Source organism: Phoenix dactylifera, chromosome 9 (genome assembly GCF_051530095.1).
Source record: "Phoenix dactylifera cultivar Ajwa chromosome 9, Ajwa_hap1_PhDact_Kaust_v1.1, whole genome shotgun sequence".
Lineage (NCBI taxonomy): Eukaryota > Viridiplantae > Streptophyta > Magnoliopsida > Arecales > Arecaceae > Phoenix > Phoenix dactylifera.
In genome coordinates, this window is record NC_143198.1 from 368,408 (window position 1) to 613,068 (window position 244,661).

The 244,661-nt window shown below is 39.8% G+C and overlaps 22 protein-coding genes and 2 long non-coding RNA genes across 39 annotated transcripts in view; 13 read left to right on the plus strand and 11 right to left on the minus strand.

The window, feature by feature from the left end:
- MGT10 (magnesium (Mg) transporter 10) overlaps window positions 1-5,262 on the plus strand; it is a 10,359-nt gene extending 5,097 nt beyond the window's left edge. The window contains exons 6-14 of one of the 2 annotated variants that reach the window (XM_026806570.4): window positions 226-294; window positions 770-850; window positions 941-1,106; window positions 2,180-2,225; window positions 3,028-3,108; window positions 4,016-4,098; window positions 4,575-4,694; window positions 4,780-4,823; window positions 4,981-5,262. In XM_026806570.4, coding sequence (XP_026662371.3) covers window positions 226-294; window positions 770-850; window positions 941-1,106; window positions 2,180-2,225; window positions 3,028-3,108; window positions 4,016-4,098; window positions 4,575-4,694; window positions 4,780-4,823; window positions 4,981-5,076 — 786 coding nt within the window. In that variant the 3' untranslated portion in view covers window positions 5,077-5,262. The remainder of the gene's footprint in view (window positions 1-225; window positions 295-769; window positions 851-940; window positions 1,107-2,179; window positions 2,226-3,027; window positions 3,109-4,015; window positions 4,099-4,574; window positions 4,695-4,779; window positions 4,824-4,980) is intronic. The other variant, XM_008798413.6, reaches the window with a different exon arrangement.
- A 1,526-nt stretch (window positions 5,263-6,788) lies between these two features.
- LOC103712039 (uncharacterized) lies at window positions 6,789-11,749 on the plus strand. The gene is made up of 4 exons (XM_008798414.5): window positions 6,789-7,321; window positions 7,445-7,742; window positions 10,574-10,624; window positions 11,181-11,749. Exons 1-4 carry the CDS (start codon window positions 6,975-6,977, stop codon window positions 11,583-11,585), a joined length of 1,101 nt encoding a protein of 366 aa, XP_008796636.2. The 5' UTR covers window positions 6,789-6,974; the 3' UTR covers window positions 11,586-11,749.
- Window positions 11,750-13,221: 1,472 nt separating this feature from the next.
- LOC103712040 (CHCH domain protein) lies at window positions 13,222-17,236 on the minus strand. Its single transcript, XM_008798416.5, has 5 exons — window positions 17,107-17,236; window positions 15,188-15,241; window positions 14,295-14,375; window positions 14,040-14,218; window positions 13,222-13,555 (listed from the first exon to the last, which is right to left on the minus strand). Exons 1-5 carry the CDS (start codon window positions 17,126-17,128, stop codon window positions 13,457-13,459), a joined length of 435 nt encoding a protein of 144 aa, XP_008796638.2. The 5' UTR covers window positions 17,129-17,236; the 3' UTR covers window positions 13,222-13,456.
- A 3,123-nt stretch (window positions 17,237-20,359) lies between these two features.
- Window positions 20,360-36,215, plus strand: LOC103712041 (Tetratricopeptide repeat (TPR)-like superfamily protein). Of its 2 annotated transcripts, XM_008798417.6 has the most exons (21): window positions 20,360-20,546; window positions 20,657-20,731; window positions 23,018-23,137; window positions 23,213-23,253; window positions 23,357-23,568; window positions 23,879-25,962; window positions 28,009-28,224; window positions 28,328-28,475; window positions 28,580-28,714; window positions 28,797-28,996; window positions 29,110-29,345; window positions 29,446-29,656; window positions 29,806-29,961; window positions 30,063-30,220; window positions 30,305-30,497; window positions 33,483-33,877; window positions 34,024-34,204; window positions 34,352-34,584; window positions 34,670-35,318; window positions 35,400-35,475; window positions 35,567-36,215. In XM_008798417.6, the coding sequence occupies exons 1-21, from the start codon at window positions 20,544-20,546 to the stop codon at window positions 35,809-35,811; spliced, it is 5,967 nt and encodes a 1,988-aa protein (XP_008796639.4). In that variant the 5' UTR covers window positions 20,360-20,543; the 3' UTR covers window positions 35,812-36,215. The 2 variants fall into 2 exon arrangements, with proteins under 2 accessions (XP_008796639.4, XP_088559982.2); XM_088703856.2 differs by lacking the exon at window positions 28,009-28,224.
- Window positions 36,216-36,690: 475 nt separating this feature from the next.
- LOC103712042 (NADH-ubiquinone oxidoreductase) lies at window positions 36,691-40,010 on the plus strand. Its single transcript, XM_008798418.4, has 2 exons — window positions 36,691-37,098; window positions 39,773-40,010. The coding sequence occupies exon 1, from the start codon at window positions 36,762-36,764 to the stop codon at window positions 37,050-37,052; it is 291 nt and encodes a 96-aa protein (XP_008796640.1). The 5' UTR covers window positions 36,691-36,761; the 3' UTR covers window positions 37,053-37,098; window positions 39,773-40,010.
- Window positions 40,011-40,814: 804 nt separating this feature from the next.
- On the plus strand, window positions 40,815-45,814 carry LOC103712043 (homeobox leucine zipper protein). The gene is made up of 2 exons (XM_008798419.6): window positions 40,815-41,487; window positions 45,141-45,814. Exons 1-2 carry the CDS (start codon window positions 41,146-41,148, stop codon window positions 45,354-45,356), a joined length of 558 nt encoding a protein of 185 aa, XP_008796641.3. The 5' UTR covers window positions 40,815-41,145; the 3' UTR covers window positions 45,357-45,814.
- Window positions 45,815-47,980: 2,166 nt separating this feature from the next.
- On the minus strand, window positions 47,981-51,894 carry LOC103712044 (LRR receptor-like serine/threonine-protein kinase FEI 1). Of its 2 annotated transcripts, none has more exons than XM_089925171.1 (13): window positions 51,638-51,894; window positions 51,413-51,548; window positions 51,251-51,322; window positions 51,093-51,164; window positions 50,914-50,985; window positions 50,758-50,829; window positions 50,556-50,627; window positions 50,288-50,394; window positions 49,945-50,142; window positions 49,528-49,860; window positions 48,982-49,236; window positions 48,527-48,660; window positions 47,981-48,446 (listed from the first exon to the last, which is right to left on the minus strand). In XM_089925171.1, the coding sequence occupies exons 1-13, from the start codon at window positions 51,717-51,719 to the stop codon at window positions 48,225-48,227; spliced, it is 1,827 nt and encodes a 608-aa protein (XP_089781297.1). In that variant the 5' UTR covers window positions 51,720-51,894; the 3' UTR covers window positions 47,981-48,224. The 2 variants fall into 2 exon arrangements, with proteins under 2 accessions (XP_089781297.1, XP_008796642.4); XM_008798420.5 differs by having other exon boundaries at window positions 49,945-50,130; window positions 51,638-51,872.
- Window positions 51,895-53,038: 1,144 nt separating this feature from the next.
- Window positions 53,039-56,215, minus strand: LOC103712085 (protein NRT1/ PTR FAMILY 2.13-like). Its single transcript, XM_008798481.5, has 4 exons — window positions 55,926-56,215; window positions 55,573-55,790; window positions 54,198-54,778; window positions 53,039-54,073 (listed from the first exon to the last, which is right to left on the minus strand). The coding sequence occupies exons 1-4, from the start codon at window positions 56,077-56,079 to the stop codon at window positions 53,188-53,190; spliced, it is 1,839 nt and encodes a 612-aa protein (XP_008796703.4). The 5' UTR covers window positions 56,080-56,215; the 3' UTR covers window positions 53,039-53,187.
- A 2,116-nt stretch (window positions 56,216-58,331) lies between these two features.
- On the minus strand, window positions 58,332-61,541 carry LOC103712045 (protein NRT1/ PTR FAMILY 2.11-like). The gene is made up of 4 exons (XM_008798421.6): window positions 61,262-61,541; window positions 60,942-61,159; window positions 59,647-60,203; window positions 58,332-59,345 (listed from the first exon to the last, which is right to left on the minus strand). The coding sequence occupies exons 1-4, from the start codon at window positions 61,371-61,373 to the stop codon at window positions 58,445-58,447; spliced, it is 1,788 nt and encodes a 595-aa protein (XP_008796643.4). The 5' UTR covers window positions 61,374-61,541; the 3' UTR covers window positions 58,332-58,444.
- A 1,869-nt stretch (window positions 61,542-63,410) lies between these two features.
- LOC149752766 (uncharacterized) lies at window positions 63,411-72,305 on the minus strand. Its single transcript, XM_089925353.1, has 2 exons — window positions 68,773-72,305; window positions 63,411-63,582 (listed from the first exon to the last, which is right to left on the minus strand). Exons 1-2 carry the CDS (start codon window positions 72,303-72,305, stop codon window positions 63,411-63,413), a joined length of 3,705 nt encoding a protein of 1,234 aa, XP_089781479.1.
- A 3,333-nt stretch (window positions 72,306-75,638) lies between these two features.
- Window positions 75,639-76,472, minus strand: LOC103712047 (thioredoxin H2-2). The gene is made up of 3 exons (XM_008798423.4): window positions 76,296-76,472; window positions 76,042-76,164; window positions 75,639-75,895 (listed from the first exon to the last, which is right to left on the minus strand). Exons 1-3 carry the CDS (start codon window positions 76,410-76,412, stop codon window positions 75,764-75,766), a joined length of 372 nt encoding a protein of 123 aa, XP_008796645.1. The 5' UTR covers window positions 76,413-76,472; the 3' UTR covers window positions 75,639-75,763.
- A 1,291-nt stretch (window positions 76,473-77,763) lies between these two features.
- EMB1967 (Forkhead-associated (FHA) domain-containing protein) lies at window positions 77,764-89,956 on the minus strand. Its single transcript, XM_008798424.5, has 7 exons — window positions 89,695-89,956; window positions 84,511-86,751; window positions 84,316-84,373; window positions 81,086-81,234; window positions 79,506-79,592; window positions 79,171-79,299; window positions 77,764-78,351 (listed from the first exon to the last, which is right to left on the minus strand). Exons 1-7 carry the CDS (start codon window positions 89,761-89,763, stop codon window positions 78,241-78,243), a joined length of 2,844 nt encoding a protein of 947 aa, XP_008796646.4. The 5' UTR covers window positions 89,764-89,956; the 3' UTR covers window positions 77,764-78,240.
- A 2,304-nt stretch (window positions 89,957-92,260) lies between these two features.
- LOC103712049 (uncharacterized) lies at window positions 92,261-98,320 on the plus strand. The gene is made up of 4 exons (XM_008798425.6): window positions 92,261-93,234; window positions 93,330-93,529; window positions 97,522-97,602; window positions 97,686-98,320. The coding sequence occupies exons 1-4, from the start codon at window positions 92,592-92,594 to the stop codon at window positions 98,085-98,087; spliced, it is 1,326 nt and encodes a 441-aa protein (XP_008796647.4). The 5' UTR covers window positions 92,261-92,591; the 3' UTR covers window positions 98,088-98,320.
- Window positions 98,321-100,127: 1,807 nt separating this feature from the next.
- LOC103712050 (calcium-dependent protein kinase 10-like) lies at window positions 100,128-110,287 on the plus strand. Its single transcript, XM_008798427.6, has 7 exons — window positions 100,128-101,260; window positions 101,337-101,480; window positions 101,569-101,721; window positions 106,861-106,976; window positions 107,058-107,225; window positions 109,324-109,554; window positions 109,649-110,287. The coding sequence occupies exons 1-7, from the start codon at window positions 100,588-100,590 to the stop codon at window positions 109,793-109,795; spliced, it is 1,632 nt and encodes a 543-aa protein (XP_008796649.1). The 5' UTR covers window positions 100,128-100,587; the 3' UTR covers window positions 109,796-110,287.
- Window positions 110,288-111,562: 1,275 nt separating this feature from the next.
- LOC148702372 (uncharacterized) lies at window positions 111,563-112,662 on the plus strand. Its single transcript, XR_015968536.2, has 2 exons — window positions 111,563-112,101; window positions 112,178-112,662. It is a non-coding gene; the product is annotated as an uncharacterized LOC148702372 (long non-coding RNA).
- Window positions 112,663-116,261: 3,599 nt separating this feature from the next.
- LOC120105142 (uncharacterized) lies at window positions 116,262-119,483 on the minus strand. Its single transcript, XR_015968535.2, has 2 exons — window positions 118,896-119,483; window positions 116,262-118,792 (listed from the first exon to the last, which is right to left on the minus strand). It is a non-coding gene; the product is annotated as an uncharacterized LOC120105142 (long non-coding RNA).
- A 4-nt stretch (window positions 119,484-119,487) lies between these two features.
- On the plus strand, window positions 119,488-129,126 carry LOC103712052 (plasma membrane ATPase 3). Its single transcript, XM_039117314.3, has 21 exons — window positions 119,488-119,793; window positions 119,940-120,059; window positions 120,198-120,296; window positions 120,410-120,547; window positions 120,777-120,911; window positions 121,016-121,195; window positions 121,293-121,499; window positions 121,822-121,941; window positions 122,059-122,178; window positions 122,276-122,398; window positions 122,478-122,582; window positions 123,072-123,216; window positions 125,858-126,022; window positions 126,125-126,363; window positions 126,487-126,519; window positions 127,207-127,288; window positions 127,456-127,616; window positions 127,892-128,077; window positions 128,170-128,352; window positions 128,440-128,618; window positions 128,800-129,126. The coding sequence occupies exons 1-21, from the start codon at window positions 119,740-119,742 to the stop codon at window positions 128,894-128,896; spliced, it is 2,871 nt and encodes a 956-aa protein (XP_038973242.1). The 5' UTR covers window positions 119,488-119,739; the 3' UTR covers window positions 128,897-129,126.
- Window positions 129,127-129,787: 661 nt separating this feature from the next.
- Window positions 129,788-132,147, minus strand: CRR28 (Tetratricopeptide repeat (TPR)-like superfamily protein). The gene has a single exon (XM_008798429.6). The coding sequence runs from the start codon at window positions 131,681-131,683 to the stop codon at window positions 129,959-129,961; it is 1,725 nt and encodes a 574-aa protein (XP_008796651.3). The 5' UTR covers window positions 131,684-132,147; the 3' UTR covers window positions 129,788-129,958.
- Window positions 132,148-134,905: 2,758 nt separating this feature from the next.
- On the plus strand, window positions 134,906-140,827 carry LOC103712053 (actin cross-linking protein (DUF569)). Of its 2 annotated transcripts, none has more exons than XM_008798432.5 (4): window positions 134,906-135,501; window positions 135,611-136,225; window positions 136,494-136,782; window positions 137,690-138,086. In XM_008798432.5, exons 2-4 carry the CDS (start codon window positions 135,674-135,676, stop codon window positions 137,722-137,724), a joined length of 876 nt encoding a protein of 291 aa, XP_008796654.1. In that variant the 5' UTR covers window positions 134,906-135,501; window positions 135,611-135,673; the 3' UTR covers window positions 137,725-138,086. The 2 variants fall into 2 exon arrangements, with proteins under 2 accessions (XP_008796654.1, XP_088559984.2); XM_088703858.2 differs by lacking the exon at window positions 137,690-138,086 and adding an exon at window positions 140,489-140,827 and having other exon boundaries at window positions 135,295-135,501.
- Window positions 140,828-151,768: 10,941 nt separating this feature from the next.
- LOC103712055 (costars family protein) lies at window positions 151,769-157,107 on the plus strand. Its single transcript, XM_008798435.4, has 2 exons — window positions 151,769-151,941; window positions 156,722-157,107. The coding sequence occupies exons 1-2, from the start codon at window positions 151,861-151,863 to the stop codon at window positions 156,899-156,901; spliced, it is 261 nt and encodes an 86-aa protein (XP_008796657.1). The 5' UTR covers window positions 151,769-151,860; the 3' UTR covers window positions 156,902-157,107.
- A 6-nt stretch (window positions 157,108-157,113) lies between these two features.
- Window positions 157,114-196,674, plus strand: RNL (RNAligase). 2 transcript variants are annotated; one of them, XR_015968537.2, is made up of 28 exons: window positions 157,114-158,791; window positions 158,890-159,378; window positions 163,399-163,449; window positions 163,670-163,752; window positions 163,847-163,946; window positions 165,189-165,267; window positions 167,549-167,672; window positions 168,394-168,500; window positions 168,738-168,866; window positions 170,195-170,259; window positions 170,380-170,544; window positions 175,678-175,838; window positions 176,005-176,036; window positions 176,269-176,450; window positions 177,597-177,676; window positions 180,620-180,685; window positions 180,814-181,103; window positions 182,643-182,750; window positions 185,775-185,872; window positions 185,990-186,050; window positions 187,422-187,498; window positions 187,603-187,674; window positions 187,773-187,849; window positions 189,591-189,671; window positions 194,294-194,396; window positions 194,756-195,139; window positions 195,427-195,585; window positions 196,008-196,674. XR_015968537.2 is itself a non-coding variant. In XM_008798436.5 (27 exons), exons 1-27 carry the CDS (start codon window positions 158,600-158,602, stop codon window positions 196,398-196,400), a joined length of 3,624 nt encoding a protein of 1,207 aa, XP_008796658.4. In that variant the 5' UTR covers window positions 157,114-158,599; the 3' UTR covers window positions 196,401-196,674. The 2 variants fall into 2 exon arrangements, 1 of the variants encoding a protein (XP_008796658.4); XM_008798436.5 differs by lacking the exon at window positions 194,756-195,139.
- Window positions 196,675-197,371: 697 nt separating this feature from the next.
- LOC103712060 (transcription initiation factor TFIID subunit) lies at window positions 197,372-212,055 on the minus strand. Of its 2 annotated transcripts, none has more exons than XM_008798444.5 (6): window positions 211,608-212,055; window positions 210,056-210,126; window positions 203,876-204,672; window positions 202,691-202,811; window positions 197,902-198,224; window positions 197,372-197,811 (listed from the first exon to the last, which is right to left on the minus strand). In XM_008798444.5, exons 1-6 carry the CDS (start codon window positions 211,897-211,899, stop codon window positions 197,691-197,693), a joined length of 1,725 nt encoding a protein of 574 aa, XP_008796666.3. In that variant the 5' UTR covers window positions 211,900-212,055; the 3' UTR covers window positions 197,372-197,690. The 2 variants fall into 2 exon arrangements, with proteins under 2 accessions (XP_008796666.3, XP_008796667.3); XM_008798445.5 differs by having other exon boundaries at window positions 197,902-198,221; window positions 211,608-212,027.
- A 2,457-nt stretch (window positions 212,056-214,512) lies between these two features.
- Window positions 214,513-226,809, plus strand: LOC103712058 (protein EARLY FLOWERING 5-like). 10 transcript variants are annotated; one of them, XM_089925174.1, is made up of 10 exons: window positions 214,705-215,019; window positions 216,983-217,076; window positions 218,558-218,643; window positions 222,894-223,000; window positions 223,382-223,431; window positions 223,521-223,590; window positions 223,666-223,747; window positions 223,840-224,255; window positions 224,805-225,335; window positions 226,143-226,809. In XM_089925174.1, the coding sequence occupies exons 5-10, from the start codon at window positions 223,397-223,399 to the stop codon at window positions 226,362-226,364; spliced, it is 1,356 nt and encodes a 451-aa protein (XP_089781300.1). In that variant the 5' UTR covers window positions 214,705-215,019; window positions 216,983-217,076; window positions 218,558-218,643; window positions 222,894-223,000; window positions 223,382-223,396; the 3' UTR covers window positions 226,365-226,809. The 10 variants fall into 10 exon arrangements, with proteins under 10 accessions (XP_008796661.4, XP_089781300.1, XP_088559986.2 ...); XM_088703860.2 differs by having other exon boundaries at window positions 214,707-215,019; window positions 222,902-223,000; XM_008798439.6 differs by lacking the exon at window positions 222,894-223,000 and having other exon boundaries at window positions 214,513-215,019; window positions 226,143-226,732.
- A 1,053-nt stretch (window positions 226,810-227,862) lies between these two features.
- LOC103712057 (DDT domain-containing protein DDR4-like) lies at window positions 227,863-242,011 on the minus strand. The gene is made up of 12 exons (XM_039117316.3): window positions 241,561-242,011; window positions 241,363-241,473; window positions 239,053-239,139; window positions 238,923-238,960; window positions 238,761-238,842; window positions 234,619-234,725; window positions 234,342-234,498; window positions 232,406-232,498; window positions 232,178-232,301; window positions 230,089-230,131; window positions 229,819-230,004; window positions 227,863-229,736 (listed from the first exon to the last, which is right to left on the minus strand). The coding sequence occupies exons 1-12, from the start codon at window positions 241,867-241,869 to the stop codon at window positions 229,004-229,006; spliced, it is 2,070 nt and encodes a 689-aa protein (XP_038973244.3). The 5' UTR covers window positions 241,870-242,011; the 3' UTR covers window positions 227,863-229,003.
- Between the last annotated feature and the right edge of the window lie 2,650 nt (window positions 242,012-244,661).

Genomic DNA, 244,661 nt, shown 5'->3' on the forward strand with positions numbered 1-244,661 from the left:
AGGTTAAACCTTGCTTTTGGATTGATTGATTGCCGAATTTTCTTCAACCAAAAGATTATTTTTCATACTTCTCAGGATATTTCTTTTATATAGAGTATGATATCAGATGTTTCTAAAATTTGGTGTCATATCAATTTTTTATGAATCTCAAATATTATCTAATGCTTAAGGACTTAAGAAGAAATGTCTTCGTCTACTGAAATACTTTCATGCGCTTTTGTATAGGTTGTTGAAGCTGCATTGCTTTCTCGAATACAATGTTTGGAGCAAAAGTTAATGGACATAGAACCTCGTGTGAGTATGGGAGCATAGTGAGTATATTTTGTTCTTTATATGACGAAATATTGTTTTCAGGCAGAATATAGAAGTATAAGATTTATGCAAATGCGGTTTACATCTGGTTTTCTACTATATGGATTATGGAATTTGTAATTCTGTGATTAATTGCATTTTATTCTTGAGTGAGGATTCTAGCTTCTGCACACATACAACTATCCTTGTATTGCATAAGGACTATACATAATATATGCTTCGCAACCTTGGAAACTGGTATACTTATCCCTATGACTACCAGACCAAATTGTGTTGTTTGCATTATGTTGGCTATTGTTCAGGGTAGTGATCAGCATGCATCTTTTGTTAAGCCTTAGCAACAGCTTAGGAGAATTACAGGCAGCGATGTGCATTGAATGTTGGTCCCCTGTTTCTGTAACTAGGTGTGTTACAGTGTGTAAATATTATAAATTAACTTCCACCTTCCATGTTTTAGGTGGTTGCATTACTTGAAGTTCTGCCCAATCGGTTGACAGCCGATGTGTTGGAGGAGCTTCGTCTTGCTAAACAGACCTTGGTACGGCACTGTACTCATGTATATTTTCTTACATTTCTGAGTTATTTTTTCATCTATTAGTGTAACATGTTCTGCCTTTTTGGACGGAAGGTTGAATTGGGATCACGAGCAGGGGCTCTCAAACAGATGCTGCTTGATCTTCTGGAAGATCCACATGAAATTCGCCGCATATGTATAATGGGACGAAACTGTGTAGTGCGGAGAGGGAGCAATGATTTGGAATGCTCCCTTCCCTTGGAAAAGAAAATTGCTGAAGGTAACATCCTAGTCTATTTTATCTTTCTCTTTCACCTTAAATCCTTTTAGATACTCCATGTGTGTCACTCTTCAGTAGGAAATACATATCCATTGCTGAATGATTCTAAATCATCAACTGAAATTATTTAAATTTCAACATTATACATTCTCAATTGACAGATTGTGGCAAGCATTGATATGTTTTTATCGCCATACTTTCTGCAAACAAAGATGAAGCTGGTTACATTTTATGGCACATCTTTATTTCAAACAGAAACCTCTTCTATAAGTATCAATGAGCTTAACAAGAATTATACGAAAATATTTAACATGGTTTTACTTGCTAGCATACTTTCCCAGATATGCTAGAGTTGTAAAACTTCGTTTCTTAAGTTACGACAATCTTCTGAGCATGTAAGTTGCGCATAAGTATACATGTCTAAAGAACTAGTGTGAGGACCCATGCAGAAGTGTATTAGTCCTATATCAGCTATATATTAGGTAGATCTTGTGTACTTATAAAGGGCCAAAAAATCCAAATAATATTTTTCAACTTATCTTTTTGGTTGAGGTCTTGGGTCATTACAAATGATATTAGAGCAGATCCGGCTAATTGTCCATATGGACTAGGATACACTGTATCACGCGCCCATTAAAGCTGATCACGGCTGATCGTAGTGTTTGTGATTGGATTGATGGTACTTGTGAAAGAATTTGGACATTTATCCTGGCGAGGATGTTGGGACTTAAATGTGGGGAGTATGTGAGGACCATCTAGGTGTGTGTTTAGTCCTACATCGACTATGCACTGGGTAAATCTTGCGTATTTATATAGGGCCAAGAAATCCAAATAATATCTTCTAGCAAGCTTTTTTGGATGAGGTCTTGAATTGTTACAACTGATCAAGTAACTAGCCATATTTTTGCAGTACTTCTTTTATTTGCTACTTGAGAATATCTTTATACATTTCAGTATATGATTGAGACTCTTTCTTGATACAAATTTTACTTAAACAGATGATGCTCAATATACCCTAGCAGTTTAGCTGATTGATGTCTACATGGTTTTGCAATTGAAATGTTTCTTTACAGAAGAAGAGGAAGAGATTGAAATGCTCTTGGAGAATTACCTTGAAAGGTATCATACTGATATCAAGTAAACCGACAATTTTGGACTTTATTTATATGTGAACATGCAATCTCTCTCTTTCTCTCTCTCTTCCTGACGTGCATATTCTTCCCCATGTTCATTTTCTTGACACATAGTTTCAACAATATATCAAGTCAAGATATTGGTTGCTTATATAACCATTTATTTGTCTTGTGTTTGATGTTAATATAAGAGTTCATACTATTTCAAATCATCTTTTTAACTATTGTGCTTTGCACTTTGCAGTTGTTGTCGATAGGCATCAAAACTAACACTGAAGGAGAAAGCCCTTACCCTGGTCATCACTATAACAAGTGTAAATATAAAGAATCCATGCATCCAAGTCTAAACTCCTATTCATCAATTTGCTCTGCAGCCACAAATAAAGCTATAAAAACCAGATTAAGCTCTTGTCCTGTTCATGCCACCTTTGAGGGGCCCAAATGCTCAAGAATTAAGTTTTGTCATTTTGCATCTGATATACACTTATTATAAAATGTTATTATTTTATTTTTAACCCCTACTCTTTTTTTCCCCTCACGACATGTTACTGATACCAATCCTAAGCTTAGACAAAAACTTTATGAAAGAGTCGACACTTTATAGTGAATCTGGCTTGTATTGATCATGAGAATTGCCATCAATTAGAATGTCTTAATTCATAAAACCAACCAAAAATAACCGGAAGAGGGACATTTTTTACATGATCTGAATCCAGGTGTGGTTACAGATTCAATCATTTAGCAATATCAGTTCATTGTACCTTATTAATTTGTTTAACTTTTCTCAGATGCGAATCTTGCCATGGGCATGCAGAAAGGTTACTTGACTCTGCAAAGGAAATGGAAGACTCGATTGCTGTAAATTTAAGGTCTTTATTATTCTTCTCATTAAGTTGTTCACTAGTGAAGTTGAAATATTTATGTTTTGAGTGCTTCGGGTTTTTTTTTTTTTTTTGCTTAGTATTATTTTTACATTCCTTGCTGTATTTCAGTTAATCGTCTTGTTATTTTGCTATCCCAAATAGAAGTATTTCTCCATGAGTTGACCTGATTCGAAGATCAGAAAGACAACTTTACCTGATTCAAGTATAGAATGCTTGATGCTATTATAAAATAGCACCTTTGATGTCACTTCACCTGAAGTTCCACGTAAAGGTCAATTTAATGAAGCAAACAGAATTGCAATGTAAATGGGTATATGATATACCAACAAGACTCTGATTATTCAAGATAGACCAACTACTTATATGTGAACACTTAGCACAAATATGGTGTTTGAAATTAAAGTCATGACCTGAACAATCCCAACTATCCAGGCATTACGTAGCTTGCGAACTCTTCATAGACTGAAGTGAAGACTGAAGCCAAAAGTTCAGTTTGATCATTCTCAGTTATCAATCAGTGTCCATTTTGTCAATCACCCTCGACTTTTTTTTTAAAAAAAAAACTTTATAAGCCTTTAAAGCCCCTTCAATAATCCAGAATAACTACCAGAGGATCATGATACAAAGTTTTAGAAGTATGCTGCTGTATAGCATGATTTTTTTTATTGCTTATAGTGAGCCTAGCTCTCTTTTGTTTTTTGACTATTATAGCTGCAAAAGATTAATGGTCAATGAGCATTAGATTTTCAAGACTGCGTGTCTATATTGAGTTGTATTTTTTATTTTCTTGTAAAGCATGCATGATTGCTATGTCATCTCTTTTTATGAACCCTTCTTATGGAGGTCATGCATTCAGTTTGCTTATAAAAACTTTATACTTGCTCCTATTCAGCTCCCGGCGGCTTGAGGTTAGTCGAGTGGAGCTACTTCTCCAGGTTGGGACATTTTGTGTTGCTGTTGGTGCTTTAGTAGCAGGTATAGTTATTCTAACAGATTTCTGAGCTTGATTTCCATTGGTATGTCCATATGTTCTCGAGGGTCCTTTTAGAAAGTATTCTCTCACCAACATAGACTCTGGACATCTCTATTGCATTTGCAATTGTATCTTTGACAATTAGGACATGATTCAATAATCAAACTTTCCAGTGTTGGATCGTATTCTTTTGAAGTACGATACATTGCTCAATCTATTTGACTTTTGTTATATCTGCAACCAGAATCTTCATGATATGTCAAAAGAATGTCAGGTTATATTAACTATTAATGGAATCTTATCGCTCATGGTATGCTTTCTCATGATCCTCTCCTTGCATGCCTTGTGCTTTATATGCCATTGCTTGAAACCTTATGTAAGTGATCCACAGTATATGTTTGCACTTCCATAAAATAACTAGAATGGATTTCATGCTCACTGAAATAGAGTTTTTTTATTATTATTATTTTCTTTTCAGAGAATAACAGTGACATGCCATGTTTCTTTGTTTTGAACATGGGACCTCCCCCAGTGCTTGCACTGAGCAGAGCAGTGCCATGCAAACAGAGTCCAGTCCCATTGGCCAGTTCATTTGGAAGTTATATACATATTTTCTTTGTTAATAGAAAGAAGACTGATGAATAATTCTAAGCCTTATCGACCCTATGCCGTGTCTTTTGCAGGAATATTTGGGATGAACCTGAAATCATTCCTTGAGGAGCATGTGGTATAGTTCCAATTCTGTTTCCTTTTTGTTTCAAAATTTCAATATATTCTAACTTGCTTGGCTTGCTAAATTAATGCCTTTCAAAAATGGCGCAAATATCAAATGTTATACTGTTGCTGTCTTTCCTCTTGCTGATATTATTTTTTACTTGGAGCAGTATGCGTTTTGGCTGACAACAGCAGGAATAATAGTTGGCGCAGTTGCTGCATTTTTCATCATGTATTCTTATCTGAGGTCAAGAAGAATATTGTAGCCCTTCTGGCTGTTGCGTGTCAAAACCTATTTACGTGACAGCACAGCATCTTCTTTGGTTAGCTCGCCAGCTTTCTGCAAATAAGAAATACGGTTTTAATGCCAGTAGGTGACTAGCCTATGAATTACATTAGAACATATATGCATGTCCATCAAAATGAAACTTCTGTGGGAGGCATTTCCAACATTCTTTGCTCTCATTTTCAGTGCTTATGACTCGTTTTAGCAGTACTTAGTGGAACTTCATTTGAACTTTTTTTAACCTTTTATTATTATTCGATCTCTATTTAAAATTGCTCAAAGATAGGTTGTGTCGGATGCCGTCTACCTGCAACTGATGCAGGAAAAAGGTCGAGGCAGATCAATTCTGTCAACCTGAAAGCTGCTCATGTTTGATAACTACTCAAAATGTAGAGGGCAAGAAGTTTCTGTTTATGTGCTAGAGATGGTAATAAGTTATCACTAGAATCAGCAGTTCCACGAAATTGATAATTAGAAAGTTTTGCTTCTAGTCCCCAGGGCTTCGGGAATTTTCATATTAACCCTTTGGTTCCCTACGTGCACCTCGTGGCCCCTGTTAGGATTAATGCGACGCGATCCAGCAGGATGGGTCAGAAAAGCGCCGGAAGTTGACGACGGCGCGGAGAGGGAGAGAGTTCCTGGTGGTTGCGAGGCTCAATTCTTGCAGGAAGAAGAAAAAAAAGTTGGACAATTTAAATAACATGAAACCAATACATGATCTTTCGAATTGGCACCACACACTTAAATGGATCTTGCATCTAGCCTCTTCACTCTACCTAGTTGGTACTACTTACAAGTATGACTCTATCTATTGTCTCTCTCTAATTGTGCATCATACCAAAGAGAGATGTGAATATAAAGGTTATATAGCTGATGAAAAATGTCGAAATTGCATGGGGACAATTTTCTATGGAACCCTTATTTCAAAGAAATAAAAAGATCTATACATGTCCCAAATGATATTGATAGCGCATAAAACTCAACATTATATTATGGAAATACAAAATGTGGGTTTATGTACTACTATTTAAAGTAAAAAAGAAATGAAAAAAAATGAAAAATTTACTATTATGATTAAAATTCTCTACTATTTTTAGTTGTAACAATTCATATATGCAATTTGGCAACCTTCTCCATCCTATCTGACTCTTTTTTTTGCATCAGTTTTAACCTTTAAGAAGATGGAATTCTTTTTCATATCTTCTTCTTATGAGAAAACTAATACACTTCTCTTTTGAGCACTTTTAGAAAATTAGTTCATGCCAAATACAACATACAGTGCGGCTCAGCATTTTTCACCATCGCGACCTCAGCTAAATCCATGAAAAAATTACTTAATACATGGCTTCATGTTTAGATGCCACAAATTAGTCATTCTAATACTTCCTTTTTTTGATTTTAAAGACACTGCAATACCTGATTGTAGGAAAAAAAGGTATTTAATACAATTGCAAAAATCTGGGTAACAACACTCGATCACAAAATTAATCAAAATTCAATATACCCGTTAGCATAATTTTGCTCGAGTTGGGCAGTCAACAAGCCCATAATAACACTCATCGTGATAGTTGTTCCATGATGCAATGCCAAAACTTTGGTGACATGAGCCTAGATTTTATTAGTTTCGTTCCTTATGATGATCGGTGAGCTATCTTCTTTTTTTCTTTGATTTTCTTGTGTGCTATCTTTCAGAGAAATCCAATATCCTCAAAGAGAGCAAGGAGAGAGATGGCCCATGCATAGTTTATTTGTTGCCCTGGATAAATTATGATGGATCAGCCATCCACGTATACTCGGCAACCATATTGCCGACTTTATTCGCGCTCACTCACACTGCCGACTTCAAATTGGTGATATTCGAACCACTGCCGACTTCATATGGGGATTGGTGATATTCGGTGCGCTCGCTCCCCCAGCGTGTCCCAGGTCCCGGTCCAAACCCTCCTGTTCGGGAGGGAGATGATGGCGATAACGAGCTCCCGCCCTATTCTCTTCTCCGGCCACTCCGCCGACCAACGCACCGCCGTAATCGGCGGCGCTGGCGGTGGAGCATCACGAGGAGGAAGAGACGGTGGTGCCGGGGTGCTGCCCTTGCCCCTGCGGTGGCCGAAGAAGATAACGAGTGGTTCCAATCCCTTGGTGAAGCACTGCGTGAAGCTCCGCCTTAGCTCCTCCTATCGCCACTCCTACGGCTTGGTCCTCGTCGTCGGCCTCACCCCCATCCTGTACGTATGCCATCATGCCCTATTTATCCTCTCCTCATAATTTCCCTTTCGGATTTCCCAATCTTTCCTCTGGCTTCTAATTGTGGAATTGCAAAGAGAATTAATTTTTATATAATCATGCAGGGAGATATGCAGCTTTCAAAAATTGAAGGATGATGAATCCTCTGTCCTGGATTGTTTGCTTTTACTGGATGGTGCTGAGATTCCGCAAGAAATCTTTGACCCCTCTACTTCGGTCGTGCATGTCAGCCCAATCGTGATGAAAAAATTGTCTGGTATGCAGTCAATCGATTCTGTTGAAGCAATTGCCCTGATGAAGATCCCTGCAAGATTTCATGAACTGAATGGAGATCAAGAAGAAATGATTTACCAAAATTGGTTTCCTTCGCCTAACCGGATATTAGTCCTTGATGGGATCCAGGTACTAATCCAATGTGATGTTTGCCTCGATGGTTTCTGTTTATGCCATTTCGCGTTTCTCATGTAGAAGTGGCTTAGTTTGCATCATGATGCAGTTGCCTGTGTTAGATGAGAATCTACTATTGAAACATTAGGCCGGGAGTTTAGGGTAAAAAGATAACAGCAGAGTAATGGTCAGAAATTCTCTGAGCATTCATGCAATGAAAGCACTGAAGTAATGAATAAAAGAGCTTTTCAAGTATCATTCACAATGCTCATTAGTGTAATTATATCAAGGCTTTCATGGGTCCTCATATGCCCAAATAAATCAAGTGTACCGTGCATGAAACATTAGAATTAATTTATGAATGCATTAGATATGAGATATTAGATAAGAAATACTAGACCAATCCACAGCTTCATGGATCCAATCAGTTAACAGCTGGCAAATTAATGGGAAAGTAATCATAAAAGTCTCAGTGCTAGCTAACTAGCCACCTATTTTCTTCTTTCCTTGCGTCATTATGCAAGGCTTTAATGTTATCTAATTTAACTTCATCAACTTGTTTCTCCATTCTCTATGTGCAGCTTGTCTATAGCACATTAGCACCTTCTTCTGCTTGGCATTGCCTTAACATTGTTCATGTTTTGATATGAGTCCGGCATTGTGAATAAGCAAACTCCTCATATAATAAAAAAATGTTCATAATGAAAAACATTTAAGAGGAAAAGGAAGTGTAATGTGTGAAATGTTGTAGTCTTAAAGGTTGATATCTTGGTCATTCTTGGTCACTCACCAGTGTCAAAATGGAAGGCTGGAGAAATCTAAAAGATACCACCACTGATTCTTGTTTTGTTTGTTTGTTTATTTTTTAAAGGTAAGGGCCCTGGGTTAAAGGAGAAGAAAAACAGAGCACCCCCTTTTTTTTTTTTTTTTTGCTTTGTATCATTTCATAGAGAGCATGAAATGAGTGAAAGTGAAGGCCTAGACAAGAGGGTCTTGGCAGAGTCACAAAGACCACCAGAAGAAGGCAAAGGAGTCTAAAAAGGACAGCTTCTGGTCCGTACATCCAACTGCCACCCCTCTCCCCCTCTCCCAAACCCCCAAGGAAAAAAAGAATGGAAGAAAAAAAAGGGAGAATAGAAACATGGTAAAAACTTGGTAACTCAGGAATGTAGCAACTGACTTTTTTTTAATTGAGAGGTAGAATTGTTTTCATAAATCCTGAATCTGGGGACTTTTCTCACCTTCAACATAAGAGATAAAACCAAGCAAGAGTGATATAATCATGCCTTAAGCCAAGCCTGTCAAGGGGATGAAGAGCTTTTTTCCTTTAAGGAACCTTTCTGTTATGTCAAGGAGGGAGTGTAAAACTGAGGAAGGGAACCAGTGGAATAGGAATAAGATATGGTGGCAAAAGGCATGGGGAGGAAAGGTTCTATGCCCTAGCTTACCAATCAAGAGTAGAGATCAGTTGAATCAAACCTGTCATTTAGTACTTAACCTTTATATATTGCACTTTAAAATTTCCTTCCTTTGAGGCAATTATATCATGATACAAATTAAATAATTGTCTTCTCATTTGTGCTCTATGAGAAATGAAACTCCATACAGTCAAAATCTTAATAGATACCTTTGCAAAACTATTGTTGAAAGAACTTGTGCTTTGAGCAAATCAATGATGTAGTAATATGTTTCACTTAATCTTATTCTTGAAAGAAATATTGTATAGTTATTTACCTTTCTGATGTTATTAATTGTTGTAAAGGCAAGCTAGCATTCAGAGATAATGGCCTCTTGACCCGATTGATGATGCGCTTTTTTTTTTACAAGTAAAAAAAATCTTTAAGCAGATATCTGGTGAACTTATTAACAATTAGTATTGGCTTTTGCTGGTGTTTAAAATTTTGTCTTTTGGGGCTTTGGAAGTCTTGAAAAATCAATATGTTCAGTTAATCTTTTTCTCTTTTAATATCATCAAAAGATCTGATAATGAATTCGACCGGTTGTTATGGAATTATTATCCCCAGCATACATTGGTTATAAGATTTATTTTCTTACTGAAATAGATATCTTGAGGCTCTAAATTTATTACAAGTTCCATCCAGCCTCTTAGGGTGAACGCTTCTCTCTCTCTCTCTCTCACACACACACACACACACACACATGCACGTTTTTTTATCCCTTGCCTCTTTTTTCCTTCTTTCATTTGATTATGTGTTTGCTAAGACATATGAACTTTTTTTGTCATTTTATTTACATTTGTAATGTATATAGCATGGTCTTGAACTTTTCTTTTCAAGGTTCAAGGGAAATTGAACTCCAACATCAATATAATCGCACATACCTTTATGTGGTCAGGTAATATATTGCTGACTATAACTAGCAACGAAAAAGAAAGCTTGTGTTTTATAGGATTTAATTTTATTATGGTTTTTATTTTCCTTTGCATTCAGTCAATTTAATGATGGTCATAGTCAAGATTGGTACCGGGTACTGGTAAGGTACAACATGGTATAGCATGCCTCCGTACTGATACATTATGAAGGTGTTAAGTCGGAACAGTTCCAATACCATGTATTGGTATGGTACCATATACTTGTTCCCTACTGGTACAGAATGGGATGTACAAAGCGACACGGTCTAGTACATAAAACCTTGGTACTTACAGTAGATAAATTTCATTCTATATGCTCCATGCAACATCCTCAAGTTTTAATTTGGTATCTTTCATTCTTCCTTTGGTTGAAGAGAAATCAAGCATTTATTTCAACCTTGTGGTGCCTGTAATTGAGAATATCTATTTATATCAATCATATCTCGTGCTAATTCACTAAAATTTTGTATTGCAGGACCCTGGTAATCTTGGCACACTGATAAGATCAGCTGTGGCTTTCAAATGGGTACGAATTTCAGCTCCAACTGCTTTCTTGTAATGATAAATGTTGTCCACCCCTCCCCCCCCTCAAACAAAAAAAAAGAAGAACCATTTGTTATGATTAACGAAGATCCTTTGGTTTACCAACCTTTCTTGCATGTTTTTTTCTTTTTTGAATTTTTTGGGAAATTCTTTGGGCATAGAGACCTATTGCAGTCTAAACCAAAAATCTTGACAGAAACTTCTTTGAAAATTTAGATGCTTCATAACTCCTTTTGACTTCTCAGTGACTTCATAAACTGGCCATTACAAAAGAATGCTGTCATATATTATTAGGAGTGTCTCTACTTGTCGAAAAAGACAAAGGGACCAAATTAAGAATCTTATCATGAATTGCAGTGTCTTCTCCAAGAAAGTCACTGCAGTTCATTGAAATCATCCAGAGTAGGTTTACTGATTTAGTCTATTATTCTTCAAAAGCATGTCTCATCGAAGTATTTCTATTGTGGATCTTTGACTTATCACGTACTGTGAGACAATTCCATTCCTTGCAACAACTGATTTACCCCAACCATCAACAGGATGGTGTCTTTCTGCTTCCTGGTTGCTGTGATCCTTTCAATGAGAAAGCCCTACGAGCAGCCCGAGGAGCTTCCTTTCAGGTCCCTGTTGTTTCTGGTAATTGGTCTCATCTTAAGGTTTTGAAAACCAAATTTAAAATGAAGATGTTAGCTGGCCATCCTGCGAATGTTAGTGATGGATCATTTCAAACTTCCTCGCTATCTCGAGAACTTGCATATGCATTGGCAGATATGCCTCTTTGCTTGGTGTTAGGCAGTGAGGGGCATGGCCTTTCTGAGCAAACTGCGCAAGCCTGTGAGCTAGTAAGCATTCCTATGGAAGGTACCTTTGAGTCTCTTAATGTTTCAGTTGCAGGAGGGATCTTTTTGTTCATGCTACAGCCTGAACACCTAAAATTGCTATAATATTGGACAAATATCTGGCTTCTCTGTGTTTATTGTTTTATAAAGTTCAAAGCGTTCTAAGATTACGTTATTAAAGAAGTTCTATATAATAAAAACAAACCCTGTCCAACTACAGGTTCGTGAGAATTTTTTATTAAAAAAACGTGCTGAGCTGTGAGAATTCACAGATTTTCTTTATGGTTGAACTTATCCTGAGTTCCAACAGCTTAATAGGGGAAAAAAAACTGCATGATCTCAAATCATGTTATCGGTTCTTGAGAGCTTTGGTTCGATTATCAATTGGAAAACAACCCATGATAAAAAAATAAATTAAAAAAAAAGAAGCAATCAACTTCAAAATCAATTCGTGATGGCAAACTGTTTCAAAAAAATCATAATTTACTAACATGTTCATGAACCGACTGTTTTGATGAATATGTTAAAACGAGCACAGCTGAAAAAGGTAAATAGCACATCTGAGGTCTATCCCACTCAGTTAAAACGAGCGTCCGCCTCTTTTATTTTTTCTCGCCTCTAATACTAAAGATATAAACATGCTTACTGAAACACCTTAATTCTCAAATTTAGTTCTGAGGTTGATTGAGAACAAAAATCATATGGGGTGGGCATTATAGAACATTTTATGGGGCGGTATTTTTTTTTTTTTGGCCACATTTTCTGTAGCGACTATCTTTAAAAAAAAATCTAAAAATCAAATAAGAATAAGGCTTCTACTACTAATGGAGCTTATTAATCTCATAACTTAAAAAAAAAAATATTAAGATGATCAATCATTTGGTATATATTATCTAATCAAGTAGTGTGTACAGATAAAAATCATGTTCTAAAAACTGTATATCAATTTGTCTAAAAATATATTAGATCCTATATCTAGATTTCTTTTTTAAACATGCACCTAAGAAAATATGGCAAAGTAGAAAATTTATCTCATAATTTTTTTTCTATTTTTGTTGGTTGATTGGCCTTCTGAAATCTAGAAGTTATGTCGGATTCACAGCAACTTAATTCCCATCGATCCTCGTTTTTGTTGAGAGAATGAGAGATTAATAAAGGGACTCCTAGACAAAGAATTAAATAGAATCCAAAATTGCTTGAGATCAAGATTCACCGTAGCAACAAATACTGTACGATACGCCGATATTGTAATATAATAATACCAATATAGAACTTGACATCAAAAAGGCGAAAACCTCGGACTAACACGATCTTGGTTTGCTGCCAATAAATAAATAAATAAAGCTAAGGATTCGAACATCCCGGCAATAGTAGATGCTAGCACCAAATAAAACCGCTGCGAGAGTTGCTATAAGAGTAAGCTCAGTTCATTGTGCACAAACTTAAATAAAACCTGAAGAGAATGGGAAAAAATTGTCTCGCGAGAGCCAAACGGAACTGGGTGAAAAGGAGGCGACATTTTTTCCATTTCCTATGGCATTGCAAAATGTATCTCCCAGAGCTCCAAGAATATCCTAAGCCATTTCCAGAAAGGTGTCCCCACTCCCCAACTCCTGTCACGAAACGGTTTAAGCATCATTTCCCAAATTGGAAGTGAACATAACCCTGGATGGGAGCTTTCTGGCCATCGGACAATTGCTCTTTCTCAACATATTAACACAACCAGAAAGACGCTAAAATATACTAACAGGCAACCAAAGCTGATGAGTTTTGAAGGTTCAGAAAACATTAAAATCAAAGACAATGGGACTTCGGTCCTTTGAAGGATTAATTAAAGTCAATAACAATTTACTGTGACATAGTCCTTCGGTCCTTTGAAGGATTAATTAAAGTTGTTCCACAGTGCCCCAATGCAACCAAATTATTATTCAATATTCCAAAGGAGATCAGAAGACCCAAAGAACTCCGAACTTAAATTAGGCACTGAGTGTAGCACCAGAACTTCTGCGGCACTCGTTCAGCATGTCCAAATAAAACTGGCACTTGCTAATGTCGCTACCATAGTTGTTGATGCACTGCACACACAGAAAGACAAAAGGTTACAAAAAAGCCTTGGCTCAGGTTTACGAACACAATAACAAATCAATCCAGAGAAATCACGATGCAAAATATGCCTCTGAAATGTGAGACGTCATCCTTCCACAATACTAAAAAAGGTGAGAAATGATGCATAATAACACTAGTAGCAGACAGAGCACAAGGTGACAAAGGATTCTATTCAGAACTAGTCCAGGATAAGAATCAATGTCCTACCCTAATTCATTAGCACAGGATCGTTTATTTCCTTCACAAGGTGAGAAATGATATATAATAACAGTAGTAGTAGACAGAGCACAAGCTCTCAATAAGAACTCTTGGATTCGATCCAGCACCAGGTCCAGTTTAAGAAGTGAATTAACATCCTACTCTAATTCATTAGCACAGGGATAGTATATTTCCTTCCAATGGTCTATTTAGCAAGAAGTATGCAAAGGAGGAAAAATCAATCGAAGAACATACATCTTGGAAGGCCTTTGAATGAATGTTGCATGCATCAGTTCCAACAGCATTACTCATTGGGGCAGCGGCGGCGGCGGCGGGGCCTTCGGTGGCCACAGTTTCATGTTGAATAGTACGGGGACCCAAAACAGAATCAACAGCCCTGTGAGCAACACCGCTGCCCACACCGAAAGCCATGCCTGTAAAAGGGGCAGAGGGATTACAGGTGCACCAAAAGAACTGCAAGTTGAAACACAATGATAAGCTAAAGCTTACCTTGAGCAATAGTGGACCCAATTCCCCCAAGGACAGATCCACCTCCTCCCTGAACAGGAGCTGGAGGTGGAGCATGATGTGCTGTAGCAACAAAATTAATAAATTAGCGACTATCACCAGGAGTTAAGGCATGTCCCAAAATAAAAGAAAAGAATAAAGATCAGTTTGGATTAATAACATAGTCCAAAAATGTCGAGCAATTACCAGAGATCACAGGATAAATGACCAGAAATGAAAAAATAGTTCATTATCTGGCAACTACAATTTTCTCAGAAAATCAATAAAATGTCCAAAAGTTTAAAATAATGCAGAAATGGTCCATCCTCTGATTCCCTCAATACAAAATGTTCCATTTTACACTTAAATTTCTGTGAGCCTTTTGCCAGGCCCTTTATGAGTGCAGAAATAATGAATGGCCTCAGGTTGATATGAAAACTTAAAAGGCAAAATTGCAAAGACTTTGATCACCATAAAAACCGAGATTAAAACAATTAGATAGATAAGTTGCTTTACAAAAATGACAAAACAAAGTTGTATGACTGAAATTTCCCCATCCAAAACAACCCTGTTATAACCTGGTTATGCTAGAAGTTGACTGGTTATGCAAGCAAATGCAGGATGATATTGCAGTTCATAAAGTAACATCTTCATGGAAATAATTCATTGAGACAATGAACACGCCATACATGAAATATTCAAGAACAGTGTATATTAGGTGATTTACCTAGTCCTACTTAACAATTAAAAAAAATCAAATGATGAAATGTAAAATCTGCAGTTTAAGATGATACGAAGCTTTACATCAAGATATATAATAAAGATAACAGAAACTAATCATTAATCATTTGTGGAACATTTATGCCAATCATAAGAGGGGGAAAGCAAAGTCCTACCTGGTTGAGGTGGGTTCCTCATTGGAGCAGGACGAGGACGAGAGGCTGATCGTCCTGCAAGATCAATTTAACTCAATAGTAAGAATAGCAATGACTAATGGAACACTGAACAAACTGTTCAAACTCAGACAACACGGCATGTACATATATTCTCAAATGATAGGCCATATAACTTTAACATTTATAATATGAACTCCAAGTAGTTGGGGTAAGGCTTGCATGCAATGGCAATAGTAGTAAGAATAATAACATGTTGAGATTTTTTGTGCGGGAAAAAATGAAAGTCACAAATCAGAAACAGAGAGGATTAATTGAAGCTCAGGAATGTCAGCTTGTGATATCCATGCCTGCCAGAAACTCATAGACCAAACTTATGTGAAACAAAAAATAATTATCTAACAAAATCTCAAGAAGATTGATTATATTTTCTTGGTCAAACAATTGGTGTAAATTTTAGAAATAACAGAAGAATTGCATGAATGTATGTGCTCTGTTGTGCATGTGCAAGGAGGGATGCATGTGCCATGTTAGTGCTGTAGTTAGAAATTTGAAAAGTACTGAATATAGGCAAGCTAATGGATCTGGTATACATGATTAATTTGTCAAAAAAAGGTAAACAGTCTGGATGGTGTCCATGCTCCACAGAAAACCTCGACAAATAAACCACTATGTGTAGAAGCAACTAAACAAGATAAAAAAATAAAAAAATATTAAGAAAAACATTATCATGGCCAGCCAAACAACCATTCTCATGGGAAAAAGAAAACGTTGTCTTGATAGTTCCCTTAAAAACTCCGATAATGATCATTATTCTTTGTGTTGATGTTTTAGATCTTCAAATATATCCTCCATTATGAGAATAATTTGTTATCATCCTGGGGCCACACTTTATTCAACGCATGCCTTGTGCACCATTACACGAGCATCATGTGATTAATGGCTAAGCCAACTATTGTAGCCAATCCACAAACGAGAATCAGCTAATCCCGGACTTCAGGTTTTGAAATTTAAACCAAAGTCACATCTATATCATGCATTTCTATACGTAAGTGGAACATAAAGCTTATGCACTACATAAATCTAGACGCTTCCTACCTTTAGAAGCACCACAATAGGAAATCTAAACCAGCCATTTCTCCGTGCCAAACTGAGTGGAAATAAGAGCAACTATATTAATCACTCAACCGAGACAAAACCACATCAGTTTAGCTCATGACAAAGTGATCGATAATGGCATCTCCCCGCCTGAAAGCTCTCTTACTCCTTGTTCTTGTAAAACTTAATCATTCTTTTTATCAGCTCAGATAAATTATAAGTGATGAAAAGGTGGGAAGCCATGATCTCGTGCCATCACTTCCTAGTTCAACCACTGAACAATTGACCACCGCTTCTTTAGAGGCCTTCTAATATATAACAGACGCCCATAGACAATGTTCACTAATTGACCCAAAGAACAGAAAGAATCAATGAAAAACCAAAACTTATCTTTCAGAACTGAAAGAAATAGAAATGAATAACGGGATTAAAAAAAATCTTGGTCATTGATCTCAAACTAGTCAATATTATGCCGATTTATTAGAAAAGCAAACGATCTCCCGACACCTTTTATCTCAAGATCGAGATTTCGATTAAAAAATTATTTTTTGATACCGGGCATAAATCTATTAGATCCACACAGATGACCATCAAATCAGTATCAAAAGAGGAAGAAATTACAGCCGATCAACGGATTGAACTCAAAACTCGCAGTTCATTGCAAAATGAAATGAGCGCATAAAAGAACGATCAAAAAAGAGAGGCAGCGGCAATTAAAAAGATCGCAACTGAAAGAAAAGCAAACATAGAACAAGGATGGCAGATTAATCTATGCGAGGAAAGAAAAGTAGAAGGGTAGGAGGAATAGCTGATGGGCGTTGTACCTCCAGAACTTCGGCGAGGCATGATGGCAGATTGAAGCAGAGAGAGAGGCGAAGACGAAACCCTAGACGGCTGCAGCGACGAATTGGAAGTCGGTTAAAGGGATATCCGGTATTTATAGGCGACTGGGGCAGCAGGAGAGAGCTGCGAAATTCCTTTTTTGTTCGTGCATGGTCGCCTTATTTACAAGGAATATCCGCAGGCATGGGAGTGGTGAGGTACGGATGAGAGATATCACCCGTTTGATTCTGATCGGATGATAACTAGGGAGGGTAAGCGAGAAGGCGAACGTGGCCTTGCTGTGGCCCCATGGCTGTCGGCCTAATCTAGAAATTTCGAAGCCCATCGGCTCGATACCAAAGTATTTTGACTTTTCCACAAGTATACACAATTTTCCAATCTCATATTCAATTTTCAGTCATAATAATCTTGGGAAAGGTCGAATATACCTCTATACAGACAAAAGGACTTATTTAATTTATAAATTTTATCATCTAAACTCTTTTCTTTGAAGTCCTTTGGTTGCCCCATAATATAGATATCTTTGTTTAATTTTCTATTTAAGAAATCCTACTGGAATAATTAAAGATTTAACTTGGTAACTAAGGCCATTATAATTTGGATAGGCACAAATTTTGCAACAAAAAAGGCATATCTTCATGATCTATTTGCGATGTTTTAGTATGCCCTTTGCAATGTTTTAAAATGGATCGAATCTAATTTTAGAACCCAATCCAACCCATAGATTCTCCAAAATGGGCTGGGTCTACATATATGGGCCGTCAACCCAATCCATTTCAGCCGCGAAATGTCATAATTTCTTGCCCTTTTTCTTTATATTGCAGTACCCCTGGCTCGCACTCCTACATTAATTTCTTTCCTTTTATTTCGTCTCAACACCCCGCTCCCTACGCTTTAAAAAACCTTCCTTATCCTCCTCTCCTGCATTTCTCCCATTTTGCCTCCTCTCTCTCTCCCTCTCCCCCTCCGCCTCCCTCCCTCTCTCTCCCTGTCCCAGTGCTGGCTTCCTTCTTCCTCTTTTTTGTTATGTAACAATTTGGATTTATTTTGCGTTGTGGGTGGGAGAATGGGGTTTTGAAGTTGAATTGATTGAACTGCAGGCCTATCCACGTAGATTTTGACCGGAAGGAGGGGAAGGATGCATATTATCAGGCAGACCTCCGGGCTTTCAGGCTTCCCCAAAAGGGATGAGTGCATTTTTGATGCCTTCGGTACAGGGCATAGCTCTACAAGCATCTCTGCCGGCTTGGTGAGCTCTTTAAAGCCCTTAGTCATCTCCGCGTTCCTTCTTGTTTTTTTTTTTTCTTCCCAAAACTGATGTCTTGCAGTCTTTTGGTGATTCAATTCCTTTATCTCATTTGAATCTTCCTCATGCAAAGTTGACATGTTTTCATCTTTCGAATGTTTTGCAGGAATGGCAGTGGCTAGAGATCTGTTAAGGAAGAAGAATCACGTCATCTCTGTGATCGGAGATGGAGCCATGACTGCCGGCCAGGCTTATGAGGCCATGAAAAAAAATCTCTCCCTTTTTTTTTCTTGATCCGCAACTCGAACGCTGACACCAATTAAAGAGAGATCATAGGAAATAATTAGAACTTGAATCTTGGTTGAGTAATGAAGACAATATTTGTCTTGGCCCTTCTCTCTCTCTCTCTCTAACATCAGAGCCTCAAAAACCTTGATTGATTTCAGCTATATGCAGTCAGCTGCATTAACCCGAACTTTAAGTGCTTATGCTAGCAACCTTCCACTGTAAGGCCAGTATAGTTGAAGTCATGATCCATCAAGGCATTAAACCTTTATGTCCACATGAAAGGCTCCTCGGGCACATAGGATATTAACTTTTAGTAACTCAGAATCCAACCATCTCTTGCATATTGCGCCGATTCTCGCAGGCCGCACAATATTAGCTTAGTAACTCGGTATTCAAGTCACCAAAATATGCTTCTGCCATGTGGTAGGAGGAATCTTTCGCATGCATGACTTCATGCCCCCCACTAGCCTTACTATTCCACTCCCAAACCATCATTTAGAGAAGCAAAACCGGCAGCAAGTTGAATCACCATTGTTTTTGCAATGATTTTCTCATAAATGAATCACCATTGTGTTCTTCAATGCCTAAACTGGCAGCAAATTGTATCTCTGCACAAATCTCACCAATGTTCTGTTTCAAGGCATCACTTACATTCAAGGTAGCCCGGCAGTCGGCTGACTGGTGGTGAATCACACCAGCATGCTCTTACGGACCGACCAACCTTTTTTCCAAAGCTCCTAAATCGTTCATTATGTCTTTTGAATGCATGCCAGGGTAAAATCAGTACTCTGGTTTCCACACTCGAGGTGGCAAACCAAGTTGCTGACTTGTTCGCAGGCCATGGGGCTGACCATAACTAGGTCACTTGGAATGGAGTACTCTTGCTTGATGTTCTTGAACATGTGCAATCTGAAACTATTGGTTGCTTAATAAAGGCAAGTACAGAGGGGCTCTACTCTATTAGCATAATTTTAGAAATCACATAACAATCTGTATTAGCCTATAATATTTTTTTTTGTTAGTATAATTCTGTATCTATCGGTATTATTTTTTTGTTAGCATAAACTTGTTAGAGTGATTTTAGAGATTACATAATATTTTCTTTTGATAGCATAATTTTATATCAACCTCCATTATTTTTCTTGTATGGAGTCTATATACGAATATATATAATCCTAGAACAAAAAAATAAAATTATTTTTTTTCTCATTTTTTTATTTTTTTATTCTTCCGCAAATATTTTAACACACTCCTTTTGATTATTAATTAAAAAGCTCATGCAAGATCCCAAGGCTCGCTAAAAGATGGTTGTATATAGAAAATCACATGTTATAAACATTTTTTTTCCCCTTGCAATAATAGCCTCCATGGCAATGAAATGATATTTTGCAATAATCTAAATATCAAACTTCACTGGATTACAATCTAGACATACTTTAAAATGTGCATATCGTGATTGATCTAAGCAAGTATTCAGCATACAAGTATAATTAGTATAATTCAATTTTGTTTACATATTTGATGCACGAGTAATGATATCAACATAATCCGCAATTCTAATTCTTAGATATTTTAATGCATCAATGATTATCAACAATAATCTGTAATCTGGGTATTCAATCTTATTCGGCATACCAATTAGTGAATCTTTAAAATTACTGCTATAATTCTATATATATTTTTAGCGTACAGTCGAGGCTATGCAATTAAACAAAACCAAAATAGGGTCTACAAAACAGTCCCACCGGGTGAGACGCCTTCTTTCTGAAGGGCAAAATCCTCTACTCTTTTATCTGGATCCGGAGCTGGAGTTGGATTTGTATACTTTGCCGAGGGGGCTGCAACGAGTCTTCAGGTTCGAACAGCCCAAAACCGCCTCTAGCGATGGTGAGCGCCATCTCCCTTCTCCTCCTTTCTTTCCCTTGCTTCTATCCCCTCTCTCCCCAAGCTTTCCCTCCTCGTCTTTATCTGAATGCCTTCCGTGGCGTCTTCTCCAGTTCTCCATTGCGGCGATCAACGAGACCGATTCCAGCGGCCTGTGGGAGCCGTTAGCCCCCACCAAAGAAGCCCAGGCACGGCCTTCCCTTTGCCCTCCTCTCTTCCTTTCTTTTTCTTCTTCTTATTCGTGTGACGTTTGATTCTAGTGTTGTTTGGTGTATGCCATTCGCTCTGCTGACTAATTTTTTCGGTTTTTAATTCGCACTCGGCTAGGGATTATGCGCTACAGTTTCTTGATTTCAGCTAGTTCTTTTATTTGCTGCATATTTTCAGCGTCGGAAGATTGAATCTTGAACAGAACAATTGCTTGATTCAGTGGTGCCCGTCCGGCTCACTGCCGGGACCCACTTTTGTTAAAATGAAGTTTTCTGCGGGTGTTCTTTGTGATGTTGCTTAGCTCAGTTTTTTCCCCCCTCTATCTCTCTCTCTGTAATGTCTATGGTGGGGGGATTCCATCGGAGAGTTTTATTAAGAGAAAGTAAAGTAGTACAGCAAAGGGAACACCTGTGTGTAGCCGTGTACAAAATTGTGAAAAGGTGTTGTTTGTTAGCGTATGAGCTGCAGGCAAGGCAATTGATAATGAGATGAACATTCAGAGGTTTCTAGATATGTCATGTACTGGAGTGGACTAAGTTGCCATGGCATTACTATCATTAATACTGAAAATTTTCTAGATATCTTATGTATCATTAAGGGTTTCCTTGGTATGTTAGGTGACTGTAAATTGGGTTATAAATGAGGGCACATATATATTTCAAATACATGTAAGTATTCTTTTCGGTTATGTGTTTATGCAATTTTCTTTAACTACTTAAAATAGAACTTTGATAGAATGAAAGAACATTTATGAGCATGGAGTAATGTCTAATTGTTATTGCTACCATCATCATGCATGTGTAGTTTCAACTTGAGATGTAGATCTGGCTTAGAAATTCTTGTTTGAATGGTTTCATTGTAACTATTTGCCACTTATATACTGATCAGAAACAGTATAAACTTAGAAGAAACAAAAAAAAAAATGCTTTCCAGTGTCAAATTCCTGCTTGCTAGGATTTTGACATAATGTCATACCATGATGGCTAGGCCAACACAAGTATGACAGATGACACATTAAATGCTTGTCTACAGCTTGATCTATGTTTGTTGTATAAGCTATGATGCATCCGTTCATAGCGTAAAATCCTTCTTTTACTTAGGAGGCTGGATGTTGCTCAATACCAATAAGAGCCAAAATTACATGAATTCCTCTACTTCGGTGCTATTATAGCATTACATATGGACCTACTTTCAGTCCATAAGGACTGTTTAAACATGAAAGAGTCTCTAACTTTCCCTCCCAAGTAGAACAACCGTTTCTCCCATGTCCAGCCAGGATTTGATATACCGATGCTGAGATTGCTTATTTAACTCAGTCAAGATGAATGGACCATGCCTATATCATCCTGCACTGCAAGTTTGGTATCTGAGTTGAAGAAATGCAACAAATGGTTCTCTCACACTACAACCATGCAATGGAACTGATATAGAGCAGCAAAGAAATAAAGCGAGCAAACTGTATCCAGGAACTTGTTAGAATCAGGCTAATGTCATTCTGCATTAGCTTTGGAATCAGGATCCCACATATAAGCCTTTGTTTGATTTGGATTAAATCTCCAGTAGGCATGCAGTCAAATAGGCATCAACAAGCTTCACAAACATGAAAGCATATTTGTTTTTGTTTGCTTATGGATATGCTTGAAAATTAATATGCATGCAGTTTTTTCTTTAAAAAATAGAGTGGGGGAAGCGATGGACTCCTATAGAAAAAAAAGTAAAGATAGAATAATCTAATACTATGTAAAATTCATGGCAACCACCACACAGTAAGAAAGTAGAAAAGAAGGAAGAAAAAAGAGTGAGGATGGTGAAAGAGCAGTTTGCATGTTCTGTTGTATTGATGTGCTGCCTGAGTTCTTTCTTTTGTTACTGCTGCAACTCGTCTAGAATAGGAGCTAGAGTGCACAAAAAATCCCTAAACATTGATGTCACCCCATATTTCCATAATTTTCACTCAAATGTAATAGCTGGTCCCCTATACTATGCCAATGTAATAACTGGTTCCCGGTATACTCATGAACCACGTGCAGTTGTGTTGAAGCATTCCTATGTATGTTTTTCACAAAACATCATGTTCACTGCTTGTGCTGGGACATGCTTGTTGTGTTTTAATTTCTGTTAAAGATTAGCTTGCTGATTTTTCATTATTTCATCAGCCCACTTTTATTTCAGAATGTGATATACTATTATGGCACACTTTTCTCATCTGAAATTACTGCTTTAGATGGAACTCTTTCTTGACAAATTCTGAGTATCTTTCTCAGGAGTTTCATGTTTCTCAAACTTACCATGAGGGACTTCTGAAATTGCAAGCTAAAGATTATGCAAAAGCACGTGAACTTTTAGAGACTGTTTTAAAGGACCCTCTGGTATCAAGTGCTCAGGTAAACTCAACAGCCAAAGAATTTTTAGGTTATTCTTCACATTCATGCCAATGATCATATTGTTGTTTTCTTTAGATCGATGATAATGCTAGTGATCGTCATCTTTTGCAGTTAAGGTTTGCAGCCTGCAACCTTCCATTTTCTTTCTTTCTTTCTTTCTTTTTCTTTTTGTAAATAAACTTGGGAGAAACACTGTTCTCCTTTCCATTGTTCGAACAGATTTTTGTCCCTGAAGAATCTTGCTGCTGTCTTCCTCCAACAAGGCTCCATGCATTATGAGAGTGCTCTACACTGCTATCTTCAAGCTGTAGAGATTGATGCAAATGATTCAGTTGTTTGGAATCAGTTGGGAACACTTTCGTGCGCAATGGGCTTAATGAGCACCTCGAGATGGGCATTTGAGCAAGGGCTTTTATGCAGCCCTAACAACTGTACATATCTTACTTGTCCTTGTAGTCTCTCTTTTTTTTTTTTTGGGGGGGGGGGGGGGGGGGCGAGAGAGTGAAGCGAGCGAGACCCACCCACACTATACTTACCTGGGCCTAAATACTTGGGGATGCAGCACCAAGTGCTTGAACCTAGAATGGTAGAACCTCTGTTTGTTAAGCAGAAGGGTGTTACCATTGTGGCAAGCCCCAGTTCATGTCCATTTAGTATGTCATAAGATTTTTTTCCTGTTTAATTTGCTATTAATATTCATACTAGCTTTTATAATTAAACAACTATGGTTATTGTATGCAGGGAATTGCATGGAAAAACTCTTGGAGGTACTTATTGCTATAGGGGATGAGGTTGCATGCCTCTCTGTGGCAAATCTAATACTTAGGCACTGGCCATCACATTCTCGTGCTTTGCATGTCAAGAACACCATCGAGGATGCTGAACCAGTACCGTTTGCACCTCGTGGTGTAGATAAACTGGAACCAAAACATGTCAGGCTTAAGTTTCCGGACAAAAGAAAACTAACAGATGATGAGATAGACAATAGTAGAGTGTCAAAAAGATGCAATCAGAACATAGAGCTGCAGTTGACTGGAGCAACATGGTCAACCCTTGTAGAGGGAATCCTTTGCATTTTTCTTCCAAAAGATGGGAAGATTTCTGGGCCAGGGTTTGCGCATGACCATGATGATGCAATAAGTGAAAACTTAACTGAAAGACAAGGAAAAGTTTCTTCCAGTGATACAAGCCCTGATAAGGGGAGGTCAGGAATTCAGTTTTCTGAAAATATGGGAAGTTTTACCTGTACCAAGATAGACATACGCTTAGCTACAGCTCCAGAAATTATTCTGGACCCTGCAGAAGGAAAAACACATGGTGTTTGTCCTGTTGGTGATAACACGTCACTAGGTTCTCATGGATTTGAGAAATCAAGTGAGGTGAAGGAAAAGGATGTCTGCACAGACAGAGATCATCCTCAGGAAAGGCGTAGTACACGTCTTGAAAGGCTTAGAAGTCGCAAGTCAGGGAAAGAAGACTTGGAAGCTGGTGGCAAGGATCTGGCAAAAGTTGCCTTTCGATTTCTAGAACCTTTTATTCTCAAAAGGCAAAGTACTGAAAATCATGATAGTTCCAGTAGTTGTGATGGTTCTCGTCCTAGCATTTCCACATACACACCAATTCTTGAGCATAATGATGTTGTACAATTTATATCGAAAGCTTCAAAGAATTGTGGTGCCTATCATATAGGTCATTTGATACTAGAAGAGGTTGCCCACAAAGGTATTCCCTTTCATGACAGCTTCATCAAGTTTCTGGAATTAGAAAAACTGACTAGACACTGGGGTCAGGATAGGTCACCATTGTGTAGTTTATTTCTTGCTGAGCTATACTATGACCAAGGATCATGGTCTGCTAACAAATCAAAACAGTCAGAGTTTTTCTTGGAGGCATCTTATCATCTTTGCAAAGTCATTGAGTTGGTATCTTTGGATTCTCCCCATGACTTGGTCAGTATGGGTAATCATTTCAGTGGTCCAAATATTACCACAGAGACAAACGATCCTAATGGAACAGCAGAGTGTGTACATTGCACAGCCGAGGAAGAAAATATGCCTTTAACTGTTACTTCTCAAAATGCAACTACAATGTTGGCTGGGGACTCTGGCTGCCAAGAAATTTCTGAGCAAAATTCTATTCTGACCAATAACAGTGCATTTTGGGTTCGCTTCTTCTGGCTAAGTGGTCATCTGTCCCTTTTTTCTGGCTCTAAGGCAAAAGCTTTTAATGAGTTCTCCATTTGCTTATCGCTTCTGAGGAAGAACAAGAAATTTGAAGAGACTAAGGATTTTGTCTTTCTGCCTCATTGCAAGCTTGTGAATTTTCTAACTGTTGATAGAGTTCTTCATGAGATTAACTTACTTAAACTTGATTCATTACTTAGAAAGATCACTGATGAAATGATTGAAAAAGGAATGTACACAGAGTCTATAAAGGTTCTTGCTCCACTTCTGCTTTCTACTAAAGATGTCTACCTTGATGTAGTATCAGGTGACTCGAAAGAAAGTGAAACAGCTGCATCAATTGAACTATCAGCATTAAATGTCCTAATGTCATCATGTGAAAAGGCAGAATCAATGGATATTCAGGTATATCTGAACTGTCACCGGCGAAAAGTGCAAGTGTTAACTGTTGCAGCTGGTATGATAGGTTCTCCTGCATCACAAACGGACAAAAGTTCATTGCCAAAAGCTAGTGCTGCTTCTGATTTGGATATCTCAGAACCCATAAGGAGGCACTGGATACATATGTTGGTCAAAGAAGTTGAGGATATATCTCAAAGTGCAACTCAAGTGAAGAATTCTATTGATCAAAATGATACTTATGTAAGTTATCTTTTATTTTAGTTTTAGCTTTAAAATATGTTGGCCTGTTAGTGTTTATTATTCTGCGTCATATTTAAAATGAAATTTAAGTTTGTGCATTGTATCCATTTTATTAGAGTATGTCATTTACAATTGTCAACATATAATTATAATTACTGATTTGTGTACTCTTAACTTGTGTTTGCTGATACTCTTTCTCCTGTACACATTCGAGCCACTATGCAATAATCTTAACACTTCTACCAACACTAATTTTTGGCTGATCATTGGGCAAATTTTTTGTATACTGAAAGGTACTAGAGGAATTCTTTAGATTGATAAAAAACTGAAGTAAAGCACCTTTAGATTAATCGATGTAGAACCTGGATGAACAGCGGACTAGTTCTGTGAAGTTGTTATCAAAGTGAAATATCAGAGAAGAAGCTAATGGTGGGACAGTCATTTAACCTGTGGTGATAATGTGTCCTTTACTTGATGGGTACCTCCCATGCTATGGTTAACGACATCATGATCACTTCAGTAATGGAATTTGAGGAGACTAGTGACCAAGGTTCGCCGTACCGGTACCGAACCTTGTACCGGTGCCGCACTAGTATAGGCATACCGAGTGTCGGTACGGTACGGTATGCGGTACGCTAGGCGTACCGACATTGGCGTACCAATACCGGTACCCATCGGTATGGGTACGGTACGTTCGGTACCGACCGGTACCGATCGGTACAGCATACCATGCTAGTGACCTATGGCATCTCTTTAGCTTGGTGTAGAGGGTTTATTTGTAATTCCTGCTAACATATTTGCATGACATCTCCCACATAGGTGAAAAGGTCCTTAAGAGATAATGGTGAAGTGTTAAGGATTGGGTGGTTGTTCTTGCAGTTATTGGAAATCATATGCTTAGTTTGATTCCATTATCCTAAAGATCTCAGGATTGAAGGATTGGCAGTCTTTCATGATCTTCTCCACTTATCTCTTCCTCTGCTTTCTCTACTTGAGCAACCCCCACTCATGTGGCAGACATCAGACAAGTAGAGAGGTTGTGCATGCTTAGAGTTTCTTGTTGCTGTGAGCTTAGTTAAATGAATTGGGAGTGGGTACAGGATCGGGGAACCAGAGTTCTCAAAAAGATTTCAAGGAAGCACTGACGAAATTGGTGCAAGAGTGAGATACCAAAGAGTCTAAAGTGGGTGCAGCACCCTAGGTAGAAGATTTCAGAGTACTAAGATTGTTGCAATGAATCTAGAAGTTGGTGGTGAGTTTTATAATGCATTTTCACAGATACATGTCTTTATGACTTCATATTAGCTGGGAAAAAAAGCCTTTCTATTTACTAAGGACATAAGAATTGGAAATTAAATATCTGATCTGGCTGCAGTTTCACAACAAAGCTTTCAACTTATGATGATGTGTACCCTGTCCAGAATCTCATTTGCTGAGATTCTGTTTGCAAGCCCAGCTTTCCTGAAGCAAACATCTTGCCTACGGGGATCATTTTGAAATGCTGGTCTTCGAGGATCTATTTTGAAGGCAATAATTGGTCATTCTGTTTCCTTCTGCCATCTAAGTTGATCAATGGGGAGACCTACTGTCCCACATGAAGGTTAAAGTTCCAATCAAGTCTTCGAGAGTTTTTATCTGTAATGGACCCATGATTTTGCTGCTTGATTTTTATTTCTGTATTTCTTTTGTGAATTGTATCTCTTGAGCGAGGTATCTTTTTTTCATGCTAAGGTTTTAGTCCAATAATCTTTGTGGTCCGGCTTCCTACCACCATTATCCCTGTATTCAAATTTGAATTTGTTTAGTGAGTCTTAGGTGGTTTCTCTTCCACTTAACTCTCTCTCTCTCTCTCTCTCTCTCTCTCTCTGTCCCCCCTCCCTCTTATACACACACAGACAGACATGCATGCACATAAAAAGCAAAAGGCTAGAAGGCCCTCTCAGTAGAACATGTCTTGGACAACCTTTTAAAAATGATTACTTTGCAAAGTTTTTCATCAATGCATAACATATTAAGTTGAAGCGCTGTTTGATGTGTTTCTCACAGGATGAGTTTAGTTCTCTCGTTTGCATCATTGCCAGTATTCAGTCTCTGCTCCTGACAGTTATGTGCAGTGCAGTGAGAATTATTCTCAGCCAAAAATCATCCAGTTCAGGAACTTCAGTTCAAACAAATCAGATGGAATGTTTGTGCCTTGTAGATGCAGCCATTGCTTTCTGCAAACTGCAACACATCGACCCTACAGTTTCTGTCAAAACCCAAGTAATATCTATTCAGTATTGGTAGAAATGAGCTTATTATCTGAGTTTTTTTTCCTCATATTAACAATTTATCTGATCACTTTATGATGTATATAACATCACAGGTTGACCTAATTGTGGCAGTCCATGACTTGCTTGCTGAGTATGGGCTCTGCTGTGCTGGCAAGGATGGTGAAGGGGAGGAAGGGACATTTCTCAAGTTTGCAATAAAGCATTTGTTATCCTTAGATGTGAAACTGAAGTCACTAAATGGTAAGTTGCATTTGGAAATCGGGCAGAGGGATAAGTTGGCTTCTCACAGTAGCATGGAAAACCATTTCTGACTGTGTCAAAGTTGAACTCTAAATTTGGTTTAGGTACAAACGGTAAAGAAGAAATTGCATCTCCATGCAAGAATGCCACAGAAGACATGACTCGCTATCATCTCTATGCTCATGAAGAACAGGATAAGGTTGAGGAGGGACAAGAAACTGGAAAGAATTCTACAGATGGTAAGTCTGATTTGTCTAGATGGCAATGCAAAAACAATACACTTGCTGATGTTGATACTTGATAGTCTTGTGGTTGATGTAGAAATAGAGAAGGTGGAGTTGGGTATTGATAATGCCTTGGACCAGAGCTTTTTCTGCTTATATGGTCTTAAGATAAATCCAGATTCATCCAGTGAAGATGACCTAGCCGTACATAAAAACACTAGTCGTGGAGATTACCAAACCAAGGAGCAATGCGCTGATGTATTTCAGTATATTTTACCATATGCAAGATCTCTATCAGTGAGTAGCTGAATTTCCATGTTAACCCTTTTTTTTTTAGGATGACATTGGAAGCATATTAATTAATATTAAATCTTTTTGACTCTTGATTGTACAATTTTTTCATGTCTCAGAGAGCTGGACTGGTTAAACTCCGAAGAGTGCTGAGGGCTATACGTAAACATTTCCCTCAGCCACCTGACGATATTTTAGCCGACAATGTGATTGACAAGTTCTTAGATGGTCCTGATTTATGTGAGAATAAGCTCTGTGAAATATATGAATCCAACGGGAATCGGGAATCCATCATGAATATATTGTTCAGCAATGGAAGAGACCCTGAAACATTCAAGAAATTATCAGTTGCGAGGTTTGCTTAACACGCGACTTCATTTCTCCAATTATTTAATCAATTTAATACACAATTTTATTTAATGAACTTTATGCTGTGTTTTGATGGATGATTGCAGCTCTGAGCCATATTTAGAAGTTTATTGCAACTTGTATTATTTTATAGCCCAGGCCGAAGAGATAAGTGCCACTGATAAATATCCTGGCTTTGTACTTAAAAAAGAAGGCGAAGAATTTGTTGAGCAAAATGCTAATCTCTTCAAATGTGATCTACTTTACAACCCACTGCGTTTTGAGAGCTGGCAGAAGCTTGCAAATATTTATGATGAGGTAGGACATACTTATACTTGTGCATCATTTTGATTCCTGTAAAAGGTTCTAGCATTAGATTTATGTGCCTTTATTATTTATGATGCTCATCATTTCGAGTATCATGGCTCCATTTGTTTGAGATAAAAAATTCTTTCCCTGCCGAACAGGAGGTGGATTTGTTGCTGAATGATGGGAGCAAACACATAAACATTTTAGATTGGAGAAAGAACACTGTTCTACCTCAAAGAGTTGAGATGGGTCGAAGGCGGAGTAGGCGCTGTTTATTAATGAGCTTAGCCCTAGCTGCTACTACAATCCAACAGGTGCCTTTTATGTGGATGGTCTATTCCTCTTTTGTTGTGTTATGGTTGCTTTATGTAATTTTTGGATCAGTTCACTGAAAATTTTGCTTCTTCTCTTCCAGAGTCAGATACATGAATTATTGGCTCTAGTTTACTATGACAGCCTTCAGAATGTTGTACCCTTTTATGATCAGAGATCTCTTGTACCAACAAAGGACACAGCATGGATGACATTTTGTCAGAATTCGATGAAACACTTTGAGAGGGCTTTTGCACTTACGTAAGTTAGCTTCTGCATGCCTATGTTTCTGTTCTGTTATTGGTTTTTCTATGTGAACTGATCCAGTCACTTATTAAATTATAGGCCTGAGTGGCTCCATGCCTTTTACCTTGGAAAATTGTGTGAAAAGATGGGACATTCACCTGCAAAGGCATTTTCATACTATAGCAAAGCTGCCTCACTGAATCCATCTGCTGTTGATCCTGTATATAGAATGCATGCATCACGCTTGAAGTTACTTTATACTCGAGGAAAACAGAATCTAGATGTTCTTCAGGTTTGTCTAAAAGTATCATTTGTCTCATAACATGGTTTTCTTGCCATTGTAATTTTATTAAAAAATGCTACTTGTTACAAAATACTTTCTGCAAAGCTACACGCTTTCTGCTAATAGGGATCTCATCTTGGAGAATCTTTAATATTACTTATAATTATGTACCTAGCAATACATGCTATCTGCTACTAGGGATCTCATCTTGGAGAATCTATAACATGACCTATAATTATATACCTAGGAAAAAGTAGTCATGCTCTTTAATCTTGAAAAGGTTAAGTTAAAAAATGAAGGATTATACATCATTTATGCTTTCATGGAAGGGAACAAGCAGGCATGTTAGTGTGTGCATACTCATACATGTTAATCGGGAAGACTTGTGTTGGAGGAGAACACGTGTAGCAAGGGATGTCCATAAAAACCTTTGGTATTTTTGCATGTGCAGCTACATTTTTTTTTTTGGTAGATAAACAATATAATTCTATGTAGTTGAAACTTCTAGAGCAATGCTGTCACATTTAATGCATCTGGTTATTACGAAAACCTAGTATGCAATTACCCTATAATTGACTCATGCTACAATTCTCACCCTACTCTAATCTTTAGCTGCTTTTTGATGGCTAGAGATATTGATTTGATGGAAGAAGAAGGAGGAGGAGAAGGAGAAGGAGAAGAAGGAGAAGGGGAAGAAGGAGGAGGAGGAGGAGGAGGAGAAGGAGGAGGAGAAGGAGAATCAGAATAAGGAGAAGGAGGAGGAGAAGGAGAATAAGAAGAAGGAGAAGCAGAAGGGGAAGAAGGAGAAGAAGAAGAAGGAAAGGAGAAGAAGAAGGAGGAGGAGAAGGAGAAGGAGGAGGAGAAGGAGAAGGAGGAGGAGGAGGAGAAGGAGGAAGAAGAAGAAGGAAACATCAAATTATACTTAAAATTATTGAAAAAATATTGATCACTATTAATTCAAACTTAAAAAACATCAGAAAAAAATTGGCATGCTAGTTCCAAACCGACACGCGATTGCGTCCCGTATGTTGGTATGGTACTAAACTAGTACCGAACCAAACCAACTGCCGACCGGTATGGGTCCCGGTGCCAGTTTGCTGGACCTTGTTTAAATATTTACCTTAATTAAGGGGCTCTATCCCATCTTTGTAGGAATGACATATAACTTTTTTGTACATGCATGTATACATGTTTTACATGTTTTACTCTTCTATTAAATTTTACTTATTGAATGACATTAGCCATTTGTTATTATATATAATTATATACTGAGTTTTTGGCCCCTATCGTACAATAAATAACATACTGGCAACCGTTCTAAACCTTGCTCCTTTAACTTTTGAGGTTTTGAAACTATATGATATTTCATCTGTGAAAAATTGACGGCCCAGCCTCTAGGATATCATGTTGGATCGGCTCAAATTTCGATGAGTTCAACTATATCAAAGTTATGTTGGTGCTCAAATCTGTGTTTATCATCTTGTTTGGGATCTTTCTTCCACTGAATATGTAAAAGGTTTTTTTTTTCCCCCAGGCCATTGGTGGCCGTTTTTTGGTTTTGGAATGTTCTTTTGAGCTTCAGTGCTCTTGGTTCATTTGTTTTTAGTGTCTTCAGTTATTTTTTCTGCTTTCTTCGTTACACCAATGTTTCAATTCTTTTGGTCGTCTTTTATTTTTTTCTTGTGTATAAAATTGATTTTTTCAGTTGTTTGGCTTTAGTGATTGTTTACCTTCTTTTGTGTTACACACTTGATCCCTCTTAGCACCCTTGGTCTTATTGCTCTCCTTTTGTCATCAAAGGTTCTTTTGTCTGCATCCTGAGTTTCATACTAGTTGTTTGGCTTGCTAGCCTGGGCAACTAGGTAGTCAATTACCATCTATGCTCTTACGCTATGTTGTTTAGCTTGCTAGCCCAAGTAACTAGTTAGTTCCCTATGTTCAGCTACTTGCCAAGATTAACCGCTAAACTGCACCATCCTAACAGAATGCTTGTTTTTCTTCAACCTGCAACTTATTGTCCATGTCGAAGTGTTTGAGCAACTTGTTTTGGTTAAACTAACACAGCGCTCAAAATTTCATAGTTCACAATTTAATATTTATAGGATGTAATGCACAAACTCCATTGCTACTGTCAGATAATTTAATTATCGACTCATCTGAATAAACCATCAATTTTGCACGTAAAGTGATGAGGAGAAAATCAATGGAGGATTCATTGAGGTCATTGGATACTCAGAAGAAGCTAATACAGTATAGGATGTTACCATATCTTTTCAACTTTTGAATGCAATCTCTTGTATGACTGCATGATTCCACTTCAGTTAGAGACTCCTGCCTAACATCTTTCAGGTTATGCTCTAACTTCTGTTCAGAGTAGCGGAGGTGATTAATAGATGCATGCACTTCGTTTCTTACAACTCTCAGGTGGTGCCTTGTGAGCATCTGATGGATATGTATCTGATTAAGATAAGGACATTTGTTGATCTGCAAGATAAAACATGGGACTCTAAGCATCTGGTCTGAACTGTTTATACGCTAAAATGATATGCATCAGATGTGTTCATAGGTTCCAGTTCTTGTAGGAAGAGAGAAATTAGGGAATGGCAAAAAAAGGATTCTTATAAACAAGGAAACGAACATTGGATTCTGAAGTCCTTCAAGGATTGATCCTTGATCTCTGAAAAGTAATCTGGAACATGGTTCTTGGGGTAAACTAGATGTTTGGTAGTATTGATGAATTTATAATTTTTCTTATCAAATTTACGTGCAAATTCAGTAATATGATTATCTATTTATTTCCAGTTATTGTCATTTTCTGGTTTACCTTTTTTTTTTTGAGAAGGATTATCCATGGACATTTAAACTGCTCACCAGATTATCTGTGATTTAGATGATCCTAGACAATGATTTTGAGACTTGCATATAATTTTTCAATTTTAAGATTAACTGTGACACGTATTACAATTGAATTTGTTGACTTGCATCTCTTTTCAGATTGTTGCTGCATATCCCTTTAATCAATCAACAAAGGACACAATCCTAAATTTGTTCAGTTGGACTAGCGAGGATCTTCTGCAGTTGACTTTGGATGTGAAAGATGTCTGTGGGCCAGATGTTTCAAAGGATAAAAAGAGCATTGAGCCTCACTTATTAGATAAGGCCTGGTACATACTTTATGATGATTGTCTCTCTGCCCTTGCTATCTGTGTGGAAGGGGAGCTGAAGCATTTCCATAAGGCAAGATATATGCTTGCCCAAGGACTGTATAAAAGGGGGGCGGTTGGGGATCTGGAGAGGGCAAAAGATGAGCTTTCATTTTGTTTCAAGTCATCTCGATCTTCTTTCACGGTGAACATGTGGGAGATTGATGGTATGGTGAGAAAGGGAAGGTATAAATTTTATTTGCTCATATGACAGTTAATAATCCATTGTTTATTATGAATTTTCATGATCTCCTATGTCAAAGATGCTTATAAATGTAGACTTGTATGATACTCACTAGATGCAATTGAAAATGGTGCATTCCTGTTGCCAGGCGGAGAAATCCAGGTGTCAGTGGAAACAAAAAGAGTCTGGAGGTCAGTTTATCTGAAAGTTCTCGGAAATTTATTACTTGTATACGGAAGTATATGTTGCTCTACCTGAATCTGTTGGAGAAGACTGGGGATCTGTGGACTCTGGAGAGGGCTTATACGTACCTTCGAACTGATAAGCGGGTATATATTAACAAATATGCCTCATGATTTGATGTGGGGAACTTCCCTCTCGATTTTACAGCATTCTTTTTTTTATGCATCAAGTATTTTATAAGGCAATTATGGGTCATGGTTTCTTGATCAATAGCAACTCTCATTTCTGTGCAGTTCTCTTTGTGTCTGGGAGATATTGTTCCAGTTGCTCTTGGAAAATACATACAAGTTCTGACATCATCAATTCGCAATGCTGAGACTCGTGGTGCTACTGATAACAACACTTCTCTCGAACAATTGTTAGAGAAAATGTTCCACATATTCATGGATCATGTGAATTTGTGGACAGACATAAGCAGTTTACCCGAGGTGAATAACCCAGACTTATCAGAAAGCAACCTTTATGGGTAAGTCGACCAAACTGGTGCTTGTAATATACTAACTTTAGTCATTTGTGCTTTCTTACTCGGCCTGGCTTATTGCTCATGGCAGTTATATCCACCAATATATCCACCTATTGGAGAGTGATATCCGATTAGACGCAATTGAAGGAATAAATGAGAAGATCCGGAAGCGTTTCAAAAACCCAAAATTGTCGAATAATAACTTCTCAAAAATATGCAAGCATGCATCTTTAGCATGGTGTCGTTCTATTCTTATTAAATTGGCTTCGATCACTCCACTACCTGATGCTGGACAACTTAGTGGTCAGCCTAGTGGGTTAGAATCTGGCCTTCTGCTTTTTGTTGACCTACAGCCCGATGAGCTCTTGGTCTCACCACTGGAAGGTCCTGCTCAAACAAAAGGTCTAGATATGAATTGGTTTGAGGCTCTATATAAGATCAAGAATATCCGAATTAGGCAAGCATTAGAAGAAAATATGGAGGCCGCTGTAACTTTAATGAGATGTACCTACAATTTCTATCGAGAGAGTTCTTGTGGGACATTTCCATCGGGTATCAACTTGTACACAGTATTCTCATTGCAGTCAGCAGTGGGAGGACTACCCCAGCAGGGCAATGATGTAGTTGATGTCCTCGACCTAAGTATCCCAAGGAAACTGCTTTTGTGGGCATACACCCTGGTGCACGGCCGTTATTCAAACATCTCGGCTGTTGTGAAGTACTGTGAAGAGGCAAAGGTATAATAATAGTTGAAGATTATGTTTACATAAAAAGAAATATACAGCGTTATATTAATTCTACAAATGTTGTGGATGCAGTCAAGGATGAAAAAGGGGATTGCTGTTTCATCCGCTCCATCACAAGGAAATATTCCAACTAATGTTGCACATGCAGGTTCTTCACATTATTCCAACACCTATTGATTGATCGCATTGCATATTGTTCATGTTTTGCCATCCTCACTTTTATCCATGTTGATTGATAGCCCTAGGTGGGAGTAAAGAAAAGATGGACCGGGATGAGTGCAGTGAAGCCGAGGGTAGTCCATCTGTTGTTGCAACTTCTGGATCTCTACATCAGGAGGGCAGTGCACTTGGCTCAAACATTTCTCCTGTAAATTACGAGGCTCAAAAACCAACTTCAGCATCTTCACAACTCCACCGGTGTAACTCAAACAAAGGTAGCGAAAACGTTCAGCAGGACGGTTGCAGAGAAAACATGACAGATTGAGTAGCTATTACTGCTCAAGGAGGCAGGGAACCTTGCATGTGTCTCAAAACGTTTCTCCTGTTATTAACGAGACCCAAAAATCAACTACAGCATCTTCACAGGTCTACTGGTGCTGCACAGACAAGACAGCCAACAACATACAGGAGGCATATGCAGTAAACATCATAGATTAGGTAGTTATTACTGTTTAACAAAGTTCAGATTCAACTCGGGTAAACACCATTTAGCTCCAGCTGGTGATGCGTAACAGTCTTTGATGCCATTTGTGAACCAGGGATGATGCATGTATGTTGTGCAAATGGTGATATTGCCGACTGATACGCAAGCTAATTTCTGTAACACACACTCTTTGTATCTGTCATATTGGAAAATGAGCTGAAAGAATGTGCAAATTAGAATCTGAAGCATCACTAATAAAATTCTGGAAGATTACAGAACAGACAGAAATTTCTGTCTTTTTTCCTCGTCGATCTGCTTGCAACTTAACAAAATGATCGGCCGCTGTCACGCGGTGTGATGGCAGGCTGATGATAATACATCATCAGATGAGGGTTCCAAATTGGTTGAGTTCAGTTTGGTGATTAAAAATATTCGTTGTTTGATGTTGCCAATTAGTCGAGCTGCGGGCAAAAGTTTCAGATTTCAGTAACATGTGGCCTTCTTTGTGTTACTTATGCTTATGTAAAATATTTATACTCAACCTTTCCATTATCTAATATAATTACCATATGTGGGTTAGCCCTCCCTAACTCTTTTCCTTGTTAAGAATATTTAAAAAAGCCAGAAACATTGGGATGGACGAGCCACGTGCTTGGCGCGTGCTGTTTCTGTTATCCTAGGGCTCGAGGAGCCTCTCTTAGATATAGATATAATTCTCGAGAGTTACCACCAGAGAGGAGAAGAGAAATCGGGAAGAGAGAGAGAGGGAAAGAAAGAAGCAAGGGCTGGCGATGGGGTTCGTGATGGAGTTTGCGGAGAACCTGATACTGCGGCTGATGGAGGATCCGAAGAAGAGGGACGAGAAGCAGCGGGAACACATCTACGCTATGAGGGAGCAGTGCGACAAGACCAAAGCCAACTGGAACCTCCCCATCCGCCCCTACGGCTTCTGGACCTTCGATCGCTTCAACGCCCAGCTCTTCCGGGACGCCCAAATCAGCCAGGTCCCCGGCCGCCGCGACCCCTACGACGACCTCCTCCTCAACCAGCAGTTCCCACCGCCCCCTAAATCCACTAATTGATGATGGATCAGGATCATCCACCCACCCATCCATCCATCCATCCGTCGTAAGCACCCTCTCTTTCTTCATCTTATTATTATTATTATTATTATCATTATGCTTGATGAAATTCTTTTTTTCTGGATGCGTCCTGAATTCATGATCCCATCTTTTACGGCGCTTCCTTGCGTCAAAATTCGATCTTTTTCATTAGGCCATCGACATTTTGATTTTGATTCGGATTTTGATGTAAAAAAGGGTTGCGGTTGTGGCTGTACGGCTAATAAAGGAGATCCCGAAGAGCGATCCCAGATGAAAAGCTGATGTTTTTTCTTTATTGAAATTAAGCGCCCTATGGTATTGCTTTTGTTTTCTTATTTTTTAAATCAAAACCCCAAGAAGAAAAATTTTGAACTAAACTGAACAACATGATTGATGAAAAAGAGTGAAAAATAAAAGTGAGTACAATAACTTTTGTGCAAGTGCTATCTTCGGCATCAATCCCCATGTGGTATTTCACAAATTTGTAGATAAACAAAAACACAAAAAGAAGCCCTAGTATTTTGCCATCATAAATTCTTTCAATTAGGTTTTAATGTGTAAATTCCCTCTATATTTTGAATCATGGTGAATCTCTTTCTATCGGGTAAACCAAGGTATATGTGGTGCACATACATGAAACCTAGTACAGATTAGGGACTATGCTGAACGGCTTCTTAATAATCACATTCCACCACACCCTCTTTAGGAATCAAACTATGGTAGACTAGCATTTCATCCCACCCACCTTTCATCTTACTCCTTTTGTCCCATCACATCTTATTTATAAGGCATCATTTAATTTACATTAGCTTCTTTAACTTTGTGAGAGAGCATTTTAAATGCTATCAGGTCCTGGAGTTCTACTATTGTTTAGGTGAAATGCCATGCTCACATCAATATACCCACTCCAAAAGTTTATCTTTAATAATCACGTGGTCTCATATACTGAGTAAAAGAGATGCATTTATATGCTTGCTGATGTACTAGTCTCATTCATGGTAGAATAAGAGAAGAATAAATTTCTAAATATGTATGAATAAATTTTTGCCTAGTATTCTACTGGAAATGTTTTTCTTTTCTTTTCTCTTTTTTTTTCAACTTGGTCAAGATAGAGATTACCCATTCCGCCTTAGCAGTTGTTGCCCTTTCAGCTATGAGCTTTTACTAATATAGTTATGATTTATTTATGTAGGACTATGTCCACCATGGAAAGAGTAATAGCAATAAAACATGACTTGTTGGTTCAAGAACAGCAAATCAATTTATGTACCCATAGATGTTGACTTTGATAGGTGTGCGGCTACCTGTTGTGCAAGATGTGTGCTTGTACTTTGTAATTTATTACAAGGTATTGGATGAATAATCATTTTCAGTCTTTTTACTGAACCATGCGGAGTCCCAGTTCTCAAGAACTACCAATTTCCTTTCAAGTAGAAGCATGGTTAGTGTATTTAAAATTTTTGAGACCTTGTAACAATGTGGGGGGGAAGAGCATGTTTTTGGACAAAAAAAGATTTATGATTACTGTTGAAGGAGATGAGTAACCCAGCCTACCGTAAACAGTTGAAGTTTACTGGGAAACTAGGATGGTTGTGAGGAGTTACAACTCAAACCAGGAGCTGAGTTTGTTTCTATCTGTTCCTTCTTTTAGGTCTCAACTCTTAGTTGCTTGCAATTCCTTTAACCAAATGGTTCTATAGAGATCAACATCTTTGTAATATGTGTTTTCTATGTGCGTAATGTTGTTGCTACTGCCAGCTGCTTGAACTAGTTTTTCTTGGATATGGGCACTAGGATTGAATTGAAACATGTACTCAAGCATTTGATTCAACAAGAAGGGGGGAAGAGAGATACTAGGATATATGGGAAAGAAATTTTTTAACTAATATGTATAATATTCTATAAAGAAAACATTAAAAGATTTTATTTGTTGAGGTCTTTTAATCGAAGACATGTTTTTGATTGATACTTCCTAATTATCTTAAGGATATAAGAAAAGTGAAAATCTGTAAGAGTATTTTAATATCTACATCTTTGAGTAATTTCTGAAGAAGGCCAAAGCTCTTTTCTAACATCATTATGGCGAGTGAAATTCACTGTTGAAAGAGTTCATCAGCTCTTCACGAATCTTTAGAAGTTACAATCGAAGAATTTGATAAGCATTCATATCTCAAAGACACATATCTTCTTCGGAAACTTATATGACACGTTATTGGAGCTAGACATGAGAGCCCAGGTAAGATAGGATTCTACATTCAAATAGAAAAGGATATTGGAAACTTTTCTCTTAAATTTGTTAATGTTGCCTATCCATCAGCGTTATCTTAAATGGCAAGTATTGCCCATATCTGTTTAGTATTCTGTTCTTTTTATTGTGATACTTCTGTCCCATGGCACCCAGTTTATTGTGCAAGTGAACTTACTCTATGTTAATTCGTTTTGGGCATTACATTTTGTTCAGATAGGACCTGAGTATGCTAGGGATATCTTGAAGGGTTTCTGCAGTTATTTTAAAACATGAATAAAGATGTCATGTTTATAAGTTCCACTTGCCATGATATGTATGCCAGTTTATTAGCAACATCTCTATATGCGTGTGTGTGTGTGTGTGTGTGTGCGTGTCTCGTGTGTATTGGGGCAGGATTCTGTTTCTAGGATTCCATTTGTTCTGACATCTTTCTGAATGGTGTCTTGATCAGGTATTTTCTTGTCTTCTGTTGCGGAGATGTGGAAGAAGCCAGTGTAAGGTGATGCAGCATGGATAACGCATAAGTCATGCTTCATGTATGCATTTAAATGTTGCTATGGTGTCATGAGAACCTGATCATGATAACTCTGATTTGGTTTCTGGGTGTTCTCTGAACTGTTGTTGATCTTGAATTGGTGTTCAAATATTATCTCCAAATAAAAAACTAGTGAATTGGCTGTGTTGCACCATATAGCTGCTCTAGCCTCCCTTAACATCAATAGGTGGCGGGGTTTTTGGATGCTAGATAGCTAATCAAGCTAGAGAGTTTTTAATTCAACGTAACCATTCGGTATATTCTTGAAACTTATTCTTGGATTGGTAATATCCCGTCTAGTTGAAGTTTGAGGTTTAATGAATTAACTTGTAGAGAAAATGAAGTACGACGAGGAGAGAGTTTTGCAGGTTATAGTGATTCCATCCTTAGGAAATTAAGTTTAGCCAAGTTAAGCACCTATTGATTAGCTAAAATTAATTTTCTTTTTCCGATGACATTTTGATATTAACCAGCAATCAAATATTTTAAAAAAAGGAAAAGAAAAAAAAAAGACAACAGTCTATTCAAGAATCCAAAAGCCCGGCGGCTATGCCAAGACCTAATTCTTACTTCCATCCTACAGTTTACGCACATCAAATCTATTTAAATTTGAATCCATGATACCATTCAAATAGTAAGTAGTTACTTGGTGATAAGCCATGGAGTGTTTTTTTTTTTTTTTTCTGTTGGTACATCGGTGGCTTACACTGATTTTGTGTAAGCATTGTCATGAGAGTTCAGAGAAAGGATAAACCTCAGAGGTGGGGAAACAGATATATGGCGATTCAATTCATAGCTTTATTCGTCTTTCGGTATACATGTATGATCTGGTAGGCAGCATACTTCTTCACTAGCCTCCGGATGTCGACTAGAAGTAGGTGATTTGTCCTCAATATTTTTTCTTATAAAATTCGTATAATAATCTTCACTGAATCTCTTTCTAGAATAATACTTTCAGCCTCAAGCATCCGTCTGTATAGACTCCCATGCTGCCCTGAGTTTCGCTCCGAAAACACCTGCCTCAAAAATAAGCCGATCTTCTGCAGCTATTAGCCGGAAGGAGTGGTCTCTAATCGCTATGTTGGCGTACCCTAGTTTAATCGGTTACATCAGAAGCATCAGTCGGCGAACCGGGCGCACCACCGTGTTTTTTTTTCCCTCTTCTCGATCGCTATTCGGTATTCACTTGTCCTTTGCTGACCGCGGCACTGGAAAAAGAGATCCATCTCTTTTCTTTACCTTCTCCTCAATCGTTTGTCATTTGGTGACCGCGGCACCGGAAAAGATCCATGAACCGAAGGAGGAAGCGCGAGAGGCCCAATAATCCGTCCACTTCTCTCTCCAAGCGGCTTCGGTGGCCGCCCGAGGAGGCGGACAGAGAGCCGGAGCCAGCCGCCGCCGGCACCGGTAGGGGGTCCTCCTCCCCCTCCTTGGTTATGGTCACCGGCCTCCCCGTCGACTGCACGGTTCTCGAGCTCAAGTCCCGTCTTGAGATGTACGGGCCCATCTCCCGCATCCGCATCGACGTCGACGGCTCCGGCTACGTCGCCTTCCGTTCCGACCGCTCCGCCGAGGCCGCCATCTCCGCCTCTCTCGATCCGGCCTTCGGCATCGCCATCCGATCCAAAAGGGTATTTCCTCTTCTCCCTTTTATCAGTCTCTTCCTCACCAGATAGATATTGGTCGTATTATTTTGGCGATGGAGTTTGCTCCTAGGGCTTAACTTAATTTCCTCGGAATGGGGAGAATTTTGAGATGCCCTTTCAAAGTAGTGGTAAGGGCTTCGCCTTATTTCCTCCTTTCGTAGTTTGAACCGCTCTTACTGGTTCTTGATAGCCAAATTCTTAGCTTGAGTCCATAATTATGGTCAATAAAAGTAGAATCAAGCGAAGACTGAAATTATGTGCATATAGTGAGACTGAAATTATGAAAAAAAGGAGCAAACCTATAAAAAAGTTGTATGCTACTCCATTTGCTATCGGCATTAAGAAATGTGATTGGTAATATTCCTATAACTTGTGTTAAGTAAACTAACACAAAATGTGAATCTTTATAGGTTTAATTGGATTGTGTGAAATACAAGATTCAAAAGTTCTGTTGCTTTTAAGATCTTTTGATTATATTATCTTGTGAAGCAAAGGGAATCTTCATAGGTAAACTTCCATTATACAGGAGATGCAAATGATATCCCCCCATTTTCATTGATAGTTTGATATTTAGGCCCATTGACATGAAATGAGGGGAACATTAGGTCTTACCTTTTGTCTACAAAAAGAAGTGTAACCTTTAGACCTGAAAAAGTATACGGAATGAACCAAAATAAACACACAGACACAAAGAAAGAGAGGGAAAAAGAAAAATAAAAGAAGTGGATGGATATAAAGGGGAGAGGGGGAGGGAGGGGGGGGGGGGGAGAGAGAGAGAGAGAGAGAGAGAGAGAGAGAGACTTAAACATGGTTGATCAGTTTGCCTACCACCAAATACATATCTTAGAAGAGAGCCAATGTCACAAAAGATATTGTTCAAGCGTTACTTACTTCATGAGAGGTCCGTTATTGTTTTGTTGTTGGGACTGGAGTGGTGGTGGATTTGGGTGAAATTGGGTTTGGAGTCAGAGGTGGAATTGGGGGGTGGGGGTGGGTAAAGGGGAGGGAAAGGAGGACGAGGAGGAGGCAACAAGAGGAAGCCAAGGGAAAGGAGGAAGAATCCCAAGCTTATTGGATGAGATATGAGCCAATGGTGCTTGTGGAGGAGGAGATGAAGGAGAAGTAAGAGCTCTATAAATTGTAGCTACCTAGATGCATTGTTATAGTCAACTTGTGCCCACTTGATGTATAGATAAGAGATTTCTAAATCACTTAAATTTTTGGGTTTCTAGGTATTTTAAATATTTTTCGATCATTATCAATAGTGTGGAGTGTGGACTAAATAAACCCATCATTGATTTTGCGCTAAGAAATATACTGGCTCAATTACATCTGTCAGTTATATTTTGATTCATCTACTTCATCTCCACTATCAAATTATGTAATAACAATCAATTCTTTAACATGCTATACTTTTGTATACTTAGTCATCCAAAATAAAAAACACTAACAAGATATATTATAATATGAAAAATATATAATGAAATTGTAAATAAGTTATGATAGGAGCAATAATATATATCATTGCTCTTATTTTATCTTCCAACTCACAGGAGGATAGAGCATGGGTTTAAGGTTTTGGATGAGAACTTCTGGGATGCACATGCCGAGTAAAACTCGATTGTGTGATATATGAAGACATAGTTAAACACATAATTGAATAGACATCTGCATACATGCAAATGCACACCTATGCATGTACACACAATAGGTGGCCATATACTACCCGAGAACAAGACTTTGTCTCACAAAAATCCAATGCATAACAATTGACTTATTTGTGAAAATATAAGCCTATGAAGAATGAACAGCGAATTATCAACTTTGAGAATTCAGTATTGTGATATCAAGTTTTGAAGTATAAATTTAAGACTTAAAAGATTCCCCATTTCTACTTTTCTCAAACACAAGATGACATTCATAAAGGTGTTATCTTGAGCTTCTTAGGCACTTTGCTACCTGAGTTTGGGCACATAATGAAAGGTAACAAAATTTCTCTCGTATCCAAGTTTGAAATTTAAGACAATGAAATGTTTCAATTTTTTCATGACAAAGTGGAAAGATATTTTTTTCTAATTTCCAAAGACTTGTTTCTAACTTTGAGGATTTGATGAGACACATACAGGATCTTTCTTAGTTAGTATTAATTTAATCAACAATATAGAGACTTGGTTAAACATTGTACCATTCTTCCTTAATTTCTTTAGAAATGAGATCAAAGTGCTTCCATTTTTTCTTAATTTTGCAGAATCCAAGTTATAACTGATGGGAGGTTACATTCAACACTCCATGAGGGAGTTCCGTTTCATAACTAAAATAAATTAAGAAATGGTGCAAATCTAAGTCAAATACCTAAATGTTCATTAAATTTAACACATGTAAGCACTTTTGATTCGGTTTGGCTAAAATCATGAAATTGTTAAAACTTCCTATAACTTGTAGAATTTTTCTTACTGGTTCCAACCAAAATTGATTCTTCCAGTCAAAACATCTTGATTTTCAGCAAATCTTCAAACCTCGAAGTGCATTTTGACAGGCCTTACTAGTCATAGAAAAATAAAGCATGCTGGCTTATTGATTAAGACAATCATAAATTGGCCTTACAGGCTTTTTTACTTACTTCCAATCAATGTGTACAAAACTATGGTGCAAGGCCACTATTTATTCTAGTAAGGTCTACCCTTTAAGAATCCAAGTTGGATTTCTCTCATAGTTGGAGCTGAAGTTTTCAAAATAAAAAATAATATAAATTTTTCAGATTTGGAGAGGAGTTAGATATCAACCCCTACATGAGTATCATTTTTGTCGCATTGATCAGATGTTATGGCCTCTTGAAATTTTGATTCGTGATTAAGTTTTGGATATAGCGGATCTTGCTCCCAGTCCCTGTCCATACCTATCTGAAGTGGCTAAATCAATCCATAACCGGTCTGATGATCCTCTTGGATCATTAAATATTTGAAGCATATGAATAAACCTCCTCAATCAGTCTCCCACCATTCTCAAACTCTGCAACTCCAATTCCTCTAATTTACTTTTTTTCTGCAGCATTTGTCATTCTTCCATGTAAATTGGACAATAAAAGATAATCCTCTGCACATTGAAGTATCAAATTTTGTGACTTGAAATGTATTTAACACTTTTTTATCTTGCTAATAAGCTCAGTAATTTGTAAGTATCATACTCATATCCTGGAACTAGCTTGAGGACCACGATGTGTACAGGATCTAGTCTCTAAAGAAATGAGTTGCATTAGCCACCTTGTTTGATTGCCCTGTATGACTCTCAAATTTTAATATTTCATTGAAGATACCTCAGGAAATGTAGTGGTCAGAGCCTTTTTACATGCTTTTGATTCAGCTTTAGCCTGCTCCTCGTGAATCATGAGCTACCTTGCAATCTTTCACACTAAAAGGAAGCATCCCTCCTACTTATCAGTGTCATCTGTACCCTGACTTTTATTTTGTCCATTCTCATTTCCTTGAAATTTGATATTAGTTCTTCCTTGCTCAGTGTCGAAAATCGAAGCACATGATTAATGTTATGTTTTCGCTGCTTAATTCTATCATATTAGAAGTTATGCCTATGGTGTAGTGTTTCATCTTTTCCTTGGTCTCTGTTTATGGAGCAAAAAGCAGGTCCTAGTGGTTCGTGCAATAGATCCTTTGCCAGAATGGAGAATAGGAGTTGGAGTTTCTCCCCCATCGAAGCTTCTTCGAGCAGAAATACCCCTGAGCCGGCATGGTCGTAGTAATAAGAAGCTTATTGCAGGCACAACTACAGCAAGCACCAGATCTGGTTCGGATCTGCCCTATAAGGGCAGGGAAATAATTGCATATGATGATCTTCTTTGACAATGAACTGAATCAGTTTATAGGCCCTTGACGAAAAGTAATCGGTAGCAGCCAAGATGAATTGATGTCCTCTTGATGATGGAGGTTCAATTGGCCCGACTATGTCTGTCCGTTCCCCATGCTGCTTCTGTTAGGTATTTATGAAGTTAGAAGGGTGCAAGTTTGTTGGTTTCTGTAGGAAAGTCTCTTGGAAGCATTGGTCCTGTCATTATTAGTATATATGCTATTATGCCTGGTTGGATGTTTTAGAGAAGCCCTTTATGTTCGGCATATACACTGCTAGCTGCTTGGAGATAGGCATCAATGGACTTTCTCACTTGTTGCCATCCCAACCATATTGTTGTCACTGTATTTTTCTTGTCCTTTTTTTTTGTCCCAAATGTGTTATTTTCAATATCATGCACAAGGTTGGATGGTATTCTGGGAAGTTAGCAGACTTGCTTTATTCAACTGGGTTAGTTTTGTGGAAGAATTTAACGTGTGGAGCAGTAATTCTTACTGCCAACCCTTTGATGTGTTGGAATTGATATCCTGATTATTATCATGTCATTATTCTTTTTAGAATTCTTTGCCTACTTCTTCATCAGGGGATGGTGCAAAGTCAACCTTCGCATCCAACTCCTTCGCTCTTGAATGTGAGAAGACAATATTGCCTTCAAAATCCTAGACTTGGAGAAGTTCCCTGGCCTAAAATCTATATTGCTTGTGCTATGGATTCTATAATTTGAGGAGGGAGAATGTCCGTTGTTCCTCTTGTTCGTCGCATTTCGTTTGCTCTTAAATTAAGATATTTGCCCTTAGATAATATCTTCTTGCACAGGTAATTAATTGTGTAGTTATACAGGTGAAGTAATGGATGGTGAGTCCGCAGGGCCTTTTTACATGCATTTGATGCAGCTCTTGTCTACGATGCATCCATGCATGATGCATCAAGATTCACAGTGGCGTACTTTAAAGCCTTCAACTCAACCATGAATGTTGCATGAGGATCAACCATCGGAACGCTCAAGCTTCACTCGACCACCCTTCTCTTGCTCCTTGCTGCAATCTAATAATCAGGGTTTGTCAGCCTGAACTTTTCCCCGCATTAGTGTGCCCACATTTTTTAGTTCATTATTTGCCTCGTTAGTTAAAATTTTGGCTACAATCCAACGGGATCCTGTCACAGTGCAATGCATCCTCGGCCAGTCTGCCAGTAATGTGGACGCATCGGAGCATCAGGTACGGCCTCAAGGGAATCCAAGACGTCGCCTTTATCGTCCTGGGGGCTGCCTTTAAACGTCTAAATGTGGCAGTGCCCGTGCAACCAGGACTCACGAGGCTGGTGCAGTCCGCAGTGTCCACAATGGACGGACTCGCACGGTATCGAACGAGGTGGGCGATAAATGACTTAAAAAGGATTTTTTGGGGAAGTGAGTGTACCATCTTGGCTTTGCACAAGGACCGTAAGCATGGAAGCTAGGACCCAATTTTCAGGCCTTCTGAGGCCTAGGATTGGAGGTGGGTTTGGCCATTTGCTCCGAACTTTTGGTGCTCCCCTCTAGTTAACCGTAGCACCAGTACATGCTCGTTCACCCAGAAAAGGCAATGCATGGAGGAGAGTGTTATGTGATTCATAGCATCAACTTGTGATTGGATATCTTGGTCCTCTCCGTTTTGGTTTTGTTTCCAAGATTGAATTCATCCCAGACTTAATAATGCTTCACAAATAAAGTGGCTGGAACAAGGGTTAGCTTCAACAGGCCCCTTGGTATCAATGGAAGACCCAGGGACAACCCAATAGGAGTCACCACTAAATGATGCTTTCAAAAAAGGATTATAATGCTGATGATGGAAAGTGCAAAGGTGAGTCCTCTTAGTACAAACAACAAAGCAAAGATGATGCTTGACAGTACTACACACATGCACCCTAGTAGAGCAATATGTAAAGCAGTTTTAAGTAACTAGGCTTGTGACCTAAAACAGCTTAAGAATCTAGGCCTATGATTTTCCTGGCTGTGTGTGGAAGTTGGAACACAAAGCCATCCTCGCAGACTGGAATTGGTAACGCAAAAGAATCCTGCATCTGAAAGATTTTCGAAGAACAAAGGCAACATTGGAAAGGGTTGGGATCGGCTTGCTATAGCCATTTGTTGGCACATTTGGTTGGGAAGAAATTATAGAATCTTTCTTCAAAAAGGATCTTCCATCAATGCAACCCTGCAGAAAACGCTTCACTGTTTCATTCAATGGGAAAGCCTGTGCTCAGGAAAGATTAAAGACAGTCACCAAGCAATTCTGAATCTTCTTGGTTCCCTGACGAGGAGATAATATCCTTGTTGGTCTCAAGCTTTTTGTTCCTTGGTTGTTTTTGAGGTATTGTAATTTTAAATCACTGCACCTCTGTATCTTCTGTTTATATTAATCTAAGGTGGCAACAATGACGACGATATTCCATGTCAATTTATAGCTTACCCCGAAAAGCCTAAACTGACGTATCGGGCGGGCTCATAATGTATTTTTTCCTTATTTTGCTTCTAGGACTTTTGGTTGCACTCAGCACACACCACTTCCTATTGGTATTTGATTTTGTTGAGAAAGCCACTAGCGTCTGAAAATAAAGGTCACATAACAAGCACCACTGATTTCTTCTTACCAAAAAACCATTCTTTTTCATCAGGCCCAACATTAATAAACTGAACTGGTCTGCAATGAAAGCAGGCATGAAGACTACTACAATCTCTCATCTATACATGCACTCAAACCACAGTTCTGGTAAGAAACACATTACCAAATACCAAACTCCCTAGGTGGGAAGGGTCGAAATAGCCCTAATTCACAAGTGGTGTATATCTACAGAACCCGGCTCCACAACTTTGAAGAGTCAGCTTAAATGTCCAAGTGAGGCTCATAGAAATCACTCAGGCAGGGTGACATGATCTCTTCCTCCAGCATTTTTAATACCTCATTCATAGAAGGGCGATCATCAGGATTCCCATCTGTGCACATTGCAGCTATATCGAGAATTGCTTCGACTGCTTCAACATCCACATAACCACACTTCTTGTCAACAATCTCTTCCAATCGATGCTCTCCTGTTAATGTGTTTAGCTGCAACGCTTGGAACATTAGTTGGTGGAACAAAGAAAGAACAATAATGGGAAAATATGAGAAATGTAGAGCAGACTCACCCAGCCAACAACATTCAGGCCCCTTTTGACAAAGGATGGATCTGTAGGCCTCTTTCCGGTGACCAACTCTAACAAGAGCACACCAAAGCTATAAACATCTGATTTCTCTGTTGCATGCCCCTTAAGCAGGTATTCTGATACACACAAAGTAATGTGAATGTCCTAAATTACACCAGATGAACCTACAAACTAATTGCTGAGATAGGATTTTTTTTTCATCAAATAGGCCAAATCAATCAATGTCCACAGCTGACTTAACTGATTAAAAAGTTGAAATTCTTCCATTCATTCCATTTCATGAATTGTCGACAGTTTATATAGTAAATATTAAGGGATATTTCCATAGGTTCAATAATATTTTGGACGTGCTAGGTAGTTTGTTTTGAGAATTTGACATAAGAGGTTACGTTCAATGTGTGATACAAAGATGCACGTAGATAAAGATATTAACAAACCTGGTGCCAGATAGCCAAAAGTACCAGCTACAACTGTTGTAATGTGTGCATCATCATCTACAAGAAGTTTGGCTACACCAAAATCCGACACATGAGGCTCCAGGCTTCTATCAAGTAGAATGTTGCTGGATTTTATGTCCCTATGCACTATTCCAGGAGAGCAATCATGGTGCAAGTATGCCAGTCCTCTAGCAGAGCCAAGGGCAATTTTCATGCGTGCATTCCAGTTCAAGGGTTGCTCATCTTGCCCATGCTCTGAAAAATATGAATAATGTAAAGCAGAAGTGAGTAATGCATGGAATAAGTTCACCTGGCTCTCTAGATGGTTGGTGGCTGATTTTTATGCAGACATAGATAATAGAGAATAGGTGATGATTTCAATAAACACGATAAAATCAAGTACTTCAGGAAATGGTTGTATATAGTTTGTGACACATATATGGTAATCTCAGGTCATCCATTTGTTTTATTATTTTTACACTAGAAATTAATTAAACACAGGAAATTGTATGGAAAGAAAACTAATGTTTCAGTTGAGAAGCTTACCATGCAGGTAGCGGTCTAAGCTGCCTAAGGTCAAGTAATCATATATCAGGAGTTTGGCTGAGGGAAGCCTACAGTAGCCTCGCAGATTGACAAGGTTGATGTGTTTAACGCTGCCCAGAATCTCGAGTTCCCTCTCAAAAATCTGATCAGATCCATCACAGTTCCGATCAATCCTCTTGACAGCATATACATTATTATCATCCATCACCATCTTGTAGACAGTACCAAATCCACCTGATCCAACAATATCCTCTTCATCAAGTAGCTCCAGCTTTTTGATGATCTCCCCGGATGAATATGGAAGGTTTCCACGAAAAGTGATAAGTTTGGTGCCTAATTAGAGAGCAATATCAACTAAATCAGGGAGCTGGCAGGACATAAGAGGGAAGAGGGGACAAAGGTGATTATATAGCTTACCAACATCTTGGGCAAATTGCTTATCCACTTTTATATACTTGCCTCCTACCTTTCCCTTTCTCGACAATAAACAGATCCAAAGGAAACCAAGGACTGCAACTAATGCCAGGGCCATTGTAGACATTGCACCAATTATAATACCATTGAGAAAATGTGTTGTTCTTTTTGTGGAAACTGGTGGAATTCCTGATGATTCAACTCCAAGAAAGAACGGAAACTGTGATCAGTAATATCAGTAACGAGGTACTTCACCCTTCTCCACTCATATTATATTTAGAAAGAACAACAGAATTGTTCTCCATTGTCATTGTCAAATGATAATGAACTCCAAATCAAAACTTACCTGGTGATGCAAAAGAATCTGGGTGCGGTAGCACCACCGGAAAGCCCATTGAACTATGACACAGTTTCTGGATTGGCAAGCCACATAGCTCTAGGTTTCCAACAAATCTGCATCAACTTTCATCATTATAAGAACCCCAAGGAGGTATTGCAAGGACTAAACTAACCCTACAACCAATTAAAAATGATGACTAATCCGATGTGAATGCATAAAAAAGCACCGATCATCTATGTTGTCAAGCATTTGGGAGAGCAGGGATGCAACTTACGAGGTATTCCTGAAAGTGCCAAGTATTCCAACATTTGGGATTTCGCCAGAAAAGAAGTTGGTGGATAAGTTTCTGTAATGGAATGTAGCGCGAGATTTCACAATCAAATACGAAAAAAAAAATGCAAACCTAGCAAATATGGTATTATTCTGGATCAGCTAATATAGAATAAGGTTAAATTGAGATCGTTTTCTGAACTTACAGAAAACGCAGATGAGCGAGACTTCCGATTGAGGGAGGTATTGTTCCCCTCAGCAAGTTGCTCGACAAATCCCTACATTCCACATAAAATTAACAGAAACCAAGAGAAAAGGTAATGCAACGGAATAAAAAGAGGACTATGGATTAGTAAACATACAAGATAGTGAGATCAGTAAGGTCTCCAATCTCGGGAGGAATACTGCCTTGTAGGTAATTAGCTCTCAGATACCTAATCAAACAGGGGAATGCAGCTTATGCAAACAATCTAAAGAGAAGTACCAAGTGGAAAAAAAAACAAAAACCTAAAAAAGGGGAAAGAAACAGAAAAGGGCATACAGTGCTCTTAGTTCGGTGCAGTTCCTGATCTCAGCCGGAATAGGTCCGTGCAAGCTATTCTGATGGAGAGCCCTGCGAAGCCCCAGATACAAAACCAGCGAAAGGTGAGACCTTTAGCTCATATTCACATAAAGATGATGAAAGAGATGAAGCCTCACAGTCTCTGGAGCCTCTGGAGCTTTCCGATGCTGGGAGAGATGATGCCTCCGAGTTGCATATAAGGTAGATTTCTGCGAGGGAGTAGAGATAAAATAAGAGATGAGGAGAAGAGGGCAAAGGAGAGGAAGAGAAGAAGAGAGGAAAGAGCTCGGAGTACGGACATGGACCGGACTCTGAGGTCGGGGAAATGGCAGGTGATGCCGGTCCAACCGCAGGGGTTTGGATCGGCCCGTCTCCAGCTCCGTAGCATCCGCTTCGTGTCATTGAACGCCGCCTTTAGCTCCAGCAGTGCCTCGCCTAAGATTCCCAGAAAGCAATGGATTAACAACAGTAAAGAGAAGAGGAAAAAGGAAAGATCTTCGCCGAAGACTGAAGTATTTTGGTACCATCAGGACTCAAGGCCGAAGCGGAGGAGAGCACAAGAGCGATGGAAATGGATGCGGAAAGAGCCCAGAGCCGCAGAGCCATCTCTCTCTCTCTCTCTCTCTCTCTCTCTCCCCACGGCCTCTTGCTTGGCGATGAGGCCAGAGATGGGGCACGAGGATTTTACAGAGGCCGGAGGGGGAGAGAGAGAGAGAGAGAGAGAGAGGGAGAGAGGGGGCGCTACAGTGGTGGACAGGTGGGGGATTGTGGGAAAGTGCTCTTTAATTATGAACGCGAACACACTGAAGAGAGAGAGAGAGGGCCGGGGCCTGGGGAGGCATTTTCTCAGGAAGCGTACGATTTTTGGGACAGAAGTAGCCGTTTGCGTCAAAGATTTCAAAAGGGGGCAACTCAGAGCTGCTTGAAAGATTACTCGTGCACAAATTAAATTAGGAGCTGAGCACATTCATCTGAGAGGACATTCAACTATTATGATCAGATAAATTTAGGGCTATATAGGAATAGAGGACGGGTACCTACTGCTATAGAATATTAAAGATCTCTCTGAGAAATTGTACGGCCTTTCAGATTATTCATGCTTATTATGAGATAAACAGTATAGCTGATTATGTCGCTTTATTTGTTGCGCAGTATTCCGATAATTAATTTTATAAGAACTATGAGTTTGCTCCATCTTCTCTTCGTCATTTTTTTTAATATTTGTAGATGTATTCACACTAGAATAATACAATGTGTCTGACTTAAAAAAAAAAAAAAAAAAGCTCCACTCGCACATGAGAAAGAATTGAAGGGTAACACCGAAGATCAGGATTCTGCTGATTGGACCGCCTCTACTTAGAAAAACGCATGTCATAAAACATAAAAAGCTTGTTTAATTTATGTGCCTCTCCTTCCACTCCCTTTTGGCTTCTCTTCCACAACCCTCCGTCCATAGCCATTCCCCCCCGGCTACCCTCTGTCTCCAACCATGACTCGAGAGAGGGAGACAAAGGTCGCCGATGTCGGCAAACATTGATGTAGCACCTGATACTCTCGAGCAGCATCTTATAATTGCTCTCCCCTGTTACGTCTCCCTCTCTCGAGTCATGCATCGTCGGGCGCCACAAGCATTGCATTGTCTAAAAAGGAGAGTTGATAGATTTCGATAAACCATTGGATTCGGACAAATGGATTCTTTGAAAGCTAAACACATTCCATTCAACTTTCCTATCCCTAGCAGGAAGACTTATTTTATTGAGGAATAATTGATGGAAACACCTTATAAAATAAGTGATTTGCTCATCTTTCCATAATGCAAGTCCGTTTGGTTTGCACCAATTCGTAACCCGTTTTTTATCGGCAAAATTAGGTAACTCTGGGTTCTTCCAGGAATAAGATAGCTTTTAGGTTTATGTGGCTTTAGTTTAGTCCTTGCAAGAAGCCCATGGTCTAGCCCACTGCAGTTCATGTAATGACCCAAAAACCCTAAACACAATCATCCATCCGCCTCTTTCCGAGCTAGATATATACCATCCTCGGATCCTCCTCCTCCCACGGCGACTAGGATGGCTTTCTAACATATACTCTCCATCGTATTCACGTTTGCTTGAGCGGGGCCGCCTTCCCGGCTCAATTCCTTCGGTTCCACTTCCACGGCGCCCTTGTAACGGTAGAAACGGGCAGCCACCAAAAAATAGAGGGTATTAACCACACCTATGACGGCTATCAGATAGTAGAAGTAGTCGAGTCTATTGGCATTGACGTTGTTGTCGTCCTTCAACCAGCCGGTATACTTCCTGACGGCAGCGACGAGAATGGCACTAAGGTAGCTCCCTCCGGCCAGGCTGCAGAAGAAGAACGCGCATGCTATCGTCTGCATGTGCTCCGGGAATTGCCTGCTGTAGAACTCCACCTGCCCCACGCCGTTGAACGCCTCGGCGACGCCCATCAGAATGAGCTGCGGCGCCAGCCACGCGGCGGACAGGGGCGACGACCCGTGCAGGCCGCCGTCGGCCAGAGCTGCACCCCGCCGCATGCGTTCCACCAAGCCCGCCACCACCATCGACGAGGCCGCTATCACTATCCCTACTCCCTGCCTCTGGAGAAGGCTGATCCCGCTCTCCATCCCGGACAGTCTTCTGGCTACCGGAACGAAGATCTGGTCGTAGATGGGAATGAACAGGGCCAGGGCGAGCAAGGCGACGATGGGGACGGAGGCGCTGGGGATTTCGAAGCCCAGGCCCAGGTGGCGATCCATGGCTAAGCACTGGAAAACCACGAAAGTCGTCTGCTGAGACATTGCCACAAAACATGCAAGGCCGGCAGGCCAAATAGGCATGATGCGGATTAGGCATTTGACTTCTTCGATCTGTTGGACGCTGCATAGCCTCCACAAGTCCGCAGGGGAGCCGTCTTCTTTCATGTCGCCCTCGCATATGATGGCAGCTTTGTTCAAGAGACTGCACATTTAGCAGAAACTTCTCCTCAGAAATTAAAAAAAAAAAAAAAAAGACAGGAACTCTGTTCGAAAGCTCTGAGGATCCATGCATGTTAGAGCAGACAGCTAGCGAAGTAGAGCCTCGCCTGAACTGCAGCGTGAGCGGAAGTTTCGTCACCCTATTGCTCGCCGTAGGCGGGTCGTACAGCATCCTCTCCTGCTCCACCACACCGTCCGCCGCCGGCAGCCCCAGCTTCCTCTTCCTGTACGCCGCCACGAACACCTGCGCGATACGGGAGAACACGCTGCCCTCCGCCGGCACGTACACGTAGAGCCTCGTCCCGAGGAAGAACAGAACTATCGAAATCACCATCAGCCCGGCCGGGATGCTGAAGCCCAAGGACCAGCTGACGCTGCTCTGGATGTAGACAATTACGGTCATCGCCAGCATGACGGCTGCGGTGGAGGTGCAGTAGTACCAGTTGAAGTAGCTGGCCAGGCCACGCCGGCCGGACTCGGTGGTCTTGTTGAACTGGTCCGCGCCGAAGGGCAGGCTGCACGGCCGGATCCCGCCTGAGCCTATCGACATGAGGGCAAGGGAGAGGACGAGGACGCCGAGTTGGGCCCTGGTTGGGCCAACGCATTGCCCGGCCTGCTCGGCCGCCGGGCTGCAGCTCGGTGGCCGGAGCTGGGGAATCGCCGCCGTGAGGGTCAGCACCACCATTCCCTGTACTTGATTCTCCATCATATTAAAAGATTAATAGCATAATATTATACCACTAGGCACAAGTTCAAATTTGATAGCTAGCGTGTGCTCCAGGATGCGACACGTATTTGAATGTATAGGTGGGGCCGCAACGATATTATCAAGTACTTTATGCTATTACGGAGAGGCTTAATGAGCGTGCGCGGAAGGTAAGTGTCGCTTGCATGATAACCATTTTGCTAATTCAAGACACGTCAGATGTTGGGAGCTTTGCCACACTCCTATGCATGCATGCGTTGGATAACATGATTTAGATTACATGCGGCACTCTTCAATGATACATGTGATGGGTGATTAAAGGGAGATTTTGATTTTTTTTTATAAGAAAATATATAGTACTTGGCCGTAAGATTATGCAAACACATATTCCTACAAGAAAAAATAGCGATCATCATTCTATACAAATTGGTGATTATGATTTGAGAAACTCAAATTGGACTTATGGTAATCTTTATATGTTGGAAAATGTTCGAATGGTTCAGTTCAGCCAAGAGAAGCAAGAAAAATCTAAACTATAAATATATAAATACATACGTACATTACTTTGTACGTTTATAAGAAATAGTATATAAATTCGAAAAACAAAAAACCAATACGCAAATTAAGATGATCTAAGGTAAGCGCGCCGGAGCAAACTAATAAGAGGATATAGATGTGTCATATTATATAAAACTTTGGGGGTCAGCGGTGGGGCGCGATCGGCGCGGGCGGATCGCGGGAGGCAAGGAGAGGGTGCGGAATGTGGCGTGGCGTACCAAGAGGGAGACGAGGGAGGCGTAGGCGAGGGTGCGGAAGCGGCCCCAGTAGGCGTCGGAGATGAAGGCCCCCAGCAGCGGAGCCGAGTTCATCACCCCACCGTAAACGTTCACAAAATTCGAGGCCGCCACCTGCTTCATGTGGTACCTGCTCACCAGATACACCGTGAAGTTCGCCGTCAGCCCGAACGAGGCCACCCTCTCGAACGTCTCATTCCCTGTCATCGTATACATCTCTTTATATATCATGAATCAATTAAAAGCATTACGTCTATTACAAAACAACACAGCACGATGCGATAAAATAAAACACAATACAACAGAAGAGAAGAGAAGAGATTGGAAAAACCGACCGATGATGTAGGGGATGCATTTCCAGCCACCAGGTTTCCTCTTTTCCAGCACCTGAAGAATATTATCTCCTCCATCCGCCGCGACCACGTCGTTGTGGGTGGAGGGCGAGCATTTGAAGCAGTCGATCGAGGACCTCCACGAGGATTGCTTCATCTTTCTTTCTTTTCCTCTCTCACTCGCTCTCCCGTGGATCTTGATCTATTTTTCCGAGTTCACTCTTATCCCGGGCTGAGCTCTATTATTTGTTGTCGAGTATAAAACTGGGAGCCAGCATCGTTTATTAGAGAGAGATGGGGGGGAGGTGTTGGTGGGAGATGAAATGAAACGCCCCAAGGAAAAGGGGAGGGGGTAACGGAATTTTGTTTATTTCTTTCTCCTCCCCCTCCCCCTCCCGATTAGAGTATTGGCAATATATTAAGATAGTATAATATTATAATATTATATTAATGTTGTACTATTTAAATATAATTATTATGGTAACCTAGCATTATAATAATACTAATATAGCATAATATAATATATGTAATGTAATGCATCTATTATTAGTTAATAATTATAATATAATATTTTGATATAAAGTATTCTGATTATTATTACATATTAACTGATTATTAGATAGTAAAATATTATTATAGTATATGAATGTGATATTATTATTTTAATATAATATTATATAGTGTTGCAACTAAGAACCGGCCTGTCCTAGGCATTGCAATGAGAGAGGCACGTCGATGCTGAAGAGCTCGGCTGTTGGTTGCTCCGGTCAGTATCGGAGAGGAAGTGCAGCATACGATCGCTACTGGGGTTCTTGTTGCATGGTTACACTTAGACCTGAAATAGCATAAACAAAGAAGTTCTCTAGCCAAAAAGTATCCGATGAAGAGCCCCCGATGCCTAAGCTAGAATAGTGCTCAAAAAACAGAGGTAGGTTCTCTCACAGTCTGTTAGGGCGTCTTATGCACTCACCTCTTAGGTTTCTCTCTTTTGTTAATTATAAGGATGGAGGAGCTTACTAGGGCAGTGAGCCGATTAGAAATGACTGGCCTGGATACGGCCTAGACATCAGACATGAATGTCTTGCATGTGGATGACGTCATGCCTGTCACATCGGTAGGATTTTGATGATCACTATGGCTCTCGGTTAGGATGGAGCCAACTGTGGAGAGCTCATGAGATGCCAATTCGGCCGCGCAATGATGGGCTCGCCAAGTGGCAGCTCTTGATCCACCATGTGATGGTATCATAGTGAACTCTGATTGGTAGGTCCTTCTGGTGAATTGTGACCGGCCTAGATGCACTTTCTAAAAAACCTTTTATCTTCTGTCAAAAACTCTTGTTAAGGAACAACATTAGGATAACTTGGCGAAGATACAGATTTGAAGAAGCGTTTACTCCGAGAAGAACAGATTTGGACTAAACTTGAAGGGACGAAGGGAACCTTCAGGTGGTCACAGAGCTGAGTGCATACCTGTGTGCTGAATGGACAACCAACAAATAAATGATCAACAGATTCATGGGCGCAAGGCAACAGCATGCAGCCCCGAACATTCCTTCCCGGTTATTTTTTGAAGGATCTTCCTTTTTTTTGTATTACGCTTATTTAGAAGAGCCAAGCACACAAGGCATTCTTCTTTTGATGGGGCTCTAATCCTCCAAATCAGCTTGGCCAGAGGCCATTTCACACCTCTAGAATTAAGGAAATTGTATAAGGAGGCTGAAGAGAATTCACCAGGTTTTTCTAGTTATCTTGATCAGACTTCAGAGCAAAATCATCCAAAAGAGACCGGAGGTTAGATTTCTCCTGCGTCACAACTGGGTAGTGGGAGGTGTTTCAGTGGGTCCATCTTCTAGACTATAGGAATGAAAAAAAGAAGCCATTGACCCTTGTTTATCTAGTTTTTTAACAAAAAAATGAAATAATATAAAATATCGTCCAGAATGGTAAAAGCATTGCTGGCTTCTTACGTTTCTACCCGGCTGTCGATCGATGCATTGAATGTGGAAGTTGTGCATCACATGGCGACATACGGATGTCTAATGGCTTGCCGGGGGAATCATGGAGGTTTTTTTTTTGCTTTTTTGATGATAAAATTGAAATGCTAGAAAAACATGAAAATTAAACATTTCCATCCAAAATTTTCAGTAAAATTCCCACTGATCTGCTGCTGCATCGACAAGCCTATAGAAGGACAAGATCCCATAAGCAAAAACTCTAGAAACAAACTAATTGAAGAAATCATGCAAGGCAAATCTAAAGAAAGAATGGATTTCAGAAGGAGAAAGGAAACGCTAATTTTTTCTCCAAAAAAAAAAAAAACTTGGTTTGTAGCCATAAAAAAACCTATACTTTGGCTGGTTACTTGCAATTCTCAAGAGAAGCAAAGAAAATGGAATGTGCAAAAGAATTTAACGGAAAACATGATCACCGATCAGTTTCATTGATAATTTTTCAACAATATTGTGACGACTAAAATACCATACAGTAACAAACATGGATATCTGGATACTCGGTTTTAGTTTAAACAAGAGAAGATCTTGTTGATTTGCTTTTCTCCAAGGCAATCTCGGAGCCATCTTCTAGGCCTTTGTATCTATACCAGCTGGCGAAAGCAATAAAAAAGATGAAGTTAAATACTCCAATGAAAGCAATCAAGAAGTAGAAATAGTCCAATCTTCCTTGGTTTAGGTCGCTGGCTAACCAATCATCCTTCCCATGGCGACCGGTTGTTCGATGAACTACTGTCACCATGAAGCCGCTCAAGTAATTAGCACATGCTAGCCCGCAGAAGAGCAGACCTCCGGCGAGGCTTCTCATGTTTTCAGGAAACTGCTTGTAGTAGAACTCAACCTGACCGATCATATTAAAAGCCTCAGCAAGACCCAGAAGCACGAGCTGGGGCACCAACCAGAAGCTGGACATGGATGATATCGCACCGCCGCTCGGTGCAATCCCCAGGGCCGGCCGGTGAAGGGCATAACTCCTCCTTCGCTCTTCGACCAGTCCGGCGACAATCATGGCGACTACCGAGAGAACAATTCCGATTCCCATCCTCTGGAGTAATGTGAAGCCACCTTCTCTGCCGGTGACTCTTCGAAGCCATGGGACTAGAATGCGATCATAAACAGGTATCCAAATTGTTAAGGCTAGCATGGCGAATACATTGAAAGAAGCAGCTGGGATTTCAAATTTGCTCTTCCCAAAGCGTCTATCGGCTTGAAGGCCTTGAAAGACCACGAAGGTTGTCTCTTGGACAACCGCAACATAGAAGATGATGCCTGTGGTCCATATGGGAATGATTCTCGCCAAACATTTTACCTGCTCGACCTGTTGGAGGCTGCATAGTCTCCATGGATTTGCAGCATGGCCATTCGGTTTGATTTCGTCCATGGGAGTTCTGATCGCAGCCTTGTCGAGACACCTGACACCATAAACCACACGAGACCCGATTAGGAAGCAACAAATAGGCCCATACATCTCCGGCGTGGCTTGGAACTGATTCAAACTCGACCAAGCTAGCTTCAAGGAGTTTCAAAGTCATATGCTTGTTAGTTTGTTTGTTTGCAAGCATTTTAGACTTGGTAGACCATACTCAATTGCTTGATTTTGTTTTCGGCAGTCCTCATCTTTAAGTTTAGGACTAATTAAATATTCTCTTTTTCACTTGCTGCGTGTCTGTGCATACGAAATTGAAATAAAAAGGAAGGTGTGATTATAATTACCTGAATTGATCGGTGTATGGGAGCTTGGAAACAAGAGAACTAAGATGGGGGGGATCGAAAAGAGACGTCTTCGGGTCATCAGGTCGCTTCAACCCTCGTTTTCTAAATGCCACGACCAAGACTTGGGCAATGCTGGTTAAGGGGCTCCCCTCGGGCTTCACTCTCACATAGAGCCTGGTCCCGAGGAAGAAGAGAGCGCAGGAGAAGAACATGAGGATGGTGGGGATGGCGAGACCCAGTGCCCAGCTCACGTTGCTTTGGACGTAGATGATGAAGGTGGAAGAGATCATCATGGCCGTTGTGAAAGTGAAGTAGTACCAATTGAAGAAGCTGTTGATGCCCCTCCTTCCGGAGACGGTACGGGGGTTGAATTGGTCTGCACCGAAGGCTAGATTGCACGGCCGAATGCCTCCAGCACCGATCACCAACAAACCAAAACTACAGAGGAGGACAGCAAGCTGCACTGACGAGGGGCCGGCGCATCCTTGGCCTCGGTCGTCGCACTTGGGAGGGTGCAGCTTGGAGATTGCAGCAGTGAGAGTGAGAACGAGCATGCCCTTCAATGAAGGAAACGATGATAGTTAGAAGATTTGGTCATACAATTTCATAAATATCTTTCTTAGTTCATACGTATGAGAGTGAGAATGAGCATGCCCTTCAATGAAGGAAACTATGATCGTTGGAGTTGGAAGATTTGGATGTCAAATGCGTCAGATATATACCTGGTTATGTGTGACCATTTAATATTCATATCAAGATAGGGTGGACAGCAAGCAACACTGGCAAAGGGATCGAGATTCAAATATAGTCGAGGGTCCAAGCTAAACAAGGCAAATAATAAATATAGTACTGCTCTTCGTCTGTGAGAAAAAAGAATAAAAGAAATAAAGTTGACAACAGCTAGTTTTATAGTGGGATTGACTCATGCTAGCGGCTCAGGTGCGGCTCAGCCACATCAGCCAGGCGTTCAAGCAACGCTTTAGGTGAAGCCAATCTCGCAAAAATTACGCTTCAAGCTCAAATCAAGCCATTTGAACTGCACTATTCTTTTGGCAATCCAAACGTACACATAAATTTAAGGGCTGGTAACAATCGAAGGCCACTTAGTTTATAATTAATCAGGGCATTAAATAATACAACTTAAGCTCAACTTGCTTTCTTCCAGGCATGCATACTGCGCGCACATACAGACGCAAGCAGACGAGAGCGCCCACGCAATGCTCCGAGCCTCATAGCTATCGTGGTGCGGATCCAATCTGATTCACAGAGAGAGAGAGAGAGAGAGCGAGCAATACCAACAGTGAAGAAACAGAAGCAGATCCCAAAGTGATGTAGCGGCCCAAATAAGTGTCCGAGAGGAAGGCACCGAGAACAGGGGTTAAGTTGGTAGTCCCAGTGAAAATATTGAGGGTGGTGGCCGCGGTGACACTCTTCAGGTGGAAGATGGTGGTGAGGTAGACCAACAGGTTCGCCGCCGTGCCGATGGTTCCCAACTTCTCGAATGTCTCGTTACCTGTCCATATTTCCCATCTCATATAAATCAACTGTTGAAGGAAAGTAAGTAGCTACCATCAGGAAATCAAAGCTAGCTAGTGTTCATGCATATATTTGATACCTATGACATACGGCATGGCTTTCCATCCCCTATACTTGGTTTCTGGCTCAGCTTCTGTGCCATTCTCTAGTTTCTCCATTTCTTGTGGCTTCTCTCCTGTCGTTGCCGTCATTTCTCTCCCCAACACTTTTCCTCACTTCGCTTCTCTTTCTGCCCCAGCTCTATTATTGCCTTGGTAGGAAGAGAGATGGTGAGGATCTGGTATTTAAAAAGAACCGGCCGGGGTAGGCGGTCAACACTCGCATCAGAGAGAAAATCATATAATTGAAAGTTTTGGAATGTATACCAAGAAAGAAATATTTTGATATGTTTAATTGAAGCTCTTATCGTTGCGTGCGAAGAAAATCTTTGTCGCTTTCCGTATCCGCATGTTAAAGGAAAAAAGCTGACTCTGGATCCTTGCTGTGCGGCTGGACAAAGTGCGACTGCTGCGAATGGCCAGAAACTGATGAGGACCAACACTCCACAAACTATTCAGGGACTTGAGTGCCGATTCTACCCACTAAAGTTACAACTTAGTGCTCGGAAGAGATCCGGTACGTAGCACTATCTTTCATTTTCATTCTAAGGACAATGCATGGTGTTACCATCAGAAGTTCCAAAACAAATTAAATATTTTATCCTAATTATTTTTCGAGGCCATGATAATCTGGTGGTGTGAATCATGCAGACCGGACTTCTGGCTTGGCAGAACTTGGCTATCAGTTTGCCGTATAATTTCCTCCACCCGATTAACAAGTATGAGATCTCTCTTGCTTCATCTATCCTACTCGCAACCTCTTCGAGGAAAGAAGTGGCGAAGGCGCCCACAAAGACGTGGATCACTGCTTTCTCTCGGTTCAGATTGAATCATTGAATGTGAGTGCAGAGGAGACGGGTCAAGCTCTCTTGCTCCCTCTCTTTTATTGTTATGAAGACAAAACAATAATAAAATGATGCCGACATCCCCTGCGATTATCAATTATTGGCTCTTCCACCATTGTCGTCCATACTCTCCATCTTTGGAAGCCTTCTGATTTTGATGTGATGTGTTGAGCTATTACATTTTTTTTTTTTTTGACTAGAATGAAGGTAAGGAGCTTAGACTTTATCAGCCACCAAATACTATTAAGAAAGTAGAGAGATGTGCATCAGAGTGGCAGAAGGCAGAAGAGTTGGTAAGAAGAATGCACGGAGTACGAAGAAAATCAGATATGAAGAAGAACGGGGGGAACAAGAAGCCTCTTGAAGGCAAACTGGGGAGGTAAATGCTGATCAAATTTTAGGGATCAGCAGCCGGGATGAGGGACTTCAATCAGCTCCAAAGCTTGTGGTCGGCTTCCTTAACCTTCTGTGGACGGAGTTGCTCCCAAACGTTGAAAAGTATGCAGAATCTTTGTGAGAACAGAAAAAACAGAGCGCTACGGTTGCAATATTCGTGCCAAAATAGCGCCATCAATAATTGATCCGGGAAGTGTGCGAGCCGCGTTGCACCAAAAAAAAAAAAAAAATGATCCCAGACTCTTGGAAGGTCTGATCAGATTTTCTTTCAGCTAGCTGGCTAGCCTTGAATTCCCCAATATGTGTCCAAATGCTTTGGAAAAAGGGAAACGGAGGAAGAAAAAAAAAAAAAAAAAAGAAGAAGAAGGCGCAAAGCTGATTGTACGACCACCACCAAGAGGACGTCCCAAGCTTGCCGACCATCCCTTCTGTCACGCTTCAAACCCAGCACCCAAGTCTGACACGCAATATAGCCACACACTTCTAGGGCATAGCTTAGAGAATATGCAAGTTCTAAAAATATAATACAACATCAACATTCGTAACCAACAATAATCTCAATCCAAACCAAATAATAAAGTTGGTCCAATTATAAAATTTGATCATCCAACTAGTATCATTTGTGCTCTATCTAAATGGGTTTCATTTTCAAAAGTAACAATTTTGAAAGAGCACAAATTGATCATCCAATTTTCTAAATGGGCCAATTATGCCAAGCCTTTCATGATGCACCCTGAAGAGAGGCATCTTGTGCCGGGCAAATGTTATCACCAGTATCTTCAAAGGCATTTGTTTCCGTGCTTCTGCTAAAAATAAAAAATGGTTATGACTCGCTCCTCACAGCCAGGAATACTCTCGCCAATCCTGATCTTGGCCTTAGTGTCGGACCTCAACTGCTTCCTATCTTCTTTCCAGGACACAAGTAACGGTAGACAGTATCTTCTGGCCCAGGTGTATAGGGATCTCTTTCACCAGGATTTCTTCGTTTGCTTCCTTCATTGTCCGCCAAATCCATCTGAGAGTGGGATCGTTTACCATAGTTGTTTCTCTGTCCAGCCATTCTGCTAAATGACTTGGCTTTTCATGACTTCTAAGAACAAATATAGCTATGTCAGAACAAATTATTTAATTACAAAAAAAAAATCTTTTACTCCATAAAAGAGTTCATTTAACATTTAACATTTAATATAGCTATGCAGAAACGATGTAAAACGTTTGGATTGCCAAAACAATTGAATTAGGTAGCAAAAACACAACAAATATGCGATAAACAGGCCATTTGTTCTGAAATATATATATTATGAAAAAGGAAAAACAGTGGGAGGAAGAAATAATTGGCCGGATGAAAGAAATTATGATATGGAATGTTGAGTCTAGAATACGCAATGAAGATACTAGAAAGCTTCTAGAGGCAAGGCATATATGAAAAATAAGCTCATTAGTTACAAAATTGATGAAAAACTGTGAAGAAAACATTTTGCTTAAATTTACGAAAAAGATCGCCAGACTAAAAATTTCAGAATAATGAAACAATTTCAACAATTCATGACAGCCATGAAAAGAATGAAATTTTGACATGATATTTATGTCCTCTTAGAGTATGTCATACGCTTTCATTTTAACAAGGGATGATATTGGCACTCCATCTGTAAATGTGACTGCAGACTTCCAACAACTACTGCAGCCACTAATCTGCAGCAATGCCGCTCTTTCAGATATTAGACTAATAATCTGGATGAAGGTTAGACTTGCGCAAAAGATACCATAGAGGAACTCAATAGCCGTACAGCATCATTTGTCTTAAGACTCTTCAAACGGTCAAAAGATGTCCTCATATACTGCATGCCAACATCTTTTTTTTTTTTTTGGTGAACCGGCTTCTCACTACATACGACGATGAGAGAGCCCAGAAATGCCAACATCTTTTAAGAAGTACTAAATCTTTGTTCGTTAAACACTAAATTGATAATCCACTCCCAATCCAATCATAACGAATAATTAATAATACCTCCAACATACCACTCTCTCCCTATCTAATTAATACAAAAGGGCAAATTCAACAGAAAACATCTGCATAGGCTGAACTAACTCACGCAATCAACAAAATTTTCAAAATAAAAGCCATCTCTAATAATGTTAGAGCAAAGAGATTTAATCACTGAAGCACAGCCCGTCTTTTGCCCTAAGCAGAAATCTACCGGCAGGTGAGAGGTACAATCTACTGGCAGCCACTCATTAAAACTGCAACCGGAGCAAAAGACGAGCGAAACTTTCCAAATAATCCACTTCGATGGGAAGCCTCGTGCCTCCAAAATTGTAAGAAGAAACTACCAGTTGACTTTATCAAAGATCTTTTCAAGTACTCGTTTGTGACCAAATCTATTACAATAAGCCCGCATTTTTCATGGGAAAATAAAAAAGTTCTTAATAATAGGATGGAGCCATCAATCAACAACAGAGGAAGGAATCTAGAGCGTCTATTGGCCGAAATCTTTTAAGATCACCTTGTAGAGGCTACTGGGGAGGCTTGTCGGTCCGAGTTCTCGAGCCGTGAGGAGACCGTCTTTCTTCAGAATAGAATGAGAGACAAGAAGGCATAATTAAATCTAGTGAGGTTCAACTGCACCTCAAATTTTTTTTTAAAAAAGAAAGTGATATACTAGGAATCATATAAGATACAAGAGAAAGAAGAAAAGATTTCCTTTTGTTTGTTTGCTCGAGTCCAAAGCAGTAGGAGCTCTGTTTTAATTGGAACGCAAAAGAAAAAAAAACTGAAAAATGTTAATCGAATCACAGTATTATCCATCAAAATTTGGTCCCATCTGCTGTTACATGTTTGGATGCCGTGAACTGATTTGCCTAGTGGTGGTTTTACTCATGAATGCCACTCAACTCATGTAGATTGCTGAGTGAAATGATGCAGCGGTCAGCGAGGACGCGCCTAGAATAACAAAGAATTTGAGTCGAATTTTAGAGCAACTTCTTGAGTTAGGAGTGATTCCTTTGATTTCTTGAAGGTTCCTTTTTGCTCCTCTTCAATTTGCAAGTTTCCTTCTAGTTCTGACTAAAGTAGGACACTTTTCCATCACTTCTGAACTTAAAAGAATGGTAGCTTCGGTAACACCTCAACTCCAGAAAGTTACACAGCTATTCACAAACTTCCCATTCCTGCGAACTACCAAACTTGCTAAATTGTTGCAGAGAAAGATCAAAGGAGCTCTATTGCTAGTGAAACGTATGACAGAATATGACTGCCACTCATAAAACAGGACCTTCCAGAGGAGTGAATCCAGGATGGCAGTTCACCAAAAAGATCCAGGTCTCCAATGGGATGCCACTAGCACCTAAATTTCAAAACTTGGCTGGTAATAGAGTGCACATAAACTATAGGATGAATGGAATCTAGTGGGGACTTCTAAGCACTGATATCTTGAAAGTTACTCCAGCTCTTAGCATAAACTAAGTAGAGTTTCCAACTTGATCTATGCGGAAATAGCTTTCATTTCCTCCTCATTTCTACATCATACTAAATGACATAGCCATGGACACCCCTGGTGGACTCTGAATGCCAATATTGTTGCTGCCACCAAGTCCATCTACACATGGTTAGAAAACAGACCCAGCTTATGGCAAGAGAAATTTAAACTGAGGTGTTAAGGTGGAAGCTTGCCTTGTTCAATTTTTTTGTTTTTGCAACTTATGGACCAAATATGGCTTCTTGATCCCATCTAAATGGCCAATTAGTGGACTTTACATACTAGTAGATTATGTCACTATCCAATGCTTATTATCTCAACAAGCCTAAACTATCCTAGAAGACGTCCTGGTGTTGATGGAATCCAATTAATTTGTCAAATTATGGAAATACGTGACATCGAAAGTCTTGCTCTCTCCTACAATCGACTATTAAGGTTTTTGGGCATATTGAAACATTTTGATAGAACAAAATATGTCTCTTAGTTGATACCTAATTGCGGTTTCTTGAAAAGATGGACGCAACTAAAATACTTGACTTTAGACCCTTTTGCAATCGGAGGTTTCCCTAGTTGCTAAAAATAAATCAAGGTCGAAACCACCACTCTGCTTTTGAGAAGATCAGAATTCTGCAATTGGGGAGAGGACGGTGGACCTAAATCCAGATCAACTATAAATTTGTTAAGATAGTAATAACGGGTGGTTAAACCTCCCATTTCATCAAAACAGAACCAATAGAGGATATGTTGTATGGAATTGGATTTTGATGGGGTAGCAAAAATAAAAGTCTGCCCCAAATTACAGCCATAGATTATTTCAAAATATTTACATTGAGAGAGTATAACTTGGCTGCACTTAAATAGATCTACACTCAGATCGGGTCAGATCTATATTAGATAAAGGGATTTCTACATGGATAATATGAGCTGTTGGAATAACGGACCAGTGCAACAATCCAGCGGCCCAAACATGTTGGTTATTTGCAGTTTCCCGGGAACGGGGATAGAGTGAGCTGGACTTGTTCGACTACTGGGCTAATTAAGCCCATTAAGCTCTCAACTTTTTTGTGCGCTCAGGTCCGCCTTGTATGCGATTGGCCCGATCGGGCATGTTAGACCAAAACTCTCGTTACACAACATCCGAGTTTTGGAACACCATGATAAGTTATCCGATATAATGGCTTGAGGTTTCCTTAGACGGACCAAAACTAGTAGGTTGGAAACGTATTGTTGTACTCTTCCGTTCCACTAATAACCCCTTTGGTCGGATTGGACGCGCGAGTGATCATTTTTCGAGAGCAAAACATTGAGAGCTCCTCCAAGAAGCATAGGAATAGGTCAGCGTGTTAAGCAAAGCTACTGCTAGCCTGGTGGTAAAGAGTGCTTGGACGCCATCCAAATTGTCCGAGTTCGAAACACACGGACATCGATTAAATTAAGGAACCACATGCCCCTCGTCCGGATGGCTCTATGTGGATATGCTTTCCTTGTATCAATACTGAGATGGCGCTAGGATGACGTACTCACACGTGGATGATCTAGTGGGATTTTCCACGAGCTGGGGAGGGCATGCGGAAACTTGCGACCCACATCGAACATTTTCTAGTGAAAGAGGGGCATAGTGGGGGCTGCTACGCGGGTGGGGTTCTGCCCCTCCCTCCCCTCCCCTCTTCTCTTATTATTTGCTAAAAAAAAAAAAAAAAAAAAGCAAAAAAAAGCTACTGCTAGCTGCATGGGAACAGTGCCATGTTCGGGTGAAAAAATCCCTCCTTTCTTGGCCGATATCTTCGTGGGGGGTTCCATGGGCGCAGCAGTGGTTTCGGATAACACGCACTCATCACCAAGCCAATCGAGCTGCGGGGTGTTGTACAGAGAAATCATTCTCTTTGTGATTATGAACCTGCATGATATAACTCTACCTATCAAAGAAGAAAAAAATATTTTGTGCTTGCAACGCAGCATGCATACCTTAATGAGAGGAAGCCTTTTATGATTGTTCTGAGATAGAAGAGGCAATCTAATCTGAAGCTATTAGCATAACGGTTACATATGGTGCAGGTTCAGGTTGTATCTTTCGCCCGGTCCAATTTAGCGCTAGACATGTTTCTTGCATCATATCAACTCCGACGCCCTACTTTTTTTTTTTTTTTTTGCTGAAAACGGGTATTTCATACAATACGTGTACGAATACATCCAAGAAAATCAAAATAAAGCAACTCGCGGAGCGCATGTGGCAGCTCCTCCTCCCCCGACCAAAGGGTGTAGCCTGAGTGATGGGCCGCATGGGCCGCCACCCAGTCTGCTGCCCCATTGGCTTCTCTAAATACATGGTGAGCCTGGAAGGCTCTCACATCTCTCATCATACTCTCTATGTCGCGGATCAAGGGGTGGTCTGTACCATCACCCGTCGACCCCCTCCGAATCCATCCAATAACCGTGGTGGAATCGCCCTCCAAAATAATCGACCTGGCCCGCAGGATCATCCTCGCATGGCGCACGCCCGCCCAAGCTGCGCGAAGCTCTGCCTCCGGAACCGATGTGTCGAACAGCTGACAGCCACCTGCTGCAACTACCCTGGAGTGCGGGCCTCGTATAATAAAACCAGCACCACCCCGCATACCGCCGTCCAACACCGACCCATCAAAATTAACCTTGAGGAAACTCGGGGGTGGGGGCTCCCAGGTGAAAAACACCATCTGGTGGGCTGCCGAAGCAGAGGGGGGGCCCCAGGTGTCCCGAGCTGTCAAAGGTCTATCTGAAGAGGTGGTGAGTACAAACTCAGAAGCCTGAACACGAGCAAGCTCCGCAACAAACCTCGGTGACACCCTGCGCTCACCGAGAGTACGAGCGTTTCTTGCCAGCCAAATCTGGTGCGCTGTGCAAGTCGCTCTAATGGCCTCCTGACACATCCACGAACTAGATAACCCCTGCCGCATCATATGAAGAAACTGTGGCCTGTCACTCCGGGCCTCCTGCGGGATCCCGGCCCACTGCCATGTCGATCTCGCCCATATACACTGAAAGAGCACATGGTCTACCGACTCCACGGCCCCACACGTCCCACACTCTGCAGGGATCCCCCAACCACGCCTGCTCAGCGCTGCTCTCGTCGGAAGGCAATCCCAGAACACCTTCCATAAGAAGAGGGCTAACCGCGGGTGGAGACCATGCCTCCAGATCCATGTACAATCCGGCCCCCTCTCCTGCTCTGACTGGAGGACACGGGAGAGGTCGCCTAGCCTGACTCTGGCCTGGCTCGATGTGCCCCATACTCTGACATCCCGCCCCCCACATCCTGGTAACGGGAGGGACCGGATCCTCGCTACCAGGTGTACCCCAAATAGCTGTCGAAGTCTAGCATCATCCCACTCTGCTCCACCTCCTGCCAAAAGGTCACTGACCCGTAGTCCCTCTACTGCCTCTACATCAACCATGGTCGGCCAACTCCTCAATGGCAAAGTGTCCACCCATGGCTCACTGGTCACATCAATGCTCCGCCCGTCGCCGATCAGCCACCTGGTGCTCGATAGTGCAATCGGTAGGTGCCTCCCAATCTCACGCCACATGAACGAGACTCGGCGGCCCCTCCCTACCCCCTCAAGGCCCCCTCGACCATATCGGGCTGCCATCACCTGACTCCAAAGGCTCTGTGGCTCAAGTAGGAACCGTACTGCATGCCGAGCGATGAGAGCCTCGCGCCTCTCCATTAGGGACTGCACCCCGAGACCACCCTCACTGATAGGGCGGCAGACGTGCTCCCAAGCCACCAAATGCACTCCATGGCCCCCACCGTGTGAGCCCCACAAGAAACTCCGAAGAAGACGCTCAATCCTCAACAGGGGCGTCTTTGGCATAACAGTGTTGGCCATGAGATACAAAGGTATGGATCCCAACACTGACCTAACCAAAGTCAATCTCCCCATCATAGATAGGGAGGATGCTCTCCATCCCTCAAGCCTGCTCTGTACCCGCTGCACCAGGCCCGAGCACTCTGCCACTCGCGGCCGCCGGCCACTGATGGGAACTCCCAGATAAGTCAGCGTCCCCTCCTGCTCAGATATCTGCAGTATCCCCCGGATCTCCTGACGAACTCTGGCCTCCACACTAGGACTGAAAGTAATAGCTGACTTCCGGAAGTTTACTCTCTGGCCAGACGCCATGCAATAGTCCGTCACCACCCTGCGAAGAACCCGTGCCTCAGCCACTCGTGCCCTGGTCAAAAGAAGGCAATCATCAGCAAAAAATAAGTGGGAAAGGGGTCGGGCACCCGGTGCCGGACTATACGGCACCAGCTCCCGGCTAGCACAAACTCTCTGCAAAGCTCGTGACAAAATGTCAGCACAAATGATAAACAAATATGGGGATAAAGGGCATCCCTGCCGTAGCCCCAATGTGGACTCGAAGAATAGTGAGGGCGTGCCGTTGACCAAGAGAGAGAACTGTGGTCCCCGTACACACCCCATGACCCATCCAATCCACTGTCTGTGAAAACCGTATGCCTCCAGCGCCTGCTCAAGAAAACTCCACCTGACCCTATCATAGGCCCTCTCCATGTCCAGCTTGATGGCCATCAAGCAGCGCCGCTTCGATGCTCTCTGAAGGTCCCACATCATCTCCTGAGCCAACAAAACATTGTGTGAGATATTTCTACCTGCTACAAACGCCCCCTGCTCCTGGCTGATGATGCCTGGCAGAAGGGGCTTCATCCTGTCCACCATTATTCTTGCCACAACCTTATATAAAGTCGTACACAAGCTAATGGGCCTAAAATGACTGGGCTCAACCGCATCCGGACGCTTCGGTATAAGCGTAACGAAAGTGGCCTTCCAGTCCTTAGGCATAGCAGCCCGGAAGAAGAAACACTGAATAGCCTCCACCACACCTCGGCGGATAATGCTCCAGTACTGTCGAAAGAAAAAAGGTGGGAAACCATCGGGCCCTGGGGCTTTGTCTGCTGCCAACGCCCAAACTGCCTCCTGCACCTCCTGTGCCAACACCGGTCGGATCAGGGATGCCCTCTCGACGTCACCAATACCCGTCTCCACCCTCAAGGGGTGGTAACCATCACTGGCCTCCTCATCCTCCGTCCATCTGGCACGGAAAAAGTCAAATAAGGTCTGTCGGACCGCCTGCTCGCCCTCCACCTGGCGACCCGACTCATCTCGTAAAGAATGAATCATGCTCCGTTGCCTCCGAATAATCATTGACCGATGGAAGAAGCTGGTGTTGCGATCGCCTTCACTCACCCACTGCACACGGGATTTCTGACGCCAGAAAATCTCATGCTGCCGTAGTAGGGAGTGGTGAGTCGCTAACAATCCCCGGAGGTTGGACATATCGTCCTCCGGGAGCACACCCCTCAGGTCCTCTTTCCTCTGCAGCTCCGCAATCGAGGACTCTACCCCCTCCACACGCCGAAATATGTCGCCCACGACCACACGATTCCAACGGCGGAGACGCCTCCTAGTCAACTCTAGTCGGCGCGACACCTGCTGCATGGCGTCGCCACGCACCGGAGTACGCCACGCATCACGAACTACGTCCCACGACTGGGGGTACGATAGCCAAACCTTCTCAAAGCGGAAGGGGCTGTGGTGGGTATGCGCCGATGAAGTGGATAGAAGCAAGGGGCAGTGGTCTGAAGCAATCCGGGGCAGATGCCTGACCCGAGAGGTAGGGAAACGGAGGACCCAATCAGGGGATGCCAAGGCCCTATCTAAACGCTCCCAGACTCTAGCGCTACCTGACTGGTTATTGCACCAGATAAACTTTTGTCCAGAAAAACCTAGGTCTACCAGGCCGTTCCGCAGTATAAAATCGCGAAACTCCCTCCTATCCAACCTATCTGTAAAGGCGGCACCCCCCCGCTTCTCATCCTCACCCTGAATACAATTAAAGTCACCAACCATCACCATCGGGACACCCTGGGTGGCAAGGTTGGTGGTCTCCTGCCAGAGGACTCTCCGAGCCCTGTAATCCGTACTCGCGTACACACCACACAGTACCCACGGGGCCGCTCCCGGTTCTGATACTATCATGACTACTTGTTGGGGGCAATTGTGGAAGACATCAACTGTCATCACTCCTCGCCTCCAGAGGACCAAAATGCCTCCCGACAGCCCCCGAGAGTCAACTGCATAGGTCTCCCAATCCCTTTCCAAACGTCGCCTCAAACGTTCAAGTCCCTCGCCGGATAATCGAGTTTCGCATAGGAAACAGATCTCCGGGCAGTGGACCTGTACTAATCGCTTAAAGGATGACATGAAAGACGGCTTGGCCGCCCCCCTACAATTCCAAGCTAGAATCATCATGGGTCACAGTCCACATAGTCGGCCTCTGACCCGTCCTCCCCTAGGGTCGCAGGGACGGCCACAGGCTCGACACCCTGGCAGCCCCCCTCCTCCTCCCCCCCGTGCGCAGAGAGAGCAACACTCATGACTGCTGCCCTAACACGCTGCACAACGGTGGGTATGTCCGTACCCCCTCCCAGCGGTAGCGGCTCGGCCTCCGCGGAAGGGGCGGATCGGCCCCCCGCCTCGTGTCCGCCTGAGGCCACATCCGCTGGCTGACCCAGGTCCGAAGGCAGAGGCCCAAACCGGAAGACTGGTGTCATCATGCCGCCAGCCTGCTGGTCTGGCGCAATCTGGGCCCCCACCCCCATATCAGACTGAGAGCGATCGCCCAACAGAATCTGGGCCTCCGAGCCCGCCCCGAGGAGCACCCGCGGATCACCGGTGCCCTGGGCGTGTGGGCCCTGGACCCATGGGCCGTCCTCAGCCCGCTCAGCCAGGGCTACCTGGCCCATCAGGTCCCGGGCCCGCTCCCCCAACGCTGGGGAAGCCCGCAGGCCCGGGGCTGACCGGGCACGCGTCGCGCCCCGTGCTGCGGGCGCGCCTCTGGCCGCACCCACCGGCCCGCGACCCCGGCGCCCCGTCCCCTGGGCCCGGGCGCGTTGGGCCGGCACCAGATCAGCCCGTTGGCCCATTGCGTGATGCGCATGGGCCGGCGGGCCCATCATTCCCGGGCCCCGTTGCAGACCCTGGGCCGCTATCGGCCTGGGCCTCTTCTGTGACTGGGCCCGGGCCGCAGCTGATCCACCAATCCCCGGATCAGCCCGCGGCAGGGCGAGCTCAAAACCCAGCCCCGAGTCAAGACTCAGAGCCGAGTCTGCTGGCTCGAGCAAGTCGTCGTCCCCGAGCCAGTCGGCCGGGTCGCTCTGAGGGAAAGCGGGAGGAGGAGCCAACAGTAGCCCGTCCCCCTCCGCCGCCGGTGGCGACCGTCGGCGCGCCACCTTGGCTGGCTTTTGCCAGCCCTCCGTGTCCGCCGGGGACACAGGAGCAGTCGGCGCAGTCGGCTGGTTCGCCGGAGATGGTGGCGGTCTCGAGGATGACCCAGCCCCAGGGTCGGGTCCGGTCATCACCCCCGGCCGCGGCAGCAGATCCCCCCGTGGGATTTTCTGCCGCGTGGCCACCATCCAGGGGCCGTAGACTGGCCCCTGGGCCTCCTCACCGCCACCCGAGGTCGGTGGATCTGCCTTCCCCCCATCTTCGTTGCCACCGGGGGCGCCTCCCTGTGTGCGCTGGGCTCCACCGGAAAACGGCACGCCGCTTCCACGTGCCCCATCCGCCCACAGCGAGAACAAATGGTTGGGACATTCTCGAAGACGAAGGGCTGCCACCGCACCTTCGTCTTCCCCTGTATCAGGACGCCGGGCCGCAACGGTTCAGTGGTGTCGATCGCCACTTTTACTCGGGCGAAACCCATCGCCGTCTGCTGCTCGGTAACCCCATCCACCGCCACCGGCTGGCCCGCCCGCGCCGCTATGTGAAGTATGGTCGAAGTCGACCAGTACTCCGGGGGCAACCGCGGCAACCGGAGCCACACCAGAGCCCTTTTCACCGTATCGTCCCCAGGCTCGAAGTCAGGGACCCACGGGCTCATGGCGAGGAGTTGCCCCGCCACCACCCACGGCCCCTCACTGAGAGCCCGATCCCGGTCCTCCGTCGACCGGAATCTCAAAGCTAGGAAGTCGTCCGCCAGCGGGACGGCCACCACTTCCTTGAGCTTAGTGCGGGCGGCCACATCCTTGGCCACCCATTCCGCCGGAATCCGGCGGCCAAAACTGCGAGCGATCAACGCCCGACCCTCCCACACCTGCCGAGCCGCCTCAATCGGCGCCTCCGGAGGCCGCAGACGTCCGGGAAGCGTCGGCTCAGGCGGTCTACTTCCTCGGCCGTGGGCCAATGGGTAACCCACGGCCCTGGCCTTGACCAGGCCGCAGGGCGAACCCCCCGACCCGATTGCTTACCATTGCCTCTCGCCTCCTTCGTCTCCGTCGTCGCCGGCTGCTTCCCCTTCCGATCCATGGTTCGGCCGTCCACCTGAAAACAGAGTTCAACAAACCAGGTGAAGCCAAGTTACCAGTTGTCCGTCCCGGCTGTGGCAGCCGTGAAGGTCTGCTCTCTCAGGATGCCGCAGGCCCGATCCCCTCAGGCGCCGGCGAACTCCCTCAAAGCTTCCTCCGCTCAGCCGCTTGCCCGATCTTGCTGAGGGAGTCGAAACCGCTCGGTAGAACGCCCCGGTCTCGCAACCCCAGCAGTCGTGTGGACCACGGCGACCTGCCAGAACACCCAGTTCCCCGGCCGATTGCCTCACGCACACCGCCGGTCAAAACTAGCCGTTGGGCTCTCTCTCTATATTCCAGAGTTTCTCACTCTAAACTCCTTTTCGATGCGCTTCTTTGACACGAACCAGTTTCTACTTTCGGCATCGAAAAATGTGAAAGATTCCCAAAACCAGAATTTTACTTTCGTGCACCACTAACCGAAAGGACCAATAAAATCAGCGACTTTCGAACCATAAATATTCGGACAAGCTTTATTTTTCATAAGCATCATTTATAAGCCCTTATTTCGGAACAAGAATCATATGGCGTGGGCATCAAAGAAAAAAAATAAAGGGCAAGTTTTCTACTTTGCCACATTTTTTTGGTGCCTATCTTAAAGAAGAATTCTTCCTATATGATGGGCGGTACGCACTAGTCAACTTTCTAATACACACTGCAAGCTTATTTGATAAGCACCTAACAATGCTCTAATATACTTCTCATACATAGTTTTCAAAAAATAATATTCATCAATTCTATACATAGTTTTTTAGCTTTATCTAATATAATAAATTATATGCATACCATTCCTTAAATTCCATGAGCTCTTAGGTGCAAAGATCCTAGAAAAAAAAAATTGAAAAAAAAGAAAAACTAGAGAGGAGAAGAAAAACGATGAGATAAACGTCTTGATAAGAAAGAAAATAGAGAGACTTATGAGGCTGACAGGCCTTGTTAGTAGATGAAGTTTTGTTTCTATTCAATTTTTGGATTTTTTAACAAAAAATGGGTGTTCAAAAAAATATGATAAAATAGGAGTCCCACCTTCTATATCCTATGGTCCCTGTCTCATATGATTTTTGTTCCTTAATTGGTGTGAGGACCATATGTCTGGTTCCTCAAGTATGGCTCTTGAGCTTTCATCTAATAAACACCATTAATCAGCATTCTGCACAAGAAAAGGAGATGGGGCAGCCCCTCACAATTCACAAACAGAGGGGATTTGTGCTGCTCCAAGGTACGCAATAAAACCACAAAATAGATAATCTCAATAAAGTTCTTATTCTCACTTATATAGGAATTATTACATTCACGGAGAAGGGAGTCGGCTGCAAAGTCCACAATATATATCATATGGTTACATAAAAGCCTCGGCATGTCCTTCTAAGCCCTGAGCTGCTCGATTTTCTTCTCGAGCTCGTCCTTCTTCGCGCCCACCACCCTGCCCACCTCGCTTCCTCCCTTCACCAGCACGAACGTCGGCATCGCCTGCACCTGCCACTGCTGAGCCACCTCCTGAAAATTTTTGAAAATATGATAATAAAAAAAATCAAATCAAATCAAAATTTGAAAACCCCAAACCCTATTCCCATCTCATTCTCTGCAGCCGCAAAGTTTTTTTTAATATAAAAAAAAAGAGAGAAGAGAAAAAAATCCGATACCGAGAGCTCGTCGACATCGATCTTGACAAAGACCACGTCGGTGTACTTGGCTGCCATGGCCTTGAAGGCCGGCTCGATGAAGCGGCATGGCCCGCACCACGACGCCGAGAAATCGATCACCATCTTGCCCATCAAGCCATCAACAAATCAATTACTCAAGAAACGAACCGATTAGAGATTTAAGCAACAATCCATGAAGTAAAATGGCAGAAGGGATGGGATGAAATGGGGGAGGGAGGAGAGGAGTAGAATACCAGCTTGGAGGAGTCCTTGTGGGACTTCCAATGATCGTTCCAGGCATTCTCGGAGTGGATGGCGACGACGGGAGAATTGCCCTCGTCGGCGGCGGGGGAGGAGAAGAGCTGCCCCATTTTCCCTCTCTCGTTATTCTTCCCTCACTCGCTCTATGGTCCCAAGATATTTGCCGGGTGGTCCCTTAAATAGCTGCGTGGCTGCTGGACCCCGTTTTCGTCTATTTCTGCTGGCAGCTGGACGTGGGTTTCGGATTCTCTCACCACCCACGGTGGGCTCGAATTCCGTTCCCACCGACGGTTTCGGCTACCTACTTGTTTATCGAGAGAGAAGATGGTTTCTCCCTTCTCCATGCAGCCGGGACCACCGTTGTCATCGCGACGACGTCATCTACGACAGCTAGAAACATCTAGAACCCTCCGTCATCACGACGACATCATTTAGGACAGCCAGAAATATCTGAAAGCCCAAAATTGTTCTTATCTTGTGGAAGCCCCCATCTGCTGGCAATGTGAAGGTGAATTTCGACGGAAGTCTGTCCAATAGTATGGACAGTGCAGGTATGAAATTTATGATCAGGAGTCATGACTCGGAGCTAATTATGGCGGAAGGACGATATGTGGCTGGACTGACATCTATTAAAGCGGAGCTCAAGGCAGTATGGGAAGACATTGCCCATGTAAGATGAGTGTTAGAGACAGAGTGCATCTTGCTAGAAGGGGACTCAGCCACAGTGATTGACTGAATTGATCTGGAGGGTCGAGGAGGAGGAACAACCCTCTGTTGCGTAACATCTGAAAGATGGTGGGCGACTGTAGGGCATTTCAAATAGAATATATGCGCCATGTTATTATTGATATGACTTCTGGACTAGCATTTTAGCCCCAAGCATTCACATTCAAACGTGAAGGTGTTTCCTTTTTTTCTTTTAGTTTCAGTAAATAAGGTTATCTTTCTTTGATGCCACCAATACGTATAAGATTCTGAACTTTGTTGGTAGCATGCATCACATGCGTCGTGTGCTTAAACCATGCTTCAATTAGCTTTTACAATATTATGCTTTTTCCATAATGGGAAACTCAGCATTTCTTAATCGGATTAGTAAGTTGGTCGAGAATGATGGTGATAGCAGGAGGATAAGAATGAATAAATACAGGGAGGCACCAAGCATCTAATCCAACCGTAAAATATGATCATTACCAGGGACTGGCAAATTCCTCAGGCCTTTTCAAGCATGATATGCTCGAGATCTAGCATCATTCCAACTCAAATTCTGTGACAAGCAACGACTCCAATCAGTCCAATGACAGTCAACGCAAATTAACAATAGTAAGTTCTTCGTGAAGGTGTTGCCTTCTTAACAAACCACTAATCGAGTGCCCTTGCAATGGTAATAAAACAAACTTTATCCCCAGGCAATTAACTGCCCTTCATATCAGCTACTGACAAGGAAAATTATTCTCCCAACGATTAGCAACATTTCATCATAGTCATTCAAATGCCCAGAGTAACCCCACTTGGAGCATACACCAATTAGCAGAATTGATGTCTGTTTGAAAGGAAGCCATAATGTTTAACTTACAAACTTGGAACCACAAGATCAGCTTCTTTTCAATGGATGAGCTTTCATGTTACAATTTCAGCTTTCAACGCAGTTCTTCCATAACCGTAGCAAAACAGCTGCCAACTTCTTGACATTTGTATTAAAGATCTACCACTGTACAGTATTTATTAAGAGAAAATTTAAAGTAATCTATGTATACAAAGATGCATAGTCTCGAATGGGCATAATCTGTATGGCTCTGCCCCTTTGATCGAAGATAATAATGCAACCTCATACATAAGAGTGGGCATAATCTGTATGGCTCTGCCCCTTTGATCGAAGATAATAATGCATGATTTAGATCGTGGAATGCAACCACAAAATCACCATCATCCTGCATCCGTTCATGGGTTCTGGCCTGGAGTCCATTCAAATCTTGTATTCTTCTGTTTTTGGCCAATGTGTCGTCTCACTGCTTTCTGATTCACCTCAAAAATGAACCTCATGTCTCTGATCTGCAAGCACCATCAAATGCAATAGATTAGATTGTTACCGACCTAACATTTCATATTAATGAACGAGTGAGTGCCTCTGGATGCCCGTCACCAATTAAAACATCAAAGAGCAAAAAACCGATAAAGAAACATGCATCAAAAATTCAGATGCATGTGTCAAGACTACTCCATATGACAACTACCTATGGGATATGTTTATTGATACATCCAGCAAAAAACAAAAGCATCAGTCTCCTTAAGTATTAAATAAAAATGAATTATTTGACACAGCTTGAGGGGATAGTGTTGTGTATGTAAGATTTGTGCCTTAGAGATGAATGTATTTCCTTGTATCAAACCGCCTTGTCTTTTTATCTCTTCATTTCCAAGTTAAAGGAAAACCAGGGGGCTTTGCATGAGCTTACACTGCATAACAACTGCTCTTTGGATAAATTATTGCCTGTGCCTGGTTACCTCCTTATATAAAGAAGAGCAAAAGTTGCCTGATTTCAAAGATAAATGACAGAAAAATGGAAGTGTGTGAAACAAATTCAGCACTACGGTCATAGAAATTGTCGAGTTTTGATGGATCTTAATCTAGTTGATATTTGTAAAGGCAGCTTCATATAGATGGGACAAGGCTTTTTGGCATTTGGCTTTGTTGTATGTATATATGCATGCGCACAATGGTAAAAATTATTGTAAGGAAGTAATTAAAAGAATAGCATCCATGGTTATATCCAATATCATCATTTTCATGAATCAAAAAAAATGTAATAATAAGCAAGTTTCAAAAGAAATGTAATCATTCAAATGTTGCAAACAGTAACCATCCCATACCTCGATCAAAGAACCTGAACTTAGATTTATACGCTTTTTAGCCGCTACTTCCTTGCTGTTGACAAAGATTGAACACTTTCCAGTATTCTTCAAGAGAAATAATCCATCATCATCCATCTTTATAATTGCCTGTGTAAGGAGAGATCAAAAAACAGTTCTGCAAAAGTGAGGTGCATATAAAATGCCGAGGTAACTAATTATACATTTTAGTAAATTGAAGTTAAAATGAGACCACAAATCAATCTTCCACAATATTCATGCAACTTGAAGCATCTTCTAACTAAACTTTTTCTTAATAAATTGTTATCAGTTAACAGTGGAGAAACAATAGTCACCTGACGCCGAGATATTTTATTAGCACGTCCTTCTCTTCCTAAGTCAATGTCAACTTTTACATCTTCTGTCGCTCTTCCAAGTGATACCTTCATGTTTAGAAAAGATTAAATTATCAAAGGAGGCAAGCAATGACAAAATATGTGAATAAACTAATTACGTGGATTACAAATGAACTTTATACAACTTATATAACAAATTTATACTGGAAAAGATAATGTGGCATAGCATTGACAGCAATCCCATAAATCTGCTGACAAAGAAAACCCATAGCATTTTAGATAATATTATAGTCTTGTAAAACAAAAAGGAGCATTACGAAATGAAATTCTCAACTACCACTCGATATGTAAGTTTTCACTTAGAAATTCTCACCCAAGATAAGCAATCCATGGGCACCACCTAAAACACATTGTCACATAATGTTTGGATTTTGATTTTGGGATTGGATCTGCTACTTGCATAAATATAAAAACAAATAACTATGATGCCATCAAGTTGGGATCACTTCATGAATCCTACTTTATTTTCGGTTCCCATACAAGAGTAAATACTGCAAGATAAAGAGTCTCCAAATCATTTTCAGTATGTCCACTGAAGTTTTTGGGTCTACTCTTGCAAGCTAAAACCAGTATCTAAACATGCTTCTTGGTGGCACTATCTCTGGTATAGTTCCATATGCCCAAAGCATCTCTTAACAGTAAGCCCTCACTTTGCCATCCACTACCAATGCCAGCAAAACCTTTGTTTAAAGAGCCAATTTCTACCTAAGCATCCTAGTTCTGCCAAATTTTTTATATCAACACCCTCATAACTGCTAAGTTATGCTGATAAGCCCACCTCTTTAACCAACAATCTGATCCATTCAATATATTTAGTCCTATTACTGTTTTGTAAATATATTCCTTGAAGACTCAGCAGCATACTATTATTGCATGGAACATATTTCACCTTTAATCTTATTGAAGACAAAACCTCTTAAATATTCTCCAAAAGGACCAACTGACAAAATGGGACCTGAATCAAGGCAAGGATGTGATCCATCCTGCAAGACGGTACAACTGAAAACAAGATGCAGTAAATAGAAGCTCAAATCCTCAAGATCAAAAGTTCAACCACTCATAGAGACAGTCTGAATACCTGACTACCATATTGATATCATTTCTCATATATGGGTCAAAAATTTAACTTGAAGGCTCTTTATTATCCAAGGCGAGGAGGCAGAGGGGCGTGTAGAAATTGCAAAGGACCGATCTTGCAAGCCAAAGTTTTTGGGATATTATAATAACCTTTGAGATCAACTACAGTACCGTAGATATTTTCAAATTGCAGGATCAACGACATCTTGATTCCTATTACTTCTTGTTTTCTATTCCTCCTCTTCTCAAATGAATGGAAAGGTTCATGTCACATATCCTACATATTGGAAATATTATCCCTATAGAGTGGCTGACCATCCAGACAGCCCCTAACTGAAGCCATTTAGGTAATTAGAAGAATTACACACTTAATTATACTTGTAAAATCAGAATGCAGTAAAAGCAGAATCCATAACAATTAAAATGCCTGGTTGAGTAAATACCTCCGGACTTTTTATGAAATACTTCAAACGGCGGCCATAAAAAACTGCAAAAGCTCCATGAGATAAAATAGCTCTATTCATAAAAGAGCGAGCACCTTGCTCCAACCTCATGATGGCCTTCTTGCTACCCGCAGACTGATACCTCGACACTGGTCATGAAAACAGAAGGGGAATAGGGTCAGCAAAGCAATGCCACTATGATATTGTAAGCAGTCCCACCTGAGCACATGCATATAAGAAACACAACACAAAATCATATGGTTACATATACCACAGGAAAATGCAAAGAATAATGCCTAAATCTGTTAAACATGGTCCTTTAGAAAAAAGTAAAAATTCCCAAATTATTCCATTTTTGTGATTTTAATTGTCGAATACAATTAGCTGTCATCGTACTAGCATTCTAAAGCCTTTTATTTCTTTTAAAGTCATTTTAGGTTTTTAACTAATGTAAAAATTTCCATATGCTTAAACCATTTCATTTATTTTTAAGATTGTATGCAAATTAATACTGCGGTCCACCATACATCCACCCCTTTTCTATACTAATGTCAAAAAGAGACGGTTTAAAATTTTAGGAATATTTCTAGCAATATTCCATTATATTTTGTTCCCAAAATACCCTAGATTCCAACTCATCTCTCTAGTGAATCCAATCAGATCAAATTAAGGAAATCCTGCTAGCAAATATATTTCTTTTTCAAAAGCACCAAACTTTAAATGGTTCGTACTCAAAATCTGTCTCAAATATCCCAACCAATTGGGAAGCCAATTTATTTCCTTCCTCTAAAAGAAGAGACTTAAATGGTTTCCATTTAGAATTCATCTATTATGTACATCTTCCACATAGATGCTACAAAATCGTATACTATCAGATTTTTTTCCCCTCTTAACAGACTTTCTTAACAATTTTAACACCTCCATTCTATAATAAATCCGATCTCTAGATTTTTTGTTCTAATCATTTTGATCCAACTCTCCCTTCCTTATATTCTTAATTGTTGTGTCATCATATTACAGTTTGTAAATAGGTATGTCATATTCACGCCTTTCTTCATGAGTACTCCATTTTGATTCTCTCTCACTCTAAAGAAAAAAGAAAAGTAAATGAAAAGTAAGATTGCATTTAAGAATTCAAGTTAGTCAAAAATCAATAAATTGTCACATGATGAGTGTTTACATAGCTTAGGCACCCATGCAGTGCCTTGGGGTGCCACACGCTAAAGCTAGCCCTAAGTCCCTCACCCAAACAATATATACAAACCAACAGCAATCTAGCCATATGACCTAGCGTGCATTTTTGTGCTTCCCGTTCAACACCTCTATCAAACCGAACTCTTTCAACAACCTGGAGTGTATACAAGCAACTCATCTTGTCAAGTTGACCACAATGCTTGTGCGCACCTTCATGCCACTGAAATACTTTTCTTATGTGTGTTCCACAACCAGGCACCGCTGTGTTGTCTCAAGGCTTTGCCCCTCGATAAATACTGCATACCCAAACGCCTCTCTGCCCAATAAAGCACCCCGTGCAACAATTTATCCAATAACTCTAATCCACAAGCCTACTTTGTGACCCTTCAAATAACCATAGACCAAACACGCATGGCACAACCCCACAATGCCAAAGTATTGCATAAGGCTTCTAGACAAGCCAAATACCTGTGCCGTGAAGCTATATTGCCAAACTGACACATCCCGCAGCTTATGAAGCCACAGATGACCATGCACATCTAAGTCCTTGCATGCCTCTGTTCATGGCCATATTGCCCAACATTTCCATAGAATATTTGCACATCACCACGAGACATATCATCCTAGTCATCCCAGTAAATGTTCATTGATCGACAACAATTCTTTACAATCTCTATCCAACTTCTTGGTACGACACATTGACCTCCAACCCCTTGGCCCAGTTCCAAGGCACTATATCCCAACATCAGTACTTTATCAGCCACACTTTGCACCATGGCTGACCAGCTATGGATCCCCGAATGGCACTGTACTACCTCACAATTTATGCAAGTCTTGCCTATCAGGGTGGGCCAAACCCTTGCCTAACTATGTCCTACCGCTTGTACAAGATCCAACATGCATAGGGTAGACTGAACAAACCCTCCAGGTAAAACGTCGAAGAAAATCCCTCCATGCAATATGTTAGGTCATCCAACTAATATCACCCCGGATATCCCTACACGAGAATGCTCAGATAGGGGCCCCACCTCCTATAGGCTTGGGGCAATTGAGCTCCATTTGTTGATGGTTCAAACTGCTCCTCAAAATTCAAGATATCCTCAAGTTTCTAATGTACATTCTGGCAGTTTGTTGCCCAGCCTTAAAACATACTCTGAGAGGCCCCCGCAACCATGCCACAATCATGTTATGACAAAGGCTTACCTCACCTCCCTACTACCTTAGCTAGGCATCCAGCCCTCTGCACCCAGGGGTTCAAAGATAAATGAAGCTTACACCCCAGCTCAATCGCATCTCTCGCCCTGCAACATGCAAGGCTCATGTCGGCACACCTTGCAGAATGCCAGCACGTTAGGGTAAATGGCATCACAATCATCCATTGAATGTTTTCAGCTTTCTACGTTAATATTTTTTTATTTTTACATTCGAATTTATTTTTTGGTGCACCTTTATTCCATTTGATATTTTGCTTTTTTCTTTTTCAGTTTATTCTATATTTTTAAAACTTTTCCTTCTCTCTCATTTTTGCAACTCATTTGTCAACTACTCACAAGCTATGGATCCCTCCAAAAGGTTTTCATTTATCCACTTAAATCTCTCATTACTTGATTCCCCTTCCTTACATAATAACATCATCCAACTTAACCCATGTATCTCTTTTCTTGCATATATGTGTAATCGATCTTCTATAGTTTCCTTGCATACCTTGCTCATTCAAACTGGTCTAAGCACTCCCTTTACACGCTAACATGGCAATGCAACTAAAAGTGATGGATGTGCACTTTTCCAATCAATGGTTGTGAGTGTTTACAGCTACACAAGAAAAATCATGTGTGGACCTCTGAGTATTATTTTTCAATCTCTCTTCCCTCTCTCCCTTGCCATATTTGCATTACATTTATGAAAACATACAGGCATATTTGCTTCCACAACATGTTGCTCGTACATACATGCATCACATGCAATCAAAAAAAAGAAAAACCAGAGGGTTAATGTTTGAAAATGCCAATGTTTTAGTTGCCATGAGCAAGTATTACCTTCCCTGGTGAAAAGGCTGGAATCCTGATCATAAGGACCTAAGTCCATGCCAAGTATCTACAAAAATGTGTGAGTAAATAGAACGATCATATCAGCATTGCAGGTTCGGAATATAAATCATCAGAAATGGAACCTGAAAGAACACATAAAAGCATTATTTTACTTAACCAAAGAAAAGGCCAGATATTTTTTACCATAGCCTCAATGTCAGAAAAGCTGGGTACTTCATTTTCACTGTCAGAAATTTGCTCTTCTTGATCTGAAGTAGACATATTTGCCACTGGATCTAAAAGACCCAACTCTGCAGAAACCAAATCTGCATGGGATGGCACAAAATTCCATTGTGTTGCTTGTATATCTGCTTCCTCTTTGCAACCATCAACTATGCTTAAGGCATAGAGTTTAGAATGATCAGACACCTGAACTGGCTTCTCTATAAAAGAATCAATAGACGTGTTGGATTTGCCAGGTTTCCCTGAATCTTGAGTTGTACTTTCTTCCTTCAAGGCAGCAACTGGGGCTGAGGGTAAGGCAACATTTGCTGATGTGCATAAATTCGGGTCATCAACAGCAATGCCTGCAAATCTGGAGACTCCAGCTATGGAATTACTTTTAAAGGACTCAGCTTCTACCGTGCAACCATCAGTTGAGAGCATCGTGCCCACTTTTAGTGATGTGGATGACTTTGCCTTCATGGAGGATAGAAGAGGATGTGCAATTCCCAATTGTTCCTCCTTTACCATGGTTAAGTCTTTAAAAGTATGTTTCCCATCATTGGATAACATCTTGATAGAGGAGGAAATCGGACCACTTTGTTCCTTAGAAGTGTGTTCCCATGTAGACATAGGAACTTGTGGAAGCACTTGAGTGGGTAAAAAGACATCATCATTGCATGGGATTTCAGGATCCTCTGTGTTCAATGTACAGATTACAAACCCTTCGAGAGGGTCAATAATATGATGTTTTTTCAAAGAAGAAGATGGCAGATTAACTTCTGAAACACAAAAACCATGATCATTATCATGGACAGAACATATCTGATCACAATTATCATTGGTCCCACCAGGACATGTCCCTTCAGGAATCATGATGCATGAGTCCAAAACCTCAGTAGCTTTGGGATCACTTGAGTTGGGGGCATCATCTTGATGTGTGTCGCTAGGAGAATTCAACAACATGGAGCCTAGACCATTTAGGCAGGAGTTATTTTCAATATCTTCCTCATCCACATCAATGAAAAGGAGCCCCTCGTCATCAGCAAAATCTATGTTAGAAAAATCCATGAAGTCACTTTCTGAGATTACTGCTGCGTCATCTAAGCCAGCATCAGACATCCCATGATTCGACTTGGGTTCTGAGGTGATAGCATCACATCCTGGCATATCCATGTTCTTACTATCATTAACAGTGAGAATCTCATGTTCTTTTTCTTCAAAGTGCATACCCACTGCTATAGTTGGTGCAGACATGTTCTGAACCGTTCCCCAAACAGGCAGGCCGGGTGCTGGAGATGAACATCCAAGTTGATGGAGCGAGTCCCCACATTCTGGAACTTGCGAACTTATGTTATCTTTTCCTGCAAAACCATCTTCATTACCATCATACTGGTCAAGATTAGTTTCTGTAACTTCGTTGTCATATGGGTTGCTCGTTGATAATGGTTGCAGTAGCTTAATGTCCTGTACATCTTGACAGGCTTTTAAAGAATTAAGATCCTCTCTAAGGATCTGCAGATGATCTTTTTGTATGTTGTCATGTCCAAGTGACTGATTTGCATTATTTTCTCCTGCTCTGTCAATTGACGCAGAGGAAATATTCTGTGTGTATCCATATAAGCAGTCCCTATCTACTATCTGATCTGGAAGTTCATCTTCAACTGAGTTCACATGCTCTGTACGAAATGCATGGCAAGCAATATTACCACAGGCAGCAGCAGAATCAACCCTCAGCATATCAGAGAAATCATGTTGTCCATTATGATAGTCAGTTTCTTGATGTCCGTAACAATTTAAGAAAGGCTCCCCTAGGGAAGTATCATCAGCTGGATGCTGACCATGAGGTTCTAACTGGTCTCCACAGCCATAACTATTGCCAGTACTGATGTGTGGGCCTTGTGGCATAAGAAAGCCCAGATTAGCAGAACTACAAGGTTCATTACAAACTCTCTTTCGCATGGCATAGTAATGACTTCGTATGCTGTCCCCTTTTCGTTTCCCACATAAAGAATCTTTTCCTTTGGAAGTGCAAGTTCGATTAGCTTTGGGAGGATTGGATATGGAAAGTTCAATCTCAAATTCAATAATACGAGCAGATGCCTCGGCTGAGATATCTGGATCATAGAGAAGTGAATACCAACGGTCCTGTAGTTCTTGAAGAGTAAATTGACGAGAAAAGGGCACTGCACCTTTAGCCAATGACTCCAAGGAAGCACCAGCCTGTGATATACAAGGCATCAAAAAATGCTTTTGTAAATTCAAGACTTAATGAAACATTAACAGTGGCAATTAAACCTTAAGCAAGCATCTAGGATAAATAAGATGAAAACACGGCAAAAATTTTCTGATATGGACCCAAATCACCCAATATTATACTAATTCAAAATAGTGCATTTCAAACACTCCCTGTGGCCAGATTTTCATGATATCTGCTCATATGTTCCTCATAAGTTACAAACTCCTCATCGCATGCGTATCCATCCTAAATCATAAAACAAGGTTACACCATGTAGGTAGGGTTGGTCCTAGATGCCAAAAGAAACATTAGCCAAAGGGCTCAAATTTAGTAGAATATAATCGGTAGTATGTTAGAAGTGATGATGCCGTTAAAACTTTAAGATATCATCCGAATATAAGTAACATCAGATCCTTAAAGCATTCTTGCCAAAAGCACTTTGACATATGTTTCATTAGAACTATATAAAGGAATCCACATATTTTATAAATAAGGGGATATGTAGTGAAAATGTACATATTGGGCAAACACCCAGGAAATGTTCATCGGTAGATGCAGTGGTTGGCCCTGAAGTTACATTGTCTACGAACCCTTAGAAATATCATCAGGAACTCCAAGTTAAACAATTATCATCCACTGCCAATTTTCTTTATAGATTAAGCTGCCTTCCGTATTAGCACTTTCATCGGGTTGTTCATGAAATACAACAACCTGATCATAGGTGACCACCAGAAAAGCTGGTGAATTCACACCACAAATTTGTTTTTCTAATAAACCCACAACATTTGTTAGTGAAATAACAAATAATTATTTATATAAAAAAGTGTTCACCGTCCTTCCCCCCTTCAATCAATGCATTACCAATAAGTATACCATTTCTGTCTGCAAGTTAAATAAATGGATTTTTGGGGATTAGAACCTTGAGTTTCTAGTCTCTATGGAACTCTTCTAAACAAGCCATCAAACTGAGTGCATCCTATGCAACAAACATATAAGAATTGCTTCTAGTGAACGACTATGGCTTGCATCTAGCCTCATGAACCAATCAAGGCCTTTCATTCTCATTGTACACAACTCTCTGGCTCATGGCTGTTGCTGTTCTTATGTTCGTTTATCTGACCAATTGCACTCTTTCCTCAAATCCTCCTAAAAATACTTGATAGACTCATCCATTCTATATTCATCCTATCCTCATGGGGCCTCCTTATTATCCACCAATTTGATCAATACATAATAGCTAGTCTTATATTCTATTTTTACAAAAATGAGAAGCTTGAATAATACTAACATTTGCATCAAAAGGCAGATTGCCACTTCAGTGACCCCAATGTAAAAGCATAGATTACATGCAATTGTTATAAAGGTTTACGGCTGTCTGCAGCATTAATATGCCAAGCATGTACCTATACCTTAGAAAGAAAAGAGAGAGAGAGAGAGAGAGAGAGAGAGAGAGAGTATTTCAACAAAATCATAAGTACCACACTAATATCATGTTATAGCTAAATCTCACTTTAGTCTAGCTGAAGTAGATTGGATTCAAAGAGATAAAGTTGCCGACCAATTAAAACAACTTTATTAGAATAGTGAATGATTTCATGTTTTCCACAAAAGGGAATGGTGCAGGCAATTTGAACTTTAAACTATATGGTATTGACATGCAACCAAACAGGTGCTCTGAAACTAACCTTGGTAGTAGAAATTTTCTATCTAGGGAATGAACTTGCTTTGGAAACTCCTCAAAAACTCAAATTCCACCAGCTTCCTAAGCACTTCCTATTTTAAGGTTTTAAATTGTCTTCCTCCCTAGACCCGCTCCTGCACCCATTCCTGATTCTGGCAACTAAAGAACTAACAATGACATGCTGACCCAAAAATTATGCTGCTTGATAAATATTAATTATCCATTAGATGCAGTCACAAATATCTGGAGAAATGCACCCTACTGGAAGTCAAAAGATGCACTTCTCAAATGAGATGCAGGGAGAGATATTGGTTGGACATGGAAAAAGCTAGGTGTCAAGAAACAGTTATGGTGGGAGTCAAGGTGGGCGTCTATTTTTCATTTTCCCCTTTGTCATTTTGAACTAGCACTCCAACACCAACTGAGGTTCATTGCAAATTTGCAGTACCAAAAGGGGTTGGCTCTTTCAAGGAAACGAACCTTCTGCGATAAGAAAAACTTGGTCGGATGGTTGCAGCAACTATCTGAGCTCGTAAAAAAATTATGGTGACACACAAGGTCCATGTTACCTGGTTAGATTTTATAGCCAAAACATTCATAAAGCCAATTTACAGAAAATAGTCCATTATTTATGTTAATGTGATACCAATATTTTCCCTAATAGGAACTTATCACTGAGAGCTTCCAATCAGTATCACGGCGTTCTGCTGATTGCTACCCTTTCAAGGGTGACAAAGGCACACAATTATACATTTGCACAACTTTAAAGTAGCAAACGAGTAAAATCAAGACAGTACTGGTTACAGTCATCTCATATACAAGGTTAAACTAAATTAAATACGAGGCGTTCCCTGCGATTGCTATCAAGTATTAACTTTTAAATTTAATAGAGGCGTCACGAGGTTGTGCTCCATTGAAAGCTCTAATTCCTCTTAATTTCGAGAAACTTTGGTAGAATTATACTGAGGAGAACAGAAATAAGATGAAATAAAGCTAAACGGCATCTCAATATCCAATTTCCTCCTAAAAAAACCCTCAAATCTCGAAACAGAAATACATTGTAAGAAGTCATCGCAAAAACTTTCGGATGAGCAAACTATCAAAAGTTTTAGACGACCTCAAGATAGATAAAAGTATAGATAAAGAAAACAAGTCGAGTATTAAAATTTGTTGGTTAATTGCAATGGTCGAATACATTGAATCAGGATAAAATGAAAGGAACAAAGAGAACGCGAGATCTGGCTACCTCCATGGCGTTTTTGAGCAGGAGATCGTCCTCTCGGATCCACTTGGTTAGGGTTGTGAGAGCTCCCATCTTCGGGGTTGGGGTTGGGGTTGGGGTTCCCCGGGCGGCAGGGGGGGAGAGGGGCGCAGGGCTGGAGATTGGTCAAGGCGACGGTGGGGCGTGCGGGGCGAGACAATGGTTTAGGGTTTAAGGTTTGGCGAGGAGAGGGAAAGCCGGGTGGGGCTGCGAATTGATCGGGCCGCTTCGTGATCCAACCCGGACCAGGACTTCGGTCTGAACCGCTCCGGCCGCAACCGCCCTTGGAGAGTCCTGGGTCGAGTGGGAGACCCGACTGCCTGGCCCGTCGTACCAAAAGCGAAAAGTGTTGTTCCTGGTACGAACAGGGTCGTACCGTGAACAAAAAAGAATTCTGAAATGACCACCGTCAAGAGGGTCAGAACTACAACTATTATTTCCAAAATGATTAACCTCCAAAACGAAATTTTATATAACCATGAAACGCTGTACGGCATCTACACTTACATAAAGATCGATCACTAATCAAAATAAAATTCCTAACTCTTAAAAATATGTATAATTAATAACTATTGATCTATCTAACTCTAATAGAAAACGCAAGCAAATTAAATCTAGATCGGATAGAAAATAGCTCAAAAAATCACAATAATTTATGGCAGCATCCAAATGACTGCATGATGCAAAATGAATTTTTACATATTTTTCATGCCCATAGGAAGTGCTTATATTGCCCTGAAGCACCCACTGAAGCGATACGGTAGCAGGTCTTAAGATGATAGTGGAGGTAAGGCGAGCTCATCTCCTGTATCCGTCGTGTGTGTGTGTGTTGATGGAGAGGACGGTGCTGTGTGTGCGTGGTGGAATGCTCGGAAGGAGACGAGTGAATGCTTTATTGATGGATCTTATAAGGTGGGGTGTGAAGCTACTCCCATAGAGGTGATTCCACCGGCACCGCGAACACGAGCAATAAGAGAGATGCTACCATGGGTAACCAAAGGCCGTAGAGGTTGTTCCTGGGCGTATATGACTAAGAAGGTGATTAGGAGGTGGAACGACTTGGTAAGCGACACTTTAACAAGGTGATTGAACTCCCTGTGTAAAATTCTGGGAGCTTGCACAAAATGAAGGCTATCCCTGATTGGGAAGACTCTGGACTGCTGACTTGGTCAAGAGTTTCTCGGAAAGAGCCTTGCAAAGAGATGGAAGCTCACCTCTCTGCCGTATATTGTTTTTTTTTATTTTTTTGAATATGTTTATACTAGAATTGTATAAATCATCCGTTTTAGTGAAAAAAAATTATATATATTTTTCTTATTGCAGCCAACCGTTACATTTTTTGATTTCAACTAGAAAAAGACTATTCAGAAGTCATCACACAAGGGGAATTATGAGAGTAGAGTCTCGGCTGCTTGTGCTTGAGCCCTGGAATGCAAACTACAAGGCTCCTAAAAACCCCATCAAGCATGCCGTTGTTTTAATTTTGTGGTGCAAAGCATGCCTTGGTTTGGATGCGCATGGAAGAGCTTCCGATGGATGAAATCAAACAGAGGAGCTTTGCCAAGGTATGCATTTTGGTGGCTCTAGACAACCCGTGACCGCTAGTGTTTTCCACTTTTTGGCCCTTCCATTTGATCCAGTGAATGTTTTTATTATTAGTCAAACTTCTTATTTATCCATTATATCGAACACAAACTATTATGACTTCTTTAACCAGAGCAATTTTTATTATGCTGTTTACCTGATTCTACCATCTTGATTACCGAGTCATGATTCACGAGTCTCGGAATAACTAGCACACAACTAAACAACAACAAAATAGTTCCAATTTTATTATAGGCAGACCTGGCCGGCCAATGAAAACCCCTTCCCAAGTACCAATCCTGCTGTACTATTATTTTAGTTAATCAAAATTACTCGAACCTCCAAAATCCGGTCCACATTGGTTACATTTCTTTAATCTTAAAAAAAAATGGTACATATTTAATGAGCATGTTTGCGGCGCTGAGTTGAAAACAGCCTGAAAAGATACTACTTACATCTGTTTATGATGCCAAGTTGAAAGTAGCCTATAAAAGATATCACTTATGCCACGAACATACTGGAGTGGAGTGCATCCACCTTAAAAGGAAACGCTGCAGTAGTAGTGATCGACTGGCTTCAGCAGAATGTTGAAAGACACAAACAAAGTGCTTGGCATCTGTTGCTGCATGACGTGTGTTTATGAGGAGGCTTGTGTCTTTCCAGACCATTTATGTATTTCGAAAGGTAAATAATATAGTGAATTGTATCGTCTCTCTTACCCATCATTCGGAAGACTTTTTATGAAATAGTTTTTAGTCCAACTTGTTGTTTTTTTTTAATGACTTTATAAACGCAACCACATGTGTATACCATAAGATGTCATAGTAAAAATAATAATAATAATAATAATGATCGAGAAAAAAAAAAAAAAAAAGGAAAAAGAAAGAAAGAAAGAAGAAGACCCTGAGCAAGTAGCCACCAAGTAGCCTGCCATTAATAAGGCCGAAAAGCGGTGCGACCCCGTGAGCACCATCATACGGCTCCCAAAAGTCTCCAGTGCCCACCACATCACCGATCGCTTCATCTACCGTACACCGTACACGAATCTCAAATTCAAGCCCTTTCGTTGCGGTTCCCCACTTCCCCCCACCCCAACTCTGCTGCCCCCAATCCCCTCCCATCGCCTCCCCTCGGAACCCCTACCCCGCCGCTCCAAATCGGCAGATCCCCCACGTCTCCTCGCCCTTTATTTCTCTCCCTTCCCCCCGGCTCTCCCTCTAGACCCTTTCCTCTCCCCCCAGCAGCCATCGCATCCCATCCGATAGAGGAGAAGAGAAGAGAGAGAGTGGGGTGTTCTAATGGCGTCGGGCTCGGGGGCAGCGGAGGCGGCGGAAGGGCCGGTGCTGAGCCTCATAAGCAAGCGGCTTCGGGCTCTGCGGAAGAAGCACAACCGCATCATCCAGATGGAGGAGAGCCAGGCCCAGGGAAAACCCCTCAACAAGGAGCAGGAGGAGCTCCTCCGCTCCAAGCCTGCAGTCACAGCCCTCATCGATGAGCTCGAGAAGCTCCGCTCCCCCCTCGTCGCCGCCCTCCACGACGAGCTCTCCCGCTGCCCCTCTCCGCCGCCCCAAGACCCCCCCACTCCCCCTCCCCTAGCCGTCGCCGCCGAGCCCAACGACAAGGCCGTCGAGGACATCCTCGCCTTGCTCTATTTCGGCTGCCTCTTCGATATCAGGCCGCAAAGCGAGTTCACCTCCATGATGCTCACCCGGACGCACGAGCGGGACTGCTGCTTGACGTATGATTATGTGACCGACGACGCCACCGATTTGCTCGGGGAGCGCGACCTCGACGCGATCTCGGCGCTCGGCTCACTCGTGACCTCGAGGCAGGCCTACTCCGGGGTCTCCCACAAGAACGCGCTTCTGGGATGCGTCCAGCACGCCAAGCTCTGGCTTCAGAAGTCCGATCAGCCCATCCATTCGGGAGAATCCGTGACCTGTATCTATCTGCCATTGGCTTCTCAATGACTTGTTATTTTCTTAATTGATTTTTTTATTGATTTCTTGGTTTTTGACTTTTGGTTTGGTTTGCAGATGCTGGGTTGAGGGAGAAATTGAACAAGATTATGGCGTCGGACTACTTCACCACGACCCCAGAGATGAAAGCTCCGGTAGATGTGGCTGCGGCTGTGGGGAAGTTCAGCGCGACTAGCCAGGTGCAGATTTCTGAGACCACCATGGTGGCATCGCCGTCTGCCCAAACTGAAGGTTCCCCAACACATCATCAGCACAAGGTGAACTCTTTATTGCATAAATTATATTTAAATTCGTTGCTTCTAAGTTTCCAGTTATTTATAGGTTCCCTGTGCTCGTGCCTTTTCCGATCTAGAGTTAGTGATGTCCAATCGTAAGATGTTAGAGTACCATCACTTTTTACGTCAAAGCTCTCTCCCTTTCCCTGCCCCCTCTTTTTGATCTCTTTACTTTCTTCATTGAAAATTCCCTGAAATGGACTTATTTCATTCTTTACAAGTAATCTTCCTGACGACATTGAACGTACTGCAACCAAGTGTGATCCACAAGTGCTGTTTGTTTTAGTGCTCATACATCGCGATCTTAATATAAGGAAAATGAAGATGCCCTTCTTGTGTTTCCATCCTTATTCTAGTTCTAGTTCTAAAGGATTTTGTGTCATTTTAATGTATGTTCAAAGTTGTAACTTTTGATAGGAATATGTAAATCCTCATATGGTCAAGGGCATCTGATCTAGCAGTGTTAGTTGGTGCAACTCAATCGATGATCAGGAAAAACAGAATGTGTTTGTGAATATGTTAAATTCAGGTGAGTTACAATTGAATGGAAGGCAATACCCATTTTGCATAACATAGTTCAATGTTGGTAATGATAAGTATAGATTGGTTAGTTCAGTGACATATGATATTATAGTGGGTTCATGAACTTGAAGGTGTTTTAAAGTTTAAAAAAAGGTGACTATACGTGTTTCTAATTAATTCTGCTGAAGTTGGTTTTGCAATTGTAAAGTTAAATCCTGATGTAATTCCTGCATGTAATATGGTTTCTCAAATCATATTGTCCATGACAGCATTTTTTTCTCCTTCTTCCTGCTTCAAATGTTAACATAAAGCTTTGATCTCGTTCCATTTTGTAATATTGATAACACTATATTCTCAATGGTTATGTAATTTTTATGGTTTGCAATTTTATCATCAATATATTTCTTTTTATTCTTTCATTTTTGGGTCAAAAAACAATTAACCTTTCAGCTGAAATGAAGTGGACTGAATGAATATGTTACTTGTATTATCCTTTTTTTCTCTTATATCATGTTGGGGGCTCAGGGTGGTTTCATATAAAATGCTTGGGAAATTCAACCTGCAGTTATTGTATTTATAACCATCTTTTAGGTTTTCTTCCATAAATTGGCATCTTTGGATTGCTTTAGTTTTCAGTCATTTGGTGATCTATGTTTGTGTTTGTACATATCTGCCTTCATAACATCATGAAGACATTGATTTACAAACTTGTGTTCCATGCAACTTAATGACCCTGTTTACAATAACATGCTCAGACTTATCTCATATAGTCCACATTATTTCTTGAACTTCTTATGCATTGTTGAATAAGGATTTTGTTGACTTTTCAGAGTATTATCTTGTGATTTTGATTCAGTCTAGTTGAAACAATTGAAGTAATCATATGTCATGGCTACCTCATGCTTAGCTTCCACATATATTGTAATGGAGTTGACAAAGTTTGTTCAATGTGAATTTCTTGTTATCTGCAGTTACCTGGTAAATATTTCCTTGGCTTTTGACAATTTTCATATGGAAAAGCAACGAATGATCACATCAAGGATGATGCGTAGAATAGTTATGCCTTTCATGTGGAATGGTGCCAATTATCATCAGTTTAACATGGAATGGGTTAATATTTATGATTCTCACTAATGTCTTGATTGATTGTACAACAAACTAATTGAATCCTACAGAACTTAAAATCGTCAAAAATAAATCTGTTAAGTATGTCTAGAAGTTTGTGCCAAACACTTTAAAATTAAAATATTCAATAATGTAATAAGGTGGTTGTTTCTCAAAATATGGGCTCCAAGAGTGTAACATGAACCCAATGTGTATGAAACAGTATTAGTGTAAGTTGAAAGTATGACAATTACCTTGGGATAAGTCATGTTGTATTTTCCAGTGATGCTGATTGTTGCTGCTTCTATCATCATTATTTAAGCACAAGGAAAATAAATGTGAAGGCACTAATGTAAGAATATCTTGCTGTGGAGATGAATTAGGGTGATTGAGATGTATCCTTAACCTTTTCACTAAAGGTGGACAGCCAGGTTCTTTTTAGAAGTTAGTAGTGAAGTGTTAAGTATTCACCACCAGAAGTAAATGAGAAATGTGAAGGCACAAATGTAAGAATATCTTGCAGTGGAGATGAATTAGGGTGATTGAGATGTATCCTTAACATTTTCTCTAAAGGTGGACAGCCAGGTTCTTTTAAGAATTTAGTAGTGAAGTGTTAAGTACTCACCACCAGAAGTAAATGAGCCAATTATATCTCGGTTCAATGTTGTGCATGAAAATAGGGAGAAACAAAGGTTAGATGCATGGTATTTACTTACCCAGGTTCCATAAATGCTATGTAACCCCTCAAATTGATTTGCCTTTGTTGATGAACCACTAGATCCACTGAAATATGTTTGAAATCTAACATATATCATTTGCATTTACGAAGATGCACAAACATTAGGAAGTTTCATTCAGTATAGTCAACCTCTTCTAATTTGAGCTTTAATATTTTGAGTCAGCCTCTTTCCTCAATTTTGGAGTTTCAAGGCTTTTACGTTTTGATGGATGCATCTGAGGCCACTTTTGGAATAAATGTATCATGAGTGAAGGACGGTGGAGATCCTATGTTATGCATTAATTTATGACTAGAACTTGGGCATGTAGGTACCTGCCTAACAAACAAAGGTGCCCTTATAGGACCTTGTAAGATCAGGCTTAGCACACAGGAGGCTTAACTGCTATATGGTGTACCTCCTTTTAAAATTTTAGAGTGAATATCGTGTTGATTTTGCCTAACACATTGAAAATTTCTCTTTCCATTCACGAGGCATGTGCCTTACAAGATGCTTTGGTTGAGTTTGATGGTGAATCTGTGTCACCACGTTGCTTCAGTCTTATGTTTTGGAAAAATAGCTCTCAAAGTCAAAACTGTTTTTACTGGATTGTGTGTCCAAATCCAAGCTAAGTTCATCACCTTACTGCTAGACTCGCTTTTCAAATAGCATCATCGAAGTTGTTGATTCTTTCACTGGATAAAGTTATATTGCTTTCATACTTTTGATGGCATCTTGTTAATCAACTAAAAGAAATCCAGCATTGGTCCATTTATCTTTTATGATTAATTTGATTATGTACAACTAACTAGTTATACTCTCTATGTTTGAGTCTTTAAGGCAAGGGAGATTTGGGACTTTACCGGTTTTCCATTCCATGCCAAAGCAGGGCATAAGTTACGGCAATTATGCTGATTTTTTAGGGCATCTTTGGCTTGGGTTGTTCATAGGATTAACCTAATATAGCCAACCATGGGAGGAAGAGAAGCAGTGGGGAGAGCAAGAGTTTTAATTGCTGGGCCAGTCAGGAATGCATGATCTGAAGAGATTAGTATTACTGCAAATCAACTTTCGAAAGGGATCCATAATTCCAATTTCTTTGTGTTACTACAATCAGGGATTTACTGGAACGTGTGAGTTTCTTCTTTCCTGGCCACTACCCCTTCTCTCAGGGTTGGTGCACTATGGGTATTTCCACCAATCAATTTTTTCAGTCATCTGGATAGGCTCCAAATGTTGTAGATCACTTGTATATACTGTGTAATTGTTCAAATATATTTGAATTCCTGAACTTTAATGTCTGTAGATGAATCTTGATGTAATTTTTGTCTCTCTTTGAACAGTTTGAGTTTTGCTGCTGTCCGTTGTTTGCTTTTATCATAGAAGATGTGAAAAATCACCTAAAAAAATTAATTTGTTCTACCTATTTCAAGGAATCTAATCTTGTTTTTCTTTGAATATGTCATTGATGTCTTTTCACTGATCAGTTAATTTTACATGCTATGATTTGTAGTGATTAAACAAACTATCCATCAGCAAGCTGTAGCTCTTGTAATATAAACTTTATTTTGTATTGAGATGTTATTTAGTGGTTATCAAAACTTTTGCTGGATCTGAGGTTTGTTGTGACAGGAGGACGAGCAACAGGATTTTCAAGCAACAGAAGTCCATCCTAATCATCAGTCTACTCCTGTTGATGAACCTCCAAAGATGGTGCTTATTAACAACCTTAGAATGCATTTTGCCTTCTGTTAAACTATATCATCACAAATTTAGTCTTGCTTTTTGCTTCTCAGGATGAGGCAGACACGCTAAACCCATCAGGGGACATTGCCTCTGCCCCACAGGAGCAGCAGAAACTGGAAGCAGATGTGGAGGAACAGATCCAAAGAGATCCAGAGCCGAAGGATCGACAACACATTTCACGGAGGGGTTACCCGAGCCAGAGAGGTGGAAGTCGTGGCGGTGGGGGCAGGAGAGGCTATCCAAATGGTCGTGGTGGTCGTGGCCGAGGTGGGGGTGGTGCTTACCAAAATGGGCGGAGCCAGTATTATGAGCCTGGATACTATCCAAGAAACTACTCCAACTCCAGGGGAAGGGGAGGTCGGTCTGGTGGTTCATCCATGTACAACGGTCATGGAGGAGGACCTTATGGTGGTCATGTCCCTGCAAATGTTGAACTGGGCGCAAGCACCTAGTTTCATGTCTGATGTGCCAGGAATAGACTTCATTTTGAGATCTCTATCCAATCTGAAGAAAATCTGAATTGTGACACCCTCAATTGTTTCAAAGATACTAATTTAATATCACCATGTGGGGGTCCTGCTTATATTATGAATTATAGATGGTTGCATATAATTTATATAGGCAAATGGCTGTAGAAGGGAAACAGAGGCTTCCTAGTTGTTGCTAACTGTTTTATTTCTCTGCATGGACATGCTTGCTTTGTGCAGCACTCTGATCGGCTTGAGTAGTCTTCATCTTTCTTTTTATACCGGAAATGAGGGCGCAAAATCCTGCAGCTTAATTGGCATGGAGTTTATGATGAGATAATTTGGCAATTGGCCTTGTAGCCAAACTGTATCCTGCTAATTATATCGTCCATCCAGAATTGTTCATATTTGAAGCCATTCTAAGCGAATGGAACCTGCAATTCCAGAATTTTTTTTCCCCAAAGGGTTGAAAATCTTTGAGATGCATCTCTTGGTTGTCTTCGTGCTGTTCATCAAACAATTGGTTATAGTTTATGAGAAAACTGTGGGAAAGTGGAGGAACGATGCTTCTTGTGCGATCGGTGTGTTAGTAACTATGTATTTGGTGCTGGTTGTCAGCCAAATTTTCTTTTGTGATATTGTTTTTGATTCATTCTATTAGTTTGACCTTCAAGTCCCTGGTGAAGGTAAAGCTTCCAAATCGGATTTGTTAGAATTAAGATTCTATAATACATTTGTTGTTGGGAATGGCATATTTAATCTGCCGTGTAGGTCCGAACTAAGTTACCATGACAATGATATCCCAACGCAAGAATTGTTAAAAATAAATAGAAATGTTATAGTACAGATATCTAGAGCTAAAAGGAAAGATCACGAGCTAAGGATATGTTTTGTTGCAAAAGGATGGGCTATTTGATTAGAATAGCAATGTTTGTTTTTTTCTTTTTGACCCTTATCCTACATACGTACGTACGTTTGTATGTATGTGTGTGTGTGTGTATATATATATATATATATATATAGAGAGAGAGAGAGAGAGAGAGAGAGAGCTATTAGGTGGATCTGATCAGGCTTGGATTAAAAGATGAGGTTTCCAACATTGAAAATTTGAGTTATAATTTATTATCTTTAAATTATTTACTAAACTTCAAATAATTTGAAGATTCTTAGTCCATCTGTCAGCGTATCAAGTAGTCAAAAGATTAAATAGCTCAAATCACATGAAATAATATATGATTTTTTGACCACTGGATGCATGGACTAAAAATTTTCGCACATAATTTTTGGTGCATAAATAATTTAAAAATAGTAGAGCATATCCAACAATTCAAATCGTCGACGTAAGATCATCATCGTCTGATCTAGATACGATCGGATTTAATTGGTGAGCCACTCGACTATTGCTAAGTCTATATGTGTTTGTATACACACATTAGCTTTGATTTGGTAAGTATATTAGCATTACGTAATTAATATTTTGGCCTATATATGAGAATCTGCAGTCTAGAACCTCAGAGATTGCAAGAAGGTTTAAGTCTGCTTTCCCCGCTTCTCCGAATGAATACTCTTATTTTTCTCTTGAGAAAATATCTTCATTGTTTTTCTGAGGAAAATTGGATGCCTTTACTGTTAAATAGGTGTTCCCCTTAGCCTTTGGTGATCAAGAGGAAAGGTTTGCACGGATAAGATTATTTTTCACGCTCTTCATCTATACTCACTTGAAAGCTTGAGGAAGGTTAGAACCCATTCATTGATGCACAACTTATCCATTACGCTCATCATAGCCTCTTCTTTTTGGTAGTAATTGACCACCTCTCTAACTCATCCACTTAATAGCTAATAAATTCTCTCCATTCCACTACACAACAAACTTTTAATTTTTTTCAGAGGATCATTGTCCTGAAATTAGAGGTAGACTTTTATCTCTCCGACCCCACCTCTTTCTTAAAGCTATTTAATTTCTTATTCAAAATATAGGGAGCAACAGCCAATAAAATTTAGGCCCATGTCCCCCCAAATTGATTGCGACTGCCCTAGAAACACCTCCTCAATGCCTCAAGGCCCTAAGCCAGACCCAGAAGAAAGAGGAAGGAAACGCCTCCTGAGGGCAAGCATTTCGACTCAAACTCATCGAGTACTTCAAAACCTGGCGTGCCCCTCTTTTTTTTATTTTTTCTCGTTTTTGTTTTACAAGCCTGTCTCTCTTTTTCAAAAAGGCTCACTTCCCACGCTACCGAATTGATTATATGTATATATATGAAACAAGAAAGCGGAGAAAAATTGTAATGATAAGTCCTCCTAACCTATCACTCCCCCTCCCTTCTTCTTTCAACCAAATCCACAGTCCAACCCCTTAAAAAAATCCACCAAACCCCGCCCTCCGATGCCCCCCCCGCGGCGACGGAGTCTCGGCCGAGGCCACCCGCCAAGAAGCGAAGAGCCAATAAAACGTAGTCGTAGCTGAAGAGATTGAAACGGAGAGGGCATGGGGAATAGTTGCGTGTGCTTCGGAGGGAGCGTGGAGGACGAGGAGGAACGGCGGTGGCGGAGGAAGCGGGAGCGGGAGAAGCGGCGGCAGCGGCCACGGCGGCCGAACCCCTTCTCCGAGGACCCGGTGGGATCGCCGTCGCCGATCCAGGTCCTCAAGGACGTGGTCCCCCTCGGCCACCACCGAAGCCGGATCGGCGACAAGTACGTCCTCGGGCGCGAGCTCGGCCGCGGCGAGTTCGGCGTCACCTACTTGTGTACGGACAAGGAGACGAGGGAGCAGCTGGCGTGCAAGTCGATCTCGAAGCGGAAGCTCCGGACGGCGGTGGACGTGGAGGACGTCCGGCGGGAGGTGGCGATCATGTCGACGCTCCCGGACCACCCAAACGTCGTCCGGCTCCGCGCCGCCTACGAGGACGCCGAGGCGGTGCACCTCGTGATGGAGCTCTGCGAGGGCGGGGAGCTCTTCGACCGGATCGTGGCGAGGGGGCACTACAGCGAGCGCGCCGCGGCTGCGGTCGCCCGGACGGTGGCCGAGGTCGTGAAGATGTGCCATGAGAATGGGGTCATGCACCGGGACCTCAAGCCGGAGAATTTCCTCTATGCTAATAAGAAGGAGAACTCGCCGCTCAAGGCCATCGATTTCGGCCTCTCCATTTTCTTCCGGCCAGGTGCGGTGCTGTTGCTACTTTTGGTTGCCAACTGCTTCTTTTGTCGCGATGCTGAAAATTTGTTGAATGCGAGCAGGGGAGAGGTTTTCCGAGATCGTGGGGAGCCCCTACTACATGGCGCCGGAGGTGTTGAAGAGGAGCTATGGGCCGGAGGTGGATATTTGGAGCGCCGGTGTGATCTTGTACATCTTGCTGTGCGGGGTTCCGCCATTCTGGGCTGGTAGTGTAATAACATAGCTTTTATGATGTTATTATAGTTGTTGCGTAACTTTTGATTGATCCTTTTTGGGGTTATATTTGGATTGTAGAGACTGAGAAGGGGGTCGCCCAGGCGATTCTCCGAGGGGTGATAGATTTCCAAAGGGAGCCATGGCCTCAAATTTCAGAGAGCGCAAAGAGTCTTGTTAGGCAGATGCTAGAGCCGGATCCGAAGCGGCGGTTCACTGCTCAGCAAGTGCTTGGTAAGTAAATCTGTCGGGCATAGTTATAAAATTGCACTATCTTGCTTTTTTGCTGTCCCAGATGTGCTCTAAAAGAATTTCTTATGAACTCCTCAATCATGGCTGTAATCCTGACACATAATCATGTTCATTGCTTTTGACAAAATGTTAATTAGTGCATCATGTCATTTCAATGTTAGCTGATCATACAAAAGGATTGATCAGAACTTGAATTAGTTTAAGCTAACCCTTGTGATTGGGTGGTTTGAGTAAGTTTAAAGTCACAAAATATTTGATGACGGATGATGCCCACCATGACAACACACTGATTGTTAGGCTGGGTGATTAAGAGATCTATTTACATGATGGCGTAGTGACGTTAGAGAGCCAAACTATGATATATATGTCCTTGTAATGAGAATTTACAGGGAACCAATAATTCAGCAATCAAGCATAGCAACATGAGGGAGCTCCTCCCTCATATATGGCTTGTAGATTGTGAAAGAGTAATGAACACGAGTATCTTCAATCCCAAAAAAATAGTAAGTAGGTCTTGCCATCATGACTCATTGGAAACCAAGACCTTGAGGTAGGAAACCATCAAGGTATGTTTGATGTCATAAGGTTGTAACCCTTACTTTGTAGTTTATGATTAACATGGGAAGGATGTCCGCTAGACCTAGGGAATTCCATGGAAAGTGACATGAGGGCAAGAATTTTGTACCCTGGGTTCTTGAATCACCCAACCATGAAATTGAAATAGTGACATCATTGATATCGAGCGTGAAGTTATTGATATGGTATTATCTTATTCGTAAAATAGCAAACAAAAAGCATTTCATTTTGGTGTTTGATAGCAACACTACAAACACAAACATGAGTACAATATTATTTATTTCATATCTAGCATTACTACCATATAATCTCATCCTTCTCATGTTCTTATATTTTTTTACCATTTTCCTACATGCAGTCCAAAAATCAGGTATTTGGGTCTATGTATCTAAGAAAACTGGAAAAGGTCTGATAGATACTTGGGCTAACTTGGCCGGCTTAGGGAAGGACCGCCTTTCTTGGTTGTAAGTGAAGGCTTAGCTATTCCAGGTTTTATGGACCAGTGGAATCATTTCATATCCTCAATAACCTATATTTCTCCTAAATATTGTAGGCATTGACTCCTAAAAGCATGATAAGGTATTTTGAGTATGACCCTCCCCTTCCATTTCTTGGTAGGGATGACTTTTTGCAGATTTAAAAATGGATCTATAGAGTTAGTCACGGATGCATATGTATTTTGTACCATGAGGGTGGATAAATTACACAACACAATCTACTTTTTACATTTTTCATAGTAACCAAAAATCCATGAAAAATAAGCATATTTTGAATCAGCTTAAATGTACTTTTAACTGATAGATGTTCACCTAGGCTAGTTCGATAACTGAGCCTTAAAGAAAGAGAACTTGAAAAAAAAGGGGAAAAAGAGGTGGGGGGTGGGGTGGGGTGGGGGGGGGGGGATCGGCAGCAGAAACTGCAAATTTTGTTTGTTTTGGTAAAAGGGGGAAAAAAAACTGCTGTTTGGTTGTTTGGCATGGTCAGAAGTCACTATATATCAGTCTATATTGCTGTATCAAGGCAGTATGTTATTATACATGGAGATAAATACGAACATGATGCTATATCGACTAATAATGAAGCATGCCTCTGTACTGTATTATCTTGTATCAAAGGGACATGCACATACAGTAATACATTATACATATGAGTGCTGGTTTCTTGAGATCAGTTGCCAAAGCTCCAAGAAAAGAAAGAACTTTCCATGATGCATTGCAAGGTGTATTTGAATCAATAGCCCTTCAAAATATTAAGGAAGGAATCTTGATGCTGAGGCCTCAGAGGATTTTATGTAGTGTGATATTCAATAAAGAAAGGAACTTGAATGCCTCACATCATTTTTATTGATGACCTAAAATGCTAATATGAAGGCCCTGCTTTTGCCATGTATCATTTAGTAACTAAATAAAGAAAGAACAAGAAACCATCCAGATATTTTATCTTTGTTTTTTTTTTATACATGCAAACCTATGGATATAATATTGGAACTTTTAGATTTTCTGCACCGGCATTTGACTACATGGACAACTAATCAACTAATTTATGGTATACCTCTGTACTGTATTATCTTGTATCAAAGGGACATGCACATACAGTAATACATTATACATATGAGTGCTGGTTTCTTAAGATCAGTTGCCAAAGCTCCAAGAAAAGAAAGAACTTTCCATGATGCATTGCAAGGTGTATTTGAATCAATAGCCCTTCAAAATATTAAGGAAGGAATCTTGATGCTGAGGCCTCAGAGGATTTTACGTAGTGTGATATTCAATAAAGAAAGGAACTTGAATGCCTCACATCATTTTTATTGATGACCTAAAATGCTAATATGAAGGCCCTGCTTTTGCCATGTATCATTTAGTAACTAAATAAAGAAAGAACAAGAAACCATCCAGATATTTTATCTTTGTTTTTTTTTAATACATGCAAACCTATGGATATAATATTGGAACTTTTAGATTTTCTGCACCGGCATTTGACTACATGGACAACTAATCAACTAATTTATGGTATACCTCTGTACTGTATTATCTTGTATCAAAGGGACATGCACATACAGTAATACATTATACATATGAGTGCTGGTTTCTTGAGATCAGTTGCCAAAGCTCCAAGAAAAGAAAGAACTTTCCATGATGCATTGCAAGGTGTATTTGAATCAATAGCCCTCAAAATATTAAGGAAGGAATCTTGATGCTGAGGCCTCAGAGGATTTTACGTAGTGCGATATTCAATAAAGAAAGGAACTTGAATGCCTCACATCATTTTTATTGATGACCTAAAATGCTAATATGAAGGCCCTGCTTTTGCCATGTATCATTTAGTAACTAAATAAAGAAAAAACAAGAAACTATCCAGATATTTTATTTTTGTTTTTTTTTATACATGCAAACCTATGGATATAATATTGGAACTTTTAGATTTTCTGCACCAGCATTTGACTACATGGACAACTAATCAACTAATTTATGGCATACATTTATGAGTAAGGCTTAAGTGTGATTTAGAGGCAACCACTCAAAAAATAGTACTAATTTAGTATATTGCTACTTATAAACTAAGTGTCAGCATGTAATAATGATGGCTGGCCCTTTATAACCTAGACAAAGATCAAAAGCATAATTATGGCCACTCGAAGGAAAATGGAATAGAAACTTGCAGCCTAAGATTCAGGCTATTCAATCTAAACTTTTCGGGGGTGCTTGGTTGCGGAATAAGTGGAGGGATACCCCTCTCCTCTTGTCGGGGGACATCCTTACCAAACACCAAAAAGGGTCACAGAATAGAGGGTCATACCATGTGGGGGTATAAATAGGCCCACATGGTATAAGTCTATTCTACCAAAATGGTGGAATAAACTTATACCGCAAAATAGGTTTGCTCCTATTCCCCTCAATTACCATTTTTCCCTTATCCACACAATAAACTCTCAAAAAAAGGAGGGGCTAATTTAGTTTTTGCAACAAAATACAAATTATCATGAACTTCAATGCATATTAAATATATCTTATTTCCTTTACTTATTCCAGCTAAGGTTCGTCAAATCGGTACCAGTTGCTATATTGGTTGGTGATTGGTTTGGTACGTATCGGACTGTCCCAGAGCGTATCGAAACAGGAAGGATATGGAGGGAGAAGGAGAAGGGGGAGAGGAAGGAGAGAGAGGGAGAGAGGTCCAGTCGATGGGGAGCTTGGAGAAGAGGGAGAGGGGGGAGAGGGAGAGGGAGGGGGGAGAGACCGGATCCATCGACGAGGAGCTTTGAGAGCTCCATATGGATCTGAGGAGCTTTGAGAGCTCCATATTTGGTGAAGGGACCCCAAGAGAGAGAGAGGGAGGGAGAGAGAGAGGGAAAGAGATAGATCGGATCCATCGATGGAGAGCTTCAAGAGCTCCGGATCTAGCGATAGAGACCTTGAGAGAGGGAGAAAGGAAAAGAGATGAGGGAGAGAGACTCACCGGCAATAGGGCAAGAGCTTTACGGGAACAAGGGTTTCGAACAAGGGAGAGACGTCTCGAAGGGGTTTTGAAAGAAGGCTCTATTTATACTGATTCGAAAGGGTGAACCATGCTAGGAACTGACTAGTCTAGTACGGTACATTTTGAACTGGCCGATTCGACATGATTGAGCAATCTTTCATTCTTGCACTTATTTCTTCAATCACATGCTAAAATGCACCTATTTTACAGTATAGATCTATCTTTTCAGCATTACAAGGAATATCTCTTCCAAAATCTACTCCACAACCAAACACTCTCTTCGAATTAATTAGAGATATTTTTGGAGGATGAGCATACTAGTGTGATTAAATCGAACAACAGCTAATATCGGCAAGTAGTTAGAACCCACTGCATACATTTGGCACGTGAGATGCCATTTTTAGTAAACTTTTAAATCTTGTTTGAAATCCTTTGCCCTCATAGCATGTCCAAAATTAGAATGTCTTCCTTCCTATTATAATAAATTATCATAACCATAACTGCACAGTTTTATCCCAACTATGTCGGGTTGGTTATGCATTACTTGTGAATATGTAGTGACCCATAGTGAATTGCGATAGACTAGCCATGAACAAAAAATGAAATATTATATCTTGGTAGATAGGGTATCAAGGTAACTTATGTTTGTTGTGTTGTGATTTGGATAATTTTACGTTGTATGGCTCCTTTTAACCTATTGTACCATGAAAGTGGAGCATTCAGATGCATGTGAACCTTTTTTTTCCTTTTGAAGGTATGAACATCTAATCATTTCAAATTGTGCGTGGGTATAAGTTTTATGCTACTGCTGAGATGGCTTCTTTATTGTGTTTCAGATGCCTTTCCATACCAGCCATAATATGTCTAATGAAGTAGTTAATTTGGGGGTATTATATTATAAATGATTAATAGGAAAATATTTTTCATGAATGTAAAGGAAAAGATCCAGTGATGGCAAGTTTTGTTGTCCATCATGTGCTTTTTCACATATTCCTCTGCTTCTTTGTTTCTGCTGTATTTTTGTTTGGTTGACAGAATGATTTTCTCCTTATATTCTACCTCTTTTAGAACATTCATGGCTACATAATGCAAAGAAAGCTCCAAATGTTCCATTGGGAGATATTGTAAGAGCAAGGCTTAAACAGTTTTCGGTAATGAACAGATTCAAGAAGAAAGCTATGCGGGTTAGAATTTAAAATCATCGTGTCCTTTACCTTAATTCTGTAAATATTTTTTATAAATCCTGATCATTGACATACTTGCAGGTGATTGCTGAGCACTTGTCGATTGAAGAAGTAGAGGTCATAAGAGATATGTTTAAGCTAATGGACACAGATAACAATGGAAAGGTAACATTCGAAGAATTAAAGGCTGGCCTTCAAAAGGTTGGTTCTCAACTGGCTGAACCAGAGATGAAGATGTTGATGGAAGCAGTAAGCTCTTTGTTTGTTTAGCTATCAGGCTGCTTGTTTGAGAAAGTTTAGGATGCAAGTCTGTTTCCTTTTACTCAAGAGGTTGATACGTAATGTCTTCTTATCATGCTTCTCTCCAATCAAATTGGAGTATAGCTTTTGACTGCTTACTTTCTTTTTTAAACTTCAAGATGATGTTTATTAATGATGAAAGTTACCCATTGTAAATGTCATTCAAGAGTCTAGCTATTGCTAGGCACTATATAGGTTTCATGGTTTTTATATATTAACTTGCAGCATGAGCACGAGGTTTATGACAACCCTTATATTCTCCTACAGCACTTAAATTTTTTCATCTCCTAGAAATTTCCATTAACTTTGAAGCTGAGAGTGAATTCTGCATCTTACCAACTAGAAACCATAATTCTTTTCATTTTAATTAAAAATTAGAAAAAATTTCACATATACATCAAGTTTGAAAGTGCTTGTACATGTAATGTCATACCATATAACAAAATGTATATGCAGCTGAACCGAACAGCATGATACATGCCCATGAACCTCAGAGGATCTTGTGGCAAATTGATTTTGGTTTGCAGTGCAAAGTCTTGGTTAGTAGTATTGATATGTACTGTTAAGTTGCATAGCTTATGTGTTGATGTCAGCGATATCTAACATCAATATATAATATAATTGAACAAGTACAGTTTTATAACTGGATGAATCTGAAAAGAGCACTTCTTTCTTTTTTTGTAATTAAAGAGCATCTTTATAATCTATAATGGCACCCAATCGCGTATCAAACATTTTCTTCATCCTAAATACTTTATAAGGAACGCAATTTAACTATATTCACGATGGACAAAAATGTTCCTTGATTATGTTTGTAGGAACATATAGGGTTTGCCCTTCTCTATTTAAATGATTTGATTCAACAATCCCATTGATCCAAGGTGTTCAATAAATTGATGTGTTTTCCATATAAAAATTAATGTAAAACTAAGTGCCTCTTAGTGATTAAATTGGCGGAAATTTCCAAATCACCTATGGGCCAACGGATGAAGATTTGTACTCTGACATATGCTGTTCATTCTTCTATAGCTCAGATATAAATCCAAGATTCCCACTTGATCAATTTACTGATCTCCAAATTGGGCCTATCTATGATCAAAGAAAAGTGAGTTAAGGCCTTCTTTTTTTCTTCCATTATGTGCACCTTTTGCCTCATGAGCCTCAATTTGTATTGCATTGGAGGCTCATACTTGAGGTCTAAGTTTCACCTTCATGATTTTTTCTAGCTGATTGTGACTTGTTCCATGCACTTCAATTTTTTTTCCCCTTTCAGAGAAAACATGCACTGCAAAGCTTGGTTTGCTAAGTTAGTAAGAAGTATCTTAAGTGAGATTGGCAATTAGTGGACTATTGACATGGGATTAGAACATCTTCAATTTACTTGATGATGGTGTATTTTTTACGGTTATATGGATAGTAATGAACGACTGATCTCTTAGTTGCAATTGATCTTCATCTTTATCATCATTGTCATCATCATCTAAACCTTTTTTTGATCAAAATTTGATCAGCTAGAGTTTGCAACTTTTAAGTCAAAAGACTTCATGGAAGGATTGAGCATCTTTTTGTGACTGGGTATCAACATAAGGTCAACCATCTAAGGTTTAGAGTCCAATTCCTGGCCAACTTTTGGCATAAAGTGGCCCTCTGTGGAATCTAGGAACTTATAGGGAAACCTGCCTTATTAGTCAAAATTTAAGTTGATGCAACCATAGAAAAACCCTTCAGTATTGCCCTATGATTGGATACGCACAAGGAGTGAAGATGACAAGGTCTAATGGGAGACCTCTGTCCATACTTCATTATAGCTGAAGGGTCGAAATGGAAGAATCTCATTATTGCTGCATTTGTGAACTTAAGATATTTGTAGTGAAAGCTTGAATACAGGGGTTAAAATTTGCCCATTTTGGGAAGTTGACAAATTAATATAATTTTTAGGTGTATTATTGTATTTAGATCATTACATCTTATCACTTTTTAAATTTCTCTCTCTCAGTTGTTTTTCTTAATATAATTATGCAAGCTTGTCTCCAAAACTTTCAATCAGGCTGATGTTGATGGAAATGGTGTGTTGGACTATGGAGAATTTGTGGCTGTTATTATTCACTTACAAAGGTTATCAAATGATGGGCATCTTCGAAGAGCATTCGTTTTCTTTGATAAAGATAGCAGTGGATATATTGAACTTGATGAATTAAGGGAGGCCTTAACAGATGACTCTGGTCAAACAGATACTGAAGCGGTTGATGACATTTTACGGGAAGTCGATACAGACAAGGTTTATGTTATTGCCATTTGGCTATTTCTCAAGCTTCATCGTAATAGAACATTTCGGTGATTTATCTAACTGCATTTCTTACATGATATTTCAGGATGGTCGTATAAGTTACGAGGAATTTGTTGCTATGATGAAAGCTGGCACTGACTGGAGGAAAGCATCTCGTCAATATTCAAGGGAGAGGTTTAAAAGCCTGAGCATCAATCTTATGAAGGATGGCTCTCTGTCTATGGGCAATTAGAACAGTGGTTGATCTGCCCAACCATGTCATAATTTGCCGGAGGAGGAAATTTAACTTTTTGGTTGGTGCACAATTAGCAGTCCCAATGGTCCCGGAGAATGAGAACCGAACTAGGTTTTGTGAAGTATTTTTCATTTTTCAAGGCCAAGGCAGTGCAGTCTCCTTTGGGCCTACGACTTGGGATTGCCACTGTTGAAGAGCTGCTGTTCAGATTTCTCTGTATCAATTGATGTTGTAGAGTTGTATCTTTCTTTCTTCTATTAAACCATGCGAGTTGATTTTTTTCTTCTTCTGGTTTTTGTTAATGTTGTGCACAAATGTTGTCCCCTTTTAGTTTTAGATGACAAATACTGATAGGACATTTGGGGTTTTGTGAGCTAGCTTTGAAAACCTTCAATTGCTTGTAATTATGGTCGGTAGAGAAGCAAAAAAGAAAATCGGGTGATGCTGCTCTAGAAGTTGAGATGGTAAGACATTTGCCTTTCTGTTCCAGTCATTGCCTCATAAACCTTAACCTTTCTTATTCTCATGATCGCGTGCACTTGTGCTGTCTTTCCTTTTAAATTGTGAAAAGTTTTGGGGGTGTCTGGTTTTCAAACCTTGGTACAGCAAACTATCTAAGATATAACTGTATTGCTGCTGTAGCTTGGATCTTGGTCATTTGCCCCCATGCTACATCTAATCTTTTCCACGGTCCGCATCAATCCTTTTTTTTCAAAAAAAAAATGAGGGAAAAGGGAGCAAAGCCACCCAGAAAATTTAGTGACAGAGAGAAGAATGTTACAAAGAAAAAAAAGGAATACAAAAGAAAAGGAAAAGAAGGATAGCTGAAAGATGACAAACAATAAGAGCTTAACGTGCTATGAGTCTAATGAAGTTCGAGAGCCTGGAAGAATCGGTAAATGCTTCTGAGAAGCATGTCCCGGTCAATGGGGAGCCACCGACAATCCCTGATCCTGGATTAGGATTAATCTAACCCAAGATATTGAGTTCATGAAATGATGGGTGTGGTTTAGGCGATCTTCATTGGAATCAGTGTTTTTGCTGCATCCTGATGTCGTTTCACGTCCAACTTCGGGTTTGTGCACTATATGCATGCGCGTGCTTTGGACCCTACGTATCGGACCATTACTCTCAAAGTGGTGCATGCACGACATCTGGGTGCAACGGATCTAAACCGTACTCTGCCAGAAAGCATGGGTTATTATCAATATTCCGGCCCCACACTTTTATTTGGATGGAGCAGGCCCGTGCCAAATCGAAACCTAAGAACCGAGCCAAGATTTACGATCTCGGGATCGATATCATACTAAATTAATATATTTTTAATTTTTTTATCTTTTGCATTATGTGATATTAACAGTGGCATCCCTTCAAGCAGGATTCAAAAGCCCAAGTGACAGCAATTCACTTAATCATCGGAGCGGATGAATATATTTGGGGTGGAGAACAGAGACACTCTGACACACAAGGCTACAGGTAACAGGGGTATGGTATTTGCCTATATGTTTCATATGCATTTAATTACTAACAATTTTTAAAATACCACACCAAGGATCCTTTGCTTACCTGGTTCATATTTCTCAAAAAAAAAAAAATTAGAATACGATGACACGGTAACAAATGTTCTTCTTTTCATGCAGTATTCCGCAAAACTTTTAAAGAAGCCTGATCAGTGCAGAGCAGTTTATGCATGCTCGCATCTCTTCTGGGTTGATGATCAGGATGGAGTCAAGGACAGACAAAGGTGCAAAATGCTGAACTTGATATGAATACATGCATTTTTTTATGCTTCAACTTTGCAAGTTTGTTTGTATTAGGCTGTTGTTCATGGATCCATGTCAAAGACCAGTGCCAAGCATTTGCTTCATCCTTATCGTAATGTCCCTTTACTTATATCCCAGTTCCTGCATCAATTACCGATCTGTCACACGGGTATAGTGACACTTGGTGAACCTAAACACATTAACATGGGTACAGTGCTCACGCGCGCGTAGGACATGACCTAATTGGACATGTAAACCCGGTGCTTCTTAGACAGCATAATTCTAATGTCGTATCAGCTACCCGAATAGTGGTCTGTCATACAAACATAATGTTTATACTGATCGCATTTTTTTTATTTTTGAAAGGTAAGTAAAAAATATATCAATTCTATGATATGAGCTACATTTCTCTCTTCATCTCTAACCATGTGTTGTTCTTGGGTCCACCTTTGCTTGGATTGCAAACGCTTCTCAACAGATGGCTAATGTAACTTTCGGTAGCAGTGGATCTGTCACGTTGTTCATCTAAATACTGAACAAGTAAACTCGCAGAATCAAATCTTACACATCTTGAAAAATTGGACTATAGTTTACAGTTTTTCTGTTTTGTTTTCAGGTATCCCTACTTCTTTGAGAAAGGAAACCCACAGATCACGAGTTCTATAATTCAGGGTCTTATTGAATCGATCAATACAGAGATGCAAAGCGACAAGACAGCGTCCGATCCTTCTGCTGATGCTTTCTCTGCAAGCACATGGAGATGCATTCAGTTTCAGAAGCCAAAAGGTGGCACAATGGGAGAAAAAACCTGAGCCCATAATAGTTAGTGAGTGAGGATCTCATGAAGGGGATTGGAGGCTTTCTCGTGGTGAATTCTGAGAAGAGTCAGGATTGAAATCCACTTTGCTCTGCATTTGCTGCATGTTGAATAAGAACTTTGTACGCGAGACGTCGATTATAATGTTTCAGTCCTGCATTTTTTTTGCTTTTTTCATAGGTTGATAGTGGCACCCATCCAACTTTTGTTAGCCTGATCATGATTAAAGCTTGCTAAATCGTTTTCTTGCAGCAATATACTATACAAAGCAACCGCCTTCTTACTGAAGTTGCTTTTCTTTCTAAGTTGCATCTAAAAATGTCTCTCTTCGGCCGCCTTCCCACAGGAGCTACGAGCAGACAAAAGAATCGGGGAATTGGACGAACAACTCTAAACTCTTTGCCGGGAGTTCCTCGAGTTTTCCTTAGCAAGCCCTCGCAATACAGTGGCAGTAGCTCAAATAGCTGGGTCCCACCCACTGTTATGAATCTCAACTGCTACAATTCGAGTACGTTTCAAGGCACTGGGAGGGATTTCTTGTTGGCTTTGGCTACTCTTTCTTTTCCTCTGGACGCCTTTGCAAAAAGAAAGAGATGCTGCGTGTGGCTTTAAAAATTCCAAAGCACGCAGGATTCCTCTACACGGGTCTCCGTGGCATTCGAAGCTGCAAGACGAGGCCGAAGTGGTGGAGCCCATGGGAAGATAAAAGTCTAGTACTCTGATTTCTTGATCTCGTCTTTTTCGTTGAGTAATTGCACCAGCTAAGACACCGACCGGCCTGCGTTAGTAGATGAACGAGTCTATACATATATAATTATAGCATGAGAAGCAGGAGAGAAAGATGACCTGATAGAAATTGAAGTTGAAATTAGAACTTTCGGAAGAAAAATGGGCAGCTCTGTGGATTCGGTGATATGAGAGATCTTGACAGACAACATGTTCTTAATTTTATCAAGTTGTAAAATTTGGACTTTAATCTAAAGCCAGATATCATAATGATGGAGTATCCATCACTTCAGAAACGTGTGTGGATCATAGTAGCATTTCTCAACGCATAATTGTCTTGTGCTTTAGGTAAAATGTCTTTTTATCATCACATATAAAAGTCTCTGAAAAAATCATTTTTATTGCCAAGGAGAGAAGGTGATGGTCCGGACTTGCACGCAAGCTTACCGTCCAAACTCCAAATATCCTTCCTACTTAGCCAAACCAATCGTGGATTTCCTGCTTCTTTAATCGTAGCCGCCACCATGCTTGTCCATCACTGAATGACACGCACCTAACTTTAAGCCAGCCTCGGGGTTCACGGGCGGAGCTGGGTCCCACAAACCGAGCTCCAGATCCTCCGTCCACAGTCGAACTCACGTCTTCTCCCCGTGCGAGACAAATTCCCCAAAACCACGAATCTCCGTACGCACTCAGCGGGCCCCACCTCTTTCCTTTCCCATTTATAACTCAACCTACGCGCGCGCGTTCCGGAGTGTGCGCCGCCGTTGTATAAAAAAAAATATATATCCGTCCAAACTTAGCGAAGGTGAAGGTGGTTAAGTGAATTCAATCAAAGAGGCGGAGGTATTAGAAGACGTCCAACTGCTACTGCAAAGTATAACGTCTTTCAAATTATATATGTATTCTGAAAAATGAATTGAGCTACTAATTAAGCCATCTTTTTGCTGTTCATTATTCTAAAGATATTTTTTAAATTTATTTTGGATTTGTTCCTTTTTTTTTTATATAAAGTATTTTGTCTCTGACTCAGTAGATAGTGCTCACACGAGATTAATATGAGCTGCTAATTTTAGAAAGATTATTCTTGTCTTTGTTTATGTCTCGGATGGAACAAATCAAAAAGAGTCAACCCATGTGCCTTTTGTGGGGTGAGCAAAAAGCCTTTCCCTGGATCCTGGTATGAACTCACAAAAAAGTATTTACCCGTCGCCTGCTTCATCTGCAGAGCATCCTCTTGTTCGCAGCAAAGAGAGTAGATTCGTTCAAGCAAGCTAATCACATTCCCCTTCCTAGGGTAGGGGTAGGATAATAAATTAAAAAAAACAACCATTACGGTATATCGCCATCCACCCATGATGGGGGTGGTGAGACCCGAACCCGACCTACTCGCACCAAACTTCTCCATGGGACCCGCTCAAAGGTACACTGCCACGCGAACCACGTGGCATCTCATCAAATCAGCTGTTTCCTTTCATAACACAGAACACCTTTGCACACTAAAGGAAATCGAAGTTGCCACGCCCCATATTGCGTGGAACGAGATGGGAAAGGCTACAACAGAAATGGTCACCAAGAAGGAAACCAAGATATAATTGCATGTCAATTAACCTAGTCTGAGTGCATTCACATGTCCGAGCTGTTAATTAGTAATCAGAAAAGTGTTTGCATGATAAAAGGGGGCGTGCGTTTGCCAAGATAGGAACAGGGCAGTCCTTTTCTCGGGGACGCGAGAGAGACTCCCGAAGCGTCAAAATCCAACACGGGAGCCCGATTCAACGGTCGGCCAAACAGAAATAAATGGAAGAAGGGAATGGACTGTTGCGACCGTTGTCCGGAACCGTACCTGCATCTATACGTTAACCCCTCTTTTGCTATTATTGTTTGATTTTTCTTTTCTTAATGCCATGTTTAGTTGGAAAATATTTTTTTACTAAAATATATTTTTAAAAATAATACCAAAATATATAATATTTAAAAATAATTTGTATATATTTAATTGATTATAAGGAAGTTGCATATTTTAGAATAGCTTATTTGGGGTTAAGCATTTACTTTACTAGAAAAGTTGTTTAAAATACTTGTTATATCCTTAAAAAAAAATAATAATAACACATTCTATCTAAAAGCTTAAAGGCACTTTTAGAAAAAAAAATATATTTTCAATTTTTAGCTGGTGAAAATTGAACTTTCCCATGTCCAATATGAGTTTTTCTTTCTCATAAAATTTAAAATTCTCATTTTCATGATAAAGCAACTTTCTTGCTTTTTCTTCTTTGAAAATTCCAACCGAACATAAGGTATTTCTCTATTTTTTTCCATTGACAATACTTTTCTTCTCTTTCCGCGAACCAAAGGAGTCATTATTTCCGGTGCCTACCCAATACTAGCAAAACAAGAAAAACTTGTAAACTTTCACGTTGTTATTTTCCTAACCCTTTAACTTAAAGTAACGGTGATTTTTGTACCAAAAAAAAGTAATGATGATTTCATCTATCAAAATGGTATGTACCTTAGGATTCTGCTGAAAGGTGTTAGACTCGGGACAAACCTCCCATTGAGAAGCATTAGGTGCATCTTAAGTCCTTTTTTGATTTCATAGCTAGAAACTTTTGATCTCTCAAACTTCTAAATAGGGATTAGAAGTATTCTTCTTCTAGTGTCAATCTGTTGCTACTAGAATTCGAATAAAGAAGCTCAAGGCAATCTAAGATCGAGGAGAAGAGATGGAGTTGGTAGACTAAACTTTGAACTTGAAAGTTGAGCCGAAGAACTTGTGGAATGATGGAACTTGAGCTCAAATAAAAGGTCTCGTCTAGTATCACTTAACCGACCTGAAACTAAAAAAAAAGTCTACTTGCTAGAATTTATCCGACGGAAGATCCTTCGATGCTTAAATCAGCTGGATTCTAGAAAATAGTGGAAAGCTTGAGAGTGACTGAGTTTTGAAAGAGAGAATGAGTTCAGAACATACCTAGAGGTCCCCAAGTCATTCCCAGGGGTCAGCACCCGCTACTAAGATTGGCAAGATGCACATTAACTGCTTGGTAATGGTTCCCACATTGCACACATGTACGATAATCATTTTGATCGTGCAGTAATGACCAAAGTAATCGGAAGGACTGTAATCGCTCCTAAATTGGTGAGATCGTACATACACCATTAATAGGCATTAACTACTTTTAAAAGATAGAAATCGGAGATAGATAGCTCTTCTCTATTGTTTGGTTAGATCAAATCGGTACTTTAATTAATACCAAGATTAAGTTGATTTCGGCTTTTACCGAGGTCGGGATGATGTCGGCCAATACTGAGATCAGGTTGACAAATATACGCCATATCATTTAGTTGAAAATGATGGCTTTGTTGTGCTCGTCCTGAACTCCGAGGACAAGAATGATGGCTGGGCGAAGTTGGAGCCTCATTTACATTCGACTCATTCACTCGTTGCTGATAGGTCATTGTCTATTGCAAGCTTTGGATGACTAATGTCGAAGTTTGAACCTGCCGTATGAGCATATTGAATTGCTCGGTGGTGATAGTAGGTGCTAGTTGTGGATTCTAAGATAGAGGTGCCCATGGAGGACTCTATCGGAGGCATTAGACTTGGGGCAAACCTTATGTTGAGAGGCAATGGGTGCGTCTTGAGTCCTTTTTGACTATATATAGCTAAAAACTCTTGATTTCTCAAACTTTTAAATAGGGATTCGAAATATCGTTCCTATAACGCCAATCTGTTGCCACTAGAATTCAAACTAAGAAGCTCAAGTTGGTCCAAGACCGAGGTTAAAAGGTGGAGTCGGTAGGCTAAACTCTCAGATAACTCTCTCATGGCGAAAATAGAGAAAAAGGAGGGAAAAACAAGGAAAAAAATAGATGAAGGAAGGAAGAAGCAAAATACCTAATTTAAGGAGGATTCAAGAGGACTGGAAGAAAGTACTCCAAGCATTTTGAGACGATTCACCAAAGCAAGGTTCACTAGAGATGCCGGAGATAATGACATCGTCGCTCCCCCTAGAGAAGGTAGGGGAGAAGTTCTCGAAGTCCAAGGATCACAAATAGGAGAAAGAGAAAGGGTCGAACGCCTTTTACAGTTGGGCAGATGGTCCATATCAACACGCTTTTACAACTGCTCGAGTTGATCGCGCCGCATGTTAGCTCGGGATACGCTGTCAAATGAGTACCTAGATCGTCATTTCAAATCTCCTTAAGAGTCCAATCGCCATGTAGGAAATCCTGCCAGAATGATGATGCCTCGATGATAGCATGAAATGGTGTCTCCAAAACCTTCTGCAAAGTCCCAAAAACATCAAAAGTGTGCCTTCAGCTAGCCTCGACATGTAAGCTCAGTTAGGTCGAAAATGGGAGCCAAATGATGCGGTACATATTTGTCAACCTGGCCTTGGTATAGGACAAAGTCATCCCGACCTCAATAAAAGCCAAAGTTTATTTAACCTCGGTATTAATCGAAGTGTCGATTTGATCCAATTGAACAATAGAAAAAAACCATGTATCTCCAATTCGTATCCATTTAAAAGCGGTTAATGTCCATTATGGTGTGACGATGATCTTATCAATTTAGAAGCGGTTACAATCCTTCCAACCAGTTCAACCATTACTGTATGATCAGAATGGTTAACATCCATATGCCCAATATAGGAATCATTACCAAACAGTTAATGTGCATGCTGTCAATCTTAGTAATTGATGCCGATCCTACTCTACATAATAAGATAACTGGAGGACCTCCAGATATATTTGGAACCCATTTTCTTTTCCAAAACTCTACCGCTCTCAAGCTTTCCACTATTTTTTATAATCCAGCTAATTTAATCATCGAAAGATCCTCCGTTGGATAAATTTCGTCAAATAAACTTTTTTTTCTATTTTTAGATCGGTTATGTGACACCAGATGAGACTTTTTGTCCGAGCTCAAGTTCTAATGTTCCACAAGTTCTCCGACCCAACTTTCAAGTTCGGAGCTTAACCTACGGACTTCACCTCTTCATCTCGATTCTAGACCGACGTGAGCAATAGTATCATTTTATTTTATATTTCTTTCTCTATTTACATATTTCTGATCCGGCCTAGAGTTGAACCCAGCTGCTATCGAGTTGGTGAGGAATAATATATATATTATATATATAAAAAAAAAGATCTTGGCTTACAAGACGGGAATTGTTTTGGCATCTGAAACCGATGGAACTAATCCGAAAAAAATGAACTAGACGGAGACACCAAGCCCCGTGACTGATGATGACCCGAGAGCCGCTATGCGAAGAAAACGTGAGCCGTAGGATGCGACAGTTGTCAGATATTCGGAGGTTAGTATATGTTCTCCATTTACTCGCTCATGCGCGTCGATTCTCTTTCTCAATCAACTACAAAAACAAAAATCTTAGGGATATATTTCGCTTTTCTTTTAAATTTAGCCAAACACCACCCGACGATGTCATTCCTCTCGGCATACAAAATGGGAAGGCCAAGATGAGTAAGGGGAAAATAGAATAGTAGATGAATTTATATAGAAATTTTCATAAAACTAACTAATAAAAAATATGGACGGGAAATAAAAAGTATGCATAAAATAATGCAAGCAGAGCACATGGCTTCCATGGCCGATCCAACCATCCCTGTTCCTCGTGGAAGATCACACAAAATGCACATCCATATATAGAAAGCAGTAAACTACGAAGAAGAAGGAAATGGAGAAGACAGGGAATCAAGTTCAGCGAAACTCCTTATATAACTTTTTCTAAAAAAAAAAAACAAAGGAAAAAAGAACGGAAACCTGGTTTTGGGAGAGAGATGAACCTCGGGGCAGCGGCGGATCGAGCTCCTCTTCTTCAGGCTCACACCACCGTCCCTGCAGGAGAAGAAGTCCAAGATTTAATCTAGCGATGTCGAAACCCTCTAAAAGTGGAAGAAATGGAGAAGAAGAGGTTATGGGGTCATTAACTGACAGGGATCAGTCCGGATAAGATGGGGACGAAGAGGAACAGGACGGGAATGGCTTAAATAGGAAGCGATGGAGACCATTGTGGAGTAAATGCAGCAGATCGGAGAAGATAGGATAGAGGAGGAGAGAAATTGCAGCAGATAGGGTTGGTGTGGACTGTGGAGGAGGATTAATGCAAGGAAGGGGGCGTCGTGGCTCGAGGACAGGGTCGCAGGAGAGACGGAGGGCGGTTTCCGTCTTTTCGCCCAGATGGAATATGCTTTTTAGCCGGGGATTCGACATTCGGGGGTTGGCTAAGGCCAAGCTCTCGGAGGTCTCCTTTGCGACCCGATTCAATGTCGTGTACCGGTCTCGTGGTCGTAGGTCTCGTAACGTCTTTGAGAAAAACCGGCCTTCTCGTGGGGGGTCGGGCCGCTCATGTGCATAAAGCGACGTGGTGCTTCTCCACCTGTCCGTCAGTTTTTTTAAATAATCTCCTGTCCTTTTTCTTCTCCTTTTTTTTTTTATGGCACCCTCCTTTTTCTCTTCTCTTTAGGCAGTCTGGGTTGTGTGGATTTCTGCTCACTCCCACTCCACCACTCTCTCCGAGTTACGGGTTTCATCTGCAGCCTCAGCCGCAGTAGAGAAGGAAACAGACAGAGAGAGAGAGAGAGAGATTGGGTGAGGGCTTCAGGCGATGGGGGATAAGGCGGCGACGCTGGAGGCCGTCCTCAAGGAGGCTGTCGATTTGGTGAACCCAACGATCCCTTCTCCCTGAATTCCTTTTTCGTCTTTATTTTTTCTTATTTTTGCTGTTTTGTGTTGTTGATTGGAGAGCTTTTTTGTTTTTGTTTTTGTTTTTTGTTTTTTGTTTTTTTGGTGGTGGATGGTTGGCAGGAGAACATACCCTTGGAGGAGGTGTTTGATAATCTGAGATGCACGCGGGAGGGGCTGACAACGGAGCAGGCGGAGGAGCGGCTCGCCATCTTCGGCCACAACAAGCTCGAGGAAAAGAAGGTTCTCGTTCTTCCTCCCTTCTTTCCCTCACCACCTCTACTGATATAGATTTGTGAGACAACCCTCTTGTATGTGCTTTTTGTTTTTTAATCTAGCTGTTGATTTTTTTTTTTTTTTTGAATTTGTTTGTGGTTGCAGGAGAGCAAGTTTCTGAAATTCTTGGGGTTCATGTGGAATCCGCTGTCGTGGGTGATGGAGGCAGCGGCCATCATGGCCATCGCCCTCGCGAACGGAGGGGTGAGACCTGGAAACGCCATAATCTGATTGTTTTCTCGGGTGCATTTCTTCTTCTTTTTTTCTTTTTTTTTTTCTGTGATGAACCCATATGGGTTCTTGATTCTGTTCAACAGGGGAAGCCCCCAGACTGGCAGGATTTCGTGGGGATTATTACCCTGCTTCTGATCAACTCGACGATCAGCTTCATCGAGGAGAACAACGCTGGAAACGCCGCGGCAGCCCTCATGGCCCGCCTCGCGCCAAAAGCCAAGGTTCCTGTGCTCTCCATTCCACGCGAATTCTATCTTTCTTCTTTTAACACATGCATCTTGTCCATTGCACTTCTTGTTATCCTTTTTTTTTAACTTCGAAAAGCGTGAAATGCAAAAATTTTGACAATTTTTGAGTTATCTAAAGCTCGGAAATTATCTTTGTTAGAGAACTTTAACACTTATATGTCTAAATTTATTTTTTTCCCCCCCCAAAAAAAAACAACAACAGGTGCTCAGGGATGGCAGGTGGAAAGAGGAGGAAGCGGCCATCCTTGTCCCAGGGGACATTATTAGCATCAAGCTTGGGGATATCATCCCTGCGGATGCCCGTCTCCTTGATGGAGATCCGCTGAAAATTGATCAGGTTCCCGCCGTCCTGTCTGGTTCCTAAGTTTGGCTGAATCTCAACCTACTCATGTGGACTGATTTTTGAGCTTTCTAATTTTGTACTTGATTCATATTTTGTAGTCTGCCCTTACTGGAGAATCTCTGCCGGTTACCAAAGGTCCAGGTGATGGTGTATACTCTGGTTCCACGTGCAAGCAGGGTGAGATCGAGGCTATCGTTATTGCTACGGGCGTTCACACTTTCTTTGGCAAGGCTGCACATCTTGTGGACTCGACGAACCAAGTTGGTCACTTCCAAAAGGCAAGTCAGGAAATTCTAATCTATCAGTATGAATTTTGTCTTCTCCTTGCTTTTAGAAAGGTATAGTCTGTAATTTTGCTCGTCATTTGCTATTCAGGTCTTGACTGCTATCGGGAATTTCTGCATTTGTTCGATTGCAGTGGGAATGTGTATCGAGATTATTGTTATGTATCCGATCCAAGACAGGGACTATCGCCCTGGAATTGATAATCTCTTGGTTCTGCTTATTGGAGGGATCCCCATAGCCATGCCCACAGTTCTGTCTGTCACGATGGCTATTGGCTCTCATCGCTTGGCTCAGCAGGTTTGGATGAATAAATTTTACTTTACAGAGAGTTCAAATTATGGTGCTGTGGTAGTTTTAGATGCCTGGGAACTGTTTGTTGTGCATGGCATGTGTTTGATTGGGATCAAGGTATATTATTATGGTAAAACTAGTTCAAATGTAGCATTTTATGTATAAAAATATGACATGATTTGGAAAAGTGGCTGTGCAGGCTGAAGATTTCCCTTAGGGTTAAGTTCTTGAGAAATACAATCTAAATTGCCTCTGAGATTTGTATTTTTGAATTGAACAGTCTTTACATTGAATTGCTTGACTCTAAGGAAGTTGGGGATCAATGTAGGGAGCCATTACAAAGAGAATGACTGCAATTGAAGAAATGGCCGGCATGGATGTGCTTTGCAGTGACAAAACAGGAACTCTTACTCTGAACAAGCTGACAGTGGACAACAACCTTATTGAGGTCAGGTTCGAGACTTTGGCTGTTAAATCCTTTTCAATAGCAACTTAACAGGATTCGTTCATGTCTCTTTGATACTCTCACTCACTAGAAACGCACACACTCGATTGTATTTCTCAGGTTTTTGCAAAAGGTGTAACCCCAGACACTGTAATTTTAATGGCTGCTAGAGCCTCAAGAACTGAGAACCAAGATGCTATAGACACTGCTATAGTTAACATGCTTGCGGACCCGAAGGAGGTAAGTCGAAACCTGGAATTTCCACATCCTTTGGCAATTCCTTTGGCAGCATTGTTTCTTATCCACCTTTTCTTTCTTATGTGATTGCCTTTCAAAGGCACGGGCTGGTATTCAAGAGGTGCATTTTCTGCCATTTAATCCTACTGACAAAAGGACTGCTCTAACATATATCGATATTGATGGGAAAATGCGTCGTGTCAGCAAAGGTGCACCAGAACAGGTACTGTTCTGTTGAGATTTATGATTATCTTGTTATAGACATTCCTTTTATAACTTCGTTTCTTGTAACTATGCTGCAGATCCTAAATCTTGCACTTAACAAGTCAGAGATAGAGCGTAGGGTTCATGCTGTGATTGATAAATTTGCTGAGCGGGGGCTTCGCTCGCTTGCTGTTGCATATCAGGTGAGGGGATTGCTGTCCCAGTTCTATACCTATTTATTTCGATTCATATTACACCGATATGGCAAAGTCTTTAAAGCTGAGAAGTCAGTCATCTCATTTTGGTGGGTGTCCTAGACCAAGATGAACTAAAATATCAGTTTATCTTGGCCATGATAAAAGGTGGGAAGATTTGGAAAGAACTGAGATTAACAACTAATTGTAGGCATTGCTTTGAAATCCCTTCATTAAAAACTTTATTCTAGGAAGTAATGTAATTGAAAAATACTGTCAGATATGTTTATGTTGTATTGGCTAATATCTTAGATTTTGTTGGCTTATATTGGCCAAGATAATTGGGGCCAAGGTTTTCCATTCGTCGTATCAGGGGTTGCCTGATACCAAAACAAACTGAGATCTCCGCTGAATGAAAACCTTGGTTATATGGCCATTCATATATTTGCTGTATGTGTTTATGTGTTCTGATTATGATTTACATGTGTTAATGTGCAGGAAGTTCCAGAAGGAAGGAAAGAGAGTCCTGGTGGTCCATGGCAGTTCATTGGCCTCATGCCACTTTTTGACCCCCCAAGACATGACAGTGCAGAAACAATTCGGAGGGCACTCAACCTGGGTGTTAATGTCAAAATGATCACAGGTCTGGTTTCTCTCATGGAAAGTTGCTTTATCTAATATAGTATAATTAATTGATGTCCAATTTCCATTTCATGGCATTAATCTTGGTTATGTAAAGTCATTGTTAGGGTATTCTAACGAAATCAAATACATAATTGCAAGCTCTTTTTGAAAGGAATCTTGATCTTGACCACAAAATTGCTGATAAGTGAAATCAGGATATCACCCAATGTGTTTAATCGCCTCTGGTAACAAGTCCTTCTGAAATATTTTATTAGTGGAGCACCACATGTCCTCTAGAAGCCAATGGCTCAAACAGATCAAGACACTTAGAACACTCGAACTTGAGCTATGTTTCTTGAGCACCTGAAAAAAATTATCTTACATAAGTTATAAAGTGCAGCCATAAAATGGTTTCATTGATTGCACAAAACTAAAAATGGCAGATTACTGTTTATTTTGGGTTTCACAGGTGGCCCTTTTCTAGCTCAAGCGGTCCACCCTTCAGTCTCTGATAGCATCTTGGTCTACCCAGTGTTCCGCGGTGCACTTCGTTCATAGTTTATTAAACAGACGAAAGATGACTATTGGGGAGAGAATTGAGAATAAATAATCTGGTGCGTGCAGGGGATTATAAAGTTCTGTGTCACTATGGTTTATAGGTGTCTCTCGAGTATCTTAATAATCTCTAAAAAACCTGATGAATTACAAAAGATAAGGTACTGAAATTAGATAAAATTTTCTGGCAAACGGAATTGTTGATGGTACTGTTCTCTCCAAAATATGAACAAGCAAATATTTTCTTGTTAAGTATATGGGAGTCTGATTTTTGTCAAAAATAATTGTTTGTAATTCCAGAGTTACCTGTATGCTGAGACACAATATCATTATCTGTGAAACAAATCATCTTGGAATATAATGCTCGTCTTACCTCAGGAAGTTTTCCGCCAGCAAGAAGTCTTCATCTATGCCAACAGGACTTGGCCACACTGGTTGGAACCCCTCTTGGTGTATCCGTTGGGAGAGGTTCCAGTTTTGAACTTGGATGATGGCATTCCTGATGTATTTCTGAAAACACTTTTAGTAAGAAAGTACCTAGAAAGTGGATGTATGGTCAGGATTCTTGGAAGATTTTGAAATGTGTTACCCTAGGTAGAAGATTCCAGCTATTAAGATTCATAGCTAATTTTTAGAAATTGACCAATGGAAGTATTGCATTTGGAAGGTGAACGGTAGGCTTTGCTGTTCTAGTCGAATAAAATTTATGGCTTTACAGTTTAATTAAGGCTAGAGGCATCACAAACACGTGCCAAATTAGCCATCAATTTGGAACCTTACTTTTCTTAGTTCTTTTTTGTTATATTTTTTTGCTACCACATTATCAGCAGTAATTAAAATAGTATTTATTGATTACCGTTTTGTTGGATGTGGTATATTTCTCATATTTCTCAAATTTGCTGACCAAGTAATTATTGAATAACAGTATGCAGAATATTTTACATTATTAGTATATTTCATGGGCACTATGATGGTATTTAGGATTCGTTTGGTTAGGGGTAATCTGGGATGAAAAAAGTAAATCCAATGTCAAATTACCATGTTTGGTATGAAAAGAGGATGAGAGAGAGATAGTTAAATAAATAGTGATCCCATGCTGTTTTACTAAGAGAGAAGGTAAAACAAATACCACTAGAGAGGTGATATTTATTTTCTATGCTAGATTACGGAGTAGAGTTAATCTGAAATTGTCATTACTTGACAGAAATGTCTCTACTTTTTTTTTCTTTTTTTTCTTTTGTTGAAACCCGCAAATGCTCCCTTTTGATATTGTCAATACACAATTATGCTAAATCCAAATTTCTAATTTTCTATCAATGATTTGATTTTTTTTCCAAATTAATCAATTAACAATATGGTTATGTTTAAATATATTTACTTAATAATTTAAAAATATTTATTAATCAATTTAAAAGATATATTATAGTAGATGTATAATTAATTTAAAAATATATATTAACTCATGTAAATATATTTCAATATTCAAAATGGTCTATATTGATAGCATTCATGTAAGTGGGCCATATATGGCCAAAAAATAGACTGAACAAAAAAAAAGTCATTACTTGAATTGTTTATTCAAGGACTAACAAACCATATAAAATTACTTCCAACCAAACATAGTAATCTTTTTTCAGTGCCATTTTCTGGAGTAATTTTTTCACCAACCAAATATGGTAAAATTTAGTTTTCCCTACATTCATTTTTTCAGATAAATGGTTCCCAGGAATTGTCAGATTACCCCATAATCTAACATACTCCAACCAAACAAACTGTTAGATTGGGTGTGTATCCCCGATACTGGGTCAAGAATGCAGACAATGTAGATTTCCTTTTTATGTTGCCCTTTCAATAAAGAGTAACATTTTATAGCAAACATTCTGCATATACGTAAATTGTAAACATGCCTGATATATGTAAATCACAATGTTTCCTGAGATAATGTTCAAAAGTTAAGTCGGTTCTATGGATCAAACTTCTTTCCCCTCGATATAGCTGATGAAGATAGGCCTGTTTTCTTTGGTATTTGCAGGTTAATTTGGTGGGTTTAAAATGTTCTCTGTGACATTTGTCCAACTTATTAAGGTGTTTTCCATTTCAATCAGGTGATCAGCTGGCCATAGGGAAGGAAACTGGCCGTCGTTTGGGGATGGGTACAAACATGTATCCCTCGTCTGCTTTACTGGGTCAAAACAAGGATGAGTCAATAGCTGCTTTGCCAGTTGATGAACTAATAGAGAAGGCTGATGGTTTTGCTGGTGTTTTTCCAGGTACTGCCACTGGTCTTTTGATATCTAAAAGCTGGTTAGTTCTTTGATTTTTAGTCAGGAGTAAATTTGTGAAGTATGTTGCATTGTTCCTTCAATTTTCAGAGCACAAGTATGAGATTGTTAAACGCTTGCAAGCAAGGAAGCATATATGTGGTATGACTGGTGATGGTGTGAATGATGCTCCTGCCCTAAAGAAGGCTGATATTGGGATTGCAGTTGCTGATGCAACTGATGCAGCTCGTAGTGCTTCTGATATTGTTCTTACAGAACCCGGTCTAAGTGTCATTATCAGTGCTGTGCTGACCAGTCGTGCCATTTTTCAGAGAATGAAAAACTACACGGTAAGTTGTGCCTGTATTCATCAGTCAATAGAGTCATCTCACAATTAACATTGACTAACTTGAGTTTGTCTTCTTCTGCACTTGTTTGAGCTGGTTTTGATAAATCGGTTTTATGTGTTGCAGATCTATGCAGTTTCTATTACAATCCGTATTGTGGTATGTTTTATGTGCTATTCTTATTTTAGTATTTGTAACAGTAATAACTACTTCTAAGTAAGATTGATTCCTGTTCAAGTATTGATTATGACCTGGCTGGATTGTCTCAATCTGCCTCTTATTTAGCTGTCAGGATTAAAACTGCACATTTTCTGTTCATTTTATTATCTCTTTGCTCATGTATAACCATCTTACATGCACTGCTAACCTGCTGGTTGTATGCACTGAGCTAGGTAGCACGAGTTTGCATATCTAGAATTCATTATAAATAGTATGAATTGGATGTGATAGAAATGCTTAGGGAGAAACCAATGAAGCGATGCATATGGTGTACCCTTTTTTTGGGGGGGGGGGGGGTGGGAGTGGATTTTATGGGCAAGGGAAGAGAAGTGTGAGGAATCAGAAGAGTTTGTTGCTCTTTAAATCTTAAGTTTTGGGGAGGAAAATTTGAGATCCCAAAAATCTTAGGATTGTGGATCTACGAAGTCCCCAGACCCTGGTTTGCTTTGTCATTCTGCATTATTGCTTCAAACTTTCTTCTCGCATGAAAGATACCATGTAAAGTAGCTGCCTGAATGTCTCAACAGGTCTTTAATTTAGTTCTTTTAACAAGTACAAATATTCGTTTTTCGGACATCTGTAAGATACCATGAAAGATGCCCTCACTTCACATTTTTATTTCAACAGCTCGGGTTCATGCTGCTCGCTCTCATTTGGAAGTTCGACTTTCCACCCTTTATGGTCCTTATCATTGCAATCCTCAATGATGGTAATATTTCATGGCCCCTCTATTTAGCTAATGCATGGTTTCATGTTGCTCCTGCTATTTACTGCTGGATTAGCCAGATCTTCCTGCTGCGCTGGTTGACTATGCTAACTATTTCTAATTTTGACACATGCACTGCTCTTCCTCTCTCAATGACGCACTCCTTTTAGGTACCATAATGACTATATCAAAGGACAGGGTGAAGCCATCTCCTCTGCCTGACAGTTGGAAGCTGGCTGAGATTTTTGCAACTGGAATCATCCTTGGTGGTTATTTGGCAATGATGACAGTCATTTTCTTCTGGGCTGCATACAAGACTAACTTCTTTCCGGTATAATGACTATATTTCTTAATGACAAAACAAAACCTGTCAAAAACCTTTCTGTCATCACCTTTTCCTTGCTGATCGTGAAATGATTACTAAAATTGAATTAAATCTTCCAGTGTATTTGAATAATATTTCTGAAAGCTTCCAATGCATTTAAAATGAACGATTCTGGCTTTTTATGCCTTAAAAGCCTGGGATCTGTGCGCTCCTGTTAAATCACAACAATTAGGGTACTCCTTTTTTTTTGTGCCTTGATAGTTGGTTTGATAATTGTTCAGAGGGTATTCCACGTTGAAAGCCTTGAGAAAACAGCTCAGGATGACTTTCAGAAGCTTGCCGCTGCAGTCTACCTGCAAGTGAGCACTATCAGTCAGGCACTCATATTTGTGACACGATCCCGCAGTTGGTCCTTCGTTGAGCGGCCTGGTTTGTTGCTTGTTGCTGCTTTCCTGGTTGCTCAGCTGGTGAGTTTTTTCTCCTCCATGGATCATATCCCTAAAAAGGCTAATTAATGTCCTAGAATTATCTAGTCGTGTATTATCATGCACCCGTGCAGATTGCTACACTGATAGCCGTGTATGCTGACTGGGGATTTGCTGCAATCAAAGGGATCGGATGGGGTTGGGCAGGTGTCATCTGGCTTTACAACATCATCTTCTATTTTCCGCTTGATATAATCAAGTTCCTAATCCGCTATGCTCTGAGCGGGAGGGCATGGGATCTCGTCATTGAACAAAGAGTAATTTGCAATACAGAACTCAATGATGGACATTCTGTTTATGCTATACATCTCCTCACTGACTGCTGGGATAATTTCTTCCTGCAGATTGCATTTACAAGGCAGAAGGACTTTGGAAAAGAAGCTAGGGAGCTCAAGTGGGCGCATGCTCAGAGAACACTGCATGGCTTGCACCCGCCCGACACCAAGATGTTTAGTGAGAGGACCAACTTCACCGAGCTTAATCAATTGGCTGAAGAGGCCAAAAGGCGAGCTGAGATTGCAAGGTAGGACCACTGTCGCTGACAAGAGCATAGTTTTCATTGTTGACTTTTCTTAACACCCTAATTAGTTGTGAGAGTTCCACAGTTGATGCTATATGGCATATCCGAAACCAAATATAGTTAGCAGTGCAAATTTACTTCAGGCTGATCCAGGGAGCTGAATTTTTCTTCTACATGTTTGCAGGCTGAGGGAATTACACACATTAAAGGGACATGTGGAGTCTGTTGTGAGGCTCAAGGGCTTGGATATCGACACCATTCAGCAAGCCTACACTGTGTGATTGGTCTACTTTTGGCACCATAGGGGATAGCAAACATCTTTCTCAGTTGCACCATTGGAAATATCCGTAGTTCTGCTGTTGATGAGTAAATTAAGTGAGTGGCTCTTATCAAGTTGCAAACCATCAACATCTCATACCATGACCTACATTACTATATCTTCATAATTTTTGTACGGTAACTTTACCCTCGTTTTTCCTATCTTCGTAAGTGGTTCTGCCTTTGGTTTGTATCCGTTGGCATTTTGTCCCCCGTCTGATTCGTCAGCTGTCCCTTCATTCTGGTTTCTTTCTGGAGCCTAGCTAGCCCTTACGGTGGGAAAGAGATAAATGAAGGGGTGGGTCCCATGTGCTTTGTTTTTTGGTTGATCCCTCATAGATTGGCACATGGTATGGAGCTCTTCTAGCGAGCATCTCCCTCGCTTTATTAGACATCACCCACAACTTGATTTGGCTAAAAGCAATGCCCTCCAAATTACACTTACCATCTTTATCCACTCTCTGAATCTACAAGAAAGTCGGAGGATTATTCTATCATTTTCATAAAATCCAAATCATCCTGAAATTTAATGCATATTAAATGCATAACGCTTATCCTCCCAATCAAACTCACAAAATTTCTATTCGTGAAATAAATCCAATACTTCCAAACTTATCCGGATAAATTCTTCTTATCCATTCAAAATTTATTCTGCAGTAAAATGCTACTACCTTAACCGTTAGGACAGCCAGATAAGCTTACTACATATCTCTATATACGGTCCGACGCCATGAAAATCTATCTCGAATCAACACTGCATGAGCTGCAGCTCATGCCTACTTAATGCAACATGAAACAATCTTCCTCGGCTAAACCAAATTACTATTAGTATGACCGTCAGCATGCTCATGATATGCAGTGCAGATCCTATATCCATTCGTTTCAATTGCAGAAGCCAAAAAATACAGTTTTATTTCATTATATTGGAGACTCGTTCAGCTGGTCAACGATGACTCCAGCAATTAGCAGCTCGAGCCAAGTTTATCGAATGGTGAAATCTCTGAAATGAGACTTGACTCGAACCATCACCAATAATCCATGCAAGAACATAAACCATCTCTGAAATGGTGAAATCTAGTTCGGTCTCTCACGATGATCTCCACATTGTACTCTTGTGAGATCAGTTTAGTTATGGCGTGGCAGTCTCCGCACACCCTCAGGTTCTTCAATATCCTAATTGGGGTCCCTGGCGTCCTGTTAAGCAGCCCAAAAGCTATAGCCAGCCTCTCGCTGTGGAAGCGAAGCGAGTCTTCTCTCGCATTATCAAACTCAGCCACCATTGGTGCCTGCGAGGAGTCTGGTTTATACCCAACCAATTTGCCTTCCACTTCACGAAGCATCCCGTATATTTCTTCCGACCGAGGATGAGACGTATCGCCAGCAACAAAATGATGAACAACACCATCCATCTCAATCGAACTGCAGCCTGGCTCCTTTCTGATCCCCACATCAACCATTAGCTTCCGAACCAAACCTACATCATTCCACCGGTTTGCCGAGGCATATACTCTCGACAGAAGAACATAAACACCGCTTGTGCCGACGTCCTCAAATTCTAGAGCCCGCCTGGCAACTGACTCGCTGACCTCAACTCCTGCATTTCTCTTGCAACAAGCATCGAGAAGACTCCGCCAAATCACGGCATCAGGCTTGCATCGCATGTTCGACACCAGGTCTAGAGCTTCTTCTATCAACCCCGCTCGAGCTAGAAGATCAACCATGCAGCCGTAGTGCTCAATTCTTGGTTCAATCCCAAATTCGGTAACCATCAAATCGAAATATTTTCTACCCTCATCGACCAAACCCCCATGGTCGCATGCACTCAGAATGCCGACGAATGTGATCGAATTGGGCTTCAATTTCTCCTCCTCTTCCGACATTCGTGCAAAGGCCTCGAAGCACTCGTCGACATGGCCATGCATCGCCAGCCCAAGAATCATCACATTCCACGAGGTCACATCCCGCGTGGGCATTCTGTCAAAAACTTGACGAGCGATAGTTATCGATCCGCATTTTGAGTATGCGTCGAGCAAGGAATTGTTTATCAGAACATCATTCGCCACTTTGTCGTCGAAGTTTTTGAATATGAAGGCATGAGCCCACATCCCCAGGGACAAAGACCCGATTCCCCCACAAGCACAGATAACGCTCTGAAGAGTGTACTCATCCGGCGCGAACAATCTCTGCATCTCTCTGAAGAGGTCCAAAGCGGTGCCATGGTCCCCATTAGCGACGTATCCGTCGATGGTAACGTTCCAAGAGACGCGCGTTCTCCGGAGCATTCTATCGAACAGTTGGCGAGCGAGAGATTGGAGACCGCAGGAGGCGTAGAAATGGATGAGGCTATTGGCGACGTACGTATCCGAGGAGAAGCCGAGCTTGAGGATCTGGGCGTGGATCTGGGTGCCTTCCGGGAGGGCGGAGAGGAAGGCAGCGGCCCTGAGGACGACGGGGAAGGTGAAATTGTCCGGCGGGGCGGCGGCGCCGTCGAAGAGCATCCGGCGGTAGAGGCGGAGGGCGAGGGGCTTGCAGTCGCGGGAGCGGGAGAGGGAGCGGATGAGGGTGTTATAGGAAGACGTGGTGGGGGCGGGTGGGTGGAGGAGACGGGTGGAGAAGGGGAGGTCGGCGGTGGCCGCGGCGGAGAGCAAGGGGAGGAAGTGGCGGCGGTGGCCGGGTGTGTCCGATGGAGAGGGAGGAGGTGGTGGTGGTGGTGGTGGTGGCAGGGACGCGGAGGAGAGAGAGGAGGACATGGTCGGGAAGTGGCGAAGGCGGAAGCATGGCGGGTGGAGAAATGGATGACAAGGTTGGTAGAGGCGGGATTGAGGATGAGGTTTGGGCTGGAGATCAGTGTGTGGACGAGAGAGGAAGTGGAGGTTTCACTGCTTTCAAGAGCCAGCAGAGGAGACCGTAAAACTGTCAAAAAGGTCGACAAGCGGATATTCTCACAGGTGACGTCCTAGTAAAAAATAAAACGTCCAATTTTCCGAATTATATTAATTATTTATATCCTTATAAGCTAAAAAATGTATTTCTAAAAATATATTCATGAACAGAATTGACATAATATAAAATTCTAATAAATATTTATTTCTTCAGAATATGTATGAATTTGATAGTTAGATGAACTAACTCAATGCTTTCGTTGTAGGTTAGAATTATTATTAAAAATAAATTCAGCAAATTTTTAATCATCAACTAGAATTTAGAAAATCAAAAAAATTAAAACATAAGAGATATGGGGCTCGCAATTTGAGAGAGATTTTATATATATATATATATATATATATATATATATATATATATATATATATTTCTACTTTGCAGTAAAGTTGAGCTTGGGAGACCGTCCGACTCACTCATGCATGCCATGTAAGTTATTGACTGTATTTTGAAAGAAAAGAAATGCCAAGTCCGCAGCATTTTTATACAAACAACCAGATTATAGCAGTCCCAAGATATGGTGTTCCATGCTATCGCCGTAAAACGCACCTAAAATTTTTTATGCAAGCACCGGATATATCATTGTAATTATTCCCATGGCATATCAACCTATTTACGACATCACCATGGGAATCCACAAAGCGGAATGACAGGCAAAGATGCAATCTAGTTTTATGAGAGGTCCGAGTTTATCTCATTGGTTTGACTGGATTCGGGGCTTTTGTTTGTTCAAATTTTCTCTGGGTTAACTTAGCGTCCTGCTAGGGATGCAACTTGATGGGAAGAAGGATTCACCTTCCTATGCATAAAGTCCCCATTGGGGACTCTTATTACTTTCATTCTATCTAATGAGAGCATATTCAAGGAACACCACTTGAGGCAGGGGCAGGTAATCTGTCTTCGGATCAATATGAGCACGATCAAGCTATAAAAGGCTCAGATCAAAGTAGACCTCCAAATGTGGGGTAGTTAAGCCAACAACTTCGGATAGAGTCGGCTCATCAGAAATTGTTTGGAGACACTTCTACAGCTTTAAGAAAAAAAAAAATTCTCATGACTTTAGAATCTGCATCGCTAGTTAACATCATCAGTTGTAGCTTCAACTTCGACAGTCGGCGTTATCTTTAGAGACTTTAGAATTCGACCTTCGTAGAACTATAAGTCGCAACGGAAGTTTTGGATCACTCATTAGAGACTGGCATAGATCCTGATTGAAATAATTTGATGCTCCAAAAAAAAAATTTGATTGTGATATTGACTACAATGACTACGACAACAGGTAAATATAAAGACGATCTTTTATGCTTGAATTGATTTGATACCAAGATTGGACTAGATAGTTGAACTAAAAATTCTATGACCTAGGCCGATATCACTTTTAGTTCGATAGTTGAATCAAATATGTAACTCACCCGGTGTCACCTTCCAAAACACCCTAGAGTTTGTCAGGTTGAGGGAAACCTGGCCAGTCCGATCACTCGGTGACTCATTCTATCAATAAAATCCTCACCAAAATATGAGAGCATTTGATCAAATAGGATAAATCTCCCTGCCAATGAGGTCAGCTGTTTTAGGTGATTTCCATGATGTAGTGTACTTACAAGTACCATTTTAAAATATTTGTTTTGGCCTGACACGTTGATCAAGTTCAGTAACCTAGCAATCCGACGACTCGCATATAATAGGTGTGGGTGCAACCCATAAAATTAAAAAATATATATATAAGGGAGACGGGACAAACGTATAGTTTTTCCAAATAAAATTTCCGAAGTGATGAGCTACATAAGATGCCACCCATTTCGCAGCACTATTTACCTCTATATAAACATGAGTAATCCGATAGGAGGCGCGCTCATCCAAAAGACTACGGATGTCGTGGAGCAGCCGCATTCCACCGGCAGCATGCCTTCGATCCTGAATCCATTCGATCACCATGGCTGAATCTCCTTCAAGGAGAATACGGTTCGCGCCCAGCACCCATTTTGTATAGGTGATGTCCTTCCACGCCGCTCTAATCTCGGCACCGACAACAGTCTAATATAATCACATGACTTTAGCATTGCTTGCCGTTGCTCTTCCTTGTGGTTTCCTAACTCCTCCAACAATGCAATTATTGGTTTGTCCTTTTGGGAGTTATCATTCTTTTGGTACTCAGAGCATTGGTCAGCCAGCGGGATCCGATGGATGTCGTTTTCGTCGGAGCGGAGGAACGAGATTTGAATGTTCAGGGGTTTGAGCATGGAATGTTTTGCTTCTTGGTCTATGAGGGGTTTGGGCGTGGAAGGTTTTGCTTCTTGGTCTAATGAGTCACCATAAGGGAGGCGGCGACAACGAGGGGCGCGTTGGAGGGGAAGGAGCCATCGCTGTGGAGCTCGCCAATCAGCTGGAACAACATAAGGAAGGCATCAGCATCAAACGAAAAAATTAAAAACAGACGAGGGAAATGGAGGTGCTGGAGGAATCTCTTATGATCAGGTATGACATCTAGGATTTCTTCAGGTCTTATGTTCTTTTGGCATTTCCAGCTGAATTGGATTTTTTTTTTAAAAAAAAAATATTTTAACAAGAAATTTGCTTGATTTCCTTTCTTTTCTGCGTCAGGGTTTCTAATTCCTAGAAATGATATCAGGAAAAAATGCATGCTTTTGGTTTTTGTAAATAGTTCGCAGATTGGTTAGTGGTGGTCATGATCTTGATTCTTCGTCAACATGTGATTTTCTGATTTTTTTTAATTAACTCTCGTGTCTTTGGTTGAAATAATTTGTGAAAATATCTACGCAATCGGATGAGGCAAGATATTTTCCAAGTGGCGTGAGAATCCGTCATTCGAACCCCTGACACGAAAACGAACAACGAGACATTGCGAAGGAATACTCATCTAGAAGCAACCCGTTTTTACCGAAAAATTATTGGATGGACCAGGTCTAATGGATCGGTCCAAATCCCATATGGTCCCTGTTTTCATCTTAAATTATTTAAATATAAGAGGCTAATGACCGTCGGACTGGTCCTCTGGATCTGGTCCCTTTCAGAATTCCTCCATTTCCCCCGTCCTCTCCACGCGGCTCCGAAGTCCCCGCATCGCTTTCGTCTGACGTGGCTCAAGAGCACAACGGCCGCTTACGTGGGCCACGTGCAATTCGAGGCGCTGGCGCACGGGCGGGGGTTGCATCTTCGCGCCAAAGAAGGATTCACCTTCCTTCGCGCGAATCCACCGTTAAATCATGCTTTGAGTCTGTGCGGGGATGCATCCAACGGTCGTGATCCCTGGCGAACATGGTGCTGCCTCGTTCCGCTTTTCTTCGTTATTAAGTATTGATGTTCAATCGAACATGGACGCCCCGTCAGCCGCGTCTTGCCAAAAAAAAAAAAAGAACAAAAAAATCGATTTCGTATTTAGAGCGAGCGAGCGGGCGAGCGAACCGAAACGAGAACGTAACCGGAGAGAAAGAGGGGGAGTCCAAGTCCTCCTCCTCCTCTTCGCCTCTTTCCTCCTCTCCGCGTCAAAATCGATCGACTCCCTCTTCCTTTCCTTCCCCCCCACCTTACTTTTATTCCCACCAAACCAACCCCTTTCTAGAATCCCGCTCGTTCTTCTCTCTATCTTCCGAACCCGGTCAATCTACAGGTATCCGTTTCACCCCTCCTCCCCTTTTCTTCTTCGATTTTGTTGTCATCCTTCCTCTTTGAATCGTTTCTTCAGTTTTTTTCTTCTAACCTATATTTCCTGGATTCAGCCAAGAATCGGGATTTGGAGCTATCCATATTGGGCCGTGTGATCGGTTCTTGGGGCGGGCGAGATGGATTTGTTCCACAGGGCGAAGATGGTCCGGCTCCGGAGCCACCACGACAAGTATTTGATGGCGGACGATGACGAGGAGCGCGTGTGTCAGGACCGCAACGGGGCGTCCGGCAACGTCCGGTGGACGGTAGAGATCTTGGACGGGCCCGCCCCGGTGCTGCGCCTCAGGAGCCGCTACGGCCGCTACCTCACCGCCAGCAACGAGCCCTTCCTCCTCGGCGTCACCGGCCGCAAGGTCCTCCAGACCGTGCCCCCCCGCCTCGACTCCTCCGTCGAGTGGGAGCCCATCCGCGACGGCGTCCAGGTCAAGCTCAAGACCCGCTACGGCCACTTCCTCCGCGCCAACGGCGGCCTCCCGCCGTGGCGCAACTCCGTCACCCATGATATCCCGCACCGCAGCGCTACACAGGATTGGATTCTGTGGGACGTCGACGTCATTGACATACTTCCCAGCCCCTCTGCCTCTCCCACTGTGCCGTATGCGCCGGCCTACCATGACTGGCCTTCCTCGCCCGCCAACAGCATGTCCCCGAAGCTGTCCAAGATGAAGGTCTCTTGTTCTTCTCCTTTTCTCTTTGGAATCCCCATCGGAAATATTCTTAAATCGTTCTCGAAATTGCATTCATCTTCATTGCCCTAAAAATTGCATTTTTTTTCTGTCCTGGTGGTGATCTGAATCATAGGTCTTGAACTTGCATTAGTTTTCCCCTTTTTTTCCTTATTCGCACCTCAAATCTGTTCTGCTTCGATCTTAATTGGAGTTGAATCACTTCATGTCACTATTCATACATAAACTTTGAATGCTTTTCTTCTGGCAGTCATCATTTTCTTTTTCTGGGTCGCCGCGCAAAGTGGAGGGTCGGACTATCCACTGTTACCTCGCAGATGATGATGGCAACTTGGATGAGAGCTTCGAAGGATCTTCCTTCATTTTCAATGGGCCAAGCGTGGAGGAGTTGACCCGCAAATTGGAGGAGGAAACAAATCTCAGCGATATAATTGTGTGCTACCAGAATCCGGTGAATGGGAAGCTCTGCCCTCTTCATCTGACGCTGCCACCAAATAATATGACGATGCATGTTGTGGTAGTCCAGGCCTCGTCAAAAGGTGACTCTTACTCGATTTACTCGCTGCTGCTTATGGTTGTGCCCTTTCTTTTGCCTTTCTTCGGGTAGTGGATTTGAAATTCGTTCATTATAAGTTCTCTCCAGCTTCTTGATATTCTTGAGATTGTTAAAATTGCACATGCTTGTTATGAACTCGTGAATCCTTTATTCCTTGATAAAACTATAGACATATGCTAGGTTATAATTTTTCTCCGTTATTAATGGAAACTTTGATAACTTTCAGAATATAGGAATTTTTCTCTGCTTCACATGCGACAATGAATTTTGGTGTTCCTTTCTTGTTTATTTCATCATCTATGACAGGATATGATTGAATTCAGCAATGATAAGATAAAAGCTTATATATCTTGGCTTTTTTAATCTGTACCTTTGGTCATTTACATCGGTGTTCATGTCCGCTTGTTTTTGTAAAGATTTTGAGTACAATCTATACTTTTGTTATCTCCCTCTAGCTTGCAGAATAAGTAGAATTGTACTTAAGTTGATCTTGAGCATGGCTCAATTAATTTCGAGGTGAAGCTGAGCTGTTCATGAGCAACTTTCTAAAAACAACTTTAGTAGATTAATTAACCAAGTTTTGCTGATTAATTAGTTAGCAGAAGAACCCAGTAACATGAAAGTTTAGGTACTCTCTTTACAAACTAGATTAGACCTGATTATAAAACTTTCATGCCATTTGAGATGTTTGCTCACTGGATTGAGATGCGTGTCCTTTCAATCTTCTGCTTAATGTGTTTGACGAATGAAACACCCAGCTTGGTGTTATAGACTCTTGTTTTTGCATAGTTGCTGCCCTGCATAAGTTTTAGTAGCTGTATACTTGGCTTGATTTGAATTCTAGTTTTTATTTCAATGAATATTTGTTAACAAACTTTTAACCTTTCTAGTGGCGGAGACTTTCACATCTCCAATTAATAGATGAATTCATACGCCTGCGGTAATATGCACTTGTTTTCTACTTGTGCCCTTCCATTCGCATCGACACATGCTGGTTACTATATTTGGGCATTCTTTTCAAGTGGGCATATATCTTGTTTAAAGTTTGCTCTCCTTTGTTACTGGCTATCTGCTCCAAAGAGTTGGGGGATGCTGAACATATTTTTGGCAAAGATCTTTTCCAATTATCTTGGAGGTTTTGTTGGATCAGTCTATAAAACATGTTGAGAGAGAATTTTCTCCTTTCAAAACCATATATGATGCGAGTTTTACTACACATGCCAAAGCAGCTGCATCTTCTGTAAATTTTCAACAAGTAATTAGATGCAAGGATCTCTTTTTCTGGTATTTGGTGGTCTTTACTGTTGCCATTGATGTGTTTGTTGTCCAGATTTTTTTCTGGTAAAAGATTAGGATGTACTTGGAAAATTTACTAGTTGGTATAGCTTTTTAGGTGAAATATGGAAAAGCTTGTATTCCAGGAAAACCAGAATTCCAGGCCTTTGCTGGGGAAGGTGCTAAACATGAAGGCTTTGTGTCCTTCACAGGATTTATGTTCTTTGTTTCTGGTGATTTGTTTATGACCTGTTCCATTTGTCCATTGGCGCGGAGACCATTTTCGGCACTGGTTGTGATTGGCCCATCATATGGCATAAGTGCGCCCTGTGTATACCTTCAGGCTCTCAGCGTTGATGTATGTTAACTAGTGAATTTAACTTAATAGTTGACTTTTGGGTGTGCCATAAAGCAAAGCTGCTGCTTTCCTTCTGCCTCTTTATCTTCAGTTTCTGTACTTGAAGCCTTTGAAACCAATGGTGAGCCTTTAGGCCTTTGTTATAGTGGAGGTTATATCTTTAGGCGTCTGTTTAAAGTAGGGACATTAATGGAAAATTAGGAGCCTTCTCCTTCAGCATTATCTGGAATTTCAGAGCATGTGAAACTGCTTGCTACCATCTCTAAAATGGAGGGTGAACCGAGTAAACAGTCGAGGAAGAGTGCAGGGACAAGGAAACAGGGCCTAATAACATTTAAGTTTGAAATGAGCTAAGGAAGGTCAGTATCTGTACAACCAAATACCATGGGTAAAGTTATGTGGAAGGAACAGTTGGCACGAACAGGAAAAGAGGATGTTATTGATTAGTTCTGGGCCCATCATACATTAGTAATTTTCATCTTTTATAAGTCTTGTGTATGAACTATAGAACTGCTGCATCTTTTCATCTTATCTGTCATACTATACTTTGACTAAGGTTAAACAAATATATATATATATATATATATATATATATATATATATATATATATATATATATATATATATATATATATATATATATATATATATATATATATATATTTATATATGGATGGATGGTTTGTTCAAAAGCTTTAGATGGCCAAAGGAGGGATTTAGGAGTGGAAAATAGTTTTAAAAAAATGCCATGGATGGACCAATCCGTTCAAAAAAAATTGTTTAACCGGTACGACAAACTTGCATATTATGATATCTTCATCACATATTCCAAATGCTCAGTAAGATTATTCATGCTATAGAAGTACCATTCTTTTTCGAACATGTCAACAACTGTTAACTTAGTTAGTTTGCACCTCTCTCTGTCTCTCTTTCTCTCGGGCTTGCTAAACAATCTGCAGGGGAAGTAAGAGTCGGCTTATTTCATATTATATCTGGCTTAGAAGTGGTGTATTTGTAATGGATATCACCAAGCCTATGGATTTTAATTGCCGCTTGCTAATCTCTTCGGGCGTGGGGCTTGCTGCTGCAAGGAGAGAGCCAGCCGTGTCTCTAGAGGTTGGGTACGTTTCGAGTTCCCGCACTCTCTAATGAGTGACCTGGCATCGAGATCCCCGACCAGCTCTCTGCTTTTTGAGCACCTATTATGAACAGGCAGAACCAGGTGCAATTTTCATTCTTATGGATCATGGGAGGAGTCAAAGAGGTTTTTGGAAAAATATTGATGTTTCTCGAAGGAGACGCAGCTACGGCGATCGAATTAGTTTGAAACTGGTCTGTTATTAGAGGACATCTGCAGAGTAATGAGGGATGGCATCACCTTCGATATTACTCATATATATCGATAGGCAACCAATGAGGGATGACCATAATAAAGCTTACAAGTCATTTTCAGACATAATTGAAGTTTAAGAAGGAAGATTTCGTGAAACTCTGCTTGAAAAACGGATCAATTATTCGGAACGTTCCATCATTGTTGTAGATTCTTCTCTTTCATTACATCAACGTGGATTACTTCAAAAAATAGTAATAGAGCTTTTCCAAACATTTTGCTAGAGCAGAGCAAAAAGCATATCCATACATTAATCCAATCAAAGAACTAGTTGTAGATCCCTCCGTACCAATAGCATTTCGGAGCTAATTCTTTATCTAGTTGTAGATACTATCCTTCCTCTCTCCTGTAATATTTTATTTTATGATTTTATTTATACTAGACTTGTATAACCTATCCATCTTATAAATTTTTTTTTTTTTTGATGCTTCTTTAGAGTTCCACGAGCCATGAATATATCACTATTCTGATGTAATCTTTCATAGTTGGTATTCCAATGTATTTCTAATGCCTTTCTTTATCCATAAAGCATCGAGGACTTGCTGACTGTTATTTGAGAAACGATAATATCGAATAGCAGCTTTTAGAGATCGCTTTCAACCACAGACTGCAATGTCAAAATCCATGTGGGCAAATTATTTTCATCATTGTTTTCTGTACGTGTAGAGTCGGCAGCGTGTATATATAGAGTCGGCAACATCGGTGACTTCTTGGCGTGCGGTTTCCACTGACGTCGGTTCATCCAGCAGATGGAACGCACGGGCATCCTCCCCTCCGCCGCCAAAAATGAGAACGCTCGCACGGCAATTTAGAATGCACGCCTACTTCGCTTCCACGTTACACGGTTTCTGACCTTCGGGAACACGACGTCGTCACCTTCTATTCTAAGTGGATCAGGTTGTATCCAGGCCAGGTCAAGTTTTGATTTGGGGTCAACATTGATCCGTTCTGATCGAGAAGTTTGAATACAAGTTGGCCTTCGGATTTAATGAAAGGTCATTTTAAGTAAGTTTCACATTTTTTAGGAAATCCACTCTAATAACGTGGAATTTTCTTTTGTGTTTTTTTAATTGTCAGTATTGGATGCCCGACTCCATGTCTCAAGCGTATGCACGCTGGTCTCACTGCGGACCCCAGTATTATGTTGCATTGAGAAATGCTAAAAGCTTGGGTTACATAGATAATGTTTAATTAATCAACAACTCCTCCTCCTTTTTTTTTTTGATTTAATGAGTCATGCTTTAACATGATATCCCTAAAACTAAAAATAATGGCATGCCTTCATTGGCAAAAAAAATATTCTTTTGGCTTAGAACTTTTATAAATTTATAAATGCTAGGTGTTGGTGGAAAAATGGACCACCCCATAAATGTAATTATAACACCCAAATCCATCAGTAAGCTCGAGCTCATCCTAAGTGATCGGGCTCTTCCGCTCTCGAGCTCATCCTAAGTGATCGGGCTCTTCCGCTCTCGAGCTCATAGACCAGAGAGCCGAGACCAGAAGGCCGAGACCAGAAGGCCGAGACCAGAGAGCCGAGACCAGAGAGCCGAGACCAGAAGGCCGAGACCAGAGAGCCGAGACCAGAGAGCCGAGACCAGAAGGCCGAGACCAGAAGGCCGAGACCAGAGAGCCGAGACCAGAAGGCCGAGACCAGAGAGCCGAGACCAGAGAGCCGAGACCAGAAGGCCGAGACCAGAGAGCCGAGACCAGAGAGCCGAGACCAGAAGGCCGAGACCAGATAGCCGAGACCAGAAGGCCGAGCACAGCAGGCCGAGCCCATGCCTTAGCCAAATATCCAATTTCCACCTAACCCTCTAAGGGACCTGACAACTCCACTATAACCTGCCACTATCTCCAAGCCATCAAGGCATAAGATCTTCGCAGGTATTCGGCACGACCTGCCATTAATGCACGAGACTCTCTCAAGTCTCCGATGCACTCAGTCATTTAATGAACACGGCCCAAGACGATCTCCGGATCACTGAACCATCAAAACGTATGGCTCTCCCTGACCGCCGGTTCATTCGGTAATAAATGCACTTACCATCCACGGACCCCAGGCCCACCACAGCCGGCGGTTCAACCACTCCAACAGGTCCGATCGACCGTGACAACTCCCTGATTCCGGTCTGATCCGGTCCCGTTCTCCATTACGCCATTAATGGGCCAAATCGTGCCCAATTATTACAAAACAGGACAAACCTCCTGTCACCTCCCAGGTAACAAAAATCCTCCTATAAAAGGAAACCTGGGGGCTCCTGTCACCTCCCAGGTAACAAAAATCCTCCTATAAAAGGAAACCTGGGGGGAAAAGGGAGAAGGAACCAAAAACCAGAGAAAAAACCCGGAGCTGGAGAGAACCCTCCTAGACCGGGGGAAAAAAGGAAGAAAACAGCACAGACACAATTGAACACGAGATTCTTTTTGTCTTCTCCACATACTCTCCTCCCTGCTCTCTCCACATACTTGCCCCCTCTGACTTAGGCATCGGAGGGCCGGCGCCGGGGAGCCCGGCCACCGGCTTTTTTGCAGGACAGGACCGGACTGGACGCACTCCCCTCTTAGGACTCGCACACCCCCCGCGGCGGAGGACGCAGCAAGCCGGCGCACCGCCGTCCGCCCCCTGTAGCAGCGGAGCTCCTCCTTCCCCGGCTTCGCGGCGGCCCCCGGGTCCAATTTCCAGCAACAGTTGGCGCTAGAGGAAGGGCCCGAGTTCGCTGCCATGAAGCTAAGAAGCAAAGGGGCTTCCAATGCCTCTCGACGTCCTCCACCTAGCCCGGAGCGTTCTGTCCGAAACCCATCACCTCCGACCGAGTCAGTTCATCAAGTTCGGCCGGAGCAGTTCGATGCCCTGGTACAACAAGTGCAGGCCCTGGCTACCGCTGTCCAAAGCCTGCAACCCAGGGGCATCCCAATGGCACCGCCTCCTCCAGCTCCAGTTCAACCGGAGCCCCCTACAAGCGGGTTTCCCCTTCGAGTAACATGCTCCAAGTCCCAAACGCTCAGTCCAAAATTCACCATCAAGATCTCCGGTAGATCAAGTTCCACAAGTCCAACTCGAGCACTTCGATGCGCTTGTGCAGCAAGTCCAAGCGCTAGCTATTTGCAGCCCAAAGCCTGCAACAAGTGGAGGCCCCTCCTGTGCCGCCTCCACGGAATCATGTGAAGCAGAGGAAGAAACTTTCTCCTGACTCCCGAGCCATCTCGAATCAGGCATGGCTCCCGCTGCAACGACGTATGTGGGGGCAACCAGTGAGAAGTAGTAGTCCAAGTCTCACGTCAACGAGTTGGGGGGAAAGAGAAATAAAAGCTGAGGTCTGGAGAAGGAAAGTTATGGAGCTTTAAAATGGGATTGTAAGCCTCTGTGACAAAGGGTACGGCCCCATTAAATCCCATTATCCTTCCAAGTCTTCTGTCTTCCGGCAGCAAGCAAGAAGCCAGCATGTACTCCCTCCTTACGGGCGTAAGTCCTTGGGACGGCGCCCGCGACATTGCTCCCCTTTCAGAGCGTCGCCATCACTGAAGCCCCCGCCGAGCTCATGCAGACCAAGCTCAGAAACCCGAGCGCAAAACACCTAAAAAATCAAGCCAAAGAAGGCCGGTGCCGAACCAAGTCCTGAGGGACTTCGAAGCTCGAGAGCTATCAAAATATCTCCAAAAGGTACAGGACGCCACTTTGGCTTCAAATAAATTCAATATTTTATCTATTTTCAGGTTAGCCAACGAGCTCGGCTCGTTCTCCTACCCTGACCACGGTCAGGATGCCCCGAGACGTCGGGATGCCCCGGCTATAGGGACGCCCGAGACGTCGGGCTATGAGTTAGCGGTCCTCTCTGACCGGACGAGCTCGGCTCGTGCTCCATCGGCTTCCACCGTCGAGCTCGGCTCGTGCTCCCCGACTATGAGTTAGCGGTCCTCTCTGATCGGACGAGCTCGGCTCGTGCTCCATCGGCTTCCACCGTCGAGCTCGGCTCGTGCTCCCCGACTATGAGTTAGCGGTCCTCTCTGACCAGACGAGCTCGGCTCGTGCTCCATCGGCTTCCACCATCGAGCTCGGCTCGTGCTCCCCGACTATGAGTTAGCGGTCCTCTCTGACCGGATGAGCTCGGCTCGTGCTCCTTCGGCTTCCACCGTCGAGCTCGGCTCGTGCTCCCCGACTATGAGTTAGCGGTCCTCTCTGACCGGACGAGCTCGGCTCGTGCTCCATCGGCTTCCACCGTCGAGCTCGGCTCGTGCTCCCCGACTATGAGTTAGCGGTCCTCTCTGACCGGACGAGCTCGGCTCGTGCTCCATCGGCTATGAGTTAGCGGTCCTCTCTGACCGGACGAGCTCGGCTCGTGCTCCATCGTCTTCAGCCAACGAGCTCAGCCCGCTCTTCTATTTTTGGATTTCTCTGCCGACGTCCCCAAAGAACGGAGTCCGAGCAGAGAAGCGTCTTCAATCGCCTCGGCGCCAGGACGCACACGGTACAAGGTACCTATCTATTTAATGTCTTTACATTATCTATTTTTGGATTTCTCTGCCGACGTCCCCAAAGAACGGAGTCCGAGCAGAGAAGCGTCTTCAGTCGCCTCGGCGCCAGGACGCACACGGTACAAGGTACCTATCTATTTAATGTCTTTACATTACCTATTATTGGATTTCTCTGTCGACGCCCTCCAAGAACGGAGTCCGAGCAGAGAAGCGTCTTCAGTCGCCTCGGCGCCAGGACGCACACGGTACAAGGTACCTATCTATTTAATGTCTTTACATTACCTATTATTGGATTTCTCTGTCGACGCCCTCCAAGAACGGAGTCCGAGCAGAGAAGCGTCTTCAGTCGCCTCGGCGCCAGGACGCACACGGTACAAGGTACCCATTCATTTAATGTCTTTACATTCTCATTTATCTTTACTTGAATTCTTCTCTGCCGACGTCCCCAAAGAACGGACTCCGAGCAGAAAAAGCGTCTTCAGCCGCCTTGGTGTAAGAACGCTCACAGCACCAGGACGATCGATGACTGAACTACTTCCTTCGCCCAAGCCAAAAAGCAGCTCGGACTCGGAAGTCGGGGAGTAGTGTTGGTGGAAAAATGGACCACCCCATAAATGTAATTATAACACCCAAATCCATCAGTAAGCTCGAGCTCATCCTAAGTGATCGGGCTCTTCCGCTCTCGAGCTCATCCTAAGTGATCGGGCTCTTCCGCTCTCGAGCTCATAGACCAGAGAGCCGAGACCAGAGAGCCGAGACCAGAAGGCCGAGACCAGAGAGCCGAGACCAGAGAGCCGAGACCAGAAGGCCGAGACCAGAAGACCGAGACCAGAGAGCCGAGACCAGAGAGCCGAGACCAGAAGGCCGAGACCAGAGAGCCGAGACCAGAAGGCCGAGACCAGAGAGCCGAGACCAGAGAGCCGAGACCAGAAGGCCGAGACCAGAAGGCCGAGACCAGAGAGCCGAGACCAGAGAGCCGAGACCAGAAGGCCGAGACCAGAAGGCCGAGACCAGAGAGCCGAGACCAGAGAGCCGAGACCAGAAGGCCGAGACCAGAAGGCCGAGACCAGAGAGCCGAGACCAGAAGGCCGAGACCAGAGAGCCGAGACCAGAAGGCCGAGACCAGAGAGCCGAGACCAGAAGGCCGAGACCAGAGAGCCGAGACCAGAGAGCCGAGACCAGAAGGCCGAGACCAGAAGGCCGAGACCAGAGAGCCGAGACCAGAGAGCCGAGACCAGAAGGCCGAGACCAGAGAGCCGAGACCAGAAGGCCGAGCACAGCAGGCCGAGCCCATGCCTTAGCCAAATATCCAATTTCCACCTAACCCTCTAAGGGACCTGACAACTCCACTATAACCTGCCACTATCTCCAAGCCATCAAGGCATAAGATCTTCGCAGGTATTCGGCACGACCTGCCATTAATGCACGAGACTCTCTCAAGTCTCCGATGCACTCAGTCATTTAATGAACACGGCCCAAGACGATCTCCGGATCACTGAACCATCAAAACGTATGGCTCTCCCTGACCGCCGGTTCATTCGGTAATAAATGCACTTACCATCCACGAACCCCAGGCCCACCACAGCCGGCGGTTCAACCACTCCAACAGGTCCGATCGACCGTGACAACTCCCTGATTCCGGTCTGATCCGGTCCCGTTCTCCATTACGCCATTAATGGGCCAAATCGTGCCCAATTATTACAAAACAGGACAAACCTCCTGTCACCTCCCAGGTAACAAAAATCCTCCTATAAAAGGAAACCTGGGGGCTCCTGTCACCTCCCAGGTAACAAAAATCCTCCTATAAAAGGAAACCTGGGGGGAAAAGGGAGAAGGAACCAAAAACCAGAGAAAAAACCCGGAGCTGGAGAGAACCCTCCTAGACCGGGGGAAAAAAGGAAGAAAACAGCACAGACACAATTGAACACGAGATTCTTTTTGTCTTCTCCACATACTCTCCTCCCTGCTCTCTCCACATACTTGCCCCCTCTGACTTAGGCATCGGAGGGCCGGCGCCGGGGAGCCCGGCCACCGGCTTTTTTGCAGGACAGGACCGGACTGGACGCACTCCCCTCTTAGGACTCGCACACCCCCCGCGGCGGAGGACGCAGCAAGCCGGCGCACCGCCATCCGCCCCCTGTAGCAGCGGAGCTCCTCCTTCCCCGGCTTCGCGGCGGCCCCCGGGTCCAATTTCCAGCAACACTAGGTAATATTTTTTTTGTGTGGTATGCCATGAAGAGAATATACCACAGCCATTGTTTCTAATGCAGTTGAACAAGACACTATCATCCAATAGTCCCTTATGTGCTATAAATTGTGACAATAACTACTATCTTTGTATATTATAGGCAAAAAGTGTTATATGTTTTACATTTTTATGAAAAGATATATGTTGGTTTTTTTTTTTTTTGACCATAACAGGTCTACCCTCTTGTTTATTGCCCTATCTATCCATGAATGTACTGGTTAATCTAAAAAGGGCATTAAAGTAGGAACATAAAGATTTAGAAAAGTGATATAATCTGCAAAGTGAAAATATTTTTAGTTATTTTCTAAAAATTAAAAGAAACATCAGAACCATAAATGAAAGCTCAATCAATTTTTAAAATAAAAATTAAAAAAAAAATGTATTCACAACATACCTCCACAATTGCCTTCATTCTGTGCATCATATTCTGAATAATAACTGCGATCGTCTGTTGCCTTTTAGAAATATTTGCTAACATTCAACCATTTTGGTTATCATCCCATATCAACCCTCATTAAAGCCTTAGCTTTTTATATCTGCAAAAATCTCAATTCATGTTTTATATGGGACACCTTTAAACATAAGAAATAGAAAACATTGACCATATTTATGTCAGCTAACATTCCACATATTGATCAACATGATATCTTGATTTAAAATATCAACTAATATTTTAAATTTTTATTTTTTTAAAAAAATTATAAATTATCCTTTTAATGAAAATAAATTAAAATCTTATTCATTTCGATCATAAGCCGAGATGGATAAGACTACAGATAGCGTTCTTGAGCGGGATGCTAGACGTCATTCAACCAATCACTTTCTTGAATTCCAACAAAAAAAAAAAAACCCAACCCCATTCATATGAAAAAACGGTGAATTGAGTGATCGGACGGGTGAACTTCAGCGTTTCTCGGATCTTTCTACGTCCTGGTAGAAACGAGAGAATAAATAAAGCAAGCAAAGAAACCGACCCTTGCTTTCAGCCTCCTTCCTCCTTTCTCTCGGTCTCTGTTCCCCCTCCTTCCTCTTCCCTTCCCTCGGCCCTCTCCTTTGCCGATCTTTATTCTCTCTTCTCTTTAGCTCTTTATCCCGGCTGACGGTAATTTTGTACTCCCGCTTCTAAGATGAGCGATCCCAAGTATGCCTATCCTTATCCCGCTCAAGGTATGGAACCATCTCACGTCCCGCTAATTTCTGGAGAAATAATGCACCCTAATTTCAAGGGAAGCAATAGTTTAAGTTCCTCTCGGACCTCTTTAAATATATGCTCACGGGAGCACTCTTCTTGGCTTTTTGAGTACCATATACAATCCTTTTTTTTTTCCCAAAAGAAAACTTGGCTCCATGCCTGGATTTTTTTTTTTTTTTTTTTTTTTTGTGATGCCTATACCTAATTATAAATTATGCGGCTCTCGTCATTCCAAAAATTGTGGATGCTTTTTTTTTGGGGTTAATTCTAGAAGTTTTAAATAACAAATTAACGTTTCTTTCTCCTAATTTTGTTCTGTTTGCAAGGATATTACCAAGGGCCGCCTGTGATGGCACCACCTCGGTACGCAGCTCCACCACCAAGAAGAAAACCTGGTTTTCTTGAGGGATGGTGGGTATCTCATCCGGTCTTCTCCTTTGCATTTACATGAGCTCTTATCTCGATCCGTGATTCGTTATTTCATATATAACCAAGTACTGATCAATGAAGTCATACAACGGCTAATTTTTCTGAGGAAAATTTACCTAATCTTCTTCTTTTGGTTCTGCGCAGTCTTGCTGCTCTGTGCTGCTGCTGCCTCATCGACGAGTGCTGCTGCGATCCATCCATCATATTTGTCAGCTGATGATCTCGATTCACCAGTGATATTGCATGTTTCTTTTTCTTTTTTTCTTTTTTCCAGTTTCCTCTCTTATGCAAATATTGGATGCCCAAGTTTGTTCTTTTCTATGGCTGAGTGATGTTATATGTAAATTAATACTTGCACCCACCCAAGTTATGTCTGTGGCGTTCCCATATTGCGTTGGAACGAAGATTAGATTATTAAATCTTCGTCTTTTACTTCTTTTATGGTTCTTTGAGATGGAGGTAGTATAACTCAAAACTTGTATTTTTTTTGATAATTTTTGACGATGTTCAAGAGAGCAGCAGCAGTTGACATGGATGAGATCGGAGTTAGCTCGGGAGCTTAGCTTTATTTATTTATTTCTTTATTGCTCTGTATTATGGAGAAGGCTAAATCTCTGTTTTAAATTGAAAAAAATTGTCATCGCTGTCGAGCAAACATTGCATGACCACTGTCTGCCTCTGCTGAGGGGTGGTTTAACTCTGGAAGCAAACCTTTCTACTCGCGAGGCACTCGTTTACAAATCGCACATTCTGGTCTGCAAGCTTATCTACTGGTAACTTTTAGTTTCGCGGATAGCTGATGACCTGCTGATGGGCGTGGGGGGGATGCCATTGATTGTGGTTTGCACTGCTCATGAATCCTGAGTCTAGACCGCACGGTCCTTGGTCGTATGCCATTGCTATTGATTGTGGGGGCCAGTCCTTATTATGATTGCATCATCCAAGACTTGATTCCGCAATCAGCGGTTAAATATTCAAATTTGAATTTGATCTATTTATTAAATATATTATCCGGCTTGGTATGTAAATTTTTTTTATTAAATATGCCATGTTAGACGGGCTATGTTGGTACCACTGAGGTGGTAGCCTAGTGGGAGCGTGGCCTTACTTCTAACCAAGTGGTTCTGAGTTTGAAACGTACGGACGTCGATTAAATTGTGGAGACTGGATGTTCCCTGCTCGGACACGGAGTCTGGAAGGACGTATCGCTCTGCTGGTAGCCTCGGTGGTGCAAGGTGTGACGTACTCACACATGGTATTCGTGCCGGAGCCCAGATAGGTAATTAAGCCGGGCCCCCGGATGGGGAGGGTATGAGTAAAATCGGACGGGGTGTCCAATATACGGTCATTTCTGCCAGCATCAAACAATCTCCTAGCGGGGTGGGAGCCCAGTAGGAGCTGCTACGCGGGGGTGGACTTGTCCCTTCCTCCCCCTTCCCTTTTTGTAAAGCAAAAAAAAACAAAAAAAAATAGGCTATGTTGGTTCTCGCGAATTAAATGGATTTAGATATATAAAACAAGCGAAGAAGATCGGGTTAAATAGGACAGTAACATGCAAACTAAATTTTAAACGGGTTAAATAAGTCTTAAATAATTATAAATGGGTTAAACAAGTCTTAAATAGGTTAAATGGGTATGAGCAAGGTTACAATGCAATCTAGATATTAAACAACTTAAAATATGTTAAATAGGTCGAAGGTCTAAAAATAAATCCGACCTGTTTAATAAATGGGTTTAGATGTGTTGATTTGTGTTATTATCCAAATTTATTTATATCAAATCTAAACTTGCTTAAAATGGGTCATTGTTGATGAATAGGATCATATATTGCCATTCCTACTTGAATTCAAATTTCTTGATTTCCAAGCCATAGATAGATGTTTTCTCACTAACTAATTTTTTATATTGCAGCTAGAAAAGTATGTCTATAAAATAAGACAAAAAAGGAAAAAAATGAAGGTTGGAGTGGTCACTGATCTTTTAGTCTGGTATGATGGTTTTTGGATAAATAGAGGACTCGTTTGGTTTCTCACTAGAATAATTTTTTTGAGAAGTTGATTTCTAAAAATATAATATTTGGAAAAATAGTTTGGCATGCTTGGTTTACCACGGTAAAGTAGTATATTTCAAAGTGGCTTATATTTAGTTTGAGTATTCACTTTTCTAAAAAATTGTGTAAAATATTTATTATATTTTTGATAAAGAGAAATGCCTTATCCATAAATTTTGATGGCTTAAGAGTAGTTTTGAAAAAAAAAAATATTATTCCAAATCAGTAGAAAAGTAGCTTTTTTATGTCCTTCATGAATTTTTTTCTCATGAAATATGAAAAATCTTGTTTCTATGAAAATATTACTTTTTCATTTTTCTCCTTTAAAAATACTAATCAAATAAAAAGTCTTTCTTTATTTTTTTCATGACCACACTTCTCTCTCCTTTTTTTCGTGAACAAAACTATTTTCAAATATATATGTTTGGGGGATATATGATTTGTATAAATAAAGGGGTTGGATTCGTCACTGATCTCATGGTCGACGACTACTGTTGGATAAACTGACTACTTTCAAATATATAATCTTGGAGGATATATGCTTTGGATACGGTAGCCAGGCGGAATTTATTTGTTTATTTTCTACATCATAATCAAAACTTTATTATAAATCAAGTCAAGTTTTGAAACTTGAAATAACAACCGTGTTAATCTTGAAGATACTATCTCAACAATTTCTCGATACATCCAATGTTGTAATCATGTCTAACTTCCAGATTGGATTGACTTTGATTATGCGGACAATGTTTCTACACCATTTGTTTAAAAACTTGCTGGGTAAAGGACTAAAGGCTTAAAACCAAGGATTGACTATCTGTAGCAATGCCAAATGAGATCTAAGACAGATTCTGTGGTGAGGAGGTGGCAGTGCTCCGAGCGGATTCTATTTGATCAACGGTGTCCTTAAGCAAGAAACAAAACTTTGGTATCTCAACTTTCTTTTTTTTCAATTTAATCAATCACAACCATTTATGAATGTTTTGATTACAACTACTCTTAAGCTTTGGCTGCTGCTCCTCACGTGCATGGAGATGCGTATGGAGGGACAAAATGGCTTAGATATAAAACTGGGTATGGTAAATCCCCTACCTCGAACATAAATTGGGATGGTGTCTTCTATGCGAAGCGAGTTCTGGTGGCCCAGTACGTCATCCTGGAGGAAGACACAGTGGAGGTTTTAGAGTGAATTCTACAGAAGAGGTCGGAGGTCTTCGACCATCTGCTTCTAGAGGACGTCAGATGGTTATTACAGGAGTGTGCTATTTTCCACGCTGCCCATGTGTTTCAAGAGGCAAACAGAGCTGCTGATTGGATCGCCTTCTGTACTGCTCATCATTCTGGAGAGATTTTTTGGACTCGTTGTGTCCCTATCCCTCCACCGATGTGAAGTATTTTGGCTCTTGACTCTGTAGGTAATGCCCACACGAGATTAGCGTGAGCTGCCGGTTTACAAAAAAAAAAAAAAACATTAGTTTCTATGCGAGCACCTTCATTGACCGCATAACTCAGAGAAAAAAAAATTATGCATCGCGTCTTGGTGGAGCCAGACACTCGACGGGGACCGTTACAAGACTGCGAACGCGGCTCGTTTGGCCTCCATAGCTCATCTCCCAAGCGAGAAAGAGGAAAAAGGTTCTGCGGCAATGAACGTGGAGGAAGAAGTGGATCGACTAAAGGAAGAGATAAAGAGGTTGGGTCAGCACCAACAGGATGGTTCCTATAAGGTATTATCCTTCCCATTCCCCAATTCTTGTCTTAAAATCTATGGATCTGGAGAGACCATTTGCGCAATGTGATGCTGTATATCAGTTTGGGATAAATCTCTTTTGGGATGGATCCTATTATACCTCCGACTTTATGATGAGCATGAGATGGGTTCGGATTAGGTTGTAGTGGGCGCATCTCTTGTTTTTTTTTTCTCTTAAGCTGCTGCGGTCGATGCAATTGTGGATCTAGGTGGAAAAAATCACGAGGTGATATGTCTCCCAATATTATTCATGTTTATATTTGATGCCCTCTTCTCACCTATAACCGGTTGTTTGGGAAAATTAATAGCTGCTGTTGTGTTCAATCTCTTATAAAAATGGATAAAAGAACTAATATTTATCAGGAATACAGTGCAAGCTGTTGGATCCGAGGGGCATTACTCCAAGATCTTGTCAACTGGATGAATACTTCCCCCGGTTTTAAGAAATTGCGACACCAAATGGCTTTCAAATGTCATTTCCCCTTTTCTAGTGGATGGAAAAACAAACATGCATGAAACCTTAATCACATAGCCACTGAGAAACTAAAGACAGAAAATTGTATGGACACAGTTCTGGCCTTGAGAGATGGATGGGAGGAAAAACAACAATTTTATTAGCGATAGCAAATGCCCTCTATTGGTACTCTATCTTCCATCTGAGTTGGAGAGATTCCCCCAAGCTGAGAGGGCTGCAACTTTTGAAAATTAGATGCGATTTCTTTCTCGAGCCACCCATGCCTTGAACTCTTCTCCCTTAACTTCAAACTGATTGATTTGGTGATAGGAATTGATTACTGAAACATGACTTCATCTTCGTCTCTCTTTGTGTTTATCCCTTTTCAGAATGCGGATAATCTTATAGCAATTAACTCATCCCATTTATGCAACTCCTTCTAACTTACTGCAAAGAAAGTCGTATATGCTCTCCTATCAAATTCTATCTCAAGGTAAAAATGGAAACTTCCATCAGCTAAAAGATACCTTGAATATTATCTACATCATAAAAGGTAAATAAGATTTGGCTATCATCTATAGTGAAAGACGGGAACTTCTTAGTTAAAATCCCATTTCAATTGTATAATAGAAAAATTGATGTTGTTTAAGGGCCACTTGTTTCAAAAGGTGATTCTGATCATTTAATTTGATCCGCCTCAAAATCTAGGATATAGACCCAACCAATAGATCATATGTAAGTTCTTATTGGATGGGATTGCTGTATTGCTGGATATCTGTCTAACAGAATGATGGCTCCCCAAGATACTAGGAGTAATATATATTTATATAGATGTTTTATCTAAGAAAAGCTTAAAAAAATCAGAGCAAGATTAGGATCCATTTGTGAATTTAGATTCAAAGCAGACCCAGACTCTATAGCTGTTTTGGTTTCACAACATTTTAGAATCTTATACTCTTATCAAGCTCAAATTTGGATATGATTTCCCTAGATGTTCATTCAATGGGTTCCTATACAATACAATCTAGTTCAGTTCAGTCCACTGTTTTACATCATAACTTCGTTGCTGTTCTCTACAGTCAGAATCAGACCCTCACTTTCCAGGAACATCAAAAAAAGAGAAAGCCATTATCTTCTTGTAATCAATTTCTCCTTCTCTATGATGATCAAAATCAGCAGTTAACTATGTCCTGAATTCCAACTGGTGCCCCACAGCTGGTCTAAGTGGTAAATCAACTTTTCTTAAATATTTTCTTAATGTAAGTCTCTTTCTCAAAAAACTCCATATGAGTCTCATGCTTCAATTCTTCTAGATCCTTTGAAGACAAGAAAATCAATAGGTAACCTCTTGAATATTGTAATTACTTAATCGACTTATTAGCAGTCTTCGAAAACTAGTTATCAACAACATCCTGCCGACATGTCCAGCAAACAAGATGCTGTAATAGACTTAAACAAATTTCTTCTGAGTTGTGAACTTTGAATGGATGCTCCTACAGGAGCTGCTACCTTGCTACCTACTCATTTGTTTTACATGCATCAATTGATCTATTTGCCAATAAGCTTAGCTACTATTCTTCTTGTATGTTGTATGATCTGCATATTGTGCAAATGGTGCAAATGCATAATAAAAAGTCCTGAGCTTGTAAAAAATAAAAGATATTACTAATCTTATCTACTGCACTTCTTGTGTAGATGGTGTAAACGCCAATAAGCTTAGCTACCATTCTTCTTGTATGAGGGATGGCAATGGGTCGAGTTGGCCAATATCCGAACCCGCTCTGCAATTAAAATCCTTGTATCCATACCGACCTCGTAATTGTCTTGGGTCAGGTTGGGTCGCATAAAGTACATGGGGCGGGTTGTAACGGGTCGAGTTGGATAGATAAGATAGGTTGGGTCGGATTGGGTTGGGTTAGATAATAATAGCTTATAGCTTTAATTAATGCGATTACAGCTACTATATAAATGGGGGAAGCTTATAGCTTATTCTCTTATAACCCAATTTTTGATTCAGGTAGAGAGTATCCTAGTGTACAGCAATAACTACAATATATTCTAATAAAAAATAGTTCATACATAAGTCAAATTAATTGAGGGCTTAGAAACAAAACAAATAAGAATAATCGAGAATTGTGATTTTCACAGAATATGTGTTTTCTACGTTTCAACAATAATAAATTTGAAAGTAAAACGAAGGGGGTGGGGTGGGGGGTGGGGGACGGTTAAAGTGAATGGGGTTGTAATGGCTATCACTTATCAAGTGAACTGGTGGGGTGCATTAAGGTAATATTATATTGGGTCGGGTTCGGGGTGGGGCATAACATTATCTGTACCTGACCCCAACCTGCTTTGGGTACTATATCTAAAATCCATACCAGCCTGAGTTTAAACGGGTTGGGTAAAACTCACCCAAGTCGGGTTGGGTCGGATCGGATACCTAATGGATCGGCTAAAATTGCCATACCAATCTTGTATGTTGTGTGATCTACTTTTCTTTTTAGATCCAAAATGTTATAATTTCCCCAAGGCCAGCACAATTATCTTAAGCTATTGCAACACTTTGTCGATCTGAAAATACTGACTTTGATAGAGAGCATTTACATTGTGAAGAGATATCCTTTCGGTTTCTCAAAAGGACAGAATATGTGTCAATCATCTCGATCCTTTTCTTTTCTTTTTCTTTCTTTCTTTGTTTTTTTTTTTTTCAATTTGCTCCTCCCAGCATCATTAAGTTGATGAAGATAAATCAGAAGGCCTAAAGAAAGGCTAAAAGTAAAAGATCTAGAGAGAGGCCAAAGTAAAAGGCTTAGCCCAACACGAAAAGAGCAGACAGAGAACTAGAAACAACTAACTGATACGATGGTTTCAGAAAAGGTTGGAAGCTTTGAAGACAACAACTGGAAGGCACTTCTATTTCTTTCTGGGACAAGTATTTTCCATGATGTGAAGGCGAAGAGAGCCTTTGAAGCTTCTGCTATGCTGTAGATGCCTTGTTCAAGAAAACTCCGCTGCTCTTCTCGCACCAACTAGACCAAGCATTTCTCATGACTAAAGAGTTCCAGCAGAGAGAAAAGATGAGATGCTTCTTCTATATCTTCACAGTCTAGACTTTTTTCAGAGATATTCCCCTGCAAAAGCTGAAATCAATGTAACGAGCAACGGAACTCCATAGCTTGCACAAGAAATGGCAGCCAATAACAGGTGTTTGATATTCTCTGGGTTATTTGAGCACAGTGGGCAAACAAAGTTGAAGCTCCAATCTTCTTGATCAGCAGCTCCCCAGAATTTAGCTTACTTTTCAAAGCTAACCGCATAAAATTGTCACTTTCTCCTGACTTGCTGTCTTCCATATGGCAGGAGCATAATGGTAGACTGATCCTCCTTGATTGATGAAACTGTAAGAAGACTTCACAGTGTAGATTTTATTCACAGTCCAACTCCAAAGTGGACTATCTTTCTGGCCTTATTTTCTGATCAATTTCAGCATCTCAGCCAACATATGGAGCACCCCATGCCTCGTTGGCTATTGGAAGGTCAATAAGTATGGTCCAGGAATTAGAAGCTGAATTCCAGTAGTCTTCCACTTTAGCATCTAGAATAGAGGTATTTGAGTAAAGGTGAGGGAAGAGAGACCATAGTGAGCAGCAAGGGAGTCAGCAATACCAATACACAATGGATCTAGACATTTGCATATGTTCTTCCTTATAGGTGAAGCTCTCCTCGGTCTTCTCTGACTGGTTGCTGTGAAGGTAGTGTTTTGATAATAGCTGTAGTTGATCAGCTTGGCCCATCACTAAGAAGGGTCGAGCACCATTTTCTGACCCCATTTTCCTAGCAGCACCCTGATGAAGCGAGCAAGGTTGGGAACTCCCAGACCTCCTTCTTTCTAAGACTTGCAAACATTTTTCCAATTCAGACTTGCAAACATTTTTCCAGTTCACCAGAGCTGAGAATGGGGAGGTCAAATTTTCTTTTTCCCATCTTGTAATTATATAAAATCCAATTCTGGACTTGATATTTTATCACATCTACTCAAATAATTGATGGAGTTCTTTCCAAGTCTCGAATTTGAAGATGAATTAAAAAAAGAAATTCTTATAATGTTGTAAACAAAAATTTCATATTCTGCAATTTCTGCACCAACCATATTGCAGTCTCTTTTCCTGCTTTTGTTGGCTCATCTCATAACCTGCTTACCTGAAAGGAAAGCAGGTTGGTTGCTCATAATATACTAACTCAGCAACATTCCTTTTTATTCATTTATCTAATTGCATGTCTTATGCCTATGGATTGTTTGTAGGTCAAGTTTGGAGTCCTGTTCAATGATGACAGGTGCGCTAACATATTTGAAGCACTGGTTGGAACCCTGAGGGCAGCAAAGAAGAGAAGAGTGGTCACGTATGATGGTGAGCTGCTGCTTCAGGGTGTTCATGACAATGTGGAAATAACCCTCTTGCCCTCCGCAGTCGCAGCTGCCTAATTGCCCATGATATTTGTGACAATAAACTGTGTTATATGCATTGCAGCTGTCTTGTTCGGAGATGGGTGTCTCAAAATAAATGATTTGATTGTTGATATTTCGCTTGAGAGCTTTACCTGGTTTGTAGCATGTTCGAGTTCGTGTCATCGACGCTCTGTGAAACTGGATTAACCAAGTATTATCATTCCAATTTCATTTTGGTACTACATTGCACTTTCAGCTAGAACAATCATCATTGCTGCGTGGATAGGAACCATACGTTTATTTTTGTGGATTATTGCTCTACTTTTATCTTTGTGGCTCATGGTACACCATATGTTTCAGCTCTGCATAAGCTTCAAGTTTGAATGTGATATTATCCATCAGACACAAGGCTGTCGTTAGCTATCGGCGTTCATTGCCTTATATGTGCTCATTATCGGGCATGTCCAAAATACTGATTCTTCACTTCAGAAATCAAAAGTTATCAACAGCACATGAGTCATATGCCGTCGGTCAAGAATAACCGAGCTGTAGTGTGCTCTAACATGAGCTACAACATAGTATTTTCTTCTTAAATTTTTAAAAAAGTGCAATGTTAAAAGATTGAAAACCCTCACAGGGAACTCTTATAAACCAAAATTAGATGTAAACTATCTTAATCCCCAAGTCTCTCTCATTGATGAAGGGGGACATATTCATCCATCAAACTCTTAGTACGCTAATGTTAGTTGACCCATCAAACGAACCCAACCTTCTATTTTAGATAGATAGATGTTGAGCTTAAATCGTTTCATTGGGATCAGTAGATGGGAATATAGACCAGTGGCCAACCGAGATCCTTTCTTTGAAGTGAGCGAGCAAGAGCCAATCAACAAGCCATAGCCAGTGGATTGGTCTCGGTAAGGGAAGAAATTGCATTAATTTCTTAAGGAAGGCCATAATCATATTTAGGAGTAGGCTTCTTATAGACAAAAAATTTGGGCACTTATTTGGAAGGATTGTTCGATGTTGCTGTTGTTTGTTTTCTTTTCTTTGTTTCTTTGGAGGAGGGAGCGGGCGGTAAAGAACATAAATTTAACACACAATAAATAAAACAATAAATCTAATTTACGTAAAAAAAGAGGATAAAATTAAATATCGATCAAGAATTTCCCATTTATAATGTTTTTATGTTATTTATGGTCAGCAATTTTACATGCAAGCAGTCACCTTAGTCCAACTTGATTGATTCACTTTCAACCCCTCTAGTTTAACCTTTTGGATATCACTGCTTCCATATTAGTTAAATTTGGATGTGCCTCACCATTGAGCCATCTCGGCTTTGGGTTAGGACTTGTAGTCCTGATACAGAGGTTGACTTGATCATTTGCCTTCCCTAGACATTAATTCTGTTTTTACCCATCCTTCCAGCCTCAGTGAACCCAACCTTCTGCCACCGCCAAACCAATCCATCTATGGACCCGACCGGCGTTAAAAACCACGCACAAACCAAGCCCATCAATCAAAGAGTCGGCGTAGATTCCAGACTCGTAGATCCCTAGCCTTCATCTCGGGTCCCCAGACCGGTTGCTCCCGGCCCAAGGCCGACTAATTCAAGATCCTATTAACCTCTTCGACAAAGAGCAAGGTGTGGTGGCGGCGCACACAGAAGCCTGTAGAGAAGCGGCGAAACAGCGCCAAAACCTCGGCCTTCTTCCTTCCTCTCCCCTCACTTGGATGTCGTCATCTTCGCAGAAGAAACTCCTCTGTGCCCTGGCTCTCACCCTCCCTTCCTCCCCCAAACCCTTCCCTTCCTCCCCCTCTCTCTTCCTCCTCCTCCGCCGCCCTCCGCCGCTCGCCGCTCCCTCCCTCCGCTTCTTCGGCACCTTTCCGCTCCGATTGCCGTCGCCCATGTCGTACACCCACCGGGTACCGCGATTCCTTCCCTCTCTATATTTCCGAAAAAATCCGCAGGCTACGATCACCTCTCCGAGCTGCGTTTCTTGAATTCTTGATTGTTGGTGCAGGGGAATTCCGCTGCGAGAGAGAAGCGATGGAAGAAGAAGCCGAGCTCCGTCCGGTCTTTCGCCGGCGGCGCGGACGGCGGCGATCCGACGCCGTCTTCTGGGCCCGCGGTCTCTTCCGTCGCTGAGGGGATCGGCCGGCTGAGTCTTGCGGAGAACGCGGGCCGAGGCCATCCGGCCTCTCCGATGCAGTCCGGCGGTGCGCTGCTGGCGAACCAGGGACCGGCGAAGGGTCAACAGGAAGGCGTATGGGTGCCCAAGACTTACGCGACTGCGAGCAGTGCTGCTGCTGCACCGGTGGAGGTCGCCGCTGCGGAGCCAAGTCGGAGTTCTGCAGCGGTGGAGAAGGATAATAGCAAGGTTCGTGGTTTGACAAAGCTGTTCAAGGGTCCTCTAGGGGCGGATTTCAACGTGGATAACAACACGTTCTCTCAGGCTCAGATAAGAGCTACGTTCTATCCGAAGTTTGAGAACGAGAAGTCTGACCAAGAGGTATTGTCATCATCTAGTTCCTCTTTTTTAAATCTTTATTTTATATACTTGCGCTCAGTTTGAAAGGATTGAAGGTTCTCGGAGTGATCGTTTTCTCCAGGGGCTTCTCAAGATGAGCATCTGCTATTCTTTTTCTTTCCCTGAATTATGGTAGTTGAATTTATTCGATTGCAAGAAGCTCATCATCTGGGAATTCTTTTTTTTCTCCTATTGTTATTAGTCTTGATGAGGAACTTGCTGATTTTAGTGGTTTTATGCTATAACTAGAAAATGAAATCCCCAGGAAACTTGATACATTGACATTACTTCCAGAGCAGGACATAAAGATGGGTGAATAAATAACTCAACACAAACAAGTATGTGAGACCACCAACTTTGTAGACACAGTTATCAGATCTTCTCATGCCTCCTCTTTCTGCCATACCAAGTAGAATTCAAGAGGGTTGATTTGTTTGCCCACTAATATGAATTGTCATATAGTGTAGCATTTCTCTGGACAATAAAGTTCACGGTTTTGGTGATGCCTAAATCCAAACCTTGTGGCATTCTGATTGAAGAAAAGATACTTCTTCTGTAAGCCCGATAAAATTATTCCTTGGAAGTTTGATTCAAGTGTAGCCCCTTCTCCTTTTAACATAAATATAAGATCCTCCTTCTTGGAATCTCCTTATATGTTTGTTGAATATGGACATGCCCTCTGAATTAATCTTTTGTCACCTTGTCCTTATTCAGTACAACTTTTAGGCTTCCTTTAGTAAATTTAGTTTAACTATGTTTTTTCCTTGTTACCTACGAATCTTAGTATATTGGGCTACATTATGCTCAATTAATGAGCTTGCAATGTGATATTGCTGGTCTTTATGTTGGCCTACCAGATTAATTATTAAGCACCAAAATTCGACATATAGGGATTCTATGACGTCACATATAAATGTTGTAATTTGTTATGCATTATATTCCAGAAAATATACAGTTGTGATTTAGGGAATGGTATTGTAGCTTAATATGCTTTAATGCTCCAGTATGGAGCACTTGGTGACCTAACAGAGGGCAAAGCAGTTTTCTAGGAGGCAAAAGTGATGGAGCAAAAGGTAAAATAATCAGAATCCTTAGCACTCAGGAGAGGCCTATGAGGCGAGTATATCTTAAAGATTAAACACAGACATGGACAACTAGAATGAGCTAATAAATGCTAAAACAATTAATTTGCACTAGTATCCTGAAGAATAGTAGAAACTTTTACTAGCACAAGGCATAATTTTCAAAAGATATTTGAAAGGGATTAAAGGGGAGGAAAAAGCTTCATCATCTAGAAACGGAACTCCAATAAATTAGAATATTGAAAATGAAATATGAAATCCTAGGAAATATAATTTGTTCTTACACTCAATGATGTGTGTGTAATAGGGCTTGAAGTATGCTACGCCCAATCATGGAACTTAATAGGAGCGTAGTACATACCCTTATTTGTGATCTTAAAAGATCGCCAAGTGTTTGTAAATGTAGGAGAAATGCACCATTTAGTATTTTTCACAAGGGAAAGGGAAAGAGCATAAGATATGTCAAAATAGGACAACAATCTAGTGTTAAGATACTTGAACTTGGTTGTCCACAAAACTACTCATAAGTTGACACTAGGTTGTCCGTATGTTTAGATTGTCCACAACAAGGGGCTCCTCCCATCCATAAATCTCATTGTATAGTTTTGATGGACCCGGACAGTAACCAAAATAGTTTTTGTGAAAAGAGATTAAATATTGCTTTCTAATTGAGCAATGAATGTCTATTTGGTCTGGGCTGGCAAATGGCATTAGAAATTATTTGTAGATATTGGCAATTATTTAACTAATCTACTTACAATTGGTAATTGAAGTTATCAGCTTGTGTAAAAAGATACAAATTTGAGGGCCATTTCATTTAGGGCCTCCTTAGTTTTTTATTGCACTTGTTCCTTACTTTTTCTTGATTCACGAGTCAATCCAATCCCTGTCTCCTTTAATGCATTTGTTCTTTGTAGGACCGAAGTTGGGTCAAACCAGGTCGAGCTTGCCTATAGCTTGGGTCCTAGCCTAGAAAACAAAATTTGAGCTTTGAGCCAGGACTCAAAAAATTTTCCTAGGCTACGGCCCAAACTCAACCAAAGCTCAACCAGAAGCCTTATTAACCTGATTTATTGAGAGACAAGGGGAGGAGAGAGATCGAAAGAGAAATGAGCGAGCAAAAGGAGAGGAGTTTGGGAGAGTGGAGAGAAAGATGGAGAGAGAGGGAAGATCGGGAGAGAGAGAAGGGGGTAATAGGGAGGGAAACAATAGAGAGGAGAGAGAAGAGAGAGACAGAGGAAGAGAGGAGGGGGCATTGGGAATGTTGGAGTGGGGAGGGAGAGGAGTTGGGGGCACTAAGCAGTGCTAGAGTGCGGATGAGGGCGGCGAAGCGAGTGAAGGCCTAGGCAAGCGAAATGGAGGAAAAGGAAAGAGGAATGGGGAGAGAGGGAGAGACATAGAGAAGGGGGTTGGAGCCAAGTGGTGGTATGGGAGTGGGGGATAATGGGTTGAGGGCAGGCTGTGCAAGGTTGGGCTTTGAGTTGGAACTTTGAGCTGAGCTTGAGCTAGGTCAAATTTTTATTTGGACTCTACAATTAAGCCTGAACTTGAGCACAAACCTTCTTGAGCTAGGCCCAAAGCCTAGCTCGAAGCTAGCCTGCTTGATAGGTCTCAGGCCAACCTGGGCCCATTTCCATCCACAGTTACCAATCTAACCTTTTTGATTATACCACATATCGACTTCAGTGTTCTTATATATGCCAAACATGTTATTTGGCTTGGATACTATATTGCTGAATATATTTTGAAATTGCATCATCATGAGACTTGTAGTAATTTCCTTGAAGGAATCAAGGCATGCATTGATTGCATAAGAAACCTGAAGCACCTTTCCACTTCATAACTTGGCTTTCTTTTTTGTAGGTTTGTGGTTGTTTATCTTGCTATTCCTTATCAAAACCAAGTTAAAGACTGCCCAAGAGAGGGATATAAATAGATGGTGGTTTCACCCTAAATTACAACAAATCTTGATTTTTTGTAAAATATAAGTTATAGTTTCCAAGTTATCAAATAATGGCATAAGGAGCCTAATTGACAAGAACTGTTGATTTACTTCCTTATGAGTTTCTTGATCCAACAAGTGGTAGATTCCACTAGGACTCCAAATATGAATCTGGAAATAGGTAAAATCAGATTATATAAGTTAAGGTTGCTTAAAATTTAAATGAGCACAAGGAATAAGAGTGAAGAGCGTAGGGACTGCTGCTTGAGAACTCGTTGAATACATAGTTTAGGGATTCCATTCAAATATTCTCATGCTTTGCAGCTGGAGGTGTCAACTCTCTTTAATTCCTTCCACTGTTTTTAGGAGCCCAAGATGCTACCATGAAAATTTCCTGCTTCCATCATCTCCTGAATGTTAGATTTTATGTAACAAACAGTCATGTATCTTCGGTCTTTGGGACTGTTGTGGACTCTAAAAGAGGCTCACCAATGATTCAGAACCAAGATTAGCAAATTCAAGACTTTCAGTAATCTTAACCAAATTGGCCCCAAACATAGCCCAAAACTAAGAAATTTAGTGTGCTTATCATTGTTAATTAAATCAACTTTAGGTCTACGAACTTATTTGTTTTCAGCCCTTTGGTAATTGCTTGCTATTTTGTGACTATTAACTCTCAGCAATGTTCAGAGTTTTTTTATCCGATCTCATTTAATGTATGTATGGATGTTGTACAACTCTAGGCACGATTCTGTTTCTCATGTAATTCAAATACAAGCGTGCTAATGCTCGCCAACTATATCGTTTTGGTATTGTATCTTGTGCATCTTACTGAGGCATTGTATTTTTCTCTTTTTCTGAATCCCTTCATTTTTTTTTCCTGTTTCATATTTGTCGTATTTGATTGTGTATACAGTTTGGGAAGTTACATCCACATTGCCCCTCAAGGCTTAGGTAATTGGTTACTTCCAACTGCAGGTTAGAACACGGATGATAGAGATGGTGTCTCACGGCCAAGCAACCTTAGAGGTATAACTCAACTATTATTTGCTTGCTCTACACTCTCTGGGTCATGGTAGTGTATCGTCTGTAGTTCAAATATCAGTAATCTCTTTGATGGCTGTCCTTCAGATAAGTGGATGCCTTTTGGAATCAATTATAATAGTTCTGAAAAGGGCCCACATAAAACATTTGGCTGAACAAACTTACTGGGTATCATTGTTCTGAATGTTACTTTTAATTATTTTAGGTCTCACTTAAACACTCCGGGTCTCTTTTTATGTATGCGGGTCATGATGGTGGAGCATATGCAAAGAACAGCTTTGGGAACATGTATGTTTGCAAACAACATGGTCTTAGTTTTTGTTCGAATCTATGTTATTCTATCTCGGAAGCATGATATTGAGAAGATAATACTTTGGAATAGGTATACTGCAGTTGGTGTTTTTGTTCTGGGTCGAATGTTTCTTGAGGCATGGGGCCCTGAAGCAAGAAGAAAGCAAGCAGAGTTTAATGATTTCCTTGAGGTATTTGCTTGTTATTTTTGTGTAACATCATCAATTACTTTTTTGAGCTTTTAACCTTTCTGCATATATTTCGTTGAGGTATTTGCTTGTTACAAACTCCATAAGAGCTATTCCATAAAAACTTTATCAGTAAGGCTCAATTAAGCTGAAATAACCTGAGTTTTTACTTAGATTTAATTATTTACTTTGTGGTATGATGGAATAAAGGGCCAGCATTAATTTATTAGTATAAAAGGAGTGTTGCTCTAGCTTCTAATAGGAACAATACAGGGAAGTAATTTGCAAGGAAGTTATGTTCTTGTTATCATACACTTCTTTCAAATCATTTCAGCTTGTATTTGGATCTTCTAATCATGTTGACTGAAAAAAATAGTTTTCTCTTGTTAAAATATTTTCAGTTATGGTGTTTGTACATAGGTAGGAGTGTAGGACTGTATTCAAAATGTATTTGGCCTTGTTGAAGGAGCTCTCGAGGTTCCTGATATTTGTGAATGTGGTGCAAAAGGAACAATGCCATGCACATCATTTGTCAATTATACTATTCAGTACCTTTGCACTAAATCTTACCCTTCCACTACATTTGCTCTTATGGGCATTTTTATAGGCATATATGACTTTTCTTTCACCATCAAGAGTACTAGACCACTGCTATACAATAATTAATGTAGTTTCCTGAGTTGATTCATGAATTGGAGAAAAAATGTGCTCCATTTTATACAAAATTTAGGAGCCAAAAAACCTGTGCCTTCCACTAACTCACAGATAGGAGGTCCGAGGGCTTGGGGTAAAGTTAAGCAGTCTATAAATGATCTAATCTGTGAGTCTATATATAACCATTTGCTATTTGAGTTGTCATCTTGACTTGCATATGTTCTTAATCTAGTATAAGGAAAGCTAGGTTGTATGTCGGGTCATGCGGAGTGTAATATCTCATGCTATTCTTAGCGACTACCTGACTTTTTTCATCTAGTTGAAAAGGAAAAAATGTTTAATGATATTCTCTTTGTACTCATGCACCTTCCCTGCTTGTTCCTCTTGTGATGCACTTCTTCTTGCACTCTATCTTATAAAAGCACACATGCAGACATAGATACTTGTAGGCCTTCCAGGAGAATTGTCATGCTGCAACTATTTCTTTTTGTACAAATGTGCAATTGGCATTCATTCACTTTTCTGTAGTATTTCATTACTTTTTCCACAAGATGAATTGATCCTCACCGTATATGTTTTTTTTTGTTGTAGAAAAAGCGTGTTTGTATATCAATGGAATTAGTCACTGCTGTTTTAGGAGACCATGGGCAACGACCTATTGATGATTATGGTACAAGGATTGTTGTTTACATTAAGTATTTTAATGTTTGTCATTTTTTATTCTGAAGGTAATGGAAATACTTGATGTTATTCCTGCATAATATGATTCCCATTGTGACATCTGCTATTTGTATTGTATCGATATTTTTGTAACTACCATGTAAGCCATGCTCCAAGTAGTTGCAAATCAAGCTGTGTTGTTTCTTTAGATGGTACTTATCTACAATATTTATACCTTCTATATAATTCAAACTGCTAATATTATGTTTCTTCTTTACTTGGTTTTCCTATTCAACCATGGTTTTTTAGTATTCACCAACAACTGGATTTCTTTAACCACTTCATCATGTATTATAATTGATTTTAAAAGGAAGGGTGAAGAAGCTATATCAACAAGTAATTAGTTTAGCCATCCAGATTCTAATTTTAGAATACAAATAAAAGTTCTATTGGCTTATGGTAGTTTGTATTATCAAAAGCCACTCTGCAATGGCTTGACCATCTGTAGTATCCTTTCTGGAAAGCTGTTGAGAGGCTTCTAGATGTCTGATTTGTCACTAAAATACGCTACTTCTAGATAGACTGATCTGTCACTAGAATACGCTACTTCTAGATTGTCCGATCCGTCACTAGAATACACTACTTCTAGATTGTCCGATCCGTCACTAGAATTGCGTCATATTAAGCATACTGATGTGCTCTTTCTTTTTTTTTTATAATATAATTTCAATACTAAATGATCCACAAATATGTTGTCAGGACAAGGTTACTAATTTATACATAAATAAGTACATATGCATGAAACTCATACTGGGGTGTTCTAAAGGCATGCTGGAATGCAAGTGATGTCCAAGCAACATCAGGGGATATTCATTCTTTTGCATCCCCGCAATATGTTTTACAGTCTCATTTCCTAGTGGAAATAGTAGAATAGAAGGTCTTCTAATTTGTCCGTATTAGTTTCTTTCCTGTCTCTATATCACTTTCTTGCTTGGGCTCAAGGTCCCGTCATTGGTTGTTCAACTAGATGTGAAGGGCAAAAATTCATCAGTCTGTAAGATAGATTTGCCTTAGAAGGCATAAGCTGTGAGGATATTCAGACTGAAGCAAATAAGACAGAATAAAAGAAGAGAATCCAATGTGATATTGGAAGAGTGATGATGAGAGAAGATAAGAAGAAAAGAAAGAGAAATAAGTTTCTTAGATGTGGGGCAATCTAACAGAGCACATCTTCATCCATCTATTTGAGTGCACCATAACCATCAGCCAAGTGGCCTAAGTCTTCATGCCCATGCCTGGCCACAATATTAATTACGACTTGTTGGCTTTGAGACTGGTTCAGCCTATTTTCAAATATCCATCTAGCTAATAGTCTAATATGCGTTAAATTTTAAAGTAAGAATTCTTACAACTCACAAATGAAATCAGACAATGACTTGGCTGTGACTAGTAATTGTATCAGCAACTTGATCTTGAGACATAAATTAAGGAACACAAATTTCCTCCCTTAAAATCTTTTCTTAAATGAACAGACTGTCATGTTTCAAGAAGATACACTTAAGTATAAAACAGTTTGTAGGGGTATCAGTCAAATTACTAGGAACTATGCAGTGCATAGGTTAACTAAAATCATTATATAGGGTGTACTGCACCGTACCAGTAGGGAATCCATACACTACAGGGGTTCGATATGGTACCATATTGACACATGGTATTGGTATTGTGCCGACTTAGCACCATTAGTATGTGTCCTTACATGGGCATATCATACCGTGTGATGTTTTACCATGCCATACTATAGGGATCTAGTTCCAAGATGTAAAACCTGGGTAAATATCTTTATACAATGGTTAAGAATAGTTAAAAATTAGTCTATATTTGAAAAAATCGACAAAAGGAAATATCATATAGTCTAAATATTGTGAATCTCCTAAGAGACCAAGAAATCTTTTTGTGCCAGTATGTGCGAGATTATGACTGAACACTACATGCATGGTGTGCCATCTATTGACTGGAATTGTTGCAACATGCAATTCTTCATCATTACCTTCTATGAGAGGATTTATTTTTCTGTTTTTCTTGATTTCATGACTGCAACATGTCGGTGGTCTCTTGTTTGTGTTTAAGTAAGCTCTTGGTTTCACTTACTTTTTTTGCAACTATTTTAGATCATGCTATTTCTTGTTGCTTTTGTTTCGATGGAGTCCATTTGTTTATTTTCTGCAAAATCTTTATCAGTTACTTTATGTTAGTGATCTCTTGATACTTTTGTTCCTGTTACTTTTGGACAGTCGTGGTGACAGCTGTAACAGCATTGGGCCATGGCAAGCCAAAATTTTACTCTACTCCTGAGTTAATTGCATTCTGTAGGAAGTGGCGGCTACCAACAAACCATGTTTGGTTGTTCTCAACAAGGTGAAGATCTAGGTTCATCTAGCTATTTCACCGGCTTATAGCTATCAAATGTATAATAATGAGGGTTTATCTTTTTTTGACATCTTTGCAGAAGATATTTTGCAATTTGACCTTGTCCCACTGAAGTACCTTGGTTTTGATATGCCATTTTCCTGGCGAAATTGACAGACTAATCATGTTCTTTCTGAATACCATTTCTACATGTAGCTCAATTATTATAAACATAATTGAGAAACAAAGGCTGATAGTTGGTACTTGTTAATCGTCATTAGAGCTGTATGGTTTGGCCATCATGTTGATCCCAAATTCCCAATTATATGGAAGAGTTGTATTGTTTGTGTTTATAATATTTCATCATTTCTTCTTCACAATAGATACCCCAGCAGGAAAAATTAGGTTCTATTCAGTGATATTTCATCAATAGTTTGCACATTATTCTGCATTAAAAATTATAATCTATAAAAAGTTTGTCCTCACCAATTACTACAATTGTAATAAGACATCATTTTTGGACACTTGAATGTCATGTTGTTTATAAATTTCTTTTAACTCGGCCCTAGTGTATTTCTTGTTTTCCATTTTTCTCATTTTAAATTCTGAATACTAGCCAACTCCTTATGCTGGAAAATTAACTTTATTTGGTTGAGTTGTCTGCATTTTTTTTATATGGATCCGTGAAAGAAATTCTTTTTTCCTGACTCAATTTCTTCTGTTACTCAAGGAAATCTGTGACTTCCTTTTTTGCTGCATATGATGCACTATGTGAAGAAGGAACTGCAACACCTGTATGCAAAGCCCTTGATGAAGTTGCTGACATATCTGTACCAGGTAATCATAATTGAAACTTGCTCTACAAATTATTAATTTAAGAAATATTTCTTTAGTTAGTTTTGATTATTCTTGTTTGGTATTGACATTGAAGTGCTTATTTGCAGTTGTTGAACTTCTAAAATATTAAAATCATAACTCTATTTTTTCCATTTTTGTTGTCTAGGAAGCTGATGGCACTCTTTGATCTTTTAGAAGTTCTATGAGAACTGAAGCTTTTTATTGGCTGACTTGCAGGGTCAAAAGATCATGTAAAGGTACAAGGTGAAATTTTGGAAGGTTTGGTTGCTCGTATTGTTAGCCATGATAGCTCAAAACATATGGAGAAAGTTTTGAAGGAGTTCCCTCCGTCGCCATTTGTTGGAGGTAGCCCATTAAGTTTTAGATTCCTACATAACTTATCTTTCGAAATTTATTTTTTTTGTTTTATGTCAGAAATATAATTTTTGAATGGTATAAGTCAGGAATAAAATGAAGAAGACAGTGTAAAAGCTAAGATAATTGAATGGAACAGTAGAGTCATAGAAGTAAATGGAAACAAATTGACATTGGGACATATTCATACTGCAACATTGGGGCAGCAAGAGATCTAATTAGCAGCATAGACTGACCAATATTGCCGATATTCTGGACTAAGATACACATTACCAAAAGACTTTCTTCATCTACTCAGGATTTTGTTAAGATATATTGCCAATCCTGGATTGGACCATCTGAAATGGGAAGTCTTCACGTCTTTTTGCATTCTCCTGTTAGACTTCTCTATAGTTCATTTTTCTCATTTTCTGATCCGTATTATATCTTGAGATCCCTTCTTGTGAGGAATGTTGCTGCCCTACTGTGAAATACTTTATCACTTTACAGATGTTATCTTGTGTGCTTTGTGCAGCAAAATGCGGCTCTAATCATGTTATGCTAATCCTTTAGTTTTTGCCCCTTCTTGCTGCCTGCAGTCCGTTTTGATAGACTTTTTCGCTTTGGGATTTGGTTTGAAAAGAAGATTTTTGGTGGATGTCGGTCTCTGTTTTTTTGAGAAAATTGGAGCAGATTATGCTGTTTGGCATGCAGAATTATTGCATATGTGGCGTTGCTTAGTGTAAATGGCTGCATAATGGCTAGGCCTGCATAGGACTCTGAGTATCACGGGAGTACACATTCTTTTCTTTTGGTCTGTTGTTTGGCCTCCTCCTTTGAGAGACCATAAAAATGCTAGGCCTCTGCCTCCAGAGGATCAACAAATCCTCAATCTTTAATGAAAATTGCATCATTTCCTTACAATAAACAACTTACAATTTGGTTCCATACCATCTACCGTTTAAGACTTTGTTTCTGAAATAAATTGCAGCTTTCTTCTTTCCCTGTTTCCCATCAAGAAACGTGTCATATACCTGTAACATGATAATTCACATTGCCTATCTTATCTTTGGATGTTATTACAAGAACCTTGCTAAACCCACACACAACCACTTAGTAAAAACAGTTTTTGTTGCCTGGGAAGAAATGGTTAGGAAACTTGTTTTTGAAGTCTCATAGTATTTTAGAACTGGGAATTTTGTATTATTCCCTTTTTTTACTGATTATATTAGGTGCATATACACATGTTTGGTTAGAATCTTGTAATGCAACTGTTTGATTCAATAAGCTAACTTTTTCATTCATAAGCAAAAAGTAACAAATCTTGCTTTTGTGTGCAGCTGACCTTGATTTAGGACCAAGTTTGCGTGAAGTGTGTGCTGCTAATAGGTCAGATGAAAAGCAGGTTTTATTCTTCTCGTCCTCTTTTGTTCTACCGGATGCTGCCTGTTTCATAATCTGACTTTTAGATTCCATTAATTTTCAATGTTTCAACATCTCTCTGACATTAATATTATTTCTATAGCAAATCAAAGCACTTCTCGAGAGTGCTGGGACTTCTATGTGTCCAGATTACTCTGATTGGTTTGGAAATGGAGATGTTGGTGTCCTTTCTCGAAATGCTGATCGATCAGTCCTTTCAAAATTTTTACAAGCTCATCCTGCAGATTATGCAACTGTCAAGTTGCAGGTAGGCTACATTAATTACCTCATTTGTTCTTTATATTATCAATTTAGCTTTGCATCTAGATTTTCTTAAATAAAATCAAGAAATCCTTTATGGCTGGATAATTGTTTGCAACATGAGAATTGATTGTCTAATTCAACAATGTGATTGTAGTTATTCATTTTTCAGCAAACTACTCTTGGTACTTCTAAGTTTCTACATATGTATTAATGAACACAACTTTTATGAATATGTGGAAGTTTGTGAAATATTTTTTATAATAGATGGATTTTCTAACCTAATAAAATTGGAAATTTTGTTTGAAAATTAAATCAATTGACTATTTGGTTATGTTTTTCCTTTAAATTTGGAATTATCCCTTATTTCAAGATTTTCTCACTCCCCCCTTTTAGAAGTTTAGAGGAATTAAGTTGGGCTATTACGTTCCATGAGCTTGAATGACGTAATTTACAAGGCTTATCTCTTTACTTCCCAACTGGTCTTGTATGTGTCAAAATCAAATACTATCTTGTTCAAGAATTTGGTGCATTTGTGTTAGTGGAGCACCTCTTTGAGAGCTAGATGTTCTCCAAGTTGAGCTAGATGATGTAATGAATGATACCTTGTAATGCCGGGGAGGTGTTGAACTTGAGCTGAAAACTTGAAGGACAATGGATATGTCGATGCAACTGATTGTGGTGAGGTAGAAACCTCACTATGGCATGAACGATGCAAGGGGTTGGCACCTAAAGATGGCGATGATTTGCAAGCCAATAGGCTCTCAACAGGGGCAAACGATAATTAGAAGAAGAGCAAGGGCAGGTAACTCTGTTCCGAGGCCAAAAGCACCACCTTAGCCGAACAATCCAAGGGTACAACCAAAGGTCGCCATTTCAATACCGGACCTTGTTCCGATACCATCTTATTACAGTGTTGATACGCGGTACGATACGAGATGGCGAAGCGTACCTAGTGTCGATATGATACGAAATTGTGTACTGGTTCGGTACCGATATCAAGGTTCGCCGGACCGACCGTACCGGCGTACCGGTGAGCACCGGCACTGGTACGGTTTCGGTTCGGTACCGACTTGGAACCGGTACCGAACTGGAGCCGCGCACGCACGGACATAAAAAAAAACAACGCGTCCGCGGAAGCGCGGGGACGCGTCAAATGCCACAGAGTGGCATTTAAATGGCCCACGCAGGCTGGCAGCCTGCGCGGGCGCAGTTCCCCGCTTGCGCGTCCACGCGTGCTTCCCAAAAAAAAAATCACCGCGTCCGTGCGGACGCGTTAAATGCCACAGAGTGGCTTTAATTGCCACTCTGTTGCATTAAGAGGCCCACGCGGGCTCCAGCCGCGTGGGCGCTCTTCTCCGCGCGCCCACGCTTGGGAAAAATGTGCTTGGACCGGTTCGCATCGGTACCGGCTTGTACCGGCGCGAACCGGCCCGGTTTGCACAGGTACAAGTATGGAACTGATCGGTTCCGACTCAGTTTGGGTCGTAACCGTTTTTGTACGTTGTACCGTACTGGTACCCGTCGGCACCGGTTCGGTACAAGCTGAACCGACCGGTTCCGCTAGCAAGATCCGCCGTATCGGTACCGGTTGGCGTACCGGTGGCAGCCCGGACCGGTACGAAACCGGTCCCGTACCGGTCCGAACCGGTGGCGTACCGGTTCCGTACCGGTTCTTCAACAATAAACTACCGGTACCGGATTTCACGTTGATTCGGTATCGGTCCCAGGCCGGACCGGTACGGCAGACCATGGGTTCCGGTGACCGGTCGGTTTGGCATACTTTAACCGATATAGTACAATAAATCCTGTACAGTACGGTACCGACCAATACGGCAAACTTTGGGTACAACTCTCACATGCTCACTCGCAAATTCTACGAATTCACCAAAAGGGAGCAGTAGAGAGAAGGCAATAACAATTTTCATAAGAGAATTATCACTAATTAATAACTCAACTATCTCTGATATGATCACAAGAAGAGTCCTAATGGGGGTATTTATAAGTAGTATAAGAGGGCTCTTTTCTTCAACCTTTTAATGTGGGTTTCCAAGTTTTATTCTAACTCAAAAAATCCTAACTACCAACTTTCCTAATAATATTAATAGTTCTCAAAAAGAAAATTCACAAAAATCAAAACTAACATCTAATTTTTTTGAGATAGAAAAATAACTAATCATCAAAACATAGGTGCCCACGCGTACGGGATCTACAACCCGTGCGGCCGAAACTCGCGACCCATGTGCATCCTAAGCACTTTGGCGTCATACTCCCTGGTTGGAGAAGACTCGCCTTCAAGTCTTGGTCTTCTTGGTTTTCATAGTAAGGCGATAAGTCAACTATCTTGAATGTTGCAGGTACGCCAATCTCTAAGAAGTTCAATTTTGTAGGCATTATCATCGATACATTTCAGAACTTTGAAAGGGCCATCAAATGTTTTGTTGCACGATGTTTCGGTGGCAAATCGCACTACTATGAAAACCAAGAAGATATAGTCCTCAAAGTTTGATGAGAAGACGAGATCTGGATAAGTGCAATTGAATGATTGATAAAATAAATACCAGGGTCAAACGGAGTGGAGAGATACAGGAAGCATAGCTTGGGGCCTTGCAACATGATAGGCTGCCCATGGTCATTGTACTTCTTCACGAGTGGGCTTGCTTGATGAGATGTGGTATTGTTGTCTTTCCAGCATGAGCCATGTTGTGCAACATCTTCAAGTTAAGCTCATTTGACGCGTAGGTTGAATTTGGAGACATTAAAGACCATTGGCCTAGAAGCATATCGCGACTTCCTCCTTCTATCATGCCAGTGTCCAAAGATGGTTGAACCACAATGTCCTCAATGTGACCCTCTGGCAGAAACCCATGAATCGGAGGATCTAATAATCTGTTAGTCACTGAAAGTTCATCCATAGCACGAAATATATCGTCAAAGTTAGATCTCTAGTAGGCAAGGGGAGATCTAATGCTGTGTGCCTCTGTTCAAGTTTTCCTACCATTATCATCTATCTCACAACTTTTATTCTTTCATTTGAAGCAAAGAACATGTGCTCTGTCCTGTAGAGTCCCATCCCTTCCGCATCATTATTTCTTGTTGTCAAAATTCCCACTGCCGCATCCATGGCATCAACATCCTCTGGGTTAGTCTTTGTCCTCACCAAAATAATAGTCTTTCCTCGGGCACGCCATGCTTCGGCATCATCGGTAGCGAATTGAACTTGACCAACTGTAATTTTCGGTGATGCAGGCAAGCCTGTAGTAATCACTTCATCTTTGTATGCAGATGGGTCTTCGAACTGTGGATGTAGAAGTTGGTCTAGATGTCCTAGTTCCACCATCCAACAGAACAGCAGGCCATCGAGAGTTCTCTGCATGTTGTGGGTAGCCTTCTCGGGACATGAACACATGAAGAACTCTGCTTTCCGCAGGGTATTCCAACATTGTGGAATGTTGGGCTGCTCTCTTGAAGAATGAACTTAGAGGCGAGAATTTGAACTTCAGTGTAGTTGACATCCCACTTGGTCATGGATTTGATGAATTTGGGGTCGAGGGATAGGGCCGCATTGTTGTTCTTAAGGTGCACAGTGCCCTGTTTCATGACCTCGTGGGCCAACTCCTGGTGCTTTTGGTATGCACATGCTGGAGGGCCTAGCAAACCATATTCTAGCTTTCGTAGATCATCGTCGAAGAAATCAAGATGCTTCAAGACCATTATATTGTTAATTATGACCTTCACTGCAGCTAAGGTGTGATGCCCATGTTGTAGCATCATCTGTGATTCCTGTGTTTGTTGCTAGTGAGGAATATATGGCCCTTGTGAAGTGTTCTTAGTATGGAAGATGTTGGAGCATAACCAATCTTCTTCAGCAACTACCATATTCGTATCAAAGTTGCTGCGGACCACCAAGCTTCACCTTGATCGGCATACACTAATTCTTCTTCGCTTGAGCCTTGCTCATCGCACTTGACTGGCTGATCTTCTCCTTTCTCTTCTGTTCACGATTCTTCTTCCACTAAAGAGACAAGCTTTCTATATGTGCAATATGCTCAAACGTTTAGCACTTGAAACACTTGCGAGCAAGGTTCGCTATCTCGATACCGGACCCCGTACTGGTGCCACACTAGCACAGTGTCGGTACGGTACGGTATAAATTTTTTTTGACATACCAAGTGTTTGTACACCACCTGTACTGGGTACCGGTACAGTACGTTACATCCTGTGCCACCTGGTTCGAGCCGGTACAACGTACCATGCTTGTGAGGGTTAGAGGTGACAATGTTGGAACGATTGGGGTTACTGAGGATACATTTGTCCTTTCGAGATGGTTGGGAGATACTGCATTTAGAGGATACTGATGTCTTTGACACGGAATTCCTCTAGTTGGATGCTCCATCTCTATACTTTGGAAAGTGTGATTTATTTATTCTTAATTGTTGCTTCTCAACTTTTGTTGCTAATAGTATCATGTTGTTCAGCATCTAATAGGGTTGGAGTTGCACGACTTACTCAATTTCTGGCTTCAATCCTCCAAGATATGACACTATATTTTGCTTTTCGGGCTTCTTGATATGTGTATGTATATATATGTACATGTATGTATGTATGTATGTATGTATGTATGTATGTATGTATGTATATATATATGTGTGTATATATATATATGTATATATATATGTACGTATATATACGTGTGTGTGTGTGTGTGTGTGTGTTTGTGTGTGTATACACACACACACACACAAAGAACCTGTTTTGTTGGTTTGACCGGTAAGTGGCGATCACAAAATAATGAAATGGTGGCTAAGTAAACCAAAATTTGAACTGGCTGAACTAAGTTAAGTAAATAAGTGGATTTGCAATGGAAACTTTTTAAGAATATTTCCTTGCTGGTTTTATGTGTGGTTATATGTTGCAATTATTATCTGAGTATTATTTTCATCTGTTTAATATGTGGTGATTATGGGGCCTTCTATCCTGAGTTTATGTTGGCGAGCTTCAGTAACACTTTAATTTACGTAGTTCTTATTATATTATTTGTTGCTGTGGCTATTTTCAAAATGATTTTATTTGTTTCTTTAATATTTGTAATTTCTGACCTAAGTTGTCCTGTGATCTTTTTATTTGTAAAATACAACAGGAGATGATCCGTTTGATGAGACAAAGGCATTTTCCTGCTGCTTTCAAGTGTTATTGTAACTACCACAAAATTGATTCTCTATCAGTTGACAATATTTACTTTAAGATGGTTATCCATGTCCATAGTGACTCTGTTTTTCGGCGATATCAGCAAGAAATGAGGTCTGCTTGAAAATATCAAATGATACACCTTTTGTTCTCGAAACAAAATGTGATTTAGCTTTTGTCTATTTTAAGATTTGTATTTTTGTCATAGTTTTTTTTTTCCTTGAGTTGTATAACCTTGTTTTCGTTTTTTTTGTCTTCCTTTTCTTTCCCCTCCTTACAGGAGAAACCCAGGACTGTGGCCATTGTACAGGGGTAAGGAACTTTTCTCTCTGTTGTTTTATGTGCTTTCTCCTATGTTTACTAGAATATTTTGACCATCATGTTTAATTTTATCTATACAGTTCCAATTTCTATCTTTAACCATGTTCTTTTTGTCTCATTTCTTATTTGAAATGTTAATGAGGATCAGATGGTCACTGAACTACCATTGATGTTCTTTATTTGGAAAGTCTTATCTTTAACCATGTTTTTTTTTTGGTGCTAGGGTTTTTCCTTGACATTAACTTGTTCAAGGTAAACAAAGAGAGGGCCACTGAACTTGCAAAAGACAGCAATGCCCTATTAAAGAGTATCAATGGTAGTTGCGATTCTAGTGCATTAGCATCAGATGGTCTAGCTAATGAGGATGCAAATCTGATGATAAAACTAAAATTTTTGACGTATAAGGTATGGTTTTTCCTACTCTGTAAATTGAGTAATACGTACTTGCAGTGGGACAAAGTTTACATTTATTCTGCTATTGCAAGATATGCTTGTTATTGATGATACCTGATGGAAATTGTAATTGCTTCAGATCATTTCATCTGATTCTAATTGTGTAAAGCCAAACTCAATTCTCATTTATCATGCCAAAAGGGATTTTGACCTGTATTAGAAATAACCTAAGTGTTTTTTTATTGCCTGTTTAAGAAAATTATGGCTGACAGACATTTAGTAAGTTTCATATATTTAAGTAATTCAATGATTTGTTCATTGTTTCTGCATGTGTTTTCTACTGTCTACCTGCTGCATAGGAAATTTCTTGAGGATCTAAAAGGCTTTGCTGTGCTTTAGATCCTTGCTATTGTCATTTGAGTGCTGTTTCATTTCACCAAAAACAATGTGAAGTGAATATCTTGAAGAGACTTGTTTTTCCCTTTTTGACCCACCCCTATTGGTTATTTGTTTTGGCTTGTACAATTCCCTGATTGTAGATCTGAACTTTTATTTTTTCAAAAAATATACCTTAGGTCTTGAGGGGAAGTATGGAACCAAATATTATTGATCAGGTTTTGACCCAGTCCGAACTAATCAAAAATAATTTTTGAAACATAAAACTCTTTAGACTCTTAACAGATTATCGGAGTTGATAAATATTCTTCTTCTACTACAATGGCTCAGACTAAATTGCAAATACTTAAAACATTTTTTGTACATAACATATTCAGGATTTCTAATTTGTGGCATCGAACCATAACCACATCCATCAGCCCATGTCCCGACTGTTTGGGGGTGCATTGTGAATATTTTGTTACCGGTTCAACCAACTGTTCTATTAAGTGTTACGGCCTGTTTCATTGAGGTACCTAGATCAAATGATAAGGCTGATTGGGGAGAAACCAAATTTAGCTTTGCATGTCGTGTTTATTTCTATAGCTATAGATGAGAATTATCCCATCATTATTTGCTATGCCAAAATCTTGAACTTGCAATGTGATGCTTAGTAGGTGGAACAACATTCTTGCAAGCACATAATGTCGCTTCAGTTGGGTGTCAAATTTATTTATTTATTAATTATAGTGTGTTTGTTAATTATTTATTTATATTGCACAGTTGAGGACATTTTTGATTCGAAATGGTTTGTCCACACTCTTTAAAGATGGTCCATCAGCTTATAAAACTTACTACTTAAGGTATGTATGCCGTTCCTGCACACTTAACCATCTTGATAGTGACACATGGAGTTTGCTTTTCTATTTCTATTCAAGTGGTTATACAATTCTCTCTTTAACAAGTTATTTTGCTAGATATATTTCTCAAAAATTCAGTCTAGCTGTGTTGATGTCATTCTGTTACTGTGTTATTCTGTTTCTTTTGTATTGATTGGTTTCTGCATCTCTTCATCAAAGAATGTTGAACTATAAAAAGCATGTCTAGTTGATTCCTGTAAGTATCATTTAACTTATCCGGTGATGCTTATGGAAATTAACAATACCACCCAAGTAATGATTCTTTCTTCGAGATATGCTGAAATACATTTTGTATATTATATTGATATAAAATTATAAATCATGTAAGACCTCATTATGATCAATACAAGCAACTTCTAATGAGTCCTACAAGTACTAGAAAGACCTTGATGATCAAGAAAAAAGGATGTCTGTGAGAACTGTCTGCAAACCAATTCATAGCATAAATCATACAAACCAGAGCTACGGAACTAGGTCTATATTTAGCATCACGAACTCTCTGATTGTTCTGTATAGTTGTGGCCTCCCAGATTTTATCCTTCCAATGAATACAATAAGGGCATGGATTTATGCTACATATCTTAAGTGTTCTACCATGGTATATGCAAGGAACCCCAAGCTTTCCATTTGTAGTGTCTATCACCTATATACAACTTTGGCATATTGTCATCTACTGTTGTTAACCGTAACTAGAACAGCATACAACCTTAAGTAGTTCATAAAAGGCTTGTTGTAATGACTATGGTAATAGGATAATACTAATCAAGTGCATAAGACATTATATTGCACAAGGATTAAGGAATTGCTCGATTTCGTACTGAACCAAGCTGCTCTTGGTGCAACTAGGGTTAGTACAGGCAAGAACCGCCTGAACCGCACTTGAATCTTTCAAACCGATCTAGATCGAGCGGTTTGGGTGGAGATCAAGGTCAGCTCATCTAAACTAGCCTAGAACCACTTGTGAACCGAGTGGTATGCCAAGATACTACTCAGGATGCTTTTCCTTTTTACCTTGTTTCTTGTTTTCCACCATTTGAAATGGAAACAAGGAGAAGAATAATGGTAACTGCGGATACACTGATTATGAAGACTTGGAAACAGGCTTAAATCTATTGAAATGCTTAGCTAGTTACACACCATTTTGAAATGAAAAATCAATTCAGAAACATTTTCTTTTCTTGCTTGAATGATATAGTAGTAATAAACATAAGTTCTCTTGAAGACTAAAAAATATAGAAATTAACTAAATGACAAACAGTTATGTAGAGAAAATCTTCAAATCTATTCAAGTCTTCAAGAGAGACAGAGAGGGGGGGGGGGGGGGGGGGGGGGGGGGGGGGGGAGAGAGCGAGACAGACCTTGAGTGCATAATTCAACGTCATAGTGAATGAGACTATGGAAGAATAAAAGAAAACAGAAGGGTTCACATATTCCAACAATGAGTTCAACACAAGCATGCAAAGAGATAAAAACCCTTAAACAAGTGGTGTTAGCAGCTTAGTTCTAACTATAATTTCAGAACAAAAGAATTTTTCAGATATGGAAACAAGGTGTCACTCCAATTGTTGACTAAAGCACAGTACAACCAGTACCTCCCATGATTAGAGAAAAGCAAACTATAACTAACAACATTTTGTATATTCTTGTTAGTCAAGAATCCCAAACTTTGTTGTTGGATACTATCATCCTAGAGCCTTGTTTTATCTTTTATAAGCGATTATTGTAATTTACCCTGTTTCTATCATTGTTTTCTTGTCAAATGATTAATACTACTTGTAGACTTTTTTAATGTACATCGATCCACTGGTTACTGTCAGTACATCCCTTTTATACTAGATCGATGATTTTAGCACCCTAATTGTTTTTCAAAAGCTAATGTTAACATTCATATGTTTTGCATGCAGTTTAGATTCCATGTTACATGATTTATATGATAAATGTGTATATTGACTTTCAATATGCACAGAAAACAATGCTGTACTAAAGGTGTTTGAGGTGCATCTAAGCATACCTATCAATATGCTTTATCAGCATGATCCTTGATATGGCATGCGCCATATCCACCCTTGGTCAATACGAACTTTGATGGGGTATTCAAACATAGTTTGAACATTAGATGATCAAAATATGCATTTAATTCTAGTGATGTGCAAGACTGTGACTATGGCTATTATGTCAACTAAAAGCTTCTTTTCTGACTGTGTTCTCTCTTTTGATGGGAGCCTTCACAAGTCTTTCATTCTGCTTGCTTATACAATCTCAATTGCATCCCCAATACTCCATGCTTAGTTGGTGCAACTCTTATTGCTTCCCCTAATGTATTCATTTCCAGCTATACCCTAATTTTAGAACAAACCACCTTAACTTTTTTAATTCTTTCATTTTAAATTATGTGTTTGCAACCTTTTTGATCCATATAGTATTAGGCCTTAGGCCTTTATTTATGCCACAAATGTGTACAAATATCAAATAATTACTAGGAGTACTTCCCCAATAAGTCCATCCCTCTTCAGTTCTGTCAGACTTCTCTTTTGGCATATCCCTATTTCTATATAACTGATTAAAGAGAAAGTATTTGCACTTGGATATCTCTTTCCCATGTGTTCTAATTGGGCTTCTCTCTCTCAGTCTTTGTTGATTTACAAGGTGAAAAAGACTGATTTTCTTATGTTGATATCTAAGGGTCATAAATACTCATAATTCTTGAGTTTTAAATTACATCTGATAGAATAACCAAAAAATAAAATAGAAATTTATTCTTTCTTACATTGGACATGGTTGGTTATATTTCTCAAAACCCTCCTGATTAGTGGTTATGCTTTCATGTTGTTAACTTATTCTGCAATACATATTAACATTAGAAAATAATCCTTTTATTTGTGATAGGCAAATGAAAAATTGGGGAACATCAGCTGGTAAGCAGAGGGAGCTTAGCAAAATGTTGGATGAATGGTAAATGCTAGTCATTTTGTCCTTTTGTTCAAATAAATTTGCTGCCTATATAGTTTCAATATTTTCTTTAATTTGTATGATAAGCTTCTTCAAATATGTACACATTAGACTGTCTTTTTAATGTGCAGGGCTGTCTATATTCGAAGAAAGTATGGGAACAAACAGTTGTCATCATCAACATATCTTACTGAAGCTGAGCCTTTCCTTGAGCAATATGCTAGGCGTAGTCCACAGAACCAGGTGTTGGTAGGATCTGCTGGTAACTTAGTTAGGGCTGAAAATTTCTTGGCTATAATTGAGGGAGATAGAGATGAAGAGGGCAATCTTCATCCTGAGGGAGATGTAGCACCTTTAACTCCAACTCCCACAGTTAAAGATACAGTTCCCAAAGATGAGGGTCTCATTGTATTCTTTCCAGGTAAAATCCCTACATCTGACACAAAACATTCCATCTCAAATTTTTCTGTACAGTTTCAAGCAATATGTACAACTGCAAAAGGTAAGAAGTTAGTACAGTATGCTATTTTATTAGTCAAATCAAGACTACTATTATTTCGATATTCGTTATTGGAAAAAATACAAAATGCAAATATTTTCTCTTTTAGGGACTAGGGACTCAGGGGGATGGCTGATCTGTTGGGGTGATAAGCCATAGAATTAGCTTGCCACCTTTATGTGCCTGATGCATTTATAATTAATACTACTTAGCACCAGTTTTTTTTTTTGTTGAATGAATGTGACATTTAGCTGCTCTTAGTATACATTCAAGCAAAAAATTGCTATTTTGGTGATTTCAAGAATTAATTGAGGTTTGGTAATGCAAAAAGCCAGCTAGATGGAAGTTATAATATAGTGAAAGGCAAAGGCTGTACAAAGCAAAAGGGATGGCTGAAAAAATTTGAATCTTGAATGATCAGTTATTAGTGAGAGTACATAAGACTAGTCTGAAATATGGATGCTAATAGGTATATGGACATTACAGTATGGGAGCCTATAGAACTCTCATAAAAGACAAGAAGAGGTGATGGCTGTGATGCAGAAAGCCAGACTTAAACTTTTTAACATGATTTTTTTTAAAGGGCTGCAGGGGGTAAAATTAGAATTAGGGAATTATGATTAATTCAAAGTTTTGTAAGTGGTACTGTTCAGGCTTATTTTCTACTCCTTTTCCTTACAACTTATTTTTTTATTCCTATTTTGAGTGTCTATTTTTGTTTTATAGATGAATTCTGTTTCAGATCTGGTCCACATCCCCCAAACTTTCTCTGCTGTATCCTAAATTCCCTCCAACCCCCATGTGCCTGTTGAATATGTCACGATGTTACTAAATTTTAATAGCTTTGGTTTGTCATTGGAGCAAGGGATTTGGCCAACTGTTGAATTTTTCAAGTGAGAGACATGTTTGACTGCAATAGTGTTTGGAACTTGGAAGATTGTTATAATTTCCCGTGCTTAACCTGATGAGATTACTGCTGTATATTATGGTTCAGTGAAGCATAGGTGGATACATTTCAAACATAGGCCTCATTAATCGTTCCTCTTTTTTATTTGATTTTAGCTGTTTCATGAAGTTTGAGAATTAGAGCAATGTCATGCATCTGATTTATAGCCTTGAGTTTCATATAGAGCCTACAGTAAAATTGAGGTCCTCTGCTAATATTTATTCCAGTCATAAAATAAAAGAGTTTTTTTTTTTCAAAATGAGTATGTCAGATCTGATAATTTTTGTTTGTACATCAACACTTGCTTGTTAGATTTCTTGCTGTTAGTGTTGTCTATGTTATGCCTAACTGTATATCTATCATTTCTCTCTCTTTGGCGATTTACTTCTGAAAGATTTCCTTTTATTTTATTGTGTAGAATTGTATTAGTTTCCTTTCAAAACTGTAAGTTTATGATTAGAGATGTTTCATTATTATATTGTTATTGCCCTCTGATTTTTTTTCTCTCTTTTCAGGCATACCAGGCTGTGCTAAGTCAGCTCTATGCAAAGAAATACTGAGCATGCCAGGTGGCCTTGGGGACAACCGCCCTGTGCATAGCCTGATGGGTGATCTTATTAAAGGTCTGTTCTGTATCCATGGTACTCATGATTATAGTATATGTTATGTATGTTGGTTAATTGTTTTTTATGATTTCTTGTAATGTAGTGTTAAGCAGTAAGATATCTGTTGTGCCTTCTTTTTTAGTGTTTTATGTTTCACACTTTCACACATTTACCTGCATATTCAGTGCCATTCTCAAGTTGTATGGTTTGGTGTCCCAGATAGTTATTATTTAGCTCCTGCATATTCAGACCACCCTCTGCATGTTTCATCTGCACAAGCACACAATGCAGAAGGGTGCTTACCCAAAATTTGACAAAATTTAAGTTGTGTTCTGTCATGATATTCATCACTGTATTAAATATCTTTAATTTTTCATGAATATGTATGGTCAATGTTTTCCTAGTTTATTGTGATGTTATAAAATTTCAATATCTCGATCTGGCAAATTGGAAAGGGAAAAATGCTTCAGATTCCTAAATTTCAATGTCTATTTATGAGCTACAAAACAAATACTTTTTTGAGAGTCACAAAGACATGCATCGGCTGCATTTTTATGATATTTAGGTGAGTTAGATCAAAGAACAAACTGACTACACTGTTATCTTGCTTCTGGTGTTTGGTGCCCAATTGTAGATGTCTGAAGGGTACAAACATAAGCATTTGGGAGAAACAGCTGTAATGACAGGTTGGATAACTTCCGGAATAGTATTCGAGGCTAAACTTCCAAATTCATCCCTAGATCATGTACCATTTCCCATTTAAAAAGTTGATTTATGGTACCCCAATCCTCTTGGAACTGTTATAATTAGCCTCTCAATTGCATCCCACTTCTCTCTTCTTGGTTAAATCATCCAGTGTGTATTGTCACATGCAGTAGCGGCAATTGAAACATTGAAATAAGTCATCTAAGGAGCACAGATCTAGCTTAAGTTATGGAAAATTCTCCAGTAGGAAAACCTTTACAGATAAAAAAGCATACTTTCTTTTTCATTAGTATTTACATGGAGTTATACATTCTGGAGTTCTATATGAAGGTTTAAGTTTTACACTTGCGAGTATGAACAATAAATATTATAAAATTGTTATATCTTAAAGTCATGCTGCATTGTGTAGCATTCTTTTATATGGTATAGCATGCTCTTTAGATGATTTGCTCTGTGTTGAGTATCAACTCCTTAAATTGAGTGCTTGTATGCTTAACCATGTTGTGGGTTTTTGGTAATCCCAAATAGATTTTTGCATCCCAAATTGTATGAGTATCCATATTTAAGTATTATTCTACCATTCCAAATTTCTCTTTGAATTTTCCTAGATTGTTGATACTTTCTTTTCAAGGTTTTAAGTACCAGTTTCAATATCCGTACCAGCAGCCAACTGTTACAGGCTGTACTGATTGCCAATATGGTATATCCCTTGGTATTGGCACAGTGTGGGGAGCATAACCAAGTACCAAGGGTGCATCTACCTGTCTAGCACTATAAAACCAGCTATGGACCTGTACAGTCCAATGCTTCTCACCATCGTTCCAAACATGTAACCTTTTTTCACTCTCCAGACTTGTAGGACTTCGATTCTGTGATTATCTTGAGGTTGCTTTAGATGTCAGGTCTACATCACTGCTGTGCCCTATGTGCCCAAGCATTGTTTTGCATTTCACATGTCCTAGACAATTACTATCGAGCTCAATTTTCTTCCAAGGCCCAAGTCTAGGCCCAGCTGTTGCCTTTCTGGGAATAAGGGATTGTAAGTTTACAAACAAAACCTAGCCTTATTTTGCATGGTAAACATCATGGCAGGCATGGTCAAGCCATTACAATGGACTGGATGGACATAGCACATGTGTATATATCACCATAACCATAACTATCAAGCTTCATCCAACTATCTATGGTTTTCATGAATCTTTGTTCACCGAGCATTCCTTTTTAGTGCTTCCTCGGACATCATCTCAAGTTTTTCCATTTCCTTTTTCACAGTTTTTGTCCATGTTACCCCAGGTCTTTCCCTCATCTTTCTTAATCCTTCAGCAAATATTGAAGCCCTCTTCTACAGCCCGCTTAGATTTTCATTGTACATACTCATACTATCTCATAATTCTCGATCACTTTGTTTGTCCTTAATTTGTACAATGCCTATATCTCCTCTAAATTCTCATTTTTCACTCTTCTTGCTCTAGTTTTACAATTCATCCATCTCAACGTTCTTGTTGCTTCTAAATCCAACTTGTTTTTTGGGCTTTTTTGGTGTGCAATATTTGAGCCATCGAACATTGTAAGCCTTAATGTTATCTTGTAAAATTTTCCAAAGTCACCGATGTACATGTCAATCACACAATATCCTAGAAGCATTTCATGCAACCAGCTCTAGTTCTATTGCATGTGTCCTCTCTCTCTCTCTCTCTATACATTGTTTTATATACCATATCCCAAACAACAAATGTATCACTATATGGTATATCTTATCCATCATCCTTGACTAGCATGCTATTCTTTGTTTCTATTTTCACTAGAATTTCTTTATATATATATATATGTGTGTGTGTGTATATATATATATATTCTTTTTTTAGTTCTATTGATTTTTAAGCCTTTTCACTAATGCTTTCTTCCATAAATTCAATTTAGCATTTAATGGTGTTCTATTCTCATTAATTAATGCATTACCATCTGCAAATAATATACACCATGGTATATCTTCTCAAAGAATTAGCAATAAGTTCACCAAGTTAGCATAAAATTCACCAATTTAGCATAAAAGGATGTAATCCTATTGCTAATCTTTGGTTTAAGCCCATTGTCACTAGAAATACACTTGTACATACAATAATACGTATAAATATACACATATGCACATGCACACAGAGATGTGTGTGCATATGTATGCATTCATTCATCATTTACCCTTCTAGATACTTACTAAGTGATGAATTAAAAAGGCCAACGGTTTTTTTTGAAACCCATATCCTTTGTTTGATTTGTAAAGTGCTTTCCCCACTAGGTGTGATATTTTTATCTCTAGTTATCCAAAGTGAATCTTTGCAGGAAAGTACTGGCAAAAGGTTGCTGATGAGCGCAGGAAGAAACCATATGCCATAACCCTAGCTGACAAAAATGCTCCAAATGAAGAAGTGTGGAGACAAGTAATGTCCTATCTCCTGTTTTAAATAAATGCTTATTTCTTTCTCTTTATAAACTGTGGTGTCATATGTTCCTTTATAATGTTGAGTAGGAACTGATGGATATTTTTCATATTCCAGATTGAGGGCATGTGTCGGAGCACAAAAGCCTCTGCTGTTCCTGTCGTTCCAGAATCTGAAGGTTCTCTTATTATTATTTAACAATTGCAATTAAGTTTGGCCAATCTGTTCATTTATACCTTTTGTTTGATTTCCTTAAGTTCTTCTTTTAAGGTGGCCTGTGGTATTTCAGGCTTTGAAATTTTATATTCAACTCTGCAGCTGATGTTCAAATATAAAAACACTTCTTTACTGTTGAAGACAAGAATCATATCTTTTTCATTTCTTTTTTAACCTCCTGTCATTAGATCTTACGTGCAGGTTTATTTTCCTATTTTCGTGAAGTTATTCAGTATTGTCTTGTGGAATATCAAAACCTCTTTATGTTGCCATACATTTTTTTCATCTTATGCTTCTTTACTGTTGTCAGTAACAGTGAGATCCTTATTTTAAAAAATCAAGGATCATAATTTTATAATGGTTGTGAAATCTGAGTTTGATGGATTCGGTAACAATATTCTGAAATTGAATCATTTTTTTTTTGCTTGAGGATTGTAATTAATCAAGATATTATAAGAAGATTGATATGCACTGACGTTGTCAAATCTGATTGTATATGACTAGAATTAATGACAACCAATGTTCCTGTATATTTATATACCGCATGAATACAATAGACACCCAAACATGTTATATACTTTAATCAATAAGCCTCGTCTAAGCTAGCTAGAGTTGGTTCCGCGAATTTAAAAGGGAACCTTCCTGTTCTAAGGTTGTTTTATAATTAGCTTTTAATCAGACAAATAACCCATTGAATCAGTCTTAGCTTTCTCGGCAAGGCAACTTTGAGCAAGGGAGGAAGCTGTCACAAAACCCAAAGTTGGCAGGTATGAAATCAACCGTATATTGTAGTTTAATAAGCTTATGTGAATAGTAAACAGCCCTCGAAGCTTGCCTTGCTATTGGAAGGACTCTAGATGTAAATGGAATAATGCAAAGCTTTATATGGGGAGCTGCATTTTTCCTGAAGGCATATAATATAAACAAGCGAGCCACTTTAAAACAGAATGCCTGTTATGCATACTCAAATACATGTACTCATGTAATTATACATATGTACCTTTTATGGTTTATGTTTTCTGAGTTGTGTTTCAAGAGGATCATCTATAACTTGTGTAGAAGTCTCGCAGGAGTGATTGTCTTTGTCCTTCACAGAATTTTGTTTTCTTTATAAAATCAAATATTGTAACAACAGAGATCCCATGCTACAGCTGATGTTTTCCAGTCCAAATGTATTTCCTCCATGGCATTCAGTAGAATAAATTCATTTGCCAAATATTAACTAGAAATAGCTAATAACTTTCCCAAGGTAGGTACTATTGTATGCTAAATACTTCAATACAATCATGTATAGGGAACATTGTTTGGAATTATGACTTGTGTGAATGTGCAGGAACTGATTCAAATCCGTTTTCTCTTGATGCGCTGGCTGTTTTTATATTGCGTGTTCTTCAACGAGTAAATCATCCGGTATTTGCAAACTCTGCTAATCTCATGAATGTAATTGACCAGAATTATCTGTTGACTTTTGCCACTCGGCTATCTTATGCTTGTTTTTGCTGTATTTGTAAAAGGGAAATCTTGATAAGGCATCTCCAAATGCTGGTTATGTTCTGCTAATGTTTTACCACCTCTATGATGGCAAGGCATGTAGTCGCTATTCGTACCCTCCAATGGTGGGAATACATGTCGAAATAAATTCTCATTTAATCTTATCCTAATTGTTTTGGCCATGCTTCTCCAGAATCGCAGAGAATTTGAGAGTGAATTATATGAACGTTTTGGCTCTTTGGTCAAGATGCCTTTGCTCAAGCCTGATAGGTAAAGCAACGCCTTCTGTTTTTCATGTTCTGCCATTTCAGTTTTTTAAGGCATTTGCACTAATGGACCCACTGTAAATTTCACCTATGTTTTCTCAAAGTCTGTGAAGTGGTATTATATTGTCAATGACTATCTGCAAGGATATTAGATGCGTCCAATGAATTATTGAAGCATATCTATAAGTATTTGGCATACAATATGCACCTTGGACTGCAGAGTGGGATGAGTTGGTTTGGAATCTTGATCCATGCTACAGTATATCACAGAAGTCCTGTTCAGTGTCAACCCACGTCAGCAGCTAACTTGTTTATGTCAGCAACTAACTTGTTTGAAAGTGTCCATTGACAAAAGTAATTTGTTGGCACAGATTGATTCTACTCTCTTGAATAGCTGTCTAGTAGGTCAGGTCTGGGTCCAGTCCATTTTTGCAACCAATCCAGTTTCTAAGATGGGTCTGATCCTGAACCTGCATCTTTCCAAATGTTCCAAGGTCTGGTACAGGTTTATTCTTTTTTTAAGGTCCAATCCAGACAAACCTCTTCCATCTATAATCATGTGCAGTGAAAGGCTAGCCAGAAAAAGAATGCAGATTTAAATCTACCTTTTCTGGGTGAAATTTTTTTATAATTTAAATAAATTTGTTTTCTGGGTGTTAATTCTGTTTTGCATCTCTAACTTATGCTACTATGTTTAATTGATTATACATTCTATTGACTAATGACTTGTTCTCTAGTGACTTTTGTAATGGGTATCTCAAAGGGCCTCTCAATATTATGCGAATTCTATATTGGATCATATGTTAGTTTTCCTCTTGTTTGATATCTAGTACCTTAAATTCTCATGCCATGCATCTTCAAGGGCAAAGAATTGCATTTGCTGGTCCCTTCCTAATTGCTGGTACATGTACAATCTTGGAGCACACATTGCATGCAATAGGTTTTCAATCCCAAATCCCATTCCATGAAAAAATAGTTGCTCTGTGGATATCCCTTTGCAACCCAAATTCAATCCCTAGTCATCTTTTTACTGTGCCTATACAAGTTCTTGTGATTGGAAATCACTTTTAAGTGCTAAGTTTTAGCTAACAAAAATAGCTAACAAAAAATCTTTCACTTCATGGTGTCAACTTTCGATGAAATTTGCTATTAGGTTCACTTGCTATCCTTTTCTGTGCTCTCCCTCTGTTAGTGGCTTGTTTGGATGAATGGCTCTAATCCCTGGTATCGCACACATGGTGGGAAGCAATGAGAAGTGGGAACAAATAGAGAGAGAGATACCAACTTCGGGAGCCATCAGGTTTTGCAATCTATAAGATTGTTAGATACCAGAAAACACCTTAAAAAGTTTTCAAGAATCCCTAAAATTTTGGTATCACTGAATTCTCTCCCTTCTTGCTCACTCCTCTCATCGGCCTCTTCTTCTCAGTCCTTCCTGCATGTGTGGTGGTTACATCACAGATTGGGAACCAATTATCTAAACTTCAGATATGCATCTGTCTTCACTGTTTTTTTACTTGTAAGCTGTATATTCTTACCGACTTGTTTATTCCCTTCATATGACTTGATTATTTACATCTAACTTTCTTCATTTCCATGGATATATTGATGTTTAATGACAATTTTTTTAAGATATAAAGGAATGCTAATGCACAACAATATTTTTACTTATCTACTAAAGTGGCATCACTCCTACAATATTTCCTATTAATATTTACCATGTTGTGTTTTTCTGTTCTTTATAGAAATCCACTACCTGATCCTGTGAAGTCTATACTGGAGGAAGGCATAAGTCTTTTCAAACTTCACACTAGCAAGCATGGAAGGTATTTTCCAGTCTTAAGAAGTCTTACAGAAGAATGCGCTGGTCTTTATATAGCATCCAGTAATATCCTTGCATGCAAAGTAACATCCAGATTATTTTGCACATCTTTTTCTATACTTATCATTCCATGGCTGATATATTTATTTGCTGAAGTATATGAACATAGAATAAGTTTTACTATCCTTACATTTCCAGCAACAGAGGTACCAAAGTTCGCTGTCTCGGTACCGAATTCCGTACCGGTGCCACACTGGCACAGTGTCGGTATGGTACGGTATGAAGTTTTTTTTTTGCGTACCGAGTGTCAGTACGCCACTCGTATCGGGTACCAGTACCGAACCGATATGGTACAGTACATCCGGTACTATCCGGTTTGGGCCGGTACGATATACCATGAGAGGTACCATATCTTATCCTGTTGATATGCGGTAAGCCATGAACACAAGTCCAGGAGGGAACAAGCAAGATTTTACAATTGGCTTTTAGCTAAATGATTTAACATGAACTGCTTATGTTCAATTGTAGATTTGTATGTTTTTGTTCTATGCATGAACTTATGACAATCATCATATGCATTTCCTTAAATAGCACATTTTCTATGTCGCTACTTCATAATTCGTACACTCCTGCATGTTCTGTGTGAACTGTGAAGGGGAACCAACATGCCCAACTCATCACATGACCAATGCATTGTATTTTTTCTCTAATATTTGCATGTATGGTCATCCTTTGTGTTCAATATACTAAATAAAGTAAATATAGTATTGTTTGTGTTACTAAAAAAATAATCAGAAGAAACATCTATCATTTATAATGCCAAAGTGTAACACAGATAACCTACAAAAGAAACATGCTTTATAGGTGCAAGCAGTCCATCTAACTACAAACCCATGTGGATCTATGTCTCTGTCATGTCTTCTAACACTGCTTTTTGCATTTCTCAAAATATTTTATGCTTTATTAAGCTAAATTATAAACCAGTGGTCGGTGGTATCAAAAGACATAAGCATGCATTTGAAATGTAGTTTGTATGATTTGGGATTCCTTTACAGAACCATGATTCATCATTTGAAAGAAACTCAAAAGGACCTAGCAATATGCTTGCCCATGAAGGTGTAAATCCTTTTCCACCATGGCTAGTAGCTAGAGGAAAAATCCTAGTAACAATGACTAAAGGCCGTGAAAACTTAATGCATCAGCTGATGATATTATCAACATATGAAAGGAAAACTATAACTTAATGAGTGTCATATCAAATAAACATGGAAGAATTGGCTTTAGTAAAATTATATCCATGTTGAGCAAAGTCTGAGCTCATTGTTTGAGACCATAAATTTTGCATGAAGCTTTTGAATATGACATGGCGTAGAACTCTATAAGATTCATATAAAATCTGGTGAAAGACACAAGGACCTTGGATGACGAATGTTAAGAAACACACTAATGAAATCTTGTCCAATTACCCTATTGAGAGCAGAAAAAAAGAGAAGCATGTAGGGAGTAAATTTGTTGTCAAAATCAATCCCAGGATGTTAGTAGACAGAATATGAGCATTGTAACAGGCATTGACCATGTTAAATTTTTTAATTTACAGAACCATTTTTAGCCTATGACATGCAAGTAAAAGTGTATATAGAACTAAAGTCTGAGAGATTGTTTCATACACGTGAGTCGTTTGTTCTTCTGTAGGATTTCTTTTTACTGTTGAATCTGTAACAGACTTGAGGAAAGATCGAGCATTGTGCTTGATAAGAAACCGATGGAAGATGGGACTATTTTTAGGTTGAGGGTTCAAGTGCAGGAGAATGGTTATGAAAGGTGTTTAGATTGTCGAGATTGTTGAGGGAGCATAGCTTTGAGTTGATTCTAGTCATATTTTGATCAATGCATCTGGGGACAATGAATGGATGCATGACAGAGAAGAAGGAGAGGGAGTTGATGGTCATCCAACCTGATCTTTTCAAGGTAGTGGGAGGCCCGTATGATAGGAAAGAGGAGGAGGTGCCAGGGTGTGTGTGTGTGTGTGTGTGTGTGTGTGTGTGTGTGTGTGTGTGTGTGTGAGAGAGAGAGAGAGAGGAGAGGGGTGGGGTGGTTGATAGATTGAGGAGAGCATGATCCTTGAGAGTATCGGCCTGATTGCCCATCCATATCTTCTTGATCATTCACCACTTCAGCTCAGGCTTTTTGGAAATATTTGGAGGACCTAATTCCATTGGTCAAACCTGTTTGAAAGCAATAGAAAGGAATTTCGACTTGATGATCCTTTATTCTGCTTTGAATTCCAACCTAACCCTCTTTTTAATGGATAATACAACCAAGTCGTGTAGTTTAATATAGCGGATGATAGGTCCTAAATGGACCCCCAAACTATAGTAACTATGTTGATCTTCACAGGCTACCTATTATATCCCCAAATGTTTTCAATTGAACTTGCTCCCATCACATCACATTGCAACCAAAACATCTGTGCGTGGCCTGCCTCTATTCCATCCCATCTCATTACTTCCCTTCTTTCAGCAGACAGAGTGCGCCCCACCACCTCCCCTCTTCCATGCCACCAAATAGGGTTCAGTATAAAGCTTGCTGATCAGCCCTCTCTCCCTCTTGCAATCTCCTCTTTGTTTTGACTACATGAGGGAAAACAATGATGGCAAGAGTCCAGAACAAGCTTCCCCTCTATACACCCTTCTACTTCACCCATATAAAATGTATTATAATACTTTTAAAAAAAACAGAGAACAAACTATTTCCTTGTTTCAGAAGCTAGAAAGAAGTATACTGAAGAAAAACAAAATCTGAATATGGATTGCGAGGTTAACAAGAAAATAAAGATTTAATTCTGTTAGTAGGTAATATACTGATCAGTATACAAAAATATCTGTTGAGAGAAAAGCACCATTCAAATCCCAGTCCCTTCTTCATACCAATAACTTTTCCTTTCATATTTCCGGAGTCCACAACCATTTCTGTTTGAGTTCAAGATCTCACCCATTTATTCCAACCAAAAGAAACATTGCAATAGAACATAACCCAGACAAGGGGGTTATGTTTTCAAGTGTTTGAATTTAGATCTTTAATAATTTTATTCCTTGGTGAGGAAGGAAAGATTGCATTTTATTTCTGTTCACATGGTATGTTCCTTTTGCGTGGTGGACCAGGTCTTGTTCTTGCACTTTTGGATTCAAGTAGATGAGAAGATGGTAAATGGAAGCAAGGGAAATGTTAAAGAAAGGAGATATTGAAAGAGGGAAACATGCAGAAGTGAATTTGTGACTGTAAAAGTGGGCAAAACGTCTCATTAAATTTACGGTTGGAAGACGGATGTTGATGGGTCATGGGGGAAGATGGAATGTCCTTATTATGGGGTCAACATGTCACACCCCCTTAGACGGCACGTAGGATGGAAGCTGGTGAGGTGCACTACTAGTTGGCTTCCCTGAGGACAGGAGGTGGTGGGACGGGCAGTAAGAAGGACACAGATAGACTTTAGTTGCTGATGTATGTCTCTTTGCAACTTGAGGAAGGAAGGGGTATGCTAGGTATTAAAATATGAAAGTTAATGGAGTTTTATTTTGAGCAGGTATTCAGGCGTGTCTGCCCGCTGCACAAGAACTATAGTGGCTGGATATATTATTCAACATAAAAAGAGCCTAATTTGGTATTCGAAGCAGAATGGAGGACAATCTTTTTAAAATCCTAAACTATTAGAATATAGAGACTGTGTAAAAATTTTAGGGAATAGCTGGGAGTCACAAAAACTTTAGATCTTTACCAGTTCCCATCAAATTTTAGTAAAACACTCAGGAAGGGTTCCTGCAGAGATAATGTGATATAGATCTCTTCGTTCTTTCTCATCTATGCTATTTTGCGATTATCGTTCTTATCGTCATTTAATTTGCAGAACCTAAGAGGCATTACATATTTTTCCTTATTAGCTTCTTTCCTCTAAATTTCTCCTGTTTAATATGTCCTAATTCACTTTTCAATTATGCATCAAACATGAAGACAATGATAGTTGGCTTGGTTAAGAGTCAGTGAGGAACTTGTTATCATGGCAAAATATTTCTCCTAGTTTGCCATTGGTGGCAATATTGATGCAAATCCTTTACTAATTACTACCTAATTTTGCCTTTCATTTTAGCTCATCATGCAGAACAGGTATAATGTAAGCTGTATTTGGCAGATTCTAAGAACTATTAGTTTGACACTTCCTATTAGGTCCTTGGCTTGATGCTTCTGTGATCATTTTCCATCCTCAGTAGTTTCACTCGACAAGACAATATTGTCCCTAAGAAATTTTAGCCACACTTTAGACAAAAACATCATTGTGAATTTTCCTTTTACTGATAAAGGAAAAAAATGTTAATTCAAAGGATTGTTGAATTTGCCATATTTTGCAGTTGATTTTTTTATAAAAAAATTTTAATTTCTTGTTCATTGTCTATAGTTATATTGACATGTAATGCAGCAATTCATATCTCTGTATCTGCAACCTAGTTGCTATTGAATATAGATCTATTTGTTATAGTATGGTTTGACATAGATTTTTAAATGCATTTCCTTAGTTAATATTTGTCATATTTCACTTATTAAATATCAACTAACAAAACAATGGCAACATAGACTGGAACCTGTGAAAGGCTCATATGCGAAAGAATGGGCTCGATGGGAAAAAAGATTGCGGGAAGTTATGTTTGGAAATGCCGATTACCTCAATTCTATTCAGGTAGGTGACTATTCCTCACCTTATCCCTTCAATAGATTTTTTGATCTAAGATTTAAGCTAATGATCGAATTTCATGTCCCTCGTATTGTTTATGATTCCAAGGAAAAGATCAGTATCATATTAAATCCATACAAAGCTGGTGGACAATGAAAATTGATGCATGTAATAACTACTCAAATCTGTTTTTTCTGACTTTGCGGACTCAAACTAAAGATTATCTTTTACTCTCTTTTTTTCTTTTTTCTGTTTCCTGTTTTGCTACTATTTAAATACGTAATGAGATCTCAAGATCTACACCCATCTTATTGTTATAAAGCAATTCTGATATAGAACATTTGTAAGGGCTTCTCTTCTTGTAGGGATCAAACTATTTGGCAGTGAGGTGGGCTCATGGGCATCAGACAAGTTCTGCAGGATGGGAAGTATGCGCAGATGGATATGTCCTAGAGCTAAGAGAATTGCAGTAGAAATGAGTAATTCACGGGACAGAGCGGTGGTTAAAGAAAATAATTCATGACAAATTGGGTAGCTGGAGTGTCCAGTAGAAGCAGAACAACTAAGTGTAGGACCCCTCGTATGAGCTGACTGAACAAGGATGGGAAAAACCATTGGATACAGATATTGAGAAATAGCTTGAAGCTACTTTTTTATTTCAGAGGAGTTGGTCTGAAATATTGATGATTTAAGATCTGTGTAACCAACATTGAAGTTTGACCTCTCATATTTTATTACCTTTTTGGGAGGTCAGTTCCTTTTTACTCTTTTTTTTTTGCACGGGAGGAGGTGGGGGGGGGGTCATGTCAGTAACTACTAATTAAGCAAGAGTATGCTATAATGCTATATAAATGGCATCTATTGTACATAGCCTAACTTTGTAACTGGAAATGAACGTGTTTTGTAGGTCGTAAAAAAAAAAGGATTTAAAAAAAACCTTCTGATTGTAAAAGCCTAAACTCAATAATTATATTGTCAATTTCATGTATGTCCTAGATAAACCATTTTTTTGCTTATAACACATTTTGTATTCCAGGTTCCTTTTGACTTGGCTGTGAAACAAGTCCTAGAGCAGCTGAAAGATGTCGCAAAGGGTGAGTATAAAACACCAGATACGGAAAAGAGGAAGTTTGGCAACATTGTCTTTGCTGCTGTCACGTTGCCAGTGACAGAGATTACGAGCATGTTGGATAAGGTAATGCTGCATTTTATATGCTTCAATTATGTTGATCTGAGCTCAAGTCCCCCAAAACTAATTGCCGGAGCCAGTTTTTTAGTTTCACTCACATTTGTGTTCGATCTCTTGTTAATGGCATGAAGATTCTGGTAGAAGTCATTACTACCTATAGTCAGTGCATTCAAGTGCCGGATGGCATGGCCCAGCATGCATGAGATGCACCATGTTAGTGCCTTATCAGCACATGGCACAATACCAGCTGCGTGCTAGCGCATCATATGCACTGCACAGCTCGGCATGGCACAGTAGGTATTGTGCCAAGTGGTGGACCAGCACACCACCAGTGCATGATACTTAAACTCCGCTTTTACTTTTTGTTAATATGTAGTTTGGTCATCGACGTGTACGTAATCTCTAATGTGTTGTTTTGATCGTGACAGATAGCCAAGAAGGATCCCAAGGCGAAGGCTTTCCTTGAAGATAAGAATATGGAGAACAACCTCAGGAAGGCTCATGTAACCCTAGCTCACAAAAGAAGTCATGGTGTCACGGCTGTTGCTAGTTATGGTGTCTTCGTCCGACAAAATGTCCCTGTTGATTTCACTGCGTTACTATTCTCTGACAAATTGGCTGCTCTAGAAGCACGACTAGGGTCAATTAATGGCGAAATGATAGACTCTAAAAACGAGTGGCCCCATGCTACTCTTTGGACTGCACCAGGTATACCACCAAGGGAAGCCAACACATTGCCGCATTTGGTCTCTGAAGGTAAAGCAACAAGGATAGACATCGAACCACCGGTGACTGTATCAGGAGTTATGGATTTTTATTGAGTTGCTACCACACTGTGCCAGCATCGCGGAGTGACACTAGAAGTTTTGCTTGAAAAATGAGGTGATAGAGTGGCTTCCCTTGACCTCGGAGTAAAATATTGTAAAAGTGAGTTTAGAATTTGAGGAATTTTGTAGGGAATCAGAAATGCGCCTTTGCATATCATTCCCCACTATTATGTGTGCGGTCCTTCCCGGAAAAGGGCTGGCGGGCGTCTCCTTTCTTTTTTTCCCAGCATTGTATGCCTCATCAATTGAATTTTTCTTCTGTTCTCAACATGATGCATATGTGAAGAAATCATTAGTTATTAATCGATTGGCAACCAGATGTGAGCGCATGTGAATTACCAAACTCAAGCAAGCTGTTAAAGAATTTGTTAGATGAATGAGTTACTCGTTTAGATCTGTCGGGATGAGGTTGGGTTTAAGCAACGATGTGAAACTGATAAAATTCAACCCATGATTTTGGTGCTGCTTATGTTTCATTTAGAAAAGAGAGCGTACTCCTAATGCAAGGGTATGCACTCACAAGCCAGTGCAAGGTCTTATGAGCCTGTTTGCAGGGTGGGGTCCTTGGTACCAAGCCCCAAAGGCTCGTGTTACATCAATCAAAGTTAATGTATCTAATAACCAAAATCTAATTTAATCAATTAGAAATCTTATGTACATAATATAATTAAATAACCATAATCTTAACCAGAGATCTTACGTATATATAAGCCCAAAGGCTGGTGTCGTAAGTTAGAAACTGGGTGATGATCAATCAAATTCAATTTATCTAATAAACCTTTTTCAAAAAATTAATTATAAATTGAATCTATCAGCCAGTGTGCATGTGCGTCCGAGGAAACACAGCAAGATAGATATTTCCACGCATGCCTATATAATTACCACGTTTCAAAAACAAATATCTCAGTTCATCTTTGTACACAGAAAAATGTATACCCTTTTTATTTTTGCTAAGCCAGAGCTAGTTGCATGGAAATGATGTCATACTAATTTTTTTAACTGCTCTGAAACATCAGATAACAGTCTCTGTTTTCGCTCCATAACATAACACGTACATAGATGTCAAGAAAAGATCGTACGTGCAAGCATGCCCTGATGCATGCATCTACAAAGACTGCTAATAAAGATGCTGAAATATCCTCACGCTGGCAGCACATGTTAACACTAATGAACCATGAATGAAGAATTTCATACTGATCATAAACATAAACAAACAAAAATATGCCATAAATCCCTAACATAACCACCTAACATCTGTACATTGGTCCAGGGAAGTATGAAACTCTATTTAGGGGGAGAAGTCAGTTTATTATGCTCCGGCTCATGCTTTAATGTTGAATCCCCACCCATCAATTCATTGAAGGCTTCTACTTTTACTGGTGGTGTTCTCATGTTATAAGCATTCCTGCATCAATTGAAGACATTTGATGCTCTATTAGACATTCGAAAGACCAAAGGCAAAATACTTTATATATCTCATAAACAGATTCCATACTGTGCTTGAAGCTGAGGAATTTGGACAGACGGTAGTTGTTTGAACTGCTGGCCTGATTGAAGAAGGTGATTAGCCATCGCCTGCTGGTGTCTTAACTGCAGTTGATGTTTATTGAGTGTGCTGAATGGGTTGTCTATTGACGATTCCAACATGTTTTCAATCTTGACATCTACCATTGGCTGATCTTTGTCCATAATCATTACAGAACCACGAGGAGTGGATATTTGGCGTTGGCGTAATCTATCCCATTGCTGCTGCTGCTGCTGCTGAAATATCTGGGGGTGAAGCATATTCATTTGGGGATGCAATTGTCTTTGGATCTGCTGGTCATGTATCATTTAAGACATTAGTTTTGACATATTACCATGCAAAATAATGAACAATCATCACATAGATTACATTAAGAAAAATAAAAATAAGCATTCATAGAATAAAGTCGATCACTTTAATCCATATGGATTATTAGTTCAAAAAACCTTATGTAAACGATGTTTTGCTCGGATGGAGTTAGATTTGAGTATCAATATGTTCTCCGAACTGAACAAATGAGATCACTTGGTGCAAAATAAAAAAATATAGATATGAGATTTTTGCCTACAACAGCAATTGAATACTTGAATTCTTTAGCTTTTGGTTTAGAAACTCACCATGCCTACTAAAGATTTTGATGAGCCAGATCAATTAAGTAGCAAGTAAAGAATGATTACATTAAGAATTGAATATTTCAATTCTCTAGTGCAGCTTCAAGAGCATAATTGTCAGGTCCGGTCACCTAGGCTCCTTCATTACTGCCTGGGAAACAAATAAGCCAGTGAATGCCCAGGTGAGCCTCACTTGGACCATCGTTCCTATATACATACATATACACAAAGATTCGTATGTGCATACATATATAAATGTAACTATATGTACATTATATACATACATACAAATGTGTACTACATATAAATGTATATCTTCAAAAGATAACAATAGTTTGTATATATAAACATAGGTACAAACACATAAAGGCACACTTAATATACACGTAGTCCTTACCTTCGACGGTAACCCTGCCGTCTCTTTTCCGGCAGTCCCTTTTTCACGCGAGCAGAAAATATGTAACTACAATTCATACATGTATGTATCTACATATTTATACAAACATATATACACTATAAAATATTTTCTTGCAATTTTTCCTTGTATGACACATATATGCTAATGAGTGAGAAACTTTTAGACTAAACCTTAAGAGCCTGTTTGGAAAATCCAACAGGATTGGGCTGGATTTCCTATTGGATTTATGAAGCGGGCAGTCTATTTGGATAGGGCCCATACAAACACACCACCCTCGGCCCAAATCCTGTGGGAGGTAAAAAAAAGACCTCCATGGGTCATTTTTTTCTTCTTGCAATCTAACAGACCCACTGATGGAATTTAGACTAAAATTAGGATAGGCCTTTAGAAGAATATGGGCTAGAAATGCCAACAGACCTGATTCCTATAGGAAATCCGTTAAAAAAATAAACTTAAGTTTAAGAGTTAAACAACTAACTACAAAAAGAGCTTTCATTCAACAATCACAACCTGAGTTCTATATCTAGCAAGATAGACAACTAAGGAAACTCGATGGATTCCAACTAGGCTAAAACACCAATAATATATGCTATTACATCTCTTACATTTATTATAAATTTAGTTAAAGTATAACAAATTATAATATAACTTGAAGACTTAATTATTCTATTATAAAATTTAGTAAAAATAATAACAAATCATAATATAACTTGAAGGGGACTTAATCATTTATGTTCACAACATACACCTCAAAATACATTAAAATGTTAACTTATTGAAACAGTTCAAAAATCTAATGGTGAAAATGAAGTACTTGAATCAAAGAATAATTTGAGTGAATTTGTAACAAGTCCGTCGCCTAGGCTATGGTTTAGAAACTGAATAGACCTACTTGAGATTTTAATGAGCCAGAACAGGTGAATTGCGAGTAAATAAATGATAAGATGCTGAGAACGCCCCAAAAATTTCTCTGCCAAAAGCATATAACCAACAAAGAATTCTCTATATTAATGCCTATGCCATCTCTAAAGCACTACAAAGATTAGTCTTGCTCTTCCATCTTCCCCATCTCTAAAGCACTACAGAGATACCTCTTGCACTTTCATCTTCACTATGCCTCCTTCCATTTGCCTCTCCAAGTCCCTACATCAAAGGTTGTTATATTTGCTTTCCAGGAACGTTTTAATCTTGGTCGATCGCTATGTGTATCAATATCAGCCTTTTGCCAATATGATATAAAGAAAATCTCGGCCTGGATTATCTCAGTCACTATAAACTGATATATCCTGGGATATCAGCCAATACGATATTGATGTATCAGCCGATATTTTCCAATCACTTCTTCACTTCCTCGATTGAATTTTTTTTAGTTAATAAATCTCAAAATCGATGTCTAAAATAGTTATAATTCTTGGATTTACTATATCAGACAAGATTTCAACATCTTGGTTTTCATACATCAGCTGGGATCTCAGAAAGTTTCGACTTTTCCAAAGTTTTGAACCTTCCAATATTGGCGAAGATAATCCGAGATCTCAGTTCATCTTGGATGTCAGTCACCCACTGAGATGACCAATGTCTCAGCTTTTAAAGATCTTGTTCCATTGGTAAGGAGTAAGGTGAAAAGTTTCAGCCAAAATTGATAAGTTTCAGCCGAGACCAATTAGGTCTCGCACAATTTCGGCTAGTTTTGGCAGGTTTCAACCAATTTTGGCAGTTTCAGCTGAAACTAACCAAAAATATTTTTTATGCTTAGTGTCCTGTTTGATTTGAATTTCTTTACAAGTTTCTTTACTATTTAAAGCATTATGTGTTAATATGATTCTTCTCTCTTAGCTTGGATTTTTTTCTTTTTTCTTAGAATTAATGAAACATTAAGATACAGTAAACAGGGGCAGAGCCAGGGGGTTAGGGATAAAAACACATAATCAAAAATGAGAAAACTTTAGTTACATGATGGGAAAATGTAAATATAATTTTTTCTAAGATGTGTAGGAGACATAGAAATAAGATTCGGAGTGTCTGACGCATATCCAAATTCAATATATATCTGGCATTGATTTTTAGATCTGGACATGAGTATCCAGTTAACAAAGGAACTGCTCACAAAATTATGAATGATTTGCCTTTTATTCTAAAAAACAATAAAAGGATAATTTTACAAACATAGTCACCAAGCAGATTATTATTTCTATTTTCACTTTATCCAAATGCAAAAAGGTAAAGCTCTATTTGCTTTTGTTCAAAGTCAACATTTTGTTGTAACTATGCACCACATCTAATCTTTCTTTTTTTTTTCTCTCTTTCCACAAACTAATTTAAGGAGCACAAAATGATAATTTCCAACTAGTTGTGTAACAATGCAATCCCCCAAAATGGTTCATCTAGTAAATCAAGGGGTGAGATGTTTCCATTTTGACTTCAACCTACCACAACTTAGAGCAATCTTTAGCTTATTATAAGACATAGCTCGTTAGAGATTCTCTCATGATGCATGACGGCACAGGTTACATGTCTTATGTTCCATAAATTTATCATGCCTTGGTGTTCTTGTTGGCATGTAATTGTTTCAATTAACACATTGGCAAGATTAAGATATAGAACACTAATGAAATCCACTTAAAGATTTTTTTTTTTAATTACACATTCAAAACCCTTCATCTGCAAGATTTTGATTAATAGCTAATGAAATTTAAAACAGTAAAGCTACTACACTTTTTCAATTAATAGCTGCTAAACATTTGATTCAAAACAGTAAAGCTAGTACGCAGATGCCAAATATTTGAAGTGTTCAATGAGTTCCTTGACATGTTGAACAGATAACAGCATCAATCTATTGGACTTTATTTGCATTTTCTGTGAGTGTTCAATGAGGACCTTACCTGATCATACAGCCGAATCAGATTATCGTCTGCAATTCTTATAATGTCAAAATGATGGTAAGCATATATCCATATGAGAACTTACTATTTCTTGTGAACAGGTTCTGTTACATACTTACATATGTAAATAGAAATTAGTAAATTTATATTTTCTATGGACCATTTAACATATGTACAGATAAACTAAGGAAGTTTTATCACAAAATTCTTAGAAGCATCTGGTCATTGCTGGTAAAACACAAAGTCAGAGCTCATAAACATTTCAATGATCAAAGAGTTGGAATCCTGTTCCCAAATGTTCATTCCAAATCTAAAGCAATATTAAAGATATCATACTCCATAACTTCAATCATTTCAGCAGCTTGATGAGAAAAAATTCAGTTGCATGAAACCAAAAACTTCAGAACATTTAAATGGACAGACAAAAGCTTCTTTGAAGGTGACTATTCTCTTCTAAAAGAATAAAAAAGTAATTGTAGAATTACTAAAAATCAGGTTCATATATACATATATATTTTATGTACATACATGTGCACATTATATGTATGTATGTACGTACGTACACACGTATGTGTGTATATGTATATGTAATTAAGCAATTATGTATGTGTATATACGTAAATATGTACATGTATGGACATCAGCAGTTGCCACTCTTCTCAAACTCTTGAAAATTTACTCAATCCAAATATACATTGGTAGCCAGATTACTTATTTTTCTTTCACATAGAGACGAATAAGCAGCAACTATATATCACTACTTGCATGATATGTTTACTTACTAACAGAGGTCATGTCTCAGAAATATTGCAACTAATTAGAATGTGAAGTAACAAGTATTTTCTTACTTGTTGAGACTGCAGGAGAGGATTCTGATGTTGTGGCTGGAGTGCACGAACGTGTTGTTGTGTTTGGTGGGTGAAGCCCTTGTTACCATCCTTCATAGTTTCTATTAAGGTCTCAAAATTACTGCCAAAGTAAAAGGAAATTATTTAGAAACTAACTGAACCAAATGTAACTCTGTAAAAGGAGTACAAGCTAAACTCAGGATAACAAAAGGCTTGTTTAGATCTCATAAATTTAGGGAATGTTCTTTTATTCTGATTCAGTTCTCCCTAGGTGATTCATGGGTACATCTTCACCAAAACTTCCCATTTCATGTGCATTTGAGGTTAAATTTTGCCAATGCATTAGTATATTATGCCACTAAGCTAGTTAAGGAAAATATTTTGAGAACAAACCTATTCCCCAGCATTACTTGGCTTCCAGGGCCAAAATAACCATGGCACCAGGCATGAAATATAATGGCAGCTTATCTAGCATTGAGAACATTCAAACAAGGTTAAAGAAAGACAGTCCTTCACTCCTTTGCCCCTCATTGGATGCTAAAGAGGGCTGTTAGTAATTTAACTAGCTGGAACCCAATCTCACAACCCCCAGTTCAAGCTTCTATCTGGTTAGCCACTTCAGAGAAAATTCTTATACCGAGACAATCTCATCAACGAATAGGCATTAATAATATGGCTTATTGTGTTAGTGAAGATTGCGCCTAGTATGTTGCTACATTGTTTCTGGATGTAGGATTTCTATCATCGCACTTTGAAGAAACTAAATATGTTTTCCTCTTTACAAAAATAAGAGCTGGCCAAACACTACAACTTAAAACTACTGATATGAATTCAGTTTTAAACTTTATGTCATGCAAGAGAGTAAAGTAGCAAGAATAATTTTTGTCCATATGTCCAGAGTATGTACGGAGAAATTAAAATGTCATACTGAGAATGGTTCTAACAGCGAGGCAAGTTGGATAATGGTCTATTTTAGTTGTGAAGGAACCAAGCTTGCTTTTCTGGACGTATCTATTTTCTTCTACCATCTTGTGAAAGCAATATATTATTATTCCATACTTTGAATATATCATTAAATATCTATCTAAAAGAAAACAATGACTAGGTTTACCTAGAAAATGCACTTGAAGTACTTGACAGACAGACAGACATATGCACACCTATAATACAAAGAAATCAACTCACCTGGATCCTGCAGTTTGCAGAAACATCTTAATGAGATCAATCGATGAGAATTGCTTTTTGTAGCTATCACTAAGAAGCTTCAAGATGCGGCCTAATTTACAGATATGACTACTAAAAATTTCTGAGAGGACTTCCATTGAGACTTCAGTCCCACCTTCAAAACCCATACTTTCCAACAAACGAGCCACTGCCTTGTGAGTCATCTGGGATGCTTGCTCTTGACCAAGAGGCTTCCTCACCCCTCCAGATCCATCTTTTCCTCTATATTTGCTTCCCATCTTATGATACTCGGGTATTATGCCAAACCTTTCTATCATTGCTGGATTCCGGCTTACTACAGCAGGCAAATTATCAAGAACCCCATAAACTTCTACTTTCTGATTCTCCTTCGTTCCATTTGTCAGTAGGAGTGCAGTATCAGGTACACAGTTAGATGGAAACATCATTTCTGGGAAGAATGTAATTTCTTCATCAGTTGAATTAATTACATCTGAAACAATTTTGGAATGTACGGACGACCCATTCTCCAAGAGAGGATCACCAGCACCAACATAGTTGTCCTCCTTAAATGCTTTCCTCTTTCTTTTATGTAAATCACGAAGCTTGACATATGCAGACATTCCCTCAGATGTTCGTCTGTGTGACTCCTTTTCGCCATATGGGAATCTGTGATGTCTTAATCTATGCCTTTCACTAAATTGGTTATACCATGAATCAGACCACTCTTCATGCCTACGCCTCTGGGAGGAATTTGGATTCTCAGGATCACTGTATCTTGATCCTGATCTAGTTTGTGCCTGCATCACCCAACAATGGTGTTAGCCATGTTGCCTTTGGAAGAAATTACAATCCAAAAAAACAATCAAATTACGATTTTCAGATGATTTATAGACTCAAATGGGTAGCAGAAAGAGAAATATGTACTAGGATTAAAAAACAAGAAAAGGCAATATTTGCTTTGCTAAAATACAAATTTTCTGTCATTCTTATGGCTATGTTTGTATAGCAGATCTGGGATGGAATAAGCTACTTATTCTGTCCTATTCCATCCAAAAACCAAAATTGAAGGAGGAAGGGGGGGGGTTCGAATTGTTATGATGCCCAAATTGGCTGCCTTCTTATCCCTCCCGATTACCATTCTGCCCCTCTTCTCCTTTGAACCCTCTCTCACTTTCCCAAACCCCCCTTGCCCTCAAGTGTACTCCCTCGCTGGAACCTAGGCTCTACCGGGTATCTTCCGACTGCCAGCGAGCCCATGCTGGTTGGTGATGACCCGATCCACCCCTCTAATCAGGTTATTGGCCTAGCTTCTTTGAGATTGGGGGTGGACTATCTCTTGGGCATTGCTCCTTGACCCTTACTCCCTTCCACCACCAGCTGCTTGACTCACCGATGGCCACCTTGCTCAAGTGCCTAGGAGCATTGTGCCTGCTTCCCACTCGAATGAGTCCTATCTTGGTCTTCCTTAGGTATGGATCCCCTACTCTCGAGTTGGTAGGATCCATGAGAAGTAATGAACGTTCATGGACAATCGAACTACTTGGGTTAATTTCCTCATAATTTTTGTTCTTCTATTGATGGATCTGCATTTCAGACTATTGAATAATGGCACCCTCTATTTACACCATATTCGTGCTCAAGCTAACACGTAGGAGACACATGCCAAATTGGCCGCATGGTAGAGTGATAACAGGTTTCAGAAATATCCCAAAAGCTAAGGGCAACTGGATGCCATATAGAAGCTACCCGAGGAATCACACTAGAGGCTGAATATATATAGAAATGGGCCAAATAGGGCACCAATATAAAGTAAACGAAGATGTGATAAAAGTTTTGGCTGACTAAGTGTGACTATTGGTTTGGCAGGTGGTATAAGGTTAGGTTGCTCTAACGGACGTGTGTAGTGGGAGGACAACTGGCATCAATTACTAGAACTGCCAGAAGTAAAGGCCAAACATGGATAGTAACTATCAAAATAGGTAGCTATTATATTTTAATATAAATAATGGATTTGTACCCTATAATAAAACCTTCAACAATCCAAATCAAATATTTTATTTTATGTTAGTTCTTATTGTACCAGTAGTTTCCACCCAGAACTAGCTATAATTTACAGTCTCTACTACCACAGCCTAGTGCTACACCTCTATCCCTAGCTAGATCCATCTTCTTTGAATGATGGTGGGACAGTGGTGAAAGTTCTTGAAGGTCGAGATATATGGACCTACACTACTCTCTATCCTCTCTTCGATCGCTATTTTTTGCCAATCCAATGTCGGTGGCACTGCCCACACACATATCGTACCTCTACCATCCAACTTATGCCAACAGATTCTCTGGCGCGCTCGTTCCCTTAGTGCGAGAGAGACTCTGCAGAAGCAAACACCCATCTATGCCCAAAATGTGCTTGACATATGTTTTGTGAGAGCTTCGAATGGATGATGCTTGGTTATATTTTTACTGCAAGGGCTTATCACTTTCCTATGCCCATGATAAGGGCACCTTCCTATGCCCACAATATGCTTGATAGAATGTCCATGAAGGCTATGGATGGATCCTCTCAGTGATTTCATGGTTTTAATTTGTTTTCTACCCATTTTGCATGGATTTGATCATGATTTTCAAAGTGTCATATCTTATTGTTGGCCGACTTGTGTAGGTTCCACCAATGTTGTGGTTCTTCTTAGTTGTTCCATTCATGTGATTGTCCATCATGCATATTTTGATGTCATTATGTAAGCATGTTCCTCACCCCATTTCTGGTGATTGGAGTGAGCTGTTTTTGCAACTGATTTTAGTAAATAATATAGTTCTTCGGAACAGCTATTGATATGTTTTTTTTTTTTTTTGTTCCTTTACTTAAATTATACTTTTTGAGATTACAAGTGGACAGCCAATTGGCAACCATTGCATCACATATAAGTTGATGATGACACATTGACATTTGAGGGCTTTGCCAAGTATGCCATGAAGCCGGCATTGCCATGATCCACTAGTCAATGCTTGTCATGGCATGCAACCGGCATTGCCATGATTCACTAGTCAAAACTTGGCAGGGCATACATCCTGTGCACCAATGGTAAAGAAGTTTTTATAGTTTGAAATTTTTCAATGATTTTCATGGTTTTGATTTTAAATTTGCTTTCGTAGCTATTTTCATGGGGCAGCCACTTGGTGCAAAAAAAGGCCAAAAATTAGGTTTGTCTCCAATTTACCTCCTAGGACCCCAAATTGCCAAGGCCTGACTTGACCAATTGGCATGAACTAGGGTTATGTTGTCTGATGATGATTCTCTTGATTTGCAATATTTTACTATAACTTTTGAGATATAGGATCATGGGTTGTTTACAAAACAATGAGTTGCAATCCTGGAAAGCCAAATGGCAATCATTTGCAACCTTCATGTGAGGTGATGATGACAGTCCAACGTAATGGTTTCCACCAAGCAATGAAATCCATTCAGAGCGTGCAACTTATATAACCAGATGATAATGCCGACTTTGTCTTCAATGCTAAGGTCGTTTTACTCATCCATCACCTAATGCCAATGTTAGTTTAGTCAAACGCCATGGTAGGTCGAGCTGGTGAGGGAGCACAACATGGAGCATATCAAGATGGTGTTGTATTGAAACATTACCAGATTATGTATGTTAGCATAATTCTATAAGCAATCACCGACCTCATTTTTTTTGGTAGGGTTGACTAGTCGATCACATAGAGACAACTCATTGACGAACCGTCATCAACAAGTATAAGCATTAAAGTTGTGCATGCGTATTACAACATGTGGAATGCACAAGCTTCTCAGCAGATGTTTCATTGCCAAGGGCCATAAGTTATATGTATTTGTTACAATAAATGTATTAGCAATGTTGCGTATGTAATATAACTCTACTAAAAGGCAGCTAACTGTGCGAAGCTCCCCACATTGCAGGGTCTGGGAAAGTCAAATACACACGGCCTTACCGCCATGCATAGAGGCTATTTTTATATTTTGAACCAATGACCTCTAGGTCACAATGAAGCAACCTTACCATTGCTCTATGATTCACCCGCATGTAATATGACTCTATTATGGAAATGAAATTTTTCTTCTGTTTAGTTTTTTGATACTAATCTCTTTTACGTATAGATATGAACTATATTGATTTGATGCCATACGAGCAAGGGAGGGACAGGGGAAAGGTAGTTGCAGTGATTGCTGGATCTCATTTCCAGCATAAAAACACTAAACACAATCTCTTCTATTTCACTTTAATAATTTTTTTCTCCAAGCCAGTGCAGGAGGGAATCGAGGCTATTGAGATTTTCAACAATCAACCATTCCATACTTCACAAAATTTTTACAAATGATGGAAGGGTACTTTTGTCTAGGGAAAAAAAACATCGGTAATCTCCTCAACTTATTCCTCCAACCAAACAACGTCATGAAAGAGTAGGTGCAAACTTATACATCCAACCAAACATAGAAAACTGTTATTCCACAGAGTCTTATTCCTCCTGACTTATTCGGATAATTTTCTCTTATTCCCCCTAAATTTATTCCGCAACCAAATACAACCTACATTCGAAGATTTCTGCAATAATCTAAATCAGGGTTTGAACTTCTCCTAGAAACTCCAAAATTGAAACCAAAGCAGGTTGGTCCGGGCTAGAATCCGTCAAGTTCAAAGTTTCAGCCAAAACTAACTTATGCAGTCAGCATTTACATGTCTAGTGTTTTTTTATTATTCTTTACTCTTTAAATGTTGGGGAGCATTTCCTCTTGATTAAACTTAGATTATACGAGTTTTAAGAGTTTGAGGCATTACATCATAGAGGGAAGTAAATCTTTAACATAAGTTTTGCTATACTAGAACTACAATCTCATAGGCATTTAGATTATTATAAGTTAGATTGTGATCGAACACAAAAATGATATATTACACTCAAACATGTCTTTTTTAAAATATTTCATTTTAAAAGAGTAATTTTGACTACAAGAGTATTGCAATTAAGAGAGAGAAAATGCATTGAACATTAGCCTAAAAGATACACAGCAATAGCTCCAAATAACTTTGATATATTTATTCATGATAAAGGTCTAATTTTCACAAAATTTACCACAAGTTGCTAATCATCCTGCATCTTTTATAATAAAGTTATCATAAGGGTATTTAGAGTCACATTAAGATCTTAATGAAACAAAGTAATTTAAAAAGCATCCATGGAATCGTGCATCCCCCTTCAGAAAGAAAAGGGTGTCAAAAAATGGTTACTCCTCAAAATAATGTCAAACCGTAATTCAAAATAATGACTTGCTCTTCAGCATCATGTTTTACATAACAAATTAATTCTATTTGAACATGCAATAAATGACATTTAAATATGCACATGAATGGTGAGTTTGGCATGAGATATTTATGCAGGATTAGATCAAATTTTCTGCTGCAGTTGCTTCTTCACAAAATATATATGACTCTAGAGTATCCATGTGTTAATAAGAAGAAAAACTTCCAATATGTTTTGCATAAAAGGAAAACTGTTCTGGGTGCTTTCAACCATAACAACATTGCATCATGTCATTTAAAGTAATTTTAGAACAACTTGATGCATATGCACGGGGTCACTAAAATACATGATTTTTTTATGTAGACATTTTAGATGTTGCAAGTATAGATCATCTTCAAGAATGTGGATCTAATTTTGGGTACTCCATCATCATATTTGACCTTACTAGATTTGCCCTCAAAATGTGGTCAGATATAGAAACTTTGTGCTTCCTTACATGCATGTGTGCATGCATACACACTCACTCATACATGTATACAAAGACATAATGCATAAAAGCATTTATATATGAAAATATAATTATGCATTCTATGTTTGACTGCTATATAATTATTTAAATAACAAGAAGGCCTAGTCACACACCTGCTGTCCATGCAGGTGGGTTCTACTAATCAACCTTGCATGATTGAATGAATAATGGGGCATTTTTTTTTTACAGATTCAAAGAATAAAGATGATTAGTTATGCCCTTCGCTCTTCATATTTATAAATTAAAGAAAATATAAGATGATAAACTAGTTGAAATGATAATGATGAACTAGCTGAAGTAATAAATGAATAGCATTTGATGAAATAAGTTGCATTAAGTAAAAATTTATCTAGTGATGAATCAGGAAGACTGAAACACACTAGATGTTGAACTCCATCTTGCTGATCATCTTCCAATGAGTAATAAATATCATCCCCATGCAACTGCAGATCTGGAAGAAACAAAAAGTCAATGCATAGCAAATTAGAGAAAAAAGAAAGCCTTGAATTGAGAGACAAATTAGCACTGATTAACATAAGGAATGCCAGCAGGTGCAGCAACTCATCGAATTACAATGTGTAAAAAAAGTTAAAAATCAGCATTGTACAGGAAATGAATGGATGCAATAACAAATGACACTAAGGCTGTAACATAACTTGTTGAGAACTAGGTGAAGCAGAATAAAATTCCCCAACAAGTTAAACTCCTCCAAGTCAAGATAACAACCACTAGTACTGTACAAATGCCTTGAAACTTCATCACCTGTATTAGTGTTTTAAAAGAATATCACAAAATTCTACTGCTATAATGCCAACAGTGGGTCCTTGTCTGGTAGCATATGGACAGCCACCTTTAATCCTCCTGGCCCTTCTTTTGGACTAATAATTCACTTCCATTTTGACATAAGAAAGTATCTCTTACCCCATTATCACCATTATCAAGAAAGAAAAATCGGGAACCAAATCATTAATATAGCTTAGCAATCCACGTTGCCCAGTGCCAGCATGCATAATTCAAACAATATAGTAAGGATTAGATGGAAATTCTTTGGCAAGAATTCAAGTGGATCTGCACAATCTTCTTTTACTTTCAATCAGCAAAACTCAGGTGATTATTGATTCCAAAGAATTCCATGCAAAAAAGACACCATGACTTAATGCATTTGCCCCAAGAATAAATCAAAGATTGCCAGTAAATATTTGAAGCTTGTGATAAACCAAAAGTATCCCTTGATAGAGATCACTGACAACGAAAGAGACTGAAGAGTGCTGACAAGGCTTCGTGATTATGTTTAGGTTGCCATTATAACAATTCCAGAGGCCTTATGTTCCATTGTATACGGATAACAGGTATTCAATTAAGGTAACCATGCAATCATTATTTCGAATGATGGCCATTTGTATAACAGGAACGGTGGCTATTATTTGAGATGGATGTCCCGTGGGGAATTGGTTTGGGCATCAATAGTATTTGGATTTCTACTTGATTTCCTGTCAGTAGTTACTACATATCACTAGACCAATAATAAACAAATAACTGCTTCATAATCCAGATAATGCTGTCACCATGCTATTCAATGTAACATGCAAAACATCAAAGCTCGGAATCAACTGCAAAGTCCCTCAATTTGCAGGAGAAACGCAGTCTGACTCCCAAAATTCCAACAATTTTCAGTTCCACTCTGATCCAGTTGTGCTCTTGTTAAGCTTGCCAATTAATTCAATTCTAGCTTCTAACTTTTTGTATCCACAGTTGCATTAAAAAATTGATTATTCCGTTAAAAGAAAAATCTCTCAAAGAATGCATGAGAAATACAAAGAGGAATTAAATCGACAGAGAGAAAACTCGAAAACAAACATCCGAAACGAGAGATATAGAGAACGTAAAGAAAACCCTAGAATGAGGGGAAAGGAGGGAGACGGGATCGCTTACAGCTGGGGTTGAGGTTGGAAATAGAGAAGCCACCGGAGGAGGAGGGGCGGAGGAAGAGAGCGATGGAGGCCTTGTCATAGAGGAGTGCGCGGGCTCGGAGCTGGAGATGGAGGTGGGCTTTGGAGGCGGCGGGGGAAGCGGTCAGGAAGGCCTCCCATGCGGCGGGGGAGGTGAGGAAGTGGGCGAAGGCGGCGTACGCGGCGTCGCCGAGCCACGCCCGCCACGCCCCGCACTGCTCCATCCTCCGCGCGAGCTCGTAGCCCAGCCCGTCCTCCCCCAGCAACACCGCCATCGCTGGATCCAAGGCAGGCTCGGGTGAGAAGAACAAGAGAGACAAGGGAGCTTATTACCTCACATCAGATTCAGGATTTGTGGGCCGTCGGAGCAAGAAGAGAGGTTGCGAGTTATGACAAACATTAAAACTTATGGGCCGCCTATGAAGGCCGCCTATTTGACTCCGAGGCTTTGTTATAAGAGCCCCGATGGACAGGGGTTGTATGTTTCGCGCCAAAGAAGATTCACCTTCCCTCGGGCGAATCACCGTTGGATCTCGCAATGGCCGCTTCAAGATATGTGTAGGCGGTGAATGGGATTCCGGAGTGCTTTCAGATCTGTGCATAGATGTGATCCAACGGTCGAATGTGTATAGGCTTCAATCTATCTATTCTCTCGAAATTCAGAAAATAGAATCTCAAAATTTAGATAAAAGCAGAAAAAGAACAAAAAAAACCATTTCTCTTACTCAGATCCACATCTTTCCTTGTATTTTTATAAATACTATCAACCAAGCACTCTTTAAAAAAAAATCAACAAAGAGAACAAGATTGATGTTATTCCTTCTCGAACTTAAGCCTCTGCATGCTTGGATGCACCTTAAGGTTGGTTTAAGTTAGGGTCAAGTAAGCCCAACCCAATCGCAATATGCCCAACCTTGGCTTGACTTGGTTCACCGATTCATTCAACTAATTAAACTCAAATCGAATCCTACTTCAAAATTTTAGATCGCCACAAGAAAATCTTGGTTGTATCATGCTATTTTGTTCCAGAAATTTTGACTCAAGCGAGGCACCAGCTTGTAAAGAAAATCTAGATCTTGTAGAAATGTGACTACATTTGGATTGATCGAGTTAGAAGTTTTACAAATACAATTCATAATTGGTTGGTCATAAGATATTAAATTAAGCTTGGTTTAAAATCAATCAAGTAATGCGCTTACAGATCATTGACCAAACAAAAATTTGAAACCACTATTGAGTACATAACTAACTTAGCTAACTAATTCATAGTTTATAGAACAATTTACAACTTCTATAACAACAGTATATTTCCATATTTTGATGATCTAATTATAACCTATATGACATATTTTAAGGAATTTTACATTGGAAGTGAAGCACTATTAATTGTTTAGATGTCCTAATACATGCTACATCAAGTAACATTCGTACTAAAACACACACTATCCATAATATCGATAAAATCTAATATTAATCAAGAGAAACAATATTAACATAGCATCGTTAGTTCTAACCGGATGTTACTTGATTATATTTTTGAAAAGCCAAAAATTTACCCAAATCCTTCTCTAAATTCTCTCGGTTCATGATAATTTGTATATTATTTCTTGATTCTGTATCTAGCTTAACCAAGACCCAAGCCCGAACTATAAAAAACAGTTATATTTGCATCTAATTGTTCATTTAATTAGCACTTGGGATTTTATAATATTTATGTATTGATTATTTTTATTTTTATATTTTCTCATTCTACAATAAAATATGTACTTTTCTTTAAAATATGATGGTGGTTAATTTATTCGAGAGCCTTCATTTGTTTTCCACATTTTATTTTAATTGCTAGCATAATTAATACTTTTCTTTATTTTTTTAATTTTTAATAATACATTTTAGATGTCAAAAGTTCAATCTTAAGTTTAAATTTATATCTTATCTTTTTGTAATTTAATACTAATTTTTATCTCCTAATGAGGATAGATGATTACAAGATCACTACTCATCTAACGTTATATATGAAGACTAAAACAACTGCATTCCAACGAAGCACAGATGTTGGCTCACCAGTCTAAATATTTCCTCATTATTTATCTTTTCTTTTTTAAAACTAAAATTTTATTGCTTATCACTTTTTCACTCTCCACGACTGGGATACAATTGGGTCGGAACAAGCTAGCTCGAGCGGACTCAAATTCTCGACTCTCATAATTGGATCCCTTAGTTGATCCATTTATCTAATGAGTATGTTTTTTTTTTTTTTAAGGTAAAACAGTCGCTCTCGTTAATCTGATATGAGTACAATCAACTAAGGGCTTGTTTGATTTGCGGGAAAAAATGAGAGAAAAGTGTGGTTAACGGGAAAGTAATAAGATGCTTCTTGTTTGGTTGAAGTTTTCAAAGAAGAGAGAAGGAAAAGTTGTATTCCCATGGGAATATGATTCCCACATTTCATGGAAAAGTTTTTCCTATGAGAAACATGGAAAAGTTACTTTCCAATAAGGCGGGAACTACTCAATTTTTACTTTTTTCCAAAAAATCCATTCAGCATTAAAGAAGCATTAAAGAGGCATTAAAAACTTAATTTTTATTAAGGGTATAATAGGAATTATACATAACTTTCCTAGGAAAGTGGATGGCCAACTAAACATAAGCACTTTGTCATTTTCCTATGGTCAACCAAACATGCCAAAAATACTTTCCTATGTATCCTCTTTTTAGGAATTTGTTTTCCATAAATCATATTTATAGGAGGAAAAATGCTTTCTGCGAACCAAACGAGCCCTAAGTCAAGATACAAAACGTAGCCTAAAAAAAGGATACAATATCTGCCGATATCTATGAGACCTCTTCGGAATGATGAGCATAAAAAGAGGCAATTCAGTCGACCACTCATGTTCAGGACTCATCATGGTTTCTTGGCCTAGGTTAGGGTAATAGGTTAGGGTCCGTTGTTACCTGCACGATACGTGGTACCGCTGTTATGCAATTTGTTCATGGTCTGGCTCCAGATTGGAATCCAAACTTCACTCGAACCCAACCCCACCGACATCCCTATTTATAAGGCTTATCGGACCTCAACATGAGCGGATCCGGCGCTGTCTTTGATCGAATTCCGGCGAGAGGTGGCTTTCCAATAGGAGGCTGGTCCTCGCAGCGCACCATCGAATACGAGGAACGCCGGGAGAGAAGCCAGAAGGAGAGCACGGGAGGAAGTGAGGCGAAGGGGAGAGATCGAAGGATAGAGAGCGGAGAGGAGGCGGTGGCCTCGTCGTGTTGGTTCAATCTCAGCGGCAGCGACGTCGCCGGCGGAGACGAAGATGAAGACGACAAAGGGAGGGAGGGCCATGAACCCTACCGACGCATATCGAAAGGAGCTCCGAAAGAAGGAGCTCAAAAGGGTATGTAAAAGAAATAATTTCTTCTCATCCCTATTCCCTCCGTTTCTCTAGGGTTTCTTTTCTGATGTTATTATTGGACGATTTCTCCTGTTTCCTGAATCGGTTTGATGGGATGCTGCTATATTTGGTCTCTTCCTTCCATTCCCTATTATATCTTTGATGGATTGAGTTCTCTGCTAAAATCTCGTATGATCGGTTTTTGTTGCTCATGAGAATATATCTTCTTGAAACATGGCCATAAAAGATTGGATTTTTTGGAAGATATAATAAATTTGATCTTTTTCTCATCTTAATACAACTAATGCATCTGTTACTGTTTTATTTGTTTTCACTTTTATTGGATAAAATCGAGCATCTGTAGTATGTGGTGCCTGAAAAAAAAACCAGGGCCAATCTCATGCCATGTTTATCAGAAAAGATTATGATATACGATGAAGAACTACAGCAGCTAAAATTGCACGCAGAGCAAGTACTTGATAAAGTTCCCTATTTTTTAAGGGAAAGTAGGATGTGCTTGGGGTTTTCTAAAGAGGCAACATGGTTGTGGTTTTGATGTTTCTGCTTTATTAAATGTTTGAGACATAATTTGTTCTTACTTTTATTTTAATAAGCCAAATTCAGCTGAAGTAATCTCAAAGATAGTGAAATTAAGGCTGTCAGTATGGGTACGGACACAGGTACTTCAGTTTTTTAAAGTTTATTCTCTCTTTTTTCTCCGCTGATGGGGCATGATGTAGCAACCTGGATTTCCTACGCAAACTGTTCGCATATAGTCATCATTATCCCAAGGGCTTGGGCCCTAAAAGACACATTATCGGAATTTAGCACAAATCTGCAATACCAGATTTAATCAACTAGCTTTAGTTATATTACTCTGTATTTGCCCATGTAGGATCCTTAGATACCTCTTTCTCTGTCTGTGTTGTGCATTGTTTTTGTTGCTTATTTTCATCTACTATGCTAATTGTTAGGGGCAGTTCCTTCATTTTAATTATAACTTATTCAAGTATATTCGCAGTATATGCGCTTCACAACTGATTTGACCTTATTCTTGATGCTCTTGTAGACCTTTTTCTGGGGTCTCTCAGATATTTCAGACACATATACCTGCTTGATGGCACTTTTCTGCTCTGGATAAGATATTTCATTCTATACGAATTCTTGATTTTTTTTTTTTGATATTATTGTACAAGATCTTTTTTGACTTTTATTCAAGGCTTTTGCAACAATCTATTAGGTGTATTATGTCTTTTATAAGATTGATGCTTTGATACATGCCACTGATGGCATTGCTTTCTCTAAAGGTTCTGGCACATTGATATGTGGATTATAGTTATGAAATTTCATCGCTTGTGCTAAGGGTCCTTTAATGAAATCTTTATTTTTTTTTCACTTTTCAATAATATGCACGTAAATGCATATGAGGCAAAGAACTGCATGAGAAACTTCATTTATCTCTTACTAGCAAAAAATGCTTCAGATTAATAGTTTGTAGACTTATTTTTTTATATTTTTTGAAAATATATCAAACGAAACACTTTTTGTGCAAAACTGTCTAAACTCTAAAGACTTTTAATTTACTGAATATTTTAGTTTCCTTGGGTATATTGCTCTTTATTATGGCTAATATATTTTTTTATTGATGTAGAGAACATGATAATAATCATGATTTATTAATTAATCAGAAGTACTCAGTAGGTTGCAAAATATGCCTACCTTTTGTCTAATTGTACGGATAGTTGTTCAATGTCGCAAACCTTGACACTCCTAAATATTGTTTGATATCGTTGTTAACTGTTCTGATTGAAACCTTTCAATATTGTGGCCCCTAATTCAGTAATTTCTGTGTTCATTTTAATGGCTAAAGCCATGTGTTAAATACCATGTCTTTATGACTGAATCATGGTTAGTTTAACAGGCTATGTTTCTTTTTTTTAAAAAAAAAATGTAATCCCTGTTTCAGAACAAAAAAGAAAGGAAGAAGGTGCGAGAGGTTGGGATCTTGAAGAAAGATCCTGATGCCATCAGGGAGCAGATCAAGAAGTTAGAAATGATGAGTAAGTGATTTAGACATTGTATTCTTCCAAGCAGATTCTTTCAAATGTTTAGTAGGATTATTAACTTTGTAGTTCTGAATACTTTTTGACTTATTTGATTTTACTTGTAGAAATTCATCTTATCATCTGTCATTGGTTTAATTAGTCAGAAGTGAATTACTTGCAAACGCCAACTCGGAAATTAATCAATAAAGATCATCCTCTCTTGTCTTGTTTATGTATTTCTAATCGAATAATGATTTAATTGGTGGTAATATAGATGCTTGTTTCTTCATCAAAGAACTGGTAAACTTGTGTTTTATGATGTTGGCTCATTTCCGAATTGGTATTCTTCTTATATCAGGCGCCCTTGATGTCTGCAAGGCAATTGATCTAATCTGTCTGTGGAACAAACTTATTAGTAATACTTTCATTAGTTTGGTGTAGTGGTCACCTATGAACATGGAAATTTGCCTGCATTATTTTTCTCTGAGTGGGGACAGTCAAGAGCTCATTAACTTGTGGATATGATATACATTCATAATTTCATATGTTGATGACAATGGCCTTGTCTGGTCAAATAATTTCTTTCCTTTTCCAGAATCTTAACCTTTCCTTCTGCTGTAATCATATTCTCTAGGTTTTCTGATTGCTGAATTTTTAATTTACATGATTTTTGAGAGAGCTTGAAAAGTAAAAGTAAGGTTCATGAACTAAGATTAGCAAAGAAGAAAAGATCAATATTTTGGATTGCTGAATAGAATGTCTATTTTTTCCATTTCACTGCAAGATGTTTAAATATAATAGGATGGAAAATAAGGATTTAACTAGAACAATTCATGGATTAGTTGTGGTTAAATTTGAGTGACTAGTTGGTGGTGGACTCTTCATGCAACATATTGCTGGGGCTCCTGGTTATTGCAACAACTAGCCAAAGGTTGCAGCAGCACCTAATGGAGCAAGGGTCAAAAGTGCTGATGCCGAGATGGTTTCTACAATATATTCATATTTATACTTCTTATATTAATATTGATGCCAACTTTTACAATCATACATCATGGAAAATTCATGGATATATTCAAAATGAAGCTGTGTATTTTGCATTGCTATCCTTTGCTCTAGTAGATTCACTGCTTCAAGGAGGCTTAAAAACTGTGGTCAATTTGAATGTCTGTCCTTATGCAAGTCATTTACAGACATTATACTATTAATTATAAATGAGAAATCATCTATAAACTAATATCTATCTTTACTTAAATTTTATTTATTTGCGTATATTTTATATTAAGTTCTTTAAATATGCTGTAAACGGTGTTCATATTCTTACTTGTGTCCCAAATTTTGGAGTAGGTTTATTCAGTTTCTTGTGTCTTTACCAGTTTTTGTTGGTATTTACAGAAGGATAGAAAATATGGCCACTTGAAATGTTGGATTGTTAACATGGATGAATGATGATTCTGTTAACAAATATTGATACCTATACTTGCCGTTGATTGATGCAGAAGCAGATGGTGCTCTAGACAAGGCGAGAAAACATAAGAAGAGACAGCTTGAAGACACACTTAACCTAGTTTTGAAGAAAAGGAAGGTAATTCTTTTATTTTATTCTTGTCCTTTTAATCATTCACTGCTTCTTACATTGTATATTTTTGAGTATTTATTGCTGTATTTTGAAGGTAAAAATCTTTGAAGGCCCCTTAAGATTTTGGTAAATTTTTGGAAATGTGTTTTGTAGAAGTGACTAATGCCAATTCTCATTTTTCATTATTAATCGTTGTTTCCTGATTCAAATAGTTCTAGTTCCCATGTCTAAAAAGGTTTTGAAGTCCATCTTTAAGAACCTAGGCATATGAGGGCTAGTTTGGAATGAATTTCCTTGGGGTACAACTCATCGCGCTTTGACATGCATTGTGCATGCATTTGAAGCCTATGGTATGATGGATAAGCATTATCTACATTCTAAAATCTAAATGACATGTATGATTTTAAACAGTTACTCAGTTTTTATGCTTAATGTTTAGTTGCACAGATATTCTGATACTGCTGGTGTGGTGGTTTATGGCGATTATGCATGCTCACCATAGGGTGTCTTAACGCACATATAGATATTCCTAACTAGTGTCACATATAGATATTCCTAACTCGTGTCGCTCTGATGTTTTGAATGAACAATTGCTGTTTCAATCAAACAACTCTCTCATCTTTTCTTTGAAGTAATTGCATGGGGTCCAGTCAGATGAAAAGCAAGGTTGTTTAAGAACAAAGGTTACCAAACTTTTCTCTATTAGTAATAACAATCAAAGATTGCCGGAAGAATGACCTTCCAGATCTGTGCAGTTAAATTTTAAAGAGTTTGAGTTTGTTTTGTAAAATCTGATTGATGCACTCCAGGCCTTGCCGGCTTTTCCTATAATATTATTGGTCTCGCTTGGGGTCTTCTATTTTGTTCATGACTTATGTGGGAAAGGAAAAGGCATTAGTGGAGACATTAGTGGAGACGTTGCACACATAAACTGAACCACTTTGGATATCTTTTGTCATAAGTTCAGTACAGGTAATGATTCCTTTTTCTTTTTGATTTCTGTTTTATCTTTCTAAATAGATTTATTAGTGGTACAACCAAGGTTTGCTGAACCGGCCCGTACCGGCTAGTTCAACATGTACCGTACCAGGACCGACCCCCACTGGTACGGTACAACCACATAAAACGGTTCAGGGCCGGTACCGAGCGGGGAAGAAGAAGGAAGAGAAAGAGGAGAAGAGGAAAAAAGAAGAGGAAGAGGAGGAAGAAGAAGAGGAGAAGAAGAAGACGGTTCAACGTACCTTGAGCCAACCCCCTCCCGAGCACCTTGACGCGCGCGCAGCCCTCCCAACGGTTCCTTCCTTGCTCGCGGGAGAAGGGGGGAAAGAGAGGAGAAGAGAGGAGGAGAGAGGGGAAGAAAGAAGAGGAGAGGGTTCGGGGAGGAGGAAGAAGAAGGGAAGGAAAAAAAGAAAAGAAAAGAAAAAATCTTTCCGCACGCGGGCAGCGCGCCCGTGCGCCCGCGAGCGGGGAATTGCTCGTCCCGCGCGCGATTCCACGTGCAGGAATCTGTGGCTAAAACGCGTCCGCGCGCGCACGTCATCCTTTTTTTTTTTTGGTTCCAGTTCGGCATCGGTTCCAACCGGTACCAGAGCCCACAGGTGCACCGGTTCGGTCGGCTCGGCGGACACTGGGTACAACGATGTCTATTACGAGAAATTTAGGCTTTCTAGAACCACTTTGAAGTTATTATTTTGTATTGTATTTAAAGGCTGTGAAATGGGTTATTCCGTACTGATGGGAGTGACTAGAGTTTTGGTTCTTCTATTATTGAAAATCCTTATTGGTAGGACTTAACTACTGGAGAATCTTATTAATTGGTAAATACCTAACTTCTTGATGCTGAATTAAGTTTAAGAGAGGAGTACCTTGAAATTGAATTATGTCATCGATCATATTGGTCAGAGATGTTATAATTCAACAAGATGACTAGGAAAATCTTGTGGATCAAATTTTATTTACTCTTTTGCATAAATTTCTGAAATCATGTTTGTTTGTGATGCCAATGAATGTTTTTCTGCAACTTTGGTGCTCAACCTTCTTTCATGAGAGTTAGTTTCTCTACACTGGAACATATCTTAGTATTTTTTTTTGTTGCAGTGGTTTGAAGTGTACCTTTGCTAGTTTTGAATTCAACTGTGATCGCCATGTTCGATGAGATGGATCATTGGATGGCGCGTGCTTTCATATTGAGATTGCAAATTCAATCAAATCACTTACCACGTGCAGAAATTTCCATTTCATGATATTAAATTGGAAAAAAGAGGAAAGCTGGATGGACAATCTCGACAATTAATCAACTATCAGTGCATGTTGGAATATACAAGGTTGTGTGCCTATGTTTCAATCTTAAGGGTTATAGCTTAATCAACTATCAGTGCATGTTGGAAAAAAGAGAAATTTCCATTTCATGGGTTAAAGCTTAATCCAGCTACCATACCAACTTGTAACTATTGTGCTCCTACATTAAGGGTCCTGCCCTACATATAAGGTTGTGTGCCTATGTTTTTCCTTTTAAAGGGTGTTCCTTGTTGGCTATCTGGTGGTCTAGCCAGCTTATATAGCTTTCTTTTCTTTTTAAAGGGTGTTCCTTGTTTGCTATCTTATAGCTTTTTTCCTTCTCATCCCAGAACCCTTCCTTCCCCTCAATGCCTTACATCTTTGACTGTAGGAGTGTTCCCTGCTTGCTATCTGATAGTCTGGCCAGCTTTCGTAGCTTTCCTCATAGAGGAGAGGCTTTCGCTTTACTTGTAGTCTGGCCAGCTTTTGTAGCTTTCCTTATAGAGGAGAGGCTTTCGCTTTGCTTGTAGTCTTGGATTTTGGTGTTGTATCCTTTGCTTGCTTGCTGGAACAGATTACTCCCTGGGGCCCAAAAAGGGGGAATGAAATTTCAATCAGGTGAACATGATCAGCAGAGGATTGATCGGCGACTCCAGAAAGATGATTATTGAGACTCAACAGCTCGAATAGGATCCCACAAAGAATAGAAGGGATTTAGATGTTCGGTTGACTCAGAGGAAAAGCCCACTTAGGCAGAATTAAGACATTATGATCTACATATATTAAGGGAATGTAAACCAACACTAATCTTGAAAGCATGGAGAAATTTTGTACGTGGTACATTCTATGATCTACCTTTATTGCACAAACTACTTTATTGCTTTTTACAGTGAAACACATGTAGAAAAGCATCTCTACCACATCTTTTACCTCAAATAATCTCTTGATATGAGACAAAATGCTAACATTCCAGATTGTTTCCATGAAAATCTTGTACCCTAGCCAACTTTGGGAAGACTTTTGTTATGCCTATGTCTCTTCACTACACATCACTCTTGATCTTTTGTCTCCATGTCAATTTTATGCCCCATGCCCACCTCGAACACCTACACTCTACAATCCTTCCAAATGATAATCTATAAACCACTTTTCTTCATATCTGAATTTTATGTTGCTGCACCTGCTTATACTACCTTTATTTGAACAACTTCAATCCTATATGTTGTTGTTTATAGCTGTTAGATTGGTACTATACCATACCGGCGTCGAACCGATATGCTATATCGTACTACACCGATACTCCGTACGCCGAACCTAGGCGTACCACACCGCGTACCAAGACTGTAATAGGATAATATCAGTACGGATCCAGTATTGGGATGGCAAACCTTGCACTACCCTTATCAATCTTGGCCTTGACTCTGGTCTACTCTATCTCATTTTGTTCATTGTCTTTTCCATATTCATACATAAATCTAGTTCCATTTTCTTCTAACAATCCTTTTTCCTTATAATGGATGTCTGGAGCTTTAATTCTTCTTGGATGGAAAATTGAAGCTTACATTGACTACCAAAATTTTGGAGATGGGGATTGCCAAATGGGAATCTAAATTTTTGGATATGATCTACAAGGTCTAAATGCCTACCTGTGATTGACATGAGTGTGGCAAGCAGCACCTTCATCCTTTCTTAAGGGTAATTATTTTAATTTTTTTAGAACAAAAGAAAATAACTTATATTGGTTATTTGTTAAACTTTGAAGTCTTAGTTTTCAGTAAACCTGGTTCTTTCTGTAATGTAGATATGACAGCATACTGGCAAATGGTGCAGCCTTTGATGCAAATAAATGTCTAACAATGTTTACATATCTTTATTCAAAGGGTAAATTTTGTTATTTTTTATGTTGGATGTTTTTTCTGTGTTCCCCAGCGTGTGTGTTTCTGTAATCATTCTTTACATATATGCATCTGCATGATTAGGTTACCAGGTTGGTGGCTACATGTGTCGGTGGCTATGTGCGCACATGGCTGGTTATTTGATATCAATTCAAACAAGGCAATGGTGGGTGCATTTCTGAAACAAAAAGGTGGATATCTTCAGTAAGAATCGCATGGTTTTCAATTAAAGGAAGATATAGACCAAAAGATTATTGTGTTTTGGAGACACGGGAGAAAGGGCTTTCATTAACATTAATATTTTGGTCAGATGGGAATCAGATCTGGTTTAAATTATTGAAAACTGGAAGCTAGACTAGGAAAAAGTAGATGACCATGTTACTGGACCTAGTAAGATGGATAACATGACTAAATATTATACTAAGCAGGAAATGAGTCAAGTTGAAACCAACTTTATTATCTTTATTACCCTTGTGTCATCACAACTCTTATAAATTTCTGTAAACATCTGATAATGATTCTCTACATTGCTGAATTTGTTCACATCCTCTCCTTACCTTATCTTTGAACAGGAGTATGAAGAGAAAATGCTTGAAAAAGGAGAGGCACCAGTAATGTTCAGGTGATGTTTATTTCATGAATTTGATCTACTTTTTCGTATAATATGGCAGTCTGTTAATGTTTCTTTTGCATGTTTTACTTTGTTACCAGCCATTTGGGTCCCCCTCGAAGACGAACAACTGCAGAAGAAGAGGAAAGATCTAAACATCCAAAGCCTGAGGTATGTATCTGAATATGAGTTATATTACTGCTAAAATTTATACCTGGATGCATCTAATTCAGCTTATGGATGCAGGACTCAGTTTACTATCATCCTACATTAAACCCAACAGGGGCACCACCTCCTGGAAAACCTCCCATGTATAAGTCTTCTATAGGTTTGTTGTTCTCATCCTATTTCCCGATTTATATTTTATCGATCGCACAATTTTTCTGTTCTAATTGCTTTTTTCTGACTAATATGCTGCAGGACCCAGGATACCATTGCCAACTTCGAGTGGTGCAGCATCAACATCAAAGTCAGAGTCAGAAGAAGCAACTCTGTCTGTACCTCCTCCCCCTCCACCCCCACCACCCCCCTTGCCAGCCTCTGGTGAAATGACTTCTGTTGATGAATCTGCTGTACCTGCATCTATACCTTTGCCGCCCCCACCACCAGTCCCACCCAAGCCAATGGCTGATTCAAAAGCATCATTACCTCCTCCCCCACCACCTCCAGGACCGCCACCCAAAGAACCAGTTGCAGCTCAGACATCGCTGCCTCCACCCCCACCCCCACCACTCCAGCAGCCTTCCCATCTTCCTCCACCAGGTACAAATGGAAGAGAATTTGATAATAGCAAAAATGCAGCAACAGAGCGCATAAGTCTCAAAGAATCTGATCAGGTATTTCTTTAACATCAGTTGGTTACTGTGGTTGTTCAGAGTTGTATCTTATCACTCTATTCATTAGTTCATAGTTTTTCACTTATGTTTTCTTGTACCTTATACTATAGAGCTTTCTTGTATCTTATACTATGTAAAAAATATTTCTTCTAGCAGTGTTTCAGGTTTCTTTGCCCATATGCCTCCCATTGCAAGTGTATCTCATGCACTGACCATAAGATGTTTTTGAAAATATTTTCCTTATATTTCTTTGATCATGTCTTTGATCATTTGGAGGAGCTATGACTCTGTTGTCTGTCTGCCTTTCCTTCTTTTTAGAAAAAAGTTGATTTACTTATTTTTTTGAAATTTTGCAAGATATTATGTTTTGGGGACATTTTCTGTTGGTTTTTTATGATTTGCTCTGATAAATATTTAATGCCAATTATTAAGAAAGCCCTTTGAGAATTCTAAAGTTCCATATCTGATCCAGCAGGATTTTCAAAACATATAATCCTATTTCCTAAACTTTACCTAAACTGGAATGTCTGAAGAGTATCTCTTTTGCAGGCGACAGCTGTGCTCCCTCCGCCTCCGCCACCACCTGGGCTACCAACAAAATCTGCAAATAGCCAGTCTGATGCCACAGCATCTGAATCTAGTGCAAATATCGCTTCAATCTCGAATGACAATTCTAAGATGGCACCATTGCTGCCACCACCTCCAAGGCAACCACCCCCAATGCCTCACAGACTTCCTTTGATCCACCCTTTACAACACGATGTGATGCCTCCAGGTGTTGCACGCTTCCCCCCACCTCCACCAGAAATCAGGCCTCCATTGATGGTTCCTGGAGTTCCTAACAGACCTGCTCCTCCGGGCATGGTTCCACCACAAATTCCTAGGCCACCTTTTGCTGCACCCCCCGGACCACCTGGAGTTCTGAGGCCTCCAGTTCCTCCAGGTCTTCCTCCTACTCAAGATGATGATCTTGCTGCCTTGAAGCCCGCTCCACCTCAGAAGCCATCATATGTCAAATCAGCTGCATCTACTGTTGTTAGGAGACCACTAGCTCAGCACACCCCAGAACTAACAGCTATGGTATGTTTTAACCATTCTGCTAATTATTTGCCGTGCATTACATGTAACATTTCCTTTGTATTGGAAATATTGCATTTTTTTCATAATCTGTTGAATCCTATGCTGTTGTTTTATTATACTCAGTCAATCAAAATCACCCCTGCTTGGGGTAAACTGAAACCATGTTGTGTGATCTGGATTCCATGAGTTGGTTTGTTCCAGTCCTGTCATCAAGATGACTTAGAAATATCTTTTGGTGATGCAAGTCCAGTCTCCTTGGATATCCCTTGGTGATATAAGTCATGTTTCCCTTAGATAAGTTCTGTAATTGAGGAGAGAAGAAACACTACTCTATCATGTTAGTTGAAATGCTGTGTCATGTTGTTTGAAGAGGTATTACAGAACCAATGATTTTAGAATTTCCAAATCAGAGTAAAATCATCATCCTTCAAAATGCTTTTGCTTAGGTGTTGTAGAGACAGTACTATAGTTGATGATGTCTTGATTTCACTTTCGTTATCTGGATTATTGGAGCATTTGGCATTCTTTCAGTAAATCTGTCAAGTCTAAGTTCGAGTTTTCCTCTGTATTCCGGTTGCCTTTTGTTTGATGTATTTACTGAGAAAAATATGTTTTCAAATGCTTTATCAAGGAAGAGTTGAATACCATGACGGGCCAGAGCTAGAATCTTGGCGATATTAACGTACCTTGTTTTTCTCTCTCTTTAGTTTACCATGACGTGCCAGTTTTAGTTCTGTTTGCCTCTAGCGATCACATCCACCCTTGCTCATGCTGTATAACCAATGTTTCTTTGGGGGTTCTGGACAGGTTCCTGCATCAGTGCGTGTGAGAAGACAGACTGCTCTTCCAAAACCAAAACCAAAACCACAGCTCTCAACAGCAGCTACAGCTCCCAGGCCTTCAGCCCCCACAGCCATTGGGAAGTCAGAGACAGCGGCTGCCTCATCAGCACCAAAGGCACAGAGCATTGATGACTCATATATGGCCTTCTTGGAGGACATGAAAGCCCTGGGTGCCCTGGATGGTTAGGCTTAGTGATGAGATGGCAGTATGAAGGCTAACAAACTCCTGTCTGATCAGCAAATATTCAGGCCCTTGTTAATGATTGGCGCTCTGTGCCTGGTGAAAATTCTATTTGATTATTTTCATGGCCTTTTTTATGGCCCTTCTCTGGAATCACTTTCACTACAACCAGGAACCAGCCTCTGGAATTTTCAACACTGATGTTCTCTCTTTGGGATTAAATGGACGAGTAAATATGAGGCAAAGTCTTCTTGTTTCATGCACAAAAACATATGATGTTTCGATAGTTCGTGCTGTAACGAGATTGTTCTACATATGTTTTATGTTGTGACACAGTGAACCATTATTAGAATTATCACTGGATTCAGGGACCATTTTATTTGTTCTTGAAGGACATGAGCAGAACAGGCTAATCAATCAAAAGCTAGTTGAATCTTTACAGAGCCCCAAATTCAGATTTTATAATCTGCCACAACAATGATGAAAACCCAGTTTTCCACAGCGCCTGATTTGAACCAGTGAATGAAACAGTTGCCTCCAGCATCTTCCTCTGTTAAAAAGGTTTCATATCAGATGCATGGCTTTCTAAGACTTTGAGATTTGCCAAAACATTATGTAAGTTTTAGGCTTTCGTGACACAGCTCCTGACAAAGTGCTAGGCCACAGATGTAAGCCATTGCGATCATATGGAGCTTAATTGTTCAGACTACAATGCATCAAGTGATTCTGTATCTGGTGGCTATGATCGAAGTCATCATAATACCCTCCCAATTTGGAAGTTCTTCCCCACTGGAGGAATATTTGTGTGTTGCATATTAAAAAAGGACTTTCGATTTAGCGTTGTAATTAGGCGACCAGTGGAATGCTTGAAATCAAGAAATTGTAAAGCTCTCAAAGTGAGTGATCCAAGGGCATGATTTGTCCTCCCAATTTGAAAGCTCCTCCCAACTAGTATATACATCGTTCAGCATGATAGCGGTAGATGGTCAGCTATTATCAGGCGAAGAGCTAATTCTGCAGTCGTAAAAGAATCCACCTGGGTACTGGTAACAGAGTAGTCAGAAAAATTAGTTTTGAGTTTCAGCTGCTGTTACACCCTCCCGATTTTGATTACCGGAGCCAGCATGGTGAGAATCGAGCCAATCTGGGATCATTTATTGGCAAATTAAATCCATTGTCATATTTAGCTTAACTGGTTAGGATTAGCTGTCTGATAGTTTTAACTTCTGAAGCTGCCATGCTATTTGTTGTACAGACAACACGTAGTTTAGCTACGAGATAATCGATGATGCCTCCATGTTCTCTTGTAGGTCACACGGTTAAAAGCTGCATTCATCTTCAAAATGTCTGGGCAAGACGTCAACAAGTTGCAGCAACGTAGAAAGTGTGATCGGAGACACTTGGAGTAAGCAATAAAATGTAGTAATTCATCTTTTACTCCTGACCTTTGTGAACCAACTAGCAGCTCTATTTAGTTTTCTGTTTTCATACAAACAGCAGCAGCTGAAACAAAAAAGAATAAGAAAATTTTCATTTAGAAACAAAAACAAAGAAAGAAACAAAATTTCCTCAAGTGCATGGGATTTTGCACGCTTTCAAGCAGGTCTAGTGCTTTGATGGAGCAAAAGTGTACAAACCCGCGTGGCGACCAAGGCCACCCATTTCTAATATCAGAGCATTGCAGTGGGCATTGTAGTTGTACATGGTAGGTATTTTCAACTACTTTTCATACTGAAATTGCTTGAAATAGCTACATCTGCTCAAAATTTGCTCGAAATTGAAACTAGTTATGATAAGAATGTTGTAGACTAGCCACTCCCAAATGATTCTCTTTCAGAAAACGTCAGGCATAGAAGCAGCTCATTTGAGATAAACCACATATCTAACTTGCTATCATGCGATCAGTTACAACTGACTCAAGTCGCATAAAGATCATATAGCTGATGAGTCCATAATTTTCAATAAGACTAGGAACAACAAAAGAAATATTTTCCACCAAAACACATTGTCCAAATCACTGCCGCTTCTCATGTTCCTGTAGTTAATGAATAAGAGATGACACATTCAAATCAACTGCCTTGGACCATTCAACTAAAGGACATTCAGAAGCTAGGATCTCTGTAGTCAGGAAAACCTAAAAGATGCTTAATATAAAGTATATAAATCATCACAAGATGAACCACTTTCTTTTTTCCAAGGGAATATATATCCTCAACTAAATTGGAATCATTACGCCTCCATGTGAAAGGGAAAGGCAACAAATTGAAATCCCACGAATTTGGTTATAGATCAGCATTGATGTGTATTGTACACCAGATGTGCAGAACAGGATACAACCAATACAGAATTTCCTCAAAATCATCACCAAGTACGAATAAAACTCAGGATGATAATATATAGAAGTTGACTGCCCATCTCATCATTAAGACTTCCCCTCGGGAACAGCCTTGGACAGCTTGATCTTTGAAGCTGCCTTCTCATCTCTTGGCACTGTTATGCCCCAAGACCCATTCATGATCCACAAAAATTAGGATTATCATACACCCTTACAGAAAGTCCCGCAGACATGAGTTTGGAATACTGCATCACATTGCAAACTGATTCTTCCAGAGAGATATAAGAGGAACCAATCATTCTTTGAGTACTTAAAAGTTGTCCATGTCTTCATCTTTCATTAAAGTGCCAGGCCCATCCTCAAAGCCAGTTCCTGGAGCAAGCTCATTCAGGTCTAGGAATCTTCTTCTTTGGACACCGTCCCCATCTTGACTAGGGTTATCTGTCTTTTTAACTGACTCGCGGTGCTCTTTGTCTGCAGTGTCTCCATTCTCCTGATTAATTTTCTGATCTGTTATTTCTTCATGACCTTCCTCATCCTGAGAATCTTGACTTGCCGTCGAAAGTTCCAGGTCATTAGTGGCATCCGAATGTGCCTCCGATGCATTGGATTTGGCTGGATTTCCCGAGTCTGTATCTGTTTCTGATAGCTCATATTGTTGGTAATTAATACGTGGGCGCGTGGCCCTCTTGCTACGTCTCAGGCCTGACTGGAGTTCATCAACAGATCTCAATTTTGTTCCCCGCCTACTTCGACTTGGAAATTTTTTATATTCGTTCTTCTGATCCTCCAAATCTTCACTGGTACTCAAAGAATATTCCTCTTCTTCCTCATCTTCTTCTGTATTTTCTTCCTCCCAATGGTACTCCTCGTCCCCTTCTGAACCACTTGACACCTTCTTCTGCTTCCGGCTTCTAAGATATTCCTCATCATATACTGCTTCTCCTACTATGTCATCATCGCTGTCGAAGTCTGCATCAATATCAGAGACAGCTTCCACAAAGTCATCTGAATACCTCTGAGGCCTTTTCCTCCGGCGGTCGCTAGAATTCAGTAATAAACCAAAAGTCATTCAATTTAGGTGCAATCAAGAAATCTCAAGGCAGATATGAACAGTAAAGATACCTGCGGTCAAGAGGCTCAGCCTGGTGCTCTGCATCACTTTCTTCACAATCATTTGATTTTGGAGACTCTGCATCATAGGAGGCTTGATCGATTTGTGAAGGACCATTCAATCTGCCATTACTAGATATCTCAGGCTTCGCATTGACTGCTCTTCTAACAACATGTTCTGGTGAGAGCTGTCTTTTCCTAATATAGAAAAATATATATATAAGGTTGCGATTCCTATCAAACAAGGAATAACATGTTACATGAATTAAGGCAGGGACATACTTGGTTATTTTTATAGCCTCATTAATTGACCGGTCATAGTCATCTGCAAAATTGTTTGAAATGAAACTATTGTTAATTTAATTTGTGGAAATACAGCAATAAAAGTGAAATCACAATTAATACTAAATTATATTCTATAATGCAATAAAAATTAATACCAAAAATTGCATAACATGATGCCTGTTTCCTTTGTGCCCAGCCCATATTACTAATTCATACAATTTAATACTAAAAATTGCATAACATGATGCCTGTTTCCTTCTGCCCAAACCATATAACTAATTCATACAATCACAAACATCATCTATTTCATCTTAACATGAGTAGTCCCGCATCCATTTATATAATTAATACAAAAGTATTTCTGATTGCTGGGAACAAGAATTAAAAACCAAGAAAATGTAACCATATAAGACAGTTAACAAACCCTCAAAGGGAAGTATCAGATACCTCAAATTCAAAGCGAGGCAATCATATCAAAGCCACAAAAATCAATTCATCACCTTATGCCATGTTACAACAAACGCAGCATATCGATAAACATTTCAAGTAAAAGAAGCCAATTTACAAATACTACAAGCAGGAAAAAAATCGCTTCCACTGACTGTCTAACCCGTGAAGTTTTACATTCAAGGTTCAAAAAGCTCGGTTTCAGTTTTGGTAATTTTGTAAGTTTTGGTTTGAGTTTCAGAGACTCAACCAAAAATTAAAAACCAAAAAAAAGGTTAAAACAGTGTAAAAGATAATTAAGTGAAACAAAATGAGAGAAAATATTAAACATCATTTTGGGGGTTTTTTTATTGTTTGGGATCATTTAGTGAATTGTTTTAAATGCTTCAGCATAAAACTTTAAAAAAAAAAGATAAAAAATTAAAATAGAAGTTAATGCATACTTCGCATTATCTAGGGTCCACTATATCATTCAGCTGTACAGTGACAATTTAATACATGGCACTTAAATGCTGATGTAAGTGTAAGCCGATGAGTATGAAGAATAAGTCATGTTTACAGATAAACAAAGAAAAAAAATATAATGTCAACATTTTCCATAAAAAGATTAGAGAAATTTATATAAAATTCAAAAGTTTAGTAATATATTCATGAGATTTTCATACAGCAGGGATTAATCTAAAAAAGGATGTGAGCGTGAGCTCAAAATTCATTAGATCCTAGCTCAGATTTGGAGGTAACTATTCAAGAGACCAAATCTACTCCACAAACCCCTCCTCTTTCCTGTTAATAACCTCTCAGAAACCACAAAGTATCACTTAAATCATGAAAAATAACCTCTTTGTTGATTTTCTTGCAACCAAATACCAATATGCTTGCAATTTTCTTTAAAGTAGAAATTACCACTTTAATCTAAATAAAATACTTTTTAAAAAATATATATGCACATTTACTCATACAGATCAATTATGTTATGGCCCTTAGGACAGCATTTAAAATTTTGAAACCTAGGTTCTATATAAGTTCTGAGTGAAACCAAATATTTGTTCTTTGGGTTTTAAAATTTATACTCAAACTAAATCTTCATATTTCGAAACAACCAACTATTTTCTGAGAGTTCTTAATCTCTTAGAATTCTCTTTTTTGGACTGACAACCTACAGTGAATGGCCAAACAACCTTCTGGATTATTGAAAACATATTTAGCAGAACTGATGCAAGAAAAATTGTCTGGTTATGCACTGTTTGAGAAAATGCATAGAATATCTCTATTTTGTATAACACAATGGTCCAGCGTGGCCAGATATTTCTGGGCAAAGCTCAAGCTATGAGGTGCAACTCAGTATACGCACTCTCTTTTCATCGATATGCAAAACATTATTCCTTCTCTAATATCACATGGAGGATTATTTGTTCAAAGCATGAGATTGTTGGAAGAGTAAAAATGTAATGCTAAAAAATGAAATATGGAAAAGAAATAATGCCAAAATAAATAAGAAAAAACTACAAAATCAATGAATGAAAATATATTTCTAAATCATGTATTCTATTTGTTTATAAACCTATGATTCAAGGTCACATTTAAAGATTATATACCAAGATAACATTTCCGTTATAATTATCTAACTTCAGGTTCTTACCAAAAGTATAGGTGACAGGTTTTCTATCACGAAGAGAGCGGCCTGAGGAAAGCCCATCTGCAGTCAGAAAGCTATCAAGAAGGAGGGCTTCTCTCTGTTGCTTTTTCAATAGCCTCTCTTTCCTCTGCATGAACAATGAAATTGTCAGTATAATTTAGAATTGTGTAGTACTTTGTCTATTTGTAATAAAAGTTAATCAATAAATGCAGCAGCAGACAAGTCATATACTTTGTGAATTTTCTCAATCTCCGGGAGAAGATCAAACTTTAACTTCTTCCCAAGTGAGACTTCTGTCCTATTTTTACTTGAAAAAAGTTTCTCCTGGAGAAAAGCACAAAAAGTAAATAGGGAAAAAAAATAAAAGTTAAAATGTACAATTATGCAGAACTCTGTTAGGGCACTAGATGCGGAGAAGAAAGCAGCAGGAGAACAAATGCATGTGATCAGAACTATACTAACATATGTGCGGTGGAAAATGAGGCAGAATTATTTTTATTTTCTGTTTGAAGCACAGTTGCATATAATCAAGAATGGACTATCAAGCAATATAAATGTTTGATTGGAGATAAAGAGTTGTAAGTTGCCATGACTGATAGTACAACAGCAAATTACATTCTAGATGCAGAAAAACAGCATCTCATTTTAATGGCCAACACACGAAAGAAGTTGACAATTGTCACTCATGGGATATAACATTAGAAATAATGTTAAAGAAAACCAAATCATAATGACAGGCTAAAATATATTTAAAATAACCCATATGATAGCTTGCATAAACTTTGATTGCCTTGCTACTGTAAGTTGCATATAATCAAGAATGCACTATCAAACAATATAAATGGTTGATTGGAGATCAAGAGTTGTAAGTTGCCATGACTAATAGTACAACAGCAAATTACATTCTAGATGCAGAAAAACAACATCTCATTTTAATGGCCAACACATGAAAGAAGTTGACAATTGTCACTCATGGGATATAACATTAGAAATAATGTTAAAGAAAACCAAATCATAATCACAGGCTAAAATATATTTAAAATAACCCACACGATAGCTTGCATAAATCTTCGATTGCCTTGCTACTGTAAGCCAGTATATCTTCAATTGCCTTGCTACTGTAAGCCAGTATGGCCATCAACAGAAAACCTTACAAAAAGTAAAGGGAAAAAAATATTGGTGCTATGGAATAATTCAGCAAGGGAAAAACTGAAACTTGGGGAAACGCAAAAAATATGATATACAAATTCATCAAAGTGAAAAACCAATATTTGTGATTAAGCCAAGGATCGCCGAACCGGTACCGGTAGGCATACCGGTCGGCCACCGGACCGGTCTTGTACCGATTTGAACTGAACCGTACCAGTACCACTGGTTCAGCATGGTTTGAGCATCCAAAAGCCCAAAAAAATTTGGAACTGGTGCGACCCGACCGGCTCGCACCAGTTCCTAGCCGATATCGGACGGTACGGGCCGATACCATTTTTTAACACCAAACTGAATCGGTTCGGTACGGGCTGACAGGTATGGCCCATACCGGTCAGCCCGTACCAGCTGGTTCAGCATTCCTTGAATTGAGCCAATAATTTTGCAGGTTTTTAGGCCAGAGAAATATTTGCAAAAATTGGAATTTATGTCAAAACCAAGAGAGAGTTACTTTAGTCAGTTAGACAATCCAAATCGATCTTTTCTTGAAAGCTCTTATATGCTTCCACAATTAACAACAGAGACAAGAGTGCATGCGAAAGGCTTCAATGGAAAGAGATATTTTAGAAACCTGTACACTAATTGGCAAGCATGCAAACATCTAATACAAAACTTCTGGCCCTTCACAGTTCATCTGCATCATGAGGTGCCCAGGTTTAACATAGTTTTACAGAAACATCATTAATAAGCAGGTAGCTTGGTTACATAAATGGAACGTGAAGTGCGAAACTGTCATCATCATGAAGCCACAAAAGCAAAATGAAGTTTCCCTATTCAAAATATAATGAAGATTTTCTTTAATCAGCTCCAAAAAGTACATGTTTTCATCAAATTTTGGTACATCATTCTATAACACATTATATGGAGCTGTATCACCCCAAAAATAGTGCATACATAACTAAACACCAAAACAGAGACAACAAATAAAAAATTTGGCAGAAATGCATATGACGAAACTCACAGAAACTTCTAGGAATTCATCTAAGTTGGTTGCAACTGCTTCCCAGTGGAAAGATGCAGGTGGAAGGGGCGGAACTCCTTTCCCCTTCGCCTTCTTTATGTCAACTTGTCTAATTACACGATACAATCGATGACCAATAATAGGATCATCTTCATACCTACATTTAAGATGGTTGAAGAAATAAAATGTTCTTGATCAAATTATAAGAAAATATTCTCAGCAGTTGCAGATAGTGATATACACTATTTGAAACAAAATCATAATTTAGTCAAGCTACCAGTATGAAACCCCATGTGAATCGCCCCCAATCCGCTCCTTGCGAAATGCTGAAAGCTGAATGCCATGTTTTAAGGAATCATCTATATAATTTCTAATGTCTTCTTGCTGCAAAATGCATAAGTGGAAGTCAACTATTCCAGTATCATGTGAACACATCTGAGTGGCACCAATAATGAACATCAAGAAACATGTCCAAAAGATAGTTGAACCATCTACTCAGTATGTTAAGAAAAAAAAAATGGTGCTAATTAAGTAATATAGACTCCTGTTTTTTTTTTATAAACATGATTTCAATCAACAAATTCTTCTTCTTCTTATAAATCTAGTCTGTGAGATACTTTAATAAAGTTACAGCACATGGGGATAGGGCATTTCAGTAATCACAAGAAGGCTTATTATGAGATCAGAAAGATCATGAGTTGAATTAGACTGGAAAAAAGAAACTGATTTCCTTGGGTTAATTGACTAAATCAGACTACAAATATCTTACTTCTGTAGGCTTTCACTGCCTGCCATCAATTAGAGACAAACAATAGAGAAAAAAAAGTAGCTGAAGAACCTGCAATTAGATACAAGAGCTGGAGTATTGTAAAGTTATGTTTTGGTAGATAATTGAACATATAGGATGCCCTGAAAAGGGTTCAAAACTCACTTGGTACAGGATGTGTATTATTTCATCTTAATGTTTTGTGCTTGTTGGTTTGCACCAGCCACTAGGGGACCGTATTGACTGATACAGTGCAGAGGTGCAACTTAGGGTGGGCTAACTTAAGGCACCCTGTAATTCGGGTTAGGTTGGGCCTATATAATGCTCCGCTGGGTGTGGCATGCACCGGCAAATATCAATCTGATGTCAAGTTGGTTTTATGTTGAAGGCTCAAGCAACCCAACCCAATTCTAAACCATTTTCCCCTCAACATGACTCAACCCAAATTTAGCCAGTATTTCCCACAACAAGCTGGCGCAAGCCAAGCTAACCTGAATAGACCCAACTGAGCACAACTTGACCAGACTTAACCTAAGTTGTATTCAGGTTAAAATCTGTGAAATTGGTCTGACCTCAGGTTGGGTTGGGTTGGGGTTGTAAAGCTTAAGAGATTGGAACATATATGGTTTAGCTCTTGATCGTTTTAACCCACCCAAGTACCTTCCCTAGTACGGTAATGACATGGGCAAAACAAGTAGTTTCAGACTTTTTTTGTTGTTGTTTTTATTTTCTGGCTGCAAGTCACTTTGCTTAAGGAACCGATAATAAGATTTCAAATTGGTAATATTCAATTTTGTACATCAAGGCATTTAGGTGAATATGTTTGCTTTAACAAAAGAGGTTTTGCCCTAAAATAATCAGAAACAAAGAGGCACTAAATCTTAAAGCTTTCAAGCTAGAGATCAGCATACAAATGTTTGTATTACTCTTAAAAATTTTATGAACACATGCATGTGACTCAACATGGGGCAACATTGTATACTCGTTCATGAATTACACTCATGATGAGGTCCAAAATTGGACAAACTTCTATTATCATAATGAAAGCTAGCTTTTTCTGTAAGATAGAAATTTTCATATCATTTGAAACTTCTATTATTCTGGTTGATAGCAATGAGTGCTAGCTTTTTCGTTGTTATATTTTTTGGGGATTAAACACCATCATTTATATATGTTTCTTAACAATTAACATTATTGGTATTCGGAATCCCTTTAAACTGAGATCCCACACATTAATATTTGATTTGTTTCCTTATATCTTTTAGCATAGCTACCACATAGAAATGGTCAGGACAAAATACACTATCACATGAGTAACCTGGATATAAATCCATATAGACTCAGTCACTCAGATGTTAATAAGAGAACACAACTGGTCAATTTGTGCAACTTAAGGTATTAAAGAATAAAGAGAAACATATCAGGGTAAACAAAAGATATTTTAATAAGAGTTGGATTGTTATATACATGCAAGATCAAATGATTAAGCATGTCAACGAACTCCAATTTTTGATTACTTAAGGCAGTCCAAACAGTAGACTAACTCTCGTGATATTAGAAATCCCTCCAAAACATACTTAATTGTAGTTTATAGAATGCTAGTCTGTAGGATATCACCATAAAACGAAGTTTCTTTAAACTAGAAAAACAGAATGAATAGTTGACGCTCTACAACAAATAGCAGATCCCATCCCTCAAGTAATCAGTAACCCATCAGTACCTTTTCTAAAAGAAAAAGATGTTTCGGACCCTTTTCTCTCCTATAGAAGTTGTACTGTATGGTTATCCGATACACCATTCTTTGACCAATGATCTTCATTCCTGTGCTAACTTCCTAGACCACGACTGATGTCTTGAATGGATAGCAAGCCATTGATCTCTCCATAATTGTATGGCTAGAGGATCATGTTTACATCAATCTCTCAACAGAATGTATCTCTTTGACTAAGATTTGATCATCGAAATGATGCATTCATCTGTTCAGGTGGTTCTTCAATCAAATTCATTGTGCCCCCTGTTTATTCATATCTATCATATTACATGAAGGGAACTCTCACATGACTCCATGACTCTCTGACTCCACTTCCATCAGAGAGTCAACTCTTTTTTTGTATTCCAACTTTCCCACAGCTCTTCTTTCTTTTCCAATTTCATTCTTTTCAAATGGTGGAGCCTCATAAACACACCCATTCTCTTTATATGCAGCCTATCTCCATTAGGAATATCTAGCTAAACTATATACAAGCCCACCATTTGGCAAAACAAATCTTGACCATCTGCCCTTGAGTATCATATCATATACATAACATCTGAAGGGATCGTGTCCATACATGTAATCATTTCCAAATTATTCACATAAATAGAAAAAGATGATGGTAGCCTATGATCAAAACTAACCATGAGAAACAACTTGCAGCTAGATACATCATATGAGATGGTATCATAGTCGTGCACAAATTACATATATTGCACATAACAAATGCTAGTAATCGTCATTCACAGAATATTATTAAATCTGGAATGAAGAAATTAACACTTGCCATCAAATTTCCAGCATCCCTTCGACTTCTGTCAACTTTAAGTCTTTAAATAGAATTCTTTCGAAAAAGTGTATTGTTATGTCCTAAGGATAGAAAATATAATATTGTCTTAACTTATTTATTGTTCTTTCTTGTTTCTTTAGTTTATCCTTTTTTATGTACTTTTTCTGAATTTCATGATTCTTATTTCCTGTTAGTGATTAATTTTTTCATGGTCCCCTTAACCCTAAGGATCCAGGCACTGCCATCTCCATCAATCCTTCAGTTACAGCTAATATCTCATATGGATGTTATCTAAAACCAAAATCAACTGGTTTAGATCCAGAGCCTCTGCAAAATTCTTTCGAAAACTAGAAATATGTGGTTGTGCAAAATCTAAGCAGTTGAACCTCTTTTATTTGTATGCGCGAATCAACAGCTTAATCAATTGGGTTTGTATCTTCTTCTTTATACATTAAACTCAAAAAACCAAACTCAGAAGCAAAATTTTCAAAATTGGGTTCAAATTAATTATCGTTTAAAATTTAGTAAGATCTAAACATCATCAGGGTCATATTGAAATCCATTAGAAAGACAATTATGATACAAATGTAAGAAGCACAGAAAAATCAAAAGAATTTTTAGAAACAAATTAATGAAACAGCACATGACTATGTGAATTAACCAAAAAAGTGTCCACAATTTCTGCAAAGGGTAATATTACTCTTAACATTCCATAATAAAACAAGGATTTATATTTACATAGAATGTCAAGAAAATCTAGAAACTTCTATTATAATTTTACAACTACATCTACAGCTACATCGAATTCTAAGATAGTCACATTAGATTATTTAGTTTCCAAACAGATGGAGAGTTTGTAGTCATATTTACAATTTATTACATCTATGTAATTAACTTCGCATAACAAACTTCAATTGCATATCAAAGTAATCTGAATGTAAAACCAAGCTAGTTAATGCAGGAAAAGGGAGCATGACCCATAGACCGCAAGTTTATACACAAGAACCAAGACAAACATAAAAGAATTAGAAAACTATGATGTACACAAGCTGATTTATATTGTTGTTGAACTAAAAGAAGGCTACTGGAGAATTATCAGTTAAGAGACACCTCAACACGGATGTCGCATAGTGCCTTCAAAATCACTACACGGGTCCCAGGATCAAGAGTCTTGTATGTTTCAACCTCCGCCCTAAACAAGTGAAGATTTCAGAAACTCAATTCGATATATACATTTCAATATACTTGGCTCCAGAAGTTTGAATTTCTCACCCATGTGATGCAACAATTGGTATCTCACCATCAGCAACCTGCAATACAATGTTTTTGTTAGCCCATATATATTAATGAATAGCCACTTTTTATAATCATTTCATCTGGCCAAATCGTGTATGCTACATACCCAGTGCCACCAATCTCTTAACTTCCTGCACAATACTGTAACCCAGGTTGCACGCCCCAGAGCCATACGGGTAACAGGAGGGATAGCCTATAAATGTGCAAAAATAGGAACAATAACGACAAGATTCCATGTCAAAGCTTGTTTATAAGTTGTAACAATATAATCTAAACCCCAGACTTAACAGGCTGTGTTTATATAATTCACAGCAAGGTATAGAAGTGGCAGAGCAAATTTTTTAAAGCATCAAAAAGTTAACCAGAACTGAGTCTAGCAACTGCACTAAATCACAGATCACTGATTGTCATCAATACATACTAAATTATAATGTGGGTTAAAAAAAAACATATTAAACTTGCATCAACTCCAGAGCAAGAGAGTTGATGGAATATACGAAAATATAGAATACAACCAACTGAATATGCCAACATAATTTGCACGACATATGAGCCCAGATTTTCAACAAGATATTCCTCTTTTTTATCGCATAAACAAGAGGTCAAATGACATCATAAGTGTACTTTCACAACTAAAAATTCAGCAAACCATGCACTTAAAAAAAAAGAAAAAGAAAAATCACATAATTTGGAATTTTTGATAAACAGAAGATCCATAATTATGCAGTTGTTACTAGCTGAAAGTGGAGAGCATAAAGAAGGGAATTTTGTAAGAGGTATTAAAGGTTTTTATTTGATGGAGATAGGAGTGCAAGATGACTCCAAATAGGTGAAACTAAAGCTTCCTCTGTTTTAACAACACATCGCCAGCTTCAACCGACTTTTCTATCCATGGAGAACAATTAGTAATTCCTCCAACCACCTAAAAATTCTCATTCTAGTAGCTTCATAGTTTTATTGGACTCTTTTTGAGTCTCTAACATTTTGATGCGTACAAGATTATAGTTTTGTCCTATGATATCTTCCCTTAATAAAGTTGCAAACAATAGAACATGTCAAAGACACCATTTGACTTGTCCATAACGCTTTGCCTATATAAAATCTGCCTTTATTTATGTCTATCTTCTATTCAATTGATCCAAGATAGCAAAAGAAGATGAAGAAAACCATAAATTCTGATTGCAGCCTTATCCTAATTTCAGTTTTCACCAAATATAGCCATGATTTTCATTTTATGAACACATCTTGTAAATGATTGACATCATTAGACCATAATCAATGAAGTTAGTCAAATTGAACATACGGACTAAATTAATTTTAGCTTGAATGCGGCGTCATCTTTTAAAATCATAGATGTTCGGAACAAAAAAAGATCGACAATGATAAAGTCTGGACATATGAGTTATTAATGGCACAGTCCAAATGCACTGTCCAAGCAAGTGCACATGACATTCCTGACCACTCCATGCACATAAACCTTGCCACCGAATAGGATAAATGATAATGCTAATAATCATATTCTATGATTAGCATTCTATCCACTTATTTACTCTACAAGTTATTATCATGCAACTTAAAAGCCAAAATCTAGTGTTCACCAAAACTGCAAGAAAAGGATGGGTGCATTTCGTAAGAACACCTAGAAAGTCTTTCAAAATAGCTGTCTACCAGATGAAAATTTGTATAGTTGATAAAATAACAGTCAGAGATAAGGAAAAATTCATGATTAGCAGAACTTAAAGGCTTCTAAAGACATTAATCACAATTGAGCAAAGCAGCGATGGAGGAAAAAGGGTTATCAATTGCCACTATGAAGGCATACATAGCATGGGATATTTAGGACATGTATATGATAAAACGAAAGATTCATGATGCAGTTAGGCACGTGGCAAGGCAACCTTTACCTTTAGCTTCATGGAAATTTTTCTCTTTTTTTTCCATTTGCAGATTCATATCTCAGCAAGTAAGAGCACAATAAAAAGCAACATTGCATTACTTTATGAATATGCAGAAACAAGCTTTTGAAATTTGCATTTACTTTATGAATATGCATAAACAAGCCTTTGAAATTTGCACTATAACTTTTATAGCTATCATCTACATTAAGGACTCATACCGCCATAGCTATGCCTAGGTTCAATCCAATGACCATTGGTTGCAGAAAAAACCATTAAATAATCGAGCAAGATAGATCACAACTTTCAATGTCACTCAGATATCAATTAAAAACAACTGCAATGGTTTCTTGAAAAATCCAGAGTCCCGCTCCAGTCTAGAAGGATGCAGACTTTTCAGAGAAGCAAAATCAGAACTTTCCACCCTTTTCCCTCTGGAAAAATACAGTTCTTGAAACAACATGATGCAAGAAACCGAACAGAAAGTAACAAATTATCCATCCAAACCATCAAGAACTAACCTTTAACAGAGGCATGTGTATGTCAGACAGGGTGCTGTTGGGCGTGATCAACGCTGTCTCGAGCTCTTCCGCGGAGAACTCAACGGCGATGTTGAGAAGCGGTCTGAAAACCTAACAGCCAAAAGAACAAGAACCACGGCGGCACTAAGAAAACCTCTACGAAAAAGAATGATCGGGGAGGGAGGAAGGCGCTCTCACATAGAGGAAGTCGAGGACGGAGGCGAGCTCCCACATGGACCGGAGCTCCCAGCGCGGACCCTGCGAATGGGGCGGGGGGCTGACGAGGGGGGTGATGATCCGGTTGCATTGCTGCTGGCCCTCCTTCTCCCGCCGGGTGACCGGCCGGCGCTCGGCGGCGGGGGCGGCCGCCGGTTTGGGGGCGGAGGCGGGGCGGGCGGTGCAGGCCCTGGGGAAGCGGGGCTTGCGGGCTGCCTGCTCCGGGTGCCACTGCTCCTCGGACGCGGATCCGTCCCTGGGGGGCGGCGCGGCTGGGGATTCTTCGGACATAAGGGAATCCGGCGGAACGGGCTGGCAGGGAGGGGGATTAGGGCGGAGATCGGGCGGAGGCGAGGGTTTTGGGTGGGGAGAGGGAAAGGAATAGATGGGAGAGACGGGCGCGGGAGGGCGAGAGGGGCGGAGGGCGACGGCATGGTGGAGAACCGGAGCCCATTTAGAGGGGAAAGGGGGGCTTGGGGTTGGGGGAAGGTTTGGGGGTAAGGGTAATTTGGGAATTTCGGTGAGTGAACTCCATGCCGCTGTATATTTTAGGGGAGGTGGTCGTAATAACTCCTTTCAGTAGAAAGTCGGTGGTCAGGACAAGGGCCGCGTTTTTAGCGCTAGATTACAGCAGTCTGGTACGCTTCTTGCTCCTCAAGTTCTTGAAGAGATAAATCTGTGCATCAAATTGTCAAGATCTTAATAGGTTAGGTCAAAATTTGCAAAATCATTCTACAATCCATCTACAATATATACATGAAAATAAAAAAAATCATAGGTGGCAAATTGGTCTATTGTTGTTTGCAGTGATAGTGATGGTGGTGGTACCAATTTACTATTTCTATTCTATTTTTAACTCTTTTGTACTTAAATTTTCTATTATATATTAATAATTTTATATTTTTGCTATTATATTTTTATTTTAATATTTAATACAATAATTTTGTTTGGAAAATAATGGATATTCTACATCTTCTGCATCTACATTCTTTTTCTGCTAAAATGTTTCTAGATGTCGTTCTGCATCTACATTCTTTTTCTGCTAAAATGTTTCTAGATGTCGAATTTGTGGTTATGATTAGAAAAAGAAGGAGTGGGAGAAGAGGATTAATGTTATATACTGATTATAACTTTTTCTACTCTTCGAAAGTACTTAGTCTTGGGTGGATGGTGGAGCTAAACTTTTTAAACATTCTATACTATAAGAGCATCATAGGATCAGGTGGGATATTTGTTGGTTATTTTGTATAATTAAGTCTAAGGATGGGTACAAAGAGACCTCTTGACCTATTTAGAACACAAATTCCTTTAATCATCAAGATAAACATGTGAGGTAATGGCAAGAGTATAACTCACACATAAATGTGGCGACATAGGTGTATCCTGATTAGAGAATTATAACATGATATTTTTTAAAAGGAAAAGATCAAGCATGTAGGAATAAGTTGACGATCCCCTCCCTGGATTACATTTTTCTCCGAGCACCTTAAAAATTAAGTTTGTTTTGCATCCATAATATTTTTCTTTTAGATCTCTTTACAGGGCTTACGGCAGCCTAACATTTAATATTTCAGCAAGTCCATTAACAAACCATCTGAGCATAAGATAAAAGTCATTAACTTTACCTACAATATATCACAACAAACTGCTGTAAATTCCAACCACTGAGTGTGGCTTCTTGGCCTCTGAGTGCACAGACCAGAGGAAGTTTGATAATATCAGAATTATCAAGAGACACGGCAGATGCAGTACAGCTGCACTTCATTTCAACGTCAGATAAACTTTCAGTACCGGTCGATAACAAGCGGACCCGTGAAACTCATACGGAGTTGAGAGGCAATCACTGGCTAATAGGATGGGAAAGATAGCGGTGTAGCAAAATACTGGGGCTTATAAAATATAGCACCCTAGCATTCTCCAATACTCTGAAAATTTGAATAATTAGTCCAAGGAGGCATGCCAGTAATTTACATGGAGTAGTTGTTGTCATATTATACTTTGTTCTCGATCAGGATTAGCAAACAAAAAGTTGAATGCTTCAACCCAGAGGATCAATTCAGTTCGAAGGCTGAATCAGTTGGAACCAAATTGGGCACAACATACTTCTATACATCTGAACTGCACGATTCGGATTGGCTTATGTAACTATGAACAATTCAAGACATCTCAGTTTATCTATTTTAGGTCAGCATCATGAGATCCTCTTCACTGATAAAAGCATGATTCATTCATAGATTCTCTGCTTCCACGGTTGGCCGTCATCCTAATGCCAGCCCTGCACTCTTTCCACTTAAGTCTTGGCACCAACCAGCATGGACAATCTTTTGGATCACAGCATGCTTTGGTAACCACATTGGAACCCAATACCTGGCGTGGAAGCAGTGGGGTCTGTATCCAGATCATGGTTTCAAAAGCTGGCAGGGGCTACCTCTTATGAATGAACAGGGCCTGCCTCTTATTAATAAGTGGGTATCAAGTCAAGAAAATATATCATTTGCAACTTCTTTAAGATGAAAAACTATAGATCTGTATTGCACTTCGCGCCCGCCTTTGAGTGGATACAGTGGCAGACAAGGATTTATTCATCTGGCCCCATAAAAATAGAAATTCAACCACCTTGCAGAAACTACAAACAGTAGTCTGCAGAAGTCCTACAATAAGAAACTTAAAAAGAATTGTGCAATAGTAACAAATGAGCCAGCACGATATTTAAATGAAGAGTTGCTTCAGATGGTGTTTTATCATGTGCTGAGGTGCTGAGGCCTTGGGAAGGTAAAGGAGCTCAGATTTGTGTGCAGAGGTAAGGAGAGGATCTTAATGGAAATAGCTCTTGATAGGAATAGTCAGAAAAAATGTGAGATTCCAACACATCTAAATGGAAAAATTCTTGATAGTTATGGTTGTGGTAAAGTTTTTCAAGCACAGTAAATAACATTTGCTGAGGATATGAAGCCAAAAATGAAATACATAACCTCCAATAACCTAAAAACTGGTGATCAACAAGCAGAATTTTTTGAAAAATTCTATTGCCGAACCAACAGAAGAAAGAAAGAAAGAAAGAAAGAAATCAGTGAGACCACCAA

What these genes read in the sequence shown, in the direction of transcription:
- LOC103712039 (XM_008798414.5), top strand. Translation starts at nt 6,975, where the DNA reads ATGGGGATTGGTGATATTCGGTGCGCTCGCTCCCCCAGCGTGTCCCAG. An exon ending in GTCGGCCTCACCCCCATCCT is followed by an intron (nt 7,322 to 7,444) that starts GTACGTATGCCA and finishes ATAATCATGCAG; the next exon opens with GGAGATATGCAGCTTTCAAA. An exon ending in TAGTCCTTGATGGGATCCAG is followed by an intron (nt 7,743 to 10,573) that starts GTACTAATCCAA and finishes TTTGTATTGCAG; the next exon opens with GACCCTGGTAATCTTGGCAC.
- LOC103712040 (XM_008798416.5), bottom strand. Translation starts at nt 17,128, where the DNA reads ATGCCTCGCCGAAGTTCTGGAG. An exon ending in GAGGAACCCACCTCAACCAG is followed by an intron (nt 14,376 to 15,187) that starts GTAGGACTTTGC and finishes TTGTTGCTACAG; the next exon opens with CACATCATGCTCCACCTCCA. An exon ending in ATTCAAAGGCCTTCCAAGAT is followed by an intron (nt 13,556 to 14,039) that starts GTATGTTCTTCG and finishes CTGTGTGTGCAG; the next exon opens with TGCATCAACAACTATGGTAG.
- LOC103712041 (XM_008798417.6), top strand. An exon ending in CGTCATCTTTTGCAGTTAAG is followed by an intron (nt 23,254 to 23,356) that starts GTTTGCAGCCTG and finishes TTGTTCGAACAG; the next exon opens with ATTTTTGTCCCTGAAGAATC. An exon ending in AACTAATGTTGCACATGCAG is followed by an intron (nt 35,476 to 35,566) that starts GTTCTTCACATT and finishes GTTGATTGATAG; the next exon opens with CCCTAGGTGGGAGTAAAGAA.
- LOC103712042 (XM_008798418.4), top strand. Translation starts at nt 36,762, where the DNA reads ATGGGGTTCGTGATGGAGTTTGCGGAGAACCTGATACTGCGGCTGATG.
- LOC103712043 (XM_008798419.6), top strand. Translation starts at nt 41,146, where the DNA reads ATGAACCGAAGGAGGAAGCGCGAGAGGCCCAATAATCCGTCCACTTCT. An exon ending in TCGCCATCCGATCCAAAAGG is followed by an intron (nt 41,488 to 45,140) that starts GTATTTCCTCTT and finishes AGCAAAAAGCAG; the next exon opens with GTCCTAGTGGTTCGTGCAAT.
- LOC103712044 (XM_089925171.1), bottom strand. Translation starts at nt 51,719, where the DNA reads ATGGCTCTGCGGCTCTGGGCTCTTTCCGCATCCATTTCCATCGCTCTT. An exon ending in TGCACCGAACTAAGAGCACT is followed by an intron (nt 50,986 to 51,092) that starts GTATGCCCTTTT and finishes CTGTTTGATTAG; the next exon opens with GTATCTGAGAGCTAATTACC. An exon ending in CTCGCTCATCTGCGTTTTCT is followed by an intron (nt 50,628 to 50,757) that starts GTAAGTTCAGAA and finishes ATTCCATTACAG; the next exon opens with AAACTTATCCACCAACTTCT.
- LOC103712085 (XM_008798481.5), bottom strand. Translation starts at nt 56,079, where the DNA reads ATGAAGCAATCCTCGTGGAGGTCCTCGATCGACTGCTTCAAATGCTCG. An exon ending in ATGCATCCCCTACATCATCG is followed by an intron (nt 55,791 to 55,925) that starts GTCGGTTTTTCC and finishes ATACGATGACAG; the next exon opens with GGAATGAGACGTTCGAGAGG. An exon ending in CCTCCCTCGTCTCCCTCTTG is followed by an intron (nt 54,779 to 55,572) that starts GTACGCCACGCC and finishes AATCAAGTACAG; the next exon opens with GGAATGGTGGTGCTGACCCT.
- LOC103712045 (XM_008798421.6), bottom strand. Translation starts at nt 61,373, where the DNA reads ATGACGGCAACGACAGGAGAGAAGCCACAAGAAATGGAGAAACTAGAG. An exon ending in CTTCTGTTTCTTCACTGTTG is followed by an intron (nt 60,204 to 60,941) that starts GTATTGCTCGCT and finishes CCTTCATTGAAG; the next exon opens with GGCATGCTCGTTCTCACTCT. An exon ending in CCATACACCGATCAATTCAG is followed by an intron (nt 59,346 to 59,646) that starts GTAATTATAATC and finishes TTATGGTGTCAG; the next exon opens with GTGTCTCGACAAGGCTGCGA.
- LOC149752766 (XM_089925353.1), bottom strand. Translation starts at nt 72,305, where the DNA reads ATGATGATTCTAGCTTGGAATTGTAGGGGGGCGGCCAAGCCGTCTTTC. An exon ending in GCTCGTGTTCAGGCTTCTGA is followed by an intron (nt 63,583 to 68,772) that starts GTTTGTACTCAC and finishes GTCATTTAGCAG; the next exon opens with AATGGCTGGACAGAGAAACA.
- LOC103712047 (XM_008798423.4), bottom strand. Translation starts at nt 76,412, where the DNA reads ATGGGGCAGCTCTTCTCCTCCCCCGCCGCCGACGAGGGCAATTCTCCC. An exon ending in ACAAGGACTCCTCCAAGCTG is followed by an intron (nt 76,165 to 76,295) that starts GTATTCTACTCC and finishes TTGATGGGCAAG; the next exon opens with ATGGTGATCGATTTCTCGGC. An exon ending in TCGATGTCGACGAGCTCTCG is followed by an intron (nt 75,896 to 76,041) that starts GTATCGGATTTT and finishes AAAAATTTTCAG; the next exon opens with GAGGTGGCTCAGCAGTGGCA.
- EMB1967 (XM_008798424.5), bottom strand. Translation starts at nt 89,763, where the DNA reads ATGGGAGCTCTCACAACCCTAACCAAGTGGATCCGAGAGGACGATCTC. An exon ending in TTTCTGACATTGAGGCTATG is followed by an intron (nt 84,374 to 84,510) that starts GTAAAAAATATC and finishes ACATTTTTGTAG; the next exon opens with ATACTTGGCATGGACTTAGG. An exon ending in ATAAAATATCTCGGCGTCAG is followed by an intron (nt 79,300 to 79,505) that starts GTGACTATTGTT and finishes CTCCTTACACAG; the next exon opens with GCAATTATAAAGATGGATGA.
- LOC103712049 (XM_008798425.6), top strand. Translation starts at nt 92,592, where the DNA reads ATGGCGTCGGGCTCGGGGGCAGCGGAGGCGGCGGAAGGGCCGGTGCTG. An exon ending in TTCGGGAGAATCCGTGACCT is followed by an intron (nt 93,235 to 93,329) that starts GTATCTATCTGC and finishes TTTGGTTTGCAG; the next exon opens with ATGCTGGGTTGAGGGAGAAA. An exon ending in CAACACATCATCAGCACAAG is followed by an intron (nt 93,530 to 97,521) that starts GTGAACTCTTTA and finishes TTGTTGTGACAG; the next exon opens with GAGGACGAGCAACAGGATTT.
- LOC103712050 (XM_008798427.6), top strand. Translation starts at nt 100,588, where the DNA reads ATGGGGAATAGTTGCGTGTGCTTCGGAGGGAGCGTGGAGGACGAGGAG. An exon ending in CACTGCTCAGCAAGTGCTTG is followed by an intron (nt 101,722 to 106,860) that starts GTAAGTAAATCT and finishes TACCTCTTTTAG; the next exon opens with AACATTCATGGCTACATAAT. An exon ending in GGGAAGTCGATACAGACAAG is followed by an intron (nt 109,555 to 109,648) that starts GTTTATGTTATT and finishes ATGATATTTCAG; the next exon opens with GATGGTCGTATAAGTTACGA.
- LOC103712052 (XM_039117314.3), top strand. Translation starts at nt 119,740, where the DNA reads ATGGGGGATAAGGCGGCGACGCTGGAGGCCGTCCTCAAGGAGGCTGTC. An exon ending in GCAAAGGTGCACCAGAACAG is followed by an intron (nt 122,399 to 122,477) that starts GTACTGTTCTGT and finishes ACTATGCTGCAG; the next exon opens with ATCCTAAATCTTGCACTTAA. An exon ending in CTTTCCTGGTTGCTCAGCTG is followed by an intron (nt 128,078 to 128,169) that starts GTGAGTTTTTTC and finishes GCACCCGTGCAG; the next exon opens with ATTGCTACACTGATAGCCGT.
- CRR28 (XM_008798429.6), bottom strand. Translation starts at nt 131,683, where the DNA reads ATGTCCTCCTCTCTCTCCTCCGCGTCCCTGCCACCACCACCACCACCA.
- LOC103712053 (XM_088703858.2), top strand. Translation starts at nt 135,674, where the DNA reads ATGGATTTGTTCCACAGGGCGAAGATGGTCCGGCTCCGGAGCCACCAC. An exon ending in CGAAGCTGTCCAAGATGAAG is followed by an intron (nt 136,226 to 136,493) that starts GTCTCTTGTTCT and finishes TTCTTCTGGCAG; the next exon opens with TCATCATTTTCTTTTTCTGG. An exon ending in AGTCCAGGCCTCGTCAAAAG is followed by an intron (nt 136,783 to 140,488) that starts GTGACTCTTACT and finishes CTGTACGTGTAG; the next exon opens with AGTCGGCAGCGTGTATATAT.
- LOC103712055 (XM_008798435.4), top strand. Translation starts at nt 151,861, where the DNA reads ATGAACGTGGAGGAAGAAGTGGATCGACTAAAGGAAGAGATAAAGAGG. An exon ending in AACAGGATGGTTCCTATAAG is followed by an intron (nt 151,942 to 156,721) that starts GTATTATCCTTC and finishes GATTGTTTGTAG; the next exon opens with GTCAAGTTTGGAGTCCTGTT.
- RNL (XM_008798436.5), top strand. Translation starts at nt 158,600, where the DNA reads ATGTCGTCATCTTCGCAGAAGAAACTCCTCTGTGCCCTGGCTCTCACC. An exon ending in ACTGTGGCCATTGTACAGGG is followed by an intron (nt 176,037 to 176,268) that starts GTAAGGAACTTT and finishes TTTTGGTGCTAG; the next exon opens with GGTTTTTCCTTGACATTAAC. An exon ending in AGCAAAATGTTGGATGAATG is followed by an intron (nt 180,686 to 180,813) that starts GTAAATGCTAGT and finishes TTTAATGTGCAG; the next exon opens with GGCTGTCTATATTCGAAGAA.
- LOC103712060 (XM_008798444.5), bottom strand. Translation starts at nt 211,899, where the DNA reads ATGGCGGTGTTGCTGGGGGAGGACGGGCTGGGCTACGAGCTCGCGCGG. An exon ending in AAGATGGAGTTCAACATCTA is followed by an intron (nt 204,673 to 210,055) that starts GTGTGTTTCAGT and finishes TGGGTGATGCAG; the next exon opens with GCACAAACTAGATCAGGATC. An exon ending in CTGCAAACTGCAGGATCCAG is followed by an intron (nt 202,812 to 203,875) that starts GTGAGTTGATTT and finishes TTACTTTGGCAG; the next exon opens with TAATTTTGAGACCTTAATAG.
- LOC103712058 (XM_008798439.6), top strand. Translation starts at nt 214,939, where the DNA reads ATGAAGACGACAAAGGGAGGGAGGGCCATGAACCCTACCGACGCATAT. An exon ending in TAGTTTTGAAGAAAAGGAAG is followed by an intron (nt 218,644 to 223,381) that starts GTAATTCTTTTA and finishes ATCTTTGAACAG; the next exon opens with GAGTATGAAGAGAAAATGCT. An exon ending in GAGGCACCAGTAATGTTCAG is followed by an intron (nt 223,432 to 223,520) that starts GTGATGTTTATT and finishes CTTTGTTACCAG; the next exon opens with CCATTTGGGTCCCCCTCGAA.
- LOC103712057 (XM_039117316.3), bottom strand. Translation starts at nt 241,869, where the DNA reads ATGTCCGAAGAATCCCCAGCCGCGCCGCCCCCCAGGGACGGATCCGCG. An exon ending in TAAGAGATTGGTGGCACTGG is followed by an intron (nt 238,961 to 239,052) that starts GTATGTAGCATA and finishes ATTGTATTGCAG; the next exon opens with GTTGCTGATGGTGAGATACC. An exon ending in TCACATGGGGTTTCATACTG is followed by an intron (nt 234,499 to 234,618) that starts GTAGCTTGACTA and finishes TCTTAAATGTAG; the next exon opens with GTATGAAGATGATCCTATTA.